Source organism: Eubalaena glacialis, chromosome 10 (genome assembly GCF_028564815.1).
Source record: "Eubalaena glacialis isolate mEubGla1 chromosome 10, mEubGla1.1.hap2.+ XY, whole genome shotgun sequence".
In the NCBI taxonomy this organism is placed as follows: Eukaryota; Metazoa; Chordata; class Mammalia; order Artiodactyla; family Balaenidae; genus Eubalaena; species Eubalaena glacialis.
The window spans coordinates 66,663,887-66,952,244 of NC_083725.1; the positions used below are offsets into that span (position 1 = coordinate 66,663,887).

The 288,358-nt window shown below is 43.0% G+C and overlaps 3 protein-coding genes, 1 long non-coding RNA gene and 1 pseudogene across 18 annotated transcripts; 1 reads left to right on the plus strand and 4 right to left on the minus strand.

Moving 5' to 3' along the window:
- Window positions 1-19,616: 19,616 nt before the first annotated feature.
- LOC133099287 (prefoldin subunit 4-like) lies at window positions 19,617-20,008 on the minus strand (annotated as a pseudogene).
- A 21,472-nt stretch (window positions 20,009-41,480) lies between these two features.
- Window positions 41,481-126,104, minus strand: EMSY (EMSY transcriptional repressor, BRCA2 interacting). 14 transcript variants are annotated; one of them, XM_061202839.1, is made up of 22 exons: window positions 125,952-126,104; window positions 124,107-124,215; window positions 118,971-119,070; window positions 117,400-117,474; window positions 116,016-116,057; window positions 112,358-112,533; window positions 110,589-110,741; window positions 108,390-108,649; window positions 99,885-100,161; window positions 91,420-91,674; window positions 83,266-83,415; window positions 80,484-80,654; window positions 74,042-74,178; window positions 71,399-71,572; window positions 69,207-69,405; window positions 55,594-55,758; window positions 53,722-53,877; window positions 52,659-52,700; window positions 49,834-49,985; window positions 47,293-47,856; window positions 45,826-46,326; window positions 41,481-42,065 (listed from the first exon to the last, which is right to left on the minus strand). In XM_061202839.1, exons 2-22 carry the CDS (start codon window positions 124,174-124,176, stop codon window positions 41,871-41,873), a joined length of 4,014 nt encoding a protein of 1,337 aa, XP_061058822.1. In that variant the 5' UTR covers window positions 124,177-124,215; window positions 125,952-126,104; the 3' UTR covers window positions 41,481-41,870. The 14 variants fall into 14 exon arrangements, with proteins under 14 accessions (XP_061058822.1, XP_061058826.1, XP_061058824.1 ...); XM_061202843.1 differs by lacking the exon at window positions 116,016-116,057 and having other exon boundaries at window positions 110,589-110,738; XM_061202841.1 differs by lacking the exon at window positions 116,016-116,057.
- A 5,736-nt stretch (window positions 126,105-131,840) lies between these two features.
- On the minus strand, window positions 131,841-180,064 carry LOC133099271 (uncharacterized). Its single transcript, XR_009702311.1, has 3 exons — window positions 179,962-180,064; window positions 140,323-140,490; window positions 131,841-132,132 (listed from the first exon to the last, which is right to left on the minus strand). It is a non-coding gene; the product is annotated as an uncharacterized LOC133099271 (long non-coding RNA).
- On the minus strand, window positions 178,836-179,953 carry GVQW3 (GVQW motif containing 3). The gene has a single exon (XM_061202851.1). It carries the CDS (start codon window positions 179,547-179,549, stop codon window positions 178,929-178,931), a length of 621 nt encoding a protein of 206 aa, XP_061058834.1. The 5' UTR covers window positions 179,550-179,953; the 3' UTR covers window positions 178,836-178,928.
- A 395-nt stretch (window positions 180,065-180,459) lies between the features above and the next one.
- On the plus strand, window positions 180,460-205,865 carry THAP12 (THAP domain containing 12). Of its 2 annotated transcripts, XM_061202852.1 has the most exons (5): window positions 180,460-180,636; window positions 193,705-193,825; window positions 197,216-197,323; window positions 201,462-201,498; window positions 203,014-205,865. In XM_061202852.1, the coding sequence occupies exons 1-5, from the start codon at window positions 180,548-180,550 to the stop codon at window positions 204,945-204,947; spliced, it is 2,289 nt and encodes a 762-aa protein (XP_061058835.1). In that variant the 5' UTR covers window positions 180,460-180,547; the 3' UTR covers window positions 204,948-205,865. The 2 variants fall into 2 exon arrangements, 1 of the variants encoding a protein (XP_061058835.1); XR_009702312.1 differs by lacking the exons at window positions 180,460-180,636; window positions 201,462-201,498; window positions 203,014-205,865 and adding an exon at window positions 194,700-194,794 and having other exon boundaries at window positions 193,715-193,825; window positions 197,216-197,290.
- The last annotated feature ends 82,493 nt before the right edge of the window (window positions 205,866-288,358 follow it).

Sequence of the window (288,358 nt, forward strand, 5' to 3'; positions counted from 1 at the left end):
TATATCTAAATATATATTTCTAAATATTCATCTCTCTCTCTCTCTCTCTCTACCTATCTCTCTATTTTTTTTAACTTTCATGAACATTTTTGTATAGTTTGAAAGTTTTTCTCAAGAGGAATTTCCAGGCATGGGGCTCTGGCTGTGTGGACTCCCCGCCCATATCAGCCCAGCTTCAGCCTCTCTCCTCCCCTCTCTCTACTTCAGGGCTTCCTCCAGTGCCAAGGAAGCCTGTGCAGGGAAATGCCAGAGACTCCATACCCCCCACCCTCAATCGTGGGGGGTGGAAGCTGGATCAACACCCAGCCTTCAGCTCCCCGTTTGAAAATTCTGGTATGTGTTCTCTACACCCGCTCAAAAGGCACCCGGTGGGATTGAGCTCAGGTGCCCACAGCGGTGTCCTGCTCATCAGAGCCACTTTCCTGGGCTCTCTCCCTCCCCGGTCTTGTTTCTCTGTCCCTCACTGTGTTTCCTGGCGTCACCTCCTGAAGGAACTACCTGTACCCGAGTTCTTGGCTCCTAGTCTACTTTAGGGGAACCCAGTTTAGGATGGGAGTTTTGGACACTTTTAAAAGACCCAGTGGGAAAGGGGCCATATCAGCTCAAGTTTCTTCTCAAACTATCTTGAATCCACTTGCACCACACACCGTTCTCAGACTTTGGGACGCAGTGTAGGAGAGAGAGCATGGGCTTTGGAGCCAGGCAGCCCCAGTGACAACCCCAAGTGCCATCCTCGGGCAAGTCACTTCACCTCTGTGAGCCTCGATTTCCTCATCTGAAAATGGGTCAGCAGGGCTGTATGTCAGGCTACCTATAGCTCAAGGTCTAAAAGGAACTATTGTCCCACTGCCTCCTTCCCACCCCCAGCCCTGCTTCCTCTTCGTGGCTGGCTGAGTGAAGCTGTGGCCAAAAGCCACATCCTTAACCCTTCCCTGTCCTTGAACAACTACCACTTATGATAACCCAGGCGCTGTGCCAGGGCCACATATTGACAATGTCATTTAATCCCCAACAACCCCATAAAGTGGGTACAATGATTGTGCCCATTTCGTAAATGAGAAAACTGAGGTGTAGAGAAGAGGGAACTTGCCCAGCTATGTGGTTGGTGCGAGGTAGAGCCCTGATTCACATCCAGATCTCTCTGAATCCTGAGTCCATATTCTTGAGCATCACACAGCCTGCCTCTCACCCTCATCCTCTGGAAAGGAGAGGGGATTCCTTGGAGCTGACTCAGGGCCTGGGGCAAGGAAGCCACATCCCTGGGGGCTGCTGGGAGGGAGAAAGTGATGCCGGGCAAATTCCCACACAGCATCGAGGTTCTAGGCAGCTAGACAGCTGGGGTTTGGAGGAAGGGGCTGCAGGCTTTGTTGCCACATTTGGATCGTTGGCAGGGTCGAAGCTGCCTGGGAGGCTGCATGACGCGTGGGGAATTGGGGAGAAGTGAGTGAGGCCACCCTGAGTGGGATCTGGAACCCAGGAGCTGCCTGGGAAGCAGACATTCTTCAGTGGCTGAGGTTGAGTGGAATTCAGTGGGAATTCTAAAAGCTGCTTTTCCTGGGAGCCTCCAAGAAGATGCCCTGGAAATGGCCTTTCCAAGTTGTAGAGCAGCGTCACCCGATAAAATGTAATGCGAGCTACATATGTAATTAAATTTCTCTAGTAGCCACATTGTGAAAGTAAAAAGAAACAAGTGAACTTAATTTTAATAATAATATATTTTATTTAACCTAATATATCCAAACTATTAGTCATTTCAGCATGTAGTTAATATTAATTAATTAAAAGTAAAAATCATTAATGATATATTTACATTTTCATATTGTCTTTGAAATTTAGTGTAAAATAATAATAATAAAATACAGCACATCTTGATTCATACAAAATATCATTTCAAATGCTGAATAGCTGCAGGTGGCTAGTGGCTACGAAGGTAGAGAGCATGGTTATAGAGCCCAGGGATGATCTGAGGTTGCTGGCTTTCCACGTAGGAGTGAAGAGGGCCAACGATGGTGCCAGGTGCCGGCCAGGCTGGAAACCCAGAGCTAACAATAAGAATCTAAGTACTGGTTATATATCATTTGATCCTCTCAACAACCTTGTGAGTTTGTACTATTAGCCTCGTGAGCTAGATGAGGAAGCCAGCTCAGAGAAGTCAAGTGACTCGCACAAGGTCACACGGCAGGATAGGGATTTAGTTACCCCTCAGAACTGAGAGGCTGTGGAGCCCACCCCACCCCAGGGGCACAGAAGAGCAAAGGAAGACTCCCCACGCCAGATCTGATGAACTCACTGATCTTCTCGCTGGCTCACCAAGTGAGGGACAGGCACACCCAGGGAGAGCCCTTCAGTCACCCTTCCTTCATATGGAAGTGGGAGAACCAAGAGACAGCTGGGCAGCAACAGCTTTTTCTCCTTCATCTTGCCCTGTCAAAGGCTGCTATGGGTGGTGCCAGGTGGACCCACCGAGGATGCGGCTTTTCTCCTTCTTTTCCCACTCTCCTACACACATGCACACACATAGGCACGAACACGGCAGAGCAAAAGGTGCCATTCAACCTGAATAGGAGACTAGGTGGGCAGCTCCATTCAGCAGAGGCACATGGTGAGAGAATCACATAAGATCCAAAGTGCACTGACCATCTCCCAACCTCAGATACATAGCTTCTGTCTCCTGGGCATCCAGCCCGCTTCAAGCCCTGTATGGGTCCCAAACGTGGAATCTGGCCAGTCTGCCCTTCCCTCCCATCCCCCAGAACCTCTGCTGCTCTGGCCTGGACCTCAGAAAGGGAGGCTTGGTCCAATGTTGCAGTTTGAGCAACATGTACCTTTTACGTCCCACCAAGCCTCCAGCATCCCTGCAAAGTCCATGGAAATTCTAGGATCCAAGATATCAGTTGATCCTACCCGATCTTATTATTCACATGTGGGAAGAGACCTGCCTGCTGCACAGTGTGTCCCCCAGAGGCAGGGGGTGTCTTTGCCACACCTTTCCTGCAGATGGCAGTAGGAGGAGAGAGGCCTGGAGGGGAAACTGAGGGTGGGAGAGCATCGTGTGAGGATTGGGTTAGCCCAGATCACTCTGCTCCTGCCAGGGCCACAGATGCTACCTTCCGGCTTGTGCACATTGGTACATACAGCTTCCCACCTCATCCTCTTCTCACCCTGACCTATCCATGGGTACACACTGTTCAGAGCAATGCCATTCACGTCCATTGGTTCAGCCAAGATTACCGGAGAGGTTAACTCTGCAGGGATTTGTGCCCATTATACAGATGGGGAGACCGAGGCCCAGAAAGGGAAGGGACTTGGTTCCCTGATCGCTACAGGATGTTGGTCCTGGGAGTCTGTCCTCAGCCTCCCGCTAGCTCTCATTGGACAAGTCATGGAAGCTCCCACCCCGCCCCCCGCCAAGAGGGATGCAGCATTTTGGTGGGCACAGAAGAGGAGGCAGATTTACAGAGCTCAGGGCCCAACCGTGGGCTCTGAGGTTGAAGCCACCAATGGTGGTGGACAGTGTCTGCACGGGTGATTAGATTGGTGCTGGGTCCACCATTAGCAGCAACTTCCCTCCTCCCCAAGCTGGGGTGTTCTGCCCAAGCTGAAGGGGAGCTGAGCCAGTGACTTCAGCACCTGTGGAGGGAGCACCTCCAGATCCCAGGGTTAGATGGGGTGAGGGGGCAAGAGGGTGGGGAGACGTAGTTGGCTTCAAGGTTTCTGATTTGAGCGGCTGAGCGTGGATGGTAGTGCCCTTTGCTGGGATATGCTTGCGGCAGTGCGCAAGGTAGGGAAGCTGAGTTTGGATCGGGCAGCATGAGTCGCAGGGGAGAGGCCCAGTAGGGAGCATGAACTGTGCAGGATCTGGGAGGCATCTCTCTGGAGGGGGCTGCAGCCTGGGTGGGTGCAATGGTGCCAGGAGTGTCACCTTCCCGGTGAGCCTTCCCCAAGGACCTGTTCAAACCGCCCCCCTCCACACCTCCTATGCTCCTTCCCTGCCTCATTTTTCCCCATGGCCCTTAGACCATGCAACATACTATCAACTTATATTTCACTTACCTTGTTTACTGTCTGTTCCCCATGGTGGGTGGAGGTAGAGAGGGGGTTGTGTCTGTTTGTTTGTGTATTTGTTTGTATATTTGTTTGTTTCTCTGCTGGGACCCTGTGCTTAGAACATTGCATGCCTCAAAGATGCATGAATGGATGAACTCCTGAAGGGCTGAGGGCTCAGGACTGGGGTGTGCTGGGGATCAGCATTTAAGAGGTGGCAGAGAAATAGTACCAGTCAACAAGGTCCACCGCACCCAGGTAACCTCCGGAAAGTCACTTCGTAATCTTGGTTTTGCTCATCTGTAAAAAAGAGATGGGTTAGTTTGCTGGGGCTGCTGTAACAAAGTGCCAGAAACTGATTGGCTTAAACAACATATGTGTATTCTCTCACAGTTCTGGAGGCTAGAAGTCCAAGATCAAGGTGTTGGCAGGATTGGATCCTTCTGAGGGCTGTGAGGGAGAATCTGCTCCTGGCCTCTCCCCCAGCTTCTGGAGGTTTGCTGGCATCCTTGGCATCCCTTGGCTTGGAGAAGCATCACCCTGATCTCTGCCTTCATCCTCACGTGGCGTTTTCCCTGTGCAGGTCTATGTCCAAATTCCCCCTTTATATAAGGACACCAGTCATACTGGATTAGGGCCCACCCTAATGACCTCGTTTTACCTTGTCTACCTCTGTAAAGGCTGTATCTCCAAATAAGGTTATATTCTGAGAGCCTGGAGGTTAAGACTTCATATGAATTTGTAGGCGGGGGGCGGTGGAGGGGGACAAAATTCAACCCGTAACATGAGATAATAATAATATAAACTTGTTGGAGGAGAGGTTTGAAGCTCAGTGCAAATTACTGTTCAGGCTAAGCCCCCCTGCCTGACCATGAGGACCACGTTACAGCCCACCGAGACAGACCTGGCTGCACGTGGACTCCCATGAGGAGTTTTCATAAAATGCTGATGCCTAGGCCACACCCGGAGATTCTGGTGTAACTGGTCTGGGGTGGGGTCCTGGCTTGGGGATTTTTTTATAAGCTCCCAGGTGATGCTGACAGGCAGGTGGGATGTGTACTAAATCTGTGGATCCGTGGGCCCCGCTGCCTCATCAACAAACCCATGCTTGGTTGGCATAGCTGCCAGAGCCCTCCCCAAACCCGGGGTTGCTCGGGCAGGGCCAGTGGCGGCAGACAATGGAACAAAGAGGCTTTGTTCCGGCCCACACCCCAGGGTGGAGCCTGTGTACCTGGGCCTGTGAGCCAGGCCTTGGCTGTGGGAGAAGTGGGAATTACAAAGTTACCGCTTTCCCGCCGACTGCCCCCAGGAAGTCCCTATCGGGAGGCCTGTGACAGGAAAGGAGATGGAGCCTTCCGGGCCTTGTGATTTTAAGGTGAAACCTGGAGGAGGTCAGAGCATGGGATGGCGAAAGGGGAGGAGGGGAGGGCAGACCCCCAGAAGGGGAGAGAGAAAGACTGTGTGAGGCAACAGGGCGTGGTGTGGCATTCAAATCCCGGCCTCACCACCTACCAGCAGTGTGATCTTTCACGAGTGGATAACTTTTCTAAGCCTCAGCTTTCACATCTGTAAAATGGGGATTGTAGATATAATAACTAAATCGTGTGTGTGTGTGTGTGTGTGTGTGTGGTGGTGGTGGTGGTGCTATTGTGAGAAGAAACATCAGAACTGGCCAAAACAGTCCTTTACCTTAGTTTCAATCCTATCCTCTGCCCACGAGTTGAGTCCACCTCTCTGCTCAGCACCTCCCCACCCCCACTGGGGACATGGGCCTGGGGTCCCACCGTCCACCCTGCGAGGAGCAGGTCGCTTGTGGTTTCACACCTGGCTTCTCCCCACAAGACCGAGGACCTAGAGGGAGGGGCCTGGGGCTTGTGCTTCTGTGTCCTGGACCGAAGGCTTATGCTCACCAACAGCAGGTCCCTTCTGAGAACCCCAGCTCCGTGGAGATAAGCATCTCTATAGGTTCTCAAGAAGTACCACACAGAAGCGACAGCCCATTTTGTGTGATGTCTGCCACACACTGTTCCAACAGGTGCTGGGAGGGTTTGGCTGAGGGACGGACAGACGGACATAGGAGCAGCATTTCCCGGCAGGGCCGCCCCACCATGGTCTCTGTTTACACAAGACCCTGTTCGCTGAGCAGCTGTGCTCTTCTTTCCACGTGCACTCCCCTCCTTGGCTCGCCACAAAAACCTTCTGGGGCGGCTGCTTTGCAGATGAGGAGACAGAACTTGTAGGAGGAGGGCACTTGTCCCAGCATGTCTATACCGCAGGCCACTCCCGCCCTACGCTCTGCCGGGCACAGGGCCCCAGGAATACCATCCTGTCCCTGCAGGCCCAGCACTGTACCACCCTGTCTGGGCCTGGCTCTGACCTCCCACCAGACTGGGAGCCTGCGGAAGGAGGACCCGATCCCACACAGCCAGCCCAGCACAGGGCCCAGCACAGACAAAGGTTCATTAAGCACAGGAGTGAATGGATGAACGGATGAATGGAGAGAAAGCTAGGACCTCTGTCCTCGAGGGGCCTGTGGCCTGGTGGACAAGCACACAAGATGCTCCGGGAGCAGAGGACCTTGGGAAGCACTGGCTTCCCCCTCCGCACACATAGGGAGCTGCTCACCCAGCCTCCTGGTCCAGTTGAGGGGAGGCCAGAGGTCGATAACAGACAAGAAGGGGCTTTCGGTACCACGAGAGAAAGTGCCCCGCTGTGCACTCCTTTTGTACAAGCAGGAAGCGGAGTCCAGGAGGGGCAGGGACGTGGCCAAGGCCACAGCTAGTCAATGGCAGAGAAGTTTCAGGGTCCAGTTTCCCGGCTCTCTGTTGGCTGGCGTCCTCTCTTTCATGCCTCATTGCCATGGTTGTACCATAATTATCGTAATCATTACACGCAACGTAGCCCTTTAGGAAGTGTCCTTGAGGGGCTGGCCTGTGCCAATGTGGGAACAATACCAGCCACTGCTGGGTGCACCCCACCTGACCCAGGAAGCGTGGCCCACACCCACCTCCTTTACTCTCACAGCAAGCAGTGAGACACAGCATGCTTCCTGGTGTATGAAGGAGCAGCTGAAGCTCAGAGGCAGAGCACTTATGCTCCTGGGGGCACATGGCCAAGAAAAAGAAAAAAACAGCCAAGAGTTTGGGATGACTGAAAAGTCCTGGAGAGGGAGGGTGTTAACGGTTGCACAGCAGTGTGGATGTACTTAATGCCTCTGAGTTGTGGCTAAAAAGGGTTAAAATGGTAAATTCTATATTATGTATATTTTACTGCAATTTGAAAAAAAATGGCCAAGGTGGGGTTTGTATCTGGGTCCATGGGGCACTGCTCTTGGGGTCCTTTCCCTTCTGCAGGGTGGGGAAATTTTACCCACTCAGGACACTCTGGTAACCCAGGCTGCGCTCTACCCCTTCCCTCTTCAGTAAATCTTTTCCTGGTTCCCGCTCCGTGCCGGGGCCCTGGTTGGGTGCTGGTGACACAGGGATGAGGCCCAACCCTCCAAGAGCTCAGCACAGGGGCCAATCCAGGACATGGAGCAGCCCAGCAAGGGGCAGGATGGGGACTACCATGCATCTGCAGGCCTCCAGGCTGGGCTGGAAACAAAAGATGAACCCATCAGGGTAAATAAGATGTTCAAAAATGCAGCAGTACACAGCCAGGCCAGGGAGGACCACTCAGTTGGCTCCAGGGCCAGGATTCCGAGAAAGGAGATGAGGCCTGGGGTGAGGTCCCCAACCTCAGTGCAAGACAAGGAGCCTGAGCACAGGGGCCTGCAAACCTAGATTTGAGCCCAGCTCTGCCCCTCACCTGTAGCAGGTCATTTCTACTCCGAGCCTCAATTTCCTCAGGGTGAGACCTGCTTCATCTGAGGCTTGTGAGCATTGTACTCATGCACGTACATTGCCCAACTCTAAACTGAATCTTTCCGCCCTCCTCTGCCCCTCACCCTAACCCGCATCCTCTGTCTTAGCTTTGAGACCCCCTGAGCAGAAGACAGCAGGGGGCTTTGAGCAGCTCTGGCTCCGGTCCCCTGTTCCAGGACTGGTTATGGACTCCCCCCACCCAGCCCCAGCTTGGCTCCTCATATGTGCCAGGGGGCCTTCCCTGATGTGCATTTATTTCATCCTCTAGTGAGGTGGGGATTATTAACATCTATTCTACAGAAAAGGAAACTGGGGCTCAGAGAGCAACTTCCTCAGTGTGTCAGGGCTGCCTGACTCCCAAACCCTGACCTTCTCACTCCCCATCTGTTTGGGTCACCTGCAGTGGACCCTGGCCCCCGAGGGCCACTGCCCTCCATCCTTCTGCCACACTTCATTCTGGGAGATGGACTCAGCCGTGCAGCTCGGCCTGCTGTCCAGGCTTTTACCTGCACAAATTTCCCACAGCCCTCCTGTGTGGCTGTACTAACCGAACACACCTGCAGAGGCCCCAGCTCACTTGGACGGACACCACTGGTGACTGGGTGCTGTTGGGTCCTTAACTGCCCCCTCTGGTGAGTGAATCTCAAGGGGAGGGACTTGGTCCGTCCTTGCCATGCCATTTCCTGAGTGTATGGCATGTACTCTGGGCTCCATAAACGTTTGAGGGAATGAAGGATGAATGAACCAGTGCAATATCCCTGGCGCCTACAGCCAACACTGTCTGTGCGGGACCACGCCACCCCCAGAGCCAGAGCCAGGGCCCAGCCCCAGAGGAGCGACCAGGACAGTGTCTGCAGCTGGGTTCCCCATGTGGGGGAGAAAGAGGAGGCCTGGAGCAGGTTAGGAGGAAGGGCAGGAGGCTGAGGTGAAACCACAACTAGGGAGGATGATTAGGAGAGGTGGGGTGGCAGGGTGTGATCCTGGAGAAGACTCCCGAGGGCCCATTCATCCATTCATTCATTCATTCACCAGTTTGTTCCACAAACTTTCCTGAGCAGTCTCCCCAGCCACACTGTGCCGGACTCTGGGGCACAGAGAGGGAGCCAACCCATCCCCGCCCCGGGGAACTCCCAGAGCCCTCCCAGCACTGCTGTGCGTGGAGCCTGGGCTGGGGCCGGGGAGCCTAGACCAAATCGTCTGGCTGACAGGCTACAGGGATTGGGCAGGGGGCCCAGGGATGCCCTTAATTAAGATTAAGCAGCCAGTGGATGGTGACAGCACCATAGAGCTGGGGAACATGAGGAAGAACGTGGGCAAGGCAAGAGATCTGCGTGGGGCACATGGAATTTGAGGTGCTGCTCAGGCATCAGGGGGCCTTCAAAGAGGACGAGAGAGGTGGTCAGGAGACCCACGGAGGGGTCCAGGCCAGGGGCAGAGCCTTGGGGACTGTTGGGGTAGAGCGGGCTCTGATGCCCCCTTGCAGATGAGGGGTCGAGCGAGCGTAGGGAGAAGAGTTGACAACACTGCCTGGGAGGAAGCCCCTCCCCCAGGGGAGCCCAGGCCACTTCCTCCCTCCGCCTGGAGCGTGGTGGATAAGGGCCGGCCTCCAGCCTTGAGGCAGTGGGGCCTTCCTGCTCAGCAGCATGCGAAGGAAATAACTTTATTAGCTCGTGGATGAAAAACAGGAAACGTATGCTGTGACTCGGGCACCAGCCGAGTTTCACTCACATCTAGTTTCTAGGAAACAGTTATGTGGCCTCAGACTAGTGGGGTTTTCTCAGCCAAGTCTTTCTGGAAACGCCATGTTTTTCTCAGGAAAAACCATGTCCTGTAGGCCCCCCAGACTGAGGGGTAATAGCGAGAAGAGACCTCATTTCCCTTCCCAGTCCCCTACCCCCAGCAGGCCTCGAGAGACCTGAGGTTGACAATGGCTGGTTTCCTGAGCACCTACTATGTGCTATACGGTAGAAATAAGTTGAATACATCAGTCATCACAATAGCAAGATGAAGACTGTTAAAGTAAGTTAAAAAAAAAATAGCTGTAAGAACACAGAAAATTCAAAGGATAGAAGAGACAAATATTACCTAAAAGATATCTGGTGTAGCCACATTAATATCTGAGTAAACAGACTTCAAGACAGAAACATTACGAGAGATAAAGTGGGCCATCACAAAATGACTGAAGTTTCAATTAACCAGGAAGATATAAAACTCTTTAATTCATACACGCATGAAAACATGGCTTCAAAAAAGACATATATAGTGGGAGGTCTATCAGGATTTGTTAGATCATGTAAAAAAAAATCATCAGTAAGACTTTAGTGACCTAATGCTTGCACTTAGAATCCTGCATCCAATGACTGGACAATAAACCCAATTTTAAAGCACATATAGACCACATTTGCCTACTGATAATAGACTGGGCTATAAAACAAGTATCAATAAATTCCAAAGAATCACATAAGCCGTGTTCTCTGACCACAGTGTTCAACATTAGAAAAATCTATAAATGAATTGCTTTTATTAACAGATTAAAGGGAAAATTAGAATTATATCAATAAATTAAATATATAGAAAACATTTATAAAAGTCAACATTCATTCACGGTTAAAATAAAACTCTTAGCAATTAGTAACATAAACTTTCTAAACCTGATATCTACCCAAAAAACCTACAGAAAACATTTTACTAAATTCTGAAACATTAGAAGTATTTCTTTTAAAAACAGGAATAAGATAAAAAAGAGTACTTATTGCCGTTTCTATTCAACATTACACTAAAAGTTCCAGAAAACACAATAAGACAAAAGAGAAATAAAATTATAATGATCAAAAAGGAAGAAACAAAACTGTGTTATGATTTAATATGATTTTCTACCTAGAAAAGCAAAATAATCTAGAGTCAAATTATTAGACTTAGTAAGAGAGTTTAGCAATTTGTCTGATGTAAAATCAATATACAAAAGTAAATTGCTTTTTTTTTTTAATTAATTAATTTATTTATTTATTTTTGGCTGTGTTGGGTCTTCGCCTCTGTGCGTGGGCTTCCTCTAGTTGTGGCGAGCGGGGGCCACTCTTCATCGCGGTGCGCGGGCCTCTCACTATCGCGGCCTCTCTTGTTGCAGAGCACAGGCTCCAGACGCGCAGGCTCAGTAGTTGTGGCTCACGGGCCCAGTTGCTACGCGGCATGTGGGATCTTCCCAGACCAGGGCTCGAACCCGTGTCCCCTGCATTGGCAGGCGGATTCTCAACCACTGCACCACCAGGGAAACCCTAAATTGCATTTTTATATACTACCATTTTTTCATTTTCTCAGTTAGAAAATACACTTTAAAAAGGATATGACTTGTACTCACAATGAAAATATGCAATATCTTGGAATAAATCTAACAAAAGTTGTGCAAGACTTAATAAAACTTCATTGAAAGACATTAGAGGAGACTTAAATAAACAGAGATGTACACCACATTCATAAATAAAAAGCCTCGCTATCTTGAAGATGTCAGTTCTCTCCAAATTGACCTGTAGATTCAATGCAATCCCAATCAAAATTCCCAGTAAACTTTTTCATTGGGAAAGAACTCAACTTGCTTGTATTTTCTCCTGTTTCCTCATGATTAGATGCATACAGAAAAATAAAGGTCCAAGACAGGCTCCCACTGACCAAATATGGGGTCATCTGAACCTCATAATAATGACACATCTATTGAAATACATAAAGATCAATAAGTTCATAATAATACTTGTACTTATCATAACTAGACTTGTGGTGATCAGTTTGAAATGTATAGAAATATTGAATCACTAGGTTGTGTAACAGGAACTAACGTAGTGCTGTAGGTCAGTTATACTTCAAAACCAAACAAACAAACTCATAGAAAAAGAGATCAGATTTGTGGTAACCAGAAGTGGGGGATAGGGGGAGAAGGAGTTGGATGAAGGCAGTCAAAACATACAAACTTCCAGTTACAGGATAAATAATACTAGGGATGTAATGTACAACACAATAAATAAAATTAACACTGCTGTATGTTATATATGAAAGTTGTTACAGTAAATCTTTTTTTTTTTGGCCTCACCCCGAGGCTTGTGGTATCTTAGTTTCCCAACCAGGGATCAAACCTAGGCCCCGGCAGTGAAAGTGCTGAGTTCTAACCATTGGACCACCAGGGAATTCCCTAGAGTAAATCTTAAGAGTTTTCATCACAAGAAAAAAAATTTTTTTCTATATTTCTTTAATTAGGTTTCTATATGAGATGACGACTATTCACTAAACTTATGGTGATAATCACTTCATGCTATATGTAAATCAAAACATTATGCTATATACCTTAAACCTTAGAAGAACTGTATGTCAATAAAACTGGAAGAAAAAAAGTCTTACTGATCACCTTTGGAGGATGCTAGAAAACGAACTCATTATTACGAAAGCTGACAAGTAAAGGGAAAGACTCATTTATCCTGACTTGCTATTTAAACTGTACCTCAAAGAAATGAACTCCTGTATCTGATGAAAAGGAAGTTTTTAGTTTTGTTTAGAATAAAGGAATTCTAGCTAATAAACAAAGAAAGAATAATAGAATTAGAATGTCACCATTTTGCATTTCCTTAGAAAATGCCTGATTACAGGATAGGGACAGGAAAAGTACAAGATGTGCCTGGAAGATCTTGTTGTGCCAGAAAGTACGGAAGTATTCAAGAATGACGGGGACTTTTCAAAAGGATACACAACCCAGCTTGAAGGGACTGGTCAAGTTAGGGATAATTTGAGCACGAAACTGAATACTGATAGTAAGAAATTATAGCCCACTGAATAAAACAGAAAACCATAAGTCCATACTGATATAAACAAACGAATAAATTGAAAGTTTGATGAGGAATGAGACATTTGCACAGTTTCAAAGTATCTCTCTATAAAATCACAAAGGAGAAAGGAATAACTTCACCGTGGAGAAGACTGGCAGACATCACCTTAATCCTCATCAATAAAGGGGCCAGTCAAAATCACACGCCATCTGAAGACGCCATGAGAAAACCAAGTGTCACTTCCGTGCTATTCCTGCTAACGATGAATAATCGTAAGGAAACGTCAGACAAATTCCTACTAAGGGAGATCTAGAAAATCACTCCCAAAATGTCAAGGTCTTAAAAGTCAAAAGTTGAGGAACTTTTCCAGACTGAAGGAGAGTAAAGAGACATGACAGCTAACTACAGCGCGTGTGCCTAAGCTGGGTCCTCTGGCTATAAAAGACACTATTGGGGCAACTGGTCACTTGAATGAGGTCTGAGGAGTAAACGGTAGCAATGACTCCGTTAGCCTCCTGGTGTTGACGGTTGTACTGTAGCTACAGAGGAGATGGTCCTTGTTTGTAGAAAACATTACAGACTCGGGGGGGTGATGGGAAACCAGGTCCACAACTCACTCTCCAAACGTTCACGGGAAGGAAAGTTCTTTGTAACGCACTTGTCACTTTTCTGTTCCTGATTTTTTCAAAATTAAAAAGAAAAGTATAAGAGACAGAATCAAAGGCAATGTCTGGATCTTATTTTGGATCCTTATTCAAGCAAATATATATATTTAGAGAGAATATACATATACATGAATATACATATTGAATATACATATTATATACCATATTTTATATATATGTACATAAGTATAATACATATGTAAAAAGACAACCAGTAAAGTTTGATACATGAGATATTTGATTATATTAGAAAATCATTAATTTTTAAGGTGTGAAACTGTTTATCTTTTGGAAAGACTTGCTGAGGTATCTACAGGTGAAATTATGTGAGGTTTGGCGTCTGCTTCAGATTAACTTGGGGTTGAGAGTCTAGATGGAGCACAGTGAACCATGAATTGATAATTGTTGAAGGTGGTCAGGGTTCATTATACCATTCATTCCACTTTTACGTATGTGTGAAATGTCCTTAATTTCTTTTTAATTTCCAAAGAAAAGGTAATAAAAAACTCATGTAGTAAATACGGGACAAAGATGGGTGGTGGATCCACAGTGTCTGTTATGGTCTTTGCTCTATTTTTACTGTATCTGTCTAGTTCTCTTCTTGAAAACACCGTGTGCTGGTGACTGTGATCCCACAGTTGATGTGCCCCAGGGCTAGTAAGAATGTAAATGGGGGGCTTCTCTGGTGGCGCAGTGGTTGAGAATCTGCCTGCCAATGCAGGGGACACGGGTTCGAGCCCTGGTCTGGGAAGATCCCACATGCTGCGGAGCAACTAGACCCGTGAGCCACAACTACTGAGCCTCCCAAACTCTCAAACTCTCACTATACAAACAGCTATATAAATTTCTCTGTTATACAAATTTTAAAGTAAATCATTCAGATTAATAGTGATACTAGTATTATTTTAAGAGAGCTTTAATACAAATGGGTGGGGCTAACAATTTTTTAAATGACCTTTAAAAAGTACCCCAAAATATAACAAAGGCATTTCAGAAGAAGAAGAAGATGTGGATGGGGAAGTTTTGCTCTACCAGATATTAAGACTTACCCTAAATCTCCAGCAATTAAGACTGTAAGGTATTGCTGCAGAGGCAGATAAGAGACAGAGACAGTACTGCAGAGCAATAAAGGATGCTGAGCGGTTGCTTATCTATATTTTAAAAACAAAACTGTTTTTTTTGTGCCCTACCTCACACCCTACACAGAAATCAATTTTAGATGAGTTAAAGATGCATGTGGATAAATTTGACAACATTAAAACTAAGACCTTCTGTTCTTTAAAAGATACCATAAAGAATATGAAAAGACTAAGCCTCTAACTAGGAAACATATTTGCAAAATACATAACAAATTTATCAGTAGGCCAACCTATCTTTCTATTTTTATATCTATATAAACATTTATGACTTCCCAAAAAGCAATAAGAAAGAGACAAATATCTGCACAGAATGTCCATCCACTCCTTCACATATACACCCTATGATGTGGCCCTCACTCCTTGGAAGCAGCCCCTCCTGAAGACTCACTCTGGCTGGGAGTTCTTCCCCTCGTGGAGCTGAGACTTGAGCTCTGCTCTCCCACAGGTTCCAGTCTGCCTGCTTCCTGAGGAGGCCAAGGGGGACACCAGGCAGACCTCAACTATGGGAGCCTACCAGGGACGCCATAACAAAGGACCTCAAACCGGATGGCTTAAAACAACAGAAATGTATTGTCTCACAGTTCCAGAGACTAGAACTCTAAAATCTAGGTGCTGGCAGTCATGGCCCCTCCAAAGCCTCCAGAGGAGGAGCCTTCCTCGCCTCTCACAGCTTCTGGTAGCCCCAGGCATTCCTTGGCTTATGGCAGCATAACTCCAATCTCTGCCTTTGTCTTCACGTGGCAGTCTTCTCTCTTCTTACAGGGACACTAGTCATATTGGACTAGGGCCTACCCTAACCACCTCATCTTAACTTGTTTACATCAGTTAAGACCTTATTACCAAATAAGGTCACACTGGCAGGTATGAGGGTTACGACTTCAACAGATCTTTTGTGGGGACACAATTCAACCCATAACCATACCAGCCTCATTTCTGTCTTCCTGATCAGGTCTTGGTGTCCCAGGGCCTGGGGGTCCCACAGCCAGAGGAAGAAGGGGAGAGCTCTGTGCACGAGTGAGTCCGGGGCTCATGCAATCCACCCACCAGCCTCACTGTGGGCCCTACCAGAGCCAGCATGATGCAAAGCACGGTCTTAGAGCCACGTAATGTACAATCCAGTCCTAGGTCTACCATTTGCTGGTCGTGAAACCTTGAACTGGTCATGCCCATTCTGAGCCTCAGTTTCTTCATCTGTAAAATGGGAAGTGACAACATACCCCTCAAAGGCTTGTCATGAGGGTCAAATGGGATGACGTTTGTGGGACTTCCTGCTATGTACCAGGCCCATGGTTGACTCTCAGTAAATATCAGTGCTCTCTCCCCCAGGTTCCAAGAACTCCTCAAGGAGAGAGGAAGCCCCGCCATGCCACCCAGTGGCTTGTAAGCCATCAAAGGCCGAGTCATGTCATATACTTAAACCCCCCTAGCATGGTCTCTGCAGCCATCCAGTAGTGTCACCATGTCTGGGGTGAGTGACCCCTGGGAAAGGGCAGTCTGACACCAAGAGAAAGCCAGTCACCGCTGGGAAAGCTGTGGGAGTCTCTACACTCATGTCACGAAGCGAAGTCTTGACCCTTAAGAAAGGAGTTAAAAGGAGAGAAACCCGACTTCTCAGTGGGCGGCCAGGCCTGTTCTTGTTCCCTTTCCCCCTCTTTGGAGTCTGGCCCCATTGAGATCTGGGAATGTTTATTTTGTTTGGTGGGAAAACAGAGTAGGATAAAATATTTCCTTGCGTCTGGAGAGCTATTTTGAGCCGGGCCAGCCTGGTGATGCTCCTGGTGATGGACGCTGGCTGACCCGGGCTGGGCCCCGGCCTTCCGGCCTCTCTCCCTCCCAAGCCCCAGACTCCTGGCAGCAACACAGCTTATGGGAGCCTGGGTTCCAATTCCTGCCCAGTGACTCATCCCATGGTGGTCTTGGGGAAGCCTTTGGTACTCCTTTCACCTAATCTCCCAAAGGGGAGACTGAGACCTGTACTGCCCCCTCCTGGGGATTTTGATTCAGACTGTGGGTATAAACGTGTCATAGAAATATTTAGGGAGTAGACCAAAAGGACTGCCACATAGTCTGTCCAGCTCAAGATCCCAGAGGTAGAAGGGACCTCACTGGAGGCTCCTCGGAACTCCTCTGACCTCCACACATTTAGCCGTGCCCCTTCCACGCATCTCCACTCAGTGACCACACTGTACTTCTGGAGAGCCAATCTGATCTGGTCCCAAATTTGCCTAATTCTTACCAGCTCCCACTGTTCATAGAAAAAAGTCCCCCTCCATCCGAGGTCTGCAGGCCCCACCGAGGCTGGACACCCCTCCTCCGCCTGCCCCAGCCTCCTCTTTCTTTGTGCTCTGAAGCCAGGCTGGCCTCTCTCCACTCTTCAAACTGCTGACAAGTCACCCAGGAGTTTCACAGACTTCACCTTATTTCATCCTCACCATGACCTGCAGGCACGTGTGCCTTTCAGGGCCAAGGGTTGGGAGGAAGAGATGTTTGCAAATATGCCTGCCACACAATAGGACCTTAATAAATGTTGGGTTTCTTCCTTCCTTCTGAACACACACCCTCTTTTTTTTTTTTTTTTTTTTTTTAACAAAACCCCAGTGGCATCACATAAATCTCACTCCAGCAGCTGCTGTTGTTGGGCGGGCATGGGGGCAGGAAAGCCCAGGTGGGCCCACACCAGAGGCAGGAGCCAGGCCCCGGGACACGAGGCTCCCAGGAGCCCTGCTCGCTCATGCTTCCCGGCCTTCGCCGTAGAACTGGGAAGCTGTGCAACGAGCTCTCACATCCTCAGCAGAGACGGGGCTCTGTCTCCTACGAAAGTCTGGAGGAGGGTCTTCCTGAGGCAAGTCCCAGCGGGAGGGAGGAGCAAATTAAGACTTCTTGATCCTGAAGGTGAAGCAGGAGGGGGTGGAGAGGAGAGTCCCAGAGAAGGCAGGAAGCGCTCCCCAGGAGGAGTTTCAGGAACCTCTGGACAGCCCGGGGTCGGGGTGCTGGGGTGAAGGGAAGGAGGCATCTTGAAGCTCCAGCCACTTACCGAAGGCCAGAGCCGGAAGCCCTTAGGGCTCATCCTCTTGTTCTTAAAAGGTGGTCCGAGGGCCAGCAGCATCAGCAGATTCTGGAAGCTTGTTAGAAACGCAGTCTCTCAGGCCCCGCCCCCGACCTGCTGAATCAGAATCCGCCTGTTAGCAAGATCCCAGTGATTCACAAGCACATGAAAGTCTAAGAAGCACTGTTCTTGGTGATGACGCCATTTTACACTAAAGAATGGCCTTGGGACTTCCCTGGTGGCGCAGTGGTTAAGAATCCACCTGCCAGTGCACGGGACACGGGTTCGAGCCCTGTTCCGGGAAGATCCCACATGCTGCAGAGCAACTAAGCCCGTGCGCCACAACTACTGAGCCTGTGCTCTAGAGTCCGCGAGCCACAACTACTGAACCCACGTGCCACAACTACTGAAGCCCGTGCGCCTAGAGCCCGTGCTCCACAACAAGAGAAGCCACCGAATGAGAAGCCCGCGGACCGCAATAAAGAGTAGCCCCCACTCACCGAAACTAGAGAAAGCCCGCACACAGCAACGAAGACCCAATGCAGCCAAAACTAACTAACTAACTAAATAAATAAATATATTAAAAAAAAAAAGAATGGCCTTGAGAGGAGAAATCCTCTCCCAGTTTCCCACAGCAAGTCAGTGACAGCCTAAGTCTAGAGCCCAGCACTCCTGGCTTCATCCCAGGTCCTTGGACTAGTTCTGCCTCATCCTGGCCTCCCATGCAGGAAGCTGTCCTTCCTACCTGAGTGTGTTCAGGACAGAAAGGACTGAAACTGGGGTAGAAGAGCCCTGGTTGGGAAGACAGGGACCTGGAGTCTGATCCTGGCTCTGTTAAGAGCTCAAGGTGTAATCTGTGCTCTTGGGGCCTCAGTTTCCCCTGTGGTCCTCTGAGATGGGCTGAAGTAGGCAATTCAACCGGGTAATACAAACAACCATATTCATTTTCTCACAGCTGCCTGGTAAGGCAGGCAGGTCAAGAAATACCATCCCTATTCTACAGATGGGGAAACCGAGGCCCATTAGGCAGTGGCTTCTCCGAGGCTGCCAGTCCTGGCTGCCTTGCACCATTCTGCCTAGCCCAGGCGACCCTGAAACATGCCCCTCGAGCCAGCCTTCCTCTCTAATGGTTCTTTTAGCTCCTGTCAGTTATCAGGAGCCCTGGCTCGGCTGACAGCCAGCGTGTCTGCTGCTGATGCTTGGATGCCCACATTCCTGGGCTGTGACAGGGAGCGCACCCGGAGCCCAGGCTGGGGGCACCCGGAGGGGTTCCACTTGGCTGCAAGCCCTGGGGCCCGGCTGTCTGGGGAGTGTCAGGAAGCAAAGAACTTTCTCTCCTTCTCACTGATGGGGGCAGGGGGAGATGTCTCTAGAGGCTGATATGGCAGGAGCTGGATAGGGTGCAGGCTCAGCCGGGCCCTGAGGCAACACCCGGCCCTACGGAGGACAGACGGAGCGGCAGGGGTGGGGGAGTGCGGAGGCAGGAAGTGTGAGGGGGCAGGAATGAGGCTAGGGGTCAGTGGCTGATCAAAGGAGAGCCATCTGAGCCGCAAGACTGAAAGACCTCAGGCTAGAAAGCCAGACCTAGCTGGATTTGTGTCCAAGCTCTGACATTTCTTAGCTGTGTGACTAGGGGTGAGGCTCCCACCACCTCTGACCCTCAGTTTCTTCATCCTTAAAGTCCTTAACACAGCCTGGTACATCCATAGCAAGCCTGCAGTGGAGCCCTTCTGAAGCCAGAGACACTCAGGGTTCAGTCTCAGACTGGAATTGCATTTAAGAAGTGCACCTAAACAGATAAAGCCAATAGAATAATTTATTCTTCTTTTTTAAAAAAAGTCATTTTAAACATTATTCAAGTTTAATATAGAGAACAAACTAGTGGTTACCAGTGGGGAGAGGGAAGAGGGGAGGGGATTAAGAGGTTTAAACTATTATGCGTAAAATAAGCTACAAGGATATATTGTACAACTCAGGGAATACGGTCAATATTTTATGATAACAAAAGAATTATTCAGGTTTATTAAACAAATTTTTAAGGTCTTATAAGATGTTCAACTTTCATCAGCTTCAAGGTTTATGTTGCTCCCAAATTTTGCATATAACTGAACTTTCGAATCTAACACTCACTGAACTGATTGCAGTCTGGATTCTAAGGCATCAATTTCTTCTTGTAAATTTTTCTTTGCTTCTTCTAACACTTCTTGTGCTCATTGTTGAGAATGGCTAATGAAAACATCGCCAATTTTAAATCATTTTGATATCATTAAGCAGTCATCACCTGCAAGCATGATGTCCCCACAGGCACCTTCCAGATTTCGAAGTTGTTTCTTTTTTACTTCTATTTCTTCCTTCAGTTCTGGGATTCTACTTGTATTCTGTGCAAATGTGTCTTTTGTTTGTCTTCAAAAGTAACATTGACATCTTCTGCAGCCACCTTCTTCATATGGCTGCCATCTTGGTAGAATAATCCATTCTTTACTTGATTCTGTTGAACAGAAAAATAAATCTAAAAACACTCCATGCAATGCTCTCAGAATCCATTTTCTTCTCCTGTCCACTTCTAGCCTCTGCTTAGTTTGGCTGCTCTCACCTCAAAGGCCCTGAAAACTTCTCCAACCCCAAACTATTCAGCTCTTTCTCATTTCCCTCACCTCATCCCCAGTACTTTATTATGTGGATTAACTTGGCCTCTTGTCCAGCAATAGGGAAAATAAAGGGGAAAACTGCAGGATCCCTCATAGGATTCCCTTTGGCAGGATGGGATCCTGTGTAGTAATCCCTGTCCCATTCCAATTACTACTATTATTTAAAGCTGTGACAGGACAAAAATGATTAACATATGAGTATTCAAGAGCTTGTCCTAACCCCTGCCCACTAAAAAGACTACATTTTCCCTTCAGTTTCTGAACATCCTCGCCTGTAAGGAGGGTCTTGCAATGCCAGGTAGACTCTTTTACTTTGGGAATGGGGAACAGAGTTGGAGGGAAAGCAGAGAGGAACCAGATCAGAGGGCAGCAGGGAGGGGGAGGGACTTGGCAAAAGAAGTTAAACCTATTTACTTTCTTAAGAATACAGGAGGGAGGTTTCACTACTGCCCAAGATGTAGAAAGCTGGAAGGAGTGGTGTCCCCATCCTCACAAGAAAAAGCCAGATAAACTACAGATAAGATTATAAAGAGGCAGCTTTGGGAGTGAGGATGTGCAGGAGAGGTACTAGAGGAAAGGTACACAGTACTGTCCCCCTGCCAAGACCCTTCTCTCATCTGGAACAAAACCCTTAAGCTACTTGGGCAAAGGTAGTGAACATTTTTGTCCCCAGGGGCACAGGCAAGATCCCACTGCTGATGAGAGAAGGATAAAAGAAAACTCCCCCTACCTTGATAGAGGGCGGGAAAACTGTCCCAGGCCCAGAAGCTTGAACTAATACCACTGTTAGAGGTCCCCTCCTGCTGGAGAAGGGCAGGAAATCCTATCCAGTGCAAGACTCACCACAAATATAAGGCAGAGATTGGCTTCCATGGGGAGGAGGGGCAGGAATGCTGAGAAAGCCCCACCTCTGAGGCCCAGGCACACAGGTCCAGCCTAAGACTCAGCCAGGAACACGACAAAGAGAACATCTCCCCACTCACTGATCCAGACGTTGGGACTATCAGAGGAGGACTTTAAAATACCTAAAAGTAATATATTATAGAATCTAGTGGAAAAGGTGGACAACACACAAGAACAGATGGAAGAATTTCAGCAAAGAGATGGAAACTCAGATTGAGTCTAGTGGAAATCCTAGAAATAAAAATCACAGTATCAGAGATGACGAATTCCTTCAGTGGCTCATCAGTAGACTGAAAATGGCTGAGGGGTGATTCAGTGAAGATAGACCGATAGAAATTACCTAAACTAAAACACAAAGAAAACAAGAGTGACAAAAAACAAACAAGCAAAACAGAGAACTCAAGAGCTGTGAGATAATATCAAACAGTCTAACGTAAGTGTAATTGGAGCCCCAGAAAGGGGAGAGAGAGTGAGAGCAAGAGCGAGGGTCCTTTTATTGTTCAAGAGGAGGGTAAAGATATTAACTACATTGGATTTTGGTAAATTCATGATGCTCTTTTAATGTCTAAAGAAACCACTATAGAGAGAAACCACTATATAGAGCGTATATCTTGGTATGATTTCAATTTTCTTAAATTTACTGAGGCTTGATTTGTGACCCAAGATGTGATCTATCCTGGAGAATGTTCTGTGCGCACTTGAGAAGAAAGTGTAATCTGCTGTTTTTGGATGGAATGTCCTATAAATATCAATTAAATCTATCTGGTCTATTGTGTCATTTAAAGCTTGTGTTTCCTTATTAATTTTCTGTTTGGATGATCTGTCCATTGGTCTAAGTGAGGTGTTAAAGTCCCCCACTGTTATTGTGTTACTGTCGATTTCCTCTTTTATAGCTGTTAGCAGTTGCCTTATGTATTGAAGTGCTCCTATGTTGGGTGCATATATATTTATAATTGTTATATCTTCTTCTTGTTTTGATCCCTTGATCATTATGTAGTGTCCTTCCTTGTCTCTTGTAACATTCTTTATTTTAAAGTCTATTTTATGTGATATGAGTATAGCTACTCCAGCTTTCTTTTGATTTCCATTTGCATGGAATATCTTTTTCCATCCCCTCATTTTCAGTCTGAATGTGTCCCTAGGTCTGAAATGGGTCTCTTGTAGACAGCATATATATGGGTCTTGTTTCTGTATCCATTCAACGAGCCTGTGTCTTTTGGTTGGAGCATTTAATCCACTCACGTTTAAGGTAATTATCGATATGTATGTTCCTATGACCATTTTCTTAATTGTTTTGGGTTTGTTTTTGTAGGTTCTTTTCTTCTCTTGTGTTTCCCACTTAGAGAAGTTCCTTTAGCATTTGTTGTAGAGCTGGTTTGGTGGTGCTGAATTCTCTTAGCTTTTGCTTGTCTGTAAAGCTTTTGATTTCTCCATCGAATCTGAATGAGATCCTTGCTGGGTTAGAGTAATCTTGGTTGTAGGTTCTTCCCTTTCATCACTTTAAGTATATCATGCCACTCCCTTCTGGCTTGTAGAGTTTCTGCTGAGAAACCAGCTGTTAACCTTATGGAAGTTCCATTGTATGTTATTTGTTGTTTTTCCCTTGCTGCTTTCAATAGTTTTTCTTTGTCTTTAATTTTTGCCAATTTGATTACTATGTGTCTCGGCGTGTTTCTCCTTGGGTTTATCCTGTATGGGACTCTCTGCACTTCCTGGACTTGGGTGGCTATTTCCTTTCTCATGTTAGGGAAGTTTTTGACTATAATATCTGCAAATATTTTCTCTGGTCCTTTCTCTCTCTCTTCTCCTTCTGGGACCCCTATAATGCGAATGTTGTTGTGTTTAATGTTGTCCCAGAAGTCTCTTAGGCTGTCTTCATTTCTTTTCATTCTTTTTTCTTTATTCTGTTCTGCAGCAGTGAATTCCACCATTCTGTCTTCCAGGTCACTTATCCGTTCTTCTGCCTCAGTTATTCTGCTATTGATTCCTTCTAGTGTAGTTTTCATTTCAGTTATTGTATTGTTCATCTCTGTTTGTTTGTTCTTTAATTCTTCTAGATCTTTGTTAAACATTTCTTGCATCTTCTCGATCTTTGCCTCCATTCTTTTTCCACGGTCCTGGATCATCTTCACTATCATTATTCTGAATTCTTTTTCTGCAAGGTTGCCTATCTCCACTTCATTTAGTTGTTTTTCTGGGGTTTTATCTTGTTCCTTCATCTGGTACATAGCCTTCTGCCTTTTCATCTTGTCTATCTTTCTGTGAATGTGGTTTTTGTTCCACAGGCTGCAGAACTGTAGTTCTTCTTGCTTCTGCTGTCTGCCCTCTGGTGGTTGAGGCTATCTAAGAGGCTTGTGCAAGTTTCCTGATGGGAGGGACTGGTGGTGGGGAGAGCTGGCTGTTGCTCAGAGCATATATCTTTCAGACTAGTAGAGGGGAAAATGGAATGGCACCAAATAATCAATCCAAATGAAGGTGAGAATGGAGGGAAAAAGAAATAAAGTAAATAGAATAAACAGAAGCACAAGTAAATGATAGATATAAATCCAATATATCTGTATTTAAATTAAATATAAATAGAGTAAATGCTCTAGTTCAAATACAGAGGTTTTCTGTTCATCAAAAGGCATGATAAAGAGTGAAAAGCAAGCCATGAAGTAAGGAAAAACATGTGCAATGCATTACACCAGAAAAGAAATTAATTACACCCAGAATATATAAAGAAGTTCTAGGAAATAATGAGAAAAAGATAAGAATCAAATTGAAAAATGAGCAAAAAAACTTGAACAAGCATTTCATAAAGAGAAAATTCAAATGGTCAATAAATATATGAAAATAAACTCAACTTTAATAATAATCAGAAAAATGAAAATTAAAAATATGATTACACTCAAAATAATTTGTCATTAGAGAAACACAAATTAAAACAACAATGACATTCTACTACACAATTATTAAAATGGCTAAAATCCCAAAACTGGACAATACCAAATGCTGATGAGGATGTGAAGTAACAGAACTCTCATTCACTGCTGGTGGGAGTGGAAAAAAAAAATGTATATATATACACACACACACATACTAGGCTTGGAAAAACTTGTACATATACAAAAATATTTCTAGCATAGCAAAAATCTAAAAACCATCCACCTTTGTTAGACTGGAAAATAAATAGTGGTATGTCCATTCAATGGAATACTATACAACAGTAACAATGAACAGCCACATCCATCAACATAGAAATAACTTACAAACATAATGTCGAGTGAAAGAAGCAAATCATAGAAGGATAAATTCAGTATAACTTCACTTATATAAAGTTCAAAAACTGAAAAATGTATTATTTAGTCATGCACAAGTAGATGATAAACTATTAAAAAAAAAAAACAAGGACATCATGACTATAATAAAAATCAGGAGAGTGGTTTTGTCTTGAGAAGAAAAGAGGAATATGACAAGAAGAATTACAGACTTGGAGGGTGGCTGGCAGTGTCCTATTTCTTAACTTGGTTGGCTTCTACATGAATGTTTGATTTATAATTATCCTTTAAATTGTATGAAAACGCTATATACTCTTCTGTATAGATTATATATTTCTAATTTTAAAAATTATTAATGAAGAGTATAGAACCATCTATTCCTACTGCATTAGCCTCTTTCTAGTGCTAGCACTTTAGCCTGCTAACCTGCAGAGAGCAGTCAACCTACCCCCTCAGGCCCTGCCACTGGTAGAGGCAAGGTTGGTATCACTTAGGCGTGACCTTCACCCACTCCTGCTATACTTCATGCCTTGCTCCCTAGTGCTACTATTTCTACCACCAGTGCACATTTCTGGCAATTCTCCTTGGCCTGGGTAGCTCTTATGCAGTTAACAACTATGTGCCAGGCACTGTTCTATGAACTGTCGATATAGCAGGGAACGAGACAAGAAAACTTTTCCTCAACGAATTTACATTATATTCTCGTGCAGGCAGACACATATATCAATAAAAAAAGAAGGTGGTTTCAGGTACTAAGTTCCATGGAATAGATAAAATAGGGTAACATGGAGTCAGAAGTAGGCTTTTGCCAGGACAATGTGGGAAGGCCTTTCGGAGAAGATAATACTTGAGAGGAAACATGACTGACGAGAAGGAAGCAGTTCTGTAGAAAAGACTTCAAGACAAAAGTAACAGCAAGTGCAAAGGTCCTGAGACAGGAATCAGTTTGCCATGTCTAGGAACAGAGAGAAGGCTGCTGTGGCTAGAGCACAAGAATGAGGAGAAGGACGAGATGAGGCTGGAGAGGCAGGCAAGGGTCAGTCACACCAGGGTTAGGGGGAGGGATGTCATCCTAAGTGGAGTGAGAAGCCATTGGGTGTTTGTTTGTTTGATATTTAACCCAAGAGTTAGTTACAAAATTTAAAACAACTCTTTAACAACAGCTTAATTGAGGTATAATTCACAAGCCGCAGAATTCACCTTTTTAAAGTGAAAATTCATTTGTTTTTACTGTATGCACAGAGTTGGACAATCATCTCCACAAACAACTTTAGAACATTTGCATCATATCAATATGAAAAAAAAAGATGAAAACCACATACCTATTAGCAGTCACTTCTTCTCACCCCGAACCCCAAGCTCTAGGCAACCAATGATCTACTTTCTGTATGGATTTGCCTATTCTGTACATTTCATATATGTGGAATTATACAATATGTGGAGTTTTGTGACTGGCTTCTTTCACTTGGCATAATATTTTTGTTTTGGGCCCTTTTTTCTTTTATTTGGCTTTCTTAGTGTAAAAACTTTTTTTTCCCCTTTACTTCTTTTCTGTCAATTAATAAGAAAGAGATGTTGAAGTCTCTGAACATAATTGTGATTTTTGTCTATTTTTCCTTGCAATGCTAGCAGTTTTTCTATAATATACTTTGAAATTATTAGGTGCATATGCTTTTAGAATTATGTCCTTTTGATGAATTCACTCCTTTCTCATTAGGAAATGATATTCTTTATCCCTGATTATATTCTTTGCTCTGAAATCTACTTTATCTGACATTAATATAGTCACTCCAACTCTCTTTGTACTATTGATAGTATGGTATATATTTTTCAATCCTTAAAATTAAAGTATAGTTGATTTACAATATTATATTAATTTCAGGTGTACAACATAGTGATTCAATATTTTTTATAGATTATACTCCATTTAAAGTTATTATAAAATATTGGCTATATTCCCTGTTCTGTAGAATCGATCCTATAATCTTGTATTATTTTATACATAGCAGTTTGCACCTCAGTCCATTTACTTTTAACCTATTTATGACTTTATTTTTCAAGTGAGTTTCTTGGAGGCAGCACGTCATTGAGTCTTGGTTTTATATTTAATCTAATGTTTTATACCTTTTAGTTGAGGGTATATAATTTACATTTAATGTGATTATGTATATGGTTAGGGTGAAATCTTGCCATTATATCTATCTCTTTGTTCCCACGTATGCTCACCCAGCTTCCCTTAAGGACAACATCCCACATAACCGTAGTGTGTTGTCAAAAATCATCACCTTCATTTTTGAGACTTATTTTCAGTGGGTACAGAATTTTAGGTTGATAGTTCCTTCAGTACTTTAAAATATTGTCCCACTCTCTTCTTGCTTGTTTCTGAACAGAAATCTGTTATTATCCTTATTTTTGTGCCTTCGTGTTGCGGTATGTCTTTTTCCTCATGCTGGTGCTAAGGTTTTCTCTTCATCATTTTGAGCAGTTGACTGTGAAGTGTCGAGGTACAGTCTTTCATGTTTCTTGTACTTGCAGTTCATTGAGCTTCCTGGATATGTGGGTTTATAGCTTTCATCAAATTTGGGGAAACATTGGCCATTATTTTCAGGTATTTTTCTGTCCCCCACTCCCTTTTGTTTCCCCAGGGTACCACATTACACACATATTAGACTGCTTGAAGTTGTCTCACAGTTAACTGATGTTCTTGTTCATTTTTAAAAGTTTTCTTCTTACTCCCTGTGTTTCACTTTGAATAATTTCTATTATTGTCATTAAGTACCCGAATTTTTCTTCTGAAATGCCTAATCTGCTGCTAATCTCCTTCACCATATATCTCAGATACTACAGTTTTCATCTCTAAAAGTTTCACTTGGGTCTTTATATCTTCTATGTCTCCATTTAAAATTTCAATACATATATGTAGTTATAAAAATGTTTTAAAGCATTCTCCTCTGTTAGTTTTTACATCTGTGGTAATCCTGGGCCTGTTTTGATTATTTGATTTTTCTTATTGTAGGTTGTATTTTCCTGCTTATTTGCATTTCTGATCATTTTTATTCGATGCAAGTAATTGTGAATATTACCTTGTTGAGTGTTGGATATTTTTATAGTTCTATAAATATTCTTGAACTTTGTTCTCGGGTGCACTTAAATTAGTTTGAAACAGTTTGATCCTCTTGGGGTATTTCTTTTAAGGTTTGTTAGGCAGGACGAAAATGGCAATTCATCCAGGGCTTATTATTCCCCACGACTAAGGCAAAACTCTTTTGAGCACTCTACCTGAAGCCTTGTGAAATACGTAGCTTTTCAGTCTGGCTGGTGGGAACCAACACTATTCCTGGCCCTGTGTGAGTGCCAGTTACTATTTCCTCTAATCCTTCCAGGTGGGTCTTTCCCCAGTCCTTTGATAGTGTCTTCACACACATGTGCCAATCAGCATTCTGCTGAACACATGAGGTGTCCCTCTGCAGACCCCAGGAGTTTCTCTGTGATGCGCTCCTTCCCTGTACTTTGTCCTGCACGGTAGATCTCCCTTAGTCTCTCTGGACTCTTAGTTCTCTCTTCTCAAGCACCAGCTCTTCCTGGGTTCTCCTGTTCTAGGGTCTGGAAACTCTCTCCTGTGTTTGGTTCCCACCTCTCAAAAATCACTGTCCTTTGGTGTTTGATGTCTAGCGTCTTGAAAACCATTGTTTCATATATTTTGTTTGGTTGTTGTTTTTTCAGGCAGAAGAGAAATCTAGTCCCTGTTATTCCATTTTGGCCAGAATCAGAATACCGCGGCCTGAGGGGTCCTATTGAGGCATGTTTGTACGTTGGAATGATCTAGGAAAGGGAGAGAGGGAGAGAGAGAGATGGTGCTGCAGAGACAGGAGATAATTGAAGGAGGGAAATCCTTAAGAAGCAGGAGGATGTCATCCAGATCCCTGGGAGAGGGTGTGATCTTACTAAGAAACTGGAATACTTTCTCCATTATGACTAGAGGGAAGGCAGGCATGTGGGTCCAGCTGTAAGTAGATCAGTAGGAATAGTGGTTGGGAGAAGTGTCTTAATTTGGGTTCCCCCAGCAGACCATGAGACAAAGAGTTGCGTGTAAGTCATTCTTTAGGAGGGGATCCCTGGAAACACTATTACAGGAGTGGGGAAGTGAGGCAGGGAGGGGAAAGCAGCAAATAAATGCAACATAACCAAGCAAGTTACCACTGTGGGTAACTGGAGCTTAGTGTGGGGAAAATGCCTCCGAGTTATCCCAAATTAAGAGGCGAGAGAGCTGGGTTATTTTGTTATCAGCTCCCATTGGTCCCTGGTTGACTGGAGGGCCATAAATTTCCCAGCATTTCAGCACCTGCATGGGGCACAACAGGTCCCCATGCCAGAGAAAGCCCTTGGGCGGACGGAGAGGCCAAAGCTGGGAGATGGAGTCCAGCCAGCCGGCCCTGAAATGGAAACGCTTAAAGGGGCGATGAGTGGGGTGCCAACAGCATCTCAGCGTACGCTGCAGACGGTCACTGCCGCTTGTGAGTCCAGGGTTTAGTCTATACAATATGAGGCAAGGTCATTGTCTGAGGGGGAGATTTGAGGGGTGAGGAAATGTCACTCTCAGTTGGGGTGTCCTAAGTGAGACTGCACAGGCCCGGGTGCTACAGCTGTTGATCAGCCCTTGATTTTAATACAGGCACACACGTGTGTGTGCACATGCAACTGCCTTCCTCACAGCATCCCCAGGGCGCTGATTCCATAGGGCTGTGTAAGGCACACCGCACAGATGTGGCGGAGTGAGCAAGAAGCAGTGGGAAGAGCGCTAAACGTGGAGCCATGAGCCCTGGTTCTTCCCTTTAGTGATCTGTGAGGTGTCAGGAACTGGTTTCCCAGTCAGTAAAATGGTGCTAACTTACCTCCCAGGACTATTGTGAGAAAGAAGGGAAACAGGGCACGTGAGAGCACTCCATAAACTTAGAGCACTGTGTGCATACTGCCAGAGGCCACCTGGTACTTGTAAGATGTTCCACAGAAAGCCTCGCTAAAGAAAACCCACACAAAATCACAAGCAAACCTCTGGTAGGTCAACAAAAGACTTGATATTGAAAGTGTGGTCTGTGGTTCAGCAGCACTGGCATCATCTGAGATCTTGTTAAAAATGCAGAATTCAGATACCAGAGCAGAACTGAACCCAAATCTACTGAATCAGAATCTGCATTTTAACAAATCCCCATGTGGTTCAAATGCACAAAGAAGCAGGAGACTCACTGGTCCTGTGCTCGGGTCAGGGCCTGCCTCTGTTCCCTCACTTACCCCTCTGACTTCTGGGGCAGCTCAGCTGCCTCCACCTTAGATTTTGGGCTCTGGTCTGGATCTGCTCCAGGGAGAGACTGAGCCTGAATTATGCCCCCTCTTACTGCTTTAGCAAGGCTGTGTATTCTCATTGCGGAGCTGAAAAATTATAACTATGTTCATAATAATGATTCTGAAGAAACAAGAGATGGCAGAATCATGTTCAGGATGGTAGGATAATGTATTTCTGAAATTTACCTTCTAAAGAGGTTAAAATTAACAACAACAACAACAATGTCCTGTTGCTTAATTTATTTGAACTGTGGCAATCCGGAAAAGTCGTCACTATGAAATGACTCATTCCCTGAGGGTTCTGAACAAGATTCTAAAATCACCACCCATGGTTTTCCTGCACTTTGAAGTGACAGAACAAATGACAGCAGAGATGGGCACTGTGCTCTGAGTCCAGAGTGGCTGATACACAAATATCTCACAACAATAACATCCTCATCCAAAAACAGCCTGCAATAAGGATGTTATTTCTGGGATTTGCTTGTGCATTTTAATGTTAATAAGCATTTGTGCAACTGTGGGCAGAGCCCCAGGACCAGAATGGTCTGAGTTTTTTTTATACAGCCAATCAACAAATTTGTTGATGCCTCATCCACGCCAGGTCCTATTCTAGGGACACGAAGAGGAATCCAACTCTCAGAGCAAAACTTTCATGGAGCAAAAATTGGGAGCCATAATGAAAATATAGAAGAGCTATAATGGAGATATACATGAGAGGCTCAGGGGGAAAAGGTTCAGGAAAGTATCTCTGGAAGTGACCTTGGAGATGCAGGGTGAGAAGAGATTTGGTCAGTAATCAGGGATAAGTGCAGTGTAGTAGGAACACAAGGCCCAGGAGTTGAAAGAGCTTGTCAGGGTTCTTTTTCCAGCAGGATAACAATCTAATGCTATGGAGAAAAACTGAAGATAAATAGCCCTTTCGATCATGTAACAAACCATGGATAACTCCATGAGACCCTGACAGAATGCTTTGTTGGCCTCTGGTTGTGCAACAGCCTCCAGGGGACTGCTCTGAGCTCACTGCTCCCTAGTCACTCCACACTCAAGCCCAATTTCCCACCCCATCTTTGGGTTATCTGCCTATTCCATTCTCCTACCCTCTTGCCCATGGAAGATGTCTACCCTCCTTCCAGCATCAGCTCTGGTGTCGCTAATGAAACCATGAATTAGAAGAAAAGGAGTTGATCTTTCTTGGTCTGGGACAACTTGAGGCTGAAGTACTTATAGGAAATCCAGTTGGGGATATCTCAAGGCAGTTGGTTTTGGCTCAGGGAAGAGATAATATTGTAGATATGGATTTGAGACTCAACAGAAAATTGAAGCAAATATTATCTACCCACCTACCTGCTTCTGTTCCTGAATATCTTCTTTCTTTTCTGTTGTAATGGATGAACCCAACACGTCCGCAAATCCCTTCCCTTCCCACTATTCAAGAACAGTGCACGAGGGCTTCCATCGTGGTGCAGTGGTTAAGAATCTGCCTGCCAATGCTGGGGACACGGGTTCGAGCCCTGGCCTGGGAAGATCCCACATGCCACGGAGCAACTAAGCCTGTGCACCACAACTACTGAGCCTGCGCTCTAGAGCCCGTGAGTCACAACAACTGAAACCCACGCGCCTAGAGCCCGTGCTCCGCCACAAGAGAAGCCACCACAATTCGAAGCCCGCTCACCACAATGAGAAGCCCGTGCACCGCAATGAAGAGTAGCCCCGCTCTCGGCAAATAAGAAAGCCCGCGCAGCAACTTAGACCCAACGCAGCCAAAAATAAATAAATAAAACAAATAAATTTATATTATAAAAAAACAATAAAGAACAGTGCACGAGCAATTCTCCTCTCTCCTGCATTATAAACTTTCTCCTCTCCATCGGATCGATCCCATCAGGAATTCCATTTCCTTGTTACAAAACTAAAATAAAAAACAGACTTCTTGACCCCACTTGCCTTTCTAGAAATTGCTCCTCTTTACAGCAACTCATTGAATTATCTATATTCTCAGTCACCAGTTTCCTCTTCACATTCTCCTCTAGCTGTTGTCCCTATCTCCACCATAACTGCTCTTCCCAAAGTCACCAATGACTTCACATGGCTAACTCTGTGAGTTCTCATTTTATTTGACTTAGCAGCTTTCTTTAGCTGTTTCCAAGGTACTACCACCTCAATCTCCAGCTTTACTTCCCATCTTTCTGGCCACTCCTTCTCAGTCTCTTTTCTGGTTCTGCCTCATCTTCCTGACCCCTGTGTGCTGGACTGCCCAGGGATCAGCCCTTGGACCTCTTTTCTTCCCTACCTATCTACTTGACTTTTCCACTTGACGTCTAGCAGGTATCTTGAATTTAATTTATCCTAAACTGAGTCTTTGATATTCTCCTTCAAAATTAGATCTTCACAACATTGTAAAGCAACTATACTCCAATAAAACTTAATTTTTAAAAAATAGATCTTCCCACAGTCTTTCCTACTTCAGTTAATGGCTATTCTACTCTTCCAAATAGCTCATGACAAAATCTTGTGTTGATGATGATGCCAGCAAAATGGTGGAGTAGTCAGCTCCAAGCTCCCATCGTCCCACAGAAACATTGAAAAACAAGCAGAAACTGTCAGAACCAACTTTGTCAGACTCTGGAATATAGTCAAAGGTTTATAGCAATAACTAAATGCTGAATCAAGCAAAAGGCAACTTGAAAAGTGTAGGATGGTCACTAGGGGCTGGGGGGGCGGGGCAGAAATAAGAGTTATTATATAATGGGTACTGAGTTTCAGTTGGGGATGAGGAAAAAGTTCTGGAGACAGATAGTGGTAATGGTTTCACAACAATCTGAGTGTACATAATGCCAATGAACTATGCACTTAAAATGGTAAATTTTATGTTATGTATATTTTACCACAATAAAAAAAAATGAGACAGCAAAAAAACATAGGAAAGCTTTATGGCATTTTACTAGCCTTCACCCTATCCTCTCTCGGGCTTGGCAGTAGTCTTAAAGATGTCCATGTTATCAGTGTAGGACCCTGGTTCCTGGTTCTGGAAGGAGCACAGCAAACCTTATTTGCAAATTATTGTGTACAGCTGTTCTAACCTGCCTCAGGGCTATTTGAAGGACCAATGCAAGGCACTCATTGCTGTTTCACTTAAATCAGAACTCAGGCTGAAAAAGCAGCATACATTGGTTGAAAACATGGTAAGGCTGACAAACAACCTGCAGACACCTGAAGCAAAAGATTATGGTTGAGACATCAATAAACCACCTAAGGACTGGGAAGAAAAGCTGGGGAAGTGTTTTTTTTGGGTGCGGTTTTTTGTTGTTGTTGTCTTGTTTTGTTTTTTTGAAATTAGGGCATTCAAAAGCACCTGTATATAAGGAGAAATTTAGAAAGCCATGCATATACTTAGGGAAAAAAAACTGAGAAGACCTCAAGCTTTCACCTCAGGATGGTCTCTAAGCTCAGTGGAAGTCTGGGTAAGTGTTGAAGGGCCACAGCACAAAGCCAATCTGCAAATACAAGGAGGTGTGTGTGTGTGTTTGCTTAGCTCCTAGGGTTCAAGGAAATCTCTGTCAAACACTAGTTGAATACATGCTGAGGAATAGAGACTTCAGTGACCACACATGAAAAGGAAAACAGTTTCTGAAAAAAAAATAGTTAGGAGAAGTCACTAGACAAGTGAACGATAGCTTTTAACAATCAAAATCAAAAACAAAGAAACACCAAAACAAACAAACAAAAAACCCTGCAAACCCCAGGGGGAAAGGGAAAATCTGATGTCCAGAGTTACCACATCATAATATTCAGATCTTCACTTTTCAACAAAAAAAAAAAATCACAAAGTATACAAATAAAAAATAAAGTACGACCCATTCAGAGGAACAAAATTAATTAACCGAAAGCCACCCAGAAAACTCAGACATTGGACTTACTACACAAAGCCTTTAAAATAACTGTCTTAAATATGCTCAAAGAGCTAAAGGATAACATGGACAAAGAACTAAGGATAACATGGACAAAGAAATAAGGAAAGTGATGTCTAAACAAAATGAGAATATCAATAAAGATAAATTATAAAAAGGAACCAAACAGAAATTCTGGAGATGAAATATACAATTATTAAAATGAAAACATCATGGAAAAAGTATAAAGGTTCCTAAAAAATTAAAAATAAAGCTACCATATGGTCCAGCAATCCCACTTCTGGGTATATATCCAAAGGGAATAAAATCAGTATCTCTAAGAGATATTTGCACTCCATGTTCATTGCAGCATTATTCCCAATAGCTAAGACATTTGTCCATCAACAAATGAATGGATAAAGAAAATGTGTGTGTGTGTATGTGTGTTGTGTGTATATATATATATATATATATATATATATACACAATGGAATATTATTCAGCTTTTAAAAATAAGGAAATTCTGTCATTTTCAACAACATGGTTGAATCTGGAGGACGTTATGCTAAGTGAAATAAGCAAGACACAGAAAGACAAACATTGCATGATCTCACTTATATGTGGAATCTAAAAAAGTAGAACTCGTAAAAGCAGAGAGTAGAATGGTGGTTGCCAGGGGCTAGGAAAATGGGGGAGATGTTGGTAAATAAGTTTTTTTAAAACTTCACTAGAGGGGCTCAACAGAGAATTTGAGAATGCAGAAGATGGAATCAGTGAACTTGAAGATGAGAGAACTGAAATTACCCAGTCTGAGGAGCAGAAAGAGAAAAGAATGAAGAAAAATGAACAGAGCCTAAAAGGCCGGTGGAACACTAGCAAATAGACCAATATATGCATTATGGGAGTCCCAGAAGGAGAAGAAAGAGAGGAAAGGGCAGAAAGAATATTTAAATAAATAATAACTGAAAACTCCCCAAGTCTAATGACAAACACATGAATCTACACATTCAAGAAGTTCAATGAACTCCAAGTAGATAAAGTTACAGATCCACACTAAGACACATCATAATCAAACTGTCAAAAGACAAAGAGACAATCTTGAAAGAAGCGAGAGGGCAGCAACTTGTCATGTACAAAGACTTCAATAAGATTAACAGCCAATTTCTCACCAGAAACCATGGAGCCCAGAAGGCAGTGGGATGACATATTTAAAGTGCTGAAAGAAAAAAAAAAACATACTGTCAATCAAGAATTCAATATCTGGCAAAACTGTCAAAAATAAGGGAGAAATTAAGACATTTCCAGACAAACAAAAGCTGAGGGACTTAATTACCACTAGTTCTCCCCTAAAAGAAATGCTAAAGGGAGTCCTTCGGGTTAAAACAAAAGGCCTCTCGACAGTAACTTGAAGCCATATGAAGAAATAAAGATATCTAGTAACTACATAGGCAAATACAAAAGCTATTATTATTATAATTTTGGTTTGCAACTCTACTTTTTACTTCTTACATAAAAGACAAACGCATTAAAAAATTATAAATATGTTATTGATCACACAATGTATAAAGATGTAATTTGTGATTACAACATGAAGAAGGGATGAAGCTTTATAGGGGCAGAGTTTTGTATGCTATCAAAGTTAAGTCAATATCAATTCAAACTAGATTGCTATAATTTTAGGATATTCAATGTAATCCCCATGGTAACCACAAAGGAAATATCTAAATATCTAAAAAAATACTCAAAGGAATTGAGAAGGGAATCAAAACATTTCACTACAAATAATGAACTAAACACAAAAGAAGGCTGTAATGGAGGAAATGGAGGATAAAAAAGGTATAAGACATATGGAAAACAAACACCATATGGCAGAAGTAAATCCTTCCTTATTAATAATTAATTAAATGTAAATGGATTAAACTCTCCATTCAAAAATATTGGCAGATTGAATTAAAAAAAGATCAAATCTGCTATACACAAGAGACTCATTTTAGATCCAAAGACACAAATAGATAGTAAGTGAAAGGATAGAAAAATATACTCCATGCAAATCGTAACCAAAAGAGAGCTGAGGTGGCTAAACTAAATATCAGACAAAATAGACTTTAAGTAAAAACTGTTAAGAGACAAAGAAGCACAAGGTACACTGATAAAAGGGTTGATTCATCAAAAACACAAAACAATTATAAGAATATATGCACCAAACGGTTCCAGAATACATGAGGCAAATATTAATAAAACTGAAGGGAGAAATAGTTTCACAATAGAGACTTGTGGAGACTTCAGTACACCACTTTCAATCATGGATAGAACATTTATGGGAATGAAGATAGAAATCAATAAAAGAAGTAAAACTGAAAAATTCACAAATATGTAGAAATTAAACAACACACTCTTATATAACCAATGGTTGAAGAAATCACAAGAGAAACTAGAAAATATCTGAGATGAATGAAAAAAAAAAACCCCAACATACCAAAGTGTATGGAATATAGCAAAAGCAATGCACAGGGAAATTTATAGCTGTAAATGCCTACATTAAAAAGAAAGATCTCAAATCAACAACCTAACTTTATATCTTGAGAAACTAGAAAAAGAAGAAAAGCTAAGACCAAAGCTAGCAAAAGAAAGGAAATAATAAAGAATAGAATGGAGATAAATTAAACAGAGAATAGAAAAACAATAGAATCAATGAAGCCAAAAGTCAGTTACTGGAAGAGAAAACTGGCAACGCATTAACTACTGACAAAAAAAAAAAAAAAAAAAAAAAGCCTATAAAGGAGATCCTTATGCAATACAAATAGTTCACAGTAGGTAACTAAGTGCTTAGTAAACACGTGTTTCTCCCAAAATGCTAGAGGAACCTAGCATTGGGGAGAGGGGGTTGTGGGGGGAATGAACCTCCTTGAAAAGATCTGGACAGTCCTAGTGAAGGAGGTGAAATTCAAGCTGGGCTTTGAGAAATGAGTGAGACTTTCTAATGCAGAGCATAAACTGTGTGTGCGGTGGGGGAGATAGGCAGTAGGCCAGGGTAGTGAAATGAGTTATGAATCTAGAAATGTAGGTTGAAGCTTTGGCTAAGACCCTTGAATGCCAGATTCATACTACAGTACTGGGGAACCACTGAAGATGTTAGAGAAAAAGGACATAAGGAGATGAGACTAGCACCAAAAAATAAATGTTAAATATATTTTTCTGTTCCAATGGACCAACATAACTCCAAATATTTTGTAAATGTATTAATTCATTTTACCAGCTCTAATGGCTTAAAACTTTTTAATGACTTCTCATCGTTCTTAGAAAAAAGACCCAAACCTTTATAATAAGCTGCAAGATCCATATAGTTTGGTCTCCACTTTCCGCTCCCACCATGCTCACTGCCCTTGCTCTCCACGCTGCTGTCACACTGGCCTAAGTTCCCCTTCCACCATGAGGTTTTTTATCTGCTGTCCATCTACTGGACAGCTGTCCCCTTCCTCTATGCCTAGTTCAATCCTCTTCCTTCAGATTACAGTTTAAACAATCCTTCCTGAGGGAAACTCCCCAACCTTCCCATTTATATGCTATCATGGCACTATTTCTCTGTCATGGCATTTAGAACTGAATACATTTAGGTGTGATCTTTGATGAACATATCTCCTTTGCTAGGCTGAAGCTCCATGAGGACAGGGGCTTCTCCCCCTGGCTGACAATTGTATCCCCGATGTCAGCCCAAAGAAAGTACCCAGTAACTATTTATTTGAAGGAAGAGAAAGAAAAGTCAGAAAGAACCACTTGGGAGGAATATTGCTCATCTATGTCTTTTTTAAAAGTATTATAATTCATTCCATCTTCTGCTGTTTTAAGCCTCTTAGAGCTTGTCCAAACTCACATGGCTTGTCAGGATTCAAACCAAGGCTTGTTGGTTTGTTTTGTTTTCAAAGCAAGCACATGTTTTCAGTTACGGTATATACATAAGCAAGGAAGAGAGAAAAAGGCAGAGTGAGCCTTGTCACAAGTACAAAATCTACAGTGTTTCTTTTTTCAATACATATATAGGTCGTCAAACCTCGCTTACTTAAAGGCTTACAAACCTGCAAGCAGAGGCAGAAGACTGTTTTTTCACTATCCTTTCTTGGAAAGGCCTTGCTTATATGGTGCTTTTTTACTCCACTTCCTCTTAGCAGGAGCTTGTGACACATAATTAAACTCAAACTGAATTGAGCACCTGTGTGTGAAGGCATGTAAGGCTGGTGAAAAGATCGTGTTATAGACAAACGCCAAGTTCCTCTGTCCTTCCAAAGGCCAGTCCTGTGTCTGGTGGCACACACACCCCTCTATAGAAAGCAGCAACTTGTGTGACTTGGCATGATACCTATTAGCGCTTAATTTGTGAGTTTTGGTACATCATTTTTCTCCGAGCCCTCAGTTTTCTATTTATAGAGTAGGAGTGGTATAAATACTAGACTTAAAAACATACAGCACGTTAACTCTGTGCCTGGCATTTTTTTGAGATGAATCTGCTTTTTAAAAAATTCCTGACATTTTTACATAAACTATTTCATTTCGTCTTCACAATAATCCTATGGGGTCAGAAATATTCACTTTGTATTATGGGGAATGTGACTTCCTCAAGTTCATATGACCAATAAACAGAGTAGCCTGGGACTCAAATCCAGACCACCTGACCACTATTTCCTTTGCACTATCCCAGGCGCTACTGAGGTCTCCTAGCCCAGCAGGCTATTGACAGAACCTCACAAAGAAATGTATTTAAAAGCATTTTCAACTATAAAGCTCTGTACAGTTTTAAGGATGTTAAGCAATGTTTCATTAGAGAGGAAGAAAGAGAACCTGATTAAGATTTTAAGGGTGATGAATTAATTTCCAGAAAACAGCTTACTTCTCTCTTAAGAATAGTAATATTTCTGTACTTCAAAAGTTCTCAATTTAAATAATAAAATAGAAAATAATTCAATTGAGAAATTGGCAAAGGACATTTCTCCATAGATGTATGAACAGCCAATAAGCACATGAAAAAAATGCTCATTAGCCATCAAGGAAATGTAAATCAGAACCACAATGAGGTACCACTTCATACACTAGCATGGCTATAATTAAAAAGGCAAATTATAGCAAGTGTTGGTGAAGATGCAGAGAAATTGGAACTCCCCTACACTGCTGGCAAGGCTGTAAAATGTGTAGTCACTGTGGAAAAGAGTTTGGCAGTTCCTCACATTGTTAAAAATACTTACCATATGACCTAGCAATTGCACTCCTAGATATTTACCCAAGAGAATTGAAAATTTATGTAAAACTTGTACACAAATGTTCGTAACACCATTATTCATAAGAGCGCAAAAGTGGAAACAACCCAAATGCCCATCAACTGATGAATGGATAAAATGTGGTATATCCACACAATGGACTATTACTGAGCCATAAAAAGTAAGGGAGCACTGATACATGCTACAACATGAACCTTGAAAACACTATACTAAGTGAAAGAAGCCAGTCACAAAAGACCACATATTGTATGATTCCATTTATATGAAATGTCCAGAATAGGCAAATCCATAGAGACAGAAATTAGTTTAGTGGATGCCTAGGGCTAGGGTGGTGGTGGTTTCAGGGGTACAGGGTTTCTTTTGGGGTTATGCAAATGCTCTAAAATTGACTGTTGTGATGACTGCCGAACTCTGTGAATATACTAAAAAACCACTGAACTGTATACTTTAAATGGGTGAATTGTATGACATGTGAATTAACCTCAATAAAGCTGCTACTTTTTTTTTAAGTTCTCTAAGTTCACCATAAACTGCATCTGCAGTACGAAGCATTTATCAACGTTTACTTTAAGCCAAATGGATTTTTCTTATCACTGTCTTTAACAGTTAGGGTTTTATTAATTTTGTAGCATTTGCATTGTAATCTCGGAATATCTTTCACGTGGATGACTTAAATTTACATTTAACTTATGGACTTAAACATATGAAATACTAATAGATCTAATGCTAAGACTTTCAATAAAAGTATGCCTGGAGATCCATGTATGGCATCACCATCCATCTACTTAATCAAGAAATCTAAGAGCCACTCTTGTTACCTCTTTCCTTTAGCCTTCGGATCCATTTCATCAGCAGGTAACCTTGTTTATCAACTCCATTAGGGTAGGATTTTCTGTTTATTCACTACGGTATATTCCTGGTGCTTAGAATAGCACCTGGCACACAGAAGATGCTTAAATAATATTTGTCGAATAAACTGAAATTCATGCTCTCCTTGAAATTAACAACTTTAAAAGAAAAAAGATTATATCCCTCACTTGATAGTTTGTTAAAATATATACTAATTTTTAAAAATGAAGACTATGGAAATTTCATTTGCCATTTCAGTTGCTGAAACATATTAAGGCTAAATTCTCAAAGGGACACAGGTATGCTATGGTGCCAGAATATGTAGAAGTAGAACATAATGACTTTATTCAAGTTTGCTCTTGTTACCTGATGCATGAATATTTAAAAGATATTTTATTTTATAAAAACTTTCATCTGTAAGTAATGGACTGACCATAACAGAGGGCTTAACCTGGAATACATGGATAGGCTTAGGGGCCCATGAACCCCTAAAAATGTATGCAAAACCTAACATGTATATTGGCATGTGTATCTTTTTGGTGAGAGAGTTCATAGTATAATTAGATTTTCAAAGAAGTCTATGACCCAAGAGGTTAAAAAAAATTACTTAAGTAGAAGCAGTCACAAAGTCTTTTCAACGTGAATTTGTACAACAAAATAATAACCAACAGCTCCATCTATGGGTATAAGTCATTATCACGTAGTACAAATAATGACAGCTACCAGAGATCAGTGCATCTTGTGAATGCTTGTGTTTAAATCTTCAGTGTCACTCCAGTGGGAATTTATTAACTACAGGATCACAGTTTTTTTTTCCAGATATAGATGTAAAAATTAGGAGACCATTGATGAATTCTACTTACAGTACTTCAGCACCAAAAAATTGGGCAGTTATGCTGATATATGTATGTACACTTCAACATTTGTCAGTCTTAAAATGCTTATTTATAGTGAAATCTATATAAAACCGTTAAAAATTTTTCTATTTACATTTTTTAAAAATGAAAAGTATAGTTTCCTTTGCCACAACTTGTCAGAACTGACTCTTACCCTCCCACCCTCTTACCCCTCACTCTACTTGTGACAGACAGTGATCACAAGACCCAAACATATTGCTTAAACAAATCGTGTCCTAAAAAGGTAGAATGTTTAAAACCATTACATTTAGAACTGTAAATGAACTTTTTATACATTTCAAAGGGGGTTAAACAAAGTATGTAAAAGTTATTTTCAAAGTCTCAGTCCAACATGAATGTGCAATTTCAATGTTAAGATAGCATCATATGAATAATTTGTTTTCCTGAACATAACTGAACATTTCCTTTGGATCAGAAAATGTTTCTTTTCCTCTGTTTCACAATGAAACATTTTCTCATTAAGCGTTCTTAAAGGAGAAGGGGGAGGTTCGGAGATGGAAAAGGTAGGCAATCCCGGCTTACAGGAAATTTGTCAGAAGGAATATGGCCTGCTTTGAAATGTTTACATTTAAATAAATAGAAGGCAAGTGTGCTGCCTAGAGCACAAAGGAACAACAACACAATAAATTAGCATACAATTGGTGAGAATGTACAAGCCACCCAAAAAGCATTTCCCATGGGTTAGGGACCTGATTTCTACCATCTAACAAGGATTCTTTAATGCCAGTATTAAAGAACTAGTTATTTTATAAAATATAAACTGAGCAGATGTAAAATGTTAACCAATTCAGCACTTGCAGGGATTTGCAAAAACATACAAGATTTTTTAAAAAAACTGTTCCTGACACACTGTTTCAAAATACAAACTATTCACATTCTCCTTTGTTGATGGTGTTTTGCTCAGTAGAAACCAGCTGAGAAACATTCACAGGAAAAGTCTCTTTCCACTGCAAGACAAACTTTTCCATTAGCCATGGTCCAACAGAGAAAGAATATCATGTCTCACGTCACTGTAGATGTGCATCTTTTTCTTTTTTCAAAAAAAAGTACATTCCCCTGTAAGTTTTATCTTGTTTTAAAATGCTACTCCTGCAGCAATTCTTGTTCAAACACTGCTGTTTCAGGGTCCACAGCCTAAGCATGGGCAAAGTGCTCTCTTTAGACATCAAAATACAAGGGCTTCCCTGGACACTTGGTAACCAAGTAGGTTTTAAAGTGCACTCCTGTGTCCAAAACACTAGGACCGTTCAGCAGAACTCTGAGAGGGGCTGGGTTCGGTTCCATCCTCTGTGCTACTGTCTATGTCCTGCTCCATTGCTGTCTCATCGTCATCCAACTGCTGACTGGTGAAGTTGTTTAGCTCAAGGAGCCCGCTGGGCTCTACTACCACATTGGAGCTGGAGTGGCAAGGAATAGCATACTGGGGAATGGCCTGAAAGAGAAGACACAGGAGAGCTTTACGGTTTAAAAAAAAAAAAGGTGACAGGAGGATTTCTCAACAACAATAAGGAAGGAAAAAAGGAAACTGACATTAATTGTACAACTACTAGATGCCAGGCACTGTGCTAGATGCTTAATATTATTCCCATTTTACAAATGAGGAAACTAAGATAGTAAGCAACTTAATCAAGGTCACACAGTTGGTCAGCGTTAATGCCAGGATGCCAGGATTCAAATCCAAGTCCTCTACAACTCAAAGTGATCTTTCCACTCCTTGGTGGTGCCTCTTCTAACAAAGGAGGCTGAAGTCTGGGCCTAATTCAAGAGACAGACTTTGAAGGACATTTTTATTTGGTCATTAAGCATATTTGAAATGTAAATGTAATCAGATTTTGCTTATTATTATCCGTTAAGATGAATGATTAATCTGCTGATACCACAGTGTATTTTAAGCCCTTTGGTGGTTCAAAGGGTAAGTTATTTGTTTGGGTCACATAATAACAATCTTTATTGAAAATAAGACTAGGGAGGACAAAACTGTCTTTTGAACAATAAAAATACCAATAGATAAACACATATTAGGCCATACTGCCTTGTCAGATTCTTTTTTCTCAACTTTATTATATACCTTCTTAAAAGGTATATCAGTTCATATCATACCCCTACTTAAAACTCTACAATTGTTTCCTATTGTACTTGCTATGAAATCAAAAGCCTTACCATGGATGGCTCCAGCCTTATGCCAAACTCACTTGTACCATAGGGTGTTTGCACTAGTTCTTCCCTTCTTCCTGGAATACTCCTCCTCCAAATCTTTACACGGCTGGTTCCATCTTGTCATCTGCATCTTAGCTCAAATGCTTAGAGTAAAAGGCTTTGACAAGCCTTCCTTCTATGAAAGGAAACCAGAGTACTGGCTCGATCCCACCCCCCACCCCTATTATGTTCTGTTACATTTTCTTCATTGCATTTATCATCTCTTTGTTTTCTTCTCACCCTTAGAATGTAAGATCCAAGACAGTATGGACCAGAGCACAGAACTCGACTATCTTTTTCAGTGTTAGATGCCCATAACTTTAAACAGGGCCTGGCACACATTAGATGATCAATAAATACTTTCCAAATGAATAATGTATCTTTAACATAAAAAACCCCAGAGCAAAGCTGAATATCAGCACTTAGAAAATATACCTAACCAAAACAACCTTCTACTGAGGGTTGTTTAAAGATGCAAATTTAATTTTAATACTATCAAGAAAATAGTGTAAGATGCCTAGGCACTGATTCTAGGGTGCCGAAGTATTTTTGTTTGTCTTCCCTCACCCTCCTGCCCCTGTTCCATATAGCTAATCATTGTGAAAAAGTCTCAGGTAGGGTCAGAATTTTAGTTCAGCTCTGGCTCTGACTTGCTGTGGACCTCTGAAAAAGTCACTTCACTTCCTTGAGCTTTAGTTTAATCTTGTGTAAAATAAGATAATTAGAGAAGATATGCTCTAAAGATCACTGCAGTTCTAAAATTGTATCAATTCCACATATATAGACTCCTTCAGAACAGAAGATACATTCATTTTGTTTACTCCTCTATCCTCACACCTAGCACAGTGCCTGGAAGACAGAGGTTAAATAATACATGTGGAATGAATGAATGAATGAATAAATGAAATACAGATTATCTGTCTACAAAGCGTTTAATATTAAAAATGTTGAATTTTTACAGAATAGTTTTGAAGGAATCAAAGAACTTCTGCAGACTTCCTTCACTCATGTCAATAGGTACTTTACTAAATCAGTAAAAATCAATACTTCGGGTCAAAGCTAAGCATAACTAGTGAGACCTGAAAATGTTCTAATAGTATATTAGTGATGATTATAATAACAAGAGCTATCCTTATTGAGTATTACTCTATATCAGACACTTAACCAGCTGCTTTATATACTTTCTCAATCCTCAAAACAACCCTGTGAGGTAAGTGTTACTGTTTCCATTTCATCACAGGGACAGAGGTTAACTTTGTTGCTCAAAGCCACAATGTGGTTAAGGAGTACAGGTGAGATTCAAATCTAGGCATTTCTGACTCCAAAAACTTGGTTCTTAATCACTATGCTGCTCTTCCCTCTGGCACAGCAACCCAGCATATGGTACATGCTAAAAGTTAGTTGAGTAACCCACTCATTAGCTATCATCCTTGATACCTGAAGCAAATTACATTTTCACCCCTTTTCACAAAGTACAGAAAATAATTTCTAAATAAGCTATTCAAAATTATTTTCAATTTAGTGAGTATACAAATTTAAACTCCCAGGAGCCGCAGTAAATTTTAGTAAAAATAGTAATAGCTACCATTTATTGGGCAATCACTACAAGCCAGGTACTGTGCTAGGTGCTTCATCTCAATTTTGTGTAATCCTTATGTCAATCGTGTAAAGTAGGCATTCCTTACTCCCATTTTACTGATGAGGAAACGAAGGCACAGTGAGGTTAAGCAGTCTTGCCCAAAGTCACACAGTGAATGGCAAAGCCAGGAAACTTCCTTTTCCACCAAACCCTACCTCTTCAGGTGGAAAAAAAACGTAACAAATCCTTCGGTCAAGGATTATTTAGTTCACTAACATTTGTTTTGACAGGAAGGAACAAATTATTTGAATAATTCAATGGCCAGGTCTATTTGCATTTAAGCATTTCCCCCATATTAAGTTAAATCATATTTGGATTAATATCGGTCAATTTGCATTCTCTCATGGCTTGGCATCGCAGGAAAGGCAAAATTTACTACAGGAACACCTAAGTCACACAATAGTGAGTCTACGGTAAATACCAGACTATCCACGTTTCAATAAATCCAAATTCTCAATTAACTAAAATGTGCTGCTCTAACACCTTCCAAGCAAAAACGATAAATGTCAAGAGAACAACCTGATACCTTGCAAGGAGAGAGGGAAATAAAACACAACTTCTAAAAGCTACTCTGGACCCAGTGTAACTTTTCAGTCTGGATGTGTTATACAAGATGACAGATGAGTTTTAAAATGAAGGGAATGTGAGGCATAGTTAGATCTACTATCAGTGAATAATCCATCATGTTCACTAGCCTGTACTTACCAGGGCAGGACAGTAACCATAATAAGATTTTTCAATAACACAATGATTGAAATAAAAAGCAAAGCTTTACGGTTAATCCCAAGTTAGACATAAAATTAAATTACTAAGAAACATTCTCTTACAACATGTTTCTCCAGACATTTCAGTTAATTAAGGTTTTATTGTCCTGAAAACCATAAATTTGGATCAAGAACTGTGTTTCTGCAAGGAAAGGGTCCCTGAAACTAACTTGAAATAGGAGTACAATGCAGTTATATCCCAGAAGTACAAACTACTTATATTCTTTGGGCAAAGACTGGGGAGCCCAAAGTTTGACCTGGGAAGTTGCTGATCTTGTAGGTTGACTTGCTGAGTCAACACTGGCAAGTGTGGCTTGCATCTATGAATCAAGCAGACACATGGGCTCAGGGCCCTTGACTGCCTCTAAGGTGTGCTGTTGTGACAATATCTATCAATTTTCTAGGACTCTGTTTCAGAAAATAAGTATAAATTTGTAAATTTGTAACAGGTAGTAAACCAAGTTTGTCACATGCCATCTCAAAGATAAATCTCTTTCCCATTTTGGCTTGACCTTTCCTGTGACATCCCAAAACACACCAAACCCACAACCCCCAATATGCTCAAGATTTCTGGTGTTCCTTCCGATTCTTACCTGGATGATAATTTCTGCTGGGCTCTCTTCAGCTTTCTTTTGGCCTACATTCTGAATACGCATGAACTGGCCTGTCGTAGGCACTCCTGGTGCATCGATTTTCCTTGTCGTTAGGGGAGGGCCAACAGCAGATGGACTTGAACAGGACTCTCTACATTTCTGTTGCTGGGGAGTGGAATTCGCCATCCCTGCCACCACCACATGGGTGGAGGGTAATGATCCTGCTTCACCAGTGAGCATACTAGTGGCAAGAGCCTTCTTTGGGGGATCCACTACTATATGCTCTACATTTGTATCAATCTGAGCTTCCATCAAAGACATTTTCAAAATGTCTGACACTGCTGTCTTCTCAGAGGCCTGAATGGGAGATATGCTTGTAACTGGTGATGTCAACTTAGGCACAGAACTGCCACCAGTTATCTTTGTAACTGTGGGAGGCTGGCGCCCCTCAAAAGTTATCTTTGTAACAGAGGATCCTTGGGTTATAACTGGCTGCTCCACCTGAAAACAAATTGGGGTTGTGTGTGTTACAGCTACATATCTTTGAGAAAACCTATCAAACACCCCAGACAATATGGCAAAAGAAACATTCGTGCGGTATACTAGGAAGATATTTTGAAGCTCGGTGTTTTAAAAAGAGGGCTGATGGGAAAGTATCTGATTACTTGTCAGAAACCTAGCAAAAGAGGAGGGGTCAAAAGAACCTTTGTTCAGCCAGCCAAGGTTCATAACAGTAAAGGAAAAGAAAGTCACAGCAGCCTTGTTTTCCTTTGGGATTTACATCCCCACACAGTATACCTTCAACCGATCTCAAATTATTTCATATAATCTTCAGCTTTTTAAAATAAAAAGTAGGGTTTTTTTTCAATCTTCTGCTTCAAAATACATTTATACAAACATATTCTATATATATGTATTTATAATACACACATACATCACTTCAAAGCCAATGATTTTCCGTAATATAATTTTTTTTCAATAGTCACAGATAATTCCTCCAAAATCTAGAAGATAAATCTAGAAGATAAATTTATTAACCAAATGGTGATGATGTAAAACTACAAAGGAAGACGGTCAATGAAGCTCCTTAAAAGACTATATTTTACTTAGCATTATTGCCACAGAAATAGAGTTTACAGGCATGGAAATAAATATTTTATACCTAAAAAATAAAAATAATTTAGGGATATCGCTTCTAGGCACTGTTGATCAATGCTGAAGTTATTTCATTAAAAACTGCCTGGAAAACCAAGTTCTGAGCGCTATGCTTTTTTTCTTCCTATATTAACGCGTGCATTTCTTCCCTAATGTCAACCTTCTGATGGGGTAAAGTAACACCAGTGTAATGAGGCTTTTGAGTTTCCTCTTGCCAGGAGAATGCACTGCTAATCACGATAGGGTCGTGATGTTCTCATTTTTTCCGTGAACAGAGAAGTTTAACTTTGCATGCTATCAATATTCCGTTACCTGGCTTGCCGGCTGTTTCTCTGACGAGGCTGGGAGCGGCATTTGGCTCTGGGGGGTTTGGGGCTGCACGTAGATTTTTGGTTGGTTCGGAGCCTGCTGCAGTTTGGGGAGCTGCTGCGTGGTTTTCACTGCAAGCACCTGTACTACAGTTTGTGGGGGCTGTGCCATTAAGGTAGGAAGCTGCCTGTCTTTGGCCACCATGGGATGCTGTGTGTGCAGTACATCTGGCTTGGGCTGTGCTTGTTCTTGCTGGAGAGGGGTGAGTTTTTGATGCCTGATGGAAAGCTGGGGCATTTGCGGGAGTTTGTGCTGGAGCTGGTCTGCCTGCAGGTGGATGGTCTGCTTCTGTTTAGTCTGGAAGCACTGCAGAGTTTTCACTTGCAGCTGAGTCTGTTCCAGCTGTGGCTGGCTAAGTTTCTGCTGTTTAGCTGACTGTGACTGAGTCAGGGCAGATCGATAAAACAGACCTGTCTGAGGGTCTAAAGTGTCCATCTCTTCAACCTCGCCCTCCTCAGTTCCAAGTTCCTCGCTGTGTTTGGTAAAAGCAGTGTGACTGCTTAACGCCTAAGTAAAAAAGGCACAAAGTAAGAATGAAATAAGAAAAACACCTATATTGCTACATTTTCCTCAAATTGGAAAAGACTCGATTACAAGAATCATTCAAAAAAATTTCAGAAGGGAGAACCTAAAAAGACCAAAAAACCTCAAGGTTTCTAAACCTAAAGGGGGCCTTAGATTGAGACTTTTATAATTTCAACTCTTAGTACTTCAACATTAAGTACTGCAAAAACTGGCCAACTCACTGCAATAAGAAAAGTCCTAGAGGGCTCAGAACTTATAGGTAAGAGAAATAAGGATGCCCTGCAAGCACAGCATGACACAGAAAAAGAAAAGGCTCCCTGGCTCAGGACACAGCTCTCTGGCCTGGTCATCAGAGCTCTTCACCTGTCCAAAGGAAGAATGCAGCAACCCAGGAGTGAGGCATCCAGAGGAAAGCCAAGGTTCAGAGAAGCTCACTGTAGCCGTGCGCCCATCCAGCACGGTCCAGAAGGTAGGAGTTATCTGAAGGCCGTGCCCATCCCATCCCCACAGAGGGCCTCTCGGCTCCGAGTGGAGACGGTTCGTCAGGCTTCACACCAAGGTCTGCGTGAACTGCCCTCTGCCCCAGCCCTCCTCGCCCTTTGCTTGGGTTCCAGGCCCACCAGGCAATGGCTCCCCAGAGACCTGGCTCCCAGGAGGGAAGCAGACCGGGGAGGGGACAAGAGTGCTCCTGTCAGTAGAAAGGGAGATGGCCTGGTGTCAGTTATAATAGTGTTGGGAGGAGGCAGCGATCTCGAGTGACACGGTTAGGGCCAGCTGTCCGACCTCTCTGGGTGTCTTGAGAAAGGTCAATGTCAGGACAGCCAGATAAGGGCCAAACTCCAGGCTGAGAGCTGACACCCAGCAAAACCTCTGGCCATCTGGCTTCCCTCAGTGACAGAAGATCCACCCCAACCCCACCCTTCCCACTGCCTTGTCAAATGCTACACATCTACTCTAAACTTTAAAACTTTGAGATTCAACTGAAACCCTCCCCTATCTCATAATGACCTTACGCATATAGGTTTTTAATTCAACAATTTCTTCACTGCCTTTCCAGTAGTTTGCCTGTAATTAGGGTCAACCTCTACCAGTTGAGTGATGATAATTTATGTGGCTACTAATAATAAGTCATGCTTAAATCTGATATTTATGATATAACTTTATAATAGAGGCAGGATGCTTTGGGTTTAAATCCTGGCTCTGCCACCCAGAATAGGTTATTTAATTTCTATGAGCATGAGTTTCCTCATTTGTAAGAGAGATAATTCACCCACCTTGCAGGATCATAGCAAGAATTAAACACGTTAAAGTATTTAAAGCTCAAAGCACAGTATCTGGCACAAAATCAATGTCATCAATATATTTTTTCCTTTTCCCCATTACCCTTGGTACCAGATTTTCTGTTTCATATTAATTCATTCTCCTTCCTGTGAGTCTCTTCCTCAATTGATCACATATAGTAAAAGAAGTCAAATATTCAATAAATATGTTAAAAAAAGAAAGAAGTCAAATATTTATTTACCTACTTATTCTTAATGTTTCCATAAGGATTCATTATAAAAGCAAAGAGTAAAACAAATGAAAAACCCAGCAACAGCAACAAACAGCTAAACAAGCCAACTTCTGTTTCATCTGAAAATCTTACCTCAGTGATAAATCCTTCCATAACAATAAAATACATAGAAACAGTGACAAATCCTGATGTCATAGATTCATCTAGATAGCCTCACCCTTTTGAAATGTTAAGAGTTCACAGAAGATCCAAGAATACTATTTCTTAATTACTTTCTGGTGTTAAGACTCTCAGTTCATTTCCCTTACTCACTCCTCACAGATGAAAGAACTATACAAACACGCCTCAACTCAGTTATTTCCCCTCTTATAAAAGGAGATGAAACTAAAGCTTATTTCAGGAAGGAGGCAGTTACAGAAGGTAGGAGGAAAAAGAAGAGATACAACCTGCTGCATGATGTGGGTGATTGCTCCAGGGGAAGATGCTGGGATGGACTTCACCACCACCGAAGTCTGTGTTGCGGTCTGTGACTGAGCCACGTGCTGGAGGAGGGTCCGCTGAGGCTGGGAGGGCTGTTGAGGCTGGGAGCGATGGCTGACTGAAAATAGAGGAGGTGATGATATTTCTCCAGAAATCACCACAGCATCTGTAACCAGTAGTCATTTGAAACAAATGTCTGTGAGATTGCATCACAGAGAGAAAGTGTGGTACTAGGAGGCAGAAGACCAGAGTCTGCCCACTTATGAGCTGTGTGACTCTGAAAAAGTCACTTATCTTCTCTGAGACTCTGTGTCCTCATCTGTAAAACGGGAATAACAGAGCTATTAGAAGGATGAGATGAGAAATGTATATGGAAGCACTGTGAAAACTATTATCACAAAGGAGGAACAAATCCCTTAAAGTTATATCCTCCTGTGAGTTGTACTCTTTCTCCAGTGACCTTTACCCCATTAAGGTAACAAAACAACAATCAGTTTCTGCAATCAAATCCCAGACTAATATCTTTAAGGACAGTGAGACAGTACAAGTTCTTTAATCCCTTGGTCCCGGTTCCAGACGCAATAGAAAAACCAGAAGCATTCACTCCTTTATATATAAAGTGACACTGTCTCATACCCTAAAGATGTAAGAGGTCAAGGTGATACTGCAGAAAGAGAACTGGACCAAGAGTCACAACTGGATTCTGTCCCGCTCTGCCACCAACCGGCTATGTAAATTTGAAGAGGTCACTTAAACTCTATGTTATTAACCTCTAAAATTTAGAGGTTTTATTTTGTTTGTTTTATTTTTGGTTTTTTATTGGGATAAAAACTTATTTCTTAGAAGAGGACCAAATGAAGTAATGAATTGAAAACGGTCCTTAAATTGTTAAGTACTAAAATGTAAAGTTAACAAAATAACAGAAAAGTCAGTGTTCTTTCTTTCATCTATTCAAATTTAGCTCATCTGACACAAGTGAGTGAGAGTATAGTTTAGGAAACAACCCCACCCCTTAGTCTCTTGCTACAAGGTCCCATGGAGTAAACTATACATTTATATTTACATTTATATATAGATGTAAAACTATACATCTACGTTGATGCCAAACTACCACTTTTAATCAGCCTCAATTTCAACTTTTTTTTTCTTTTTTAAATGTATTTATTTATTTTTGGCTACGTTGGGTCTTGGTTGCTGTGTGCAGGCTTTCTCTAGTTGTGGCGAGCGGGGTCTACTCTGTTGAAGTGCGTGGGCTTCTCATTGCAGTGGCTTCTCTTGTTACGGAGCACGGGCTCTAGGCACGCAGGCTTCAGTAGTTGTGGCATGTGGGCTCAGTAGTTGTGGCGCACGGGCTTAGTTGCTCCACGATATGTGGGATCTTCCTGATCCAGGGCTCGAACCCGTGTCCCCTGCATTGGCAGGCGGATTCTCAACCACTGTGCCACCAGGGAAGTCTCCTCAATTTCAACTTTTTAAACAGTATAAACAATCATCACTTCTTATTCTACAGACCTTTAAAAATGCTTATGGTCACTAGGAAACCAACTTTTTGAATCAGGAACAGATTAAAATAAATCTGTAAAATTAGCTAAGGATTTTGAGAATATCAAAACTCTCTCAATAATCCGTGGTTCTAATTCTCATATATCTTGATCTACAATTTCAAGTAGTAGTGGTTCCATACTTAGAAAAGTCATAGTGGGGTGCCCAAGGGTAAGATGAACACAACAGAAATCAGTGTAAAAGTGCCATTTATGTGTTATAGTATAGAACTTTAAAACTAGCCAGTGAAATATAAACAAGCTTTATTTTTATAACACATTCTATCTAAATTCACAAATGCAGTTTTTCTATTGTTGCTATACATATGCCTACATGTGATATGAGGTTATAGGTAGCACCAGCAGTACTCTTTTATAAATGTACTACAGTATCTTACTGTATTTCACAATATGCTTTATATGTACATTTTAAATTATATGTGTTAATAAAATCTTTCATATGTGCTCAACCAAACTGAAAAAAAGGTTTATATTAAAATAAGTATTGAATCATTTATAATATAACTGAAAAAGAGAAAAAACAAATCATACTAATATTAAAATTAAGCAAGCAAATTAATGAAGTTTTTTACTGATGTAAGCATCATCAGAAATGAATGACATTTGAAAAATAAATAGTACATAAATATAATTTCTGATGAAATTATCAGATTATATGGCAGATTTGTTGCCCACACTAATCTTCATAATTATTACATTAAATTTATTAAGAAATGAAATGGATTTAATAGATGATCAACTAAAACCATTTAAAAATAATCCTCATTCAAGATACTATAAATCTCTTCATAGTAATTCCCCAGAGTGCAGAAAAGTTAGAGAAAAATAATATCCATTGCAGGATGATACAAGAGGCCAGGGCCAGAAAGCTGGCTTTGAAGTCAAAGAAAAAACTCAGTGAGGCTGAGGATATGATGGGAGGAGATTATGGAAGGGAGGTCACAGAGTGCATATTTGGAAAACAGCTGAAGTGACCTTAACTGGGCCATGTAAACACCATAAAACAGTCACTTATTTCTTTAAAACAACTCATTTTTCCAATGTCAAACTGCTCATTTCTGAAAAAGAATCCTAGTATTCTGCAAAAGGAAAGTCTCTCTCCCTTTCACTGAGTAGAGCTTACCTTTCCTCTACCAGATCAGAGTAGAGCGCATCCATTTAAGTGGTTTCCCCCTCAAACAATCATATTTTACCTTAGGTTATACTACAAATGGATGCACACCACTTACCTAGAAGGGGAAAAGCAACCTCTGTCCCCTCATCAGTGCGTTCTGAAAAGGATAAGTAAGGGAAGAAATCATAGGTCTTTTCATCTATTTACTGTTTGATAATCTAGTCTATCCCCAGAGGTTATTATTGATTTCCCCAACATACTACACTCTGCTTTTTGCTAAATAGCTCTAAAGAAAGATACTAGATGGCTTTCCATAATCTTTAATTGGATTTTCCCTTTAAGCAATTTTAACCCATTAGCCTTAACAATATCTCCTAAAATGCCAAAGAATTCCTTTTCCACTTTGTTATTTACATCCTTCAAATATTCGTAACTTTATGTTCTTTTTTAATCACTGCTAAAGAAAACGTAAGACAGGTGTTCTTTACATACTGCCTCATAAATTCTCTCTCCTAACCCCTAATTATTCACATTACTACTCTCTGAACTATTTCAAATCTCAAGGTAATGAAGTGTCCAAAACAGAAAGCAGTATTCCAAGTGTGGTCTCACCAGAATATGAAAGAATCTATTATCCTTCCTGCTCCACTTCTCTACATATGCCATCCAAAAACTTCGTTAGTGTTTTGCTGCCAGACCACATTTTAAACAAATACCTAATGTGCTTTCCACCAGAACTCCTAAGTATTTACAGGGATTTAAAATTTTCCACATTTTTTTCCTTACATTTTAAAAAAAGGGTTGGCTTTTATACCTTCTTTCTCCCTTGATCCACCTCCCCTTCCCCAAAACTAAAAAATCCAGATGCATATGAATATTTATTCTTATATAAAAGATATTCTATCCTCTCACTACAACTATTGCCCTATGTTCACAGATGTTATTTATGGCCAACTTGCAGTTTTATATTACTAGCAAACTTTCTAACAACCTATTGATTTTTTTCCCCCTAGTCATTAAAGACAGGGTAAATCCCAAGGACAATGTGAATTTGCTCTCAGAGAAAACTGGAAGAGATCTAGAAATATAAAAAATATATTCTCCCCCAAACAACCATCTCATGAAATCCAGAAATGTAGCTCTCCTACCTTAATACTGCTTTTTAAGAGGACACCTACCAGTAGTGATGTATTCAGCAACTAGTTCGGACTCTACCACAGCAATTGATGGACTCTCAGGAGAATGTCTCTTTTCCTGGGTCATCTGAATAGGCACTGCCATTTGACTCAAGTCAATAGTGGGTTGTCTTGGTTTAGATTCCAATTTTTCCTTTACTGTATAAAAAAGTCAGGGGAAAAATTAACTTTTATTACAAACAAGTACTAAAACCAGAGTTGTCCTCGGGAATAATGAACAAGACCTCTGGGGTGCCACATGGGCAGTGACTAAGGAGTCAGTGAATTGAAAACAAAAGAGCAGACTGCTATGTATGGCTGTAGAGTGCACAACTTGTGCAACCATACCCAGCAGCCTAGCAAGAACTCATATGCAATCAGACTAAAATCCCCCCCTATTATCACTAGGCCAAACAATTGCATCTGTTTCCCCTGTACATACTCCCCTTAGAACATTTCCTTTACCCTTCTTCAAGGCAGTACCTGGTATTGTGGAGTTCACCAACCTGAAAACAAAGGGTGAATAAGCAGTACACAGCATGATTTGCTCTAGGGCACACCTGCCCAGAAGAGCACAACACAGTGAATAGTGACCAGTTTAATTTGATCTATTAAAAATTCAAGATAATCTCCAAAGAAATGTTACAATATTTTTAGTGACTCTTAAAGAATAAAAATTTTCAGTGTCAGGAAAATATGGCCTCTCTGTTCCTGCAAAAATGTCAATGGAATGGTCTGGAGTCAAGAATGGTTTCCATGGATAGAATAACTTTCTATATTATCACTTTTTCTACAAAATCATTTGGTTTCCACCCTCTATAAGGCTTTAATAGCTGAGTATGTAAAAGATAAGGAGCTGAGGAAATGCCTAAAGCCAAAAATAACACCAACAGAAAGATTAACCAAAGACTTACAATAAAAGATAGTATTCTTTGGGTAGTGTAGAGTGGATGTTACAAACAAATAGTAACCAGTAATTAAGTACACTGAATGATCATTCAGATTATTCTCACCAAGCATATAATGTAACAAAATCAAGATAATCATTTAAACAAAGAAAGCAAAACAAAACCAAAGGAATACAAAAGTCACCCCACAAATAGAGAGGACATTGAACTAGGAATCAAAAGACATGGACTCTCACTCTGCCACTAACCAACTGGGTAACTTCTCTAGGCCTCGGTTTGTTTATCCATAAATGAAAGGGTTGGATGAGATCATCGGTAAGGTCCCTTAAATACTCTGACAATATTTGACCTATTATAATAGAAAAGTCAGTATAACTAACACAGTTTTGCCTAGAGCTTATCAAAGATATTTAGTAACTAGAAATACTGATTGGATCTTGTTAAATAAGAATAGCTTTGCATGGAAGCTCAAGTTGTTAAATTACACAAAGAAGTATGAAGATAAAAAAACAAATTAGAATGCTAGCAAGGCCATTAATGGTGTTTTAGGACCACAAAACTGCCCCACCAATATCAAGGAGGATGGCAGGGGCCTTCCAATCTGCCTCCTACTATTCTTGAATAGAATTGGCAACTGTACTGCATTTATCTTCGTGCTTAGAATTGATAGACCTACTCCTTTCTGGTGACAAAAGTCAACAGGATTGTCCATTTTAAGCAGGAGACAGAGAAGAAAGAGCTCTGCCATTTTTGTCTTCTTTCTACTGACTATAGTCTATCCTTCAGTACTCCTGTGAACATCTTAATGAACTGACAAGTAAACAGACTGCACCAATGATTATAGACAAGTCCAGAGGGGGGAAATGTGCTCAAATAATAACAAAGAAAATATAACAGTAGTAGTATTTTAGCACAACCCATCTCTAGAGAAAACATGCTTCATTCAATTGAGCATGTGAATTCATACCTGTTGTCTGTTGGAGTTCTAACAGAGCTTTGATTGTTGAAGTAGCTGATTGTGATTCACTGGATACATCCTGATAAATTATGGTGGGGCTAGTCTCCATTGCAATCTCATGTTCTGACCAATCCTGACGCCGGGAAGCAATTACATGAACTACAGGCTGGGAATCTGTTTTATATTAGTTAAAAAAAAAAAACCCTATAAACAAAGTTTCTCTTAAAAAAAAACAATTTGTTTTTTTTTTAATCTTTGTTTTACTATAAACTTCATGCTTTATCTCCCCAAGAAGACTGTAAGCCCCCAGAGGGCATAATGTCTTTCATGTCTGTATTCACTTATTCATTCATTCACTGATTCAACAGACTAGGCACCTATGTGCCAGAGTCGACATTTGGCACTGAGGATATAAAGGAGCTCATAGAATAATCAAAGGATGCTCAAGAAGCACACAATCTGGTTGGAGAGACAGACATGTAAAGAGACAAATTACAATTCAATGTTATAATTGCTATAATAAATAGGTGTGCGTTTGTGTGGGTGGGTGCATGTTTGTGTACAGTAAGAACAAAACGCTGTATGAGTCTTGTTTTCCCCAATGCACCTAAAAATGTGTTCTGTATTATAACCTGAGCATTCAGTGAACACTTATTGGATGGCTGAGTTACTGAAAGGAAATCCTGTCCATTAACAACAAGAATGGATAAATGATCTAGAAGCAGCATGATATGACACGTATAACATTTGGAGTTCAAAGGCTTATGTTACAGTCCTAGCTCTACCAATTATCAGCAAGTTAATTCTCTGGGTCTTAGTATCATTCTTTCTAAAATGGCAACACTAAAATTACCTCTCTACCTCACAGGATTTCTGAGGATATAATGAAATGACATACATAAAAGAGCTTTATAAACTATGAAGGACAATAGAAGTGTTTTATTTTGTTGTTGTTGTTCTGGTTGTGGGCTGAAAAGTTCTAAGCCTTTTTGTTAGTTTCCAAATAAATTATAGCCCTAACTCAAGGCTTATTATATTCATGCTATATAAGTATGCATGTAAATACTAAATACACATCAAATCAAACAACAAATTATTTATTGAGTTTTCCATCCACAGAATAAGTAGGTTTTATCAGACTATTGTTAAGTTCCTAAACTCCTTGGTCCAAGATACCACACAGGAAATTATATAGGCTATAAAAGCATGACTCTTACTCCCAAGTTTAGATTATAATGGAGGAGACATAAAATAAAGATATACATATAGCTTTGTATTTTGGGATAAAGTCAAATGATAAGGGCAAATAGGGCAACTATATAGAAAGAAAAAGACTACTGTGAATTGGAATGGTCAGTGAAAGCATCACAGAAAAGAATTCATGCAGCCCTAAAACCAAGAATAAATACAACTTAAGTTCAACCTTCTACGAACTTTATATTTTTGAAAACCACAAAGTTGTCCAAAAAGGTGAAGCAGGGGGGGAATGACTCTTGAAAAAACAAAAAACAAAAAAACTGTCTTCCCAAAGAAAACAAAATCAATATACAGAATATCTGGAATTTTTATTTACCATTAACAAATTGTATTTCCGCTCCCCACCCTAGCCCCTAAACACTAGGTAGAATATACGCCACACCAGGGATGTATAATTTCCATTAAACCTTCAAAAAAAATCTAGATGATTGAAGGACAATATCCTGTAGTAATATCAAATGCCACATGAGGCATATAACAGTTTTTCTTTACTCATTCTAAGTTGATATATAGAATTTAAACTTAAGAGAACTGATTATATTAGGGAATCATTAGTTTTATATAAACTAAGTTCTCAATTTTAAGAATTTCTCGTGATGCTATAAGTACCCCTGGCTAGGTGAGAGGACCTATAGGCAAAGAATGACTTTGCAACCCAACTCTGCAAAATACACACACTGAATACGCAGAAGAAAGCAAAAACTGCACTGGTAGAGAGATAAGGTAGAATAAGACTGGAAAAGGAGAACAAATTTCCACATGGGACTACCTGTCAGAGACATCACCCCACATAACATCATCCCATAGGGACTGGGGAGATTGGTCTTTCTCTTTCTGCCCATACTCAGAAAGTGTAGCTGACCATACAAAGCACCAATGCAGCACCCCCAACTGCTGTGACACAGAATGAGGGTATGAACCTAAATGTGAAAAACACTCCTTGAGTGATTTTCCTCTCTCCTTTCGGCTTATGCTTAGACTAGATAAATCTACTGCCTACCAAGTCTGATGCTCGGGTCAGAGTGCAATGACTGAGACACCAGGAGCCTGATCCATTTGATTATGCAGTGTGCATCCATCTAGACTTTCCTATGTCTCTTGAGGATGATGGCCTACTGACCCTCAGATATCTTTCCCCACAGGTCATTTAACAAATATTTATTGGGCATCTACTACATGTTAGATACTAGAGATAAACACTGTATTGCTATATCCAAAGGCAGATTCAGGCATCTCTATGGAAGAATGTCTCCTATATCTTTACTATAAAAAGCCTATATCACATTTGCATAGAATCATAAGATCTCTCAGCTAGAAAAGACAATCTAAAAGTATTTTTAATACTATCATCAATCTTATGCTAACATCTTCAAAATATCCCTAACAGTCCAGGAATCCAGCACCACAGAACTCACTTTCTAAGACAGTTTCTTTCCATCTTTGCACTGTTATGACAATCTGAAAATTTTCTTATATAGAGTGGAAACAGGTCTTCTGATTGCTACTCAATGGTTCTAGCTCTGTCCATGTACCTACCAAAGACCAATTATTTTCCCTCTTCCATGTCACAGTCCTCAAGATAACTGACAACAGTTCCGTGTCCCCCACAACCCCACCCAATTTTCATCTTCTCTTCTCCATGATAAATGTCCTGTCTCCACCTACCATTCTTCATATAAAATGATTCTCAGACGCCTTATGCATCTAAACCATCTCTTCTAAACTAAACCCAAGTTGTCTATATCCCTTCCATGATGTAATAGGTACCTTCCCTCTGAAGTACTGTCATAAAGCCCAAGGCCTTCACAGTATTTAACTGCTTATACAGCTTTGCCCCACATGTTCCAGAGAACATTAATTCCTCAAGATGTTCTGCAAAAGGGACTTCCCTGGTGGCGCAGTGGTTAAGAATCCGCCTGCCAATGCAGGCGACACAGGTTCGAGCCCTGGATCAGGAAGATCCCACATGTCGTGGAGCAACTAAGCCCGTGCGCCACAACTACTGAGCCTGCGCTCTTGAGCCCGTGAGCCACAACTACTGAGCCCGCACGCCTACAGCCCACACTCCGCAACAAGAAAAGCCACTACGATGAGAAGCGTGCGCACCACAATGAAGAGTAGCTCCCACTCGCCGCAACTAGAGAAAGCCCGCGCGCAGCAATGAAGACCCAACACAGCCAAAAGTAAATAAATAAAATTTTTTTTAAAAAGATGTTCTGCAAAAGAAGGCTTCCATGATCAAAAAAGTTGGGGGCATTTTACATTATATCTTTCATCTTTCATAACATATATTAGCATATAATGGCTCTGATAAGTTCTGCAATAAGTATGTTTTGCTTAACCTCGATTTATTCCTCACCCTCACCATGACCTACCAAGATCATGAAGCTTCTGGAAAAATCATCCTAGAAACCAAGTTGTGGCCTACTTAAAGCAATGTCTTTACAGGATGCATTTTTATATTTGCCTCATGCCATCTTAAATCCTTACCCTTGGTTTTGTCTCCTTTTTCTCTTCCATTTTATTACTTCACATAATCTTATATTCTAGCTAATCTACCTTAAAACCTTTTGGAAATAAAGAGAATATAATATAAATAAAGAAAACTTTTAACATTTTTTCTTTCTTTTTTTAAAAAAATCTAGAACCCAATAAGCCCAATAACCCTATTCCCAAGTGAGAAAGGGAAAATAAGAAGATCCAAATAGGAAGGAAAGCTCAGGAGCTGTGGAAGGCATACGGCCCAATCTTCAGTAAGTGATCTAGGCAAGTATGACCTTGAACTATTAGGGTTGGTCATCTATCTATCAGTATGTAAAAATACTTCAGGGGTATACAGCTTAAAAGGCCCACCCACTAGGTTAGGGGAAACGCCAAAAAGGAAAAAACGTTTTGGACTCAGGCAACAAAAATTAGTTTATACGGCTGAAGTTTAACTCCGTACCACAGTTATTATGGTTGCTGTTCTGCTGTTTGTTCATTCAGGGACTTTTACTGGGTGTCTACTTAGAGCTAGCTAACCTCTTCGCTAAATATTGAATATATAGAGATGAATATGATCCTTGCCTTTGAGAAGCTAGTAGCCTAGTGGAAAAGAAAATAATTATATTAAACAAACAAAAAAAAAGTACAAAATAAAATGATCAATGATAGAGGGAGGGGAAAGATGGCGGAAGAGTAAGACGCGGAGATCACCTTCCTCCCCACAGATACATGAGAAATACATCTACACGTGGAACTGCTCCTACAGAACACCCACTGAACGCTGGCAGAAGACGTCAGACCTCCCAAAAGGCAAGAAAATCCCCACGTACTTGGCCGTGTGGATGAAAGGCTCTTGGTGCTCCAGCCAGGCATCAGGGCTGTGCCTCTGAGGTGGGAGAGCCAACTTCAGGACACTGGTCCACAAGAGACCTCCCAGCTCCACGTAATACCAAACGGCGAAAATCTCTCACAGATCTCCATCTCAACATCAAGACCCAGCTTCACTCAACGACCAGCAAGCTACAGTGCTGGACACCCTATGCCAAACAACTAGCAAGAGAGGAACACAGCCCCATCCATTAACAGAGAGGCTGCCTAAAATCATAATAAGGCCACAGACACCCCAAAACACACCACCAGACGTGGACGAACCCACCAGAAAGACAACATCCAGCCTCATCCACCAGAACACAGGCACTAGTTCCCTCCACCAGGAAACCTACACAACCCACTGAACCAACCTTAGCCACTGGGGACAGATACCAAAAACAACGGGAACTACGAACCTGCAGCCTGTGAAAAGGAGACCCCAAACACAGTAAGATAAGCAAAATGAGAAGACAGAAAAACACACAGCAGATGAAGGAGCAGGGTCAAAACACACCAGACCTAACAAATGAAGAGGAAATAGGTAGTCTACCTGAAAAAGAATTCAGAATAATGATAGTAAGGATGATCCAAAGTCTTGGAAATAGAATAGACAAAATGCAAGAAACATTTAACAAGGACGTAGAAGAACTAAAGAGGAACCAAGAAACGATGACAAGCACAATAAATGAAATTAAAAATACTCTAGATGGGATCAATAGCAGAATAACTGAGGCAGAAGAACGGATAAGTGACCTGGAAGATAAAATGGTGGAAATAACTACTGCAGACCAGAATAAAGAAAAAAGAATGAAAAGAACTGAGGACAGTCTCAGAGACCTCTGGGACAACATTAAACGCACCAACATTCGAATTATAGGGGTCCCAGAAGAAGAAGAGAAAAAGAAAGGGACTGAGAAAATATTTGAAGAGATTATAGTTGAAAACTTCCCTAATATGGGAAAGGAAATAGTTAATCAAGTCCTGGAAGCACAGAGAGTCCCATACAGGATAAATCCAAGGAGAAACACACCAAGACACATATTAATCAAACTATCAAAAATTAAATATAAAGAAAACATATTAAAAGCAGCAAGGGAAAAACAACAGATAACACACAAGGGCATCCCCATAAGGTTAACAGCTGATCTTTCAGCAGAAACGCTGCAAGCCAGAAGGGAGTGGCAGGATATACTTAAAGTGATGAAGGAGAAAAACCTACAACCAAGATTACTCTACCCAGCAAGGATCTCATTCAGATTTGATGGAGAAATTAAAACCTTTACAGACAAGCAAAAGCTGAGAGAGTTCAGCACCACCAAACCAGCTTTACAACAAATGCTAAAGGAACTTCTCTAGGCAAGAAACACAAGAGAAGGAAAACACCTACAATAACAAACCCAAAACATTTAAGAAAATGGGAATAGGAACATACATATTGATAATTACCTTAAATGTAAATGGATTAAATGCTCCCACCAAAAGACACAGACTGGCTGAATGGATACAAAAACAAGACCCATATATATGCTGTCTACAAGAGACCCACTTCAGACCTAGAGACACATACAGACTGAAAGTGAGGGGATGGAAAAAGATATTCCATGCAAATGGAAATCAAAAGAAAGCTGGAGTAGCAATTCTCATATCAGACAAAATAGACTTTAAAATAAAGACAATTACAAGAGACAAAGACGGACACTATATAATGATCAAGGGATCGATCCAAGAGGAAGGTATAACAATTGTAAATATTTATGCACCCAACATAGGAGCACCTCAATACATAAGGCAAATACTAACAGCCATAAAAGGGGAAATCGACAGTAACACAATCATAGTAGGGGACTTTAACACCCCACTTTCACCAATGGACAGATCATCCAAAATGAAAATAAATAAGGAAACACAAGCTTTAAATGCTACATTAAACAAGATGGACTTAATTGATATTTATAGGACATTCCACCCAAAAACAACAGAATACACATTTTTCTCAAGTGCTCATGGAACATTCTCCAGGATAGATCATATCTTGGGTCACAAATCAAGCCTTGGTAAATTTTAAAAAATTGAAATCGTATCAAGTATCTTTTCCGACCACAACGCTATGAGACTAGATATCAATTACAGGAAAAGATCTGTAAAAAATACAAACACATGGAGGCTACACAATACACTACTTAATAACGAAGTGATCACTGAAGAAAACAAAGGGGAAATCAAAAAATACCTAGAAACAAATGACAATGGAGACACGACGATCCAAAACCTATGGGATGCAGCAAAAGCAGTTCTAAGAGGGAAGTTTATAGCAATACAAGCCTACATCAAGAAACAGGAAACATCTCGAATAAACAACCTAACCTTGCACCTAAAGCAATTAGAGAAAGAAGAACAAAAAAACCCCAAAGCTAGCAGAAGGAAAGAAATCATAAAGATCAGATCAGAAATAAATGAAAAAGAAATGAAGGAAACAATAGCAAAAATCAATGAAACTAAAAGCTGGTTCTTTGAGAAGATAAACAAAATTGATAAACCATTAGCCAGACTCATCAAGAGAAAAAAGGAGAAGACTCAAATTAATAGAATTAGAAATGAAAAAGGAGAAGTAACCACTGACACTGCAGAAATACAAACGATCATAAGAGATTACTACAAGCAACTCTATGCTAATAAAATGGACAACCTGGAAGAAATGGACAGATTCTTAGAAATGCACAACCTGCCGAGACTGAACCAGGAAGAAATAGAAAATATGAACAGACCAATCACAAGCACTGAAATTGAAACTGTGATTAAAAATCTTCCAACACACAAAAGCCCAGGACCAGATGGCTTCACAGGCGAATTCTATCAAACATTTAGAGAAGAGCTAACACCTATCCTTCTCAAACTCTTCCAAAATATTGCAGAGGGAGGAACACTCCCCAACTCATTCTACGAGGCCACCATCACCCTGATACCAAAACCAGGCAAAGATGTCACAAAGAAAGAAAACTACAGGCCAATATCACTGATGAACATAGATGCAAAAATCCTCAACAAAATACTAGCAAACAGAATCCAACAGCACATTAAAAGGATCATACACCATGATCAAGTGGGGTTTATTCCAGGAATGCAAGGATTCTTCAATATACGCAAATCAATCAACGTGATACATCATATTAACAAATTGAAGGAGAAAAACCATATGATCATCTCAATAGATGCAGAGAAAGCTTTCGACAAAATTCAACACCCATTTATGATAAAAGTCCTGCAGAAAGTAGGCATAGAGGGAACTTTCCTCAACATAATAAAGGCCGTATATGACAAACCCACAGCCAACATTGTCCTCAATGGTGAAAAACTGAAACCATTTCCACTAAGATCAGGAACAAGACAAGGTTGCCCACTCTCACCACTATTATTCAACATAGTTTTGGAAGTGTTAGCCACAGCAATCAGAGACGAAAAAGAAATAAAAGGAATCCAAATCGGAAAAGAAGAAGTAAAGCTGTCACTGTTTGCAGATGACATGATACTATACATAGAGAATCCAAAAGATGCTACCAGAAAACTACTAGAGCTAATCAATGAATTTGGTAAAGTAGCAGGATACAAAATTAATGCACAGAAATCTCTTGCATTCCTGTATACTAATGATGAAAAATCTGAAAGTGAAATTAAGAAAACACTCCCGTTTACCATTGCAACAAAAAGAATAAAATACCTAGGAATAAACCTACCTAAGGAGACAAAAGACCTGTATGCAGAAAATTATAGGACACTGATGAAAGAAATTAAAGATGATACAAATAGATGGAGAGATATACCATGTTCTTGGATTGGAAGAATAAACATTGTGAAAATGACTCTGCTACCCAAAGCAATCTACAGATTCAATGCAATCCCTATCAAACTACCACTGGCATTTTTCACAGAACTAGAACAAAAAATTTCACAATTTGTATGGAAACACAAAAGACCCCGAATAGCCAAAGCAATCTTGAGAACGAACAATGGAGCTGGAGGAATCAGGCTCCCTGACTTCAGACTATATTACAAAGCTACAGTAATCAAGACAGTTTGGTACTGGCACAAAAACAGAAATATAGATCAATGGAACAGGATAGAAAGCCCAGAGATAAGCCCACGCACATATGGTCACCTTATCTTTGATAAAGGAGGCAAGCATATACAGTGGAGAAAAGACAGCCTCTTCAATAAGTGGTGCTGGGAAAATTGGACAGGTACATGTAAAAGTATGAAATTAGAACACTCCCTAACACCATACACAAAAATAAACTCAAAATGGATTAAAGACCTAAGTGTAAGGCCAGACACTATCAAACTCTTAGAGGAAAACATAGGCAGAACACTGTATGACATAAGTCACAGCAAGATCCTTTTTGACCCAGGTCCTAGAGAAATGGAAATAAAAACACAAATAAACAAATGGGACCTAATGAAACTTAAAAGCTTTTGCACAGCAAAGGAAACCATAAACAAGACCAAAAGACAACCCTCAGAATGGGAGAAAATATTTGCAAATGAAGCAACGGACAAAGGATTAATCTCCAAGATTTACAAGCAGCTCATGCAGCTCAATAACAAAAAAACAAACAACCCAATCCAAAAATGGGCAGAAGACCTAAATAGACATTTCTCCAAAGAAGAGATACAGATTGCCAACAGACACATGAAAGAATGCTCAACATCATTAATCATTAGAGAAATGCAAATCAAAACTACAATGAGGTATCATCTCACACCGGTCAGAATGGCCATCATCAAAAAATCTAGAAACAATAAATGCTGGAGAGGGTGTGGAGAAAAGGGAACACTCTTGCACTGTTGGTGGGAATGTAAATTGATACAGCCACTATGGAGAACAGTATGGAGGTTCCTTAAAAAACTAAAAATAGAACTACCATATGACCCAGCAATCCCACTACTGGGCATATACCCTGAGAAAACCATAATTCAGAAAGAGTCATGTACCAAAATATTCATTGCAGCTCTGTTTACAATAGCCAGGACATGGAAGCAACCTAGGTGTCCATCATCGGATGAATGGATAAAGAAGATGTGGCACATATATACAATGGAATATTACTCAGCCATAAAAAGAAATGAAATGGAGGTGTTTGTAATGAGGTGGATGGAGTTAGAGTCTGTCATACAGAGTGAAGTAAGTCAGAAAGAGAAAAACAAATACAGTATGCTAACACATATATATGGAATCTAAGGGAAAAAAAAAAAAAAAAGAGGTCATGAAGAACCTAGTGGCAAGATGGGAATAAAGACACAGACCTACTAGAGAATGGACTTGAGGATATGGGGAGGGGGAGGGGTGAGATGTGACAGGGTGAGAGAGTGTCATGGACATATATACACTACCAAATGTAAAATAGATAACTAGTGGGAAGCAGCCGCATAGCACAGGGAGATCAGCTCGGTGCTTTGTGACCACCTAGAGGGGTGGGATGGGGAGGGTGGGAGGGAGGGAGATGCAAGAGGGAAGAGATATGGGAATATATGTATATGTGTAACTGATTCACTTTGTTGTAAAGCAGAAGCTAGCACACCATTGTAAAGCAATTATACTTCAATAAAGATGTTTAAAAAAAAAAAAAGATCAATGATAAAATACAAAGCAACTTCGGAAGCGTAGTATATAGAAGGAGTGATGAACCCTCCTAGGGTGATCAAGGAAAGTGCCAAAACAAGGTGAAGATGAAGGTCTCTATTCTAACCTGTGAGGAGATAGTTCAGAAATAAGGTATAAGGCCTAAATTGCTCCTCCTTGCGGGTGGGGAATGGTGGGGAAAGTTTAGAAACCACAAGAAGAATCAAGAAATTCCTTGGCATAAAAGACATCCTTATTCTAAGACTTGTGTAAAGGAAGTCACCAGAAAAAGGATATGAAGTCAAGCAAAGTTGATTCATTCTTACAGTAGAATGCCAACTATCAACTATAAACAAATAATGGGCTTTAGAAAATTATCAATGGATGCTTAAACTAGTAGATAAATGTTTTATGAGGAATATGATATTTATATAGTCTCAAAGCATCTCCCATAAATTACCATTAATCTCAGAGGGAAATATGGTAACTTCATAATGCAAAAAAAAATGGGAAGACATCATCTTAATTAACCAAGAGATCGACATTAACATCATCAATATTGGGACAAACTGACATCAGGGCCTCCTGATAAGACAAAGCTAAGGATATATCACATCTGTGGAATTCCTGCTGAATCAAATGATAAAGAAACATCAGACAATACCAAATTGAAGACTATTCTACAAAGTAACTGATTATTTCCTTCAAAAATGTCAAGATCAAGAAATACAAAGAAAGGCTAGAGGATTATCCAAATTTAAGGAAAATAAAGAGCCATGACAATTAAATGCAACTAAATGTAATGCATGATCCTAATTTGGATTCTGGACTGGTGGTGGGGGGCAGGTGGTGGTAAAACTACAAAGAACATGATTGGACAGCTGATGACATTTGAGTGGATTGTAGATTACAGAACTGTAACTTCATATGTCTTGATTTTGATAACTGTATTTTAGTTATGAACAGACTAACCTTTAAGAAATACAAACCTACAAATGTAAGTATTTAGAGGTAAAGGACATAATATCTACAACTTGCTCTCAAATGGTTAAAAAATTTAAAAATTATAAACACATAGGGGGACAGAAAGAGAATCAACAACAAAGCAAATAGGGCAAAATACAAATAAGTGGTGAATCTAGGTAAAGAATATACACAGGAGTTCTTTTCAATCTTCTTGCAACTTTTTTAAGTTTGAAATTACATTAAAAGTTACTAAAAAGAGGTGCGCTAAAAACTACAAAAGCAATATAAAGAAAGAATGGACTCTTATATAGTGCTTCTATTCCCCGTAGGTATGACCCTCTTATACCTTGAAAACCAAACATGAGTCTTAGACTGATCAAAACCTTTATCCCTTTCCCTGGCGGTCCAGTGGTTAAGATTCTGCATTTCCACTGCACGGGGCGTGGGTTTGATCCCTGGTCGAGGAGCTAAGATCCCACATGCCCTGAGGTGTGGCCAAAAAAACCCCCCAAAAACCCAAAAAAGCCCTTTATCCCTTTCTCTTAAATCATAGCATATATATTCCCAGCCCCTTGTCTTTGTGAGAATGTACTAAGGAACTATACAGGGATACGGTGAGAGGAGTAAATGCGGATTATAAAAACTGGCTTTATAGTCAACTATATTACATATACCTACTTTGAATGGTGAATTTTTTCTGTATTACAGAATATTCTAAAAAGAAGTAATATGCAATGAAAGATAAATAACAAAAATAAAAATAAATGATGCCATGTATAATAACAGATCAAAGAGCAGAAAACTTTATACTCAATCAGTTCCAAAAACAGCCAAATTTTTGTCCCTTTCTTAGAATGAAAATTGAAGGCTCACTAATGAAATGGCATGTTAGGGAAGTAATGATTGGCTTATAGCTCTCTTGGGAAAAAACTAGCAATTTCAAAAGATAACCTGAGATCATGTATACACAGACATCTACTGTTCAGGTCCCCATCTCAGTACCAATTTGTAACCTAAACATTTTACCTGCCCACTATGAAAATATTTCTCAAGGGAAAAAAAGGCTGGTATTATTCAAATAACTACAGACTTAAAAATAAAAGAGGAAAAAAAGCATCTGATGAGTTAAACTAAGAATGGAATCTATACATATCAAATCAGTAAGTCTAAAAGAAATAGAGAATAAGCATCATCTTACTATAACTAGACATAAACTAATTCATAATCAATACAGAATGATAAATTAAATCTTAGCAAATTGATTCAGAAAATATTACTATTATTGATAATATGCAGAAGAAAATTATCCATTTTCTAAAATGAGTGCCATATTGTTTGTTTGTTAAAATCAACATTTTAATTTTTAATTGATGAGTTTTCAAAGACCATTTCAAATGCTACCTCCTTCATGAAGCTCTCTCATGAAGCTTAATACACAGTATAAACTAATAAATAAATGTCAAATTGAATTAATGGAATAATCAGCAATTTGAACCATTAGTAAGACTAATCTGGGAAGATTCCACTGAAGAGTTAAAATAATAATTCCTGCACAATATGAAGAAACTGTATTAGAAAAGTGAAGGTGCTAAGAAAGCATTCCAGAGACAATAATGGAGAGGTGAGGAGAGGAAATGGAATGAGTGAGGAATGATCAAGAGAAGATAAACAGTTTTGTTTGGATATATCAGAGCTTATAAGTACAGGCATAAATATACTACCTGACAATATGGGTGGTTAAGGTAACTGACAGACACGGGTACTATATTTGTAGAAAGTCTCAAAGCTTATGATCATGAGTCTATTTCAAGTGACTTCCTAGAACAACATAATTAAAATAGCACTAAGGATAATGATTTTCCCTATTATGGAGTCTGGCTTCATAGCACCTTCCTTATAATTAGGACAACCATATAATTATCATCTAAACTGGAACACTTTTGAGAGTGAAAGCGAATGCTATTACTAATTATTCTAGAACAGAAATAAACTAAGACTTGTCCCATGCAAACTGCAATGTATGATCACCCACTTATGGCCCCATCTCTGACCACCTTGATCCTTTCTCAAGATTCAGCAACAACCATTTCAAAAGGTATATTCACTTTCTTGCATACTTCTCCTACTTACTCAAAGCAAACAAAAGGAATCACAGCTCTATCCAGTTTGATAATACCTACCTGCCAAAATCATCATCTAAAATTTACCAATTACTTGATGAACATATGCCAGGCAGGAAAGGATGGTAATAAGCCTTACCAAAAACAAAACTTCAGCTCACTGATTACATATCAAACAAAAGACAATAAAATCAAAAGAACTAACAAGTCAAAGCATACATGTTTGTTTAAGATCCCTAGATTCAACTATTTTGGAACTAGGGCACTATGTCAGCAGTAATTACATAAATCAGAAGTAAAATGGATCTTACCTTGGGAACTTTGGGAGGACTCCGTAGAAGAGGAACTACTATCTGTATAACTCTGTGGTTCTTCTTTTCCCTCCTGAATAGATGAATTACCAGCCTCTGCCACCCTGGATGCTTGCTGTAATGTTTCCGTGACCAGCTGCCTTGTTTGTTCACTAACAACTGTAGCTTGAAACGTCACTGGTTTAGGTTTAATAAGAACCTAGAACACAAGCAAAAATACAACCAGTATAAATTTAGAGCATTTAAAAAATGCTTAACTTCTAGGTCATGATGAAACAAATACTTTCCTGACACAGAAAACAGTACTCTGTACATTTATTATACTTTGGGCACAGCACTGTTCATCAAAGACTAATTCAATCTATGAACAAATTATAGCAGGCCACATACAAAATTTCAAGCGGTACATGCTACATTACAACAGCTATGATTCTAACAAGAGCCTTTGCCCCTGTTTTTTCTTGCCTGTAATGACTTCAGGAGTCATTTTACAGTCTGTAGGCTATACAGTAGAATGATAGTCACAAACTAAGGATGGTGGAACAGAAAGACACAAGGAGCCTAGATTCCCAGGGGAATTTTTGAGTCACAATAACAGTCCAGGATTTCCTTCCTCTGAATATTTATCAACATAATAAAAATAAAACCCTAATTTGTTTAAGCCACTGTTCTTCAGGTTTCTTTTCTTTAGCAACCAAATGAAATTCCTAATTAACACAACTGCAAAATGTAAAATTGCTAAGGACCTAAGTCATCTTTGAAGAAATCCTCAGAGGAACACTAATTTAGACAACTATTAGAATCGATAAGGAACATGCGATAGATCAACTCTTGGCAAAGGTCAAAACCACAGACACTACAACAAGTGAAATGGTAGAAAAGTTTCACAGTGAACCATTCCACTTCAAAATTTGGACTCTGGGAGTTAACTTCAATTGGGTGCATGGAATAAAAATGTTACTTCACCACAATTATTTTTTATTTCTCCCATATATAAGTTTCTCAACCTTTTCAGACTCTTTAAGTCACCATTTCCAAAAATTCAAGAATGAAAACATGGGTTATGATTTAGATGATGGAGCAAATGAAACTGTTACAGTTGAAATTTAAAGGCAATTTGAACTTATTAGAAAATCACAAAACTTATTGTTTAGATATGTAAACTATTTGGCTATAATACTGAGGGAACTGATTCTAAAGGCAAATTATTAGTTTATAGGTAAATTAGTATCTTTTACAAAAATTCTAGGATAGCATTTCTCAACCAAAGCTGACATCGATTCCTTTGATATTCTCAGAAAAGTAAAGTACCTGCAAAATAAACAGTAGCCCAGCAACACAGGATTTAATCCCGAGCCTCAATTTCCCAGACAAATCTCCAGAAAAGCTCCCTTATCGTTTACTTGTTGAAAAATGAACAGATCTCCAGCTTCTCCATTATTTAGGTTTCAAGTAAATCAAATTTTATAATATCCAAAGTGCTTTCAAAGCCCATATAAGCTTATAAAAAAATAAATACTTTTCTTTGAGAGATTATGAATAACTACCATCATCCCTCAACCATCTTCTTCTCAAAAAACAATATATACCTTCAGCAAATTTTATTCCAAGGGGATTCTTTTTTTTTTTTTCAAAGATTTAATTTTATTTATTTTTTTGGCTGCGTTGCGTCTTCGTTGCTGCGCGCAGGCTTTCTCTAGTTGTGGCGAGCAGAGGCCACTCTTCGTTACGGTGCATGGGCTTCTCCTTGCAATGGCTTCTCTTGCTGTGGGGCACGGCTTCAGTAGTTGTGGCTCACGGGCTCTAGAGCACAGGCTCAGTAGTTGTGGTGCACGGGCTCTAGAGCACAGGCTCAGTAGTTGTGGCGCACGGGCTTAGTTGCTCCGCAGCATGTGGGATTTTCCCAGACCAGGGATCAAACCCGTGTCCCCTGCATTGGCAGACGGATTCTTATCCACCGTGCCACCAGGGAAGTCCTCCAAGGGGATTCTGTTCTCTAACCTTTGCTCATGACATGACACAAATATTTAAGATATATATTTTTTTAAGTACTGAAAAGTACTGTTTTGAAAACAGATGATTATACACATTCAATCATAACTTCTAATAATCTGATTCTTTAAATATTACTGATCTTTTCTAGGAATTTGAAATATACCAGAGTCAAGAAAAATCACCATATCTTAGCATACCTGTGTTTTCCCTTGCTGCCCATAAACAATTTTTGTTGGGATGATTTTAGCTGCTGGTTGAACTGTGGAACCTATTCCTTTTGGCTGAGTTACAATCATTTTGGTGATGGGTCTTGTAGCAGTGATAATAGCTGGCTTTGCTCCTGTTGGCACCGTCTGAATAGTCTTTTCTCCCTAAATTGAAGTGAGTAAATATATGAGATTTATATGCATTTTTTCACTGAAAATCACAGAAAGGTTTTACCAGGATGATGGGCAAAGGGCTGTAAACTCTGAAACAAAGTACAATGTTTCCAGGTGATCAAAAATCTTAGACCTAGTTGAAATGATCTCAGAAGTCCTCTGACCAACCTTCTGTCCTAAGAAGGCATTACATATTTCTTGGTGAGTGAATTTAAAAAATCACCTTATGTAAGAATACTTATTATACTGTCTCATTCACAGAATATGTATATAAAATAGAGTCAAAAATTATAGAAGAACATATACTAAAATGCTAACAATGGTTATCTCTAACTGTTGGGACTATAGGTCTTGTCCCCCCAACATTCAACTTTATTGACAGTTTATCTGAAATGAACATATGTGTAATAAAAAAATTACTGTGCATTTTACCAATAGCTAAATGTTCACATACAAAATAAACTGCCTCCATTCCCCAAACATGAAATTATAAGGATATATAGCAGAATGCCTATGTGAAACAGTATGGGCAAGAGATGAAATCAGCAGAGATATTAACATTCTTTCTGAGGTTACATGGGAAAACACAAAGAAAAAACTTAGGACATTTCCCACATCAGCATGTTACTAATATCACTTTAGTCTATTAACTAGATAGTTTAAGCCCATTAACTTTTCACCATTTTCATCTGCTTTATTCTTAAGTACCATTTTCTGGTCATTTATGGAGTCAATACTTGAGCTTAACTAAATTAAATTCAAATACAGTCATTTTACTAAACTATTAAAATTTAAAAAATTAAAATCCATAAAATTAAAAAGGAAAGGATCTGAAATTTTTTCACCTTATCAGTTTTTCTTTTAGTCATCATCACCTAAATGTGTGGCCATCTAAACTTAGCAGCCAGTAAAAACAAAGCACCCAGGTGAGCTGGCAAAAAGGTAATCACTCTGTGAATTTAGAGCTAAATGATTACAAAATTCACATGTTTAAATATCTGCTGCAGTTATCTAAGGGAAACATGGAGTGTCTGCCAATCATGTGATTACTTATTTTAATACACGTACACCCTTCACAGCAGCATCTCTGGAAAGAGCTCTAGCTCATTTGCCAAGAGCTGCTAGTTTGCAAGTGGGCATGCCCTTCTATTAAGTAGCTCAATGGGCCCTGTCCAAGTATAATTATAAAGACCATTCAAAACCAATCAAAACCAACTAGCAGGCTATTTTTTGAAAAAGCTCTTCTGGTGTGTGTGTGTGTTTACGCATGCACAGGTAAGCAAGTTATGAGTACAGGTACATGTACATATGTGGTTAAGCGGATGGTCTTATACTCTGATCTGTTTGTTTGACTATCATTTCCTGTGTCAAACTGTTGCTATTAGATGTATATAGCAGCTAGTACTCACACACACTATTCTTAGATCTATGTGACCATAGGACCTAGAGTACATGGCACTCCCCTCTTTTAATATCAAGTTCCATGAAATTACAAACCAAAAGATAAAGCATTCTGAAAATCTGAATTCTAATCCTGGCTTTACTTTTGGCTTACTGTGTGAACTAAGGCTAGGAACAATCTGTTTTCCCACGTGATGAAAAAATCTAATACTAGACCCCTACCAACATTGTAAAGACTGTGATGCCTAGGAAGCTACTAGAGATCAACTACAATGAAGTATAGCATTTTTTTTTCTAGCAAAGTAGGGACACTACCAAACCTAGACAGTTAAGTACAAAGAGTAATAACAGTAAGAAAAAAAAAATTATTGAGGACTTCCTATGTGCCAGGCACTGTTCTAAGCACTTTCAACAGCTACCAGTTAGTTACTCAACAAATTCACTGGTAGAGATCATCATCCCCAACGTACAAATGAGGAAATTAAGGATGAGAGAAGTCGAATAAGTTAGCCAAAGTCAAACAATTATGATACTCAGAGACAAAGCCTAGGTTTGGCTAACTCCAAATCTCTTAACCTCTTAACAACTGCCTTCAGAATTATAAATGAATCTGTTATTTATTTGATTTTTTTTCACTAGCTCAAAGAAGTAAAAATGAAAGTAACAAATCGTTGTCATTAATTTAGTCTTAGTCCCAAATATTTCTCTTTGCCTAGCCTAGGTGAAATACTAGACTGGTATCTATTGGCCAAAAGCAGGAATAAACTGTCCTCTGACAGAGGTCTCTCTGTAGTTAACCCAGTGGAATCTTCCATCTGGACCAAGCTAAGCATCTAAATCATGGTCATAAGCAACCTAGCTATGAACAACATGTTTTAGAAATTACTGTAAAAAATGGCATCAGTAGGTGGTGTTTTTTAACAGTTATTACATCACAGTAGGGGTAAATCAAGCCATTCTGGCCATTGTGGGTTCTGAAGTCCTTAGACAAATATTTGTATAGCTGGTCTTTAAAATCTTTAGTGGATTGCTGAGTCTGCAGTTCAAGCTCTTACTTACTCCAGCATTTAGCAATGTTGTGACAACGTTTTTGCCCGGGAGGCCTTGAATGGTGGTTCCTTTTCCTGTAGTCTTTTGCACAACAATCACATTGGGCTTGGAAGTCATTGGGATTGTAGTGATTTTGGTAGTCGTTCCTTAGAGAAGGGGGGAGAAAAGGAGGCCCGAGTTAAGGACTAGTGATATTTGGTTACTTCTGTTTATGTTGTATACAATTAATACATGTAGTTGATGTCATCCCTAGATGACATGAAGGCTGTCATGAGGATGAAAATGAAGGCCTGGAATAATAAATTACAAGTTCTCCTAGAATGAGAGAATATTAAGAATTGACTCTTACAGCATTCATCTTTTTGGAATCTGAGGGCCTACACACCAAACTCAGAATCTAAAAATATCACTATCTGCTTCCCCATCAATATTCCTCTCCTGACTAGTTAACTGAAACAAATTAGAAGCTCTATTCCATGACAAACATTTCTCCCAAACTCAATGGTATTACCTATGTGACTAGTGTGATAGGAAAACTCTTCAAAAAATAACATAAAAAAGAGGTAAATATGTATCAAAATTCTCATATAACACTAGACTATAGAGAAAATTGATGAAAAGAAATGTCATTTATTTTTATGTGACAAGAAAAAGACAAAATAAACACAGTCACAGACCAAGTCAGATGAAAGGTATACTCATCACCTGCAGCACTCTGAAAAGTCTGAGGATGAAACCCTAATTTATATACTTATATATATAAACTTATACTTTCCATCATTAACATCTATGTAGTAGATCTGTATCTACTGATCCAAACATATTATCTTACCCTCTCCCCCACATCCTTCCACAAACTGCTTCTCTTCCACCTACCAAATCTATCTATCAAATTTATACCCTATATTCTTCTAATTGTTCAAGTTGGAAATCCTGGTGTCAATCTTTGATTCTTGCCTTGTCTTCACTCCCTGTACCCTCTAACAAAATGAAAGCCCCTTAGCTCCACACTGTATCTTTTCACGCCACTGACTCCTCAGTGCTTAGCACACACCGTACAGCAATTACTCAAGTAATCGTTCAACAAGTATGTGAATGAACTAAATTTGTCACCAACATATGTCTTCTTTCAAAATGTTATCAATGCCAGCTCAATAGACAGGCCCACATCTCTTTTGGCTTCCCATATTTTCTCCCTATTTCAAGTTTCTCTATCATTCAAATAGCTCTGATGCATCCTGCCATAGCAAACATCCTAAAAAAACAAAAAAACAAAAAAAACTCATTTCACCATATCAAGAACCAACAACATGTGAAATTGGTCAAAAACCTTCCAAATCCCCATTGTATTTAGTTCCAACTTCCTGTCTTGGGTTTCAGAATCCTTTATAATCTGGCCTTAAATCCACCAATTAGATCTTATTTGTTCCTACTCCAAAATACACACCATAAACTCTAGTTTAACAAGTAACTCCTTTTACTATGGCTTCCTATTACCTACCACACAAAGACCAAACTCCTCTGCTTAGCCCTCCAGGTTCCATCAGACCTTGATTTTCAGGATTATCCAATATATACCTCTCCTTCAATGTGCTGGTTTCCACACTGGTCCTCGAGCACACCAATCCCAGTGCTACTTCTGCACCTATAATTTTCTCTGCCTATGAAAACAGGCAAGTCATATTTTTCTGCTATAGGCTTGCGTATCATTTATCAAATGACTAAGCACAGAATGGGTACACATTAAAAACACAACTGATTAATATACTCTTAAGAATAAAAGTTAAAATTTAATCTTTTCTACTGGGAAACCTTAGCATTCCTTACTAGTTTTAGAAATAAGATTGCACAAGAATAAGAATATTCTAGTTATATGCCAGTTTTTGGCCATCTTGTTACAATATCTTATAATACACTTGCCATCGTCTAATGCCTCATCAGTCCAAGGTAACATGCTCAGGTAACATAAAAAAGCACTTTTATCCGTGGGCCAGTTTCACAAATGTTTTTCCCTTTACCTGCAGTCTCTGAATAGTGAACTGTTAAGAGCCACAAAAACCAAGCTGCCTCTTATTCACTTACATCAACTTTAACTATTAATTAACTCCAGTCCCTCATATGTGATTATGATGCCTCCTCTGACAATGCTCCCTCACCAAATATTTGGTTAATAAAAAAGTGTTCTTAGAAAGTAAGCATTAAAAACTATCTCAAGGAAATGTAAACCAAGATTTAACTCCATACCAAAGTACAAGGATCACTTTTTTGACAAAACTTGCTTAACAAATGAATTATATTTATAACTATGAAAATGTCAAATCCTTTCCATTACAGGTGTGTCAATTTATGAGACAGTTGCAAACCAAATTCACCAGCTTAACAAAATGGGAGGTGGGGGCAATGTTAGAAAATAGAAGAAAAAGGCATAGCATAAGGAAAAGCAAGTACAGCATTATATTACAATTATGAATAAATTAAGAATACAATTTATGACTAGAATTATCAAATTATAAAAGTTTAAAATTCCAATAGCATGTTTCTATATCTCAGGTGACATCTACATTATATTGAAGAAAGAAGTATTACTCATTTAAAAAAAAGTCTTCCTCGGACTTCCCTGGTGGCGCAGTGGTTAAGAATCAGCCTACCAATGCAGGGGACATGGGTTCACTCCCTGGTCCAGGAGGATCCTACATGCCGCAGAGCACCTGAGCCCGTGCACCACAACTACTGAGCCTGCGCTCTAGACCCCGCAAGCCACAACTACTGAGCCCACGTGCCACAACTACTGAAGCCCACATGCCTAGAGCCCGTGCTCCACAACAAGAGGAGCCACCGCAATGGGAAGCCCACGCACTGCAACGAAGAGTAGCCCCTGCTCACCCCAACTAGAGAAAGCCCACACGCAGCAACAATGACCCAACACAGCCAAAAATAAATAAACAAATAAATAAATAAAGTCTTCCTCTATGTTTTCATAGTATTCAGTGTATAGTTCTCATGTTACAAGAGACTATACAAGTTCACCTGTTTAGCATTCTTTAGGGCAGAGAATGCACCTCATGTACATCACGGTGTATCACAGCATCCGACCCCATATCTAGTTCATAGCGTATTAGAGAACTCACCTATACATACAGTCTTTACTTATAAAGAGTCAAGATACAATGGGTGCAAGTAAATGTGAATCACATTTGGATCATGGGCCATGATACTGACGCATTCCAGAGATTCCTATTCAAAAATAAGATGCCTGTAAAAGTTTGAGCATTATGGTAGGTAGGCTTAAAGAACACAAATTTATTGGCCCAGATTTTACTATTCACAGATTCTTAAATCACTCTGACAATCTTGGTTTTTTGAATAATGTTTTATGTGTTACTTTGCTCAAAGAATGAGCAAACGAATGAACAAATGGACAAGTATATAGACGCAAGCCTTGCCTGGACATTGTACTAAAGATCAAGGGAATCAAAATCAAGTCCTGCCATTGTCAAAGGTTCTCATAATGTCCTTAGAGTCAAGATAATGAGTTTATCTCTGAAGGAGCCCATCTTCTGCATAAAATAGGCACGATTTTTCAACCAACCTTCAACAAAGCTCTCCAAAAGACTTACATATCTGATAGTTCTCTCTATATATACACATATAAGTAAATATTTGATTCCATAAGATATGAATTAAATAACTGCAAAAATAGTCATGCCTTCCACTTAATTGCTTATTCTAACAAAAACCTGACCTTTCTAGAAAGCACTTTGAAAGCATGAACTTGCCTTCCAGGATATTATACAAAGAAAATAAGAACTTCACATAATAATTTATGTATAATGATGTTCATCACAGGATTATTTATGACAAAAAAAATTGTTAAGTAACCTAAAACACTCAACAATGAATAAACAGTTAAATCATGGTGCATCATATGAGAGAACACTGTATAGTCATTAATCTGGGGCGGGGGTGGGGTGTCAAAATACATTTAATGGAATGGGAAAATGATATTATTATATGAAAAAAGATTAAAACCGATTATATTAGATCTAAATTTAATTTTAAAATTATACATATATACACAAAAACATTTATACAAAAATCTAAATAGAAAAAGGAATAAACAGAAATATACACACTTAAATTTTAACATATTTCTCTAGATGGCGAAAATTACAGGTTTTTAATTTTCTTTGTATACCTTTCTGTATTTTCCAAATTCCCCACAATAAAGGGGAAAATATCATTTTTTTAAAGCCTTCTATTCTTACAGCCAGGTGTTTGAGTATATTTTAAGAAAAGCATTTCTTTTTGGTTGTAGGCTGTTGGGGGCATGGATTCTAGTACCCAGCATCTGATCATGGATGAAGGCAGAAAACTATCTAAATTCATCCAACCAGGCTTATCGGTTTACTGTGAAAAGACAGGGATTGAAAACTACTAATAAACTAACTGATAATCCCAGTATCATGGAACAACAAGAGTATTATAAAATAAGAAAACTTGGGCTTCCCTGGTGGCGCAGTGGTTGAGAATCTGCCTGCCAATGCAGGGGACACGGGTTCGAGCCCTGGTCTGGGAAGATCCCACATGCCGCAGAGCAACTAGGCCTGTGAGCCACAACTACTGAGCCTGCGCGTCTGAAGCCTGTGCTCCACAACAAGAGAGGCCGCGATAGTGAGAGGCCCGCGCATCGCGATGAAGAGTGGCCCCCGCTTGCCGCAACGAGAGAAAGCCCTCGCACAGAAACGAAGACCCAACACAGCCAAAAATAAGTAATAAATAAATAATAAATAAATTAAAAAGAAAAAAAGAAAACTATCTTTATAAAGAATATTGATATGTAACATAAGGATCAGTTTAAAGCAGTCAGAAATGAGAGAAGTTCTTTAGAATTAAAGTGTCAAATAGTGAAGCAAAGGTTGAGGCAAAATGAGCTCCATGCAATGAATAAAGCTATTTCAGCTATGAGCCCAGTATATCCTATAGTGCTGAAAAAGTTTAAGAACTCTTCCTCTATATACCCATACACTTGAAATAGCGACTAACCATGAATTACTTCATATTTAAAAACAAAGGTGGATGAAATGTATACACGTGTAGGGTATATATCTCACTGCCTCTTTGCTTCTAGGGCCATGTGCTTGCCTGTATTGCTCTAACCTCATACAAAGCAGCTAAATCATAAATAAGGTTTGAAAACAGAGGCTTCATGACATGTAGACATTCCTTCAAGCTATATGATATTAAGAATTCATATGTAAGTAAAGAAAAACCCTTATGGTCATAAAAAGCTATACACTAATAAAAAACATGATTACTTTTTGAAAAATGTTTAAGTATGTGCTCTATATTATTTAAAGATATTGTCAGGTAATAAATTATAATTTGAGTTTTAACTGTGTTATTTAAAATATCCTCTTAAAAGCTGGAGTATGATGATTCTTTCCCTACTGGTTTCACCCTCCTCAGTTTGGCAAACATTGAAGCTTACACTTAAAAAGTAGAGCCAAAATTAGCAGCTTTAAATATAGTGCTTTATGCCAATACCATGCCCTGCTTTGTTTTTTTTTTCACTCCTTGAGTTATCAGCAACATCATATTACTGCCAGGAACTTCAATCCCTTCACTTTAAAATGTTAGAACAATTCACCTGGGGCATACAAAATACGGCTAGTCTACAAAAATGGTAGACAGTTAAAGTCCACAGGGTTTGCTTGGTCAGAGATTATTCACATCATTTTAATTAAAAAATAATAATCCATGAAAATGGATACCATGTTAACATTCCACTTCAGGGTACACAACGCAAATATTGCAGGAATAAATGAGCCAATAAAAACCAGGTAAGGTTCCAAAATACCAATAAATATTAGCCTTCACTATCTGAGTAAAACATTTTTAAAAAGTAAATAGCCAATATAAATGGTGAAAAGCAAATAAAAATATTCAAGTATTTTTATTTTTAATATGCTAAAGTGACATTAGTAATTGAAATTATGAGATACAATCCCTCAAACATATTTAGACTAATAAATACTAGTTCTTCCACTATCTAGCTTGTACGGCTTTGGACAGGTCAAGTTCATCCTCTAAACTTAAATATGTCTGTACCTGTAGACTGGGGCTGATACCAACTATTTCAGAGTTATGAGGTATGAATGAATTGATAAATGGGGCAATACTTTGTAAATGAAAAATCTCTATGCAAATGTAAACCATAATCCTTCCATTCTGATTAAATGCAACTAAAGGTTCTAAAACTCTCAAAAGCTTAAGATATGAAGATTTAATACTAGAACTAAAAAACTATACTTAATCACTAAAACATCAGGACTAAAAACAAAGCTATAGATTTCTAAGCAGAAAACTGCGATCAAACAGAATCCTTCAACAGTGAAATGTGTTTTCCTCTTATTGGTCACCTATACCTTTAACGTATTTCAGATATACCTACCAGAAACTATATTACTGCTAATTATCTTGCCCCCCAAGGTAGCTAATGATTTGGGTACTACTGTAATAATGCTACCACTGGTAGTTTTCACGTAGGTTGCAGCTCCAGGGGTTGCAGCCATCCGACCTATAGATGGGCTCACTGTTGGCCGAGTATAGGTTGCCTGTGTGCCTATAAAAGGGAAAAGTCAAGAGAAAAACTTGTCATAACTTTTAGAAGAATGACGATTTATACAGTTTAACTATAATTCAACATAATCTACATTGCTTTAACTTGAAAATGGAATTTCAAGGTGTCAAGTCATTAAGTAACAATTTATAGCCAGTTTTCAATGCACATAGCAAGAACTACAGCCAACTCAATTTAAATTAATTTTACACGTAAAATTTTGTGATGTGTTGCATCAAATTACTAACCCCAAGAAAAAGTATAACCAAGTCTGTTCCCTTCTTCCACTACCCTTCTTCCACTAGTTTGATGCCAAAAGAAACTTAAATTTAATCATCTTTCCTGCCAGAGCATTTTAGGTATTTCTGTTATAGATTTCAAGGTCTCTGCATCTGTTTTATGCTGTCTCAGTGCCAAACCCAACGGCAGCACTAAGCAAATAAGGCAGTATATTGTTTGCCTAAAATTTTATAAATTTTTACTGTTTTGTACTCTGCTACCCTCTAAATATATTTCCGTCTTTTAAAGAGTTATTCCATCATTTTACTAGAGATTAAAGTTGAAGCTGCCAAGAGTTACCAGGAATATTTCTTTTTAGCCTAAAAAGTCCACTATTTACATATTTCCTCTTAACTGACCCATTAGAATATTTTTCTTCATATCTCTCAAAGGATTTTACATTCTTCCCCACTATTTCTAGGACTTCTTTCTTTCCCCAAACAGGAATTAAAAATTAACCAGATAAGCCTGTTGTAGTTTGTCACAAATCTGGTAACTCAGAAACACTATTCCTAAGCACTGTTCCTAAGTTCCTAACACTGTTCCTAAGAGCCGTTAGTTTTGGGGAGAATGAAGATAACTCAGATAACACCTTCTTCAACTGAAAAAAATTTTTTCATGATAATTAGATTCAGGGGTCACTGTGATAACCATTTCAACAACCCCCTCCCAAAAATGGTTTTACCCAGTTAGTATTTACCGTTTTAAAATATAATCACTACCCAAAAAAGGGAGAAGTGGAAGAACATTAAGTAGAATTACTTTAAATTGATTACAAACATACATCTAAATCAGAAAAAAAATCTAGTGTAAAATAAATATGCTATGAAGATACACAGTTTGAATTAGTTAATTATAGCGGGAAAATATTTCAACTTAAGCTTTTGTTTTAAAATTAGAAACACTTATTCTAATATATATACATAAGCACAGACACAATATTATTTTTCACTACCTTTCCCTAACATGGGGAATCATATCTACATAACACTACTATCTTTGTACTAAATGGAGAAAAGTTTTGGGTGAAGAATGATAGATTTAATGCAAGAATAACAGTGTTTTTAAAGCATAGGCTTTGCAAAGAGACAGAAAGTAGAATGGCAGTTACCAGGGACTGGGGGAAGGTGGGAATGCAGAGTTATTGTTTAATGGGCACAGAGTTTCAGTTTGGGAAGATGTAAAAAGTTCTGGAGCTAGATGGTTGTAATGGTTGTAAAACAACGTGAATGTACTTAATACCAATGAACTATACACTTAAAAATGGTGAAAATGGTAAATTTCATGTTATCTATATTTTACCAAAGTTTTTTTTTTAAAGCAGTTTTGGGAGTCAAACAGATCTGGATTCAAATCCCAGTCCTGTCTTTTATTGGCTGTGTGGCCTTGTGCATATTGCTTATTAACATAAGCCTCTGTTTTGTCTCTGAAAATGGAGATATTAAAGCCTAAGGGAGATTAAGGGTAATGCTTATACATACTTTTATATAATGGCCAATAGATGATAGCATATAAACTTGAGAAAGGAATCATTTTACACTCTAGATTCTATTATCTAAATCTGGCCCTCTTCAAAAAGTTTGGTGAGAGTTATACAAATTTAAAATAATGGTACTGGCTAATTCTGACATTAATTAATAGTAATGGCTATTGAGCACTCTGTTGGGGACTTTACATACCTGATTTAACACTTACAATAACTTTATGGTACAGGTTTTATGATCACATTGAAATAGACAATGGAAAAGACTGAGAGGAATTAAAGTAAACTGCTCAAGGTCACAAAGGGTGGTACTATTTAAAATGTTCTATACTGTCACTTCCTTGGGCATAGCCTGGATGCTCTCATAACTGGGTAAAATGGCATCCTATGCTTTTCTCAGTCTGAGTAATGCTAACTACACTGTAAAGTAATATAGATTCTCAACCTCATCAGAGTGAGATCCTTGTGGGCTGGGACTGTGTTTTCATTCACTCAACAAATCCTGACTAAACACCTACTTACAGACTAGCTCTACATATATATGGTGAATAAAACAGACAAGGTCCCTTATCCTCATGGAGCTCATGGTCTAATAAGGTGAATAACATTAAACAAATCGACAAAAAGTAGCTAAGTAATTAGAAATTATAGTATGTGTTATAAAGGAAAAGAAGAGGACCATGACAATAGCAGAGAGCTAATTTCAGTTGGGAGGAGGGAAGAGTCAAGAAAGACCTCTTTGAAGAACTGTCTCATTAATTTCTATATTTCCAATGTCAAGTACATTGCTAGTACAGAGAAATTACTCAATAAGTATGATGAATGAATGGACTGACGCTCAAGAAAACTTACCAGTAGGAGTGGTTACCAGTTTAGTTGTCATAATTGCACCATTACTGCTAACCACCATAATAGGGGAATTGCTACTGGTGGGCAGAGTTGCTGTCACTGGTTTGGGTAAGATTTTACTTGGTTGAACTTGTTGTGTGATGATTTTAACACCTTTGAAAGAAGAAAGATAAATCTCAGTACAAATTATTTTTAATAACATGTGCTTTGTATCAACCCAAGAGGGCAGCAGTTACACACATTTACTGAGTCTTGCCTAAAAAGAGGCTTTTGTTCATACTGATGAAAGATATTCTTTTAACTTTTATTCCTCAAATTCCTATCTTCCCAAATTTCTCTCATTCAGAAATATAATTAAAATACCACAGAAGCTATTAACAAGTTTTAATGAAAAACAATTTTTCTTTTGTCTATGATCACATCATATAAGAGCTTTCAAACCAAATTAGCCATTGATCTGAACTTTTACAGACAAATAATCTGTGTTCCATGCAAATACTTGGGATGAAAGGATTAGGATAAGTCAAAAATAAAAGCAGGGCAGGAATAGGGATGCAGACGTAGAGAACAGACGTGTGGACACAGGGTGGGAAGGGGAGGGTGGGATGAATTGGGAGATTAGGATTGACATATATACACTACCATGTTTAAAACAGATAGCCGGTGGGAACCTGCTGTATAGCACAGGGAGCTCAACTTGGTGCTCTGTGATGACCTAGATGGGTGGGATTGGGGGGTGGGGGTGAGGGGTGGGAAGGAGGTCCAAAAGGGAGGGGATATATGTATACATATAGCTGATTCACTTGGTTGTACAGCAGAAACTAACACAACATTATGAAGCAATTATACTCCAATAAAAAAAATTAATGTAGCTTTTATATATTCTCAACTCTACCAAAGATTTCTCTAACCTCTTAAGACTATAAAGAGCAAGAACATTTTCTTTTTGAACATTTATTTTTAAATTGACTTCTTTTAAAAGTATTTAAATAGCTCACTTTGTCAAAAGTAAAGAATGCACTATTATTGCACCTACATAAAATATGCATGTGGACAAGAACTTGAAGGCAGTATATAAAAATAAAATTAAAATGTTAGGGTGGTGATGTTATGATATTCTTTACATTTTTCAAATTTTTAATTTAAATGTTATAAGTGTTACACTGCCTTTTCAAATGTAAGATGTCCATTTAAAAGAAATCTCTCATGTTAACTACAAATTTAAGTACTAATAATCGTTAACTAAGGAAGGAAATTTTTGGTAACACTTTTTCCCCACTAAACTTCACTGAAATAATTCATGGGACAGAATACATTTCAACAGACAACTAAAATTTTTATTACTTTTTTGGATGGTGATTTAGGTTAAGATGTTAGGAAGCAAACAAATTTATTTATTTAATAGCCTTAAATAATTTTAAAATACTTGTAGCCAACAAAGAAATTAAAATTATGACATCCAGGCATAATTAGGCAAATTACTTAATAATCTCTATGACTCAGTTTTCTCATCTATAAAATCAAGATACTATTAGTATATACCTTCTAGGGCTATGTGAAGATTAATTACATCACAGTTGTGAAGTGCATAATACATAGCAAGAGTTCAATAAATAAAGTATTATTATTGTATAAATAAATTCTGATTACAATAAATCATAAACTGTGAAGTTGTAGGGAGAAAATGATTTCTAATATTATCTTATTAATGAATTACAATAATGTTTAAGGTACATAAAAAGAAACCCCCAAAGAAATAACCACAGAGAAAAAAATTAAGGAAATCATAAGACACTACTTTGCTTAATCCTACACAAACAAGTTGAAAATTTGGATCAAATGGGTAATTTTCTAGAAAAACAGTATTTATCAAAAATTGACCTCAAAAAAGATGTATAAATAGACAAATTTCCTTGAAACAAAATTTTAAGAGCTCCTCCCCCTTCCCCCCACATAGCAGGCCCAGATAGTTTCACAGGACAATTCTATGGTCCTTTAAAAAGATAATAACTCCAATGTATTTAAAACCATTCCTCTCATCACAAGAAAAAAAATATGTAACTATGTGGTGATGGATATTAATTAAACTTATTGGGGTAATCATTTCATAATATATGCATATATCAAATCATTATGTTGTACACCTCAAACTAATACAATGTTATATGTGAATTATATCTCCACTTAAAATAAACCAACAACAAAAACCATTCCAGAGATTGATTTCTGACAAGAGAGCATGAGGAGCTCTGCTAACCTGCTAACCCAATGAAACCGGCAAAAATGATTTAAAAAAACAACCAATGAAAAGCTCTGGAAATGGTCCTAAGACCAAATGAAGAAACATCTATTCAAGAATACACAGAAATATTTGGTAAGAACAGTGAAATCTATGACATTTAAACTAACACCTATTCTTCCTCCCTCCCTACAGGTGAAGCAGGGACTGCTCTCCAGACTGCTGCAGTCAAGAACACAGGGTTTCCTCCTACTCCAGCTCCCAGTTGGAGGGCTTTCTTCTGAGGAGCAGAAGGACTTCAGCTTATCTCTTTCTGCTCCCAGGCACCTGTTTTAAGTCCCAGGCAACTGCAGTCAATAGGTGGGTACTCCCTTCTTCTGCCCAGCCCCCAGTTCATGGAACAAAGGCTCTACCTTGGGCACAGAGCCTCTGAGAATACTGGGGTCCTGACCACCACTGCCCTGGCTTGTGAGGGAGTGGCTCCACCAACCAGGGGAAGCAAGCTGAGAGGATCTCAGGCTGCTTGCCCAGCCTCCCACACTTGCCTTCACTGAGTGCTCAGCTCCTAGAGCAGGGGTATCATTCAGAGAGAAGTCTGCCATTGACCCTACCCCCAGAGCTCCAGGGTTGCCTGAGGATAGAAACACGTCCTAAAACAGATAGCTCCTAGCCTCTTCCCAGAGGAACTGACTTCATCTGTAACAGAGCATGGAGAAGTTCAAGCCTAAGGGTGCTCTCAAAAACAGTGGAGGATGTGATGAAAGGCAACGAGAAGGAGAATCATGGATTTAATTAAGATACCTTCTAGACTATAGGCCAGATAGTTTGCAGGAGAGAACTGAATAGTAAGGAAGCTGAGAGGAACGCTCCTATGGTCAGAACAAATAACAAAAACGGACCTTTGAGATTATTCCTTCAAAGAAGCCACAATTTGGATGAGTTTGTAGAGCAACTTATGCTCCAGGAATTGTTGAAAAAAATAGAACAATCAGTTAGTGGAGTTTAATAGCTGGGTGTGGTCAGGAAAAGAGGAAAAAGCCATACCAATATCACTGTCACCTCAGAATGGCTGGGCATACCCAGAGCTGTACCTCCCTGAGGAACAACAGCAGAGGCTTAACTTCAGCAAAATAATTGATCTAGTCACTAAACAACAAAGAACCATGCCAATAACAATAACAAATCAGGGGTGGGGGTAGGGGAAGATCAGTACCCAGCTACAATATATAATGTCTAATATCTATATATCTAATATCTAAAATATCAATGTAAATATCTAAAATGTCCAGTTTCCAACAAAAACTTGCAAAGAAACATGAAAATATGACCCACACAGTGGAAAAAAAGCAGGCAACGGAAACTGTGAGAGCAACCAGATGTCAGACTTAACAACAACAAAAACACTTCAAAATAGCCATTACACATATGTTCACAGAACTAGAGGAAAGCATGATTTCAGAAGTAAAAGAGGGTACAATGACAAATTTGCATCAAATAGAGAATATTAATTAAGCAATAGAAATTACAAAAAAGAACCAAATGGAAAATGCAGAGTTGAAAAGTACAATAACTGAAATAAAAAATTCACTAGAAGGGCTCAAGAATAGATTTGAACTGGCAGAAGAAAGAATTAGCAAATTTAAAGACAGATCAATTAGAGATTATGCAAGCTGAAGAATGCAAAGAAAAAAGAATGAAGAAAATGAACAGAAATGTGGAACACCATTAAGTGCACAACATATGTAATGTAACTACAAAAAGGAAGGAACAGAGAGAAAAGAGAAAAAGAAGTATTCAAAGAAGTAATGGCTGAAAATGTTTCATATTTATTGAAAAGCAATAACTTACACATCCAGGAAGCTAGACAAACACTGAAGAAGATAAATACAAAGAGAACCACAAACAGGAACATCATACTAAAAATGCTGAAAGTCAAAGACAAGGAGAAAATCCTGAGACCATCAAGAGAACAACAATTTCTATTTACAAGGGGATTTCATTAAGGTTAGCAACCGACTTTTCAGTGGAAACAATGGAGGCCAGCAGGCAGTAGAATAACGTATTCAAAGTGCTCAAAGAAAACCTGTCAACCAAGAATTCGATATCCAGCAAAGCTATCTTTCAAAAAATGCAGATGAAATAGTTTTTACCAGATAAACAAAAACGGAGAGAGTTTGTTGCTAGCAGACCATCTTACAACAGACACTCAAGGAAGTTCTATGAATAGAAGGAACAAGAAACAAAACAATGATATCCACTCTTGTCAGTTATATTCAACATTTTACCAGAGGTTCTAGTCAGGGAAATTAGGCAAGAAAAAGAAATACAAGGCATCCAGACTGTAACAGAAATTATCTCTCTTTGCAGATGATTTGATCTTTTATATAGAAAATCCTAAGGAATTCACTATAAACTATTAGAACTAAAAAGTGAGTTCAGCTAAGTTGCAGGTACAAAATCAACAAAAAATCAGTTGCATCTCTATACATTAGCAATGAGTAATCCAAAAGATGAAATTAACAGTTCCACTTACAACAGCTACAAAAATAAAATACTTAGAAACAAATTAACAAAAGAAGTGTAAAACTTATACACTAAGAACCACACATTTCAACACTGTTGAAAGAAATTAAAGATCTAAATAAACAAAAAAAATCCCATGTTCATGGATCAGAAGATTTAACATTATAAAGATGGTAATACTCCACAATTGATCTACAGATTCAATGCAAACCCCATGAGATTCTCGGCTGATTTCTTTGTAGAAATTGACAAGCTGATTCCAAAATTCATACAGAATTGCAAGGGACCCAGAATAGCCAAAACTATCTTTTAAAAAAGAACAAAACAGGAACACTCACACTTCCTGATTTCAAAGCAATGTAAGTCAATGGTAATCAAATCAGCATACAAATAGACATATAATGGAACAGAATTGAGAATCCAGAAATAAAGTCATACATGTGCTCAGTGGATTTTCAACAAGGGTGCCGAGACCATTCAATGGGGGGGAAAACAGTCTTTTTAACAAATGGTATTGGGACAATCGAAGAGCCATGCGTGAAAGAATGAAGTGGGATCCTTATTTCACACCATAACAAAATTAATCAAAATAGATCAAAGGCCTAAATTTAAGAGGCAAAATTATCAATCTCTTAAGGAAAATATAAGATAAATCTTTATAACCTGGGATTTGGCAAAAGATTCTTAAATACAATACCAAAAGCACAGGCAACAAAAGAAAAAATAAATTGTACATTACCAAAATTAAACATGTTTGTGTTTCAAAGGACATCATCAAGAAAGTGAAAAGACAACCCACAGAATGGGAGGAAATATTTGTAATTCATGTACCTGATAAAGGTTTAATATCTAAAATATGTATAGTAAAAAAAAAAAAAACTCATACAATTCAATGATAAAAAGACAAATAACTCAATTAAAAAGTGGCAAAGGATATAAATAGATATTTCTTCAAGGAAGATATATAAAGGGCCAATAAGCATATGAAAAGATGGTCAACACCATTAGTCATCAGAGAAATGCAAATCAAAACCACAATGAAATACCACTTCACACAAACTGGGATGGCTAGAATCAAAAAGTCAGAGACTAGCAAGTGTTATCAATGTACAAGTGGATAAACAAAATGTGAATTATTATTTGGCCATAAGGAGGAATGAAGTACTAATACATGCTACTTCATGGATGAACCTTAAACATTGTTAAGTAAAAGAAGCCAGTCACAAAAGATCACATATTATATGATTCCATTCACATAAAAATCCAGAATATAGAAATCTAGAGACAGAAAGTAGATTAGCGGTTGTTTAGGGCTGGAGAGGTTGCCATGGTGAGTAGGGAGTGATAGCTAAATGGTACAGGGTTTCTTTTGGAAGTGATGAAAATGTTCTAAAATCAACTGTAGTGATGGTTGCACATATCTGTGAATATACTACCTACCACTGAACTGTACACTTTAAATTGGTTAATTGAATGGTATGTGAATTATATCTCAATAAAGCTGTCCTTTAATAGAAAAAATTCCAGAGCATTTTAAAAAGGAAAACTTTACAATTCTTTCTTGGAAGCACACATACCATTGAAACTAAAGCCTGACAGAGATTGCAGGCAAAGAGAAAACTACAGACCAATTTCCCTATGTCTATCGATGCATTACTATCCATACCTCATACTAGGTATGAGGCAGTGGTGAAATGGTACAAACTTCCAGTCAAAAGGTACAAACTTCCAGTTATAAGATAAATAAGTGCTGGGGATGTGATAATGTGCAGCATGATGACTACAGTTAACAATACTGCATTGTATATTTGAAAGTTGCTAAGAGAGTAAATCCTAAAAGTTCTCATCACAAGAAAAAAAATTGTAACTATGAGTGGTAATAGATGCTAACTTATTGTGGTAATCATTTTGCAATAGATACATATATCAAATCATTATGTTACACCTATAACTAATACAAGGTTATGTGTCAATTACATCTCAAAAAAAAATAATAAAATGTTCCTATCAAAAAATAAAGCAAGGGGGCTTCCCTGGTGGCACAGTGGTTGAGAATCTGCCTGCTAATGCAGGGGGCACGGGTTCGAGCCCTGGTCTGGGAAGATCCCACATGCTGTGGAGCAACTAGGCCCGTGAGCCACAACTGCTGAGCCTGCGCGTCTGGAGCCTGTGCTCCGCAACAAGAGAGGCCACGATAGTGAGAGGCCCGCACACCATGATGAAGAGTGGCCCCCACTTGCCACAGCTAGAGGAAGCCCTCGCACAGAAACGAAGACCCAACACAGCCCAAAAAATAAATAAATACATAATAATTAAAGGTGCTAATAATTACAAAATATAATAATAAATTAAAAAAAAATAAAACAAGGGACTTCCCTGGTGGTGCAGTGGTTAAGAATCCACCTACCAACACAGGGGACACGGGTTCGATCCCTGGTCCGGGAAGCTCCCACATTCCGTGGAGCAACTAAGCCTGTGCACCACAACTACTGAGCCCACGTGCCACAACTACTGAAGCCAGTGCACCTAGAGCCCATGCTCCACAACAAAAAGCAGCCACCGCAATGAGAAGCCCACACACCACAACAAAGAGTAGCCCCCGCTCGACACAACTAGAGAAAGCCTGCGCACAGCAACAAAGACCCAACGCAGCCATAAATAAATAAATAAATAAAATAAAATAAAACAAACAAAAAACTGAAAATGTCAGCATCTCCCAAAGTCCTTTTCTACCACCAAATAAAATCCAGCTTCAGTGGAGGAAAAAAATCCATTTTCTTTTCTTAAAGATATTAAGTACGTTAAGAGGCTTTTTCATCTCCCTGTATCTAAGCCTCCATCCTACCTGTCTTTCTATTCAATACTTTTATGATTCAATAACAGTAATTGCCTCCTACCCCTGCATTCCCACTGTGCTAGAGATGCTTTCAATAAACTGCTAAATTGTTATACCACAAACTTCTTCACTGTACACAATGTCTTTTAATCTTAGCACCTCTGCCCATGACAAATTTATGCCAGATTCACAATATGGCCTCTAACACAAGACTCCCCAGACTAATTTTTCCACTGCTCACTTCCCATAACCCCAGTGGGCTCCAAAGTATAGTTCTAAAGTCTGGGTTTGTTTCCTCGGCTTCCTTTATCTCTTCTGGGAGTTCACTGAAAAAAACCTCTTCCTGCTGTGCAAACAGCTTTTTTCTCCCTTCTCTATTCCCAAGCACCAGTTCTCTCTATATAAGTATTTCCAACAGGAGGGTCTCAAAATATATTTTGGAATTAAAACTCTAATGCTTGAGGAAACTGTATGTGGAAGTGAACCCATATATATCGCAATCTTCAGAGAACTGGTGACTGGGGAAGAATTACCATCTCCTGAAACATTTTCCATTTACCTGACTCCTGTTTGATTTGAATGGTAGGCTTGATACCAGGTGGCAAAGGAGACTGCTGAGGCTGTTGCTGATGAGATACTGGAGAAGGCTGGGCCACCTGTTGCTGTGTCTGTTGCTGTACTTGATGTAACTGCTGCTTAGGAGACTGTTGATGCTGTTTAGGAAACTGTGCAAGAATCTGAGTTGGGGCACCCACTAAGCTTTTGGGAGAAGGAAGTCTGGTTGATGCCATTTTGATTGCTGATGTAGATACACCTATAGAAGAGTAAGGATTAGAACATTTAATAGTAAAACATAATTAAAGCTACTTCTGGTTATTGTAGTAATAGTTTAAAACTAGGTAAATCAACAAAAATAATGATTATTAAGCACCTAGTAAGTGTCAGATATAATGTGTATGGTATTTTACATATCTTATATCTAGTCCTCAAACTTTGCAAGGGCGGCATCATTGCTCTAACACTCAAAAAACTAACTGACTTTCCCTTGGTGAAGAGTCAAAACAAAAGAAACAAAGTATCAGGCAGGATGTTCTCACACGTCTCTCAAAAGGTTTTTCTCTTTAAAAACATAGGTTCTCAATGTGAATAAAAGAACAGGGGTGGGATAGGGAGGGTGAGAGGGAGACGCAAGAGGGAGGGGATATGGGGATATATGTATACGTATAGCTGATTCACTTTGTTATACAGCAGCAACTAGCAACAATGTAAAGCAATTATACTCCAATAAAGATGTTTAAAAAAAAAAAAAACAAAGCAAACTAGGTTTTGAATCTTATTTGTAATACAGTTTTTCGAATATTACTTTTCAGGTTCTAATGAGTCAACTTAAACATAGCATTAGACAAAATAATTCACACTGAAACATTCACCTTTTGAATTATTCAGCATGGCAAAGTACAACAGCTTTTCTATATCTCATTTCCAATAATCTATAAATAAAATCATTTCTTGAGAACTGGGTCATTAAATAATCATGTGAAAAGTTACAAGTGGGCATACTACTCAACATATCCACAGCAAAAAAATTCTCCTGATACAAGGTTTTAAGACACTTCTTTTCAATGCAATACTAATATTAGCAAGCATGCGTAGGTAGCAAATACCAACAATTTTCACTAAAGATGGGTAAGTCTGACAGAAATTCTTCCCTCTCCAAGATTTTTCATCAGTAATCTTATAATTCATCAACAACACAATAGGACTATTATCTGTAAGTAAATTAATACTCCTCACAGGAAGAACCTAGAATATAACTCTCCGTATCAATTTTTTGAGCACTGATAAAACAATGAAAAGAAACTGATAAATTGATGGCCTAATTACCAAGTTCCAATTATCAAATAGGCTATTTCACTCCTTCCTCCACCACAGCCCCACTATGGCATTTACATTGTATTACAGAAAAAATTTTAGATAATATCACATTTTTATGTAAAATGTTTCTGGAGAATAATAAAAATGAAGAAGAAGCCTTGAGTAGTCACTCTGACTCTCTCAGGTTCCCCATATGTTGAATTTTCCTTGCCCTATAATTCTCTAAGGGTTGCTATATGGATCAGGTAAAATCACAGATTGAGGAATAGTTTGAGAGAAGACAAAAGAAAGATGTAGTCAGAATCACCTGGAGGGCTTACTCACATTACTTACACATTCTCCTGCCTTGCCCACCCCCATCCCTCCCTGAATGCTAGGATCTTGGTGACATGTGTATGTTATACTGCTTAGTTGTACTGAACTAGATTATCTCTGGAGCCCTTTTCAGTACCAACATTTTATAACTTAATGAATATAAAGTGCTATTCAAGTAAAAGACACTATTTTTAAACTATTTGAAAACGTTAACCTTTATATTGCATTCATAATGAACTCTTGTATTAATTGAGGTAAACTGTGCACATGAGTAACTCCCTAACTACTCTACGTTCTCTATATCCTTTTATATAGGAAAAGTATCTAATGTAAAGGCAGTCAGGGTGACTTCAGAATCAGAGAACTGTGTTCAAATTATGTCTTCAACACATAAACTCATAATAGCTGTGTGATCTTATTAAAGTACTTAATTCCTTTAGATATTTATTCATTCAATAAAAACTTCTTGAGCATATACTTTATGCTATATCCTTGGGAAACTCTTTTGTATCCATGAAACAGTCCCTACCTTCAGGAAGGTTAGAGAAGACAATCAAATGATCACACAAATCTATCACTACAAATTGTAATAAATGTTATTTTTGTTTTAACAAATAAAAAGCCCCCTTCCTCTTCCTTTTGCTCTTCGATTCACAAAAATTTAGCGCTAAAGCCATCAGATGCTGCAAAGCACAATGGACAACTAGATGGCTAAGCAGAATAATGGCTAAGCATGGGGTGTTAGAACCCACTGCAGAGACTGACTGAGCATGGGAGTCAGAGTCCAAGTAGGTTGAGGAAGGAGTACATGCTGTAGGAGCTCAGGGTACAGTGCCACATGTAGAGTTAGAACTCAAGTAGGATAAAGAGGGGTTCCATGAATGTGAGCCACCTAGCACAGGGTCTCAAAGCTTGAGCAGGATGTCCACAGGAAGGGGTGAGATCAGAGTCCAAACTGGGTGAAGAAGACTTCTGGGTAGGAGGGTGGCCTGGCACAGGTGTCAGAATTGAGCAGGGTGAGAAAGACATCATGCAAAAGGGTGACATGGGGAAAGTGTCAGAACTCAGGTGGAGTGAAGTAGAAGTCTGCAAGATGTCAGAACCTGAGTGGAATGAGGCAGGTATCTGCATGAAGGCAGAGGCAACAGCAGCAACAATGACAGATTGGTTATAGAGTGGGGAACTGATAAAATAAGTAAGTATATGAAAGATAATGGAAGCTAGGTTTTTGAAGAAGAATGGAGAAAACTAGAATTAACAAGCAGAGTTTGAAATTGGACATATCAGTATGGACCCAAAGTTTTCAACATATAGAAATAAATATAGATGTATATACGTGAGTGTGTGTATAAATCTACACGCAGACACACACACACACACACACACACACACTAGCAATGAGCATATCTAGCACCCAGATTTTCTTCTAATTATCACTTTCCACTAAAATGAATCAGGGCTCCTTAGAGAAATGGCTAAACCAAGGACTAGAGTAGGAAAAGTACATGAGGTTGGTAAATATAAAAGATTCCCCCCCACCTTTCTGTAATTACTTTAAAAGAAAATTGACCGTTTAAAGCAAAAGTAGTAACAATGCAATGTGGGGTTTATGATATATATAATTAAAATGTATGATAACCGGAGTGCAAGGATGAGAGAGCAGAAATAGAAATAGAAGTGTATTATTCTAATATTCTAACACAATATGGGAAGTTGAAGACAGACTGTTATAATTTACAATGTATAATGTAAGCTCTAGAGCTGAGTTCTTAACCAGGGCAATTGTGCTCTCCCTTTTGCCCCTGGATATTTGGCAATCACTAGAGACATTTTTTATTGTCATGACAGGAGGGTGTGCTACTGGTATCTAGTAGGTAAAAGCCAGGAATGCTGCTGAACATCCTATAATGCACAAGCCAGCCCTTCATAACAAAGAATTATCTGGTCCAAAATGTCCATATGTGGAGGTTGAGAACCCTACCCTAAGCAATTATTTAAAAAGGAAAAAAAAAAAGTAGAGCTAATAAGCCAATGTAAGAGATAAAATGGAATCCTTTTTCTTAAAAAGCTCAATAAATCCAAAAGAAGACAGTAAAATGGGAGAAAGGCACAGAATACAGAAAACAAATAAAAAACAATTATTAAGATAGTAGACCTAAACTCAATCATATTGATAATTATATCAAATATAAATGGACTAAACACTTCAATTAAAAGGCAAAGATGGTCAGAATGGATAAAAATGTAAGCCCTGACTATACAATGTTCATAAGAGATGCATTTTAAATACAAAGGCACAGACGGGTTAAAAGTAAACAGATGAAAAATATGATGCAAACCCTAATTATAAGAAAGTTGGAGTAGCTACATTAATATCAGAAAAGGTAAACACCAAAATAAGGACTACTGCCAGAGAAAAAGAGCAATGTTTCATAATAAAAAGGAAGTCAATTCATCAAGAATATACAATCCTAAACGTGCATGCACCTAATAACAGAGCTCAAAATATGTGCGACAACAACTGACAAAGGGAAAAATGTATAAACCCACAATTACAGCTAGAGGTTTTTACACTCCTCTCAATAACTGATACTACAAATAGACGTCACCCAAAAAAGGAAAATTTGATCAATTTGTCTTTTGTGGTTGTGTCAAAAGAATTTAGGAGCCAACTTGAAGAGGCTCCCACTGCAACAGATTGGACAATTTGAGCACCAAAAGAATATTTGTGATGGATTGACAGACATCAGAAATCTTAATGATACGGGGAACAAAAATCTTATTGGTCACTGAACCATCTCATTATCTGAAAACATATAAATAAACGGAAATAATTCCTGTATGAACTGTACCTCAGGATAACCCATGGTAGCAAGTTAAAGTTCTTTAAGAATTCCAGCTAATAAATGAAGAAAATGAAGATAAAATTCATTTTGCAACTACCAATAAAATAATGATCTAGGGAAAGATTACCAATAGCTATAAAAACATTTGGTAATACTTATATCTACCGATTAATGTTAATATCATTAGAGACCAGACATGTGCCTCCTAAAATGATGCAACAGGAAGTACACTTAAATACACTTATAGGTACACATCAGGAATACCACTTATCGAACGTTCATTCCCCATATCTCCAAAAACAATCAGACTTGAATCTGATCAAGTTTCTTAACTACCAGTTTTATGGAAATATAAACAGGAGAGGGGCTTCCCTGGTGGCACAGCGGTTAAGAATCCGCCTGCCAATGCAGGCGACATGGGTTCGAGCCCTGGCCTGGGAAGATCCCACATGCTGTGGAGCAACTAAGCCCGTGAACCACAACTACTGAGCCTGCGCTCTAGAGCCTGTGAGCCACAACTACTGAAGCCCACACGCCTAGAGCCCATGCTCCACAACAAGAGAAGCCTGTGCACCTCAACGAAGAGTAGCCCCTGCTTGCCACAACCAGAGAAAAGCCCGTGCGCAGCAACAAAGACCCAATGCAGCCAAAAATAAAATAAATAAATTTAATAAAAAAATAAATAAACAGGAGAACTTGTTAAACCATGGGAATTAAAATCAGCAAAACCCAGACTATGGGAAACTCAGGAAAAATGACTGATTTCTTCAACAAATAATTTGAAAAGAAAAGAAAAAAACAGAAGAGGGACCCATGAGTTAAAAAGATATAACCATATCAATCAATGTGTGGACCTTATTTAGATCTCACTTTTAAAAAAATTTTTTATGACATGATCAAGGAAATTTGGATACTAACTAAATATTTTATTATATGAAGAAATTGTTAAAAATTCTAGATGTGATAGTGGTATTGTGAGTTGTGATACATACTGAAGTATTTATAACTGAAATTATATGATATTTGGGATTTGCTTCAAAACATTCCGGGTCACTGATGTGTAGAGGAAAATAGCAGGTACAGATGAAACAAGACTGATGATGTGTTGCTCATCCTTGAAGCTGGGTAATGGGTACAATGAGGGTTCATTTTACTATTCTATCCACTTATATGTTTGGAATTTTCCATAATAAAAAAGAAAATTTCAGTTATCCTGTTTCATGGATGACCAATTCAGAATAAGCATTCTAATTGGTAGAATTTAAGACTTCCTGTATGAGCCAACCATACACAATCCCCCTACTCCCTACCTCTGGAACCATCTCTACACTTATAAACATGGAGTCAGCCACGAAGTTATTGCTACTAAAACTCTTCCCCCTCTATGTCCAGCTGCCCCATAAGACTAACCAGAGACAGATACATCAGCTCTAAAACAGTCTGTCTCTAGTCCCCAACAGAAGCAGACACTGAATGCCCTTGTCCCCTAGGTACCCACACAAGAGCTGCTAAAGAAGCCCTGCAGTCAGAATCACAACTGCAGTTTATACATTACCACTTCCACTAACATTTACCTTTTTAAAAGAAAATGCCTTAATTTCCTTAGCACTTATATCTAAATTAAATATCTCAAACAAAAACCCAAAATAATCATATAGTTTCCTTGAGTATCTACATTCAGATAGTTTACTTTTACATCTTTCATGCTGTATTGAATTTATGAGAAATCTTTGAGATGTCTTGTCTAGCTCCCCTAAAATGACTTAGGACTCAAAGAGATATAGGATGCTAAGAAACAAAGGAGAAAATAGGGAAGTCATAAGTTCCCAAGAAATTCAGAAGATAGTTGGAGAAATATAAGAATGAAAAACAGAAGCATGGAATATTCATTTTGCTTAAAAATATATCGATAGTAACTAAGAGAAATACCCCTCTTACCTCAAGTAATAACAATTTCCTTGGAAGAACAGTAATCCTTCTAGTACAGCAAGACTTTGGCAAACTGTGTGATGAGCACTAGAAGGGAACAACAACTATCAGTGGATGATAACTTTGATACAGGGGTCAGTCAGGTGAGGAAACAGGTGGTCTTTCCTTCTCTCATCACCTTGAAATTTTGAAATGGTGAATTTGGATCATGTTTGCAACCAACATTTATATAGATTTTCTATACAAAAATTATTTCTATTTTTAATAATACTATGTTGTAGTTTACTGCTGCACAAACAGAAAGGTTGGAATGGTTTGTTTAAATTACTTAAGGTAACAAATAAAAGAAAATTTCAAGCCTACTATTTCCTATCATTGACTGAGACATTAAATGGGTATTGGAGGCAGAAAATGACAGATGCTCTCACATCCTACCAGTTAGACCTGCAGAATGAATGAATACTGACTGCATCTGCATCTATGTAACCTCTTCCTTGCTAACAGTTACATGGAACACACTAAAATTACTAAAGCAATTACGAAAAACACTGTTTTCCTATTTGAGCGCCTGCATCACCACTAGTTCATAAACTAGGATATTTCCAAGTCTCAGCCTATCTTTAGCTATATATTGTGCAAGTAAAATTCAATGAAAACGAATACTAAATACTGTTCTATATTGCTTCTGTGCTCCCTTTGAAAGACTACAACCATGGCTATGAATTCTGTATAATAAATGGCTCCCTCTGATTCCCATCTTAAGACTTACCAACACTATAAAAAGAAAATTCTGACAGTGTGCTATCTGCTTTTTATATGAGAGGAACACAAAGATATGGAAGAGAGCTCAAGTGATTTAAGCTAACATGGAACTGAGGTTTCCACATTTCCTTTCCTCTGCTATTAAGCAGCAATTGTCCTTCAGTTCAGCCTCAGTTCCTCTCAATACTTTCTATCATCCTCCCATACAGAAAAATTTAGAAGCCTGAAGAAAAGGTGAATGGCATGTCCTTGAAATCATCCTCTTCCCCCTACTTCTTATCATTGGATAACTTACTTTGAAGAGGTTGTAGGTTGTATACTTAATGTTTCTTCTGAAAAAACCTATAGTAAAATAATTTCAAGTTCCTCACTTAAAAATTTCATTATATTACAGATATTTGTATATGCCTTTGAAATTTGTGGTGACAAGACTTAACCTACATAATTGCCTAGGTGACTAGGTACTGTGCATTTGAAAAAAAAAATCTCAGAGTAAGGATATTAATATAAGGAAACTGAGTAACCCACTATCTTGACATTCTCAAACTAGGGGAGGGAAAGTGGTAATCTCTGATATAACAGATGGTACCTTCACACCCAAAGCATACAAACACACCCACAAAGTCTTCTTCAAACTTTCCACACCCCAATGTTCATTGCAGCACTGTTTACAATAGCCAAGACATGGAAGCAACCTAAATGCAACCTAAATTCGTCAACAGAGGAATGGATAAAGAAGATGTGGCACACATATACAATGGAATATTACTCAGCCATAAAGAAGAATGAAATAATGCCATTTGCAGCAACATGGATGGATCTAGAGATTTTTATATTGAGTGAAGTAAGTCAGGCAGAGAAAGACAAATATCATATGATATCACTCATATGTGGAATCTAATTTTTTAAAAAAAATACAAATGAACTTATTTACAAAACAGAAAGAGATTTACAGATATCGAAAACAAACTTATGGTTACCAAAGGGGAAACGTTGCGGGGAGGGATAAATCAGGAGCTTGGGATGAACATACACACACTACTACATGTAAGATAGATAACCAACAAGGACCTACTGTATAGCACAGGGAACTCTGTGATATTCTGTGATAACCTATATGAGAAAAGAATCTAAAAATGAATAAATATATGTATATGTATAACTGAATCACTTTGCTCTACACCTGAAACTAACACAACACTGTAAATCAACTATACTCCAATAAAATTAAAATATTTAAAAAGAAAGAAATTCCCATAAACACAGGGACAGAATTACCTGATGAATTACCACTTACCTTGTGCTACTGTTGACATGACCACAGATGGTGTGGAAGAAACCACAGCTGTTACTGCAACTGTATTAGGAATAGGTGATGGTGTAGAACTGCTGCTGCCACTGCTGCTACTACTGACCAGAGAGGACTGTGAAGCAGTTATAACCACTGGTGGCTTCTGGGTTGTGGAAGCAATGACTGATGTTGGTACAAGCTTAGTGACTGCTGCATAGTTATGGGATTTGGAGAGAATGTTGGGCACGAAGGTTGAACTTGGTGATGTGGTCACTATAATAACCTAAGGAAGATAAAATAAGTTATTTTCATGTACCTACCATACTACTAATGTATCTAGACTCACAGTTATATACAATTTAAAAATAGCTTATGAAACATGATGAAGCAATTCAAGAAAAAGAAATTTATAACTAAAAATATACAAAAGCTCTGCTTTACTAGTAATCATCAAAATGTATTTAAAAGAAACAATTTTTACCAACCAAACATTTTAAAAGACAATATTCAATGCTGTATAAGATCCAGCAAAGTAAGCATTTCAATATACTGCTTAGGGAGTATAAATTGGCACAATTTTTCTAGAAAATAATTTGGACAGTCATTCGTTTATAAATATTTGTTGAGCATCTACTATGTGCCAGGCATGGTTCCAGAGGCTGAGGATAGTGGAATGAACAAAGCAGACAAAGTTTTTATTTTCATGGAGTTACATTCCAGTAAGGGGAGAAAAACAATAAACAAATAAAAAAGTAAATATATGTCATGTAGAGATAAATGGAAGAGACAATAAAGCAGGGTAGGAAATAAAAGAAAATGGAAGTGGTGTATGATTTTTTATAAAACGTTCAACGAAGATCTCTCTGATAAGGTGACAACTAAGCAGAAACTAGAAGTAGGGGTTGATCCATGTTGCTACCTAGAGGAAGAGCATCCAATGGAAGAGGGAGTAGCAAATACAAAGCCCCTGAGGCAGAAGCAAGCTTGGTATGTTCAAGAAACCTCAAGGACCCTAATGAATGGGATTGAAATTTATAAGGTAGAGAGCAGTAGGAGACAGATTTAGGAAAGTAATGGGGGACTAGATGATGTAAGATCTTGTTGATAGCATATACCCTTGATATGTTATGATGAAAATGGCACTTTATCTCTGTGGTCTTCCTTCCAAAAACCCATAACCTTAGTCTAATCATGAGAAAAACATGAGATAAATTGCAGTAGTGGGGCATCCTACAAAATACTTGACTAGTAATCCTCAAAACTGTCAAGGTCATCAAACACAAGGAAGTTTGAGAAACTTTCACAGCCAAGAGGAGCCTAAGGAGACATGACGAGAAAATATAATGTGGTATCCTGGAACAGAGAAAGACAATAGGTAAAAACTAAACAAATCTGAATAAACCATGGACTTTAGTTAATATTAATGCATCAATATTGGCTCATTAATTGTAACAAATGTACCATACTAATATAAATTGTTAAGAACAGGGGACACTGAATACAGGGTATATGAGAACTCTCTGTACTATCTTTTCAAGTTTCCTATAAATCCAAAACTGTTCTAAAAAATAAAGTACTTTTTAAAAAGCATTACTCGAACTGCTAGGTGAAAAGTACAGCAGGGCAGAGACAGTAGAAACAGGCAGACAAATCAGGAAGCTCTTGCAATGACCAAAATGTTTGTGGTAGAACTGATGAAAAGTGAACAGATTCTGAATATATTTAAAGGTAAAACCAACAGGATTTGCTCATAGATACACAGAATGGAGGAAAAAAGCGGCAGGAAAGAGACTTCAAGGTTAGCCAGTATGACTAGAAAAATGTAGATGATACGGGACAAAGCATTTCAGACAGAGAGAACAGGATGGAGCAAAGGACCTAAGGTAGGAATTAGCTTGCTGTATTTAAAAACAGAAAAGAGAACCAGTGTAGCAAAAGCATATAGGGTAAGGAGGGGTTGCAAAAGTAAGCAGAGTCCAGATCAAATTTGTAAACCAGAGTAAAGAATCTAAGTTTCATACTAAGTATAATGGGAAGCCATGAGAGGATTTTAAGTAAGGAAACAACAAAACTTGATTTATATTTTAAAAGATCATTCTAGCTGCTATGTGGTAAGAGGTAAGAGTAGAAGCAGTGAAACTAGTAAAGAAGCCACTGCAGTAGACTAGGCAAGAAACAGTAGAGGCTGCTTGGACTGGGGTGTTAGTAGTCAAAATAAAGAGAAGTGATCAGATTCAGATTATTTTAAGAGGTAGAGTCAACAGGACTTGATGTATGGAAATGGCAGGGTTGAGGAAAAGAACGGAAAGAAGATTAGCTCCTAGAGCTAATACACATTGGCCTATTTAAATCTCCCAACAATCCTATGACAGAGATAATATTATTATCCCCATTTTACAGCTGAGAACACAAAAATTACTTATAAATCTGTAATATCAGTTTTATTCTGGGCAAGTATAATGGTAGTTTAATGATACCCCAAACACAGACTGTCTTTTTCCTCTTTCACCAAAATTACTTTTACCTACCTAGGAGAGAAAATTGTTTTGAAGAATCCAAAGAATTTAAGGGAGAAATTCTTTTTCATTTTTGTATCAGTCCTAAAGAAGTTCTGAAATTAAATCAGTCAGTCAAATTTACTGAGTATGTCTGTACTCAGTACTGACATCTCAAAGAAGCTTTGATTATATCATTATTATTATATATTTCAGTGTTAGAGAATTCTAAGTATGTGTCCATAACTTTAAGGAGTTTGTTGATTATCTGAGGAGTCAAGAGAGACATACAAGTCTTGACCAGCAAACACCTCTATAGAGTTGACAAGCATACTTCTACATAGACTCAATCAGTAAACACATATATAGCACTATTACAAACACAACCATCAGCCATCATATAAACCGAGAAGTAGACTAATATGGCAAAAAGACCAGAAGCTAAGAGTCAAATGAACCTGAGCTGAATCCTGCCTCTGCCACTAACAAATGGCAGGGCCCTGGACATGTTAAAATCTCTGGGTTCCAATTTTCATCTATAAAATAGGGATAATAATACCTACCTTGCAAATCATTATAAGGATTAAATGAGATAATGATGTGAAGCATCTAACATAGTGCTAGGCACATAGCAGGTGGTCAATATTTGGCAGTTCACAAGTGGTACTTATTAGTATCTTGTTATTACTACTTAATAAATGTTAGAAGGATATCAGTAAAGGTGTTATATAGATCAAATCAAACTGGAAATTTATTTTAATGTACTCTATTTTTGTTTCATTAAAAAATTTTATATATCTTTTTCCCAAATTCTGATACCCTTGAGAATCCAAAGAGCTCACAGTTACTAGCACAGCCAAGCCAATTAAGAGTAGTAATAGCAATTAGGTTTCATATTTGCCAATTCTGAACTAATAGTAGTGCCTTCCTAGAGTACAGTTTTTATAAGGACTCTGTGACACAGATGAGGATTCACCAAGGCTTGGCAGGAAAGTATGCCACAGTTAATAAACAATCTCTGTCATGGGTAGGGAAGGGGAAGCATTCACACTTGGGTTAAACATTTGCAATTTTAGAACTAGAGTATGCATGTAGACTTCTAACATTAAGACAATAACTTCAGCAAAATAAATCTAGAGTCTTTTAGAGCATGTTTTAGGTTACACGTACAAATGATAAAACATATTTTGAGATTTCAGTCTACAAGCTAATTTCTGATCTGAAAAGGGGTTATCCAAAATTAGAGATCCACCTTGAAGAAAATTTACTTGCACTTTAGTTACATGTTACAACAAGGGAAACAAAGGGATTTTGAAACCAAGTGAACCAAACAGTGTTTATTCAGGCCATAATTCAAATTACTGACCTTCTAGCACTCACAAAAACTCCTTAAGAGTGCTGGGACTTGCACCCTAAGGATAAAATGAAAAATATCAATCAAGCATGTGAAAGCATAAAGCTATATTCTGTTGCTTTGTTTATATAAGTGTTGTACCAACGTTATACTCAAAATGAAGGCACCACATTAACACAGGTGGAAATTTGTCTACCCTGAAAATGTATGACCTATTTGAACTTGAATCAAGTCCACAAATTCATAAATAATTATACTTAATGTAAAAGTAACTTTAACTAAAGTAATTTCCTAAGTTGACTTCCATATGATTTGTGAGAAATCCAAGGTGAATGCAATAATGGCAACAGCCTTACAGAGATTTCAAAAAAAATCCAATTATCCAGAAAAAGGAAAACAAAAAACATAGGAAAAATCCCAAAGAATATCTATTAGTCCTACCCACACTCAGCTTGTCCAAGAAATAACAAAAGTAATGGCACTGAGTACACATGAAGTAAGAGTACAGTTTTACATCTAGAACATAATAGATACTTAGCAAATATTTGTGGAATGAATGAGTCTTATTTTTAATTTAATTTGTTTTAAATGTTTATTTTTTAAACATAGTAGGACAAATCTAAGGTTCTGAGCCTGGAATCTCATGGTATGACTCATGTATGACTTTGGAGATAAACATGTCCTCTTATAAGCATTACCAGTCTGACAATCTCAACTATCCACTCTCAACTGACAATTCAGAAGAAAAGAAAAAATTAAAATATGGTAGCGTCAGTGAATCAAAAAAAAAAAGTTCACCAATTTCACTTATAGGTGAGCCCCCATCTACTACAAGTATTTTTATATAGGTCTACTAAGAAGATTGGAAAGTTAATAATGTTAGGTGACATTTACTGAACACTCATCATATGCACTATGTTAAGTACTTTCCATGAATCATCTCATTTAATTATCTAGTAAGCACTATTATTATCTTTGTTTTATAAGGAAGCTGAGGCTCAAGAGAGGTGGAGAGCCAGTACTGGAACCAGATATACTTATTCATTTATTCATTCATTCATTCAACAAATATTAGTCAACACCTATTGCATGTCAGGCACTGTTCTAAACACTACGGAATAGGGATGAATAAGACAAAGTCTCTACCTTCAGTAACTTATACTCTATGGGAGAAATAGGAAATAAATAAATATAATGTCAACTAGTTATAAGCAAAACAGAATAAGGAAATAAAAGGACATGGATTTGAGATGGGTGCTCTTTTAGCTATAACTTTGCTACATTATTTCTCAAATATCAAATTAAAAGAGCAGATGAGAAGGGGGAGAAGAGAGAAGAATTACTGATAAAATAGATCCAGCAAAGAAGGTAGTAAAAAATTACAAAAGTAGATTTAAAAATTCTTAGAGTAGAGCAGGCTGAAGACACCTAATATACAGCTTGCCCAGAAAGCAATATTATAATAATATATAAAAATTGATATTTAGAAAGATTACCTTGGAGTCATTAAATACAAAAATTATGTTCAGTGTAACATTTAAGAAATCACCAAAAATAGTCAATTTCTATATATTAAGGGATAAGCTTCAGTGAACTGATAAATTCATTATTTGGAACAGCGCATTCTCAACACTGCAATTAATTTTTTTTTTAAAGTTCACTGACTTCACTTATAGGTTTACCCCTTCTATTAAAATATTTTTACATAGGTCTACCAAAGAAGACTGGAAAGTTAATAATGTTAGGTAACACTGCTTTCCATAAAATACCTGCAAGGGAAGGGACCTAATGTTTTCTGAGTACATATATTATGCTGTACTTTAAAATACCCAATCCCATTTAATCCTCACGATAGCTTTATAAAATTGGCATTATTCTCATCTCACAGATGGGTAAACAGATTTAGAAAGACTAATTTATCTCAGGTCATACTGGAAGACCTGGGGTTCTAACCCAGGCCTCTTTGACTACAAAAATTCTTACTTGATTTTAACACTAAACTATAATGTCTCATCCTAAGACTGAAGCTAGAATTATATTACACAGACCAACTCACTGTCATTTCTAGTTTGTTTAGAAAATTATAATTTTTTATATATTATATAATGACATATTTCCAAGAAACTCAAGGAGGTTCTTTAAATGAAAATTATCATGGACCTGAAGATTTAAAAGTAAGAAAGACCGTCTATTGAAAACAAGAATTCACCTCTACTCCTTCCCCAAAATCCCTCTAAAACAGTACGAAGGGATTTTTTAGAAGAGGCACATAAATCCATAAGGTCAAAATGGAAAGAAGACAATAGCTATCAACTTCTGGAAAGTGGAAAACAAACAGACAAGTAGTAACTGATCAAGCATACTCAAGAAAGTGGAAACCTAAGACAGCAAACAGAAGAAAAATCACGACAGCTTTCAGAGAACCGCAGAAAGACTCAGTAATTTGAGAACACCAGATACTTCTGAAGTGGGGATAAAAGTGGGACTAAAGAGATGTAAATTAGTTGAAAATCTGTTTAAGCAGCATTAAGATCCCCAGCTATCCTCCCTTATCCTCAAGGAAGACTTGAAACTTATTCTCGTGAGGGAGAGATTGAATCCAAGGGAATTTGATGATACCAGGCTGAGGCAGGTAGGTGCTATGCTGAAAACAGAGAGGTTAGGTAAAGTCTATATACTGAATGATGAGACTATCCAGCCCACTCCCTCCCTTTACTCCCAAAATACTAGCAGACAGGCTTACTACTGTAGGCAAAAGACTGGAAGATTCTTCTCTGAGGAAACTGTCCAGTCCATGAAAAAGCCCTAATGAATGACAACTGGTGAGGTAAAGGGGTAGTGGGTGTTCATCAACAAAACAGCCCAGCTAGGTCAACCTACAATGAAAGTCACCAGCCAGCATGTCCCACCCTACACACAGAGCCTTCTGTCAGCTTTTAGTGTCCGTTTCCACAGCCAGCATTTAAGGAAACTGAAATGGAAGAGATCAAAATGAATAGATAAAAGAAATTTACAGGTAAGAGAGAAAACATCAAAAAAAATTATCATGAATATCATCAGAAAAGAGAACATAGTGACTATGAAAGAGCAGGATGCTATTTAAAAGAAAAATAAAGAAAGAAACTTTCAGAAAACCAGACAGAGTTACTAGAAATTTAAAATAGGATAGCAAAAATGAAAAATTCCAGAGAAGTAATGAAGGATAAAGTTAAAAGATAAAGAAAATAATACTTACAGAGCATTTACTATGTGCTAGGCTCTGTTCTACTGGTTTGTATTTATTATCTGATTTATTTACACCCCAAAACCCTATAAAATAGATATATTATTTTCCCTATTTTACAAGAGAAAAACTTAGGTCTAGAGTTTAGTTTTCCCAAAGTCACATAGCTAGTAAGTAGCATAAAATGGGATTCAAATTCAGGAAGTCTAGTTCTAAAATCCAGGCTTTTAACTACTATACTATAGTAGAAAAAGCAAACAAATGGAAATTGGTGGTGAGAAAGACTGAAAAATTAAAGGATCAATCTAGGCACTCAACATCCAGAATAACAGGTGATCCAAAAAGAGAGGACAGAGAAAAATCAAAGAAATAATTGAAGAAATTTCCCAGAATGGAAGGATATGAGTGTCTAGAATAACAGGGGCCACGGAATGTGTTACCCAATGTATAAAATAAACACCCACACCAAGGAAAATTACCTTGAAGTTTCAGAACTCTGACTTTTTCCAAGAGAAAAAGAGGATCTGGAATTAGAATGGCATTACTGGGCTTCTCAAAAGCAATACTGGAAGCCAACAGCCCATGAAGCAATATCTTCAAAATTCTCAAGGAAAATGACCTCCCACCTAGAATACTTACCTAGTTAAACTTACATCAAGACAGTAGGAGGGTAGAATAAAGAAATTTTCAGTCTACCATGCAAGGTCTCAAAAACTTTACTTTCCATCCCACCCATATACCAAGAAGCTACTGGAGGATATGCTCCAGCAAATCAGTAAATAAACCAAGAAACAGGAAGATCAGAATGATAGTGAAGGGAGATCTCAGACACAGAGGTATATAACAAGCCTAGGGTACCATCAGCATCCAGATCAGTGTGGCAAGTAGAGGGTTCTAATAACAAAATTGACAGAATACTGATGATTTGAACATACTGAGAGAAGAGTTTAGAAATGAATTAATGATAGCATTTAAGAATTAAAAAAGATGATAACAATTATTCACTTAATCATATCCTTCCTTTCGTCTATGAAACACCTAACTCTGACAACTTCATTACTCTGGCAATATAAGAACTAAGTTCCTAAAGATAAAGTTATCCAAATACAGGCTGAAAGAATCCTTTATATTTTAATTTTTTTCCCAAATGGAATCACAATAATAAAATATAATGAAAGTCTTAGAAGATCTGCTAGCTGTGTCATATTAGGCAAGTCATTTGGCATCTCTGAGCCTCATATACAAAAATACATACAAAAAGTGAAATAATAATACCTAACCCAAAGCTTTATGTGCAGAATTAAAGAAAGAGATGTGAACATTCCCACCATAATGCCAAGCACATAGTAAGCACTCAGTGCATGTCTGTTAAATCTGAATCATATTGACTGAAAGAGATAAAAACAGCAATTGGCAGACAGACTCCCTCCACCACGTACCTTCTGTGTTGTTGTGTTTGTTGTCTGTGTTGATGGTTTGGTGAAGGTTATTTTCACAGGAGACATGTGGGGTGGTAAGGAGTTGGCAATGCTCTGCATGATGTTGCTCATCTTAGGACTGCCACTCACAGGTACAGTGATCGTCTTTGAGACCGGAACAACAGCCTTTGGAACTTCCTTTAGGACAACGGGGGAGGAGCTAGAAGAGTTTGTTCGCCTTCGTTTTCTGGGTTTTTCATCTTCATCTGAACAGCTAACACCTGTAAGGCAGTGACAATATTGCTACATTTATAGCAATATAACCTTGTATTTTATACTTTATTTTTAAATCATTGCGTTATCAGTCATCCTTGACCTCTCCCTTTGCCTCATGCCCAATCAGACAGTAAGTTCTATCAATCCTCCCTCAGGGAAGCTGTCTCTGAATGCCTTCCCTTTTTTCTTTAACCCTATGGCCATGTCAGGCCTTCTTATCTCCTGCCTGTATTTTAGCGACAACCTCCTAAAAGGTGTACATGCTTCTAATCTCTCCACTTCCATTCTACCCTTCATGCTACTACCAGCTATAAAAATCTCACACATCTAATAAAGCCAATGCCCTGCCTCAAATCCTTTAGTAGTTTTTATCTCTCTACAAGATGAGGCACAAAAATCATTACTTTATCATTCAAGGTCCCATATCTTTCTAAGAACACAATACCCTATTCCACCCACCTTATAATCCTGGCACACTGAACTGCTCACCATTCCCCAAAGCCACCTTATCACATATTCTGTCCATCTGGAGTCTCTATATACTATTGTTCTTTGGGGAACACCACATACATTCAATGACCTCTTCATCATCCAGCAATCATCATCCTGCAAGCCATCTCCTTGGTGAAGCTTTCCCTTACTCCTCTAAGCAAAGCGAATTCATGTCTCCTCTGAGCTTAGAAAGCACTTTGTACATTCTCTTCTGTATCACTTACCCCATGGTAATGTGGCTGTCAGTCTGCACATCTCCTGTTATTAAGGGGCTCCCAAAGGACAACGACTAAGTCTTATCGGTTTGTTTCCCTGGTATAGTGTCTTGCACATATGAAGTTAGGTGAATGAATGATTATATCTCAAACTAATGTTGCCTGTGTGACTTCTGAGAATGAAACAATAAACTTCCTGTTACTTCAAACTATATATTGTGTGAAATGGTTTCTTCATGTTTGGGATTCACTTTCAATGTTTAAAAAAACAATTAAAAAATAGACCTCTACGGTTATTTTAAAAGATCATCTTGGCTAAATCCACAGAAATCTGATATAAATTTAATACTCCCAGATTCTTAGTTTTTTCTTAATGCACTAAAGCCTCAACTGTTTTTGTACTTTTTAAAAAAATCAAGTGAGAAACATAAAACCTTGCAGTATACATAGGAAATCTCTATAAAGCAGACATTTAAAAAAGCATACAGCATGACTCATGGAATTGGTAATAAAACATAACTCCTTATACCCTCAATTTTTAAACCCTAAACAAGACTGACAATGACCTAAAATCATTTGTCTGAAACAGCTAAGTCCACCTCTAAAAGCTACAAAGAAATCAAGTTTATAACTATACTGAGAAAAATGAAAGTCAAATAGTAATGATCTCCAGTCAATACCAAAAGCAAATCAATACTGACATAACAGACATTAAAAACAAAAAATGAACTGGACATTAAACTGCTTCACAGCGTAGAATCAAAGGGGTTAAAAACTGCAAATAAACTTCAAAAACTAGAAATATGAAAGGACTCTCTAGAATGCTTCACTGAATTTAACAGTTGAATGATATGGTACATAAATAATTTTTTAAAACACTACAAAGATTACATTACAGGAGTAAACACTAAGTAAATGACATAAGCACATTCCTTTAGTTTCTATTCACATTTCTATTCCATGAAAATCAAAACAAGTGAATCTTAGAGTATAGCACTGTTCAAGGCAGATTCCCCACAGAAAACAAAAAAGAAGTAATTTCTCAACCCCCAGAACTGATTAAAAAGCAATATATACCTAGTCACATGTAAAGAAAGGAATTCTTTACAACCTTCAAAAACTAACCACTGCTAATAGCCAGTGGACCAATGAATTAATCAGGAAGGCAGATCTAATCAGAGCCTATGCTGCAGCTTTTAGTCAAGATGGCCCTGATAACACTGAGAGTATCACTTACTTTTGACATAAACAGTACTTCCACTTGGCAAGACAACTACATTGGAGGCAGGACTGGCAGGTCTTGGAGACTTAACCGTTGCTATGCTGCCACTTGGAACAGGGGTAGAGGTTGGGGTTGACGTGGTACTTGTGTAGGAATAGCAAACCACTACTGAAGGAACGATAAAAAAGTCTGCTGTTAACTTTCACCAAAACTGTCCATGCATACAGTAAAATTATTTTTTTTTCTGCAGGCCAATTTTAACATTTTTATATAATCAGAAGTTAGAGGGCAGTACTAGGTTAAAACATATTAATAAGCTTTCCTGAAAATCATCACTTAACTAGGTTTTCCCCAAGTACTTAGCAGCTGTCTACAGGTGACACTGACAATGGAGAAGAGCACAGTTACAAAGAAACCAAGTTTTAAACTGAGAAAAATGAAAATCATTTTTCCTTCATGGCAGGAGTTGGACAAAAAGTATATACTTGTATTCTTTTTTAATACTAATAGCAGTATCAATGATGGAGTGATGGATAATTTTTCCCTAACCATAGCAATTTCCAACTTGGCTCCTGGAGAGAAACAAGGTAAGTTTCTCTTATCATAAACAACTCACTAGTCACTTGCCATCTAAGCAGTGCAATAATAACTAAGGTAATGACAACATCATATTTCAGTTTCTTGAATAACAACAACAACAAGCAGGAATAGCTCATAGGCACTATTTACTGAGTACCATACATTATGCTAAATCCTTTCCATATATTATTACTAATTCTCACAACACCACATCCTCATTTTAAAGATGAGGAACCCAAGGCTCACAGAAGCTAAAAAGACTTGCTGGAGGTCACAAAGCAAAGAAATGGCAAACTAGGATTCAAACATAGATTAGACTATTGAAAATTCTATATTCTTTTCAGTGAACCAGAGAGGTGGTAAATAGAAAAGATAAAAGTGGGAAGAGAAGAAAGATAGCTCTCCTGCAACACAGAAAACAGGAACTCAATGGAGGCCAAGTTTGCACACTGATAACTGTCTCTCCCTAAATATAGCTTCCTTCCGTGTAAAACAGAGTCTGGCATGTATGTAAGGAATGTCTCATTCTGCTCCACAACCCATTGCTAGTCAAGAAAAGACAATTCTGCAAAGTAATCTGACAACTGCATTATTTTCAGGGTCATTTTCATGTAACACCAAACTAAGCTACCGAAGTCAACCCAAACATGCGCTCTCAAATTTAATATTACTCTTGGTGACCTCAGGAAACTCCAAGGATTTTTAAAGTATGTATCAATTATTCGATTAAATAACAATAAGAAAGCCATCCCCATCGGCCACGTAACCCCTAACAGATTCAGCACATTGACTGGAACAGAGAAGCAGCATATACCACTGATTCCAGAAGACAAAAACAGAGCTTTATTTTCTAAAGTATCAGTTGAGCATCTTTCTTCAGCAGATAAATGACTTCTATCATCTTATTAATTTTCCATGTCACCTGTTAAGGCCTTTTATCCACTTCTAACAAGACACGCTCATATCAAAAATTCATTCCAAGAAGGCTTTTTGCAATTTTGTAATATAATTCACACTTTGAACAAAAGGGATATTTAATTTTGGTTGAGACTAAAAACTTGGCAGTTTCTCGTTTCAGAACAAGAGTTGCTCATTATGTTTCACAACTTTTAAACACTGGACAAAAACAGATGAAAAATAAGACAACTTTTCTTGAAGAATCTGAGAAAAGTCATTTCTACACACAGAACTATTACTCTACTCACCTTCCTTGCTTCCTGTTTCTGCAGGCACTGGAAGAGATGCATTGTGCTGGATAGCTGCATTGGCAACAGCATTAGCTGTTACAGTGAAGGCAGTTTGGGGAACCAGCCGAGGCATCAGGGGTACCAATCGACGACCTTCAATGGACCATTCTGAAGAGCTATTAGGTCCAGACATACTAAACAAAAAAGAAAACACTGCTACAAGAGTTCTCAATTGCTAAAAATGAAGCAAATATATACACTCAAATATAACTTTTTAAATTATAAAAAGTGCCCTGAGTGAACAGGAGAGGCTTTATTTTAAGCAAGCAAGATCAAAATTATGAATAATAATCAGAATTCAAGGAATTTCACACACACTTAGATTTTTACACATTTTATTCCATAATCTGAATCTTATAATGAACATAATTGAAACTATGAAAAACTGTCCCATGCCTTTTAAATAAATATCAACATTATTTTCATTAGTTTAAATCTGGTATTGCTAATGAAAACTAGTATTTCTACTAACTTTTAGAACTTAATGTTATAATTAAGCTAAAAAGGTAAAAAGTACTCATAATTTCAAAAATCAGATTTTCCTGAATAATTAAGGATGGAATTCATTGAACTTTTGCAAAATTATCCTAACTGCCTGCATGGCCAGAGGTTCTAAGGCTTTCAAACAAGGGAAACTGAGGCAGTAAACGAGGGAGACTAAGTACTGGGGGATAGAAGGGAGCTGTATATATCACTGCATGTGTCACTGACAATGTGTTATATTATTATCCTTCCTGTTAAAAAAAGTATACTAGATCTGAGGACACTGCAAGAAACCTGCCACTACTTTAATTTTACTTATTTATACCCTTCTTCACTCTAAGGAATGTTTGAGGCAATTGAACTCTACCCCTAAGCAGACATTATTATCAGTTTTACTCAATTTCTTGAGCAAATTTTATCCTAGGAATCCAAACAGAGGTTGAAATATGAAAACACAGTTGTTCACTTCCCTTGGCTTGGCTCCACAAAAGGTAGTGGTATCATTTTTCCTGACTGATGATTAGTGTCGAGGTTTAAAATTCACCCAGAATCAACCAATCAACCAACCAACCTCTTCACTAAGTCAGAAACATTTCTGCACCTTTTGCAAAACCAAAGATTCTACAACCCAACCTAGAGTTTAAGATTCTGTAGGTCCACTGATTCTTCAAATTTAGATAGAGTACACAAAAGCCCTTGTTAGTGGATAGTGGAATAATGATGATGATGGTAATGATGATAATTAACATCAATTAACACTTAGTATATGTGAGGCATTGTTCTAAACATTTTACATGCATTAACTCATACAATTCTTTCAATCTTATGAAATTGGTAATATTATTATCTCCATTTTTAAGATGGGAAAACTGAATTAACAAAAGGTTAAATAACTTGCTTATGGTCACAGAGCTACTAAATGTCTCCTTCAACAAGCATACATCATGCTACTGAAATTAACTGTCACATCACAAGAGGAAGGTATAAAAATTTTCAAATGTGTTTTGTCTAACTTTTGCCTTTGATTTATACTAAATGGGCACTGCTGTCTAATCACTAGCAACTTTCACTGAATGGAACAAATAAATTACTTTACAACTTGAGAAGAATTTATACTCAGTCAAGAAAGGAATTTCTAGGAGTTGATGAATTCAATTGAGTTACAGTGGGAAATCTGCAAATTCCTTCATGGTATAACATAGTCCTACCTAAGACATGGGAAAGAGGGATTCTTAAGACCCCAATAACCCTCACAAATTTGTTATCACATAATCTCCAAATTGATGCTAGTTCTGAAACAGAAAATGGTACAAACAAGAAAGAGAGACAGAAATAGACCTATTGCTAATTGTCAAAGGAAAAAATTCTAAAAGCTATTCAGCATTTTCTTGGCTTACTCCTATTTTGCTATCATTTTATTAGAATATCACTAATAAATTTGCTTGGTGAGAGTTTACCATACAAATAAAGTGATGTCTACACTTACCTGGTACATTGTTTAAATGGTGGCAGAAATTATGGAAGATTAATAATTTAAAATACATGAATATATATGCTATTGAAAAGACAGAATTTGCAGTGCAAAACATACAACTGCAACTTTTAGAAAGATCTATAAATCTTCCAAATTTCTACTCACGCAAACATGCTCAAACTTTTTTTAAGTGAATGAAAAATTAAACATCATGTTAGAATTAGATCAAAATTCCTATTTTGCTTACTAATGGGGGTGTAAATATGCATTAGCTGCACAAATCATCTAGATAGAATTTTACAGGTTTCTGTAAACATCTTATTCCAGGGCTTTCCTGAGATTCCTAAGTTTCAAACAACTCCTCTCTATTTATACTAAATATAGCACGGGAGGGTGGAAACCTGGCTCCAGCCCCTTTTCTGAGAAGTCTAACAAGATACTAGTGGAACTACCTTGGCCCTCTCATCCTTTGGTATGCAGCGCACCAGCATGAAATCCTCATCCTCACATAGAAACTCAAACAGTATCCCATGAATGGCTGATGGAGAAGGAGTTAAGAGAACAGTAATTCTGGATAGCCACTTTATTTAGATACAATGCTGGCAAGAGTGGCCCAATTAAAAACTGTGAAGCCCCTTGACATTCCAGGCTTTAATACTATAATATTCTGACATGTTTCAAAACTGAATTAGAGTACCAAACTTAATAAATGGTCTCGTGCCAAACAATAAACACGTGTTATGGTTCAAGCAAGGCTTTTCTTTGATCCCAGACACTCCACTCCTTTTGTTTCCATCTCCTTTGTGCTGTCTTCTTGGCTCTCTCTTTACCTTTCAACCACATTCCTTCTGGCCTAAGCTGCTGTTTTGAGTGGGGGAGGGAAGGGAGAGGAGAAAGGGAATGCAGTCAGTTCAGATGCATTCCTCCTTGGCTCAAGTTACTTTTTTTCAAGCTCAGAGTTTGAAGCCCTCCTATAGATAATCTTTAGAACTAGGTTCTGTTACTACTTCTCAGGGAAAGAGGGCAGAGGAGACGGACAGAATGAGGGATCTATGTCTTCCTCACCATTCCCCACTCATTGACCCTTGGGCTCAACAAGTAAATATGACGTCTGGTCAAACTAAAACCACAATATAAAATATTAAAACAAGAGTATGGAAAGACCTAAGTAGCTTAAAATTATACACTGAAGTAAACAGTTTTCAAAAAATTAAATTCATGTGTTAAAGAAATCAGAAAGGAGAGAAAAAAAGAGGGAACAGGTAGATAGAAGCCAACTCTCAATTATCCATGCTAAGAAAGAGAGGAGGGAAAGGGAGAGGTCAAACAGATCAAAGAAACGGACCTATTATCCAAAAATACTTTGGCAAATACTTGTAAATTCTTCCATCAAACCTCTCCCAGGACAACTAACAAGTAGTAAAATGAGTAATTAAAATTTTCACCTCCTCTCCCTTCCCACCCTCTGACTAGAGGTACTTTCAAGCAGCAAAATAGCTAAAGGGTGGGCAGTATTAGGAAGGGGAGGAGGGGAAGAGAAGTAAAAGCAAGGGGCATGGTTAATTCATAAATGGAATATGTGCCCCTGAATAATTGAGAGCTTCAATTTTGAAATAAATACAAGAAAAAGCCTGAAATAATAATAACCTATTTGCATACCTGTAACTTGGTCTTTCACCCAAATATAAGGATAAATTCATTCTTTAAAGGGGAAAAAAGGAAAAGGAGACTAAATAAATGTTATCTTTAAGTATGAAACTGATGCATCAACTTACAACTAATTGCCCCACAATATTGTTCCAATGCTTTTAAGGTAGTAATTTTGTCTCTAAGTGCCTCTGAATGCAAACTATTATTTACTACTTCATTACCTAGCACATAAGTTTCCTATTACAAGTTCTCAAATTAGAATCTAGGCTCAGTTACTATTTTTAGAGTATCCAAATTTAAAAGTTTAGAGCAACTTAAAGAAGGAACACAATATGTGAATGTTATAGCCATGTTGGCCTAACAAGTAAATACTTAATGATGCTAGAGGAAAATTTTCAAATTTCTACAGTGCATACATACCAACCACTGAAAAATCTCCAAATTCAAACAGCTTAACTTTCAAACTACACAGTTAAAAAGGTAGCACCCCATTTTATCAGTCAAGTAAAATCAGTAACATTAAAGCACCACATGAAGCTAATGGATCTTCGGGGTCAATACAATACTGCCAATTGGGTTAAAAGCACTATTTATTACATTATGGAAATGTACTGAATTTTTTCCTTTAGTTTTATTTCACATTAAAACATAAAAATAAAAAACAGATGAATATTCTATAACATACCTTATTTTATAAAATGTTCCTACCATCTTGCATTAACATTTAAAGGATAATTTCTGTTCTTTTCTATTTTTCAGGAGGCACTGTCTCCATACATACTCTGTTAATGCTCAATCTGTGTCTTCCACCACCCTCCACCCCACCTATCAAATAGTTATAATGATCTGAAAACAGTTTGATAAGAATCCTTTACAATTTTATTTTGTTGGCTTTTCAAAGTAATTTAAGGTATACTGCAGTCATATTTCTTAGAAGCAGAACATATATTTTACAATCTTTTTGCTGAATCTCAAAATACATGAAATATTAGTCAGTCATCAAAAAATTTATAATGCCTATTTATAAAGCAATATACATATCAAATACTATTACAAAGTAACTCTAAGGGGCTGTCAAATTTGGGGAGCACACTGCTTTCTTATTGAACTTTGCTTCAAGTAAAGGAATCATCTGCTAAACTGTGGAGGCCTTTAGTTATACAGCGATTACATTGCAACAGGATTTGACCTGAGTACTTAAAGCTTGCCTAACCAAATGCAAAAACATAACCAACTGAATAAATAGTTAACACAGCTATGGTCAGGATCCCTGAGTACAGAGATATTACTATCAAGATAAAAGACTCAGGAATCTGCTACACAATAGGAAGACTTTCAAAACTACGGTATACTACGTCATGAAAAATCAGGGGTGGTATGACTAATGGCTTACTTATGTGCAATTGTTGTTAACCGTTCATCGTTTACTGCTCTCCGAACTTCAGCACGGTGGCGCTCTGTTGAGATGCTATGAAAAAAAATAGCCATTATAGAACTCTGCCAAGCAGGCAGCTCTTTTCTATACTTTTATTAATGTTTAAGTCAACATTTTGCTTGGGAGGGGGGCAAAATTGATTTGTAAAAAGATATAGACAGGGGCCTAATATATATCTTCAAATGCTTTAATTAAAGTCATAGAAAAGGATTCAAACTGATTCTGTGTAACTGCAGAGAGAATTAGTTACAAATTAGAAATCACAGGAAGACAAATTCAGCTTGATATCAAGTCATTACGTCCAAAACTCAGAAATATCAGACCATGTTCAAGATTAGCAGAGGTTCCTGTTATCTAAATGTAAACAGCCACTGAATGACCCCTAATCATGGTTACTGAGAAGAGGATTTTGGCACTTGGAAGAAAGTCTTCTAAAGTTCTTTCTAAAGCTTAAGAGTCTATAATTTTATGTTTAGTGAATATAATAAAGAAATGAAAGTGGCAAGATAATGTTTCCTGTAGCTATATGCTATGAAACTTGACACCAGGATATTACTCCTTCATTACTCAACACTTGAGCTGTGTGTCTTCTGCATTGTATCATGTTACCACTATAGTAAAAATGTACTTATGTTGATCCTGATTAAATACATGTAAAGTTAAATCTAAACAACTGAAAAAAGGCTATACCCATTCCATTCATAAATACTTAATAAAATGAATAGCAGTCTTAAAAGTGTAATCTTTATTGCTAAGTTAAATCTATAACACGGACTAAAATATTTAAGGGGCTGGAAAGCAGAATTTATGAAGCAATATAAACAACAAACAAACAAAAAATATAAATTGTTAAGTATGGAGGCAATAAGACTGACGATTTGGCTTAATAACATCCCTATTTTAATGTTAATTAAATGCAGGGAAAAAAATCTCTTCCCTATTTTCACTTAAAAAAAGAATAGGACAAAATGGTCTTAAATATAGAAAGGAAACTTCAGTTAAAACAGAACTGAATTTTCTGAGAAAGCTCAAGATGTTAAGAATGGATCAAGGCAAAGTATCAAAGAATCCCTTTCACCAGAATTTTTTAATGAATTTTTTTAACTCTAATGGGAAGCTGAAGGGATAAACTATCCCTAAGGCTATGACTATATAATCACCACCCATTTCTATAAATTAAGACAACAACTTCCTAGTGTCTCCTTCTACCCCCTAACAAATGCCACTGGGCCACTCTAGATCTTCCTATCCAGTCGCTGCCAGCTCTTCTTTCCTTCACCCAGGTCAAAAATACCTCCCTTTTCCAAGAGGCCCAAACCTAAAATAACCTGCCTTAAACCTTTTCTGATTAGATTACAGAATAAATGGTAAATTACATAATTTTCCATAACAAAGCACACAACTGGGATGGGATCTCTAAACACCAACAATTTGAACACCTCTGTCTTCAGCTTAAGAGTGAAAAGTATTGAAACACCTCAAAATGAAATTTCTAGACTCATCTCTCACAAACTTTTATGATAATTTACCTAAGAACTTTTGAGAGTTCTCCAAGAAGATCTTTCTTTTCCTTGGTGAGATCTCCCTGTGCCCGAAGTGCACTGATAACTCCAGCATATGCCTCCAATTCTAGAAGAAGAAAATTATTTTATCAAGATAGGCCATCAATATTTAAGTACTATGGCTACATAGAGTGAAACTTCAGGGCAGGAAACCTAAAAATCAATATGTGAATATTTCATTAATGTCCTCTCAAAAATTTTATCTAAAACCATAGGTTAAAATGTGGCTTTTATAATCTTATTTTCTTTTTTACTGCCTCACAGAAGTCATGTATATAAAATGTTTAGGTAGAAAAATCTAATGGTAAATATTTCGTCTTACGCATCATCCTGAAGAACATTCAACTCAGATGCTACCAACACCTGGGAACAGGTTCCAAGTGATATAATAAGGCTGATAAGAGAAGTTTTTAGCATTATTGATAGGTACCTTTACTGGCCAAACTTTGAAATAATTCCTTAGGCTTGCCTAAGAATTTGACCTATATTCGATCTGTGAAGGGTGTGCAAGTGAAAAACTACTGGATCAAGAGCCAAATGACCAGATTCTGGCTCCAGCACTGACACTAGTTGTGTGACCTTGGACAAGTCCTTTCTCATCTCTGATCCTCAGTTTCTTTATCTAGAAGACACTTTGAGGGTACCTTCCATTTCTATGATCCTCTGCATCTATAAAAACCACCAGCAAAATGACTAAGGCAGATTAGCACACATGAATTGCTCTTATAGCAATCAGGACATAATACACTGAACCCTAATGCCAGACAGTTTCATTTCACTAACTTTCCACAGCAACAACTGTTATTTAATGAAACTGTCAGTCCCTAGTAGTGGTTAAAATATAAAACCCAAAAGTCCTCAGTGGCTCCCAATGAACCATGCCTGCCTCTCAGTGTACTTCCTCGTGTACTACCTTCCAATAGTCCCTCCCACACTGACTCTGGGCTTGGCATGTGACTTGCTTTGGCCAATGGAACATCAGCATACATGATGCAAATAGCAGCCTTGGACACAGGACCTTGCTCTCTTGGAAGCTTGAGATCACCAAGCTATGGAGAAGCCCAGGATGAAAGGTCACATGGAGAGAGAGGCCCAGCCACCTCAACTGAGCCCAATTAACCAGCTAAGCTACCAGCTGAATAGAGCCACATGAGAGAGCTCAGGCAAGACAAGTAACCCACAGAATCATGAGAAATAATAAAATAGTTGTTTCAAACCATTAACACTATGAGACAAGTATACCTGAGCAAAACAAAATGATGGGAAGTAAGTGTCCAGACTACAGTTATATTCTTACTCAATTCAAGTTGCTACAGTATTTGCCAATGCCTTACATACAACAGATACTGAATATTAGTCAAATAATTAAGGCATGCATACCTGCATCCAAGGTACTACACCAACAATAAAACAGTAGCCTCATTCAGTTCATATTATTCACAGTTCTATCAAAAGAAAAGACTTTATATAGAAGAGTGAGCTGACCATATTAAATAGAAATGTCTGGTCCAACTGAATTATCCCATGTGTAAACATCTTGCATGTTCAATCTAGGCTGGATATTATGTAGATGTTTCATGTGGTCTCTCTGGAAGGACAAACTCTGCTTCTCTGGAGTAGCGAAGGAAATACTTTGTTCCAGGAAACATATATTTCAGCTTTTATCAGGACCTAAAGTAGAGTTCAGAAAGACACTAGGGATAACTAAGAAACCACTATATCTAAATGCTTATGCCCCATTTATGGAATATTTTATTCAACAAATCAGTATTGAGTCCTATTATATATACCAGATAGTATGCTAAATCCTGCCCTTAAGAAGTTAACTCTAGAATAAAGCTACAGTGAAACAAGTCATCAGACAATTCTGATACAGTTTACAATACAGTGGTAAAGGCACAGAAGAAAAACACATCATCTAGTCTGGAAGCATAAGCTTTAATCAGAAAGAGAACTGTGCTCTAGGCAGGCAGTGGGGGAAATGCAAATGTGCAAAAGGAACAGAGAGAGTAAAAGAGCATATAATGTTTCACAGAGACATTAAACTTCCAGTAATAGTCAGTGACTATTTTGAGAGTTTTACACTAGGGAAAGTAAAAATATGTCCGTACTTGGTTAGTCACTAATTCAAACCAAACTACTAATTTAACACTACTACTACAAGGTACCATGGAGAATCTTTATATGAACAAAACAAAGTCCTTATCCTCAAGGTGATTAAAATCCAACAAGGATAAAAATGGAAAAACTGTTTGGGGCCAGACTAAGAAAAGCCACCATTTCCAGTCTAAAAAGTTTTTGATAGAACTCAGTGACTGATTAAATGTGGAAGGAATGGCAGAAGGAAAAGAATCAGGTTTTCCAGTTTCCAAGATATTTAGTAGAATGGCAATACCATAAAAAGAAATGGAGAGGTCAGAGAGAGGAAGTGGTTTGAGGAAAAACTTCACTTTTGGCCTGTGGAATTTATGGTGATCAAAATTTCACTACTTTACGATATTTCAAAAAAAGTGAAATTAACTAAAGAAAGACAAAGATTCTTGACATCTCAAGTCTCATTCCAAGTCCAACTAAAAAGTCATGCACAAAAGTAAGAGGTGGCAACCTCACACAAAACTGTAACTCAGAACACAGTTCTCATAGCTACACAATCCAAGGCATACCTCCCCCCTTCATTCAATGAGAAACTCACTCATTGCAAAGAACTTTTACTAGCTTCCCAGCCTCATTCACATTTGTGGATTTCATTTGATGAGAATCCTAAGATTCTGACAAATATCAAACTCAGTTGAATTTCTGGTATTATTTTTGGTACCATTCTATTACAGTGTTAACTCTAATGACGCATAAGTATAACGAAATAACGCAGGAAAAAACACAGAAAACAAAAGATTTGCCAAACTATTTTTATAAAGCCCTCAACCCGTTCCATTTAAACAAACCAGCCATTCAATTATACTATAGTTCATAAAGCCTCATGTAAGAGTTATAGTTCAGGAATGGTCATAAAAAAATAGGGGAGGGGAGCAGCAGGATAGAAGGAAGGAAGCATTTATCTATCACTGGTATGTTCAGTGTGTCATAAAGAAATTCTCTATCCCAATTTCTCTACATTTAAGTAAAATGTAATGTTTAGCATCTGATGTTAAAATGATTTATAACATTTTTAAAAAGAATTTTTTTAAAGCTAATTCTTAAAATATTTTAAGCTAATTTTTAAATACAGTACCTACTCTAAACTTTGGACCTAGAGCTAGTGTTTGAAAGCAATTCAAAGGTTTCACTGTTATGATAATGAGCCAACGGGTGGGGAGGAAGTCTTTCCGCAAATCACTCTCAAGGCTCACCTCCCAAAAGAAGGGTCATTGAAGATGACGTTACCCTCTAGGAAGGCTGTTTTCTTTTGTATAGAAGCAGCTCTTCAGCAATATTACCCACACAACTCTGACTAAAATTAAGGATAAATTTAGACTTAAAGGTTACAATCTTTATATTCAAACATAATCTCTTGATTCAAGGTCCCAAAAGCCCAGAAACTCTAATGCAATCAACTTCAGTTGTGATCTGCAATTATTTCAGCTATGATATGAAATAAATAAAAATCCAACTTTATAACTGGTAGCTAGCAAGTTACAGCAATTGCATATAAGTGTGTAGAAAATCACCCTCGAGTTAGTACTAAAAGTTTGGATATAAGGTTAAAAAAAAAAAAGGAATAATTGACCCCAAAAAAAACCAACCCACCCCAAAACAAAACAAAAAACCTCTCTAGAAGTGCTAAAATACAATGCTAAGAAGTAGTTTAAAATATAGAAATCCTCATAGTGGCCTAAGGGGAAATAAAAAGGGCAAAGGTTATTAGCAGGCAGGGCCAGATTAGCTATGATTCAGATTTATGCATAGGAATTCCCAACAAAGATTTCCTTTGAAGAAAAGATTCACCTGCAAATAAATAAATGTCTGAAAGCAACTGCTTTAAAACGCTATATACTCAGATGTCAGGCACTGTGATAGGCCCTTTTTATATACACTTAATCCACATAAACTTATGAGGCAGATATTATTGTCCTTCATTTACAAAAGTGTCAATAGATTTAGGGAGATTAAACAACTTGTCCTTGGATCATGTTGGTCATTAGTAACAGGACCAAGACCCCAGGTCTCTCTGAATTCAAGGTCCACACTTTCCCCTTCAAAGTCACAGATAACTAAATAATTCCTATCCACTGCCAAAACATCTAATGTTCTTTTTCAAATTACTTTTTCATTTACTGAGTCCCTACTATGTGCTGGCCTGAGACTATAGTGGTAAATAAGACAAAAAGGTTCCTTCTTGGACCTTACAGTCTAAGGCTGCATTTCTCAACCAAGGATTCTCATGTGAACCACAGAATACAGAAAATGATTTGAGTAACTCTTTTTTTCTCAATTTTCCCAAGGATAATACATACATCATTACATACAATGGATAACTTAGTATTAGGGCTTAATTCTCTCCCTAAATGCTAGTTGAGAAAGGCTGCTCTAAAGGAAAAGAAGCACTAAATAATTCATTACAGGCGTAAATGGTGTTTTATTACTGAAAGTAAAATGTAATTTGGAAAAGTCAGCATAGCTTACATTAACTTAGAATTCAGAAACAGTATGTAATTCACACATACATTCATGAAGGTTAAAAGTATGTTAACATGAGACTGGAATCCTATTCCCTGGGTTGAAATTCTGACCCTATGACTTACTATCAGCATTACTTCGGGTTCTAAGCTTCAGGTCTGTCATCTGTAAAATGGGGACAAAAGAAGAAACATACCTATCTTTTTGGTTTGAATGAGAATTAAATGAGATGTTGAATGTAAAGGACTCAGAATAGCCCAGTAGCCCTGAAGAACTTTTAGCTGCTATTATTATTAATATGATTCATGCATCTACTGTGTACAAAGCACTATATAAAGCACTAGGGAAATAACAGAGTAAGACAAGAACTATACCTCTAAAGAATTTCTAACCATCATGAAATATGATATCCATGCAAACAGCCATGACCCAAACAGAAAGGGAAAAGGATCATAGGGAGGCATGAAACATCAAAAATGAAAATCATACCCAATTTTCGAAGAATCCTTTTGCATTCATCCCTGCTGAGATCCAAAAGTGTTGGCCACACAACAGGCATTGCTGCTTCTTTTTGGTAGCCCCAAAGAGCTTGTCTTCCCTACCAAAACAAAAACCAAAAACTCAAATTACGAAAGTACATTCAAAAGCCCACTCACTTGGAGATCCACATGCTAAGAAGCAAAACCAGTAAGAATATCTCACAATCCTATTTCACCTCCATGCTTTCCAACTTCTGACAAATGAAGAATTTAACCATGTGCGAGCTTACTATTCCAGCCTATCATAGTGGAAAGAGCATAGGCGTTGGACACATATAGGTTCTAATTCAATCTTTCAACTTACTGGCTGTGTGATCCTGGGTAAATTGGCCTATCTGAACATAAATTTTACACATCTGTGAAACAAGAGATTTTATCACTCAGTTTGTTATGAGGATTAAATAACAGTGTATGTGAAGTTCTTATCCTAGTGGCCGACACATTATTTCATAAATAGGTGCCACTACCTGTGTAATCTTGGGCAAGTCACTTGACTTCTGCCGGCTTTCTCACTATGAGCTACATGAAATAAAATACGTAAAGTTCCTAGGATGTTAAGTGGGTTAATGGAACTTAATATAGTACTTTCTCCTCGAGTCTTAACAATGAAACATGAATTTACACCCAGCAGTCCTCAAAAAAACATTAACCAAAAGTTTAGATGTCAGGAACTTGGTACTGGGAATTCCCTGGTCTAGAGAAAAAGACAACAGCGCTGGGCCCTTGCACTATACCTGCTTAGCACACAGCAGATCCGCTGTAAATATCTGTTAAATAAACAGATGAATGACTGAGAAGAGCAAGTAATATGAATGAATGAGCGAGTGAGTGAATGCGTGAATGAGCGAGTGAGTGAATGTATGAATGAGCGAGCTCAGTGTCTCGTCTAGGAGTCAGGCATCGACCCGTAATAACTGCTATCTCCCGTTCCAAGAGCTGGGACTGCTAACTCCAACTCCACGCCTGAAGTTGAACCCCCTCCCCCTACTTCCCATAGTCCTCTCATCTAAGAACTAACCCAGAGCAAGGAGAAGTGGAGTGCGCGCCCCAGCCGGCAGAATGACATAAAGAAAAGGGGTGGGGAGGAAGAAGAAGGGGCAGAGCCAAAGGAATCCGCTCCCTCCACAAGCCAGTCCCCGCCTCCCGACAGGATCTTGGAGGTGGCCGGCGACCGCCGGAATCAACCACCACGTCACAGCATCCCGACGCGTCCCCGCCAGCGGACCCCATTGCGGGGCCGCATCGCACTGGAAACCTGGGTAGAGGTTGCCGGAGCCCGCTCCGAGAACCGGAATCCTGTCTAATCCTTCCCCCACTCAAGTGTCAAGGAGGCAAGCCCGCCCCGCCCCCTCCCCAAACACGCACTCTCTCGCAGCACCACAACAAGAGCAACCCGCCCACCCTCCTCACCGGTGCCGGTCAGCGCTCACCCCAATGTCAAGCTCGCGACCCAAGCCCTCTCAGGACCGGTAGCCGGAGTCAGGGGCCCCGGCAGGCATCAGCGCCTCACTCCCTCCTCAGCGGAGAGGACAACGGAGAGAAAGAGTAGATGCTCGGACAGCCAGGCAGACGACCGAGACTCACCGGGAGGCCCCCAGAGCTGGACCCCAGCAATCCCTGCACCAGGCCTGCCACAGTCCCCCTCAGCCCACCTCGGGAGCCCCACGATCCCGTTAGGAGACAACGGAGGATGGGGTTGGGCGCCCCAAGCCGGGCTCCGAATGCTTGGCCCGGCGCTCTTCCAGACTGGCTATCCTGCCAGTTCTTCCCAGAACCCTGTCTAAGAGTCACCCACCTGCCCGGCCTTTCTGGGCTCATCTAAAAGGCTCCTCCGCCAAGACTAGGGGACACCAGGAATTGGGTTTGTTTGCTGTGCCTCAGAAGGGGCAAGATGGCGACAGGTATCAGGGCGCAGGCGCAGCCGCGCGCTGCCAGTCGGGAGGTGTAGTTCGCCTTTCCCGCCTTTCGGAGAACGGACACCAGAAGGCCTCCATTCTTCTGTCCCTCTTTTCCTGCACGTTTTGAAAGGAAAGGAGAGACATCGCGAGGAGTGCTGGGAGTTGTGGTCCGAACCCAAACTCCCTCCTCTTTCGCTCTTGGTGTGCAAGCGCAAGGAAGGCTGGGATTGTAGTTTCCTTGGCTTGTCCTCCACACCCTCCTCTCCGGCTTCGCGCGCCTCGCCTCCGCCTGCCGTCTCCCAGCCAATGGGCTGCGCTCTCCGCTACGTGCGGCGTCACACGTAGTGGTCAAGATGGCGTTGGTAGCTGGAGCTGAGGGTTCCCCGCGACTTTTATTCTAGGGGGGGGTTAGGGACGGTGGGAAAGCAGGTTCGTCCCTGAAGCGCCGTTGAGTATTAGGATCGGATTCCTCAAGAGTCTTGGGAGCAATTATCAGCGGCCTCCAGCCCCGCCAGACGCAGCTCGAGGAGAGAGAATACACGCTACGACACCTGACACAGTGGACATCGCAGTTGCGCGTACCCGATCTGGGGGTTGCGGAGTTGCAAGTAGAGAAGAGGAACCCGAGCGTTCTCGACTCTGGGTTTCTCCGCGCGTGAAGTGGGAATGATAGTGCTGTATCTATCAAAGGCAAGAAGGAGAAGGGGTTTATTTGAGGCCCTGCGACGTGGTAGGTTCACCCTTCAGCCTTTGTTCGTGTTTAATCACAGAACAGTTGTGTGAAGAGGGTATTGTTGCCCCTGTTTTACGGATGAGAAAAGGGGCCCAATATACAAGTAATCGCGGCCATAAGATCGAAGCCAGTACCTGCTACTGTTGAAGATCCAATCAAGTTTTGTAATTGCTCTCCCTTTTGAATTTTGTACTTTGGGAGACATCGGATCTGGTAAAAATACTCAAATGGAAAGGAGTTTTTAATGTGCTTTATGATATTAACAAAGTTTTCTTATAAAATGTTAGGTTAATATTACTCTATGGGGATGTTGTGATACACAAAGTAGAGAAAAGTTATTTGTAAATTTTGGACCACTATACAAACGTGTGAGACTGTTCATGTCCTTGAATCTCCATTGTAGGTTAGGTTAGGAAGAAAAAATAAATAACGGCATTTGTGTACTATTTGCCCATTAGCTAAAAATCCTCTCTGAGGCCCAGGAAAATTGTTATTGTTGAAACCCAAGTCTGCCCCTTCAGAAAGTCAGGAAATGGGACAAATAGTCTCTAGGCTTTCCTACCACTCCCTCCCTGATCTTCCAATGCATTCTTTTCCATCTGTTTCCTACTGAATTGAGATACCACCTGCTTTCTGGCCAGATACTTAAGAACTCTTGGAAAGATGATAAATGAAACTTTAATAGAAGATTTTGTAGTTGAACATATATTTTTTGATTTGAGCATCTTAGTGAGGCAGGTATAATTAAGATTACCCCCTACTAGGAGTGAGAAAAACACAGATATTCAAGAACTCACCCAATTGAAGGGAGTTGGGCTTTATAACTCCAGATCTTTGACTGGAGTTCACCCAAATCGTATAGATTTGGGTGAATTCTCTTCTTGCAGTCCCCCGAATATCTTACAGTCCTTCCGCTTATCCTTGGCCTTGGTAGGTGCCAAGTACTGTTCTAAGCATTTAAAATATTTATTCCATCCTTAAAACAACTTTATGAGGTAGAAACTATTATTTAATTACAAATGAGGAAACTGAGGCATAGGAAGGAGGTGAAATAGCTTCCCTAAAGTTACACATTATAAGTAAATGGCGGTTATACTCCAATAAAGATGTTTTTAAAAATAAATAAATAAATAAATAAATAAGTAGGGGCTTCCCTGGTGGCGCAGTGGTTGAGAATCTGCCTGCCAATGCAGGGGATACGGGTTCGAGCCCTGGTCTGGGAAGATCCCACATGCCGCGGAGCAACTGGGCCCGTGAGCCACAATTACTGAGCCTGCGCGTCTGGAGCCTGTGCTCCGCAACGAGAGGCCGCGATAGTGAGAGGCCCGCGCACCGCGATGAAGAGTGGCCCCCGCTTGCCGCAACTAGAGAAAGCCCTCGCACAGAAACGAAGACACAACACAGCCATAAATAAATAAATAAATTTAAAAACAGGAAGGATGAAGATTTAAAAATAATAATAATAATAAGTAAATGGTGGGACTTCCCTGGTGGTCCAGTGGTTAAGACTCCTCGCTTCCGCTGCAGGGGGCATGGGTTCCATCCCTGGTCGAGAAACTAAGATCCCCCATGCTGCAGTGGCACGACCAAATAATAATAAAATAATAATAATGATAATAAGTAAATGGTAAAGCCAGGATTTAAACGTAAGCAGCTTGGCTCCAGTGTCTGCTCTGGACTAGTGGTTCTTAAATTTCAATGTTCAAAGAATCCCCTGAGTATCTTGTTAAAATACAAATTTTAATTGAGTAGGTCTGGGTAGCACCTAAGAGCCTATATTTCTAACAAGTTCTCAACTGCTGATGTTCTGGCATCAACTACTACCTCTGATCTACCGCACATCCTCCCTTTCCTTGGAACCGTATTTGTCTTTTGCAGCAAGAAACTGCTTTCCCCATGCTGTCGGTTACTGCTCCATATTCCCAAACGTTCCCAACATTGAATTCTCTTCTTTAAGAATCAGACTCAAACTTTACCCTCAAGAATATTGTCCTGCCCCTGCCTTTCTCTCTAGGATGAGACAGGCATTCTTGCCTCTGCTCTTACGCCACTTATTATACATCTTGCTACAGAACTCAGAACACTGAGTTATGGTCATTTGTTTGAAAATATTTCTGACCAGGCAGTGAGCTCTTTAAGGAGGCACAAGAGTCTGTACACTCTTGTGCCTAGCACATAAGAATAATAGCTAATACTTATCGACGGCTTTCTCTGTTCCAGATGCTGTTACATACCTAATAAACGTGTTTAATCTCCACAATAGCCTTATGAGATATATTATTACCCCCATTTTATGGATGAAGAAACTAAGGCACAGAGATTTCAAGTAGTTTGCCCAGTGAAACAAGCTAGTAAGTAGCAGAGCCATGAATTCAAATGAAGGCACTTTGACTCCAGGAAATGTATGGTAAATAAAGTGAGAACCACTCTCCTCTACCTCTGGTCTGTGAAAATGCATTGGAATACAATACCTATCTCAAACTTTATTCCTCTATTCACAAAGCAGATTAAGCAGGTTTCTTGGAACAAACTTCAAGATGCCTACCATCCACCATTCTAATTTTGTAGTACTCTGTTGGAGAAGGTGGATTTCACCATTATCATGAAAATATCTGAAAATAGCTCCTATGGTATTGTACAGGTAGGCAAATTGAAATGGATAAGACCTTAGAGATTCATTTTCTAAATTAAAAAAAACTGAGGTCCAAAGAAGAAATGAGTTAACCAAAGTCGTACAAGAATTTCATGGCAGGACTGGGACTGGAAAGCAGCCCTTTTGACTTACAGGCTGCTGCTCTTTCCATTGTATCACACTGCCCGTAGATTCTTACCATCAGAAAGTTTTATTACCACACTGGTATAGCCAGAAGGTGTACTAAAAGGGAATAGCAAGACCAAAATTTTTAAAAAATATACAAGTAGAATATCAAATAGTAGATCAAAATAAGTGGATTTGGGGGACAGAAAAGAAAGAAGGAAAGTAAACTGGAGATAACTGGCAATTACATATCCAGGCTCAATAGAGGATTAGAAGTGCTTGGAACAATCTAGAACAGGTTCAAAAATGTAAAAGATCTGGCCACTGCCTTGTCCACTGCGTCCCCTACTCTCCCCCACTGTCCATTCAATTGTATAGTCTCTACTTCCTAGGTAGCTGACCCCATTGTTTTAGTAGGCTGATGATGAGGCCTCCTCACCCGTGTGAGATGGACCTTTATACCAACACTTTTTCTCCAAAGGAACCTCTCTATACTCCTTGCCAGTACATCTACCATACTGCCACTACTGTCAGGGTCCGTTTTCTGAACTTCAAAGCACTTGTCAGTCCCCTGCATAAAACTTGGGAGGCTCCCAGATGCTAACAGAATAAAGTTTTAGCTTTTTTGTAAGCAAACCCATGCTAATTCAAAGAAACAGCCTTACACATCTAACCTTTTCCTAGAGCACTGCTGTCACCTTTTAATCTAGTCTGAAATCTAATGTTTTCCTTAAGTTCACTGCTTCCCTTGAAGCCCTTTCAAATGGAGTTCTTCCTTCTCCCCCCATCTTCAATATCCTGAACCAGAAATAAAGGCTGGCATTCTCCTAACTTGTCACTACATCTGTATTAAGGTCAACTACCCCTGTTTTAAGGCTTTCACCATTAAGCCATTCAAACTCCATTTCACCCTCATTCCATCACTCTAGGGATGAAAGGATCTTAAGGAGAAGTTTGTTTTTTTTTAATAAATTTATTTATTTTTGCTGCGTTGGGTCTTCGTTGCTGTGTGTGGGCTTTCTCTAGTTGTGGTGAGCAGGGGCTACTCTTGGTTGTGGTGCGTGGGCTTCTCATTGCAGTAGCTTCTCTTGTTGCAGAGCACGGGCTCTAGGCGCATGGGCTTCAGTAGTTGTGGCTCGCAGGCCCTAGAGGGCAGGCTCAGTAGTTGTGGCACGGGGGCTTAGTTGCTCCACGGCATGTGGGATCTTCCCGGACCAGGGCTCGAACCCATGTCCCCTGCATTGGCAGGTGGATTCTTAACCACTGTGCCACCAGGGAAGTCCCATTCCACCTTTGAATCAGTAAGCAAGGTATTCCACATTCAAAACAAAACTTCTTTTTTTGCAGATTCTTACTCCTTTACCCTCACCAAACCTGCTCTTCAGCTTCAGTGAAATCTGCAGTTTACAGTCTCCCAGTTCCAAATCTGTTCCCTCATCTGGTTTTGCTTTCTTCCCTTTCTACCCTGGACTCCATGATGATTTATTTCAAACTCAGTCTCATCAACACTTTCAAGTCCATTCAGCCATCTCTGTCCTTCCACATTGACCCTGAAACAGCCCTCAACCTTGAATCAGTTTCTTCCCTGCATCCCTCCTCATGATGATTGATCTATTAGTTAACTATTAGTGCATAATACGTTATCCCAAAGCTTAGTGACTTAAAACAATAATTTTTTTTTTTTTTAATTTCATACAGTTTTTGCAGTTTCTATGGGAATCAAGAGTGGCTTAGGAGGGTGTTTCTGGCTTGGGATCTCTAAAAGGTTGCAGTCATCTGAAGGCTGACTAGGGCTAGAGGATCAGCTTCCAGGTAGGTCACTCACATGGTTGGCAAGTTAGTGAGGCAAGAGGTCTGTTTCTCACTATATGGATTCCTTATAAGGCTGCTTGAGCATCCTTATGAAATGGTAGCTGGCGTCCCCCAGAACAAGTGTTCCAAGAGAGCAATGTAGAAACTGCGGTATTGTGATATGCCTGGGTGTGTATACAAAAGCAGGTTTTATGTTTGTGTGTATATGACACATACCATGAAAGGGAATTTGTACAAAACAGTAAATCTAGAACAACTTGACAGAAGTAAGTTGAAATAATATTAGGTAGCATTTGTTTAAGTCCCATTATAAAAAGAGCACCTTGTGTGTATTATCTCATTTAAACCTCACAACATTCCCATGATGTAGTAATTATTGTTCCATTTTACAGCTGAGGAAACCAAGGCCTAGAGAGAAGAAATTATCCAAAGTCTGATATCACCAGAAGACTCCCCAAGAACACACAGATACTACAGAGTCCTAGTTACCTATGGTTGCATAACCAACCATTGCTGTGGCTTAAACGATTTATTTTGCTCTCGAATCTCCAGTTTGGGTAGGGTTTAGTGGAGACAGCTCATCTCTGCTCCTCTGGGCAACTTGAAGACTAAGAGCTGGAATCATCTGAGTGCTCATTCATGCATATGATTAGCAATTGATGTTGGCTGTTGCCTGGAATCTTTGCTGGGATTATCAGCGGGAACATCTGTATGTGGCATCTCCATGTGGCCTAGGCTTCCTTACAGCATGTGGCCAGATTCCAAGCGTGAGTGACTGGAGAGAAGGAAACAAGAGGAAACTATATCATTTTTATAATCAAGCTATGGAAGTCATAGCATTATTTCTGCCATACTCTTGATTGGAACAGTCAAGCCCACCCAGGTTCAAGGGGAAGGGAAATAGATTCCATTGCTAGATAGAAGAGTGGTAGAGTTCTGAAAGAACTCTGTACCATTTCTGTGGGGCCAGAAATGTTGCTGTGGCCATTTTTGGAAAACGTCCTCTGTCCACAACAATTCATATCCCTCTCACATGCAAAACACACTCATTCCTTCCCCGCAAAACCCAAAGTCTCTTCCCATTATGACAGCAGACCTGGGTTGTTCAGAGACTACGAGGTTGCAGTCATACTGTGAAATTCCATTTATATAAAGTTCAAAAGCAGTAAAATATAATCTGTAGTTATAGAAGTCTGAAGAATAAATACCTTTAGCAGAGCAACTACTTGAATGGAGCTTGTAGGAATGTACCAGGGTGCTATAAATGTTCTATATCTTGATCTGGGTAGGGATTATATAAATAGATATGCACATGTAAAAGTTTACCAAGCTGTACATGTAAGCTGTACATGTTTACCAAGTGCACATGTAAATTGTGTCCTTTCTGTAGATTATACCTCAATAAAAAGTAAAAGGGCACTACAGTGGTAGATACAAGCCATTACACATTTGTCAAAACCTGTGGAATGTACTACACAACGAGTGAACCCTAATGTAAACTGTGGACTTTGGGTGATAATTATGTGTCATTATCATATCATAATCAATGTGTAGGTTCATCGATTGTAACAAATGTACCACTCTGGTGTGGGATGTTGATAGTGAGGGAGGAAAGGAGGCAAATGAGAATTTTCCACTCAATTTTGCTGTGAACATAAAACTGCTCTAAAAAATAATTAATTAATAATTTTAAAAAGCCGTAAGTTAAAAGGATTGAAAAAAACCTATCTGTGCCAGTTAGGGGCCGCGCGTGTGTGTGTGTGTGTGTGTGTGAGAGACAAATGATAGATGAAAATATATGGATGGGTGAATGAGTGAGTGAGTAAAATGACTTAAGGAATAATGGAAATTTTTGGTTCACTTAAAAGTAAGTGCTGGGGTAGTTCTGGCTTCAGGCATTACTGAATCCAGGATTCTAACAGGGCCAGTCTTAGTATCTCTCCATCCCTCAGCTCTGTCTTCTACTGTGTTGGCTTCATTCTCAGGCTACATGTGTTGGCTCCCACCAGTTCCAAGCTTATATGATCCCCCTGCTTATAGGCTCAGAAGAAAAGAGCACGTGTCATTTCTTCCAGCAGTCTTAACAAAAGTCTTCTTGCTCTGTTGCTGTTGACTCCATCTGAGTCACATGCCAATCCCTGAACTGTGGCCAGGGGAATGTAATGCCCTGATTTGCCAGGCCTGAACCACATGTTACTCTCTGGGAAAGGAGGAAGGGTGTGGGTAAAGTCAGTTATTCCCAAAGCACAGGGATTGGGTGTGAGTGTGGGCTTGGTTTCCCTTAGGAAAGTTAGGGTACTATAATCAGAGGAAAATAAAAGAATGCCGCACAGCAAAATCACAGATGCTTACTAAAGTAAACGATGGCAATGTGATAAGAGTCATAAAAATGTTCCTACCCTTAGATATGGGATTCCCATTTGTGGGAATAATCCAAAATATGGGAACACTTACATATACAAAGATTTTAATTTCAATGCTGTCTAAAAAAATTGGCAATTATCTTACAATAAGAGAGTATTTACATACCCCACACATCTGTTTCAGTATGTAGTCATTTAAGATGAAAATTACAAATAATTAACATCAAGGAATATGCTTATGTACATGGTAAAAGCATGTATATGTAAACATCAAAAAAATAATAGTAATAATGGAAGAAAAACATGCCAAAACAATAGCATACTAGAGTGGTAGAACCATGGATGATCCTTTTCCCTTCACTGTATTTCCAAGTCTTCTTTTAGTATTTATGTTATTGTTATGATTTAATGTATTTTGTAAAACTTCTTAGTGTCTTACCAAGAATATTTCTTTCTCTTAAGTATGGAGTAGAGCCAGAATAAACAAACTGCTACATCAGTTGGCTAGTGATTGTGGTTAAGGTCATAGATCCTCAGAGTTAGAAGAAACCTCAGAGATATTCAGTTTAACCCCCCCATTTTACAGGAGAGGTGTCTGAGACCCAGAGAGGTAGATTGAACCAATCAATTAAGATTTGGATTTTGGTGAGCTTGTCTGCTTTTCTGAAAACCCATCCTCAAGTTCAAGTTGATATCTAGCCTTCCATTACTAATTCAAATTAAAGCAGTTACCATGTTTGTTGGGAAAGTGATGTTCTTAAAAGAATATTAAAAACTAATATCATGGCCCTTTAGGTCCTTCCCTTTCACATCCTTGCACATCTTTCTTTGTAAACAACTTAGTGAATAAATGCAAAGGAAGCCCAGATCTGGCTAAATTTAATGGGCCAATGTTTACTTCTTTTGGGTTTCAACTTATTCAGTCAATGAATGTCAGGCCATGAAATTATGAAGATGAATAAGATACAGCAATTATCCTCCTGGAGCTCACAGTTGAGTGGGGAAGTTAGACACATGCAGATAGCTCTATATACCATAGGAGAACGTGGTAACACAGAACGTTCACAGAGGCATTTAAGGAGTGCTATGGGATCAGGGAGAAAAGGATTGTTTCCATCACAGAAGGCTTCTTAGCAGAGGTAGCATTTGAGCTGGGCCTCACAAAGTAACGGGATTTTACCAGGCAGAGAAGTAAGGAGAGGGTATCAAGGGTATCACGGCAGAGAAAATAGGAGAAGCAAAGGCATGGAAGCATAAAAGGACACATAGAAGTGCAACGAGGGATGTTGGATTCTTAGTGGTCCTCAACTGGGAGTACCTGTCAGAACAACTTGGGGTGCTCTATCAAATTTCAGAAGATTGTGATGTACACTCTTGGCTAAAAGCCTTAGGTGGCCACTGAGATCTTGTCCGTACCCTAAATAATTACCACAGTACCTCACAAGAGAGCACCAGACCTAATAACACAAGTTATTGCCATTTAATCCTCGTTGGAACCCAAGTGGCAGAAATACTGTCTGTGCTCTGGACGGTGATTTGACACTGATTAATGACTTGATCATTAGAAAGCTAAAGGGAATTGCAAATGAAAATGGAAATAAAGACATAATCTCACACACTAAGTTTTCCCTAGTTCATTTTTGAAAAAAAATTCAGGTTCACCCAAGTGCTAAGGTGTCTCAGGTGAGGAGCTGATTATAATCAGTGATTATCCAAGGTGAGATCCAAGATATTTCATGAAGATGGAAATAATAACCCTGTCGGAAATGGAAATCAGCTATCATGGGGGAGGGGGCTATAAATCCAAACATAATATTCAACTTGTCTTCACCTCAGAGAGTTTCCAGCTGTTTATGACATTTGCTGTGATTTGCCAGAGATGAAACGCATTTTTTAAAACTCTGCTCCAGCCAGCAGAATGAAAGCCTTGGAGCCATAGTCTCTTTCAAAAAGTGTTGAGCACTTGTGAAGTCTTCAGAGAAATGGTAGAAAGTGTCTGCTTTCTTGTCAGTTCCAGTGAAGGTTTTTTTCCTGTAACCCTAGGATTGATCATTATTTTCTAGGTAAGCTAGTGGAAGACCAGGTCAGGTCCCTCATGGGTGAAAGGGCACTTATTGAGATGCTATGGGCTTTAAACTTAGCACATGAAAAAAAAAAAAAAACTTACCACATCAAGGCCAGCAGTTCAAATCCAAGACTTGCTAAAGGCAGAGATAATAAAGGAACACATGCTTATGGAGAGCCTGGGAAATATATGTGTTGAGAAATGATTGTGGGAAGGAAATGGTCCAAATAACGCTTGTGTGAGTGTGCTCATGTGCACACGCGTGTGCACACACACACACACACGCACCCTGAGCTGAAGTGTACAAGGCAATCAGTGCTGATAGCAGTTATCTCACCAGACTCTCATTAGATTGGAGACTCCTTGAGAGGAAGGACTGAGGTTTTTGACTTCTGAATCCCCAGCACTGTTGACTGAACTACTGAATGGTGTGTTGAACCCAAAAGGACAGTGGTGTGGGCATGTGGCAATGTCTTCCCACAGTCACCCAGACTACCTAAGTTTCCCCAGGCAGGCCTTACACCTTCATGCTCTGCCCTGGGGCTGTTCTCCTTCCATTCTTCCTCTGCCTGGAATGCTTTTACCCTGTCCCTTCATCTACCCCCTTGCCTTTTGAAGCCTATCAAAATCCTTCTTATTCTTTATAGTCCGTCTCAAAATGTCTTTTGAAAATAATTCTCCAAGCACAGATAGGAGCAGAGCATGTTCTTGGAAGTCAGAAAGATTTGGGTTTGAATCCAGTTCTACCTCATTCAAGTTCTTGAACAAGTTACCTCACGTCCTTGTGCCTCTGTTTCCTCCAGATGGGCTTTGGGGAAGATTTAATGTGATAACGTATGTACAGCGCCTGGGTCAATGACCAGCACAGGATAGATTATCAGTAACTGTTAGCTCTCTGAAACCCAGCTCAGTTCTTTAAAAATGTTAGGTCCCTCTGCCTATACATTCTTTAGGTTTCCATTAGACTTCTTCCCCCTCCCCAACCCCGACTCCCTCATCAAGAATAACTGCTCCCTCCTCTGTTCTGTAGTGCTTTGTTTATGCCTGTTTCCTAGCACTTAGTATAAACTGACTTGTGCTGTAACTCATTGTGTTTCCCTCCCACTTTGGCTGAAAATGCCTCAAGGGCAGTATCTCCAGCAACTACATTAGGGACTAGCTTAGGACAGACATTTCATAAATGGTTATCTAATTGAAACATTTAACCCAGCTTTCCAGGAGGCAAAGTGAGCATGTAACATGTCTTCTCTCAACCAGCCTTGAATGGTCTAAGTAGCAAGGAGGAAATTCCCCTGCAATTAAGTGGTTCAGAGTTGATTGCTGTCCATCCAGCCCAAGTAAGCAGAGCCTCCACTTCCAGATGTCTTTGTTTCTCTCACTTCCAACTCAGCCTGGCCAGAGGAGCATTCCCATAAGGGTAACTCAATATATGGTTTTGTTTTTTTTTGTTGTTTTTTTTTTTTTTGCTGATCTGATTAAAGTGTGAAATATTTTCTTTGGAGAAAATGCACAAGAGTGAGGTTTTCTTCTTTTTCGCAAGGGATAGAAGGTGAGGGAGAAAGAGGAAAATTGAAGCCAGAGGAAAATCTGTTGTAACCCAGGAGATGAACACATACAGTCAACACATCAGATACTGTCCTGGGTCAAAACTTCAGAGCCTGAGCCATAAAGGACTCCATACCTTTGCATTGATCCTAGGAAAAGAATTAAACAGAAGCAAAAGCAAAAAACAAATTTAAAAATCTCTTCCCCAGAAGCTATTCTTTGCAGTGATATCTGTACCAATGAACTGGAAGCAACCTAAAAATTCAGTCCAATTCAACAAATATTTACTGAACTGCTAAGTGCAGGGGCATTGGATTTATGGAGATAATGGTGAAGATAGACTTTTAACCTTAGTCTGTTCTTCTAGTCACTCAATTATTTTCATCCTTGGGAAAAACACAGTATTTCAGTAAGTGTTCACCTAAGGAAGCAGAACTCTTATGAATTATGGGATAAGGGGTTTAGTATAGGAATTGGAACTTGTACAGTTGTGGGAGGAGCTGGGGCAGTGTAGCTCTGAAAGTGGAGGGGGCGGGGATCAGTGAAGTCACCAACCAGAAGAAACCAAGCACACCCAGCTGCAGAATGGGGCTGTGATGGGGGAGCTGATAGAGAAGTCTAAGGGGGAAGTCTGTGGGTGCACAGCCAAGTGTCTGGTGGTGGGCTTGGAGCTATGATGGGCCAGCAGAGTCAGCAGTGGGAAGAGCTGGATGTGGAGTGGAGGAGAGTGAAGACAAGCTGGCCTCTGCTGGCACCTCCATGTCTGCTGTCAGACCCATGACTTCAGAGAGCAATGGCTGCTGATTCACTTCTGCTTCCCAAATCTCAAGCAACTATTCTTTTTAAACCAAGTTTAACCTAGAATCATACAGTTGCAGCTTAAGCAAGCTGACACACATAAACTGCGTCCATCATCACAAAGTCATTTCTGTCTTTTCCCAATTTTCTACAATGGAAAAAGAGTGTCCTTTTAAGTCTAACAGGACCTGAGTTCTAATCCTCCCTAGCTGTATGTTCTCAGGTAAATTACATTTCTGGACCTTAATGGATCGGGAGCCCTTGCTCTGTGCTACCATAGCTCTCTGCTTCTCTCTGCTGTAGCATTTACTTCATTTTCTTATCATTATCTATTTATGCATCCATTTCCTCCACCAGACCACAAGCTCAAGCACGGGGATCATATCTGATTCTGCTCTATAGTTATGCTACCTAACAGAACCTGGCACAGAATAGATGCTCAACAGATGCTTGCTGAGAATGAATCCTTGAAATCCTTGAAGAGAAACTCATCAGACTATCAAGCTAATAGTGGAGTCCAGCACAAAGACATTAAGGAAGTGTACCCTTCTCTGTCCCTATCATGCTCTCAGCACACTAAAAACTCCAGATACCCTTACTTCATCCATAGCTTCTATCTTAAACCATTCCACTTCCCAGCCTGTTTTAATCATCCCGATTCCTGGCTCCTGGGCTTGTCTTCTCTTTACTACCTACAATCACCTCTTGGACTTTTACTTGAAATGTTCAGGGCTTTGGCTCTCTATCTTGTTTTCCCCTCTGATGAAACTATTTCTACTTTCTTGGCATATTTCTCACCCTCCTAACCCTAGATTCTCAGGTCAAAGACTATAAAAGTTCCTGCCCTCAAGGAGTTCTCAGGCTGGCGAACAAAAGACAAGGAAACCACCAATTCCAGGACAGTGTAGTAAGAGGTCTGGTTGAAGTATGTGCAGGGTACTGTGGGAGCAGAGAGAGAATGAAGAGCACCTAATCTTACAAAGAGAAGGGTAGCTGTCAGAAGGAAGTATAGTTTGATCTGGTCTTAAGAAATTGCTTAAGAAACTCCCAGGCAGAGAAAAGGGAGGACATGCATTGCAGACTGAGACCAGCATTGCAGAGGTGTGAAGACAGGAGAGATCAAGTTCTGGGGGGGGCTGCAGGCGGGTTGGTGTGGTGGGAAGGGCTTGGAAGCACAGTTGGGAAGTGGAGGGAAATGAGCCAATGTTTTAAAATTCAGAGATTTCACGTAAAATCCTGGATTTCCAGCTTCTGTTGAAAAATCAGAAGATCTGTCCACACCAGGCTCTCATTCTCACGTTAGCTGAGTATTGTTTGTCCTTCTTAGATGCCAGGGGTGTTTTATAACTTGCAAGTCTCCACCACACCCTTTATCATCACACTTGCACTCTTGTTTTTCTTTAAGGGAAGAAATATTTCTTAGTACCCATGTCTCTGTGAAAAGTTGGGAAATGGAGTTTAGATCACAAGGGCCAGGCAATCAAAAAAAAGAGGAATAGCATGTTTCTTTGTGGACGTGAAGAAATGTGTATCTGTTGGAGAACTGCAACTTTCTCTTAAACCCAGGTCCCTCACTCATTTATGTTACCTGCAGGGTTTGCTACATAAGGAGCGATGACTTCTTGGGGCTGCCTTACTTTTCATAAAACTTTGCAACGTTCACAGGCCATCAAGAAGGAATGTGCCAGGAGTGCTAGTCTTAAAGAGGGTGTAGGAGACATGTGTATGTCTGGCCAGAGCCTGTCGAAGAGAAGCCAGCACTGACTTTCAGAGCCTCAAATAGGTGATGAATCAAGTAGGAAGAAATTGAGAGGGCTCAGAAAAGGGCTTGTCCATGGCCCAGAGGCAGCTAATGTCAGGGGTTCTCTGCAGCTGGTGACAGCGTGGAGGAAATGCTGTGCAACCCCTGCTTCCAGATCCAGGGCCAGAAGACCAAGCTGCTCCCAGTAATCATGCAGAACTGGCCCAGCTTCTCAGTAAGAGGGTTACTGGATCCTTCAGAAACCCCCCTAGTCCTCACATCCTGGGACTGACAGCCCTGCACTTCCAAGTACTATCTAAGGCCTCCAGCTTTCCCAGAGCCTGGAACTCCTCCTCTGAGCTCCTCACAGCTGGCTGAGAGGCTGCCTTGAGCTCCTTTGAGGCCTCCTGTCTTCAGTGATAATTCTCTGCAGTTTGGCTCTGGCAGTCTTACCTCCTCTCCCTGTGTAACTGATCCTGGTCCTCTGGCTCTGTCAGCGCCTCTGCTGAGTGCACCGTGACGTGTGTGAGCCTTGAGCTGGGCGGGAACCCTCAGAGCGAAGTGTGAGTTTCTTCCCAGGCCATTGAGCTGCCTTTTCGTGGTATGCAAGACACTTGGGCTCTGCTAGTAGGAAAGGAATGCCTTCATTAGGTGGTAAGGGAGAAGGGATCCCTTAAATCTTCAAATTGATCTCCCCGATTCCCCATCTTTTCCCACATCAATTCTGCTTGTACCTGCTGAATTAACATACACTAAAGCCTAATGCTGAGCATGCTTGTGTGTGGTTTTGTTTGTTTGTTTGTTTGGCCATGCAACACGGCTTGCGGGATCTTAGTTCCCCGACCAGGGATCGAACCCTCGCCCTCAGCACTGAGGGCACGGAGTCCTAACCACTGGACCACTAGGGTATTCCCATGAGGATGTTATGTTTCTGATCAAAAGCCTTCATTGGCTCCTCATTTCCTACCAAATTCAAACCAAGTCATCTGCCCTGGCATACTGGAACTTTCTCAGGATGACCCCAAATGTTTTTCTAGGCTTCTTGGTACCTCTCAGGTAATCCTAGACTCTTCAGCAAAGGAATGGACCTTAGCTGTTATTTTGTCTAATCCTGCATTTGATGATAAGAATCTCTTTGTGACATCCCGGCTTCACTGCCAGGGGATGATGCAAGGTAATTTCCTGTCGGGGGAGTTGGAAAGTGGTTAGGTCCATCCAGGTAGAACTAAACCTAGGGCAAGAGAGAAATTTTATATACAAAAGCATTAGAGTTAGTCCAGTTGTGTCTTATTGGAGGCCAGACTATCCCTTACAACAGATGTTCTCAAGCCACAGTGGCAGGAAAGGCCCAGTCTGCTGGTAACGGGGGACTCAGACCAAACCAATTCATGTGTCTGAGTCCCTTTCAATTGCAACCATCCTGCCTTGCATCCTGTGGCTGCCCCTCCTCTTCCTAATGGGCACCATCATATCTTAAGCACCACACATCATGGATTCAAGTTTCTGAGAATTTCATCCCAGAAACTGGGAAGCAATGAAATGTGGAGGAACAATCCTGGTCTTTGGAGCCAGCCAGACCAGGTTGGGTTTTCATTGTCTTGCATAGTATGATGTGGTAAGAACTCTGGCTCTGGAGTTAGGCAGAGCTAGGTTCAGATACTATTCTACCATTTCCTATCTCTGTGACTAAGGACAAATTACCCAACTTCTCTGAGCCTTCATTTTCTAATACGTAAAATAGGGACAATAACACCAGCCTCGTTGATTTTTGGTGACAAATGATAAAGTACATGTGTATCAGCTAGAATGTCTTCAGCTGCAGGTAACAAATAAAAACTCAAAATTGCTGAAACAATTAGGAAAATTTATTATCTCACAAAACAAGAAGTCTAGAAGTAGGGAAGTTCCAGGATTGGTTTATTCTTCAAGGACTCAGATTTGTTCCGTCTTTATGCTCTTCCAACCTCAGCTTGTAGGCTTTCCTAGGCTGGCCTTCCTCCTGAACATAAGATGACTGCCACAGTTCCAGACATCACATCCTGACACTACAATATGCAAAAGTAGAAGAGGATCATCTCTTTTGTGTTTTTTTTTTTTAAGAGTAAGAAAACCTTTCCCTGGTGTTATCACAGAACACACTGTCTCTCTCCTCGAAGTCTATATATGCTACTTCCTCACCGATGCCCCCTCTCACATCTTTGGCTGGAGCTGGGTCACAAGACTGCCTTTAATCCAATCACTGACAAAAGGGATAGAATCACCATGATTGGCTTGGCCAGTCATACTGGAGATAGAGTCCCCTTTCCTTAGGGATGGATATCTGGACAAAACTAGGATTCTGTGAGCAGAGAAGGAGTGGGATGGTTGTTATGTAGACAACCAACGTGTCTGTTACCACATGGAATCTGGCACATGGTAAGCATTAAGTATACGTTAGCTATTGTTGTTATTTACTCTTATTAGCTGTGCAAACTTATTCAAGGCACATATCTCCTAAAGCGCCAAGTTTCTAGTTTGTTGGATGGTTATAAAATTAAATGAGATGGCATATGTAAAGTCTTAGGTGCTTAGTAAATGTAGCTATTTATTGTAGTGGTACATAATTATTGCCAGAAGACTTGGGCAGCAGGCTGACATCTCCAACAAAGGTTCCTGGGATTGACCTCACTGGAGCACTAGAAGCAGTTCAAATTTAATGTTCTATAGTTGTGATTGTGCATGTTAATTTGCCAGCCCTCATCCTTCAGGAACAGTTACCTATGCCTTTGTGTCAGGAGACCCCGTAAGACAATGATTCTGCTAAGTGACCCACTGTGCTGGCGCCCTTGCCCCTAGAGGGCACTGGAGGCCTCCCCTACTCAAGGGTTTGATGGCCTAAGACTAACAACCCATCTACCACCAAGAGTAGATCTCACTTCTTGGCCTTGAGTCCTCAGTTTAGGAGGGGAGCTTGATGGGCAAGAATCATCTTCTCCACGGCACCTAGGACTATAGCTTTGTCAGATCCAGATTCCCATCCCAGCTCTATCACTTACTAGCAGTGTGACCTTAGGCAGAACTCTTTATTTCTCTTTGAGTATCATTTTCCTCATCTGTAGAATGGGGATGATAATGTAATATCCATTAGAGTTATGGTAAAGATTAAATTAGATGGTAGCTATACATAATGCTTTTTAAATTGGGTGAAGCTTAATAAATGGTGCCTATGTTCTTGTAAGTACTCAATAACTATTTGCTGATTGATTACAGAAGGTGAATTCGTGCACATATGCACTTGAAGACAGTGATAACTAACCCAAGTCCAATGCTTATAATTTTACAAACTAAATTCTCCCAGTAGAGGTAGAAATTAGCCTTGGCCTAATTTTTACACATACTGAGGCTCAGAGAATAAGAACTTAGTCTGGATCTCAAAGCAAGTTAATGGCAGAGCAGGGATTTGAACCCATGTATCTCTGATGCCAAAGCCCCATACTCTTCCACTGACCCATCTTTCCCTCTTACCCTGCTCATGTGAAGGCAGTGACCCTCACTAACCACACCTTCCACATCCTTCCCCACAGCAGTCTCTTTAGCCTCTGAGTTCTGAGAGCACTTGCTTGAACCTTCCATTGGTTCACACTTATGAGTACATCCAGTTAGCCAGGCCATAAACCTGGGCTCACCCTCCACCCTTCCCTCTCTTTCACTCTTCATGTCTAATAGGTTACTAATGTCTGTCAATTCTACCTTTTAAATAACACTGAAGTCGTTACATGCTTCTCTCTTCCCACTCCCACCACCCTGTTTCAAGCCTCCAACATCTCTCTGAGTAATGCGGCCTGGAGTAATGCAGCAGCCTCTTAACTGGTCTCTCTGCCCCCATGCCATTCTCCAGAATGACATTTCTGACAGAGAAAGCTGACTGTGTCACTCATACACCTAAAACTCCTTCAGAACAGGTGTCCCTGCTCACCTGCGCAGCCTCATCTTTCATCACTTTCCCTTCAAATTCTGGTCGCTGGTCTCTTGTGATGACCTGCCATCCCTGAACAGACACACTGTCTCTCCTCTCCAAGCCTTTGCACATGCTACTTCCTCTGCCACGATCAATGCCAACCCCACTCTCAGGCTTGCCTGGAAAACCCCTCCTCATCCTTCAGGCTGAGGTTCAGGAAAGCACCCCCTCTTTCTCCACCTCCTACCCACAACTCAAATGATCCTGAAGCACCTTGCACTTACTTCTATCATTGCACTGATCTCCCTGGATTGATAACTTGTAACTGTCTTTTACTTCTCAATCTTTACCACGAGATTGTCAGACCATTAGTTGAGGGCAGGGTTCCCCAACTTACTCATTGCTCTACCCTCTGATAAGTAGCACGTTGAAGTGTTACCACTGCACTGAAGTCTTATCAGTGAAGGGGAGCTCTGCAGTTTCCAATGAAGTTGCCATGGGTGTTGTGTGGAGCCCGACATAGCACCACGTTCACCTTCCCTCCCTCTTCACCCCCAGAATCCCAACCGCAAAAAAATAGCATGATGACTTACTTCCTTGGGAGCCTTCCAGCAAGTGGAGCATTTCAATAAACAAACAATAAAAGCGTAGAACAAATGGGAGAGGGAAAATGTAGGCCCTCAAGAGAAGGATTGAAATCAGACTTGGCAAGAGGCTGTGAATGCTTCTAAGTCTGATAGATTTATGATTGGGAATTTTGTGTTTCCACATGGACCTTGCCTGCCTCTATTATGCTAACAGGCGGGGCTGAAGTGAAAGTGGTTTGAGGAGAGGAGACCTAGATTCTTCTGACTTGGAAAGAGCTTTGAGTTTGTACATTCCATCTTCAAACACAGGGATCCTAAATGGTCTTAGGGGGATACAGATGCCTTTATGCACACGTGTGCTCTCTCTCTGCTCTCCCTCTCTTTCTCTCTCATCACACACACACACACACACACACACATATCTATATGTAAGGATTGATTTTTTTTAAAAACTTGGTCACATTCTCATACTTACCCAAGAAATTAGATAGATAGAAAAGAGACCCATAAGCTTTTTTATTTTTCTGGATCTCAGGAGGATTTAGGCATTTTAGATTCTCCTATTTGTCTGAATCAAACCAAATGTCTCCATCCCATGTCTCAGGATTCCGTTCCTTCTCATTCATGCCCTAACTTTCATCAAAGAAACCCGGGGAACCTGTGACTTCCACTAACATTATAATTGGGCAGCCACAGGATCAAAGTTTGAGTCTGATTTTCAATTACATTAGTCCTGAAGCTGTAATAGGTAAAAAAATTATTTTAGAGCCATAGTAGAAGCTCTCCGTTTCTCTTAATGTGCCTGGAACTGAGAGTTGAGAACTCTGAGCTTGTGATTTTCTTCCAATAAGCCTTCTGGTGCCGTCAGAAGCAGCCAACCTGTCTCAAAATCCTTGTAGTCACAATTCCCACCATAATAGTCATTTCAGCAGAAATTTGTTCTCCCAAAGACTGGCCTTGAATAGGCATTTCATCCCAGGTATTCACAGGTGATAGCTTTTTTTCATTTTTTTTTTTTAATTTCACAGGCGATAGTTTAAGTAACTCTTGCTGTTACATGTCATGGATTACTAATTACTGGAAGAGGCAGTCCAACCAGGGGCCCCGAGGGTCCCTGTACATCCTTGTTTTTTATTTATTTATTTTTGGCTGCATTGGGTCTTCGTTGGGTCTTCATTGCTGCATGCGGGCTTTCTCTAGTTATGGCGAGTGAGTGCTACTCTTCGTTGTGGTGCGCGGGCTTCTCATTGCACTGGCTTCTCTTGCTGTGGAGCACGGGCTCTAGGCCTGCGGGCTCAGTAGCTGTGGCTCGCGGGCTCTAGAGTGCAGCCTCAGTAGTTGTGGCGCACAGGCTTAGTTGCTCTGCGGCATGTGGGATCTTCCCGGACCAGGGCTCGAACCTGTGAGCCCTGCATTGGCAGGCAGATTCTTAACCACTGCGCCACCAGGGAAGCCCACTGTACATCCTTGTTGAGTGTGCCAAACTGCAAGGCCTAACCATGCTTGGACCCTGGGTCATTTCTGTAACTAGTCTCAAAGGCAATTAAGTAGACCAAGGTGACCATAGCATGACTGTTGTACAACTATTCACTCACTCCCTTGGGGAAGGAGACTGGCTTGTTGGTTGCTTGTAAAAGGTTCTGAGTCCTTGTCCGGGGCTCCTCAGTGACAGTGCAACCCTATTGCATGTGTAGCTGCCATCTGGGCCCATTGCATTGCTCCATGGGACTTGGGGGCAAGGAAACCAGCTGTACCATGCTGTTGTTCCTGCTTTTTGCAGTGCTGTGAAATACACTGTCTTTCTCTGATCCACTGAACTTGTCTACTTTTGGGACCTCTGGAGTGTAGCAAGCCAACTTGGAGTCTTGTTACTGCCTGCCATCTTCCATGAGGTTGGGGTTCTTCCCTGACCAGTATCCCATTTTCCACTGGCAAAGACCTCATAGCTGAATTCAAGCCCAATCAGGTCATATAACAATCCCAGAGTCCCATCTTTGAGGGTCAGTTTCCCAACCACTTTCCATATCAACTACTGCATCAGCCAGTGTTTTTCCAGTCAGAAAAACAAATCCTTCTAGGTCTGTGCTGTCCAGTACTGTAGGCATTAACCGCATGTGGCTATTTACATTTAAATTATTAAAATTAAAAGTAATTAAAAAGTCAGTTCCTCAGTCACACTAGCCACATTTCAAGTAGCTACATATGCCTAGTCGATACTGTATTGGTCAGCGCATTAGGACATTTCTATCATCACAGAACATTCTATGGGACAGCACTGCTCCAGATCATTTCAAGCAGAAAGGGATTTAAAACAGGAAATTGTTGAGCATATGGGAGTAGACCAAGGAAGAAAGGGCTTAGGAGGGTTAGAAGAGAAAAAGGGACATGAAGAAGGTGCCGCCACCCTGGGAGAAGCCAGCCCACAGTAGGTAACTGATCTATTAGGGGTGTCACTGCTGGGGGCACCACCAAAAAGCGGGACAAAACGATGCCTTCTTCCTTCCTCATGCCTTTCAGTCTCCTGCCAATACCTTCCATCTGGCAAGGGAGGCTTAAAAAATGTAATTTGTGAGTTCCTATACTTCTTGTAATACTAAAGAGAGCAAAGGATGGGGGGAAAGGTATCTTACAGCAAACAGACAAATAACTGCAGAGTAGGGGTTTTATCAATAATAATAATATTATTAGGAGCCGCCAGGAATCCCACCCTGTAGCTCACATCCATTCCCTTATCTCTAGCAACTGCCCCCTGCCCTTTATGTTCCAACTACATGGCACTACTTTCAGTTCTGCCCTGAAACCTTATGATATTGCGCCTCCTCAGATCTTGCATATACTGTTCCTTCTGCCTGGAACACGCTCTCCCTTGCTCTTCACATAGCTGGCTATTCTCATCCTTCAGATATTAGGTCGGATGTCACCTCCTCAGAGAGACTTTCCATGACCTTGCCAATCTGTCTAAACCAGCCTCAGCTCCCCTACCTCCTGCCCCAGCCATCAAGTCATCCTGTTTATTTTATAGTCCTTGTTTCAATTGAATATTATCTTCTGTGTTTATTATGTCTCCTCTCACTAGAATGTAAGCTACAGGAAGGCAGGGGCTTTGTCTGTCTTGTTTGGTACTGTGTTCTCAGCATTTAGAACAGTGGCTGGCATGTAAGAGGCCCTCAGTAAATATATACTGTCTAAATGAATAGTTTCCGTCCATTCTTAAGGTCTGAAATCTTTCCTCTCTCTCTAGCTGGGTGAGGTACTTCTGCTATGTGTTCTAAGAGGAACCCATACTTCTCCCATTGTGACACTTAAAATTACTGTAATTACTTATATCTGATCCCTTGCTGGACTTAAACTCAATGAAAGCAGGGACCATGTCTTTCTTGTTCACAGTTGAGTTCCCAGTGCCTAGCACAGTGCCTGGGATATAGCTGAAAGTGAGAAATTACTTGATGGATTTGGTAATCATATTGTTCTACCAAAGAGTTTGGGAGAAGATTTATTAGTGATGGATATATTGAAACTAAGCAAAAGAAAACAAGGCAGTTATTAACTTTTGGAAAAACTCCAGGAAAAATCTTAGCAAAACTGGAAATGCTATCACACAGCCCTGCACAGCTTGACTATGAATAATATTTACATAGTTGTAATCAGGGTCAACAGAACTGTATAAGTTATATTAGACTTTATAAGTTGTAAACGTTTTGACATTTTTCTATACTGGTTAGTAAATATCAATAGTAGCTACCCCAAGCTCCCTGAGTACCCCACTGCCACTGCTCCAGCTGCCCTTGCCCCCCATCTTAAAACTCCTTGAACCTTCTCAGGATCCACAACTACAGAGACAATACCTAGCACAGCCTGGGGCTCCGGACCCTCCTGGAAAGGCCAGCATCTCTTTGGATCCGTCAAGTGTCTGTGTCAGTCAGCAGCCTACAGCCCCTCCTGGGCACTGCCTTTGGTTTCCCCAGAAGGCTTAACTCAGCACTGCTTGTTACACATACCAGGGCCCAGGGAGCCCTGCGTAGGAACCATCCAGAGACACCCAGCTACCAGCCAGTGGCCAGCCTGCCCCACCTCCCACATATCAACCCCCATTCCTGAATGTTCCGCCTTCCCCCAGCAGGCTCAGACCTCACCCCCGAGAGACAGCAGTCCTGGAGGGAATGCTGGCATCTCAGATGGCAAATATTTTTAATGGTACTCCTGGTCATAATATGTAAATACCACAGAATGATGTAACCCAAAATTGTGATATAATTATATTGGAAGATAGGCAGGGAAGTGGTGTTAGAGAAATCTTCCATTGTTCAACGTCAATATATAATGTCTGAACTTAAAAATCAAGAAATAAGAGTAGAGCTATATTATTTGGAAAACAGAAGTAAATACCAAAAGAGACAGCTGGAAGAGTTGAAAGTGTCTAGTTGTCTCTGAGGAGAAGGGCTTGGTGTGGGGAGAGGTGAGACAAGAATCTAGTGTTTTCTGTTATAAGCTTTAAAGAAAATTTGACTTTTGAACCATGTACATATTACTTTTTTTTTCTTTTAGGAGACTATTCCAGGAATCCTGATGAGAGGTGATGGTCAATGGTGATGGCAATGAGAGAGATAAGTGGATGCAAAATTATAATTAGGATATGAATTAGCACAACTTGGTAATTGCCTGGTGCAAAGAGTGAGAGAGGGGGAGAGGGAGGAGACTCACACAGATTTGGGCGTGTAAGCTGGGATTAGAGGATGACGGTTTCTTGGTGAGCACTTGGATGCCAAGGGTCCCTCCAATCACCACATAAGGCAAGAGTGACTAACTCTGCTTAGGAGGATTGGAAGTAGTTCACAAAGAAGGGATATTTGAACTGGGTCTTAAAGATAGTATAGAAGTTCCCAGTTCCACAAAAGATGAGCTCTGTGGTGAGAGGGTATGTTAAGGGAAGGATATTCTCAGGCAAGGGTGATGGGAAATGATAGGAAGTACAAAGGCACAAAAGCATGGAAGCATTATTTTGGAGGGAAGATATTGAGTTGTCCTGTGTGGCTGCAGTGTGGGAGGCGAGAAAGAAAGAAAGATGTTGGGGAAGAAAATGGTGAAAAATAAGCAGGAACGAGAGTCTGTGGCCAGAATCCAAGAGCCTGTAATGTAGTCCAAGTGGTCCTCTCTCTCGAGCTGGTGGCGGAATAACAGGTACAAACCTTCTGGAAAATCAACTTGGAAATATACATCAGAAGCTGTTCAAATATTTCTAACCTCTGTTCTAGTGATCCTATTCCTGGGGATTGTTCTTAAGGAATACTTTTTTTAAAGGATGGAGTAAGCAATATACATTAAGATGTTTATTACATCAGTATTGAAAACAGTAAAAAATTGGAAAACAACCAACATTTCCATCAGAGGAGAATACCTAAGTACAAGATGGCACATTCATCCAATGAATAATAAATACACAGACTGGAGTGCTTGTCAGAATTTAGGTGAACTCACCCAGGAGGCCTGCTGGGCTCAGGGGAGAGGAGAAGGTCCAATGTGGGCAGGAGAAGAAGGGTGGAAGCAGAGTGGACCCAAGGCCAGTCCCAGCAAGGGCACAGGCAGGGCAGCCACCATTATGGGGCATTTGCCTTTTGGTATCTCATTTAATCCTCACAGCAATAGCAATCTTATGATGGTGGTACTAATACCAACCCGATTTTACAGACAAGGACCTGAGGCTCAAAGGAATGGAGCGATCTGCCCAGGGCTATCTAGCTTCGAAGTAGATTCCAACCCAAGTCTATGTGATGGCAGAGCAGTCAGTGCTTTCCTCTGCACCATGATGGCAAGTGTCAACAACCACCACGTTATCTATGGGGCATCCCTTTTTACATGGCCCTGGCATCTTTCTTCAGTCTTGGGGTAACAGGGCCAAGACTGTGTGGACACCAGAGATTGGCAGTAAGTAGCAAAATGGAAAAAGCTGTATGATGACATATTCTTACTGCTCACAAAGCTGAGCAATAAGAATATGTAATTGTATCAGTGATCAAAGCTGCCCCCCAAAATTGTGCTCACAGTCAACAGCAGGAAGGGGCAAAAAGAAATGGAAACAGATAATGTGTGAGTGGGTTATCTCTTTCTCCTATTTTTGAGGTTTCTGTTCTTATCACTTTATTATTTGCACAATAAAAAACCAATTTACAGGGCTTCCCTGGTGGCGCAGTGGTTGAGAGTCTGCCTGCTAATGCAGGGGACACGGGTTCGAGCCCTGGTCTGGGAAGATCCCACATGCCGCGGAGCAGCTAGGCCCGTGAGCCACAACTACTGAGCCTGCGCGTCTGGAGCCTGTGCTCCGCAACAAGAGAGGCCGCGATAGTGAGACACCCGCGCACCGCGATGAAGAGTGGCCCCCGCTTGCCGCAACTAGAGAAAGCCCTCGCACAGAAACGAAGACCCAACACAGCCAAAAATAAATAAATTAAAAAAAAACCCAAAACCAATTTACAAAGAAAAATGGAAACATGGAGAAAATATGAGTCCCTGGGGTGGCCCATGGCCATGCCTTGAGCCCAGCTGCAGCTCCTGGCCTTCCAAAACCATTCTGACAGCAGCACACATAAAGAAGAAGTTGGCTTCTTCTAAACAAAGGAGGAAAGGAGAGAAATGTAGTGTGTGACCCATGCCAAGAGGCCTCAGGTCCTTGCCATCATGCTTCAGATGTTGGTGTCATGGCTGCATCTATGTGACCCTCTCACCTGAGCCGGGGATGTATGGTTGTGACCAGAGCTTCCCAGTCCAGGCCACTTTGAATCTGATGGTCGTTGCTGTTCCCCATTCATTTTTGTTGTTGGCTCTCCCACCTGGGGCTTGGGTTTGGCCTTGCTGGAGGAAGAGCCAGTACAGGATTCTCTCTGATTGAGGGACAGAGGCCAAGGCAACCTCAGCCAGCAAAGAGAACAGTGAAATAGCAACATCCATGCCTGGGTTTCAGAGCTGGGGGCCCAGCGAGTCTTCTTTTGTTCATGCTCACACTCGCTATCTCGCTCAGTTTTACTCTGTCCTCTAGATCACCATTCCTTTCAGGATTCCATGCACTTGCCCACGCTGTTCCTTCAGTCTAGAGCACCCTTTCTGGTGCTTCCTGACAGAGCTAAACCCTGCTCATCCTTTAATACCACGTCCTTGATGAAACTTTTCCCAGTCTCCTTTTGGGGAATGAATCATTCCCTCCTCTGACTCACACAGAACTTGATTTGTATCTTTCCTATGGCAATTGTATTTTTCTGCAGTATGTTATAATTATTTGTGTCCATGTCTGTTTCTCCCACTGAATGGCGAGCTTCTCAGTGTGGCCAAGGAGCATGTCTTATCCAACTCTGATTCCCCACACAGCGTGGCCAACGCCTGGTATATGGTAGGTGCTCAATCAAAGTATGGAATGACATTAAATTACAACAACTGAGTTCTTTGTCTTCCTGTGTCATGGATTCTCTGGGAAAGCTGTTGAGATTGTAGGCAGATGACCAATTGGTTTTATATCCCTTTCTTTCCAGTGCATTTTGAAAGGGGCTGGAAGAGGAAGAGAGTTAAAGCTATCTGTGGATCCACATTGCAGAGATTTCAGCCAGGCGTCCTTGGAGAGGGTAGTAATATGAATAATAACTAACGTGTGCAGGAACTCTTATACTTTCACACCCATTAACTCTGCTGGGTCTCACAAGGACTGTAGGATGTAGGCTGGGTAGGCAATATTTGGCTTGTCCCAGTGTTACAGCTGAGGAACCCAAGGCTCAGAAAAATGAAGTGATTTACTCAAGATTACATCAACTCAAAGGAGAGCTGGGACTCAGACCCAGACCTGTTGACTTCAAATCACACGCTTTTGGGATTGCAGAGGCGACAAAGACACAGACTCTCTTCCTCTTGATAAATGTTCGCAGAATGAAGGAAGGAAACCCACAGTTTAACCCTTGAGGAGGTGTACCTGCATCAGACCCCAGTTGTTATCCTCACACATGTTTATTTGCTCATCTAGGGGTTTAGCTCTTCAAAGGTAGGATCCCTGCCTTCTCCTTTATTTCTCTCCCCACAGCTCAGGCCTTTGGCAGGCACCTCACTTTTGCTGGCTCTTGGCTTCCATGTCTATAAAATGAGGAGGCTGAGCTAGAAGTTTAAGTTGGGTCACATTCCCACCAGCGCCCAGCACAGAGCCTGGCCCACAGTTTCCATCACCCTCCCCGTGGACGACTCTCAGCTCCAACACTAGAGGCCTCCAGGACACCAGCTGACATGATGGAGTGTGTACCCTGCACGTTGCAGCCTCTTCCCAGGCTGGCTTTGGAAACCGAGCCTCCTCCAGAGAGCAGGACTGCTCCGCTCACGCAGATCAAGTTGGGAGCCTCATTAGTCATGTCAGATGACATAGTTAACACTTGGGGCTGGCACAACCAGTTCATCAAAAGCTCCTATGTGCCTGGCTCCATCGCTGCAGCTGAGGAACTACTGTATGTGGAGCAGGCAGCACATCAGAGGAGCAGTGCCAGAGAGCTTCCAAATTGGTTTTGATTAATTGCATGGACATGTCTTTAATTGGTGCCAGGGTAGCGGCCAGAGAACTTATGGGAAAGCAGGATGTTATGCTTTCATTCCCTGAAGTCCCATAAAGCAATGAAAGATGAGGAACAGAATCATTGCTCGTTGAAAATTTATTGACCGTGCAGACCCAGAAAACAAAAATTAACTATCTGAATCGAAACCTAACCTCATTTTCCCAACTCATTGGAAGCCATGCATGTTCCCCTTTGTGCCCCTGGCTTCCTGCTGAGATGTACAACTGAGTGAAAGGTGTGATTTCTAAGGAATGAGTGCTGTAGCATGGAGGCGGCACCCTCAGCTTTCCCAGATGGGCGCAGAGGTATCTGGGAAGGTCCCTCCCCTCAGAAACATCTCTTCCTCCAGCGCATCACCATTCTATGAACTGATATCAGACGTTGATCCACTTTGGATGAAGTATTCATTTACACATTCATTCTTTCTTTTCCATCCTTAGAGATTTGTGTTGAATGTGTCCTAAATACATAGCACTGTTCTGGTGTCATGGAGAATACAGAATGGAATGGTGTCAAGTACAGATCCTTCCCTAAGGGAAAAGGTTATCTAGGAGAAAGGAGAGGACGGGTACACAAATGAACTAATGCATGATGGGTGCATCACAGAAAATGAAGCATTGAGATTTGCCATCAAGAGGACTTGGGTTCAAATCTCAGCCCTGATTTTTATTTCTGAGTCACCATGGAAGTCACTCTGATCCTCTGAGTTTTAACTACAGGATAGGATAATAACACTGCACCTGGCTGCCATGAGGCTTATAAGAGGTAGCAGAGTTGAAAGAACACAGTGCAGGACCTGGCACCGATCAATAAAGGGTTGCTAATCCTGAATAAGCGGCACCAGGGAGGTTCTGAGAAAGTGCTATGTGAGAGTTCATGTATTCAAGGAACAAATATTTACCAATTCCAGACTCTGTGCCAGGCTCTGTTATGGGCATTGGGGATTTAGACAGGAAGCTCTGCCATTGACAAGACTGAGATCCACTAGGGAGTAGCAATGCTATAGTATGGTAAGAATGGCAAGTCGTTACATGTGTGCTGACAGAAGTCTGCTCTGAGCCAGTGGGGAGGAAAGGAGACAGTGGTCACTTTTACCCAGGGAAAATAAATAGGATAGATTTGCCTGAAGAGGCGATGCTTGAGCTAAGTCCTAAAAAATGAAAAGATTTTTGTTTGTAGATAAAGCACAAAAGGGTATTCCATGTGCAATACCACAGTGTTCTTTTTGTTTCTAGAACAAGCAACAGTTATCCCCTGAGATTTTGGAATTAGCTGCTTTCTTTGTATGGAAAGTTCTTCCCCTAAATTTCCCCAAAGGGGACTTCTTGACATTTATAACCTGGTATTTTCTTATTTATTCCTTTGTTTATTTTATGTCTCCCCGATTAGAATGACAGGTCCAAGAGAACACAAGATCTTGGCTGTCTTTCTCTCCACTCTATCACAATGTCTAGAACATTGCCTAGCATAGTGTAGGTGTTCAATGCATGTTTGTTGCCTGAATAAATAAGTAAACAACAGGAGGACCTACTGCAATCAAAGAACCATAAGCACACTGCCTGGTGCACAGCGGGCACTGAATTTTTTTCTCATAAAATTGAACAACAAGGAACACCTAAAGCATAGGCTGGAGGAATTGAGGTGGGAGATAACAGAAGAGGTGGCCTCTGAGCTGCTCCCTGAAGGCCAAGAAGGATGACAATGTGATGGGGATGTTGGGAGGGGATCAGGAGGACTAAGTAAGATAACTTTTAAATCTCTTCCAACCTTGAGCTTCTAAGACTTTCTCCCAAACAAATCATCTCTTGCCAACCTTCCGGGTCTCCTCGCTCACACTCCTCCTTTCTACTCCACTCTGTCTGGAGGCTGTAAGGACATCTGACACACCATTTCCTGCCAATGTAAATCATGGACCGATATGTGATGCTTGTTCTCAGTTTTTACCATCCCCCAGGTGGAGATGGCCCTATAACTCAGGGTGGAGGCCCCAAGCAAAGGCAGCCTTTCCACAGGATGGCAAACAAGGGGGAACTTGTTGACCCACCAGCACCTTCCTGGCCCTGCTCCCAGGTAATTTTATGTCCTCTGGTCCTGGATCTGCTCCTTAGTTGGATGCACCTCAGTTCACTTGCTGGAGCACTGATGTGTGACTATTTAACTGCCGCTGCTTCCTGTCCCAGGGATCCTGGGCCTCAGGGAGCATGGGAAAGAGACAAGAAAGAGAGCTTTATATGAGGTAAGCTTTGACAGTCCTAATAAAGGCCAAAAACTAACTTACACTTATAGAGTGCTTAACAATTTACAAAGCCCTAGAGAACTCCTGTTCATCCTTCAAGACCCTGCACAAATGTTACCTCTTTTCACCCAACTTCAACTCCAGGTAGAGCTAATCCTTCCCTCCATTATAGCCCTTATTACCTTGTAATGAATTTATTTGCGTATGTGTCTCATTTCCTTCATTAAACCATTGGCTCCTTGGAGACAGATCTCTTCTCTCCTAGTAAAACACATTTCTTTTTTTCTTAAAAAGTAATTTTCATCATGAAAGTAATATTTATAGATATAATGATAAAAAATTGTATATATAAAAGTATAATGAAGAAAATTTTAAATCACTTATAATTTCATCACCCAGATAAAACCACTGGTACCATTTTGAGTATATCTTGAGCCTTTTTTTAGCATATAGAAAGTAAAAATGGACTACGTAATGCATGTGGTTTTATAGTCTGGCTTTAGCATCTATTCCATTGTGAACATAAACACGTCATTGACAGTTCTTCAAAAACATCATTTTAAATGGCTGCATTATTTTCATTTAATGAGTATACCACAAGTTACCTGACAATTTCCTCATTGTGGGACATTTGGACCAGTTACTTCTTTTTACTGTTTTACAAATAAAATAAATAGCTGTATACATAAATCTTTGTCTGCATCTTTGGCTATTTCCCTAAGAAAGATTCCTAGAAATGGAATGTCTAGGTCAGCTGGTTAAAACTCTTCAAAGGTTCTTGATGCTCACTGCCAAATTGCTCTGAGAACCAATCTACAATTCCACCAGTGCATGAGCGTGCCTATCTCACAACGCCCTGACCTACATTTAGTATTATCCCATTGGGAATCTTTACCAAGCACCGTGTTCTTTTCACAATGCCACTCAAGGTGAGTAATTTTTTCTTAAACACACCAAAAATTATTCAACCACACTTAGAGTTGTCTTCTTCCAAGATATCAACCTAGGAGGGTATATTTATTTGAACAGTTCTTCTGCTGCTTTTCCTATAATTTTGATTTGAAAATTGCCTGAAGAGCAGACAACCTGTTCTTTTGCACCTCAGTTGCAATACAATTCTGTCTTTGGGGAATGATTTTTTATTTTTGGCAATAGTCAAAGGCATTTGGAACTCATGGTAAATGAGATGAGGAGCTGCAGCTGGGTTTGGGTCAGAAACGAGGTGTAATTTTACAGTAATGACATTGAGGTTTTTTGTGACTTGTGAAGGGTAGTCCCACAGGAGTTTTTGGGCAGTAGTGGCATCATCAGAACAAGTGCCAGGCCTCCCAGCATGATCATGCCAAAGTGGCTACACGCAAGTGTAGGCACAAGTCTAGCACGTGTAATTATGGGACCTCTTCTCATGACTTCATTGTTACTCCGTGTATAGCTCCAGGTACAGGTGTCAATTCATTTCAGAGCTGGTCCTATCCCACTTTCTCTCTTCATCAAGCCCACTTGAGCCTGATGTGACTCCAACACCAAGATCTTAGGGGCCAGTTTAGGGGGAGGGTGGGCCATGGCGAGGCAATGGAAAGAGCGTTCGGACTGCAGTCAGAAAGAGCTGGGTCTGAAGCCTGGCTCTGCCCTTTACCAGCCATGTGTTAGGCCTCATTTGTAGGTGATTTTACTTCACAGGATTGTTAGGAGAAATGGGGACTGCATAGAACCATACAGACATAGATACACACATACACACACACACACTCACGCACACAAAATAGCTAACATGTATTGAGCACTTACTCTGTGCCCAAGTACTGTGCTTTATATGCATGTGGCACATCCTGCTGTTTGGTCACCCAGAAGCCATTTTTCCCTTGCTCCCTCCCACCACAGCTCTCTCGTAGTTAGGGGTGATCACATATGGCCTAGTTCTGGCCAATGAGATTTAGATAGAACTCTCCTGGGAGTTATTGAGAGAGCTTTTGCTTTCCTGATGAAACAGGACTGCGAAGTCGGAACTGTCTTCCCATCCCCACCCCTTCCTGCTTTGAACTTGGAGGTGAAGGTTGGGCATCGCAGCCATTTTGTAATCGATGGAAAGACCAAAGGAGCACCTCTGTTATGTCAGAAAGTAACTACCTATTTGTTTAAGTCACTGTTAGTTATTGCTTGCAGCTAATAATATTCTAATACACGTGCATAAAAAGTGTCCACACATAATAGATGCTCTATAAAGTGTTTCCATTTATACTCATATTCAAATATACTTCCTCCATCCAAAGAACTAATGATATAAATGATGATCGTCTCATATTTATGCAGTAGTTGGCAATGTTCAAAAGGTTTTCACATCCATTTTGTCATTTGATCCTCACAACTCTAAGGAAGGGAACTTTTTATCCTAAAGATTCTTTTTAATTGCAAAAGGATATTTAAGAAGTATTTTAGAATGCTTATATGTTACACATAGGCTTGTCTTCTTTTCTTCCTTTTTTCCTTCCTTCTTTCCTTCCATGCCAGTCCTGGGCCTGTTTTTCTCAGACTCACCCCTCAGCCTTCTTCTGCTCTGCCGTGCTCTGTAGCACAGGGAGGTTGATCCATTCAGGCTGTGAATCCAAGCTCTAAGACATCTGACTTTGGCCCAAGGGAAGTACTAGCAGGAGACTGGGGGTAGGTTGTGGTGGGGGAGGGGAGGCAGAGGGATGTCCCACCCACCCCACCCCCCCATAACATCTGCCTGAGGTGGTATTTCCAGCTACACATTTTCCATGGCTCCTGCTTCCACTGCTAGGGCTCCAGCTTCTGATCATGTGGCTCCTGGCTTCCATCTCCTGGCTCCTGGTCCCTGGTGACACTGCCTCCTCCCTCTGCCCCTTTGCCTTATGGGTAGCAGTGGTTTCCTTGATAAGCTCTGGGATGCCTCTCTGTCCCCTATCCTATCACCTGTGTAACCAGTCCTCCTCATTAAGGTCCCTCTACTGTAAATACTTGATGTGGCTTCTTTTTCCTCAGTTAGAGTCATTGATGCACATCACCTTTGTAGGGCACCCACTCAGGGCCAGGCTCTGTGCAGAATGCACAGGGCAAGAGGCGCTCTAGTCTAAGGAGCAAAGTGAAAAGCCTCAGAATGTGCCAGTCTCTGCCATCACTTGGGCTTCTTCCTTCTTCCAGAGGCAAACCAAAGACAATGTGCAGGACCCTTGGTATGTCCCCTTCACTGCCCACTGCACGAGTGAGCTTGGGGGTGCTTCTGGATGGGGCAGAAATGCCTGTTGGCTTTCACTTCCTCCCAGGCAAATGCTTCTGAGAGCCAGGGGCTCTCAGGCTCAGGACAGCCCAGCTTCCACGACCTACGTTTTACTCCCGCCCCTTCTCTTCAAAACAGCCTTAGCTAAGAAGCAGGAAGAATCTTTTCCAGAGTATTTGCTTCAGCAAAATGCCAGGGGTGAATTATCCATAAAGGCTAATAATGGAGAGAAGCCAGAGGTACCAAGTCAACTTTAAGATGCCTAGATATCTTGCATGGGGTTTTGCAAACAGACTGGACACAAAACCCATTTCCCCATTTAAAGTTTTATGGCTTTGGCAATTTGGACAACCATTCTGAGTTTCCATTTTCTTATCTAAAAAATGAAGACAATAAATGTCTTTCTCACAGAATGATTCCTTCTGATCTGGGAATTTCCAGAAACATGATCAACTATCCTAATATAGATGGGTTTCCCATCCCACCCCCTGCTACAGACACGTAGAGATGCTGGATGAACTATAACAGACGTTATATTTTTATTGCCAAATTTGAAAAATATAAAGAGAAATCCCCAGATATCAAAAATGAAAAAGAAATGAAAAACTCAAAGCCAGAACAGGTCATAGGTGATGCGCCTTAGCTGCCACAAGGATTTCACACTTAGCTATAGATCCTGAGATCTGCAGGCCAGGGTTCCACCGAACACTAAGGAGTAGGAGATGGGGCTCCGGTCCTGGGCAGGTGAGAAAGCTGGAACTGAGCCCCTTGCATACAGCTCGGACATTGGAAGCTCTGTCCCCTTCCATGAAAAGGAGACTGGAAAAACTCTACCCCAAGGTTAGAGAAGTTCAAGGAACCTTGATGTATGAAGAGGCCTTGGGAAGGGAAGAAATGGCACTCAAGAGAAACAGAAATCCCAATCAGTGCCAAATGCATATGGAGGTTTAAATTTACTCTACCTGTATGTGCAGACAGCTAGTGAGATAAATTAACAGAAAAATTGGTCCAGACCTTAAAATTCTTAGGTTAGGGCTGAAGTAAGACCTATTAAAATTCTTAGGTTTAGGCTGAAGTGAATTCAAAATAGCTCTGCAGGGATGTTTACCAATCCAGGGCTTGCAGAATCCACTAGAAAAAACAATCCCTGATGAAGCTGCTCCTGAAAAGTATCAAACCACATGAGGAAAGAAGTGAGCAAAATGGAGAGTCAACCAACACAACAAACTGGAGAGAAGAAGGGTTAAAATAGAACCATTTAAAAGAGACTGTGGGTGGGAGGGAGTGTCAAGAGGGAGGGGATATGTGGATATATGTATACATATAGCTGATTCACTTTGTTATACAGCAGAAACTAACACAACATCATAAAGCAATTATACTCCAATAAAGATATAAAAAAATTAAACCTCTTTTCTATTCAACTATAAATTAAAAAAAAAAAAAAAAAAAAAAAGAGACTGTGGGGACTTCCCTGGTGGCGCAGTGGTTAAGAATCCACCTGCCAATGCAGGGGACACGGGTTCGAGCCCTGGTCCAGGAAGATCCCACATGCCACGGAGCAACTAAGCCCGTGTGCCACAACTACTGAGCCTGCGCTCTAGAGCCCGCGAGCCACAACTACTGAGCCTGTGTGCCACAACTACTGAAGCCCACGCGCCTAGAGCCCATGCTCCGCAACAAGAGAAGCCACCACAATCGCACCGCAACGAAGAGTAGCCCCCGCTCACCGCAACGAGAGAAAGTCCGTGCACAGCAGTGAAGACCCAACTCAGCCAAAAAAAAATTTTTTTAATTAATTAATTAACTATTTTTAAAAAAAGAAGAAGAAAATTCAATCTAGAAAAATAAGTTAGATGTAAGGAGGGGGATGCAAGTGAGGTGCTAGAGTCAGCTCTTATCAGCCCAAAGAGCAACTGTTAAATTTTAAGGAGTTTTGAGAACTGGTTGTAAAACACAGTCATTGCTAAAAATTAAATTATACAAACTTGCAATTAAATGAATTACTTTTAAAATAAAGGTAAAAAATCCTCACAATGCATCACTTTTAAATTATTTTACTATAATTTTTCTATTATCTATGCACTTGAGGTTATTATCTCCTACATCTATATGGTAGAAGTACTATAGAACGGTGTGCTGCTATGCATCTTTTTCCTTCTCTATATTTCAGTGATGTCACATTGGTAACTTGAGTATTTGCACCTCAGAGCTCAACAAATGCTACAAGTCAGGGCTCCCTTACTCCTACTACATGAGAACTGGTTGTTAAACATCTATCAGCACACCACTGAACATAAGAAATAATGGTTTACACTGCTAGGTATATATCCAAGAGAACTGAAAACATATGTCCACAAAAATACTTGTACACAAATGTACGTAGCAGCATTATGTATAATACCAAAAAGTGGAACTAACTCAAATGTCTACCAACTAATGAATAGATAAATAAAATATGGTTTATCCATAAAATGGAATATTATTCAGGCATAAGAAGGGATGAAGGACTGATACATGTTCCAACATGGATGAACATTGAAAACATTGTGCTAAGTGAAAGAAGCCAGACACAAAAAGCCATATATTACATGATTCCATTTATATGAAACACCCAGAATAGGTAAATCCATAGAGACAGAAAGTAGATTAATGGTTGCCAGGGGCTAGGGATAGGAGGAATGGGGAGATTTCTTTTGGGGATGATGAAAATGTTCTAAAATTAGATAGTGGTGATGGTTGCACAATTTTGTGAATATGCTAAAAACTATTGAATTGTATCTTTAAAATGATGAATTTTATTGTACATAAATCATATTTCAATAAAAAGAAAGGACTAAAGAAAGGTAGGCAGAGAAATTGGTATGCATGTTTGTAAATCTAAATAAATTCTGGCTGTTAAAACATCTAATGGGGGGGGTGAGTGGTTAAAAGTCAGTTGGAACTAAAATACTAAAAACCAAATTAAGTGGAAGATAGAGGGGGTGGAGAACAGAATTAAAGAACTCTAAAGTTCCTGAAATTTTCACAGTGTGCTAAAGATAGTGATTAACTTAACAATGTTAGGTTGAGTATGCACATTGATAACATAAGAACACCCAGTGAAGGAATATAATTAGAATGTATAACTTCCAAACCACTAGTGAGACAAAAAAGGGAGTAAAGAAAACAACCAAAGTAAAAGAGGGCAGGGTAAGAGAATAAAGCAAATAAAACACATGGCAAAGGACAAAACAAAGGGGGAAAATATCCACAATATGTCATAAGAAGAAGAAATGTAAACATGCTTAAGAAAAGACAGGGGCTTCCCTGGTGGCGCAGTGGTTGAGAATCTGCCTGCTAATGCAGGGGACACAGGTTCGAGCCCTGGTCTGGGAAGATCCCACATGCCACGGAGCAACTAGGCCCGTGAGCCACAACTACTGAGCCTGCGCGTCTGGAGCCTGTGCTCCGCAACAAGAGAGGCCACGATAGTGAGAGGCCCGCGCACCGCGATGAAGAGTGGCCCCCGCTTGCCGCAACTAGAGAAAGCCCTAGCACAGAAACGAAGACCCAACATAGCAATCAATCAATCAATCAATAAATAAATCTTTAAAAAAAAAAAAAAAAAAAAAAGAAAAGACAAAGATTCTCAGATTGGATTTTTAAAAATCCAGCTGTATGTTGGTTACAAGAATGCATTCAAAAGGTAATGACACAGAAATGTTAAAAGGATGGGGGAAATATATTAGGCAAATACAAAATGAAATAATGCAACAGTAATAGATTTTAGGCCAAAAAGCATTATTAGGGATAGAGTCAAATGCCTTAATGATAAAAGAGACAGTTCATCAGGAAGATATAATGACCAGCACATATTTGTACCAACTGGAAACATTGCCTCCAAATATATAAGACAGAATTAAAAGGAGAAATGGACAAATCCACATAGTGGGAGATTTTGACACATCTTCCTCAGTAGCTGATAGAGGAAGAAGACAAACCATTTGTAAGGCTATAGAAAATTTGAACAACGCAAAGATCATGTTTTCTTTCCATCTTTCCATACATCCATTCCTGGGCCTTGAAAGTTCCTCCTCCCTGTAGCTATACACTGAGTAAATTGCCAAGCCTTGCGGATTCTCACTGTGCAGTGGGCTTGTTCCCTGCCAGTACACTTTCATCCTGGAGTTAGTTCTTTGGCTCAGGCTTTAGTTGTCTTGCCTGAACCATTGTAATTGGTTCCTAATTGACCCCCCTATATTTATGGAGAACTGCCCAAATGACATGTGGTTCAGTAGTTTTATGTTGACACTATACATTTTATTGTTGGATTAAGCCAGACCAAAGGTACTACAATATTTCAGTCCCAGTGGAGTCACTTTTACTGAACTGAGCTCTGGTGTGAAGCTATCGGCTATTTGGAGGGATGGTAAAGACAAAATCCTGGGAAACTCCCTCTGTCTGGTATATTATTCCAGGCACACAAAGTATCCCCTTTATGAGGAAATATTGGGAGGAAACATTCTGAAATCTGTACTTCGCTTATACAAGAGTTCGTATATATTTTATGGACGCTAAATCATGTAACCAATATTTCCACTTTGCTAGGGTCACTAGAGAACTCACAGCCAAATTTGCTGGCTACTTTTAACAAGTACATAGTCCCCCCTTATCCGCTGTTTTGCTTTCTACAGTTTTAGATACCTGTGGTCAACTATGGTCAGAAAATATTCAATGGAAAATTCTAGAAATAAACAATTCATAAGGTTTTTTTTTAAGTAATTTAATATTTTATTTATTTATTTATTTTTGGCTGGGTTGGGTCTTTGTTGCTGCGTGCAGGCTTTCTCTAGTTGCGGCGAGCAGGGGCTACTTTTCGTTGCGGTACGCAGGCTTCTCATTGCAGTGGCTTCTCTTGTTGCGGAGCTCAGGCTCCAGGCACACGGGCTTCAGTAGTTGCAGCACGCGGGCTCAGTAGTTGTGGCGCACGGATTTAGTTGCTCTGCAGCAAGTGGGATCTTCCCGGACCTGGGCTCGAACCCGTGTCCCCTGCATTGGCAGGCGGATTCTTAACCACTCCGCCACCAGGGAAGTCCAACAACTCATAAGTTTTAAATTGCACACTATTCTGAGGAGCTTGATGAAATCTTGTGCCGTCTGCTCTATTCCACCCAGGATCCCCAACCATTAATGTCGTCCACTCCTGACATCCAACCATCAACATTGTCATGATCTCAATGATCATCTCAATAATCCAGTATCACTGGAGCAGATGATCCTCATCAATACATCAGAAAGTCAATAGTAGCCTAACAATACATCACAATGTCAACTTTATTCACCTCACTTCATCTCATCACATAGAGATTTTATCATCTCACATCATCACAAGAAGTGGGGTGAGTACAGTACAACAGGATATTTTGAGAGAGAACACATGCACATAATTTTTATTATAGTATATCATTATAATTGTTGTTTTGTTATTGGTTATTGTTGTTAATCTCTTACTGTGCCTAATTTATTAAACTTTATCATAAGTGTGTATGTATAGGTAAACAGTACATACAGGGTTTAGTATTATCCATGGTTTCAAGCATCCAGTGGGGGTCTTGGAATGTATCCCCTGTGAATAAGAGGGGGAGACTACTGTATTCAGAATAGTAATAGCCAATATTTATTGAATGCTTGCTCTGAACCAAGCACTGTTCCAAATGCTTTACATGTTAATCTATTTAATCCTCATCTCATTCCAATGAGATAGGACCATTATGATCCCCATTTAAAGATGAAGAAATGCAGGGGACACGGGTTCGAGCCCTGGTCTGGGAAGATCCCCCTGGGAAGACCCAGGGACTTCCCTGGCAGTCCAGTGGTTAAGACTCCGTGCTTCCACTGTAGGGGGCATGGGTTCTATCCCTGGTTGGGGAACTAAGATCCTGCATACCACATGGCATGGCCAAAAATTTGAAAAAAAAAGACCCAAATTCCAGTAGTAACAAACACAGCCAGTGTCCATGTCCTGGTTTCTAAATACCATTCTCCAATAAAAGGAACCAGCGTTCTTTAGAGAAATGGTTGATTGCAGATCTGGGACAGGGAAAACACAAGATTATCCTAGAGCATAATGTAATAGTAGAAAGTAAGGAAGTGTTCAGAAAACGAAAGGATGGAGCATGTCAAAGAGACACAGAAATCAACCTGAAAGGGCATCCAATGGCCAAAGCTGGAACAATTTGACCAATAAAATAAATAACATAGTATTGGATTATAATCCAAAATATTAAATAAATATACATGAGTCCAAACTGATATTAACAAATAAATTGGGGAGAAAAGACAACTATTCCATATAGGAGAATTCTGAATAATATATGCAGATACTCCCCTCCATAGGAGGTAGAACTTAATCACTCCCCTCTCCTTGAGTGTGGCCTGAACTTAGTGATTTGCTTCTAAAGAACAGAGTATGGAAAGGGAAGAATAGTCACTTTACAGTAGGAAAATCTAGCAAAACTACCTTAATCAAGTGTTTAAAGATAACATCACCAATGATGTTGTGTGGATATCATGTGCCCTCTAATTTGATGTAATAAGGACCCTTCACCTCTATGTTATTCTTTCCCCAAACCCATAACCCCAGTCTAATCATGAGGAAAACATCAGACAAACCCAAATTAAGGATATTCTATAAAATACATGACCAGTACTCTTCAAAACTTTCAAAGTCATTAAAAACAAGAAAAGAGTTAGAAACTGTAATGGGTCAGAAGAGAACAGGAGACATAACAACTAAGTGAAATGTGATATCTTTAACTGGTTCCTGGAACAGAAAAAAAGACATTAATGGAAAACTGTTGAAATCTGAATAAAATGTGAAGTTTAGTTACTATTAATGTACCAATGTTGATATCAGTTTTGATAAGTGTACTATGGTAATGTAAGAAAATAACATCAGAAGAAACTGAAACTGGATGAGAAGCATATGGAATACTTTGAAAATTTTCTATGAATCTAAAATTATTCCAAAATTCAAAAGCTACTTTAAAAAACGCAAATCAAAGTTCTAGGGATAGAAACTACAATGTTTGAGATAAAAAATACATAAAATGGGATAAAAATAGATTAGATATTTCAGAAGAAAGGATTAGTAATTTGGAGACACAGCAATAAAAACTACACAAAAAGACATAACAAGATGGACTTCCCTGGTGGAGCAGTGGTTAAGAATCTGCCTGCCAATGCAGGTGACACGGGTTCCATCCCTGGTCCAGGAAGATCCCACATACTGCGGAGCAACTGAGCCTGTAGGCCACAACTACTGAGCCTGCGCTCTAGAGCCCGTGTGCCACAACTACTGAAGCCCACTTGCCTAGAGCCCGTGCTTTGCAACGAGAAGCCACCGCAATGAGAAGCCCGCGCACTGCAATGAAGAGTAGCCTCCACTCGCTGCAACTAGAGAAAGCCCGGGAGCAGCAATGAAGACCCAACACAGCCAAAGATAATTAACTAATTAATTAATTCAAAAAAAAGACACAACAAGGGGAAAAAAAGACCAAAAAAATTGAATAGAGTATCATTGAGTTAAGGAACAACTTCAAGTGGCCTAACATACATGTAATTGAAGACCTTAAAGGAAGTAGAGGCAAAAAAATTCTTTTGAAGAAATAACAGCCATAAATTTTCCAAAAATGATGAAAACTTTAGGACCACAAATTCAAGAATCCCAGTGAACCCCAAGCAAAAGAAACAAGAAGAAAACTATACCAGGTCATATCTTAATAAAATTGCTAAAGTCAGTGATAAAGAAAAAGTCTTAAGAGCAGCATGAGAGGAAACAGTACATACAGGGGAACAAAGATAAGAATTACAGCAGACTTTTCATCAAAAACAATGTAACCCAGAAGATAGTGAAGCAAAATCTTTAAGATACAGAAAGAAAAAAAAAAAAAGAATTGTTAACTTATAATTTGAAAATATCTTTCAAAAACAAATGTGAAAATGGGGAAAGAATAGTCTTCAACAAATGGTGCAAGGACAGCTGGCTATCCACATGCAAAAGAATGAAGGTGGGCACTTACCTCACACTATATACAACAACAAACTCAAAACGGATCGAAGGGGCTTCCCTGGTGGTGCAGTGGTTGAGGGTCCGCCTGCCAATGCAGGGGACATGGGTTCGAGCCCTGGTCTGGGAGGATCCCACGTGCCGCGGGGCAACTGGGCCCGTGAGCCACAACTACTGAGCCTGCGCGTCTGGAGCCTGTACTCCGCAACAAGAGAGGCCGCGATGGTGAGAAGGCCTGCGCACCGCGATGAAGAGTGGCTCCCGCTTGCCGCAACTGGGGAAGGCCCTCGCACAGAAACGAAGACCCAACACAGCCAAAAATAAATAAATTAATTAATTAAAAAAAAAAAAAACGGATCGAAGACCTAAATATAAGAGCTAAAACTATAAAACTCTTGGGAGAGAACATAGGGGGAAATCTCCATGACTTTGTTTTTTGCAATGGTTTCTTAGCACAAGCAACCAAGGGAAAAAATAGATAAATTAGACTTCATCAAAATAAAAAACTTTTGTGCATCAAAGGACACTATCAAGAAAGTAAAAAAACAATCCATGGGAATTCCCTGGCAGTCCAGTTGTTAGGACTCTGCACTTCCACTGCAGGGAGCACTGGTTTGATCCCTGGTTGGGGAACTAAGATCCCACAAGCCGTTCAGGTTAGCCAAAAAATAAAATTAAAAAGTATTTTTTTTTAAAAAGAAAAAGTAAAAATACAATCCACAAAATGGCAGAAAATATTTGCAAAGGATGTACCTGATCAGGGTTTAGTATCCAGAATATATAAAGAACCCTTACAACTCAACAACAAAAAGACAAATGACCCAGGACTTCCCTGGTGGCGCAGTGGTTAAGAATCTGCCTGCCAATGCAGGGGACACGGGTTTGAGCCCTGGTCCGGGAAGATCCCACATGCCACGGAGCAACTAAGCCCGTGTGCCACAACTACTGAGCCTGTGCTCTAGAGCCCATGAGACACAACTAGTGAGCCCACATGCCACAACTACTGAAGCTGGCGCACCTAAAGCCTGTGCTCCACAACAAGAGAAGCCACCGCAATGAGAAGATTAGGCACTGCATTCAAGAGTAGCCCAGCTCACCGCAACTAGAGAAAGCCCACGCACAGCAACAAAGAACCGAGACAGACAAAAATAAATAAAATAATAAATTAAAAAAGACAAGTGACCCAAATAGAATGGGCAAAAGACTTGAATTGACATTTCTCCAAAGAAGATACACACAAGGGCCAAAAAATACATGAAAAGATGCTCAGCATCATTAGTTATTAGGGACATGTGAATCAAAACCACGAGATACCACTTCACACTCATTAGGATGGATATAGTAAGAAATGAAAAGTGTTGGAGAGAATGTGGAAAAATTGAATCCCTCACCTCGTACATTGTTGGTGGGAATGTAAAATGGTGCAGTTGTGGAAAATAGTCTGGTGGTTCCTCAATAAGTTAAACATATAATACCACATTACCCAGCAATTCCATTCCTAGATATGTACTCAGGAAAATTAAAAACAGATGTTTAGGGACTTCTCTGGTGGCGCAGTGGTTATGAATCCACCTGCCAATGCAGGGGACACGGGTTCAAGCCCTGGTCCAGGAAGATCCCACATGTCGCGGAGCAACTAAGCCCATGCGCCACAACTACTGAGCCCACGCCTAGAGCCCGTGCTCCACAACAAAAGAAGCCACGGCAATGAGAAGCCTGCGCACCGCAATGAAGAGTAGCCCCCACTCGTTGCAACTAGAGAAAGCCCGCATGTAGCAATGAAGACCCAAGGCAGTTAAAAATAAATAAATCAATTTATTAGGAAAAAACCAAAAAAACAGGTGTTTAAACAAAAACTTGTACACACATGTTCATAGCAGCACCACTCATAAGAGTCAAAAGGTGGAAACAACCTACATATCCATCAGACATTTAAACATCAACAGATAAACAAGAAGTGGTATATCAATACAACAGCCTATTACTCAGCCCTAAAACGTAATGAAGTTCTGATGCATGCTACAACATGGATGAATCTTGAAAACATTATGCTAAGTGAAAGAAGCCAGACACAGAGGTCACATATTGCATGATTCCATTTATTTGAAATGTCCAGAATAGGCCAATCCACAGAGACAGGAAGTTGATTAGTGGTTGCCAGGGGCTAGGGGAAAGGGGGTGAATGGGGAGTGACTGTTCAATGGATACAACATTTCCTTTTGGAGTGTTCTGGAACTAGATAGCCGTGATGATTCCACAACACTGTGAATGTGCTAAATGCCACTGAAATGTACACTTTAAAATGGATAAAATGGTGAGTTTAATCAGAAATTTAAAGAAGCAATTTCCATAAGTCTATTCTTTCATTCATCTATCAAACATTTATTGAACAGCTCCAGGCAAGCTTTATTCTGGATGCAGGCAATACAGAGAAATCAGATGTGGTCTTGGCTTTTGAGTTCCTAGGTTGGTAGAGGAGGAAAAACATTCTGCAGACAATTAAGTTCAATTAAGTGCTAGGGTTTCCTTCACTTAAGAATGGGCATTGTACACTGTGGGGACCGCTTTGCCCCACAGAAGTGAGGGGTAGAGAACAGCAATAGTAAGGCTGAGGCTTGAGTGCTGAGTAGGAGTTTTCCAGGTGGATGACAGCAGGGATGGATTCGAGACAGCGGGTGTGACTTGAGCAGGCTCAAAAAGCTGGCATCAAAAAGCCTCCGGTTTTCAGCAAACTCCAAACTAAATAGCACGTGTGCAGCAGCACAGAGGATGGACTTCAGGACAGTGACGTGAGAGGTGGGTGACCACCCTGTCTGGCTGCAGTAGGTGACGCTAAGACATGTTAGGGGAATGACCTGGACTTGACTGGATGTGAGAGTCAAAGGAAGCGTGATTCCAAGATTGGGCCACTTTGTTGGTAGTGGAAACTGCCAGTCCCTAAAGTGGGTCTGCAGGACATTCTGTTCTCAGGGGACGTGAAACTAGAATTTATACTCCTCCCCATCTTATGTATTCTACTATTTTTTAATGATTTTTTTTTTGTATTTATATTTGAAACCTACTTCCCTTTTCTTCGGGCTTCCTCTGTTTTCCTGTTTGAAATATATGTTACTCTGGAAATGTCATGGCATAGTATAGTGGCATTTACAAGTGAAGTGTAAAGAATTTTCAGAACATCTAGAAACACAAGTCTAGGGTTTAGGAATATAAGCCCTAACGATGTGATATCGTTCATGCCTTCAGACACTGTGTCATAAATATAAACACACCCGGAAATTTGAGACAGGATAGAAGAGATAGTTGAGAACTTTATTAGGATTTATGTGCCCAGATTTTTAAAAATGTATATGAGAATTTTTTTTTTTTTTTAATAAATTTATTTATTTATTTATTTTGGCTGCATTGGGTCTTCGTTGCTGTGCACGGGCTTTCTCTAGTTGCGGCGAGCGGGGGGGCTACTCTTTGTTTTGGTGCGTGGGCTTCTCATTGCGGTGGCTTCTCTTGTTACAGAGCACGGCCTCTAGGCGCACTGGCTTCAGTAGTTGCAGCACGCAGGCTCAGTAGTTGCGGCCAGCAGGCTCTAGAGCGCAGGCTCAGTAGTTGTGCCGCACGGGCTTAGTTGCTCCACGGCATGTGGGATCTTCCTGGACCAGGGCTCGAACCCGTGTCCCCTGCATTGGCAGGCGGATTCTTAACCACTGTGCCACCAGGGAAGTCCCTATGAGAAATATTAAAAACACAAAACATAACACACTACTTGGGAAGAACATCTGGAAAAAATGAATGACAGAATGCCAACATTTACTTGTGAATACACAGTCTGGGAGAAGGACCAGGGGGCCTGGACACCCCAGGAAAACTTGGAAAAACCTTTGCACCACCTTCTCTGTCATAAATATGTTCCCCCCAAACTGCATGTAAATCAGCTGTTGGTAAATCATATTTATCAAATGCAAGGGTGACCATTATTTTAAAGTTATCTTAAGAATGTATACTTTAGTAAAGGAAATTATTACCAATGGAGTAATGGAAAAAACCTCACTGGACTGAGAGAAATTCAAGGTCCTTCATTATTATCCTGGCTCTGCCACCAACTCGATGTGTGATTCAAGAAAATTCACTCAATCTCCCTGGGCCAATTTCCTCATCTAATCTGGGTTGTAATTCTGAATTTTCACTTATTAGATTCTTAAAGCAAGATACAGGGGTACTGGCCCACAGCCTAATGTCTAGTTTCTTCTGAAAGGTGACACTGCAGGACAGAACTGAGGGCCGTTTTACATAAGAGGAGCTGGGGATGGCAAGGCCAGCAGGCCAGTTACCAATGCTTTGTGTGTTTTGCCTCTTTATATTCCACTTTCTCATTCCCACAATCACCCTAACTGTGATGATAACAACTTTTGTTCCAAATTCTTTACAAAAGCTTGTTCCTTAGAGCTGTCCGCTGGGAGAGACTGACAGTCTAAGATAGGAGCCCATTCTCAGTGGTCTCTCCGCCTCTGGCCCTTTCCCTACCCCCACAAGGCCGGTACTGCCTAAGGGCAAGGGCTATACCCTCTGTGCCTAGTACAGGCCCAGGCCTAAAGAAGGAATTCAGTAAATGACTATTCACTGGATGTTTCTGAAGGAGAAAGCTGAGGCAGAGAGATGGGTCTGGTGAAATAACTGAATCCTAGGGGTGAACTTTTGGCTGCTTCTTTAAACATTTCTGAACTTCCCAAATTTTCTACAATGGGCAAAAATATATAGAAACCACAAGTATTAAACCCCCTTTTTCCAGGCTTTTAGTCAATGCCCTGGTTTCCCATAAATAATGTAAATTTTGTCCAGTTCTTCGATGTTTGGAACAGAACAAAGGTCACACATCTTTTCTTTAAGAGAAACAGCCAGTACAGTTTCCTAGTCCATTTTGCTTAAACAGCGAAGAAACGATGCATTTGTCTTTGTGGACAAATGCCATCTAGCTCCAAGCAAGGACCCCTGCCAACTGGCTTCAGAAAAGTTCATTTATCAACAGTGTTTAGGCACCACCTTGATTAATCTGCCATACAGGAAGTATAAAACACATCTGTAAGCATTCTTTTGTCTTCTTAAGCAAAATAGGTTTAGGCCATATTAACTCACAAGAGGTAGAAGGCAATGGGTCAGGCCTTTCACTGATTACTACCATGCTGTAGACTAATCAGGAACTGTTAGGAAGACTGAAGAAGCAAAGGAAATTACTCTCTATTGAGTACTTACTACATGCCAGATATTGTTCTGGGCACCCCATATACATTATTTTAATGTAAGCCTCACATCTAACAATCACTATCTAACATACTATATTTTCACTCATTTATCTTATTTCTTGTCTGTCTCCCCCACTTAAATGTAAGCTCATAAGAAGGAACATTTTTTTTGTCTTGTTCACTGCTGTATCTTCAGTGTCTAGAACAGGGTCAGATACATATAAACAATCAATAAATATTTGTTGAATGAACAAAGTGAACATCTCCATGAGACAGGTCTTATTATTCTCCTTTTATGGATGAGTAACCTGAAGTGCTCCAGTGGTGCAAATGAACTGCCCAAAGTCCCATGGCTTGTTAAGGAGCAGAACTAAAACCCCAGTCTCACTCCTTTGTTCTTTCTATAGACCAAGAGACTTAGACCTTGAAGAACTTTTCCAGCTTGACAAATCTGTAACCTAGATGCCTATAAAACATGTATTTACTTTGGGTACTCATTTGAAAATCTGAAATTTCACCGAGGAGATATATTTGGCATTTTAATGATAAACATTTTGCTAAAGTAACAATGAAAGACACATTTCCCCAACAGAACAACAATTTCATCTATGGATAGACAGGAATTATCTACATCATTTCATACCTGAAAATCCTGTGAATGATTACTCTTCAGATATAAATAAAAGCACAGTAATTCTGGACACCAACAAAAACATTTGCAAACCTTCGAGTTTCCTAAGTTACATCATTAAGATGACTATTGATATTCATGTGGTATTCTCAGTGTGGAATATCAAATACTCCCATGTACATCCGTGTTGAGTGTCCCAGCATGGGAGGAGGTAGACTCCGCACATCGAAAGCCATTCCTATCCTAAAGAAATTATATGGGAAGCTCAAGGATTCTTCAGAGAATCAGTTGTAATAAAATCCATCTCAAGAATATTCAGTTTGTATGAGAGAATGCAAGAATAAGGTTAATTTTACCCAGGAGAGTACTTCAAATCCTTTCCATTTGTCAGAATATACTTGATCCATATGTGCTCCTTTACCTCCCTAGGACCACATAACAGGAACATGCCATTTGTGGTGTCTTCTCATATCACTTGGGATTTTTATAGGGATTCTGATCCCCTTCTCCTTTGGGGAAGGCCCGTTTCCCTTCTGTCCCACTCCTGCTACCAATACAATAGTATCATACAGTCTCCATGTGGACCCAGCCAGTTAATTGTTCCTGGACCAAACTAATGGTTTGGCCCCATTCTCTCCATTGCCAACTTTTGGTGCTATTGTTTTATTCTGATAATAAAAGTATTAATATTTTAGAAAAATATTTTTGGATTTATGTATATAATTTTGTATGTCACTCTTTTCACTTATAAGTATTTTGCCATGCTGTTTTAACACTTCACAAACATTAATTATAATGACTGCATAATAGTCTATAGTATCGTCGTAGTGTAATTTACTTAACCAATTTTCTACTGTTGGACTTCTGGATTGTTAAAGCATAAACTTTGCCCACATTTCAGACTATATCTTTAGGACAGATTCCCAGAAGTAAAATTAGAGGATCAGAAGTTATAAACATTTTTAAGGCTCCTGATACATACTGCCAAATTGCTTTTCAGAAAACTGTTGCCAATTTACACTTCCAACGTTGCCAGCGTGTTTTTCTACCAATATAGATTGGTCTAAAGGATAATAAAATTTAAGTGGAACATATAGTCCTTAAATTATTAATGCAGCTGGAGAGGCATCATGACCACAGCAGAGAGGCCTGTGGCAAAGGTCAAACCTTTTTCCAGGTACGCAATTAACAACGAGTTAGTGCGAGCACATGGAACAGAAGTTTTGCAAGAGTGAACAGCAATGTAATTAGATTTCAGACTGTCAAATCTAAGGCTTGTGTCTGCTTTGTCTGTTGCTGTCCCCCAGCACATAGGACACTGCCTGGCACATAGAGCCACTCGATAAAAATTTGCTGAATTAACACAGAATCTCCTTTCAGATGCAGTTTTTCAGCAGCTATAGGATTTAGCCACTCCTGGATTCAAAGGAAACATGACTGGCTGGATTAAACACCCTTGCAAAGGTCTGTTCAATCCTGAGATTCTATTTCAACTTTGGAAAATCAGTTTAAATGAAGGTGACACAATATGGCACTCTTTAGGAGAAAAACAAGTAAACATATCTAAAAGAACATAGCTTGGTACCAGTTGCCAATATATATATATAATTTTTTTACAAGCATGCAAAAAAATATAATGCAATGAGTTTTGTCACCTCCATAGTAGTCACTTTCATAGGTGATAACAAACTTATTCAAATGCTGTTCATGGTCAAGGCAATTTTGGAATTACCTTCAGTTCATTCTGTTATCACTGGTTATAACTTGGCACCATTTTCAGTATTGCCAATTTTTTCTGGAAATATTACAAGGGCAAAATATAGGTAGTAGTTTGTGTATTATAATTTTTAGCCAAGAACAGCACAAAACTTATTTTGTGAATCAGAATATGGTCAAGGTAATACAGTCAATCATTCAGCTCTAGTTCACGCTCCCGGCACCATAAAGACTACCTTCAATATTCCACAATTTCTATAGTAGTAAATTGTCAGACATTGCCAGATCAGTTTGGCATTAACAATGTTACTGATGGATCAATCATCTGTCATTTTTATATACACATTTTATATACATTAGACCAGGGGTCAGAAAACTATGGTCCATGGACCAAATCTGGCCCACCATCTGTTTTTCTATGAACTGCAAGCTAAGAATTTTAAAAATATTCTCAGTGGTTTGAAAAAAATATTTTGTGACATGTGAAAACTATATGAAATTTAAATCCCCATATCCATAAATGAAGTCTTATTAGGACACAGCCATGCTGATCTGTTTCCATATTAGCTATGTCTGGTTTTGCATTAAAATGTTGAGAAATTACACTAGCCACTGTATGGCCCACACAGCCTAAGACATTTCCTTTACAGAAGAAGTTTGCTGACCTCTTCACTAAATCCAAGTGGAACCTAAGAAGTACTAAAGTTTCCCACTACAGATTTTTTGTTTCTGGATATTAATACTGGGAGAAGGGTGATGCAACTGGGACAGTATTTGCAAGGATCTGATAAGACAGAGACTAGTGAAGATAAATATGAGTGCTGCCTCAAATAGGATGTAAAAGCCTGGCAGAATCTGAGGGGTCTGATCCAACTAAGAAGGAGTTGGAGAACGCAGGGTTACATATACAATCCCAGCAGCAAAGAAGACTCTTATTGAGCCACATAGGACCCTGGTGACCAATCCCAAGGAGCCTAGTGAGACTTGCTGGCAATGAGGTCTGTAAATGGCAGGCTGGCTGATCAGTACATGTGATACAGTGACAGTTCCCAATAGTACCCCATTCCTGTACTAGATATCCTCAAGTCATTTAGCATCCAGATTTATCCGGGCACCTCCAAAGTCTGAACTCTAAGAAATGGATCTGAAAGGAAGACTCTGGAAAGCAGGCCCCAGGTACACATTCTTCCCAAACAATAACATTTCAGTGAGAACTCAGAGCCAGGGGCAGAATTCAGAAGACTGCAGAACTACCCACGTTTTTCGAAATCAAAGATTGGTGAATATTTTATTCTTTCTGTTTTTGATCATTACCAGTGGGACAGGTGGAAGGTGGGATGATGGGTGGAGAACGGACTGGATAAACTCAAGGATGGAATGATCTGCCCTGGAAAGTGTTTATTCCTCCCAGACTTCCAGCTGTAGTGTATACCATTCCATGTGGATTTTGAACCAGAATGGGGAAGGGGAAGGTCAGCCTGAAACCCAGAGAGATTCCTTGACTGTGTGTTTAGCTTGAGAATTATGGTCAAGGTTTGCAGATGGCCAGCTCTCTTCCTGACATCCTACAGAGAGCCAGGCTTCATCTCTTATGGTTAGATGGAGCTTCTCCTGCCAGGGAAAATAGAGTTGCTGGGAGAGTGCAATTTGCATATTATATCTCTGAAAAACTTTCATAACTCCTGAGTACTAGAGGTAACCAAATTGCCTCAAGAAACTGGTAATACTGGTTGCCTCTGGGGAGTGGAAACCCTGGTGGCTAAGGGTGAGAGGGAGCTTTTTTGTTCCTTCCCAGTGTGCCCCTTATATATGAAGGCAATCTGGGGCCAGGGATGGAGCAATTTCTTTACTCAAGACTATAGGGCTGGGAATTCCCTGGCGGTCCAGTGGTTAGGGCTCTGTGCTCTCACTGCTGAAGGCCCGGGTTCAGTCCCTAGTTGGGGAACTAAGATCCCACAAGCTGCGTGGCACTGCCAAAAAAAAAAACCCCAAAAAACAAAAAAAACAAAAGACTATAGGGCTGAAGTGGGGACGTGGAAGAGGGATATAAAAATCAGAAGAGAGAAAAGTTGCAGTTGAGTGGAAAACCATGACCAAAAGGGGAATTCAAGGACAGCACACCAAAGTGGCCAAAAGCAGCTATTGGAGGGTGTGGTCCAGAACCAGAAAACAAAGCCCAGGGAAACAGAAGAGCAAGAGCAAACTGGAGAATAAACTGAGCGATATCTGAGAAAAATCAAGGACAAGGGCCTAGGGCATGATGGGTGGAACCCTGAGATTACAGGATCAAAAATCTCAAGAGGCCTAGGCAGCAAGGTGCAGGCCGGGCAAAATTCATGTCAGAAATAAAACAGATTTGGCGGGTGGACACATAAGGGGTACTGTTACATGAGAACTCTCTTGTCTGAGGACACTCTTTTGAGATTATGCTCTAAACTGGTGTGTAGAGATTCTGAGCAGCCATGTGTGAATGGTTTGCTCTGCATGAATATTTTTACTTCCCTCCAAACTTGAGGCTTCCTAGGGTTTATTATCGTCTTATTGAATATTTTCTGAGAAGCCCTGCAAATGGGCAATGGGTTCAGGTAGTGCAGTTCAACCTGACTACCACCCAGGACATGATCTAAGGTAATAAGTTAAGTCCTTTTCATTACAGCTACTTGTAACAATTTGAATTCACCCTCCTGATTACCTGCTTCTGGTTGCTTTGTGTCCAAACCCTGTCTGGGACAACATGGCTTCCAGTACCCTACTCTCCAACATGGTCTTGGTCCAGCATCTTTGGCAGGGTCACTCCAGCCCTGTTTACAGGACAGGAATAAATCTAGAAATAAGTTCTCTCAGGACCTCTGTGTTATCACAGATTGGAAATAATGCCTGTAGGTACTGTTGTGGGAACCTGGCCTGGGCATAGGGGCATACAATTCTGCAACAATTACCCCCTGGGCTGAGCAAGGATTAATATTGGTTCAGTCACCAAGTTGCCAGCTGTGGCGGCTTTCTTCCAGAAGTGCATTGTCCCTGTTGCAAAGGCCTCATGGGGAGCCCAGGGCCTTATCCGATGCAGGAAGATGTAATGATCCTGAGATGGAATGTTTAGAAATTGCTAAGTAGGCAGACGTTTGTGAGCTGTTGCTTGGTTTGAGAACTTTCCTGAACAATATCTTTTATTTGTGAGATAAGGTCTAAGTTTCAGAGTGCCTCAAAGCTGACAGGTATTAGTGGGAAACTTGTAATTTTTTGAAGGTGATAGTGAAAAGAACTAAAAACAGCTGTGTTGAATAAATGTTGGGCCTCTACTATCAACCAATACTGTTTACTAACTTACCAATTAAATAATAGGAATGTAAAAATCCTTGGGTTAAAACATAGACATTGGCCAATCCTGTGAAATGCTGTTACTAATCATTCCCCCCACCCAACACACACACACACACACACAGACACACACACACACTCCTCCACCAGGCGTTCTGAGATGTTTCCAGTCTATGTGGTATTACTTGGAACCCAACTGGGAAAAGTTCCATTCCATAAACCCTGGCAGAGAGCCAGAAAGAGATAAAGGAGTCTAAACTAGGAAAGACTGCTTTTTTGAGGGTTTGATGAGAAAATTAGATAATCAAATAAGTAGGCTATTATAAACCTATCCACAGACTCGGGGGAAGCAATTTATAAACTACTAGCATAGAGTTGGGGGCGGAGACAGGAAGCAAATCATCCCAAATTATTTATCTTCTGTATAACACCATTATCTTCCTCTTTGGACTTTGCTATTTCAGCCAACAGTGCCCTCATTTTCCTACTGATGGAGGTTCGGAGCCTCATGCTGTTCCACCTGCCTGGGAAGTAGGCCCTAATTTCCTAGCCTCCTTGTCTCATCCTTCCTTACGGATCCAGTCCAGGAACCACCTTATCCATGGAGTCCACCCAGCCCTTGGTGATCTTATTTCATAATGTCACACTGTCAATGCTCAGCAGCGTTCTAAACACTGCAGGTGCTCAAGAAAAACACCTGACAAGGTTGATATTAGTTACTAAAAACAGGCTGCTGTGTGGGAATCAGCACGTAGGCAGCAGACTCCCTTAATTCAAGGTCTAGAGTGTCACCTTGTCTTCCTCCTCACATATCACAGCCTGGACCTGAGTGCCCTGGTTTCTATTTTCCAGGACCAGATCCTCCTCCTCCATCAGAGGGGATACACCCAAATGAGGGGGGGGGGGGCGGGGTTCCAAAGCACAAGGCTGGAATGAAACAAACCCAGCACTTCTGTGAGGGGCAGGTCTGTGAGAAGGTCAGGATGGGTGGCCAACCCCTGAGTTCTGAGGGGCTCCCACTGAGTCATTTGGGAGGGATCGGCCCTTAGCATTGCTCACTATGTCAGTATGCCACTGCCTTCTGTACCATACCTCAGGCCCTGACTGTGAAGCAGGCTGGAACTGTAGGCCTTCTTTTGGGGTCCTCCCAGCAGAGTATGCCTCCCTGGGCACAGACAGAGAGACTCCAAGAGGTCCTGCTCCCACTTTTCATTCGTATGATCCCCTGAGGCAGAATACTGAGAACAAAGGAAGAGGACAGCCACAACAAGCTAAGGTCTGGAGAGTGAAGAAAAAACTTAAGGAAAAAAAAAAAGAAAAAAGAAAAATCAAGCACAAGCAAGTACCAGAAGTCAACAGCTAAAAGTTCTTCAAAGTTGTGGAGAACAGCAAGGAAGATGGCCCAAGAGTCCAGCAAAAAGTGAGTAGCAGGGCCATGACATGTAGAGAGGAGTCGTAAAGAAGCTGAAAATAGATGAGCAGCAAATGAAGGTGCCTAACCGTGATGCAGCTTTCTAGTTTGGGTTCAGCTACCCCAGATTCCTTTCACCACGGTGCCTGAGCCGCCCTGCTGGGAAGGCTCGTTGAAGATGAAGTCTGCAGCAGCTGGCTGGCAGGATGGATTTTGGGATGGGATACAGGCAGAGGCATCTCCCCACCAGCTTCGCCCTGGAGATGACTCCATGGTTCAGAACTTGTTACTTTTTCCCTCACACATGAGCTATTTTTCCTAGTTTCCTTTGAATGATCAGACCGAAAGTCAAGTTTTCGAGGTTTAGGCTCATCCTTCAAAATACCCGATATAACTTTTGCAGATACCTTCCTCATATTCAAGTTTTCTTTCAGAATGAGCCTAACGGTTTCTTTATCTAAATTTAACTCTTCAGCCATCATCCTCACAGTTAACTGCCTATTCGAACAAACCAAGTCCTTGACCTTCTGGATATTCTCATCCGTCCGGTGGGTGACTGGACGACCACTTCGGGCATCATCTCGAATGTCTTCCCGCCCTTCTTTAAACCTTTTGTGCCAGTCGAAAACTCTGGCCCTTGACATGACTTCATTCCCATAAGCTTCTTTTAAAAGATGGTGGGTTTCACTTGCAGACTTGTTCAATTTCACGCAGAATTTGATACTAATCCTTTGTTCTAGATATCGGTCACTCATTTTAGCACTCAAATAACACAGGAACGTTAAAAGGCCACGACTGTGAGGGGAAGACAGAGGGACCAATCTCTATAGGGCTGCAGGTGGAATCATGTCGCTATTCTTGCTCCTCTGGAAGCCTCATCAGGGAAGAGTAATTGCTTTTCTAAGTTTCAGCCCCTCGGCTTCCAATCTAGAAGCTAACGGGGCCAAAGAGTAGCTGCAAAGCTGGGGAAAATGAAAGCTCCTACAACCCACGTCTGCGTCCAACTCCGCGGCACGGAGATCTGCTGGGGGTGTGCAAACCAGTTACGAAGGCCGTCCCGTTCCGCGGCCCTTAAGAGTCTATGGCGATTTCCGCAATAAAAGCCTATGTGGTGTTAATTTAAGCAAGCAAGAAGCGATGCACCGGTGATGTAACGTACAAGCTCACCTCAGATCTGCAGAAACCCGCGCACGCCAAACCTACCGGACCTGCCCCGGGATCCGACGCTCTAGACTCCGGGGAGACACGCCCGCACGCGCCATTCCCTCCACTCTCGGGGTAGGCCGTGCGCAGGCGCACTGCGGCCGCCTGGGCCAGGCCCCGCCTCCGCCTCCGCCTCGCCACACCCGAGCAGGCGCGCTTCCTTGCGCGTGCCCGCCCGCGGAGAAGTCGGCGGAAAGGAGGGGGCGGGGGAGGAAGGCTTAGGGAAGAGAGGGCACCCCCGGGCGCCAGGGTGCATTGTGGGAAGGAGGCGGCAGCGTCCCGGGCGGGCGGGAGGTGCACCAGCGGCGGCGGCGGCGGTAAATCCTCCCGGCCGCTCACAGCACTGTGGAGCCGCATCCCCAGCCCGGCCTCGGACCGCGGCGCCCCTCCTGCCCCTCGCGGCTTCTCTCCCGCCCGCCCCTCCCCCCGGCGCGCCGGCCCTAACGAGCCGGCCGGCCGGCCTGGCTCCCCTCCCCGGCCCCGACGGGCGGGCGGGCTGCCCTGAGGAGGCGGGGAGGGGAGGGCTGGGCCGGCCGGCGGGCAGACGACGATGCCGAACTTCTGCGCAGCCCCCAACTGCACGCGGAAGAGCACGCAGTCGGACCTGGCCTTTTTCAGGTTCCCGCGGGATCCAGCCAGGTGAGCGGTGGGCGCGGAGCTGGCAGCCCGGGCCCTCCTCCGCGATGCGCGCTGCCAACCGCCGGCCCCGGGCAGGCTCCGGGGCTAAGAGGGGCGTGGGGGGGCACAATTGTCGACCCCAGCCCGGCCCCGAGGTGGGGAGCGGGCCTCTAGCCGTGGGCTGGCTGGCGCTCGAGGGCCTTGGAGCACGTGCGCCCGCGGGGGCTCGGCGCGTAGGGCTCCACCCGAAATTAGAGGCAACTGGGGCGGCGCGGGTCGGGTAAGGTGGGTTCTCGCCCTGATTAGCTCCTGTGACCTCGGACAAGTCTCTGTCCTCTCTGGGCTTTAGTTTCCCCAGCTGTCAAAAGAGGGACTTGGATTCTATGGTTGTGGTCACCGGGGCCCTTCTACCCCTGGGACAGTGTTTCTTTTTGGAGTCCGGCCACCTTTGATCTCAAGTCAGGTCACGACTACTCCCTCCTTCGGACTTGTTCATGGTTCAGATTTTGGCTCTGACCGTTACTCATTATCTCACTTGGTTAATGTGGGGATAACGGGGGGGCGCGGGGGCGGGGTACGCGAGAGGGCATGGGAGTTGGTATCGAAACCTCTTCTCTGAGGTAACCCACACGCTCTGACTTGTATTTAGAGAGTGGTAGAGTAGGGGCTGTGTTTGAAAGGCTGAGGAGTTTTTCCTTGGCATCCCTTGTTGATTCATTCATTTCAGATCAACACCTACTGTGTGCTAGGGCACTAACATTAGAGGTACCGGAAATTCACAGTGAACGAGGTAGCGTTGCTGCCTGCAGAAAGCTTACAGTCCATTAAGGAAGCAGATATGTAAGCAGGCGATTATAATATAGCATGCTGTTTATTCTACAAATATGTGTGGAAGGCCTACTAGGTACTAGCCATTATTCTGAGCACTGGGAGGGTACAGATGAATAAATCGAAGTCCTTGCTCTCATGGAGTTTACGTTCTAGTGGGGGGAAATAAGTAAATATACCTTGTGTCAGATGGTGATAAATACTATGGAGAAAAAGCAAGTGTTTGACGGGGGGTAGGGTAGGGGAATAGGAGTAGCAGGGGAGGCACGATTGCTATTTTAAATAGGATTATCAGAGAAGGCTTCACTAAGAGGGTGTATTTGAGCAAAGACCAGAAGTAGGTAAGGGGGTCAGCCATGGAGGTATCTAGGGGAAGAGCATTTCAGTCTCTGGAAACAGTAAATGCACAGGCAGGGCATGCTTGTTAGAGGTACAACCAGAAGTCTGGTTGGACTGCTAAAGCTGGTTTAAGGAAGGAGGAAGAGGAAAGGATGAGACCAGAAAAATGTGTGTGTGTGTATGTGGTAGGGGCAAATTGTGTAGGCCATTGTAGGCAGTGGAAAGCACTATGGCATTTATACTGAGTGAAATAGGAAGTCGTGGAAGGGTTTAGAGGGGAGAGACGTATACTTTAAACAAGATCATTGGGTACTTGTTAAATACATCGTAGGGAGGCAGAGGTGAGAACAGAAAGGCCAGTTAAAGGCAATTACGATAATCCAGGTTAATAGAGGAGGAGGTGGTAAGTAGTTGCATTTGAGATATATTTTGGAAGGTGAAACCAAGAGGATTTGTTAATGGTGTAGATGTAGGTTGTAAGAGAAAAACTGAAGTCAAGAATGACTCTAAGATTTTTAATCTGAGCCTTTATTGAGCTATGGAAGACAGGGAGGAGCAGGTTTGGTGGAGGAATATTAAAAGTTTGGTTTAGGACATGTGAAGTTTGAGAGGCCTGATAGACATTCAAGAATAGATGTCTTCATACTATATACATCAATGAACTCAAAATGGTCCATATTTAGATCAATGATCTAAATATTTAAGAGCTAAAACCATAAAAAGATATACAAGTGAGGAATTTAGAGACTTCCAGACTGGAGATTGTAAATATGGGTGTTCTCAATTTATAGAGGGTATTTAAAACCGTGGAACCAGGTAAATAAAGCAGAGTAGGTATGAGGATTGAGCCCTGAGGTGTTCCTAGTGTTTAAAGTTCAGGGAGATGAGGAGGAACTAGCTCAAGAGAGTGAGGAATAGCTGTTGGGTTCTGTGGGAGCAGAGAAGAGGAGCATCTTAATCTGACTGAGCCTCACTCCATTCAGCATTATCTTCCTTTGAGCCAAATTGGGAGTATATTTCACTTGCATAATGAGGGCACCACTAGTCAATTCTGGACCACAGGTTGTTCATGTTCATAGGTAGTGAATACTCTTTTCATTATACTTCTTAGTCAGGGAGTATGTCCTTTAGGGGCTTACAGTCTCAGATTTGGAAGGAGTTTTTAGATCTAGTGCAGTATCCTTTGAAGTGTCAGAATTCCCTCAAGAATAGTGGCTTTTAAACCTTTTTTGGGTCTCTGTCCCCTTTGGGAATCTAATGTAAGGACCATTGAGAAAAGACATCGACACAATTTCATATCAAATTTTTTATGGACCCTTTAGGGATCCTGTGCATTTCTGACAGGTGAGCCTTTGCTAAAACACCTCCAGTGCCAGTTTCTCTGCTTTGTGAGGGGATACTTGAGGATTCTGGACAGCATTGGCTATTGTTTCTTCCTTTTATTGAGTGGAAATGTGCCTCCCTATAATTTATGCTTGGGAGGTCCTAGTTTTGTTCTTAGGGTGACAATGAACAAAGCTGTTCCCTGTTTTATTTTATTTTTAAATTTTATTATTTTATTTTATTTTATTTATTTTTGGCCTCGCCGTACAGCATGCGGGATCTTAGTTCCCCAACTAGGGATCAAACCCGTGCCCCCTAGAGTGGAAGTGTGGAGTCTTAACCACTGGACCGCCAAGGAGGTCCCCAGTGCCCTTTTTATGTAAGAGCCCCTTGAGTATTTCAAGACCAAATTATGAACTTTTCTTAATTTTTTTAAAAAAACATCGTTATTGGGCTTCCCTGGTGGCACAGTGGTTAAGAATCCGCCTGCCAATGCAGGAGACACGGGTTCGAGCCCTGGTCAGGGAAGATCCCACATGCCGTGGAGCAACTAATCCCGTGAGCCACAACTACTGAGCCCGCGAGCCACAACTACTGAAGCCCGCGCCTAGAGCCCATGCTCCACAACAAGAGAAGCCACCACAATGAGAAGCCCGTGCACCGCAACGAAGAGTAGCCCCCACTCTCTGCAACTAGAGAAAGGCCGCGCCCAGCAATGAAGACCCAATGCAGCCTAAAATAAATAAATAAAATAAGTAAATTTATAAAAAAAAAAAAATCTTTATTGAGATATTCACATACCATACAATTCACCCATTTAAAGTGTCCAATTCAGTGGCTTTTGGTATGTTACATTATTAATTTTTAAACTTTTTGATAAAAATATACTGTCGTCCCTTGGTATCTGCAGGGGATTAATTCCAGGACCCCCCCGACCCCCCCCCCACCCCGCGGATACCAAAATCCATGGATGCTCAAGTCCCTTATATAAAATGGCAGTAGTATAACATAAAATTTGCCATTTTAACCATTTTTTAAAAACCATTTTTGAGTGTATAATTCAGTGGCATTAGTTACATTCACTATGTTCTGCAATCATCACCACTATCTATTTCCACAGCTTTTTCATTACCCTGAGCAAAAACTAACCATTAAGCAATAACTCCTCATATCCCAGTCAACTTTTCAGTCTCCATGAATTTGTCTGTTTTAGGTACTTTTTACTCATACTATGAGTGGAATCATACAATAATAGTCCTTTTGTGTCTGGCTTATTTTACTTAACAATGTATTAAAGGTCTTAACTTTTTTCTGAACCAAAGGTCAATACTATAGGATTTCAAATTCTACTGAATTTGACAGTTTTTTCCCACTGTGCCCAGAGTTAATTATAATAAAGGAGTACAGTAGTTTCCAGAGTTGTTTATTGAATTAATAACAGTATTCTTAGGGTTAGTGATTATAACTAGTTTTTTTTTTCTGTAAATGGGTTGTAGGGAGGGTTGATAAAAGGTGACATTGCCACCCTACCTATTATTCAAAAGTTAACTCACATTGTTAACTAACAATAAAGATAAGTATATGTAATGCTATTAAATAGTACATTTCCCATTCATCATATTTATAAATGCCTTGCACACTTTTAGAAACAGCTATTTAGAGGTAACTTAAAATTCAAGAGTGTAATCAATAAACGGCACTATGTGGAATTTCATACCCTAATATCTCATATTGGTTTAGAAAAAGTGGCGTTAATGTACTTTTTAAAAAATATAAAATAATAGAATCAACTCACCTTAGGGCAGTGGCAGGGAGATAGATTACCTAAAGTTAAAGTTTAAAAAAAAAAATGCCTAAATCATGATTGCCCCAGGATGGCTTGACTAATGCCCAAGCTTGGCAGGAACCTGGGGGCAGGTCACAGTGGAACTCATCCCCAGACCAGGTAAAGGTAGAGCTAATGAATTGCTCTTATTATTAGAGAGAGTTGGGCAGTTGAAGGGCTCTTCTTCCTCCTCAGGCAGTTAGTACTGACTCATCCCTGAGGTAGTGAGGTCTTCCAAGTTTCTCTGGTAATTTAATCAAAGTTAATTGAGAGTTGATGTACTCTAAGATGTAAAATGTAAAACGGTGGTTTCCCAGGCACTTGTGAGGGTCTCCAAGACCCTTTCAAGGAGTCTACAGGTAAAAACTACTTCATAATAACACTGATATTATTTGCTTTTTTCATGCTCATTCTCTCAGGAGTGTACAGTGGAGTTTTTTAGGGGCTACATAACATGAAATCACTGCTCAGATAAATTATATTTTGTGTTCTATAAAATTTTCTAAGTATGATTATTCAGATGCAGGTGTTTGGTAGACATTTTCTTGGAAATGAACAAAATAAGCCTCACTTCAAGGAAAGCAACTGACAGCCAAGCATTCAAGGAAAAATTAGAATTTTGGAAAATTTATATTCATCACTTTGAGCTTGACAGCTCTCTAATATTTAGACTTTTCTGATGTGATCAGTGGTGATATTGATAAATGTGACTTTTAATATATTGTATAATGAAATGTGTTACCATTCCGATGGTCTGCCTAACTCAAACTGATAAATTCATGATTTTACAAAGACATGCATGGATAAAAGTTCTGTTCAAAGTGCAAGTTAGACTAATGGATTTTAATGAAACAGTGTGAAAAGGCTCATTCGTCTGGTTTCAGATTCCACATTGCAGCTAATCTTTAAGAAACCACCGCTTGTGGACTTCCAGTGCCCTATCAAAGAACATCCACAATTATATGGGAAACAGAGGAATATTGTAATAACCTTTTAAACTGCATGTCATTGAGGAGTCATTGTCTTTGGTTGAAGTCAACCAGAACAACATATGGCAACAGATTAAATACAAAAGCAGATGTGAGAATCTAGGTATCTTCTGTTAAGTTAGACATTAGAGAGATTTGCAAAGATGGTGAACAGTGCCATTCTTTTCACTAAATGTTTTTTGTTTTGGAAAAATCGTTATTTTTTCTTAAATGTTATCTATGTTAACATGTAATGGGATTGCTATTTTTAATGAATTAATAAATATTTTTTAAATTTCTAAGTTTTAGTTTCTGTAATCATGAACATTGTTAGATAAAATGCACATAAACAAAAGTTCTTTAGGTAGTTAATAATTTAAGAGGTAAAGGGGTCCTGAGACTACGAAGTTTGAGAATCACTTCTGTAAGGTACAGTCTTAAAGTACTTTCATATGCTCTCATTTAATCCTCCAAACAATGCTGTGAGTTGTAATAATAACAATAATACTTAGAGAATACTTTATTCTGTGTGCCAGGCACTATTCTATGTGTTTTATGTACACTATTTCAATTAACCCTTGCAATAAATTTTGAGATAGTTTGAAACAGGAGGGAAGGGGGCAGAGCACAACCTTTAAAAGAATGACATAGCCATAGGACGTGACAAAAACTGGTTAGAACCAACTAGCCATAGGACATGACAAAAACTGGTTAGAACCAACTAGATCCAAGATGGCAGAGGATTCGACTTCCAGTAGACCTTGAGCCTCATTATATGCTCATTGTAATACATTAACTAAATGACACACCCACCAGCGCCATGACAGTTCTGAGGCCAACCATAAAAGGCCAAAAAGTGGGAGGTGGCCCAATTTCTGGAAATCCCAGCCCCCTCCCCCCCCCCAAATAGTTGGAATAATCCTCCCACTTATTAGCCTATGAAATTACCCAGCCCATAAAAACTAACCATGCCATATTTTGAGGCTCTCTTGCCTTCTGAGATGGCCCACACTCTGTCTGTGGAGTGTGTTTCCCAAGGCCTCTCGCTTCCTGAGATGGCCCACACTGTAGAGTGTGTTTCTCTCTAAATAAATACACTTCTTTTAAAAAATTTATTTAGTTATTTATTTTTGGCTGCATTGGGTCTTTTGTTGTTGCAAACAGGCTTTTCTGTAGTTGCGGCGAGCGGGGGCTACTCTTTGTTGCGGTGCGTGGGCTTCTCATTGCAGTGGCTTCTCTTGTTGTGGAGCATGGGCTCTAGGCACGCGGGCTTCAGTAGTTGTGGCTCGCAGGGCTGTAAAGCACAGGCTCAGTAGTTGTGGCGCACGGGCTTAGTTGCTTCGCGGCATGTGGGATCTTCCCAGACCAGGGCTCGAACCCGTGTCCCCTGCATTGGCAAGCGGGTTCTTAACCACTGCACCACCATGGAAGTCCAGTAAATCTACTTCTTACCTATCACATCATCTCCACATTCTTTTGCGAGGAGGCAAGAAGCTTAAATTCACCGGGAACACTTTCAGATGAGCAAAGCAGACACAGAGAGGTTAGCTAACTTATTTAAGGTCCTACAGGAATATCTAAAACCCCAAATGTAGGATAAAGTATGTAATATTATCCAAACTTATTTGACCGTGAAACCTTCTTTTTTTTTTTTTTTATTGGAACAATTCTTTGACTAGTGTTCCTTGGAATATGGTTTGGAAATTCTGCATAAGTTGAAGACCATTGAAGGAAAAAATTACAAACAAAACTTAAAAAGGAGTGGTTAATGATGGTTGAATAGTACTGAAAGAGTGATTAAGTTGAGGATAGAAAGTGACCATTGGATTTGGCAGGATGAAATGCATAACTTTTAGCTGTCCCGGATAGCCATGACGAAATCTTGCACCATCCCACTCTGTCCTGCCCAGAATGTGAATCATCCCTTCGTCCAGCACATCCACACTGTATACACTACCCACCATTTAGTATTGGAAAAACAGTATATAGGGTTCAGTACTATACGTGGTTTCAGGTGTCCCCTGAGGGTCTTGGAATATATCCCCCATGGATAAGGGGGAGACTACTGTATAGAGAGGTAGAGGAGTTTTACCTATCTGGGTGTGTGTGTGTGGGTACATACTCTTCAAATCTGAAAAGTTTTCCTCAATAAGTGACATTTGAGCTAGATCTGACGGCTGATGTTTGCAAAGGCTTTCCTGTGCAAAGGAAATGAAAAAAGGCAATGAAGAGGATTCTAGGTTGAATAAACAGCATGGGGAACAGCTCTAGGATAAAAGGGATCACAATGCATTCATGAAACTGAAGTAAGGCATGTGAGGGGGCGGAGTGCAATGGTGGGTGCGATATGAAGAGGGAAAGGTCGACGAGATCTAGATTGTGCAGAATCTTATAAGACATGTGAGGAGTTGGTTCTTTATCCTAAGAGTAGCGGGAAGTCACTAAAGGATCTTAAGCAGGGAAAGATATTCTCAAATTGGCTTTTTAAAACATTTTACACTTGGAGAAGGGGTGAGAGAAAGGTAAGACTAGTTTGGAAGTAGATGTATTTGCGGAGTCATTCTACTCTGCCAAGGGAAAAAAAAAAGGCTGCAGAATCTGGAGTACAGGGCACAGAACAGCGACAGGGAGAGCTAGGACAGGGAAGACATTGGTTAAAAAAAATAATTGAGAGATAACTATAAGTGTGTGTATACATCTTAACACATACACAAATACATGTATGAAAAAAAAACCCAAGATCTAGCCACAAGTCTCATAACTACTACTAAAAAAACAAAACAAAACAAATACATGCATGCATGTAAAAAAGGCTTGTGGTTTTATGTAATTTTTATAACTTATTGATGTAAAACATATATATACAGAAGATCACAAATCATAAGTGTATGGCTTGTTAGATTTTCAGAGTAACATGTCCATAAAACTTTTACCCAGATTTTAAAAAAATGGAATATTACTAACATCCCAAACTTCCTCTCCCCTGTGGCCCTTTCAGTCATTATCCTACTCTCCCCCATAGTAGACACTGTTTGACTTCACACACATTAGATTAGTTGGTTATTGAGGAGAAGGGGAAGAGTGATGGGGAGCTGTTTTATTGGTATATGACATACATAGGAAAAAGTGCAAAAATGGTAGTCTAGAACTTGATGAATTTTTACAAAATGAATATACCCAGGTCACATTCGAGATATAGAACATTACCAGCACCTCAGAAGCCTCCTTTGTGCCCACTCCTAGTCATTACCTCTCCCCAAATGTATCCACTGTTCTCACTATCATTACCGTTTTGGGGGTCTCCAAGCCACCCCCATATCCAGAGATTTACCAGGACTCATGGAACTCAGTGTTTAATTGTACTCACAGCTAAGATTTATTACAGCAATGTAGTAAGAACACACATCTGGATCATGAGAGGAAAAAGACACAGGTAGAGTATGGAAGGATCCATGTGTAGGCTTCCTTATGCTCTCTCCCTCCCATGAGGGGTCACTCAGATCCCACTTTCCCCACCAATGAAAATGCAACATGTGTGCCATGTTCCTGCCCAGAGAAGCCCATTAGAGACCCAGTGCCCAAAGTTTTTATTGAGGTCTGGTCATTTAGACACACTCTGCTTAGCATATGCTAAAATTCCAGACTCCCAGAAGGAAGGCAGGTGCTCATTGAAAGTCATACTGTTTGCACAGTCTAGGCACCATAAGTCACCTTATCAGTTAGAAGAAGTTTTATGTCAGTGTAGGAAACTGTTTACCAGCCAAGTTCCCAGACATCAGCCAAAAGACCAGCCTTAAAAACAAGCCTTTCTGAGGATAGCAGTCTCAGGCCTGCTGTGTTAACTCTTTTTCTGCACAATCACCATAGATGAGTTTTGCCTACTCTTGAACTTAATATGAAAAGAATCACATAGTATGTACTCCTGGCTTATTGTGCTCAACATTATGTTTGTGAGATCTAGCTAGTTCATTCATTCCCATTGCCATAGTAGTCTATATATAATAGTATACCACAGTTTATCCTTTCCACCCTTGATGGGCCAAGTTGTTTCACCTTCTCATCAACATTTGGTATTATTTCTTTTATATCATAGTCATTCATATGAGTATGTAGTAATATTTACAGTTTTAATTAGTATTTTCCTCATGACTGAGATTGAGCTTTTTAAAAAATTGTTTATTATTTTTTAAAAATTTATTTATATTTTATTTTTGGCTGTGTTGGGTCTTCATTGCTGCATGCGGGCTTTCTTTAGTTGCGGCGAGCAAGGGCTTCTCATTGCGGTGGCTTCTCTTGTTGCGGAGCATGGGCTCTAGGCACGCGGGCTTCAGTAGTTGTGGCACGTGGGTTCAGTAGTTGTGGCTCGCAGGCTCTAGAGCGCAGGCTCAGTAGTTGTGGCGCATGGACTTAGTTGCTCCGCAGCATGTGGGATCTTCCCTGACCAGGGCTTGAACCCGTGTCTCCTGCATTGGCAGGCGGATTCTTAACCACCGCTCCACCAGGGAAGTCCTATTATTATTATTTTTTTTTACTGAGCATTTTTTTCATGTGCATTGGCCAGCTTTTATTGTTAATTGCCTGTTCAAGTCTCTTGCCCATTTTTATATTGGGTTGTCTGATTTATTTGTAGGAGTTTTTCATATGTATTTTGGATATGAGTTCGTTGTTGGATCTATGTATTACAGATACCTTCTTCCATTTTGTGGGTTGCTGTTTCACTCTTAAGTGACTTCTTTTAATGAGGAAAAGTTAACTCTAAAGTAGCCTAATGTATTCATCTTTTCCTCTAGAGTTTATGTTTTCTGTTGCCTTTTTTTTTTTAAGTAAATCATCACCTTTTTTGACCAGGATTCTTTATTTATTTATTTATTTATTTTATTTATGGTTGTGTTGGGTCTTTGTTTCTGTGCGAGGGCTTTCTCCAGTTGCGGCAAGTGGGGGCCACTCTTCATTGCGGTGCGCGGGCCTCTCATTATCGCGGCCTCTCTTGTTGCGGCGCACAGGCTCCAGACGCGCAGGCTCAGTAATTGTGGCTCACGGGCCCAGCCGCTCCGCGGCATGTGGGATCTTCCCAGACCAGGGCTCGAACCCGTGTCCCCTGCATTGGCAGGCAGATTCTCAACCACTGCGCCACCAGGGAAGCCCCTCTGTTGCCTTTTTAAGAGATCTTTGTGCCAAGGTGATGAAGATGGTTTACTGTGTTATCTTTTAGAAACTTTGTTTTACCTTTCTTTCATATTTAGATCTACAATTCACTTGGAATTTATTTTTTTGCATATGGTGTAAAAATACAGGTCAAGATTCATTTTTTTTCATATGGATATCCCATTCAGCACTATTGAAAAAATTTGACTTCACTGCTGTGCAATGTTACCTTTGTCTTAAGCATCCACAGCTCTCGATTTTGTTCCATTGTTTTATCCTTGTGCCAATACCACACTGTCTTAATAACCTTTATAATAAGTCTTACTGTCTGGTAGTATAAGTCTTTCAACTTTTTTCCCCCAAGATTGTCTTGACTATGCTTGGTCCTTTGAATTTCTGTGTAAAGTTTTAGAATGATCTTTGTCATTTCTCTCTATCTCTCTCTGTCTCTCTCTCTTTGACTCTCACACACATGCACACACACACACACAGAGACATGCACAAAAGAACTTGTTGTGATTGTATTAAATCAGTAAATCATTTTGAGGAGAATTGATACCTTTTTTTTTTTTTGGCTGCTTTGGGTCTTCATTGCTGCATGCGGGCTTTCTGTAGTTGCGGCAAGTGGGGGCTACTCTTCGTTGCGGTGTGCGGGCTTCTCATTGGTGACTTCTCTTGTGGACCACGGGCTCTAGGTGTGTGGGCTTCAGTAGTTGCAGCATGAGGGCTCAGTAGTTGCGGCACGCAGGCTCTAGAGCGCAGGCTCAGTAGTTGTGGTGCACAGGCTTAGTTGCTCCGTTGCATGTGGGATCTTCCTGGACCAGGGATCGAACCCGTGTCCCCTGCATTGGCAGGTGGATTCTTAACCACTTCGCCACCAGGGAAGTCCAGGATCTTTAGGATTCAGTGTACCAATCCATGAACTTGTATATCCCTCCATTTATTTAAGCTATTTAAAAAATTTTTTCTGTTAGAGGTCTTACGCATCTTTCACTAGGTTTATTTCTAGGTATTTGATATGGAACACGTAGGTGTAGTTAATTGGCCTCTCTGCTCAACCTTTCTCTTTTTTTTTTAATATCTTTATTGGAGTATAATTGCTTTACAATGGTGTGTTAGTTTCTGCTTTATAACAAAGTGATGCTCAACCTTTCTTGATTGAATCTGAGTGTTCTTTTTACCAGAAAGCTATTTCAACTTAGTTCGGAAATAATACAGACAGTAGTGTTGTGTGTGGAAGGTCTTCAGAGATTTAAGAATTAAAAAACAAACTTAACTCTAGCAATATGACAAATTATTTTATGGTGAGAGTTTTTATACCAAATAATTTAGATGTTGAAACATGAAATATTTATAATCATATTGTACAGCTGTGTAAAACGATGATTAAAATATGGACATCTTAGGCATCATTACTGTGTATAGTATTACTTCTTGGTCAAATGAGATGCTGAACAGTTTAAGTGTGGTTTTCGTTTAGGGTAGGTAATCAACATTTCACCATGGTTTTACATATTGAGAGTGGAGCGAATTAAGTATCAGAGTGTTGTGTGTGTTTAGGGGTGAATTTGTAATGTTAAGACATAAGAAAATATACTATGATGTAATTATAAAATAAATATGTTTTCAAGTTTGTGACACTATATATTGATGGCGGACTTTTATTCTTAGAAGCTTGAAGAATGAAGGAAAGATCTAGTTGTAACCTTTAACAAATTACTTAACATTTCTGTGCCTTTGTTTCTTCATCTGCACAAGGGGGATAATAATAATAGTACTCCCCTTGTTTTTGTTTTTTTTAATCAACTTATATTCAATTTTGTTTTCCTGAAATTTCTACCAGTAGAGCTTATTTTTGCCCTTTTAGGTACATAGAACATTTCTTTCCCCTTTGGAAACAATTTAGAATAGTGTCTGGCTCTTAATAAGTGCTTAATAAGCATTGTGATGATGATGATGAAGAATAAGCATGATGATGAAGAAGAAGAAGAAGATGATGATGATGTTTTTTTTGCAGATATTTAAGCACCAAGGGGACATGGACTTTGTCTCATTCACTATCTTTAACATTGTCTGTGTACTAGATTGTGTAGACACAATCCCTGCATTCATGGAGCTTGCAATCTAGTTTGTACATCATTGTAGATAATCATGTTTATAATAAAGCAAATGAATACAGCCATCATGCTTCCATAATCAACTCTAGTTATTTATAGAACAAATACTTACTAATTTTCTACAATGACAGTGTCTTTTCATATGCTTGTTTAAGTTGAAATCCTGAGGGGAATGTTAAGCCACTGGCTTCATGGTTGTGCAGTTTTTTGCTTGTACTGCTGATGATTGAGTCCTCTCTGATGCTAGGATGTCCTGGGAGTTGAAAGATTCAGGTTTAAGTTCTAGTTTTGCTGCTGATTTTGTACATGACTCTGAGTGAGTTACTTCTTAACCTTGTCTTTAATTGAACGTACTAAATGATTTCTAAGGTTTCTTCCAGCTCTCATTTTGTTATTAATCAGCTTCTCCAAATTATGTTATGTTCTTTGGTTATAGGGGAGCAGGAATCCATTGTCCATAATAGATATTTACCTTAAAACTGAATGCTGAAATTTAAGTTTTGAGCTCATATTCCATTATTGTATTTTGGTTTTACTTTTATAGATGCCAGAAGTGGGTGGAGAATTGTAGGAGAGCAGACTTAGAAGATAAAACACCTGATCAACTAAATAAACATTATCGATTGTGTGCCAAACACTTTGAGACATCTATGATCTGTAGAACTGTAAGTAACCAGAGGGCTTGTTTTTTTTGTTTTTTGTATTCTCTCACTTACTCACTATTTGGTTGGAATGTAAATCTTTATATATTAATGTTGGAGAGTATCCTTACACCCTGCCACTTTTTTTTTTTTTAAGATGAAGACAAATTTGGAGCTTAATAGTATCTATTTTGTTCTTAAAAACCTGTTTTTTTTTTAACCCTTCTGTTTCTGATGCCCCATTCCTACTCACCAGAGGTAGCCACTTTTAAACTTCTTTTGTAGCCTTCAGAAAATTTTAGATGATTATAAATGTGTATATTTAAAGGAAAGTTGGCATTTTTATTTGGATCAGCTTCTCTAGAGCTTTTTTATGAGTGAAATCTTCATCAAGGAATAGAGCTCTTTGTTTTCAAAGTTTTGTATGTACTGTTAGAACCAACCCTAATTTTTATTTGCTGGATACAACAGGAAGCAAATCATGCAATTAATGTGAGAAAACATTTCCGTCAGTAATTTGCAGTTTCATATCAAAACCTGACTCTCTCAGCCTTGCTACTGTTAACTGTGATTTTGGCCAAGTCACTTCCCCTCTCTGAGCCCCAATTTCTAATGAAGAAATTAGATCAGATAATTCCTGAGGTCTAAGACTTTTAATCCTCTGTGATTCTGTTATTGCTATGATTCATAAAAGGCACAAATAGGACAGATTTGATTGAAATGAAGCAGACTTGAAACACTTAAAAACTAGTTAGGAAGACAGTTTTGTTAAACAAATAATATATTCTTGTTTAGGTATTAAAACATGTATCATCTCAGTTATTGGGATAGACATAAACTTGATTTGAAGGTACACTATATATTGTTATGCAGCAATTTATTTTGATATTTTTTTCAGATACATTTTGCAGAGGCATCAGAAAACTAAAGAATGATTGGGTTATTTTATTTCTCAAAATTAATTGAAGCAGATACTTGTGAAGTCATTGGGAGGTGAGCCAATTCCGGTTCAACAGTTTAATCACAAATATTTGAGGGATATTTTTGCCTTGCTTTGTTAAGAGGGTAATAATGATCAAAATAAGAGATTTCATATGTTTAAAAGGCAAACTTTATGTTCTTGACATTAAGTAAAAATATCCCAAATTATTTTAAATACGCAAGCCGTATGCATTTTTACATTTTTATTTTATTAATAAATATGGTCTCTTAATTAGTTAATTCCAATAAGACTAATGTGAGAAATATAAAATATAGTTCACTCATATTCTTGTTTATAGTCAGAGCATAGAACAGAACTATTTTCGCTTTTTAAATTTCCACATAATTCTTTAATCTTGGATCAATTAATGCAAATGTGAGACATTTTCTTTCTACACATGTAGAAGATATTGCTGTTAAATCTGGATTATCTAATACTTATACCCAGATGTTTTAAGAGTTTTGACTTCATTAGTTTGACATTTAAGATCTCATCAGTAAACATTTGTGGCTAGTTCAACGAAAGCCAGATATTATCTTTGATGCTAGAGTAAGATCATTACTTTATGCTTAAACCTTAATTCAGCAGTTAAAGATTAAATCTTGATACTGAATAAAAATTATCATGCACATGAATTGAATATAACCCTTATTGGCATGTGTACTTATAAATAGATGTAAAAAATTGCATGTTTTTTATTCATATATTGTTTTCTGGTCTATAATATCTTTCCTTGGTAGCAAATTAATTTTATTTGAATTTTTAAAGTCTTTACAATGTTTTATCCCTCCTCTCTTTATTTAATTGGTAAAATATCAAGAATTTACTGTGTATGTGGATATCTTTGCTTTTTGAGATGTTTGCTAAGTAGGAAAGATGAGACAGTTAGGGTATAGTATAGTTCTTGTTCCGTTCACTGATTGTGTCCAAAATCAATCCCTGATTCAAACTCCGTAGTAGACTCAGGATATTTGGCCCAACACTAGAAGCTGAACATCCTTAAGAAATAGATTTTCTTCTTTGTGTTTTCTATGAGGCTTGGGGATTGAACTAGAAAATATTGACTGTAAATAGAAATTCTTCCCAAATGTGTTTAACAACTCTTCAGATGAAACCTAAGATAGTGTGTTCCCTTTAATTATATATTTTTCCATCATATTTTCCTAACCTTCTTTCCTTGGGTGCAAAAACATAGGAATTGTTATTTTTGTTTGGCATATACTTTGAATACGCTTTATTAGTCATCTTTGAAACAATCACTGCTCCCACAAAAGCTTTTTAAACTGAAGTGTATTTTGTTTTTATCAGTGCAAATTTGGGAAGAAATTAAAGGCACTGTTTCTTTGGACTAGCTAGGGAAATGTAGTAGCAGTTATTCATCTGTTACTCTACCTCTCAATAAACTTCTTGTCCCTACCTGACCTCCTCTGGTCTGGCTGTGGAAGACTGTCACCATCTAAGTATGCATCTAGCTTCTAGCCAGGTTGGATTAGGTTAAGAGGAATTAAGATGGAGAATGGTCATCCTTCAATGATAAGAACGTTAGAATTAGAAGGGAATTTAGAAATACCTAGTTCAGTGTTTGCAAAAGTGTGATTATGTATATCACTTGTGGTATATGAGTGATTTCAGGTGGCACATGAACCAATTTTTATTTTAGAAGTTTTGTAATGTGTGTTAAAAATATAACTAGCTCATCAAATCATTATTGTATAGTTTTTATTGCTTAAGATAATGTTAACTAAAAAAGTGAGTGGATTATGAAAAAGTATAGATGGTTGTGTAACTGAAATGGCAAGCATTATGATCATTAGTATGTGAATAACTTCATTTGGGGAAATACTGATCTAATTCAGTACCTGAGTTTTATTCAGAAGAGGAAACTGAGTCCAGAAAGGGAAAGGATTTAGTCAGGGTCTGAGAGTGAGTCACTGGTAGAATTTGGACTAGCCCCTAGGTCTCCTGGGTCCTAGTCCAATATTGTTTCATGGTGCCTTGATGCTTCTCAGTAATAGTAGCAAAAGTGGAGTGAACAGCAGGTAAAAGAGGGAAGAATTATTATAAAACATACAGGCGGATAGATTATTTGCGAAACTTTTGTGCCTGCTGTGTTTTGTGGGCTCATGGAAGAACAGAAAAGTAGCTGGGAGATTGAATTAGAAAAATATATGTAAAATGCAAATACATTTTATTTTTTATGCCTACCATCAATTCAGTTCCTTCATTTATAGTAGTAAGATTGCCAGAAGGGCAAATGCAAAAAGAGTTAGAAATAATAAGCTGATCTGGACTGACATCATCCATTCTACAAGTCTCTACACTTTAGAATTGGAGTTGAAGGAGTACTGGGGAAATCATTAACACTAGAATTTTATTTATGTGTGATGCATTCTTAAGGACCGTCTCTGAATTAACACATTTTTCTTTTTCAGAGCCCTTATAGGACAGTTCTTCGAGATAATGCAATACCAACAATATTTGATCTTACCAGCCATTTGAATAATCCACACAGTAGACACAGAAAACGAATAAAAGAATTGGTATGTCAGTGTGCTTCCAGATTTCCTATCCTCTATAATATTATGAAATCAAATATAGATGCATTCATGTAAAAATTGAACCAAGTTACTTTCTACTTCAGAGGTAGCATTATGGGAAATTAATGCTATGGTTATTGTTGAAGTAGTGTGGACATAAGATATTAGTTTGTTTTAGTATTTACATTGGAAAATCTTCTTCAAATTTAGCCAGTTGATACTCGTTGACTTGAGCCAAAGTATGCTGTTAATTACAGGCTCCTAACTCATTCTCTTCCAGGGAAGAAGAAAAAAAAAAACCACCTTTTCTTTTGTAGTAAAGAAAGTGGGACTGAGGTATATTTCCAGAATTCAGCACAAAGGGATAAGTGAAAGTTAAGACATGGGTAGTTTTACTAGAAATAAGGATTCTATCACTATTAAGTACTGACAGGGTTTACAAAAAGCTTTTAAATCTCTGTATGTGGCATCTTTGTGCATGTTTTTATAAACCTTTGATATCCTTGAAACCTACCTGTTTTTTGTTGACCTCAAATGAACAGAATTAAATTACTCAGACTCCTCAGACCATTGCTTTCTGTCATCATTGCCACCAGGAAGCCCGTTGTTTGTTTATTTTCTTTCCTTCTTCCATTATTACCATTTCCTTTCCTCCCCTCCCTTTTGTATCCATGCTAGTGCACTTAATATGTCATTTCAGTCCACTGACTATGTGCTTTTTTAAGATAACAACTGTCTAATTTTCCTCATTTTCTTCTCTGTTTACCTTTCATATTTAGATCTGTGATCCATTTAAATTTGTATGTGTGGTGTCCAGTAGAGATCTAATTTTATTTTTCTCTTTATAGAGATCAAGTTTTCCCAACATGGTCTGTTAATCCGTCTGGTGTTAAGATGCCACCTCTGTCGTATACCAAGTTTACATATATGCAAGGCTGTTTCTGGGAACTCTGTTATGTTCCATTGGAAGATTTGTTTGTTTACAGCTATACCACACTTTTTAAAATTACCATCGCTTTATATTATATCTTATTTTCAAAAAGGGTGATTTCTTAATTCTTGTTTTTCAAAATTGTCTTAGCTATTTGTAGACCTTTATTTGTCCATGTGAATTTGAGAATCCTTTTGTCATGTTCTAGAAATTCTGTTGAGATTTTCATTATAAGTACTTTGAATTAATATTTTTCCAATGTTAATTAGTCCTATCCATAAACAGAAAAAAAAAGCCCAATAGAATAGCTATCAAGTAGTAGCAATCATGGACAAAACTACTGGTTCTTTGAAAAGACTATTAAAACACTTTCAGGAGTGCAAAAAGTAAAAAATTTGAAAAAATTTCAGGGTTTTTGTTGCAGTTCTTTAGAAGAGAACGTGTACATCCTTCCTTAGATTAATTTTTTTTAATTTAATTTTATTTTTTATACAGCAGGTTCTTATTAGTTATCTATTTTATACATATTAGTGTATATATGTCAATCCCAATCTCCCAATTACCTTAGATTAATTACTTCCTAAATACCTTATGGTTTTTGTTGATATAGATAATGTATTTCTGGTTGAGAGATCGTTTCCACCAATTTTGAAGATCCCTTTTTATTAATTCTAATAGTCTCCTGAGTTTTCTATGTAATTGATTGTATCATCTACAAATAAGGACAAATTTGCTTCTTCTTTCAGTTCTTCCAATTTTAATTTTTTCTGTAGCCTGTCTTATTGTTTAGTCAAGATCATCTCTAGTACTGTATTCAGTAGTCCCAGTAATGTCACAGCTGGTACACTTGCCTTGTTCCATTAAGTATGATATTTTTGTTGGTATTGTTAGATAATTTTTATCAAGTTAAAGAAATTCCCTTCATTTCCTTCTAGTCCTCACATTCACAGTTTTTATCATAACTTGTTGAACTTATCAATACTTTCATTGCATCTGTTGAGTTCTCATTTTTTTTCGTTCTTTAATGCTGTGAATAACATTGATGGATTTTCTGTTGTTGAACCATCTTTGCATTCCTGTGATGAACCCTAATTGATTGCAGTATATCTCCCTTCATTTTCATACACTGTTCGATTCAGTTGGTCAGTATTTTATCTACGGTTTTGCATTTATAAGTGTTGGCGTATAATTTCTTTTCATGTATTCCTTTTATCCAGTTATGATATCAAGGTTCTCTTAGCCTCATAAAATAAGTTAGATAGCTTTTCTTTTTTTCCTCTCCTAATTTTTCCAGAAAAACTTGTATAAGGTAGCTATTGTCTGCTCTGAAAGTTAGGTTGAACTTGGTAAAACCATCAGAGAGCTTTGGGTGAATGAGGGAATATTTTGATTACCATTTCTGTTTATTAGTTTCTCTTTCTTCTTGTGTTCTATATGTTTCTAAAAGTTTATGAACTTCATCTAGGATTTTAGGACGCTTGCCTTTCTCTGCTCCTAAAATTACTTTAGTAGTCTTTTCGAAGAAACAGTAGTGAGTTTTATCACTGATTGCCTTACTTGTGAGCTGTTTTATTGGTTTCTTCTTGATTTGAAGGATTTACTTTTTGGCTCTTTTTTAACTTCTTGAATGTTTAACTCATTTATGTGTATTCAAAGCTATAAATGTCTAAGTATATTTTAGCTGTATCCTACAATTTTAGACATGTAGTGCTTTTATTGTTCATCTGTGAGTGTTTTGTAATTTCCCCTATTTCTTTAGTATAAGATTATTTTTATTCTTAGTTTCTAGACGTGGGTTTATTTTTTAAAACTTTTTCCCCCAAATGTTGTTAACTGATGCATAGAGGGTATGTATAGTCTATGTGATATTCTTTCTAGTGTTTTTGCATCCATTATTGGTATTGAAGTCTGATGCCAGCCTGATTCTTGTTCCTTTTTAGGTGATTGCTATGGTTATTTCTCCTTCACAGCCTTCAGCATTTTTCTTTATATTTGATATTTCAAATTTCACTAAACTGTATCTAGATGGGAGGTTTTTTCCTTATCCAGACGTACATCTTAAAGTTCTGAGAAATCTTCAGTTTCTATTTCTTCATGCATTTCTTCTCCTCTATTTATTTGTTTTTTTCTGGGACTTCTTATAGTTGAATGCTGACACTACACAACAGTCTTCCACCTCCGCTTTTTTCTTAGTCATATGAACCAGGGGTGAAGAGCTCAACCACCTCCCGTCCTGTAGCTACCATTTCCCTGCTCTGCTCCTCAAGGAACCTCAGATATCTTACAGCAGGCACACTCTTCCAGATATGCCATCCTTGTAACTCCACAGCCCATAAGATAAGGAGGGAATGTTCCATATTGGCTAACCTGCTGACATTCTTGTTATCAATATCATGTCCCATGCTACCCAGCAGGCACCATGACGTCTCCAGCTGTCACTGGTACTGCTGCTTTCATGCCCCTCAATAGTAATGGGAAGGGTTATGATCTAAGAATTCTAGTGGGTTAGAGGGAGAGAAAAGGACATAATTGAAAAGTTCTTCCTCAGTCTAACCCTGTATGTGCCACTTGGCTCTCTATGCTGTATGTATCCATTTCCCTTCCATATTGGCAATGTCACTTTCTGCTTCCCAGAGATTTCTCATAGCTTTTGTGTTAGGTTCTGGGATCCAGCAACTCCCTTTTACATGGCAATCCCTGGGGTTAGATTGGGCGGGGGGCATGGTTTATGGCCCCTTGGATTTGACCTCAAATGCCATCATATACTTTCATGCCTTTTATCAATATTAGCCAATACACACTTGTAACCCTAAATTATGATGATATAGGTATAAAAGTAAGTTACATGATGTATTCTTTACCCTCTAGTATTTTATTATAAACTTGGAGTCATTAACAAATTATTGTTCCAGTTTTCCTGTCATCTGTCTGTTTGAAGAATGTTTTCTTTATGAAGAATTCATGCTCTTGAAAGAACTAAATTTGAGACTTCCCTGGTGGTCCAGTGGTTAAGACCCCATGCTTCCACTGCAGGGGGCACGGGTTTGATCCCTGGTTAGGGAACTAAGATCCTGCATGCCAAAAAAAAAAAAGAAAGAAAGAAAGAATTAAATTTGACTCATAATATGCTTTTTACTTGTGAGTCTGTGATGATAATACTAGAGTTCAGTTTTCTCAAAGATATTTTTTTCTTTTTTTCTTGTCATTTAGAGTGAAGATGAAATCAGGACACTGAAACAGAAAAAAAGTAAGTGATAGTGTTAATGACTCAACTTCTGAATGCCTTTTTAAAAGGCCTTGACCTGGTAAGGACAAATAAATATGTTTTATGTCCAAAAACCTACTGTGAGAATGATGTAAGAGTGTGGTAGGCATTGTCCTGTGGTCTGGAATTGTCTGTGAGATAAAGTCTTAGTTTGTCTTTATTGAGTGCCACTATGGCATGCACTTGGCCTTCTCTCTCTCCACTAGGTGCTCCCAGTGTGGTCAGGTTGGCAGGCACACAGACAGAGTGTCCTAGTGTAGGGAAAGAAAGGAGCAGAATCTCTGTCCACCCAATGTGTGGTGCATACTGAGTTCTTGGTAAATATTTAAGGAATAAATGCTGTTGAGACACTTGGGCTTACAGAGAGTAGGAGTCACAATAGCTGTTCTCCAGGTACTGATGCCTGAGCTGTGTCACTAAAGAATGAGGACTGGAAGGTTTTTCTGTTCTTGTCAGTTATTACTATTACTCTTCCTTTCCTATCTCCTCCTATTACTGCTATTATTATTAACATAATTTTTTTATTGAGTGCTTACTGTGTGCCAAGTCATTATTATAAGTGCTTTACTTATATTAATTCATGTAATTCTCATAGTAGCCCTGAGGAAAGTACTATTATTTTCCCCCTTTATAGATGATGAGACATGGACTCAGGCAAAGAAAGGAGGGAAAGATAGTCTGTGCAGTGCCTTGAAACAGGGTGCCAGATTGGGGGAACTACACACTCATTTTGTTGTTGGAGCATCTAATAACCCATGATGGTTAAAAAATGAACCTAAAGGGACCACAGGGGCCAGGACTTTCAGGGTTGTGTGTATGACTATGGTCAGGACCCTTATTAACCTCAGGGCTGCAGTTTTCCCATCCAAATATGAAGAGATTAGGCTAAGATTTCTAATATTCTAATATAGCCTTAAAAATTGCACGAATATGCTTTATATTGTATTGTCTCATCTCCCATATAAAAGTGTAGATTAATGGTTTGATAGAAACAATGTCAGCATGTACCTTGGAGCTAGAGAAGCTTGGATTTGAATTTCACCTCCATCTGTGACCTTGGGCAATTGTTTACTGTCCTCATTTGTCAAACGGGGTTGATATCACGTGCCTGTACAGGGAGCAGTGAGCTACGTATAAAATGCCAACGCAGTGCCTCAGTAAATATTAGTTCTCTTCCCCTTCCTTTTTGTGAGGACATGGACTATCTTTTATTACTCTGTATATGTGATGTGCCTTATTAAGTTTATAAGAAATTGTTCCTCTTATGATAGCATTGACATACAGGATTAAAATATATCCATTCACAGTGTTTGTTTCCTCCACTAGAGTGTATCTTATTTTAACCTGTGTATCCTAGTCTGTGGTCCAGTAGGTACCCCATGAGTGTTGAATGAATGAATTTGTGGATTTTAAATATTTAACCAATCAAAAATGTAATATTTTTGTTAGTATGATTCCTTATGAGCCTGTTTATAAAATTAATTCTTTGTTTTCCAGTTGATGAAACTTCTGAACAGGAACCAAAACATAAGGAAATAAACAACAGCAATGCTCAGAACCCCAGTGCAGAAGAAGGAGGTGAAGAGCAGGATGGAGACATTTTACCTTTAACCCTTGAAGAGAAAGAAAACAAAGAATACTTAAAATCTTTATTTGAAATTTTGATTCTTATGGGAAAACAGAACATACCTCTGGATGGACATGAAGCTGATGAAATCCCAGAAGGTCTCTTTACTCCTGATAACTTTCAAGCACTGCTGGAGTGCCGGATCAATTCTGGTGAAGAGGTTCTGAGAAAGCGCTTTGAGACAACAGCAGTTAACACATTGTTCTGTTCAAAAACACAGCAGAAACAGATGCTAGAGATCTGTGAGAGCTGCATTCGGGAAGAAACCCTCAGGGAAGTGAGAGACTCTCACTTCTTTTCCATCGTCACTGACGATGTGGTGGACATAGCAGGGGAAGAGCACCTGCCTGTGTTGGTGAGGTTTGTTGACGAAGCTCACAACCTAAGAGAGGAATTTGTGGGCTTCCTGCCTTATGAAGCTGATGCAGAAATTTTGGCTGTGAAATTTCACACTACGATAACTGAGAAGTGGGGATTAAACATGGAGTACTGTCGTGGCCAGGCTTACATTGTGTCCAGTGGATTTTCTTCCAAAATGAAAGTTGTTGCTTCTAGACTTTTAGAGAAATATCCCCAAGCTATCTACACACTCTGCTCTTCCTGTGCCTTAAATATGTGGTTGGCAAAATCAGTGCCTGTTATTGGAGTATCTGTCGCATTAGGAACAATTGAGGAAGTTTGTTCTTTTTTCCATCGATCACCACAACTGCTTTTAGAGCTTGACAATGTAATTTCTGTCCTATTTCAGAACAATGACGAAAGGGGCAAAGAACTGAAGGAAATTTGCCATTCTCAGTGGACAGGCAGGCATGATGCTTTTGAAATCTTAGTGGACCTCCTACAAGCACTTGTTTTATGTTTAGATGGTATAAATAGTGACACAAATGTTAGATGGAATAACTGTATAGCTGGCCGAGCATTTGTACTCTGTAGTGCAGTAACAGATTTTGACTTCATCGTTACCATTGTTGTTCTTAAAAATGTTCTGTCTTTTACAAGAGCCTTTGGGAAAAATCTTCAGGGGCAAACTTCTGATGTCTTCTTTGCAGCCAGTAGTTTGACTGCAGTGCTGCATTCACTAAATGAAGTGATGGAAAATATCGAAGTTTATCATGAATTTTGGTTTGAGGAAGCCACAAATTTGGCAGCCAAACTTGATATTCAGATGAAACTCCCAGGGAAATTTCGCAGAGCTCAGCACAGTAACCTGGAATCTCAGCTAACCTCTGAGAGTTACTATAAAGAAACTCTAAGTGTTCCAACAGTGGAACACATTATTCAGGAACTGAAAGATATATTCTCAGAACAACACCTCAAAGCTCTTAAATGCTTATCTCTGGTACCCTCTGTCATGGGACAGCTTAAATTCAATACATCAGAGGAGCATCATGCTGACATGTACAGAAGTGATTTACCTAATCCTGACACACTCTCTGCTGAGCTGCATTGTTGGAGAATCAAGTGGAAACACAGAGGGAAAGATATAGAACTTCCATCCACTATTTATGAAGCCCTTCATCTGCCAGACATCAAGTTTTTTCCTAATGTTTATGCATTGCTGAAGGTCCTATGTATTCTTCCTGTGATGAAGGTTGAGAATGAACGCTATGAAAATGGACGAAAGCGTCTCAAAGCATACCTGAGGAACACTTTGACAGACCAAAGGTCAAGTAACTTGGCTTTGCTTAACATAAATTTTGATATAAAACACGATTTGGATTTAATGGTGGATACATATATCAAACTCTATACAAGTAAGTCAGAGCTTCCTACAGATAATTCAGAAACCATTGAAAATACCTAAAAGACTTTTAAAATAGGCTTTCTCTTATATTTGATATTTGAAAAAATCTGTAAGAAATTTGAAAATATCTTACAGAAAAGTTGTAAGGTGTACGTAGGCCACTTAATCACTGAATATCTTGACCTGTAGGCCTCCCATTGAGTACATTAGTCATTGATAATCTGCCTGTTTAAATGGCCCGTTTGAAGTCCCATGCTTTGGAGACCTAACTGTCCCATGCTTTGGAGACCAGAAGATAGCATTGAAAGTACCATGTTACACTCTGTGTGATCTCTGCTAATGGCACTTTGAAATTGTATTAGTTTGAATTGTATTAGTTAAGTCATTTTAGATATAACATTTGTCACTGTGGATCCAATTGTCAGGTACTTAGTTATCAGTTCTTTGAAGAAATAAATTTTGAGGAGGTATGGGAGGAAGGAATACATTTTATAAAACATTACAATGAAGCTCATGACTGACCTTTGAATAGTAGGAGTTTTAAGTATGCTGTTAGAAATCTGTAAGGGACCGTTAAAATGATCAGGCTGTAAGAGAAACATGTGAGCTCGCCAAACAAGGATTTCAGTGTAGATTTTGCCTTTATCAAATGCAGTTGAAGGAACAAGTTATAGTTAAAGTTTGAATGGAAGAGCCTGCCATTGTTGTTCCACATCTGATTGTTGCTGTTTACATTCCTTTATTGAGCCTACATCTTCATAAGCTTTTTGACAGGTATATGTTGAACACTTCTGTTTCATGGTCAAGACAGGATCAGAGACCATGGATACTGACAACTGATTAGTCTGTTTTCTTCTGTCTTTTTCCATGACTATATCTACTGCCTCATCTTGATTTACAAGCAAAACCTAGAAAACCTACAAAAATAAGTGTTTTGTGGTTTATCTAGGAATAATACAGAAAATATTGCTGTTATTTTTGGTGAAGAAAATCAATTTTGTATAGTTTATTTCAACCTAAATAAAATGTGAATTTTGTTTAAAGTTCAGGTACATTGTTTTTGATGGGGACAAAACAGATTCTTGTGGTAAATTCTCTTTTCAAAAATATTTATCACCTTCACAATTGAAGATAAGGTCTTTTTCTTTTTTTTTTCTTTTGGTATATGGTTTACTACTTGGGGGAATAAAAAAAGCCATTTTAATTGTGAAATTATTAAATGTAAGATTTATCTAACTTTTTAAGTATTATATGCTGTATGACCCCTGATATAAATTGTTAGTGTTTGCGTAATTGTTGCTGGCTAAAATGTAAATGAATGAATATTGCAAAGATGTTATTGCATTATTTTATGTTGGGATAAGTTAGTGTTATTTGAGTTTCAGAAAACAGGATGGGGGTATATTTGCGGAATGCTGGGTCTTACTGATAACAGTGCATTTCCCTGTTGTGGACAAACCTGGCAGATGTGTCAAATCAGGACACATTTCTCATGCAGGCTATAAAAAAGGTAACAGAGTTTATCTTATATCCAGAGCTCTAAGAGGTGCCTCTGTCCTTGACAGAAAGAACTGATCCGGTTCATGATGGCAGGATGACAGAAAAGGAGACACAGAGCTGGCCTTTTAATAGCTGCATACAGTTCTTAGGACACTTAATAGTGGTGTGACCTTGGCAGATTATATAATCTGGGTATATTTCCTCAACTATAAAACCACACTTAAGCTTGTGCTATGAGGGTTAGATAATTTATTATCAATTATCTATTACTACTTACTGGTGTCTCAAAACTTAGTGGCTTAAAAAAAAAGTTTACAGTTTTGTGGTTTAGTTGAGTGGTTCTTTTGCTGGTCTCATCTGGACTCTGCATTCAGCTGGTGGATTGGCTGGGGGCCTAGATGGGACAGCTGGGCCTGTCATGTGGTCTTTTATCTTGGGCTTATGGCATGGTGGTCTCAGAGTACCAAGAAGGCAAAGGCAATAGCTTCAAAGCCTGGGCTCAAGAACTCACAGAACGTCACTTTCACCACATCTTTTGGTCAAAACAAGTCACGAGGCTGGCCCAGAAGGGGTAAGGATAATAGACTCCTTGTCTTGATGGGCGGAGCTATAAAATAGGGCCTGTTTTCAGTCTACTATACTAATTTATCCAAAACATTCATGCTGCAAGCATTGGTTAAGCTTTAAAGGTGGCCACCACTTGTTTTTATAATCTCTGTATGTTCTCAAAGTTAATTTGAGAATTTATTGAAAGCTTGAAAACCCTAATTTGTTAAGAAGCATCTTCACAAACTCTGGTCTTTGAAGATAGATTGAGTCAATGGTAGTCTCCCCATAGATGAAACAGAGATTATCATTTTTGCAAGATTAGATAGTTAGAAAGAGGTTGATGTAGTGACTGTTTATTCCTCAAATATTAGTTGAATGCTTACTGTGTGCCAGGCTTCTGGGTTAAGTGCTGGCAATAACATGCACTTTCTTACAGAGCTTACAGCCTAGGGTTGGCCCATAGGACTACAATTGTACTTATTTATAACCACACACACACAAACACACATACCTTATAGTTAAGTGGATCAGATTATTGAAATTAAAAGAAAATAACACATTAGGGTATCTATAAAAGCCTTGTGCGATTTAAAAAAAAATTGTGGGGACTTCCCTAGTGGTCCAGTGGTTAAGAGTCTGTGCACCCAATGCAGGGGGCCCAGGTTTGATCCCTGGTTGGGGAATTAGATTCCACGTGCCGAAACTAAAGATCCCACACATGGCAATGAAGACCCCGCAGGCCGCAACTAAGACCCGGCACAGCCAAATAAATAAATAACTATTAAAATTTTTCTATATCATATCTAAACAGTTTTCAAAAGATAACTAGGAAATACATTCAAGATTTAATATATATAATTGGAGGAATTTTTTTTTTTAAAGATTTATTGATTGATTGATTGATTGATTGATATGTTGGGTCTTCGTTTCCGTGCTAGGGCCCTCTCTAGTTGCGGCAAGCGGGGGCCACTCTTCATCGCAGTGCGCGGGCCTCTCACTATCGCGGCCTCTCTTGCCGCGGAGCACAGGCTCCAGACGCGCAGGCTCAGTAGTTGTGTCTCACGGGCCTAGCTGCTCCGCGGCATGTGGGATCTTCCCAGACCAGGGCTCGAACCCGTGTACCCTGCATTAGCAGGCAGATTCTCAACCACTGCGCCACTAGGGAAGCCCTAATTGGAGAAATTTTTGCTTTTGACATATCCACTCTCATTTTGGGGGAAAAAAAGCTGAAGCCTAACATAGGATTTGTTACCTGTAAATTGATGAGAACAAATGCGTTATTAATAATTTTATGTAATTTTTATTTAATTCTTAACAATGGCCCCTTGAAGTAAATAGTAGTTGATTGAGTTGAAAGAGACCCCCCACTGCCCCCTCCTCTTGTGGCCAGTTCCTCTGCAGTAACTTCGTTGGATCTGGTTTTTGTTTCATATTAGGGACAGCCACTTTTTAAGTGCTATTTAAAGTGAGTAATTCATAAAACATAGGAAAATTGTATTTGCAGTGTTTATTAATATTTATATGATACTCTAGAGCTTACAAATTACCTTGATTGTATCATTCAAGTTCTAAGAAAAATTCAGGCAAGAATTATCCCCATTTTTCAGTTGAGAAGTTCAAGCTCACAGAGGTAAATGAATTGCCCAGAATTATAGCTATTAAGTGCCAGAGCCAGGTACTTCAATCCAATCCTTAAATCTTAAAACTGATTATGAAAGCCACTTCATTCTTAAGGTTTGTAAGAAATATTTGCTTTAGGAATAGGCTTCTTTTATGTTCTTGCTTTATCCATTGCCAACTTTCAGCACAGCATCTCTAAAATGTGCTCATTATAGTCAACGTGGGTTCCTCGCCAAACAAAAAAACTGAAGCCTGAAACTTCTGAGACTTTGCAAACTAGGTGTAGAAATGCTGCCACCTTTGTTTGGCTGCCAAGACACTACCACAAAGGGCTGTAGCTCCAGGTCCATTTACTTCACTAGAGTGGATGCAGCTGTCTTCCTTGCTGTAATCAAATGCTCCTCTGTAGCCAGCTTTTTGTGGCCAGAAAAAGCAAAGTAATTTTTAGTACAGATTAGCATAAAAATCTCTACTAGATCAGTTTCAGGAAACAATTACTAGCTTAGAAACAAGTGTGATCTATAGGTTGGCTAAAATGGCAGTTAATTTCCAGACCTTTTAAAATGCCCCTTATTTCTCACCATGAATACTATATAAATAGAATACACTACCTGCCACTGTATTTGGTTTCATAAATTATTCAGACAGGGTGAACAACAGACTTCAAAATTAAGTAGAGGTAGTAAATCTGCCCTTTTTAATGAGTTTGAATTTACAGTAGTAGTTTAAACATCTGGAAGTTTAAAGTCTTAATTCATTCCAAATGTTCAACAAGGATATACTGCAAAGAGGATATTGTAATTGAGCGATAAAGAAAACTACTGTTGACTCAATCTGAAGCCTTTTCTAATTTTCTCTATATACATTAATCACATAAAACTTGAGAGGCTGACAGTTCAAAAAGAGAAGAGATGGACCAAAATATCCAAGTTGGCATGCTTGTAGAAAAATAACTTTTAAAAGAGGTCATAGTTAATAACAAGCATGAAGTTTAAATGCTGCTAATTAACATGTCTAGGATATGGCCAGATAGTGCTGCTGTGTTGTATGTTCTGTTCTTGTGGATATGAGGTGCAGTTTTCTTTTATTATTTAAACTGGACTTAGAAGAGTCAAACCTTTTGACTTCTAAATTGTAATTTTTTTTTTTTTTTTTTGGCGGCGGCATGTGGGATCTTAGTTCCCCTACCAGGGAATAAACCCGTGCCCCATGCAGTGAAAGCACGGAGTCTTAACCACTGGACCGCCAGGGAAGTCCCACTAAATTGTAATTTTGATTAATGCATTTTGTAATCCAAGAATCTGGTCTGCTGCCAGCTTGGTCTAGCATAAGACCAAGTATTCGTTCAGTGCACACTTATTGAGTGCCTACTGGATGCTTGTTAGGTGTTGGTTTACGTTTCTTAGAGCAGAGTTGCAGCAGCAGGGGGAGTGTTCATCATTGTCTGGTAGCAGCTGCTGCTAGGGAGAGTGCTCGCTGTATTCCAGCGCTGTACTCAAGCACTTTACCTGAATTATCTCATTTAAACTTTTCCACCCTATGAAAAAGGTAATATTATCCGTATTTTTTTCAGGTGAAAACCTAACAATTAGAAGGCCACACAGCTAGTGAAAGGTGGAACCATGATTCTAACGTGATGTAAAGAATTGCAAATCTAATTCCTTGTCTCATATTTGCTTTTCATTCTTATTTCAAATATTGTATTGAATGCCTGTGGTGCTTAATCTAAATTTAGACTCAGGCATGAGGCTAGGGTCATGGATACAAAGATGAATGAGATGAATCCCATGCCATGGATGCAAAGGTAAGACTGAGCCCATACCCTCAGTGAGCTCAGTCACATGGGGGAGCCAGACATGCAAGCCAGGAGCTGCCAGGAGCAGGGCTAAGGGTAGGGTAATCCTATCACTGATCATCCCAACCGGGACACTTTTGATAGTGTAAGGGTATGATTATTAGTTACGCCAGAACAACAGATAAAGCAGGACTGTCTGGAACAAACCAGGACGTATGGTCACCCTAGCTGGCGGAAAACCCACGGTGTGAAGGGAGGGCCCTGAGTGACTAGAGGAGGTGATGCCCTAGCTAGACCTTAGAAAAGTGTGAGACATGCTCTTGTCTCCAGTCATCACCTGCTATTTAAGGCTTTCAAGATACCCAATTAAGATGTGATACTTCTTCCTTAAACCAGTATTATACATATTAAATTAAAATCTGCATGGTAGAGTTTAGAGCAGTAGAGTTATACAGATGACGCTTCATTTTACAGAGGACTAGACAGGACAGCTTGCTCAGGATCACACCACTCGGTGGTGGCAGAGGCCAGGGGAGAACAGAAGTGTCCCAACAGTGCTGTGCTCTGTCCTACCACACAGACGAAACTGAAGATGGAAAGCCTGAAAGAATCATTTCTTGGCAGGTGAGCTGTGTCCACCCTTCAAACTTATTAATGTAAACAGTAATCCCATAAGTATGTCAGCTTTATAGGAGAGAGGTTTATTAAACAGGCCAGGGTCTGGGGTTAGTTCTTGGCACACTGCTGTTTTGCATACTGTAAAATTTTGGTTTTAAAAATATTTGGTATTGCTACATCTTATTTGGCAAATTCCTATTCTTGGTATGATTATTTTTCTTTGGAAGGGTACATGTGGTTAGAGTGTGGGTTTTCAAAGCCTTTTTCCTAAAAAATGAGATGTTGAAAGCTTTCCTTATAATTGTGCCTTGTGGGATTTGGACTTCCTTTTATTAATAGCAGCTACTATGTACTGAGCACTTACTATGTTCCAAGCATCATATTAGGTACTTTGTATGAATCATTTTATTTAGGCTCATAGTAACCTGAGGCAGTAGGTGTTACTATCCTCATTTTATGGATCTGAAAGTGACTTGTAAAAGGCCATTCAGCTGTGGAGTGGCAGTCAACCTGACCAACTATTGCTGGTAGAGCAGGCTGCTCCTCAGAGTGGAAATCCTCACCTTTTAAAAAAAATCTGTGTGAAAAGACTGGGGTGGGAGGAAGTACACCAAAATACTAATGTTTGTCTCTAGGTGGTGGGAGTATAGGGGATTAAAATTTTTCCTTATTTTCTACAATGTATTTATTTTTCTCATTTTCAGAAGGATTGTATAGCATTCTGAAATGGAAAACTCAAGATTAGTTACATGAAAATATTTTTCTTCCAAAAGATTTGTTGCTACTTTTCCAGTTCCATTTAACACACATCATGCCAAGCATTATTCCAAGTGTTTTGGCTGCAAAGCTAAGTCACTGGCCCTGGTGGCAAGTTGTTAGGCTGCTGATTCTTCAAGGCCCAGCTCAAGTGTCTATCGCAAGTGCATCCCCATCACCTGTGCCCAGTTACTTCTCACCACCTCTGCTGTTACCACCTCAGTTCAAACCACTATCACCTCTCACTTTGTCTTTTTCTCCAAGTCTGTTTTCCATGTAACAGGCAGAGTTATCATGAACCTCCTTTTCTCAGACCCTTCCAGTGGTCTTAGGCCAGAATCCAAACTCCGACCATGACCCTAAGGCCCTACGCAATCTAGTCCATGCCTACCCCTGGCCACATCTCCTAGTCTGATTCTTGTTCACTCTGCCCAGCTACTATGGTCTTTTTTGTTTCTCCCACTTACCAGGCACATTCAGAGAAGCTTGTTCGCGACCTTTACACTTGCTGTGCCATGACAGCTGTTAGCCCAATTAGTTCCTAGCTCATTTTTCACGACATTCAGATCTTTGCTTAAACATTATCTCCACAGACCAGCTTTCTCTGATGATGCTTTTGAAACTAGCTTACCTTTTCTAGAAATAAGTTGACTTCCTGCACTAGTATATAAGTTCTACAAGGGCTGGGACCTTGTAGTGTTTGCTGTGGTTGTATCCCATTGCCTTTAATAGTGCCTGACAGGTAGCTGGTGCTCCATATTTGTTGAATGAATGGACAAATGATGTGTTCTATGACCAATGGGAAATTCAGAGTGGCTGGAAGATTGAGGGAAGGGGAAAGCAACTGGAGATAAAGATGTAAAGGCAGTTAGGGACCAATCCATGAAAACCCTTGAAATTCCCACTCAGGAGTTGGCCATCACCCTCTGGTCAGGGGAATCCTCCAAGAAATGCTGAACCTCAACCCCTTGTCTGTGTGAACTGGCCATAGGAATGGAGCCTTTCAAAGGTGAGGTGTGTGGTGAAGTCTGGCCTGCAGTTTCTGAGCATGTTTAGAAAATGAGAGAACATGGTTGAACTAAAAAAGCAAACCCCACATTGGTCACTGTTAATCATAATTAGTAATGTCTGTGATTTGTATAATCTTTCTTCCAAAGTGTTCCAGGTCTTGAGACATGATCCCTTTGGTCCCTCCAGGCCCTGCCACAATAGCAACCTTGGCATGTGACTCATCACCCTCCCCTGCCATATAATACCCTTCTATTTATCACCTGTCTTACCCCTTCCTTTCCATGTCAAGTAATTTCTGCCTTGTTTTTTTCTTCTCTTCCTTCCCTTCTCAAACCACAACCCATATAATTTTCATTGCCCTCTTTAGAACCTTCTTGTGTCTCAGCTCCAGCCTTTTTACAGGGAGGGGGAGCAGACCTGAAACAGTGTGGAGAGGGAGATGTACATTGTTAATTTACCTCCTTTACATTGTGGCGTTTTCCTCTGGACTGCAGTTCCTTTTCCAGCTTTGTAGTCCCCCTGGAAGATAGATGACTAAACACAAAGGTGGTTGCTGGTCCTTTAAAGTCGTTGGTGATCTCAGTGCTCATTTGGGGTTAGCGTCCCTACCCATAGCATGAGATTTGTCAGTGTGCTTAAATAATAGAATTAAAGTATTGATTTCTGCTGTGCTTCATGTAATGATGCTTATACTTAGGGAGGAATTTAATATTTATTGAGTGCCTCCTGTATGCCAGGCACTGTGTGAGATGCTTTATGTGTATATTCTCATTTAAGACTCATATATTGATGAGGTTGATATATTATCCCCATGAGAGAACTGAATTTCAAAGAAATTATTTGCCCGCAGTCGCACAGTCCATGTCTGTCTAAAGCCAGAGCCTGTGTCCTTGCATACACTGCACAGCCAGCCCCAACCCTGCCACAGCACTTGAAAGTGCATAAAGGGTCTTCACAGACATTGTCATTTCAGTCTTCATAACAACCTGTAGGATTGGCAGGGTCGTCCCCAACTGACTTGTGAAAATGCACCATTACGGGGACTTCCTGCAGCCCTATTGCTCTCTGGTTTGGAGTCTGGGGCTTGGGCAGGGTCCTGTGCTCATCACTGTGCTGGATGCAGGATTCGAATCCAGCTCTAGAAGAGTTAGATCATTGGTGGGCAATGCTGGAGGGGCCAGACCACAACCCCTGTGACATCATGAGAGCAGGGATGTGGGTGCTCGTTCTCTGTGGGAGGCCTGGAAGAGCTGCTGTCCTTTTCCTGCTTGTGAGAGTGGATGCAGGCCTGCCCAGGAGCTGGAAGCATCGGAGTGAGAGAAGGTTGGACAAGCCAGTAGTAAGGAACAGGGGAAAGAGCAGAGGTTTGGTGTGAGGAGACCCAGTCTGAGGGCTGCTACTTGGGAGTTGTGGGGCCTTAGGCAAACCACTTCCACTCTGAGCACAGATACCACAGCGTTTATTGTGCAGTCGTGGTCAAACCTCACCACAGCGTGGAATAATACTTTCTCCAAAGGAAAGTCTCTGCTAACCTGACTGCTAACCAGCTGGTTATGGTTAACTATCCCAGAACAAGCCTGAGTACTGATACGAAGAGCCTGGAGACTCACTTCTCTTCCCTGCCCTTGAGAGAGAGGCTAGGCAAGTTGCTGCTCCTCTCTGGGCTGCAGTCTTCTCATCTGTAAAGCAAGGATGCTAATATCACCCATGATTAAAGGGAAAGTGTTTAGTCAGCTATATGTTCTATCATGTCCCTGAAATGCTCTGAAAGAAAAAAAGCCTCTAGGTGAAATTAGAAAGGGTGAGCTTCATGCCAAAGGACCTGGAAAGACTTCTTGGAGGAGTGTGGTATGAGCTAGGTTACAAAGGCTGGATAGGGGTCAGCAGGGAAGGAGGCAGGGTTTTGGTGGAACAGCTGGCGCAGAGGACCAGGCAACATCCCAGTACAGGAAGGGCTACTGCTCTGTCTTTCCTTCCCATCTGACTCCATCAGCATCTCCCACATTCACAGCTCCCGCCCTCAATTCTCAATTCTAAGAGGCTATTAGTTATGAGACACAATTTTAATTAAATAGCAGCTTTGGGGAGAATAAAAAATTTTCTATGTAAACAAATATTGGTTTTAGTTGCATCTCAATTTCAAAACTATTAAATTGTGGGGAGAAAGTGTATCTTAGAATTGAGAAAATACAGCATATGTCACTTTAGAATGAATACTACCAGAAAAGTTTGTCATGTGGACCTTGAGACTGATGTTCGTGTTCTTGTTCTGCCACATACGAGCTTTTTTATTCTGGGCAAGTTGCTTGATTTTCCTAAGCATCAATTCATTTTTTACATGGTCTATAAATTGCCTGGGCATCGGAGGTGAGCAGTTAAGGTTGTTTGAATCTGAATGTTGATTCGTTTTGGAAAGAGGTCTACAGAACATATTTTGTCTGAAATCAGAGGTTGCTATATTAAAAAAACAAAAACTATACATATTATCATTTTAAAATAGCGTAACAGAGCAGTAGTTTTCAACCAGAGGCAATTTTACCCACCAAGTGACATTTGGCAATGTTTGGAGGCATTTTTTGGTTGTCACAACTATGGTGGTAGTGGTGGTGGGGAAGCTACTGGCATGTAGTGTGTAGAGCCTAGACATGCTGCTAAACATCCTATATCGCACAGAATAGGCCCCCAGAACAAAGGATTTTCTGGCCCCAAATGTCCATAGCACAAGGCTAAGAAACCCTGACATAGAGATTAAGAATGGGGATTATGGAGCCCAACTATCTGGATTTGAACCCTAGCTCTGCCACCTGCTAGAGCTGTGTATCCTTGGGTCAGTTACTTGACCTCTGTCATCTGGGAAAGAATAGTAAGTTTCTGCCACAGAGGGTGCTTGTGAGGGTTACTGGGACTTAATGTTGGTAGAGCATTTCGAATGGAGACTGGCTTCCATGAGGCACCTAGTGAGTGTCCGCTTTTATTTTAAGTAATTGAATAAACGCTAGAGTTTGTGAAAATACCTTGACTGGTACCAGGACCTCAGATAAGTTACTTAACTCCTTGTGCCTCAGTTTCTCCATCTGTTAAAAAATGTTGTGGAGGTCAGATGAAATTAAGGATATGACAGCACGATGGAATCTGGAAAATCTTACAAATACACTTGTATCATTATTATTGCCTCAAACTCCAGTAAGAGAATGTTCTGGGGCTGAAGTAATAAACTCTCCTGGGCCAGGCTGTAACTCAGCAGAAGGGACAGCCAGAGAGAGGAGGTGCTCAGAGCAGAATATTGCAGGCCCAGCAGTGGATTGCATCTTAAGTACATCCTCAGCTGTGAATCCCGGAAGTTGCCTTTATTGCACTGTTATGTGCAAACTGCGCCCCAGCTTTACATACCACTTTCCCCAGAGGAGTACTTGGCGAATCGGCATACATGCCTGCTCTGCAGGCTCTAAACTTAGGGAAAAACAACAGCTCAGATGGAAAGAGTGCCCTGAAAGCCCCTGGCCAGGGATCTGTTCCTGTTCCTCCTCTGTCTTCTCTGGTCCCAGTTTTTTCAGCTCTCAGATGAAGGAACTGGATTGCTGGCCTGGACTCCAAGGCTTGTTGGAGCCCTGGCTCTACCCACACAGGATTGAGTCAGGATTATTATTATCTTTAACAATTATATCTGTAAACAGTAATCTAGCAGGAATTGTGTCAAGCAATTTACATAAATAAACATATAATTCTCAGAACAACCTTGTGAAACATTGACCTTATTGCTGATGCTATCACTGAGGCTCAGAGACGTTAAGCAACTTGCCCAAGAACGCATAGAGCCAGATCCACATCACTCTTGACCAACACCCTGCAGTATCACAAGCCAGAATGTGCAAAGAGCCTGGCGAACACTAGGCACTTAATATTTGTTCATTGTGTTGAATGAATGAATGCCCAAGGGCAAATCACAAAGTAGCTTGTGCCTCATTCAGCTCTGTCCATCCCTGCCTCTCACCACCTCATCCCTTCTCCTTGCCTGGGCTCCCAGTGCCTGCTCTCTCTTGCCGAGAGCTTGGCGCCCTCTCGGCAGCAAGTAAAACTGTTCTTTAAGGGACCTTCAGCGACAGCTGAAGAGACTAGCCTTTTCCACTACTCCATCTGGTGAGCCTGCACTGAGGGGGGCTTGGGGACCTAGAGGTGAGTCATCCCCAGCACCTGATCTGAGGGGAATCTACATCTGCGGAAGGTGGGTGGGGGTGAGAGGGGAGACTGACGAGAAAACCAGCTGGTCACAAGCTGAATGATCAAAGCAGCCCTTGAAGGGAAAGGCTCAGGGAAGCCTTCCCTGGGGCTGAGGCTGCTTTTGAAATTTGCCTACCTGTACTTGGCACAGACTGGGCCACAGCTGCCTTCTCCCATCCGTCCCAATTTATCCTTCATTCAGTGTCCTGACACCACACAATGGAAAACTAAGAAGCAGTCTCTCTAGCAGCTCAGAATCCACACTGGGGATAAAGGGAGAGAGAAACTGCTGCAAAAACCCTACTATGTGCCAGATACTTTCATCTACTTTGTTTAAATTAATATTCATAAGTAGTCAATGAGGTAGACATGCCCATTGTGGAGTGAGGGGAAAATAGGGTTCAAAGAGGTTAGGCAGTTTGCTGAAGGTTCCAGAGGAAATTGCTTATGAGGAAGCTTGCTTAAAGATAAACAGGTGAATTGGCCTCTCCATTTTGGATCCCTGTGCAGGTCTACTCTCCTGCCCCCTAGAGGTACAGTGTTGGGGTGTCTAGCGGGCTGCAGAGTCGGGTGGGGAGTGAGAAAATCTCAGTTTTTACAGACCCCCATAGGTTCTCTGGTCAACACAACTCAGGGGATGCCTACCTCCTAGGGAGTGCCCATGCAGACAAGGGCAGGAACACATATTGTGGCAAGACATCCCCAGATCCACATCCAAAGGTGGGCATTTTTCTTGGTGGGGCTTTGGATAGGGATGAGGGCCCGGGGAGAGGCTTGGGAGAGAGGGACCTCTCCCCTCTTCCTGGGACTGCCCAAGAGCAGGCCAACAAGCTGCTTTGGGGCAATCAGTCAGATCTACAGAGCTGAAGTTCTGCCGGCGCCATCCATGATGAACAGATTTGTGGACACAGGTATAACAAGCTACTGCATCCCCACTCATTAACCCAATCACAATCACCCACAGCAACCTAACCCTCCACCCATCCAGCCCTCTGTCCCTTTCTCCTCCCTCCCTCAGGCATTCCTCTATTGCACTCAGTAATTTCTTTCTTTCTTTCAACAAGGGTCTGGGACACTTGTCAGGCATCTCTAGGATTTTGCCAGGATCCAAGAAGTCTTCATCATGGTGCAGAAAGCATGAGACCCAAGCCTCGACAGATGAGCTGGAACTTTGGCAGGAAGAAGTGGATTAAAACAAAGAGCAGTCCAGATGGAAGGGATGGTGTGAGCAAAGGCAGAGAAGCTGTAAAATCTGTGAGAAGTGTAAGCAATAATTTATCATCCGCATTGGCAGAACAGCGTTTCCCAAAAATATGTGACCACAGAGCATCTCATGAGATCAGTCACCTGAGGAATGCCCTTAAGGAAGTTCTTTGGTACCTTGTGTGTGTGTGTGTGTGTGTGCGCGCGCGTGCGCACGTGTGTGTGTGTGTGTGTGTGTGTGTGTGAGAGAGAGAGAGGGAGAGAGGGGGAGGGAGGGAGGGAGGGAGGGAGAGAATATAGTGAGGGTGAAGGCATTTGTGCTTGCTCTTAGAGATGGGGATTCCCAGCATCTAGTCACAGAATAGTAGACCCCAGAGATACTCTGTGGAAACATGGTACCACAATAAGCGTGGGAAGTGCCACATATAGTGTCTTCCTTGGGAGTCACAAGGCACAGCAGCAAATTAAAGGCCACACACCCCCCACCCCACTGCCCCAAGTCCTGCGCAAAGACACTTTAACTTTGCTTAACCCTGTATGGACCAAACTTATTTCACCACAGATCCGTTTGTTTCAGGGAACATTTTTGTTTGGGGGACTAGGGGACTAATTCTGTTTTTAAGTTAATGTGTGCTTACAGTATGAATACATTTCAAACTGAGCAATGGGGTATGCTTTGCAAAGCTTTCCTCCCACACTTGCTCCCTTGGACTCCCAGTTTCCTCCTTCCAGAGGAAGTTATTTGTGGCTCTTCTGTATTTTCCTAGGGAATTCTAGGTTACACAGGATGTGTTCCTTTCAAAATGTAGTTGGAGACAACTGATGAGCACATTTCTTCTGCAGGCATGTTCCATCCTAGGGATATGTCATGTGTGTTTAGCCATTCTTCTACTGATGGACATGGAGATCATTTCTAATCTTTTATTAATCTGAACCAGGGGTTGGCAAACTGTGGCCTGCTGACTAAATCTGGCCCACTGCCTATTCTTGTAACAATGAGCCCGTATGGTCCTCAAGCCTAAAATGGTTACTGTCTGGTCCATTATTGTTCTAAAAAATACTGCAACGAATATCCTTATCCATTATTGCAAACACATGCAAGTAGATCTCATAAATAGCATCCTATTTGATCTAAGCCAATCTGAGGGCCATAGCTCAAAAAGTACATTTCACTGTTATTTTTAGTTGATTTTTCTTTTGTTTTGAGTGAGGTTAAGCATCTTTTCACAGGTATAAATGTTTACTTTTCTCTTTTTTGTAGATTTTGCTTTTTTCCAATTGGATAAAAAATATGAACAAAGGTATTTTTCCTATCACTTTATAAAATATTAAGGGAATTAGCATTCTGTCTTGTGTATGTTTTCTCCATTTGTCATTTGTCTGACTTTATGATTTTTTTTTCATGTTGAAATGCTTACTTATCAGTGACGTGAAGGTGGGTTTGGGTGCTGACAGCAAAGTGGGTGGAGGTCCTGGGCCAGGCAGGCTGTTCTTGTTTTTGAGCGCCTACCTTCTTCTAGGCCTTGGGAATCCAGTGGTGAAGGAGATAGGCAGAGGCTCTGCCATGGCGGCAGTGATGGGCAGTAGGGCAGTGTTCAGCGAGAATGTCACAGGGGCACCTCCGCAGCTGGACCTGATGAATGAGGAGGGACTACCCAGGGTCCAAGCTGCAGGGGGAGAGTTCTGAGCAGTGACTCATACAAGGCTAAACCTCAGAGAGATGGAGGTTTCAGAGTCAGGTTCCTGGAGCCCAAGCTGTGCTTGGGTGGTGATGAGGCACCTGGCACAGCCATTCCTGGGGGTGGGGGGCAAGGATAGAGTCTAAGGGGTCTCCTCGAGTCCCTGAGTGGACAGAAAGCTGCTCCACTAGGCCCTGCTCTAGGCAGGGATTTCCTCTCTCTGTACAAGGGAAGAAAGAGACTCTCGGGCCTGAAGCCATCCAGCCAGTGGAGACTTAAACTGAGGTCTGAGTGGTTAGGACTGGCCAGGGTGGCGATGAAGTGTGTTGTTCTAAGAGCAGCAGAGGATGGGGAGACAATGCTGACCTCTCCTGGAGTGAAGGCCTCTTCCTGCCTCTCCACAGCCCTGGCCCTGTGCACACCTCTCCAGAGAATCAAAGACCGGGTGGCAGCCCAGGAGGGGAGGAGGGGCCCTGAAGGGAGATGTGACTGGAGAGGGGGCTGAGACCAGACCCTCGAGCCTTGAATGCCAGGCTCAGGCAGTTAGCGATTGCTGGAGGTGATGGGGGCCAGGGAGCCTGGGAACTGCTCTGCTCCCCTGCCTGGAGCCCCGCCCCAGGGCTCCTTGCAGGTGATGACAGGATGAGGCGGGGAGCTGTGGGGAGAGCCAAGAGCTCACAAAGGTTCTGCTGTGCTTGGCCAGGGCCTCCACCAGGGCCGGCTTGCTTGCTTGCTTGCTTGGAGGGAAGGATATGATTTAGAAAGGTGATTGCCGGGGGCTCAGGGCCAGGCCTGCTGGCTGCCAGCCAAGCACAGCACCCTCACTCCAAGCTCCGCAACTTGGGGCCTCCTCATTTCCCTTTATTTTGGTGCTCCTTATTAGACCCAAGTAGGATTCCACAGCCTTGAACTGAGGACTTACTAAACACAAGGGCCAGTGCTTACCTGAGGACCTGGGAGGCGGGGGTGTGCGGGGCGTAGGGGAAGGGTAGGGATACAGCACTGGCCCAGTGAGCACTTCATGGAGAAAGAAATGCATGAAGGCTGCCCTTCACTGAGCACCTACCATATGCCAAACACTGGGTGTTTATAGTGTTCACATTTAATCCTCTCAACTACCCAGCAAGGTAGGTATTATTATCTCCATTTTACAGATGAGAAAAGAGAGTCCTAGAAAGGCTACGTGACTTGCCAGGGTCACATAGTGAGTCAGTGGTAGGGCCAGAATTCTAACTCAGGTTGGCCCTGCCTATGAATCTAATTTCCGCTTAACCCCTACCCTGCTTTGTACAAGAAATGATCCTGTGTCTCACACGTGTCTGGCAAAGAGTAAGGGGGGGTGTCCCATAAATGTTGACTTCATCATGCACTGTCTCTGCTAGAGCTTGTGAACCTCACAGCAACCCTTCAGGATCAGTAATATTTCTCTCAATTTAATAATGCAAGCTCAGAGAAGCTGAGCAACTTGCTTAAGGTCACACAGCTTACAGCAGAGGATGTGGAACTTGGGGGAAATTCAAAAGAAGGTGGTGTGGAGTGGAGCAAGCTAGCCCAAGGAATGACAGGGAATTTTCAAGACGCTCAGGGTGCCCACTGAAGACTGGGAGTGTCCCTGGAAGCTACACATTTGAGGGTGGAGTAGTGGGGCTGTTCATTCAGCCCTGACCCTCGATGGGCTCTCACCCATCAGAAGAGCGGCACTCAAAGAGCTGGGCTCAGGACACCTGCCTGGCCCCATGTATTCCCTGTGTGACCTTTAACAAGAAAGGGCCTTCATCAGGACTATTTCCTCTTCGTCAGATGAGCACAGCTGGACTAGGTCTTTGATTCTCTTTTTTTAAGTGGCACCTTTCTTAAAAATAACCTTAAGCTAAACCTTAATATTCTTTCATCCATTCAACAAATATTTATTGAGACCTTCCAGGTGCCTGGAACATATGGTTAACTGGATTTTCTTCCTGCTTTGAGGCACTCTGACATAAGGTAGAAAAATTAAGGGTAGCTACTCCTCCGCTCAGGGTAGGAATCAGCCATCTGGGCTGCCAAGGGTCCACGTCCTCATCTGGGAGCGCACCCACCACAGAGCTGACCTGAGAGGCTCAATGTCTGTGCTGACAGGAACCTTAGAGATATTCCCACGCTCACAACTGTCCATTTCACAGATTAGGCGACGAAGGCCCAAAATGTAGACCAGACCTCAGGTCCCCAGTCAAAGAGGCTTTGTGGAGGCAGGCGTGTCTAAGAGGAAACAGAAGCAGGAAAAAGGCATGGCCTAAGCAAAGCCCTTGAGGAGGAGGGAAAGAAGCCGTCTTGCAGAGGCCAAGCCCTCCCACCCCCTCCCCTCCCCTACCTGGCAGAGCCTTCTGAACAACCAGCCCCCCACCCCCCTACCCACCCCCACCATCCTCTGCCCAGAGCCAGGGTGTCAGCTTGGATTTGGTGACAGTAGCCCCAAAGGAGGTGTTGGATCGCTGAAGCCCTCCATTGTAGAAGCTCTGGCATCTTCCATGAGCCCAGCCTCGCCAAATTGTCCTCCTGCCAAGCTGGAGAGCGGCTGGCTCCTGGGGGGGACCCACTCCAAGCAGGTAACTTGATCCTCTGCAGCCCAGGACCAGCCTATCTCTGGCCACCAGAGCTGGAACCCTGAAGAGTTTATGGCAACATGGCAGGACCTGTGAGCCTCTTTCAGGGTCAGGAAAGGAGACTACCGGGAGCCCCGGAGCCGAGAGGGGTGGGGAGAATATGGAGCTGACAGGCCAGAGACCCAGGTTCTAGCCCCAACTCGTCACTAATTTTCTGTGTGACTTTGGGTAAACCACCTCCTCTGTCTGGGCCTCAGTGTTCACATAAAGGAGTCTGATAGAAGGCTGGTTTCCAAAAGCCTGCAGATGCACTGATGAGCCAGGGTCTCTAACAAAAGTCTCCTCGGTCTGCAGCATCCCTTTCAGGTAAACGTCTTACTACTCTGTGCCGGGTGATCAGGGTGCCCGCTGGCTCTGAGTCCCACCACCTGGCCACCTGCCCCCTCAAGCAGTAGGGGGAGGAGGGGCTGGTGGTTGCCGTCTTGGTCCTCAGCCTCTCTCGGCTCTGGTGGAACATTCCAAATTCAGTGGAGCTACATTGGGTGTGGCTTCCATTTCCCGCAAGATAACCAAAATGAAACAGGGTTTTTCTCAAGAACCGTGATAAAGCTTAAGAACAAGCTAGATATAGACTCCTAAATTGACAAAACCGATGTATGAGTAATACTGTAATATAAATCTTTGTTTCTCCCCTGGAATTTGTTTTACTGTCATACATGCAAACTATGCTATTGTAAATTTACCACTGCCCCTTTTTAGAAGGACTGACTGTCCTTTATTGAGATTATGCCTTTCTCATTTTATAGCATTAAAATGTCTTTTAAGATGAATAATGGTGTGATAGTACATGATATTCTTTTTATTTTTATTTATTGTTTTGGTTAATATTTATTTATTTATGGCTGCGTCAGGTCTTCATTGTGGTGCACAGGCTTCTCTCTAGTCGTGGCACTCAGGCTCTGTAGTTTTGGCACGTGGGCTTAGTTGCCCCACAGCATGTGGGATCTTACTTCCCCAACCGTGGATCGAACCCGCGTCCCCTGCATTGGAAGGTGGATTGTTAGACACTGGACCACCAGGGAAGTCCCCACGATAGCCCTTTGAGTAAACTTTTTACAAATTCTAACATATAGAGTAGTCACGCGCACAAGTGTCCAGCCTGATGCATTTCCACTAAGTGAACAAACTCTGTAACCACCACCCAGATTAAGAAACAGAACATTGTGGTAATTCTTTTTTTTAATTTTCTTTACCAAGCAAAATAAAATGTTGGCAACTTTACGCTGGTCTCCCCCCTCTTTGTGTAAAATTTACTCATCTGTAAGACTTAAAATTTGGCTAGATGATCTCATGTCCCGTGCAGTGTGAGCACTCTGTGGTTCTACCTGAGTCCCTAGAACTGGCATCTTCGGAGATGCACCAACCAGAGGGCAGCAGGCCTGGCCTGGGATTCCACCGCCCAGTCCTGGGGGATAGGGAGGATCTGGACAAATGTCCCTCCAGATGCGGGACTCAGCACCGCTGGCTGCTGGAAGCCAGGGCCAGGGGACAGTGAGGAGGAGTGGCTTTGGGCAGGAGATGCCGGGGATGAATCATTCCTCCCATCTGGGCCTCTCTCTAGCTGCTTTTCATTAGCTATAACTCTTCCCTTCCACCCACCCGCCCTCCTGGACACCTAAGAATCCCCAGGGCCTCTTTTGTGAACCATCATCGCCCCCGCCTCTCTCCCCAGACCCAGAAAATCATTCTCTACCTCTTTTTTTCTCTTGATTGATATATGGGGAAATCCTGGCATCTTTCTGAAAGGTTAAGAAATTTGTTAAAATCATACAGCAGGCTGGGAGTCCAGGAGGCCATATTCGCTCCACTGAGCACATTTATCAAGGACTTGCTTTGTACTAAAAACACAGGTGAAAGTGATTCTAAGGAAGAAGATCCTTTCTGTTCAATTAATTATTATTCTGTTCAATAAGTATGTCCCCAGGCCTCACTAGGTGCTGACCATTCATGCACACAGCAAGTATGTATTGAGCAGCTTCTCTGTGTCACTTGGCTGAAGTCACTGTCCTTAGGGAGTTCACAGCCTGGTGGGACAGACAAAATATCTACCGTTGAAGCCAGGCAGTGATCACAGTAATGACAATGGGATAAGGGATGAGGGAGAAGGAAGAATCCATGAGGTTGCAGGGGCCACAGGAGGCTTCAGGAAGGCGTGGCATTTGAATTTGCCCTCGACAGATGAATTGCATTCCACCTCGTCAGCTTAGCTCCCCAGAGTCCCCCAGAATGTTCCTCTCCTGCTAGCATTTCAGAGTTGGTCAGTGTTAGGCTAAGCCTTCTGCTGAAAATGACTGCCCTCCTGCCACTAGTGACCTTGGCTTAGGGGCTTTTTGTAACTCACTCAATTTTTTAAAACTTTAGTTGTACATGCACATAGTTTAGAAAGTCTATAAGGCTTGTAATGGAAAATAGTAGTCCCCCATTCAACACATACACCCACACAGACAGACCGCTTCTCACTCTGCAGAGGCAATTGCTTTCAGTTCTGAATTATTTCCTCATAATGCTACTTCTTGATTTCTTTTTAGTTTTAAGTACCTTTCTCCCACCCACCCACCACCTTTCTCCTTGCTCTCTCCACACCCACATGTCCATTTTGTGTTCCCTGTCATCCTCCCAGTATAATTACATCACAAGTGTGGTTGGAACAGTATTCACTGTTTGCATTATTAGGCAATATAAATGCTGTTGACAAGTGAACCATGTAATATGTGCTGATTACTTTTCCTTTCCTGCATAACAATTACAGTTATGTAATCTCCTCTCGATATGCTTAAATTCTTTGGATAGTCTACCAATTTCATCTTCTGGCGTCTTTCAACCTGCTCCAGTCAGGATTAGTTACTTTCTACCTCACTACCATTGGCCTGGGGATTCCTCTGCCTCCTGCTTTGTGGCATCTTCTCTTCCTTCCATGCCATGTCCTCCTCTTTCTTGGTTTACCCACTCATTTCTGTTGAAGCACATTCTCCAGTAGCTTCCTGAGAAAATGTGCAAAGAGACCTTACATGACTAAATATGTCTTTATCTGCACCCTTGATGATTATTTGGCTGGGATGGAAATAATTTCCCTCAGAATTTTGAAGGCACATTGTCTCCTAGTTCCCACCTTACTATTGAGAAATCCAATGTCAGTGTGATTCTTAAGCCTTTGTTTGAAGCCTGCTTATTTCTTCTTCTATCTGGAAGCTTTTGTGATGTTTTTGTTCTCAGGGTTCTGTAATTTTGATGTCTTGGTGTCAATCTACTTTCATCAATTGTGCTAAACCCTCAATGGGGCATTTCAATCTGAAACTGATGTATTTCAATTCTAGGACATTTTCTCTAATCCATCTTTCTAAAATTCCTGTTATTCAGATGTTGAGTTCCCTTGACTAGCCCTCAAACTATCATGTCTTTTCTGTTTTCCATCTCTTAGCCTTTTTGCTCTATTTTCTCAAATTTATATTCCAACCACTTTGTTTTTTTTTAGTTTTTCTTTTTCTGCTATTGAAGTTTCCCAAGAGTTCTTCTCCTTTTTTTTTTTTTTTTCCTGTAGCATCCCATTCTTGTTCATGGATGCAATATCTTATCTCTTAGGACATTAATGACAGTTTTCTCTTTTAAGTCTTCTGCTTTTTGCATAGTCCCTATCTTTCACGTTCCTTTTCTTTTTCCCCCCCTGATGTTTGTTTTAACCTCATTCTTTTTTTATAAATTTATTTATTTATTTATTTATTTTTGGCTGCATTGGGTCTTCATTGCTGCACGCGGGCTTTCTCTAGTTGCGGTGAGCGGGGGCCACTCTTTGCTGCGGTGCGTGGGCCTCTCACTGCGGTGGCTTCTCTTGTTGCAGAGCACAGGCTCTAGGCATGAGGGCTTCAGCAGTTGTGGCTCGCGGGCTCCAGAGCACAGGCTCAGTAGTTGTGGCACATGGGCTTAGTTGCTCCGTGGCATGTGGGATCCTCCCGGACCAGGGCTTGAACCTGTGTCCACTACATTGGCAGGCGGATCCTTAACCACTGCACCACCTGGGAAGTCCCTTAACCTCTTTCTTACTAGAGGCCTCCCTCAAATGTTTATTCATCCTTTGCTGTCTTCTTATATTTAAAAATAGGACACTAAAAGACTTGATACTTGATGATCATGACTGGGGCTGTGTACAGGGATCTGTTGGGCCATTCCATGTCTTTTTTTGTTGAGCTGGTCAAGAGAAAAGCTCTTCCAATCTCCTGCCTGGAGGGTACTCTCCTGGCAGCCAGAGTCTGGGTAGCCGAATGGAGAAAGAAGGCTAGAGGCCTCAATATTGAGTACAAAGTGTTCACTTTATTCCTGTTGTCAGAGTGCCCCCAGAATAGAGATCCTCTGTTAACCTCTCCTGACAATAGACCTTCAGTATTCGACCAGGTGGGGAGGGTATCTGGAGTCTGATTGCTTCTTAAATATATTTTCAAACAACTTTCCTGTTTTTAAGCCTCCCTACCCACCCAATTTCCAGAAGTACCTGGGACAGCCAATTCCTAAACCATATGGGGGTTTCGCAGTGTAAACTGGGCTGCTCTTCAACTTTCTTTATTGCCTGTTTAGGATTCAGTCAGTTACCATTCTTTGTTGGCTGTGTCTGGTTTCCAATATTTTGATAAATCCCTTTACTGTTGTTTTAGTTGGTTTCAGGAAAGACCACAGTGTGTGTTCAACTTGTTATCTTTATCCCATTTCAATTTTTAAATGAACAGCAACATATTTCAAAGCAGGAATTCTCTGCTTCCAATTTACAGAAGTAAATAGAGTGTAACCAGAATATGGAAGAGGGCCTGCAGGGGCTTCCCCACCAGTTCTTTACCTGTTAAAATCTTTGCCAGCTTAAAAAAAAAGATCTTTCCTGGCTTTGAAAGCCCAGGTCAAAAGCCACACTTTGTGATGCCTTTCTCAGTCTCCCAAGCTTGTATCTTGTTTTACCCAAGTTGGACTTACTGAGTGATAAGACATTACAGAACCTTACAGACATTATTCCACTTAAACCTTTATACTTTATAGCTATAGAGACTCAGAGAGGTGGATCCATAGATCAAGATCCCATGAATAATGAGTGACAGGACTGAACTCCTGTCTCCACTACCCAGGCCCTCTGACATTATCCCTAACTCAGGGGCTCCCCAAAGGAGGGGCTCACATTCTGGTGAAAAAAAAAATGGCACATGTACTGCAAAGTCAGCCCCAGGCACAGAAAAGGAGTACCAAATAGGGATAAAGAAGTTGAGTGGTGTGCAGTCCAGAGGAAGGAGGGCTTCATCCCAAGTGACTGAATCAGGGTGGGCTTTACATAGGAGGTGGCATCTGAGCTCATCATCACCACCACCACCTCAGGCTGGCTTCTCTCCTTGCCTAGAGGATTGGCAGTGACAGCGAATAATAATGATGGTGGTGGTTTAGTGTGCAAAGCATTTTTACACAGATCTCTTTGATATTACAGAACTCTGTGGGCTGAATGTTATTTCCATTTTCGGCAAGAGGAAAATGAAGGCACAGAGAGGTTAATCACCAGCTCCTGGTAACCCAGCAGAAAATGTTGGTTTCATGATTCAAATCCATCCCTTCCAATTCCAGGTTCCCTGCTTCTGCCACCCTGTTCACTCTTGCTTCATCCTGGCCATCAGTTGAGGGGAGCCTTCCTATTCCGAAATATCTCTTCACCATTGTTTCACAATGTGTGTGTATGGCCCGCCTGTTTTTAAAAGCCGGTTATTGGGTCCCACCCTAGACCTACCAAATCAGTAAGAGATGGGGCCCTGGAATCCGCATTTTAACAACTGTCCCTGTGATTCTTGTGCTCACCTAAGAGTGAACCGCCCTGGGCCCACAGTGATGCTGAACAGCGCAGTGGGCAGAGCGGGGACCCTGGAGTCAGCACTGCCCTTCTTGGCTCTGTCTAGGGACCACCTCAGTTTCCCGCCTTCGAAGTGGGTGAGTCACGCGAGGCTCCGAGGGCCGACGTGCCGCGGGCTGCCCGCCCCAGTAGCACAGGCACGTTCCACACCTGCCTCTCTCCCCAGGCTCTTTCCCGCCTTCATCCACCTCGCCCCGCCCCAAGTGGAAGGAAGCAGCTGGGGGCTCTTTGCCTCCAGGCTGCGATCGCCTCTAATCGGCTACTGACGCGCCCTGAGGTTGGGGGCTCGGGGTCCCCATTCCGCACGCGCCGGCCCCCCGCCGGGACCCGAGGGCACGGCGCTCCCCGCCCGCCCCGGCAGCCGAGGCCCCCGCCTCCCTCCGTCCACCCCTCCAGCAGCCCATAAATATTCCCTGGGTCCGGAGGGGGCGGAAACGGACTTTCCAGCTCCCCTTCTGGCCCTGGCCCACCTTCCCCCGCGCGAACCATGGGAGGAGAAACCTGGACTCGAGTCAGCGCCTCTCCAGCCCGCGAAGCCGGACGGGCGCATGCGCGACCCGGGACAGGGCAGCGGATTAGCTCCCGCGCCCCCGCTCGCCGGTGCTGCCCACGTGCGGGACCTGGGCAGCGTAGGCAAACAGACGCACCATGGAAATCTGCAGGAGGGCTCTGCACTCGACAGGCTTCCTGGGGATATTTAAGAAAAGCTCTGAAAGATGAACGCATGCGATGGACAGAGGGAACAGAATATGCAAAGGCCAAGAGGGTGGCAATTGGGGAAATTACAGGTATTTTGTGTTAATGAAGTATTGAGTTCAAGGTGAAACGTCACAAGGCAGGGCTGGAGAGAGTGGCAGGGACCAATCCAAGCAGGGCCTTGTAAACAGTGCGGGGCAAGCACTGTAGGATTCTAAGCAGGACCTGTGCTTCGGCCAGATTATTTGCTTTTAAGAAAGACCACTCTGGCTTGGTGTGGGAGGTGGAATAGAGGGGTTGCAGGACATGAGTGAGGAATCTGTAGACAGAGGTCATGGTGCCTGGCCAAAGTAGCTACAGTGGGAATGGAAAAAAGGGGATGGAGAATTCTGAGTGTTATGGGTAGGACTCAGTGACAGACTGGATGAGATGATGGGTGGATGGCCCAGCCTTTCCCAAGTAGGAAGCAAGGGGGAGGAGGGTTCCTCCTCCCACAATGTGTCCCTCCTTCTGTATCCATCCAGCTTGGATCCAAGGCCTCATTCAGTGCCTGACCCCGCCACCTCCAGGAAGCCTTCCCTGCTCCTTTATGGATTTCAGAACGTCAAAACTTGTGTTTGGTTAAATTCTGTCTTGCATTGTTCTAGAATTAATTTGTGTGCATCAGCCTTCAAGGGAGCTCAGCATAGTGGTTAAGATCACATTAGAATCCTAGCAGTCCTGCTCTGTAACCTGGGAAAGTCATTTATTCTCTCTGAGCCTTGCTTTCCTCATCCATACAGTGGGGCTAATAATCCCTCCCTTGAAGGATTCTATGTGCCAGGCATATGGTGTGTGCTCAGTGAGCGAGCTTTTCTTTCCACTAAAGTTGGTCAGCCTGGAAAACCAAACAAAGGTCTCTAGAGTATCTCCTGAAACTTCTTTTCTGGAGCTTTTGGATAGAAGTGACAGAGTGGGGTAATAGAAAGATTTTAAGGCTGGGATTGGAAGGCACGAGGCCCTGCTTTGGACTTCGCATGTGACTTCAGGCAAGTCAGGGCCCCCTTACCCACCTTGGACAACAGGGAGTGGATAAGATGGCCCCTGGAGTCCCCACTGCTGCCCCTCGGTCATCCAGTTTCCAGTGGAGTTCCATAGCTCCCAGAAAGCCCTGAGCACTGAGGGATTAGCGGTGCTCATTCCCAGGCTGCCATGACCTCCTGCCTCCAGCCTGTGAATCTGGCTTCCCCCTACAGCCATCCTAATGGGGAAGCAAAAGTATCCCCCTCCTACAGACCTCTAGAGACCAGAGCTGGGGCTGGTCCTCCAGCAGGGCTTGGGGTCTAGTGGGATTGTGCCTGGGTTTCCTTGGGAGGCCAAGGCACCTGGAACACAAGCCCAGAGCTGCAGTTCCAAGAGGACAAACTGGCAAGGGCCTGGCTTGGAGCAGCTGCAGCAGGTATCAGGGCATGGGAGGTAGGCATCTTGGGAACAGCAGGATGAGACATATGTGAGCAAAGCCATGGGATTTGGGTAGGTCCCAGCTGAAGGAGCCATAGCAGTGGTGTTATCACACCCTTCTCTTTGCCCAAATGAAAATTAAGTGAGCCACCATGGTCTTGCAGCAGGCTACTGGCAGGAACAAGGTGGTAAAGGCTTCTGTGTTCAACACAGGTGAACTGAGTCACTGTAATGGGATAAGGCATGGGAAAGCATCTAGTCCAATGGCACTGAGTAGATGCTTAATAAATGCTACTTAATTGAACACCAGACCCTATGCTGGGAAGCAATGGGTCACACCCACACTCTCTTTCCTCAAGGAGCTCAGAGCCTGGGAAGACCAAAAGATGTACACAGAAACATTCCTGGCTTATGCAGAGATAAAGGGCAGCCCAGGGACTGGAAGGGGGTACCCAGAAGAAGACAGGCTTGAATCTCGGCTGTGGGGCAGGCTTGGGGCTCAGTGGTGAACTTGGCATGAAAAGGCGTGTTAAGGAAGGCTTCACCGAGGAGATGACATCTGCAGTGGTCTTTGATGGCTATGCACGAGTTTTCTAAGCCAAGAAGTCAGAGAAGTATATTTTAAGCAAAGGCAAGAGCATGTGCAAAGCCATGGGGAAGGGGATAATATGAAGTGTTTAGGGGGCTGGTGAGTGTTTTGCTGTTTAGGAAATGAGGCTGTAGTAGTCAGGAGGGGCGGGAATGGGAAGGGCCTTGAATGTTAGGCTGAGTGTGCACGGAACCCCAGGGCAATGGGGAGCCATGAAATGTTTCTGAGCAAGAGAATGATGTGGTCAGAATCCATAAGAGAAGGGAACATTCTGTGTTTGGTAAGCCACCTGGAGAGGCCTGGGGGAAGGGGAACTGGGCAGAGGGCCCATTAGGAACCCCTGCCTATGCTTCAGTCCCCTGGGACTTGTTTAGGGCAGAGCCAGGCTCCTGGGACTGGTGGCCTCTTCCCACATGAACAGTAGGTGGCGCTGCATCCCTGTGCATCCAGCCTCATGGGCGGTGCTACCTGCTCCACACCTAGGCGGTGAGACCCCTAGACCTGCTTGGACCCTATTTCTGCTGATGGGCCCTATCTCTGCTGATGAGGCCCCAAGAAAGGGTGGGGTGGGGCTGGGCTTTGCTCCCCCTCCTCCAAGAGTAAAGAGGGCCACTTGCTTTGCTTTACAGAACCACAGGACCTGTGAGCAGGGAGGGCCTCCAGGGCTCCTCTGGTCCATTTCACAGGTAGGGTAATTAAGGTCCAGAGAGGGAGGGGCTTGCTTGAGCCCCTGAGTGGGTTAGTAGCTCCGGGGTTGTTCCTGTGTGCCAGCCGCGGGAAGTATTCCTGTCCCTTCCTCTTCCTGCGTCTCTCGCCAGTTTGCCTCCGCCTTGCCATCCCCACTGCCTCATTTCCACTCAGTCCTCGACCATCTGCCTGGCCTGGACCACTGTCCCAGTCTCCTCACAGGTCCCTGCACGGTGGTCTCTTCCGTGCCTGCCTGAGCCCCTCCCCACCCCACGCAGCCCGCATCCATCCAAGGATTTTTCTCACACACAGATCCAACCTTTGCCCGCCCTGCTGAAGCCCTTCCCTGCCCCAGCAACCCCGGGGGCTCCTGAGCCCGGCAGTCAGGCCCTGGGAACAAGGCCCACGCCCCTCTCATAGGCCTCATCTGCTCTGGGCCCCTCATGCTGATCCTCCCTTCCCTGTCCTACTGTCAAACTCCTACTCATCACCCACGACTCGTGGGGCTTCTGAGACGTGGAGGTTTAGGTACCCCTCCTGGGCTCCCGTGGCTGTGACTGCACCGTGTGACTGGGCGCCCCTGTGCCCAGCTCCTCTGCCGGGTGACCCAGAGGGCCTCCGGGCGGGGACCCCCAGCTGGAGTTCAGTGCAGCCTCTCTGGGTGACCAACCAACCGATAGGAACGCTCTGGGAGGAGCATTACCAGGTCAGTGCGCGCTGCGAGCCAGGCGCCATGCTAGGCGCTTTTGCACATTCACAGCCTCTCTGTCCACACTACAAGCCAGATGGGTCAGAGGCTGCAGTTATTATCCCGGTTTTGCAGAACAGGAAACAGAAGTGCAGAAGGTCAGGCAGTGAGTAAGTGAGGGAGTGGAACAGGGCTCAGCAGGCTGCGGACAGGGCAAGGCCTCGGGCCACAGCTGAAGGGTAGCGGGAGCCACAAGTACCCAACGGTCTGAGTAAGGCTAGTGTGGGGCTATCAGGCGGCCACTCAGGGTGCCTGGGGTGGACGGTCCTCAAAAGTGAGCTCCCTTCCTGTCTTGGCGCTTGGGGAGCCCCCTGCCGTTCTGAGTCAGGCAAGGACCTGGGGCCTGAGTACCAGACGTGTTCACGTGGCGGCTGTGAGGCAGAGAGCAGCGGCCAAGGCCGGGGAAGAGGCTGACCTGGAGATCCAGGGAGGGGCAGGCCCCGCTGGGCAGGCAGAGCTCATGGTCTGAGATCAGGCCAGGCCAAAATACCAAGACTTTCCAAGGAGCCCTGTGGTGAGCAGGCCAGATGCCAGGAAGCTGGAGGTAAGGCTGCCCACAGAAGACAGGCGGGCAGGACGGGCAGGACGTGGTAACGAGCTGCAAATATTTGCTGCAGAGAATCTCAGGGCTGAGGATGGGCAAAAGGAGGGGCCCACAGAGTGTCTCAGGCTTCTGGGTCACAGTATCAATGATGGGCGTGTCCTCAGCTTGCTGTGCGACCTTGGCTTGGTCTACGTACCAGTAAGGAAAATTCTAGCCTGGAGTCCGCCAAGGGGCCCCTGTGTCTGGTGCCCAGTGTTGAAGCCACGCAGAAGTCAGAGATAGAAGGGCCCTCGATGTCTAAGCCTGGGCCCTGTGTTGTCTGAAGGAGAAACTGAGGTGTAGAGAGGGACTGCACCTGCCCAGTCCCACAAGGCAGGCCCAGAACCCAGGTCTCCTGATTCCCAGTCTGATTTGGTGATGACTCTAAGCACATTCCCTCCTGTTCTTCTAAGACTTGTGCTCAGATTCTTTGGGGGAACCTTTTGGGGGTCATTTGGTGCAGCCCCTGTGGCTGGACTTAATCCTTACTCTCTAGGAGATAGAGTTCAGAATGCCTTCCTGGCCTAAATCCACTCCAGACGGTGCTGGAGGACCTCCTTGAGGCTACCCCTGCCCCCTCTAGCTGCAGCCAGGCTGCTTGCGGATGTGTTTGGGGCAGGGCATTGTGAGCAGTTGCTGGTGAGGAGAGGGGTGTCTGCCTAGCTCAGGCTGACACATGCCCACCTGATGGCATCGCTCAGCTTGGTGAGGTCATCCGCTCTCTGGGAGGTTTGCTCCCGGGGCCTCCCATGGGGTCCCACTCAGGTCTTCTCCCAGGCTCAGCCAAGGGGCCCAGCCACTTCTAGAAGGCAACTCTTCCCCTGGGTCATCAATCTCAGGGTGGGACACCTCTTCCAGCCATCCAGTTCTGGATGACAGGGTTTCTGGTCACTGATCCCCAGCTGTGGGCTGCAAAGAGAATCCCTGCTGGTTTCCTGGGGGGGAAAGTCTGATCAGCCACTGGGATGATGCCACCAGCTCCCCTTGGGGGACTTGAGGGGAAAAGCATCATCCCACCCCAAGTGAGGAAATCAGGCGAGTCTCAGCACGCCCCAGAGCCTCTGCTCCTGGCCTCCTGGCTCTTCCTCAGGCCCTGCCTCATCCTTGAAACATCCTCTCCCTTCCCAGGGAAGGGTGCACTGAAGGTGCTCGCCCTGATGGTCAGGGGAGAGGGGACAAGTGTTTACCGAGTTCCTGCTCGTGCTTGGTGTGAATGCCTTCTCTGGCAGTCCTTGCAGCCACTCTATGTGGTATGGGTGTCACCACTCCCAATGACCAGCTGAGACCCCAAATTTCCAAGCCACTAAGCGGGGGAACCAGGACTTGAATTAAGTCTCTCCAAATCCTTACAGAATCAGAAGCTGTCCCCATTCTTGTGTAGGGAAAGACCATTATTGCTGTTTCTTAAAATGATTGTAACTAGTGAGAATAAACATATATTTCAGCTAGCACGTAGTAGGGGCTCAAGAAGTATTTGTTGAGGGAAGGAGTGAGTGAATGAACTAGCTCTCAGGGATGGGGGGCTGGATGAGAGGGCCTGCCCTTAATGGCGTTCAGTCCCCACCCAGGGAGGGGGCTGCCCCTTGGGACCCTGAGAGCAGAACCACCTTTGTCCCTCACATCTGGCTGGGGTGTCATTTCTTCTCTCGCGCCCTCCACCATTGAGGGGTAAGCAAAGCAAGTCTGAGAACCAGGATTTGGGAGGGGACTGAATTAACAGTGGGATTTCCCCTCTGTGGGCTCCTGTATCTTGCCCTCTCGTGTGGCTCTTCTACCTCTGTGCTCCTCACTCAGCTGGGAATATACCCCTGGGGGCCCCTCCTCTCCCATAGTCTCGACCTACTCCAGGAAGCCTCTTTGTACCCAAGCCTGGACTGGGCTTTGCTCTCTGCTCCCCAGCCTTGTGAATTGTTGTCACAAAAGTTCCATGTTGTCATTGACTAGTTATGTGGTTGTTTGCCCATCAGACTGGGAGTTCCCTGGGGGCAGGCCTTGACTGATTCCTCTCTGAGTCTGCAGCTCCCATGATACAGCCAGGAAGGAAGGTTGTTGAATGAGTGAATAAATGAATGAATGAATGAAAGAATGAATGGATAAAAGAAACAGGCAGCGAAAGTCTCCCCAGTTGGCAAGCCTTGGGCCTCAGTTCTACCACCAGCTGCCGGGTGACGTTGGGCAGAGCCCTGTTCCACTCCGGTTTCAAATCTCCCATCTGTCCACTGGGGTGATGGGACCCTCCAGCCACCCCTCAGAAACTGAGAGTGAGGGCAGGGCTGTGTGCACAGGTGCATGCTCAGCATGAAGCTGCCCCCTACTCCCTGCCCCCTCCTTGTCCCCTCAGCCCTGAGCTCCACGAGGCAGGGTGCGGGAAGGACCCATCAAGTTGCTTTAGCCCCATGCTGCTTCACCTCGCCTCATCTCAGAAATGCTCCACATCAGCTCTGATCTCTCTGCCCGGAGCAAGCCTGCTTGGCCAGCGGACCCATTGACAGCAGCCAGGGCTTGCTGGGGACAGGTCCTGAAATCCACTCCCCGGATCAGACGGTGTCTGCAATGCTCTGCAGGTCACCAGGCCTGTGCCCCTCCCAGCAACCTGGGGGCCAGCCTCTCTGTGAGGAAGGTGGGACCTGCAGAGGGAGGGGCCAGACTGGCCCTTAGCACTGAGTGACCAGTGGCCCAGCTGGGAATCTGAAATCAAGTCTTAAACTCCAAACTGCTTTACTTCAATACCCAGTTCTGCCTGAAGGTGTGAATTTGGGCAAGTGAGTGATTGCCTCTGGGCCTCATTTCTTTATCTGTTTCAGGAAGATTACTGTTGCCCAGTATTCCTGAAGGTGCCTGTAGAAATGTAGAGGCTGCTTGTGGAAAAAAACTCTAGACCGGGAGCCAGGCCTGGCTCTTCCTATCTCTGGGCCTCAGCAACTTGTCTGTACAAATGGGGCTCTGACTATGCCCTGTTCCTCTCCCTTCTCCCCTCTCTCTCCATCAGCCTCATAGAGAAAGTGGTGGCTACAGTAGTATCCTGCGTACTGGCCACTTTTCAGGCCTGGGCTGGGCTGTGGGCATCGCAGCCTGAGAGATCCCAAAGTTCTCCAGGGGGAACACATCTATCCTTTAGTCTATCCTTCCATCCATCCTACCATGCATCCATCCATCCTTCTGTCCATCCATCCATCCATCCATCCATCCATCCAGCAAATATTTACCCAGCAAGGTCGCTGTCCCAGGCCTAGGCTACACTGTGATTGCAGAGCAGAACCCCACAGGGTCTCTGCCCTCAAAGACTCACAGTCCATCTCCCAGCTGCCCCCACGTCTGTCTCCGCAGCCTGGACTTTATTCCCGGATCCGGATTTTTATATTTCACAGATGCCTGGACTTTACCCCTTGGATGCCTCCAGGCTCCTCACATCGGAACACTTGAGCATCATGACCTCCACCTCTTTCTCTGCCAGTTTCCCCAGGTGAGTTAATGACCCCTCAAATCTCAGCATCTTTCCAGACTCCTCTCTCCCTCTCACTCGCCTCTGACATGCAAACAAGCAAGCTGTAAACTCTGAGGATACTACTTCCAAATACATTTCTGCTCTTTCCAGTTTTCTCCATCTCCATCATCACCACCCTCATTGAACCCTCATCACTCAAGTCTTATTTACCCGACTGGTCTCTCTCACCCATCCTCCATGTGGCAGTGGGATATCTCTCCAAAGTGCACACCTGATTATGTCTCTCTCTGCTGAAAACTCTTCCAGGCTCCCATTGCTCGTAGGCTAAAGCCATGTTCTATGGGTCCACGTCCAGCTGTGCCCAACCTTCCTTTCTGCCCTCGGCACCTGCTTTACCCTTGGGGAGCCGTGGAGGCAGCGGAGCACTGGCGGGTCTGAGGGGTACTTCACATAATTAAATGATCCAGTGCAGGGGCAGTGAGTGGTTGATCCCTCTGCCAGGTGGCCTCACTTGGTGGTTAGAGGGACATGGCAGAAGCCACCTCTGGGGGACACAAGAGGGCAGGAGAGATCTCGCGCCTCCTGCTGGTGTTTCACAGCCTCAGAACTGTCCTCACTCAGCCCTTGATGCCATCCCTGGTCCCCCATACCTTCAGAGGCACAGCCTGGGTACCGGCTGAGAGCCAGCAGGTGAAGTAAGTATATGTTTTAGCGGAAAGACAGGTGAGCCAGAGCTGGACCCTGCCATTCCCAGGATCGTGGGTTAGACAGGATTAACAACAAAGCAAAACAAATAAAACACCCAACTCACCAGCCATCTAGAAGTATTTGTCAAGTGCTTTACCTGAGCTCTGTATACACTGCAGGTAGTTCTCACAACTCTGTGAGGAGGTACGATTTATTAGCCCATTTTAAAGATAAAGAAACTGAGGCTTGGAGAGCTGCAGTGACTTGCACAGCGGTATCCAGTGAATAAATGGTGGACAGTAGGAACCCGGACGGGAGGAAGAGAATTCAGAATGGAGAGTAGGAGTGGGAGCCAGGAGGGAGTCCCTGACTTGAGCCACCGCCACTTTCCTGGAGCTCTGGCAGCCCTCTGGGAGGGTGGAGAGGAAGCCCCACAAGGCCAGGCCTGGCCAGGCCATCTTGAGTCCATGCCTGGAGGTGTGTTGAGGTGGGACAGGTTAAAGCTGCCTCAGCCACAGAGCCCTAGATGAATCTTGTCTGAACTTTCTTCTACTTCTGCTGAGCCCTGGGTGTTGGGAGAAGAGACTAAGGGGGAGTAGACCCCCTCCCCCCACCAGCAGGGCCATTAGCTACAGAACAAGGAAAGTTCCATCCTGGGTAAGGAGGCTGGGGGCATGATTTCCCACGTCCCAGCCCTGGGTGGAGATTCTCCTTCTAGGGCTAGATGTAGGGAGCAGGGATTTATTATCAAGAAACCTCTTCTTACCAGAGGCTGGAACTTGTCAGGACGACTTGAGTGTTGTCCTAACTTGGCAGCTCTGGGGCTGTGCTCACATGCTGCTTTATCTTGCATGTACTTAATGTGTGCTGAGCCCCACGTGGAGGTTTGTAATCAGTGGTCTCATCCAATCCACACAAGGGCCCAGTGGGAGAGAGATTATCACTCCCATTGCTCTGATGGGGAGATTGAGGTACAGAGACGTGAAGGGACTTACTCAGATTACCTAACTCCCAGCCCAAAGTTCTCTCTTTTACTAGTTACTGCCCCAAAACACAACTCCCATCTTGTATAATCCCTGAATTAGGGAGCAAATATCAGTGGGCAGGAACCTTTGGTTTAACTTTATTTTTGCTGGGGAGAGATTTTGGTTGGACCTGCCAACCATTACTTTCCCCATCTGTTAAATCAGTATTAATACTAGGAGTAGTGCTAATAAACTCTGCTTTCTGGATGCCGTGTGGCTCAGGGGTTAGCGCAGGCCCAGGGCCTGGAGCACAGGGGGACCCTACAAAGGTTGGTTGGTATTTCAGGGTGGTTAAGGGAAGGAGCAGGCAGACCCATAAATCCTCAGCCACCCCACCCCCTTTAGGGCCTGTGTCCCTTGCCTCTTGCTGAGAGGCTCCTTTGCAGGACTTGGGCCCCCTGTGAGTGTGTGGTGTGCGCACTTGCATTCATGCGTGAGTATGCTGCTTCTGCCCTCAGACCAGGGCCCCCAGGGGCCCCCAAGGCCATGTCTCTCCTTTAGATTGGGGCTCACCCTGTTCATGGTGCCTGATTGCTTAATGAGCTTGGCATCAGGGTATGAATAATTGCACCATAAATTATGTAAATCTAATCATAACAACACAGAGCTGGGCAACTCGCATTCTCTCAGCTCTCGGGGTGCCCTGCTCCTGGGATAAAACTTTTGTGGGAACTGCACCACCCAGCTCCCTCCTACTTTTCTGAAATTATAACTATGATGCGTACCTTGGCCTCAGCAATTACAATAGCACAAAGGGCTCCCTGGCCCCATCCCATCGGAGTCTCACAACTATAATGGGAGAACATTGATGGAGCGCTTACAGTATGTCAGGCAGAGTTCTAATCATTTTACATATGTTAACTCATTTAATCCCCCTAATAACCCAATGAGATAAGCATTATTGGATTTCACAGATGAGGAAGCTAAGTCTCAGAGGGGTTTAATAACTTGCCTAAGGTCACACAGCTGCTAAAGTGAGAAGTCAGGAAATTTGGTAGGATGGGAAACTAAGGCACAGAACGGAGAGAAAGACTTGTCCAAGCTCTTGTAGTCATTGGGGGTTCACCCAGGTCTCCTGGGACCTCCTCAGACATCTTTGGGATCTGCAAGGGCCCGAGTGTCACCCCAATGTGTGCCTGTGTGGCTGAATGTGTGTGTGTTGGAGGTGTAGACCGGGGCCTCGTTCTGGGAAAGTCAGGGGATGCAGCCAAAACAAAGAGCTATTTTAAGGCCTCCCCTGCCCGCCCTGCTCCCCACACAGCCCCTCTGCTGAGCCAGGCTGCAGTGGCCCGGAGCCTGGGCCAAGCATGGAGAGTTTTGTTCCGAGAACAGAGGGAAGTCTTGGCTCCAGAACATTCACACTCAATGAATTACTTCAACGCTAGATTAGACTTGCAGGCTTGGAACAAAGTGATAATAGGGCCCAATTAAATTAATTTATACGGACTCTATGCTCTGGGCCCCTCCCTCGGTGGAGGGGCAGGCCTGAGCCACCGCACCTCTGCCCCTGGGCCCAGCCCACGCTGGGAGATCTGGAAGGCAGCGGGCAGATGGGTGTGAGGGCTGCTCCCTCCTTGGTGGGAAAGCAGTGCTGGAGCTGCAGAGGGAGAGGCCAGGATTGTGGTTTTGTTTTTGTTTTCAGTCTGATGTGCAGGTCGGGAGAAAATGACCCTCATTAAACAAAGACTTCAGGAAGCGAATTCCTGGTTAGAGAAGGTAAGGACTGGCAGGTCTGGCTAAGGCCCAGTTCCCAAGGTCTAAGGGGGAAACCTTGAAGAGGTCACTTGGGGAGGTCCTCACCCATGGCCAGGCCTCTGTCCTCACTAGCCCAGGCAAGGGGGCATGTGCCTCTTTGTGGTAAGTGGGTGGGTGCAAGAGAGGGCTGGGCACCTGGGCCTCAGTCTGGGCTCTGTCGGCAACTTGCTGTGTGAAGGTCATATTTGAACCCCTTTGGGCTCAGGATGAAGCCCACCTCCTTAACAGGCTCACAGAGCCCTCCCGATCCAGCCCCTGACCCTCTTCCTTCCACCCCACCAGACACTGTAGATGCCCTGAATCCACCTGTGGTTCTCTGGCTGGCAAGCTTTCCCAACACCCCCACTCCCACCTCCCTGGGCCTTTGTACTTGTGGTTTCCTGGTCCAGGATGTCTTTTCCCCCCACTTTCCCTAGAGAGCACCTGATCCTTTCCCAACACCCTGGATGTGGTGATCTGTCTCTCCAGGAAATGGAAGGCAGGGGCAGATCTGATCACCCCCGTGGCCCCAGGGCCAGGAAAGGCCAGGCACAGAGGTAGCCTCGAGGAAGGTTAGATAGTCTTGACTCCCTCCTGCAGCGCTAATGCTGTGACTCGTGTCACGGTTCTAGTCCAAGCACCAGGAGATCACTCAGCTGCACGGGCCACATGGGGTGAAGAACCAAGTGCCTCATTCATGACTCAGCTCAGCCACCGGCCTGAGACAAGTGACTTCCTTCCCCTTTTGGTTTCCCATTCTGCAAAAAGTGGGACTCAGTGTCCTGTATCTGGTGATCGGGGATTGCAGCAGTTTCTGGTGTAGGTCTTACTGCACCAAGTAGAGGCCAGTGCTGTTGCCTTGCAGCTGAGCGTGGCAGAGGTGGGTCCTCGGGGCTGAGTCCCAGCTCACAGGCAGCATGAGGGATTTCCCAGGAACTGGGCCTACTTCCTGTCTTCTCCTGGGGAGGCAGGGCTCTTTCCACAGATGTTTCTCAAATCGCTCAGTGTGCTCGAGCCCTGGCACCGCTTCTGCCAGGGACACTCCACTTTGGGGTCCTGGCTGCCATCTGCAGGACTGGGAGCTTTGGCCAGGCCTGCGGGGCTCTGAGCCCCAGAGAGCCCACCGAAGAGTCCGGGGGTAAGGAGTCAACTTCCTCTCTCCCCCAGCCCGACCCACTGTTTTTTGAATCCAGATAAAGGAGCTTGAACGTCACCTAAGAAATGTGGGAGTCCATGCCAGGCAGGAAATGGCCTGGTCAGATGGGGGCTCAGGCGATAAGCCTGCTTTGCAACTCCTCCACGTGGGGTCCCTGGGGCCAACCCCACCCCCCAGGCCCAGCATGGACAAAGCTCTTCATCTCCCTCAGGGTTTCCAACAAGTCCTTGACTCTGTAGGGCCATGGGGCCAACCACGGAAAAACTCGCCCTCCCCACCCCACTGCCGTCCAAAAACGCTGCGCCTTTTGGGGGTTGTGAATTTGCGGGGGAAGCTGAGGGCCGGCGCCTGCCGCAGGCAGCCTTTGAACCTCAGCCCCACGCTCAGCCCCCATGGCGGGGGTCTTTCCTCCAGCCAGCGGGAGCAGGCCCTTGGACCGGAAAATGAAAGGCATCTGGGGGGAGGCCAGAGCCTGAGTAACTCCCCTGACCCTCGGCTCACCCCTCTATGGCCCCAGGGGCAGGCCTGGCTAGCTGAGCTGCGGGCTGGGCTGATGTGTGGGGATGCCTGGGGCCACCTCCGGCCCTCTGCCTCTACAGGCCTCCTCTCCACGTTTCTCTGGTCAGGACAGCCAATGGACGGGGACTCAGAGCCTGGAATCCCGCCTTCCCCACTCTGCCTTCTCCGGGCCTCAGGTTCCTTTTCTGTACCAATAGGAGGTTAGATAAGGTCATCTGTATTATTATTAGGGATCTCACGTTCCATTGCATTGCACATTCCTTTCTGAGTCCCTCCTCTGCCAATGCTGGGGTCTAGAGAAATGCCAGGGGCCTGTTAGTGTGTCGAGGGGAGGAGGGGGGACAGGGAATGGGGCTGAGGGAGCCCAGAACTAGCTGGCTCAGCTGGAGGCAGGAGGCAAGGAAGACTTTTTACAGCGGTTGAGAGTTTTGTTGAGGACTGGAATTATTATTATTTTTTCACTATTATTGTTATTATTATTTTTAATAAATTTATTTATGTATTTATTTATTTTTGGCTGCGTTGGGTCTTCGTTGCTGCGCGTGGGCTTTCTCTAGTTGCAGCGAGCGGGGACTACTCTTCGTTGCGGTGCGCAGGCTTCTCATTGCGGTGGCTTCTCTTGTGGAGCACGGGCTCTAGGCGCGTAGGCTTCAGTAGTTGTGGCACGCAGGCTCAGTAGCTGCGGCTCACCAGCTCTAGAGCGCAGGCTCAGTAGTTGTGGCTCACCGGCTTAGTTGCTCCACGGCATGTGGGATCTTCCCAGACCAGGGCTTGAACCCGTGTCCCCTGCATTGGCGGGTGGATTCTTAACCACTGCGCCACCAGGGAAGTCCCGAGGACTGGAATTATTGGTGCATTTGTGTATTGATTAGATAAACATGGAGTGCCTACTATATGTCTTAAAACATACTAAATGATGATGATGATGATGATGTGTGTGTGTGTGTAAAACAGAGATGAAGAAAGACATAACCCTGAGAACAGAAGTTTTCAAATGGATGTGGAGGGAGGGCATTCCTGGCAGAAGGAGCACAAGGCAAAGACAGTGACTCATGAAGGAACATCATGGGTTTGGACAGGGACGCAAAGTTCTGTGCGGCTGAATCAGGAAAGAGGTGACTGCTTTCTGGTGTAAATGGCTCTGGAACCAGAGAGACCCAAGATCCGATCCCAGCTCTGCTCTTACTAGCTGTGAGACTTACAGGGTTGTTTGATTTGTCTGAGTCTAGGAGTTTGTAGAGAAAGGGATATAATTCTAACTTCTCGGGGCTGGGGGAATTAAATAAAAGAAGGTAGGTAAAGCACCCCACCCGGGGTCTGGCAGAGGTCAGCGCAGAGGTAACCAGAGGGGGCACCACCAATAAGCAGAGCTTTCTATCCTCCAGAGTCTTCTTACCATGGAAGCAGCTGCCAGGTGGGGATTAAACTCCGTGTCACAGGAGGTGTGTGCCCTGCATTAGGGTTTATCAGTTTATCATCGATCAGGGAGGCTATGGGAAGAGAGCTTGAACCAGAAATCTCTGAAGTCGTCTAGTTCTCAGGTCTGTAATGCCACCAAACACATACGGCCATCTATCCCCAACATCCTCGTAGAGGTGTGGGACTAGTACCTTTGTCCCCTGAGTTTGCTTTTCTCCAGGTACCAGAACTCTCACCTGCCTGGTCACCTCCTCTGGTCACAAAGTTCTACTCCCACACTGGTCATCACTCTCTAGGAATCTTGTCAGTACTGAGTAGACTGAGAAAATCACCTCCTTGGATTTGGCACCATCTCTATTGATATGGCCAAAGAAGTCAGTGGTTATTTGGCAGCCTGCCTTTCACTCAGGTGCAGCAGGGAGACCCACCCACTTTGGCTAGATGCTCTCAGACATCTCAAGATTTGTAGAAGCACAGAGCATTCCAGGGAAGTGATAAATCCTTGTGGGATGAATGAATGAAGTGTCTGACTTTTGGCTCAGGCCAGCCCTCAGGAGGGAAATCCAGAGAATTAGGGGGTGCAGAAGGATCCCTGCAGCTGGGGGCTGTGTTGCAGGCTTTCCTTGGGAGCTCAAAATGCTTCCTGTCTCCCCATTCATGATCACCCCACCCTGCTGGTTGCTGTCTTCACAATACCCCTCTTTGGGGGATGGAACAGCAGGCTTAAAAGACTTATGGACTCACAGCTTGTCAGCACTGAGGGGCCTCTACAGAGGGTCCAGTTCAACCTCCTCATCATACAGATGGTGAAACCAAGGCCGGATAGAGGGAGGCTGGCAAGGTTTCCTAGAGTCACTCAGTGAGTCCCTGATGCAAGGCGATTCAGGCAGGTGGTGAGGGCCACATTGGATGATGTAAGTGCAGGTGGCCCCTGACCTGGGGGTGACAGCTGGCTCACCCTATTTGCGAGGCTTCCGGGTTAACCCCATTCACCATCACCACCCAAGAGCCGTGCAGAAATTCTAAAAATCTCTGGGCTCAGTGACCCTGGCAGATTCCCAGACCCCAGGCCCCACTGGAAGACCCTGGCAGGGGAAGCATCCATCCTGGGGTGTGATCACAATGCTGGTACAGGGACAGGGCCTCCAGCTCGGGTTCTGGTTCTGGCTTTGCTCCCATTCTCTGTGTGACCCTCGGCAGGACCTACCACTCTCTGGGCCTCAGTTTCCCCATCTTTGAAGTGATGGCGCCAAACTGGACCCAGAGGCCTCTGAGCTCTCACCCGCTGTCTATCTGAATGCTTTAGCAGGAAGGAATCTGCACTCACCTTCAGCATTTCCTGCCTTGGCACACGCCAAGCCCCCTATCTAATCCTGGGGTCCCAGGCCTGCCCTCTGGGGAGAAATTGCTGTGATTTAAGGTTCCAGATTTCCTGGACCATTAGTGTCATGATACTTTATATCTGGGCTTCGATTCCTTTTTAATTAAAAACGAATCCCTCCCAATCCTTGGTTTTACATGCATCTCTGGGAGCCTGTGGAGGCTCTGCTCTGCCTAATGCTTTGTGTAGCCCTGCTTTTTGCTCTTCTGCTTCCTTCCTTGAATCCCCAGCTCCCCTTGTTTCAGGAAGAGAAGGGCCTGGAATTCTTTATGGACACCTTCTTTGAGTTAGGTGCTGAGGCCCCAAATTGCATACCACAGATCCTCAGCACCCCACATTTGAAAGCATCTGTGCAGGACAAGAAAAAGGAATGGCCCCAAACCAGTTCTGTGTCTGGCACTCACTTCCAGCCCAAGTAGGGGTTGGGAGGACAAACTTGGTGTGCAAGGACTGTCCCCTCCTCGTGTAGGTCCTGGAGTTTGGGGGTAGAGGGCTGTGTGTCTGATTCTCACCTGAAACACCATCTGAAGCCTTGAGGCTGGAGAGAGAGGACAGGGGGCTGCAGGGTCAAGCACGCCCTGCTAGGGTTTGCAGACAAAGAAACAAGATTCCTGTGGGCCCAAGTGGGCACTCTGGAATGGAGCGGGACACAAATCATGTAGCAAGGTCTAGTTGAGGGTCTGCTGCCTGCCAGGGTCATGTGACCCAAACCGAAGGTGTCTGCTTGGGATTGAGGGGAGAGTGGGAGACATCAGCTGGAAGAGGGGGCATTACCCATGTCAGTAAATTTTTCTTAGCAAGGGGGGGGTCATTGAAAAATCCACAATACACCCCAAAGAGAGAAAGCTGGGTTTGGGGCATTGCCACTGCAAGAGGAGCCCCCAAGCCAGGTCCCAGCAGCCTTAGGCCAGCCCTACTGTCATCATTTTGTGTCTACCCTCCCACTCCCCCCTCCACATTGTCCCCCGCATCCAGACCTAATTCTGAAAGCAGTGGACGACACAGAGGAGTGGAGGGAGTGAGGAAATAGAAGAAGCCCCCAAGCCCCTTCCCTCTCCCAGCAGCTAAATCTGGAAATGGGCCTGAGTAGGGGGAGGAGGAATTTTGAATCAGATGTGAGAGTGACATACTGAGGTCAGACTGGGTGTATCCGTTACCACCTGGGAATGAGACTGTCACTTTATACCTAACCTAGAGCAGGAAGGCTGGGGTCCACCCTAGATCCCAGTTAGGGCTGGAGAGGGAGAGCCCACAGGGCAGGTTTGAGAGACAGTGGTGAAAAGTTAAGTTTTTTTCACTTGCACACCGCAGAGTTTAGCCTGTTCCACATGCCAGTTATACATCCATTATTTCATTGAATCTCACAGCCATCCCTGGGGTCAATGTTCTCATTCCCTAATACAGATGAGAAAATGGAGTTTCAGAGAAAATCAATGACTTGCCCAGGGCCCCTTGATTCAGGATTTGAATGGATTCCAGTGTCTGGGCCGAACTTTTTTTTTTTGGGCAGTGCCACACGGCTTGTGGGATCTTAGTTCCTTCACCAGGGATTGAACTGGGACCACGGCAGTGAAAGCGCCGAGTCCTAACCGCTGGACCGCCAGGGAATTCCCTGGGCAGAACTTTCTAGTCTAGTGTTTTGTTTTTTTTTGGCCTTCAAGCTCAACCCCCCAAAACTCTGATTCAGATCAGGAGTGGGGCAAAGGATTCTGCATTTTCATAAGCACCTGGGAGGCTCTGGTGCAGGTAGGTGGTCCAGAGAGCACGTCCTGGGAAACACCACCCTCACCTTGATGCCTTTGTGGTGAGAATAACTTTGCAGGCGATGGGGCAGCTCCAGAATGCCCAGGCCAGACATCACCCCTCATCCCCATGTTCTCTGTGCCCTCCAGTCTCGTGAAGGAACACAATAGCATGAGCCAAGAATGGTCATTCTGGGGCCCTGGAGCCAGACTTCACAAGCTCGAAACCCAGCTCTGCTCCCTCTTAGTTGTGTGACCTTTGGGCAAGTTACTTCTCTCTGTGCCTCAGTGTCCTCATCTGTAATATGGGATGATTTGGGTACTTACCACATAAGGTGGTTGTGGGGATTAATTGCGTTGGTTCATGTAACTCAATGATATGTCACATGTAATATACAGGGAGTGAGCACTCCATAAATGCTAGTTATTATTATTATTAATATTAGTAGTAGTAGTAACATTACCTGTGTGAGTGAAGCACGTTGGGTCCTTCTGGTTGGGGGAACCGGAGGGCAATGATAGGTCTACATGGGCTGGGTGGAGGACGACCCTGAAAATCAGGCTAGAGAGTTTGAGGGGGGCTACTGGGTGTGGGTAGAGGACACTGGAGCCAAGGTTTCTGTTGGAAGATCTTGGCAATCCAGGAAAAAGAAGACCATCAGCGGGAGTGGGGTTAGCCGCAGAGAGAAGCAACCATGGTGAGGACAGGACGTGCCCATCCGTTGAGTCAGTGGTTGGCGCCATCTTACCTGGAGGGCAAAGCCAGGACCAAATAATAGCCCCAGTTGGGCACCTTGTTTGACTCCCACAACACCACGTGAGGTAGAAATAGCCGCTCTTGTTATTCTCACTGAAGGGGTGAGAAAATTGGGAGCTGGCTTGCTGGTGCCTTAAGGTCACAGGGCTAATGGCAGAAGCAGGATCAAACCCGGGGCTGACTGTAGAGCCTGAGCCTCTCCGGCTCCCTCTCTATTATAGATCTCCGAGAGCCACACAGGCTCAGCCTGGGTTTGGGCACAAAGGCCATCCTTTGGGGACAAAGGCCAGCTCACCCAGCACACAGGTGAGCAGTCTTGCAGCACCTTCTCAGTCGGGTCTGGTTGGTTTGAGAGCCATTCCCCAAGTCCGTCAGGCCACAGGGGCAGCGAGGTAGGCAGAAGATTTATCTTGGTGGTCCAGTCCCATCGGCCCCGGAGGCTCATCCTTTGGTTTTGGGGCCCAGTCGCTCCCTGGTGAGCTCAGGTTTCCCTGGGTCAGGCGATCCTGGATGGTCTTGGGTCTTGTAAGCCATCTGAAGTGACTTTATGGGGCTGCTGTGTTCTCAGGGCCCATAAAACACATGGAGTCTGAGACTCTCAGAGTTTCCCTGTCTTCCCGGCCCAGGGCCAAAGTGAGAGAAGCGAACAGCTTCAGAAGCGGCACTTGGTGGCGCCTAACCCGGGGGCACAGGGGGTGTCCACGGCAGCCAGGCCCAGGGTGGGCATCTTCCAGGCAACTTGTCAGCCCTCAAAGTGCCCAGAGCATCCCTTTCCTTTTTTTAAAAAAATAAATTTATTTATTTTATTTTTGGCTGAGTTGGGTCTTTGTTGCTGCACGCGGGCTTTCTCTAGTTGCAGTGAGCGGGGGCTAGTCTTCGTTGCGGTCTGCGGGCTTCTCATTGTGGCGGCTTCTCTTGTACAGCACGGGCTCTAGGCGCACGGGCTTCAGTAGTTGTGGCACCTGGGCTCAGTAGCTGTGGCACGCGGGCTCTAGAGTGCAAGCTCAGTAGTTGTGGCGCACAGGCTTAGTTGCTCCGCAGCATGTGGGAATCTTGCTGGAACAGGGATCGAACCTGTGTCCCCTGCACTGGCAGGCGGATTCTTAACCACTGCGCCACCAGGGAAGTCCCCGTCCCTTTCTTAAGAACTTTTTGTGGTTTGTTTTGATTTTGTAAAATAGTTTATAGTCTCATTTCACAGAAGATGAAACTGAGGTTCAGAGAGGTGAAGGGACTTGAATAATGAGGTGGCTCTGGGAAGATGAAGATGAGAACGGGCCTATTCTGGGGGCCACTTCCCACCCCACCCCCAGCTATTGTGGGAGATTCTTGTACCTAAGAAATTGTACCCAAAGCTGAGTTGTGGGTTTTTTCCCCCACTGTATATAAATGGAATAATGTAAACATGTTTTTATGTTGCAAAGTGTGTGGAGGGAAATAGGAATTGTTTTGGCCTCAGAACGGCCCTGAGGGGTCGAGACTTACAGGAAGCCACACAGTGAGCTGGTGGCAGGCTGGCTGGGCCATTCAGACAAGGAGGCTGTCTGGCGTGGAGGCCTCAAGCTCTCAGCAGGCCCCCGCCTCTTCCGGACCTTCAGAGGGGTCACCTTTCAGCCGGCTGGATCTCCAGCCTGCCAGCACTTTCCTCCTCCTCATGGGAACTGGCTCTTGTCCCCAGCAGCAAGGTGGAAAGAATCTCAGAAACAGAGACACCAATTCCTCAGGAGCCAGAACCCTGGCTCTAGCAGTCCTGACCACGGGCCCTTCACAGAGTGACTTTCCCACCCTCCCCTGATGGGGAGCTCACTCCTCCCGGGGCAGCGCCCTCGTGTGGGACCGCTCTCCTGGGAGAAGGTCCTTGCAGACACTGGTTCAGACGTTTACCTCTCTGTGCCGCCTATCTGTTGGCCCTCACTTTGCCCACTGGGACCCCACTCACTCATTCATTCGTTCATTTATTCAGCAAATACTTTCTTTTTCAATATTTATGTATTTATTTGGCTGTGCCTGGTGTTAGGTGCCACACACGGGATCTTCGATCTTCGTTGCGGGATCTCTAGTTGTGGCACGTGGGATCTAGTTCCCTGGCCAGGGATCGAACCTGGGCCCCCTGCTTTGGGAACATGGAATCTTAGCCACTGGACCACCAGGTAAGTCCTTCAGCAAATACTTATGAGCCTAGTGTGGGTAGCGCCTGTGTCTGCCATCCCCTCTGCCCAGTCGGCCCCTCTGGGATATGAGCACCCCGACTGGGCCCTCTTGAGGCTGCCCCCAGTGTCAACGGTCAGTTCTTTCTCTGCCCCACCTTCTTGCTCCCTGGCTGCACCTCTGAACAGTTATCAAAGGCCCAGAGGAAGCTGCAGGCGAAGCACAGGCCAGGGCGCTAGGCGGGATGTGAGGGCCTGGGTTACAGGTGCTGCTCTGCTCCTGCTCCCTGCATCCCTCTGTGGGGCATGTATGTCTCTCTTCTGTATAACGGGTGATCCAAAGCAGGTGGTCTCTCTCCCTGGCCCTCGAAGCTCAGCACAAAGGCCACCTCTAGCCCTCTAACGCCCCCAGTTCAGATTCTTCCAGCTCCTTCTCTGGGAGTGGCTACCTCCTCTTAGCATTGTCTGTGTGTGAGGCTAACCTACCCTGGCAGAGCCCTGCAGGTTTATCTTGTACCTCCAGCCCCAACACCAGGTTGGGCAGAGGAGGGTTTGGTTAACATGGATGTGCACTGAGAGCTGGGTGGCCCTGGCAGGGCAACAGCGCACACTTTAGGAGTACATGGTGGGGCTCGAACCCTGACCACAGTACATGCCTTCTCTGTGACCTTGAACAAATTTTAACCTCCCCGAGCCTCAGTTTCTCCACCTGTAAAATGGGAATAGTACTCAGAGAGAGTGTTAAATAATATAAAACATATTTATATTAGGCACTCAATAAATGGCTGGTATTGTATTATTTCACTTTTCCCATTTAGGGCCAGATGTATCTATGTGCCCATAGAATGTAACTATTCAACTCACCTGGCATTGGCTTGGTACCCACTCTGTGTCCATCCTGTCACATTGGGCTCCTAACCATGTACACCAAGCCTCAAGGACTCCATGCAGGCTGCGTGGCCAGTGGCAGACAGGCCTTGGAATGCCCTGTTGTTGGATGCTGGCAGCCGCACGGGCAAGCTTCGGGGGACCAGGCCTCCTGCCAAGCCTGGGCAGGCTTGATTGCCTCCACTCACCCTCCCGGCCTGTCCCAATTAAAAGGTTCTGCCCCACTGGACTTGGAGCCCCCGGGGCTGAGGAACTCGTGGGAGAGGGGAGGCCCAGCTTGGGATAGGCTCTGCATGCAGAGGCCCCCTCCCTTTCCAAGCCAGTTCAGTTCATTCTCCAGCCCTTTCCTGAGCACCTATTATTCCTGTTTTAGAGACGAGGCTCAGAGAGGGAAAGTGATTTGCCCATAGTTTCTTTTTTTTTTTTTAATATTTATTTATTTGGCTGCACCGGATCTTAGTTGCCGTACACGGGATCTTTGTTGCCACCTGTGGGATTTTTTTACAGTATGTGGGATCTAGTTCTCTGACCAGGGATTGAACCCGGACCCCCTGCATTGGGAGCGCGGAGTCTTAACCGCTGGACCACCAGGGAAGTCCCTGCCCATAGTTTCATAGTTGGCAGGCTGTGGAGGCAAGATTCGAACCTGGGTGTGTGTCAGTCCAGAGCCCGAGCGTGCTCTGACACACACCCTGCGTGACGGGTTGTGACACAGGCCATCCTTTCCTCCCTCCCCTCCTTCTTTCCATAATCATGTAGGGAGAACTTGCCCTGTCTGGGGAGAGTGCTAGATGGGTACATACGGCCCCTGCTCATCATCCAGTGGGGAAAGCAGACAGGGAGCTGATCATTATCCCATGAGGGAGGGAGGGAAGGAATGAGAATTGTGAAGAGGGCTGGGCTGGGCAAGAGGACATGTGTTTGGAGGATCCTTCATTCAACACACTTCTGTTAAACCTTTAGATGAATTTATTTCTATCCCACCTCATTTCAAAAGGAGGTGGACTGCAGACATACAGAATTTAACCAGTTTTTAAAGGAACAAGGGACCAAAAGGGAAGAAAAAAATACAAGGATGCAAGGGGTGAGGTCAACTCACAAAATGCCTGCTGGGAGTGTCTCTCTACTTACCAAGCACGAGCCTGGAGCACAGCTCTGTGCTTCCTACGGTACACAGGAGGGAGGGGCACACCAGTGCTTTTCCATCCTGTTTCTCACATTGCAACACATTTTCCAGATGAACGCTTGTGTAGAAGCCCAGCCAATACATCCAACAAAAGGGAAGGTGCTCTGGTTGAAGGAAGGTGAGGGGGTCTTAGAACTCTAACTCCTCAGCCTTCCCTCCACCCTCTTGGCTGCTCCTGGGGCCCCTCTGAGGGTCCCGAGGGCTCAGTTTAACACCACCAAGCTACACTCTTCTCTGTCCATCAGGTGAAAAGTGAAGGAAGCTAGGGGCACCCAGCTGTGGCTGACACTGAGCCCGAGACAGATCCCTCCTGTGGGCTCGAGGACCTCATTCTTGCCAGGCTTGTGCTGGGCACTGGGGACCCAAAGGAGTCACACACGTCTTTGCCTGGGAGCCTCCCTTCTGGTGGGAGAGACAGATGTGTGACAGGGACATTGGCTGGCTGTGCCAGCATTGACATTGCATCTGCCCTGATATCTGCTGCCATGTATCTGTTTATAATTGCAGCATGGGTAGGGGGCGTTGGGTTCAATGGTGGGAGGAGGGGGAAGACCTTGACTGGCCTCCTGGCTAGAGCAAGAGGACCAAGTCAGAAATTTCCAGCACTACTGAGCACTTACTATGTGCTAGGCAGGGCCTGATCCAGTTTTCAGGGACCCGAAACTTATACGATTTGGGGAGCCCTCTTTAAGAAGAAAATACCAAAAAAACATACAAAACCAAGTACAAAAGTAAATAATCAGAATGAGAAAAGAAGTCACAATTAATTACAAATTTTTTAAAGTGGCTGAATACCACAAACACCAACAAATTCAGAAAAGTAATACAATCTTTTCTTAAAATTAAGTGTCAGAAATACCTTCATAACACTTTTTTCTTGTAATTTTGGACTACGTACTCTTTCTTTGCCTCCTCATAATAACAGTTGGGATACATAAAATAAGCAACTTTAGACACAAAGGTACTTGCTGTTTGTATACTGCTACAGATGGTGCCCTACAAACACAGAACTTCTAATCAGTTCTATTCCACATGATTCCCAGCAAGAAAAAAAAGATGCATTTATAATTTCTAATTATTCAGGCCACAGTGCCATTACTGACAGGAGAGAGTTTCTATTCTGATAAGGCCCAAATTCTTTGCCTACAGTTTGGCACGACTGATGCTTGAAAGAATATTCCACAGACTAACCTTCAGGTGCATTCGTGTCAAACCTTGTTTCTCTCCCGCCATCCACATGCTTCCAGGCCCGGTTGCAGCTCCAACGCTGAATGAGTCTGCACAGTGCGCAGCAGGGTTCTTCATACTGGAAGCTGTTCCTATACTAGGACGGCTAACAATAACTATACCCGTAAGTGACTGCAAAGCATATACATATACACCACTAATCCCCCAGTACAGTAAGTATATCCTCAACTCAACTTCCCATTAGCCAGATCCCTAAACGCCTCAGCCACTCAACACCACTCAACAGGAAAGGAAGACGGAGGGGGATTCAGGGAGAAAAAGTGCTATCAACCGTTTGTGGCTAAAATACTTCTTACAAAATTTTATAAAAATATATGACCATGAGAACACATTTCGAGAGTATCTTCCAGAGAAGAGACAAATGTAAGCAAAGGGCCCCTAAACGCAGATTTCATTACCTTCCAGGTATGTCTGCCTCAGTGCAGGCACTGTTCTCATCACTTTGCCTCTCTTGTCTCAGGGAATCTCATAACTACCCTGTGAGGCAGGTTTTTTAATGATGAGGAAACTGAGGCCCAGAGAGGTCATGCAATGGGGGACAGATCTGAACTCAGAACCACGTGACCCCAAAGCCTGTGCTTATAGCTTTGCTCCCCAGAAGCTGATGGGACTATTGTCAAGAGATGAATGGATAGATGGTTGGATGGATGGATGGATGGGTAGATGGAGGGATGGATGGTGGGTGGGTGGATGGATGGATGGTGTGTGGGTGGATGGTTGGAGGGATGGACTCCTGACTTATCCTCTGATGCATTGGGTACCCAGGTGCTTTTCCTCCTAGACATAAATGACCCAAAGGAAAGACTGAGTCTGATGCTTCCTTGGTCCAAAGAGCTCAGCACAGGGCAGGGCACAGAGAAGGAACTTAGAAAAGGGCCAGGCTGGAGACAGAGGGATGAGGAGACTCAAGTTCCTACCCTCAGGAACTCAGCAACTCAGTATGGAAAGAAGCCACAGACTGGGCAGAGGTGGCGTGTCAGAGAGCCATGCCTCCTGGGTACTAGTGCAGGGTTCTGCTGAGAGGCAGCACTCAGGACAGGTCCTTCTCCCCTTAGGCCATAATGCAGCCTGCAGGGGATCCTTGCATGGGACTGGGGGCTGGACAAGTTGACCTCTCAGGTCCCCAAGTCCTGCAAACCCAACCTTGTCCACTCCTCTGCTCCAAGGCCTTGCCAGGCTTCTCTCTGGAGTTTTTCAAGGTGTCTAGGGAATGAGATGTCCACCCAGGTGGTCCATTCCAAGGTTCAAGAGCTGGAACGGACAATGCCAGATTGCTCCAAGCCAAGCTCAGTTCCGCTTGAGACATTTTATGGGCCCAGCCTGGGTAAACACAAGCCCCATTAATGCGCCGGGGGTTCCACCTCTGCTGCTGTCGGTCTCACCTCCCACAGCCACAGGCGCTGGAGCGTGAGGCCCAAGGGCAGCTTGGAGAAGACATGGCAAGGGCAGAAATGGCTGCCTGGCAAGGACCCTCAGACACTTGCCGGTCTCCAATCACAGATCGGGGACTGAAGTTTTGGGGAGTGGAGGGAACAGGGACCCACTGAGGCAGAGCCAGAGCTCAAACCTTAACTCAAACCACACAGCCCACTGTGTACCCCACGACCCCAGGCCCTGCACCCAACCGGAGATGGGGACGGTGCTTTCCGAAACATCAGTAGAGACACATGATCTGCCAATAGCTGAGTTCTTATGGTGACAACTGGAAAGAAACTGTGAAATCAGAACCACCTAGAAAACTCCAGGACTCTGCTCCCTTGGCTCATTTATCACCCGATTCCTCCACTCACTCCACACAGTTTTTTTTTTTTTTTGGCCACGCCATGCAGCATGTGGGATCTTAGTTCTCCGACTAGGGATCAAACCCAGGCCCGCTGCAGTGGAAGCTCAGAGTCTTAACCACTGGACTGCCAGGGAAGTCCCTCCACACACCTTTCCTGATGCCAGCTCCACTCCAGGCCCTGAGGTGGAGCTGGGGACCCCGAGATGAGTCAGACCTGGCCTTTGTCCAGGATGAGGTCACAGTCTGGTGGGGAGACAGGTGTGGACACAGGCAATGACAATGACAAACCGGGGTGCTCAGTTCTGGGACAAAGGGAAGCTCAGGGGCTGTGGAAGCCCCGAGGAGGGGCCCTTAACACAACCTGGGGTCAGGGAGTTCCGTGGGAGGATGGGGAGATAAAGCCTGGCCTGAATTTTGAAGATGAGTTCTCAGGCAGCTGAGCTATGAGAAGGCCCTTACGGCAGAGGGAACAGCATGTGCAAAATGACAGTCCTTTAGAGGGTACAGCACGGTTGGGGAAGAGGGCACAGCACGGCTGGGGAAGAGGGCTTGGCACATGTTAAGCACTCAGTGACTATCTCTTGAGTGAATGTTAAGAAGTTTGGTGCTACTATAGTTAAAAATTCTGTATTGTATATTTGAAAGTGGCTAAGAGAGTAGATCTTAAAAGTTCTGATCACAAGAAAAAATATTTTGTAACAGTATATGGTGACAGATGTTAACTAGACTTATTGTGGTGATCATTTCACAATATATACAAATAGTGAATCATTATGTACACCTGAAACTAATATACTGTCATATGCCAATTATATCTCAATATAAAAAAAGGAAAAAAATGGATAAAAGCTGTGTCCATTGATATGCTATGAGGAAAAAAAGTTTGGTGGAGCTAGAGCGTGGGTGGTCTGGGGCAGCTGAGGGGGCTGGGTGGTGGTGGTGTTTTCACGAAAACTCGTTACTGAAGTATAACATGATACAGGGAAGTGCACAAATCATAAATACAGGGCTCAGCAAATTATCAAAAGTGAACACACCTGAGTAACCACCAAGCAGGTCCAGAAACAGGACAGCGCCCTGTGCCCTGTCTCGGCAGGACCTCCTTCCAGGGTGACCGATATCCTGCCCTCTGTCACTGCAGGTTTATTTTGTCTGTGTTGGGGCTTCTTAGCGCAGTGTGTACCCATTTGTGTCCGGCTGCTCTTGTTCAACACCAAACAAGTGGCCGTCACCCACGATGCTGCACGTAGCCCCAGTGGCTTGTCCCCTCACGTGGCTGCATGATATTCCATTGTGTGAACAGACCACAGTTTATTTACTGTTTCTACTGCAGGTGGGCATGTGGTAGCGTCAGTTTGGGGCTATTAGGAGTAGTGCTGTGTGAATATTCTAGTCCTCTGTGTGGGATGTACCTAGCGGTGCCAGCACTAGGGCCCATTATGTGCTTCTCTTCCCAACTCTGCATTCGGTGACATCACCTTGGTACATAGTTCCAAACGGACCGAGGGGAAATATTTACACCATAGGAATTAGCAAATGCTACAAATTGGGGCTTTTTAAAAAGAGCTGGCTGGTCAACATTTACCAACATATCACTGGGTCCATCCCCAGTGCTGGCTCACAGGAGCCGTAACTCACAATATTCATCCTGAATGGCAACACTGTTTTCCAAAGTGCTTGTGCCAGTTCCTGCTCCTCCAGCAGCGAGTGAGAGTTACGGGTGCTCCCACCTTCACCATGGAGAGGTTTTCAAGAGGTGGAGCCACCAGGCCTCGTGGACAGACTCACTGTGGGGAGGGAGGGAGAGGCAGGATATTCGGGGAATGGCCGAACTCTGACTGGGCTTCGGGAGGGTAGGATCACTCTGCCGAGAGAGAGAGAACCTGGGGAGAGCGGGGCTTAGGGTGGGTGGTGAGGTTTTGGAGGGGTTGGGTCTGCAGGCCTGCGGCATGTCCTGGGGTTGTTAGACTTTTCATCAGCCCCCTGGACTCCATGCCGGTGCCTCCACCCTGCCACCGATTCCTCTGCAGATCTCCCCCTCCGTTCTCACTCTCCTCTTCCGCCTCACCTGGCATTGTGGGGACACCTATGGTGAACCTGGGTTCAGTGCCCCTCCTGCCCCAGCCGCTCTGAACCACAATCTACTGAAACAAGTTCCCGCTCCTCTCTGGACCTCAGTGCTCCGTTCTGTCCAATGGGAGGCCTGGGCTGCGGACCCTCCAGGAGGGAGTGAGAAGCGGACTCCAGGCTCCCACCTCCGGGGGTTCTGGGCAACCTCACCCACTTGGGAAACTCTTCAGTACTTCCTGGAGTGAATTGTTCCCTCAGCCCCGAGTATTTGTCGCCTTGTAGCCTGCTCATTAACTAAGGACTACGTAGGTTGTACAGGGGACAAGCCCCCCTGAGGACACCTGGTGGCATCTGCTCACCACCTCTGCTCCTCCACACAGCCCAGCCCTGTGCCATCGGCACTCAGGGACAAGGTCCCGGGATTTGTCCTGGCCACACAGCCCTGTGAGTGGCCAAGTCAGGATGCAAACCCAGATGTGGGGTTACAGGATCTGGCTTTTCTCCATACCTCAGTGTTCCCATCCAGACTGACAAAGTCTTAGGGCAGGGCCAGGGCATGCCCACCTGACACCCCGGTGCCCAGCCCAGGCCCTGGCATGGAAAAGATGCTTGGTGAGAGTCTACTGAATAAAAGAACACTCTGCACCGGTCCCAGTCCTCTGTGCAGGGCTGGACACTTGGGAGGCCTGGGGTCGAGGCTGGGGATGGGCTGAGTGTGTATGCCTGTGGGGGTGTATATGAGCCGGGATGGGGGACGGGAGGGGGTGATGGGGAGAGGAGAGAAGGGGGACACATCCCTGACCAGCTGGCCGGTGGAGAGAGGCGCACACACTATTCTGAGACCATGGCCCATTTCACCCAGGCAGTTCTCTGCGAAGCCAGGAAGTGGTTTGTATTTTCAGAAGGAAATGAGTGGGTTTTGTTCATGGGGAGCAGACAGCTCTGGGCAATGGCTCCAAGGGAAACAGGCCACGGGGGGAGGCCAGAGCCAGGCAGGTGTCGACCAGTGGGGTGACAAATGGGCTGACTGAGCTGACCGTGTCCCTTTCCTGACGCTGTTGAGAGATGCCTCCTCCGAGGGGGTTCTCTGTCTCAGAGCCTCCAAGAGGTGCATGTGGGCCAAGCAGGAAGGGGAAGGGGGCCCAGGCTCCTTTCACCACCTCAGGGACCCCCCACAAATCAGGCCAGCAAGGGCAGGGTGAGGCCCACTCACCGGGAGGGGCTGGGAGGACCGGCGGGAGGCCATTTGGAGATGGGTGTGTTCCTTCTGTCACCCCACTCATCCGTCCTCCTTCCCCCATCCAACCACAGTCAACACCAAACCCAACTGAGGCCCCCTAGCTGGGAGTGGGGAACTCGGAGACAGAGGCAGGCTCAGGCCCTGCCTTCAAGAGGCTCCAGACCTCATACGGGGAGGAGAGACTGACTGGTAGACAGCTAATGAATGACACAGGGGTGTCCTGAGGCAGGGGTGGCCAACCCTGCCTGGGGTCAGCAACAGCTTCAGGGAGAGGGTACCATCTGAGTTGGGTCTTGGTGGGAATAGGAGGATGTCACAGGAGAAGGTGGGGACGTGGCCCTCCAGGCAGTGTGGGTGGAAAGCCTCAGGCCTCAGGGAGAACTAGGGGCAGGTGAGGGGCAGAAGGGTGGCGGTATGGCCCTGGGCTGGCCTGGGTTCAGTCCCGCCTCTGCCCGAGTCTCTTTGTGAGGCCCACCAGGAGGGCCCTGCCCCATCCAGCCCGTGGAGGCTGAGAGGGGCTCTGGAAACATCCCTGAGCAAGGGCCTAGGAGTGTGAGGCTCAGCTCCCCGCTCTGCCTAACTCGCTCTGTGGCCCAAGCTGTACTGCTTTCTGCCCCGGTGGGACTTACACCCTGGCGGGGAGCCATCATCTAACCTCACAAATGGCCACTACGGAGATGACTCTGCAGGGAGAGACGGGAGGAAGGACGGAAGGCACCCTGAGGGTCAGGAAGGGCTGTTCTGGGGAAAGGATGGTCTTTAAAGCTAAGACCTGATGAACAGTGACTAGTCAGCGGGGTGAGGGGAGGACGGCCCAGGTGGAGGGAAAGCTTGTGGAGGCTGAACGAGAAGGAGCAGGCAGAGCAAGTTCAAGGCCAGCGCAGCTGGAGACCAGAGCCTGGGGAGAGGGACCAGAGGCGAGGCGCCATCCTAGGCAGCGTCAGAATCACTGGAGGGTCTCCGTGACTGTGCATCTTCGCAGCCAGTGCCCAGCTGGGCACGAGGGTGACCGGTCAGTGAGCAGGCCCCAGCCCTGCCCCAAGGCTTCGCCAGCCTGGATGGGACACTGAGGCTTGGAAAAGAGACTTAAAAAAATTCACCTGGACTCCTGGGTAGAGCATCCTGCAGGGGCAGAGGGACAAGTGAGGAGGATTTTGCAGGTCCAGGTGAGGGGTGGGGATGAGATTGCCCAGGAGGAGAAGTGCCAGGAGAGTATAGGAGAGGCTCAGCCCAGAGCCTGAGAAGCTCCCATGAATTCTTCTTATTTCCTCCCTTATTTAAGCTCCATTATTCCCTCCATAGTGGGACTTGGGCTGGGCCCCTGCCCCTCCTCGGGCCTCCAGTCTCACCCCTTCCAACCCATCTGCTGCCAGCAGCCAATCACATCTGTCCAGCCACTCCCCAGTGCCTGAGCCTGTCCCATGCCCCCCGTTTCGATCCAGCCTCCACTGCCTCCCCAGACCTCCCCCTTCTCCCAGCCCTTCCACCGTGTGCACCTCAGCCCTTCCTGTGGCTTCAGGCTTTGGGGTGTTGCTTGTGTTTTCCCACTGTGAGGCAGGACCCCTCACCCCTTGCCTGCCTGAAGAGTCGTACTCACCACTCAAAATCCAGCTCAGCACCACCTCCTCTGAGAAGCCTTCTTTGATCATCCCCTTCCCCGACAGAGTTAAGACCCCTCCTCTGGGCAGCTCCTGGCCTCCCACATGCTCAGATCATTGTGTTTCAGATGGTGTCACGTGCCTGTCTTCCCAACAGACCTCCCAACTCCCCTTCCTTCCCAACAGGGAGGAACCGGAGGGCAGCTCCAGGAGAGGAGCTCAGCAGGAGAGCTGAATCGTAAAGCAGAGAATGTCTCTGTCAGCCAGGATTCTGGTCAAGGAGGTGTGCTGGAGGGGGTATGTGTCCTGGGGGGCAGTGGGTGGGGTGGTGTGTACTGTGCTAGGTCCATGGTGGGGACTCAATGAAGAGATGGGGAAGTCGACGTGGGAGAGGTCAGGGTGGGATGGGCAGGGCCAGCAAGTCTCTGGGGACACAAATGCTGTAGAGGGGAAAAGGATGCTAGGCAGGGGGACAGCGTGGGGAAAGGCACAGGGCAGGACCGCATGGACAGTCTGTGATGGGGAGCAAAGAGTGGCAGGAGGTGACACAGGTGAGGGGTACTTTTGGAAGGCCCCTTAGGGATGACTGTTCCCCTTTTCGCTCACCGGACCAGGCCCTGAGCTGGGTGGGGTGTCTACATAGCTCATCTAAACCACACAGCCACCCGTGAGGTAGGTGCTGGTACCATCCCCATTTGATGAAGGAGAAAACTGAGGCATACAGAGGCCTTACCGCCTGCACAGGTCAAAGCCAGGATCAGGGCCCGGAGGCATCTGACTGCAAAGCCCAAGCTTGGGACCACCACACCCTGCTGTCTCTGACAGGCTTTCTTTCTGTAAATCTCAGGGAAACTGAGTTACCAAGAGGGCAGTGGCTTCACTGGGGCTGCCCGAGCTCTGGGCCTGGGTTGAGCTCAACCATCCCAGCCAGGCTTCCCTAGCTGCACCCTCCACAGCACGGGCCCCTCCTCAGCACCCTTGGAAGAACTTCAGAAGCAGCTGAGCTGGTAAAGCCTGAGGGGCGTGGGAGGGGCATGCGGCCTGGCACCTCTGTGAAGAGGACCCCAGTTCCAGTGGCTTCTTTGAAGGAGGCTGAGGGCAGAGGTAGGGGCTATGGAATCCTTGGAATGAGCGTTTTCTCCAGAGCTCCAGACTGGGAGCAGGATCCCAGGAGGAAGGGATCTGAGAACAATGGGGGCCTGGGTGGGGGGCAGCTTCTGGGACAGACAGGGCAGGGCAGGGAGGGGCAGGGCTGGGCATGAGCTGGGCAGAGCCCTCAGGGTGCTGGTGGCTCAGATGAAACCACAGACCAGACAGGGAGCAGCCTCCCTTCTTCCGGTCCCAATGGGTGCCAGGAACATGTAGCACCTGCACCCCAGGGGATGCTTGGTGATGACATGGCTCCTTGGGCAGGATACTTAGAACACCCAGAAATGCTCTCACCTACATAGTCTCCACAGGCCCTTGGCAGCCTGTGGGATGGGCCTGATGATGATCATCACACTACTTTACAGACTGAGAAACTAAGGCTCAGAGATGCACGAATTACCCACAGTCACTCAGTATCTTGGGGACACACACCCCTGATTCAGTCACACCCAGAAGTCCCAGACTTCAGGTGATCCTGGGAGCACAGGGCAAAGGACAAAGACTCAAATGTTGGACTTCCCTGGTGGCACAGTGGTTAAGAATCCACCTGCCAATGCAGGGGACATGGGATCGAGCCTTTGTCCGGGAAGATCCCACATGCCGCGGAGCAACTAAGCCCGTGCGCCACAGCTACTGAGCCCACATGCTCCAGGGCTCGTGCTCCGCCACAAGAGAAGCCACCTCAATGAGAAGCCCGCGCACCACAGCGAAGAGTAGCCCCCGCTCGCCACAATTAGAGAAAGCCCCTGTGCAGCAACAAAGACCCAACACAGCCAAAAATAAATAATTAATTATTAAAATTAATAATTAATTTAATAATGAATGATTAAAATAATTAATTAATTAATTTTAAAAAACACCCAGATGTTGCCAACACAGCATGACAGAGCCGGAGGCCCAGGAATCCTGGGAACCCAGAGTAGGGATGGCTCAAGGGAGGCTGCCTGGAAGAAATATCATTGATCCCAGCCTTGAAGCATGGAGATGAGTTCCGGGGAGATCAGGGGAGGAGGCGCTGGTGGGCAGGAGGCTCTGGGTGTCAGAGAGGGATGGGACAGGGGCTGTGTCAGCCTCCAGCTGAGGAAGAAGCCCTCAGCCCAGGGCACCCCAACCCCAAACCGGCCAAGTTGTCTTGGGGTAGCTGGTGACTGCCCCTGCCCCAGGCCGCCCCAGGTGGACTGCCCTAGACTAAGCCCCGCCCCCCACCCCAGGGCTGCATCGGGCTCCAGGCACTGCAGCTACTGAACCCCAGTACCACTCCTGCCTCTGCCCTGTGGTAGGAGACCCCAGGGCCCAGCAAGGCCCCCATCCAGCGGGGTAGGCACCTCTTCTGTGACCATCCTAGCATTCTGTCAAGGCTCTGGAATCTCTCCCACGCCCACCACACTCTCCAGGCCCACTGCCCCTGGTCTCTCCCTCGTTTCCTGGCTGTGTGCTGTGCCCTCCACGCTGTGGACACGGGGCTCCTTCCTAGAATAAATGTGTCCTGTGCAGCGGTCTCCCTGACACCAGGTCTCAGCCCAGCATTCAAGGCCCTCTCAGTCTACTCCAAATGCCCACTCTAGCCCCTTCTTCTCCCGCTTCTGTGCCCAGCCCATCTCGGTCCCTGAGCCGTACCAGGGACATGCTGGGGCCCAAGTGGGCCAGGTCTCCTCCGGCTCTGAGCACTTCCCGTGCTGTTCTCTCTGCCTGGAGTTGGTCCTTCAGCAAACATCTCCCAGTACCTCCCCTGTGCCAGGCACCTGCCAGAGACCTGCCCTTGAGGAGCCCTTTTTGTTGCGTGGGGGTGAGGTCTGCACACTCTGGAGGGGGTGAGGCAGGTGCAGGGAGACAGGGACTCTGGGGGGACGACGTGGCAAAGTCCAGATGAGGGACGTAAAGGAACAGGCCACAGACATGGGGCTGGAGTGATCTGCAGAGGTCTGAATGAGCGGCCCTAACTCTCCACCTCAGCCTGTTCCCAGCACAGGGCCCTGCAAACCTCAACCCTCAGCCTCTGCCAGGATCACCCATCTCGGAGAAGTAGTCAGAAAGAAATCCTTCATCTACAGGTGGGAACCCTAATGTCCAGAGAGGGCCGGGGACCTCCAAGGTCCCTCCAGAGACAGGGGTCTTCCTAGTCCAGCCCAGCTCAGCCCAGCCCCCTCTGATGCACTGGTGCCCATCCTGGGGGGAGGCTGGAGGCACAATTAGCTGAGACCAGCCCTGGGCTGGGGCTTTCCCCATGGATATCCACATATGGAACAGGCAGGCACAAGGGCAAGTGGCCCCCACTGGCACACCCCACTCCCGCCATGCCACGCAGTCCCACCATGCTCTTTCCCAGCTGCGATCTCTGGCGGCAGGACGGAGCAGGCCATGTTATTATTTTCCTGGCTCACCTGACTGTTCTGATGGCCCCTATAATCACATGGTGGTGCCCCTGCCATCCGGTCAGGGAGCCAGGGGACCTCTTATCTGAGCAGAGCATACCTCTGCCCCCATCTGAGCCCTGCCAGGACAGACTCAAGAGTGCCCTGAGGTTACGTATCAACAACAATGACAGTAAGAAAACAGAGAGGGCACCCCCCCATCCCCCCAAGGGCATTCACACACATTGTCTCTCTGGACACTTCTGCCGCTCAAAGCGTCAGCGGGCAGAAACTGAGGCTCTGAGAGGGTACGGGGCTTGCCAAGGCCACCTCACAGGTCCCAGGGCCCGAGACCCGCGCCTGGCACCCTTTCCTCTGCACCCACCCCAGACGCTGAGCAGGGGAGGCTCCATGCCGGGGCCTCGGTCCCACTGCTGAAGACCTGGCTGGCCCTCCTTCCTGCCTCTCCTTCCCTGGGGGCGGCTGGAAGCTAGCTGCGGGCAGGAGGCCAGGTCCTCACCCGTCCCCGGACGCGCAGCAAGCTGTGGGAGTTCCTCTCTGAGTCTTGGACTCTTGGCTGCTCTGCGGACGCCTCCCCAGCCATGGCCTCCCACACCCGGGCCCTCATCTCTCCATAGGGACGTGAGGCCGCCCAGTCTCTCCCTGTCGAGAGTGGGAGAGCGGGGGGAGTGGACAGAGTCTCTGCCCACAGGACCAGTGGGAAACCCAGGACACCACTTCTGAATTGTTCTAAGGTGGTAGGTAGTTCTGGGCCAGACAAGTGACCTAGGTGGCAAGCTGCAAGGGGCAAACTGCTACAGGATGGACAGGGTCCTGCAGCATGGCCCACAGGCCCCAGAGTCCCTTGTCACAGGCTGGCTTTGCACCGCGGCAAGTCCCACCAGCTCCCAGTCTCGGGATCCTTGTCTCTAAAGGAATGGTAATAGCAGCACCTACTTCGTGACCTTGCCTTGAGCATCCAGTGTGAGGGCTTGTCAAGTACTTAACAAGTGGCTGGCACTTACTAGATGCTTACTAGATGTAGCTACTTATGTTATGAATATTTTTAAACAAGTAGTAAACAGGCCAGCTTCACTCAGGTGCAGCCCCAGAGATGAAGGCTGGGCCTGATTTAGAGACAGGGGTGAGTTCTTCTCTACTGAACACCCGCTGCATATCCATCATCACCTCTGGTCCGATGACCTTGTAGGGGAGGAGAACCTCAGAGAGGGGGAGTGTCCTGGCTGAGGCTGAACAGATTTGCGGGGTGGAATGGGGATTCTATGGGACCCTTTGTCCAGCACACAGCACAGCCACAGCCCTTCCCCAGGCGGACACTGATGTGTCCTGTTCCCTCCGGCCCCTTGTGCTCAGCACCCTTGGGGTCTCTGGATATCCAGGCTTTCCCAGGGGCTGCTGGTGCCCTTCCCTCTGATCTGGAGCTGTCTTCTCATGCCCAGCTCTTCCCTGCTCAGACGCAGCTGTGGAGCTGTCATCCTGGCCTTCGATGACATCTTCACTCGTACCCTGTTGTTTAAGGGTCCCATCTGGCCCGGTCTTCTCCCTCAGTCTTTGAACTTGACTGGGGTTGGAGGTGGGTCACATACTGTCTGGGCCTCCCCACAGGTGTGAGTTTTTGGGCAATTCCTTCCCCAGCCACTGCTCCCTGTTTCACCTCCTACGCACGCAGACACCTGCTGAGTGGCTTCAGTGACAATGCATTCCCTTGGTCAGCAAATATTTGCCGCCTGTGGCTCAGCACATCTGCGGGCCACCCAGGATGGGGGCAGAGGGGAGGGTGGCCACAAGCCAACAGTGTGAGGCTGCAAAGGATGCCAGTATCCTCTGGCTCCATCACCGAGAGGCGTAGGGACCAGGACCACAAGAGGGGATGTCCTGCTCTGGAAAACTGCCCCCTCTGGGCTCCGCGGACAGACTGGAGCTTGTTCAGAGGAGACAAAATGTTGGATAGGTCCTCAAGTGTATCCTGTGAAATGTGGCTGAGACGGCAGGGGTGCCCACCTGGAGAAGGGCAGGCTTGGAGGTGAGGGTGGGAGGCCACCCTTGCCAGCTCTCTCTCTCTCTGGATGAACTGGGACTCCCTAGCATGTCATATCACAGCTCCACGTGATAAATGACATTCTCCTGGATGGAGCCAGCTCACAGTGGGAAGGGGCCCTGGGAGGCTGACCTCCTTCCATGGAAGGCATGCAAGGCGATGGATGTGAATCCTGCCTCAGGGTATTGAATCCTCACAGTTGGTGAGTCCCACAGGGCAGCCGGTTGTAGGGAAAGCACTGCAAGGGAGCCTAACACGTGGCCTCCAGGTCTGGCACCATCATGGACTGTGGGATTTGACATAGGTCCCCCGTCCTGCTGAGCTTCAGTTTCCTGATCTGTAACATGGGTGTGCTCATGTTTACCCCTAATGGCCATGGGTCAGTCTATGAGATGGGGCGCAGCACACAGTAGGTGCTCTGGAATGCCTACTCTACCCCACAGAAAAGCTGGTACGTGAAAATGTCATCATTCCTGCTTTATAAAACTCTTAGGTTTGATGATCTGTTTTAGGATGCCCAGCCGCTGGGCCAGGCTCTCCCTCCAGAGGACACTGCCGCTGGTGCTCCCTGACTGAGGGACATGGAAGCTGTGTGCTGCAGATGGGCGGGGCCTCCCTGGGGATGGGCAGCAGTTCTGCACTGGGGGTGCCTGGAAGCTTACTCTCTCCTCAGAAGGAAGTTGCAACCTGTCAGATGAATGCAGAGTGGGAGGTGGATGAGCACCCTTTCCCCCCACACCTCTTCCCTGATTCCCCACCCCTGCCCCTGCTGAAGCCCGTCTCCCATCTGACCACTGCCTGCTCCAGAGCCTTCTGTGGCTCCCCAGTGCCCACAGCATTTTTCTAAATCTATAGAATGCAGCTGTCTCCTGGGCCTGGCCTCTCTCTCCATCCTCACTCTGGCCACACCCAGCTCCATCTCTTCCGGGCCCCTCCTGGTCCTTGCTCTTGCTGCTCCCTTCACTTGCAATGCCCTTTGCACCCCATCTCAGCCTGTTAAAAAATCCCATCACCAGAGACTGATGAAGGCTTGAAATAGGCACTGTGGATAGAGGGGAAATGAGTTAACTAGGTCAATGCATTTGGAGTTTGAGTCATTGTTGACTGTTTGGAGTGTGGTATGAAACTAGTGAAAACAATTTCTGCCCCTGTGTGGTTTCTTTCTTCAACAGTTGCTTGGGTCTAGGCATTAAAAAGGGGATAGTTGGATTCATCCACCATTGGATTTATTTTAGATTTGGTGCAAAGAGAAAAGGCAACAGGGTTGGGGTATTAGCAAGGGTGTTATTGAAATGATGGACTGTGGATCAGGAGGAAAGCAAAAAAAGAAGAAAGCTTATGGACTGGGGGGAAGTAGAGAGATCAACTGATGGAAAGTCCCTGTGAGGTCAGAGAACCATTGACTAGGGGACTGACCGCACAGACAAACGGGAAGGAAGGTGTTGGAGAGTTGGGGTTTAAATCAGTGCTTTGAAGGTGGAGCCATAGTGGGCGGTGGCAAGGTCTGAGGTAAGACTGTGGGAATGAAGGCTGGAGGGGGTGGAGAAAGGGAGTGGAGACAACAGTGGGAAGGACTGAGTGGCCGGGGGTGGATCGTCATCTCCATGGTCCTGGAAATCACCCAGGATCACCCCAGGGCTGGAGAGCACGATTGCAATCCTGATAGCAGAGTTGTCTGTGAATAATGGAGGATGGGTGGGAGATTAGAACAGGGGTTGGCAAACTTTTCTCTAAAGGGAAGATGGTAAACATTTTAGGTTTTACAGCCCGGGTCCTTTAGGGCCTCTGTTGCAAATACTCAACTCTGCCTTTAGGGCAAAAGCAGCCACAGGCAAAATGCAAATGAATGGGCTGGCTGTGTTCCAAAATAACTTTATTTACAAAAACAGGCAGCAAGCTAGGATTTGGCTCATGGATCATGGATTGATAACCCCTGGATTCAAGGATAACAGCAGTGAACTGGGGAAGAGAGAGATTGTCTAGTTTTTCTTAAAGACTGTTACGTATAGCTGGTGGTACTTGAGATAATTTTAGGTGATTAATGAAAAAGCTTTACAAACTTTAATTATGGAAAAATTTAAAACATACACACAATTAGATAGAATAGGATAATGAACTTCTATGTACTGATCACCCAACTTCAACAATTACGAATAAACATCCAGTCACCTCCACCTCCAGCAGGAAGCCTTCATTCATCCCCACATTTTGGCCACAGCGTTGGCCTCCCCAGGGTCCTTTGAACTCCTGGAAAGCAGGGACTGAGGCTGGTCTATATGGGTACGCAGCCTACACCTGGGCCTAGCTCATTTTAGGGGGCATCAAGGTGGTTGGACTGAATCACCAAGAGGAGGGAAAGCAACCATTGTCTTCTGAGCACCAACTCTGGTTTGAGAGCTCTCCCATGTGTCATTTCTCCGTGAGCAAGGGGATATTATTCTCATTTTACAGACAAGGAAATGGACACACAGAGAGGTTGAGTGTCTTACCCAAAGTCACACAGCATTAAGTGGAAGTGGGCTGGGAATCTACACTTATCTGGCCCCAACACACTGTAATCCTTGTCAATCCATACCCAGAGAGGAAGACTTTGCCATACTTTTGTTTTTGAAAGGGAAGTAGCAGCCCTGGCCCTGACTTACAGGTTGTGAGGGTTAGGAGTTAATCGTCTTAACAACTTTATGAGGTAAACATTGATATCAGCTCTCAAGATACTGTATATCAGCTGAGACACAGACAGGTGAAGTGGCTTGCCCAAGGTCACACAGAGGTGGCTGGGATTTGAACCCAGGAGTGTGGCTAGAGAGCCCCCAGGCTTAGCTATTCTGTTCTCACTAGTTGGAACCCACTTGGAGCTTGCCTGCTGGCCCTCCAAGGGTGCTGGGGAAAGCTGCCCTGGGCCTGAGGTCCCCCTGGTCCTCTCCAGTCCACCTCCACCCATCCCCTGCCCAGCCTACCACCCATCCAGCTGCCCCAGCAAAGGAGGCTTTGATGGGTTATTTGCGGCCACCCCCTCCCCCAACAGGAGCGGGGAAGCAGGAGGGCCTAGACGGTGCTGCTGTCTCCCCTGGCTCTGCAGAGAGCCCCCCAGCCGACCTGGGGTAAGAGCCCCTGGCCCAGGCCTGCCTAGCCCCAGGTGGGCCTCACCAGTTCATCCTGCTCGCAAAGCCAACAGACCGTGGCATCTACAGACCGTGACCTCCTCGCAGCAGACTGTAGCTCTGTCATCATCGCCAGCTCCAATGCCTCAGTGCGCTTGGTGAGGCCCAGGCCCCAGGCTCAGTCCCCTGCGTCCCTGAGCCCACCCGTGCGAGCCAGAGAGGGGCCATGGGTGGTGAAGGAGGCCTGGAACAGAGAGGCAGGCTGGCGTTCCTGGCTCAGCTGGGCTGCAGCATGGCTGTGTGACCTTGAGCAAGTTACTTGAGCTCTCTGAGCCTCTGTTGCCTCACCCATTCTTTTGCAGGTTCAGTGAACCAAGGTGTGGAAATAGGCTTTGCACAGCCTGTGTGGATGGGAGGGGCTCCCGTTACATTCGTTCGCTCTCGCATGACCCATTTCTCCTGCCCTTTCCTAGTGACCCCTGTGGTCACGTCACATTGAAGAGGAATGCTCTCGGGTGCTTCAAGGACCATTACCCTGGCTTGAGGGCCAGGTCTGCACACTCTCCCACGCAGAGAACCCAGACCATCCCAGGCAGGCGGGGGCCTTGGGGATCCCTCATCCAGCCCCTGCCCGCGCAGTGGAGGTACAGGGGCCTGGTCAGGAAGCTACCAGCCTAGGTCAGGGAGAAGCAAGTGCAGGAAAGCGTGTGTGCTGCAGGGAGAGAAGCTGGGGATATGCTGTTGGGCAAGCACAGCTTTGGAGTCAGACAGACCTCAGGTCAGATTTTGGCTTGGAGGTATGGGGTGCAGGGGGGCTATACAGCTGGGCAGGCTGGCTCTGTACCACTCTGGGGGCCATCCTTTGCATTACTGTAGTCTGGGATTTGTATATTTCTCTTTTTTTTTAATTAAAAAAATTTTTTTTAATTTTTATTTATTTATTCATTTATTTTCTGGGTGCGTTGGGTCTTCGTTGCTGTGCACAGGCTTTCTCTGGTTGTGGCGAGCGGGGGCTACTCTTTGTTGTGGTGCTCGGGCTTCTCTCATTGTGGTGGCTTCTCTTGTTGTGGAGCACAGGCTCTAGGCATGCGGGCTTCAGTAGTTGTGGCTCGTGGGCTCTAGAGCGCAGGCTCAGTAGTTGTGGCGCATGGGCTTAGTTGCTCCGCGGCATGTGGGATCTTCCCAGACCAGGGATCAAGCCTTTGTCTCCTGCATTGACAGGAGGATTCTTAACCACTGCGCCACCAGGGAAGCCCCAGGGATTTGTATATTTATTAATATGCTTTTCTGCTTTGAGGAAAAGACACCTTTCATACATGTGTGAAGGTGCTAGCTCTCCTTTCGTCATTATCTCTTCCTGCATCTCCTGCACTTGTGCGGGACTGCTCTGAGGTAGGGACTGGGTCTGATCATCTCTGTCCAGAGCCTAGTACAGAAAGGACCCTTGCCAAGCATTTGCCAAGTGACTGAGTGACACCCCTGTGCTGCCACCACCCCTCCCCCCACGTGCCTTCCAGCTGAGGACCTTTGTTAGGGTCTGAACTCAAAAAAGAGGGCCCTCAAGCCCCAGTCTGATGGGGGGACATCAGAAATGGCTAGGTGAGAGAGTGCAGTGGGTCAGGAAGGTCAGTCCCCCCAGGCCAAAGCCCACAGCGCGAGGCACGCCGCCAGGGCCATGTACAATTGTTCAGGCTGTGCACTGCACAGAGAACTGAGGGGCTGGGGGCTACAGTCCATACCGTGCTCCTGCACCCTGGTGTGAGGCTGCACTGTCAGGGGGAAAGAGAAGATTGCCCTAATTTGCACTGAGGCACCACTACATGGGGCAGCAGCAGCCCTGCCCTTACCCTTTGTCCAGACTCAGACCTCTCTTCAGAGCCTCCCAGGCCTCCCAGTCACTCTCTTGAGTCTGGGTTCAGCAAATTGGAACAGGGCTGCAGACTTGAGGAATGGGAAGAGCCGCTGTGAGGCAGATATGTGACACAACAATATGGCAAGGGTAGTGACCGTGGCCTCTGTGGTCAGACAGATCCAGTTCAAGGCCCACCCAGCTTTGCTGCCTGCCAGCCGAATGATCTTGAGAAAGTCGCTTAACCTCTCTGAGCCTCAGTTTATTCTGTTTTCATCACAGCACTTTTAAATGGAAGTGTCATTGACAGAGACTAGTACACCGATTTTAAGTGTACATCTCCAGATGTATATACCTGTGTAACCACCACCTGAATTAAGATACAGATTTTTATCCCCCTAGAAGGTTTCTTTGTTGAGTCTCAGTTTCTTCATCTGCAAAATGGGGAAACAATAGCTCCATAGAATGTTACAAAGACAAGATGAGATGAGCTTGTCAGGCATTTAGCACGGTGCCTGGTACACAGAGTGTGCTCAGTCCATGGTGGGCTGTTATTATTTCCCTCTCCCATTCAGACACTTAGCAATTTCTGCCTCATCTGAGTTCACCACAGGCCTGCACTTTACCGCTGGGGAAACTGAGGCTTGATGAGGCACGAGCCCTGGCTTTGCTATGTGACTTTAGGAAAATCACCTCCCTTCTCTGGGCCAATGAAGGAATCAAATTAGAAGCTCCCTGGGTCTCATCTGATCTTTTGGAGTCTGTGTTTAGGTTCTGTGGTCTGAAGTGGGGAGCCCTTGAGTGTTTCCACTCAGTCAGTGGGGGTCTGGGCCTGGCCTCTGCATGGGTTGTGTGTGTTGGGGTATGAGAGGCTGGGTTTGGCTGGCAGTCAGCTGGGCCAGGCCCTGGGGATGCACACACGGAGTTCTATCTCTGCATGAACTTTCAGTCCCAAATTACACACAAGGCGCTTTTAGGAATCTGTTTACCTCCCCTGCGGCCCCCGACCCATTTCACATTTGTCAGGGAGAAACTGGAGGAACCAGATCTGCCCTTCCTCACCTCGGCCACTCTTGGGACATTCTTGGGTCAGAACAGAGTGAAGGTGACAACAGAGAGAAGAATAAATCCTGCAAGACAGAGCTCCACTTTTCCTCCGTTTGATACAAAGCGGTGCATTCCAGGCCCTTCTCCCTACAGCTGAGGGGAGCTCGAGGCTGGAGACGAGAGAGGAGAGCAGAAATCTAGATTTTGATAAAAAGAACTTGCTCCCCCGGGGATGGGAAAGCTCAGCCTCAGTCCCGCTATCCAGGCAACTCCATCCTGGATTTATTGCCCACTGGCTGGCCCGGAGTCCGACATTCTAGCCGCCATCCACTGGGCTGTCTCGTACATCAGGACCAGGCAGGGAGTGAAGCCAAGAAGGAGCCGGGAGGCCTGGGGCAGGAAGGCGGCTTTGCAGGGCGTGAGCCCCCATCACTGGAGGGTTCAGGCCGAGATGAGAGGCCCACTGGACAAAGAAGTTTTATGGAGACCCAGCCAGGCTAAAGGCCAGACAGACGAGAGTTTGAATTTTGGCTCCCTCTTCTATTAGTTGGTTGATTCTGGACAAGTGGGCTGTTACCAGAGTCTCAGCTTCCTCAACTGTGATGTAAGGATGGTCACACCCATCTCCCAAGATGGCTAGGGGAGCGAAAGTGGCGGTATCTGTTAAATGCCCAGCCAGAGGCATAAAAATAGGATCCAGAGAAGTACTGGGGGAGTGGGCTTTGTTGTTTTGCTATCTGTATTCATTTTCTATGGTTCCCATAACAAAATAGCACAAATTTAGTGGCTTAGAACAATACAAATTGGTCTTACAATGGTGTAGGCCAGACATCCAAAACAGGTCTCACTGAGCTAAAAGCAAGTTGTCTTCAAGGCTGCATTCCTTTCTGGGGGCTCTGGGGAGAATCCACTCTCCAGCTTCTAGAAACTGCCTGCATTCCTTGGCTCATGGTACCTTCTCTCTTCAAAGCCAGCAGTGGCTGATTGCGTTTCCTCACGTCCCATTGCCCTGACATTGACTCTTCTTCTGCCTCCCTCTTCCACTTTCAGGGACTTTTGCAATTACAGTGGGCTCATCTGGGTAATCCAGGATAACCTCCCTATTTAAGATCAGCTGATTCACAACCCTAATTCCATCTACAATCTTAGTTCCCTTTGTCATGTAATATAACATATTCACAGGTTCAGAGGGTTAGGATGTGGACCCCTTTGGGGACCATTATTCTGCCTATTGCTCCGTCCAAGTAACTGTTTGCTCCATCAGGACAGGGAGACTATGCTATTCCTGCTCATCAGGAACTGATTGATGCTGTGGACTAGTGGCCCTGTGTGCTGTTTCCTTTCTTTCCTCTTTCAAATAGGAGTTGTGATTGCAGTTACTCTATTCTCTCTTGGCCATTGTGTAGTAATGGCATGTTGGGGAGATTATCATTCAGGCCACAGTTTACAGGACCTTGAGAACACATGTAATTCTGAAGTAAAAGAATGTAAGTCACCTGGAGATTTGGAACTCAGTTAAGTATGTGAGTCTTTGATTTGTCTTCCATTTGGGGGAGAGGAGATGGGAAGGTATTTTGTACGTGAATAAGGGCGTGTGTGGATGTTAGTCCATCAAAGGGGTGAACTGTGAGGGGCAGTTATTCTTTTTGCCAGCAACATCCTTTCCCCTTTTATTCTGGTAACAACACTCTGATTTTGCTTTAGGGTAATCATTCCTCTCCTCCACTCTCCTCCACCCTCCAACTCTAGAGACTCAGGCCTGACCGATCAGAGCACCACACGTTCCTGACCACAAGGTCTTGTTCAGGGATGGACACGTGACCTCAGAACCAAAAAGGTGAAATATTGGAATACTTGCTGGGACTACTGAGAAAGGAGTACTCTTTTTTTACAGCTGGATCTGAACCTGGAAGATAACTCCACAGTTATCGTTCCTCCACATAGAGCCTAAGAATGAAGCCAGCATGGAAACTAGGAGAATCTAGAGATGGGGCAAGCAGGTCTTGGGGACAGAATTTGATCCCTTGAAAAAAGCCATGCCTGAAATTCTGATACCCTTGGATTTTTTTTTTTTTTAATTTTTGCTTAAGCCAATTTTTGGGCAATGGGACTGTTATATGGCAATGGGATTGTGATTATAAATAATATCCTTACAGGACTCTCCCATTTACAAAGAACTTTTATATCCATGATTCTATGTAATAATCACGCTAAGCTCATAACATAAAGATTATGCACCCTATTTTATAGATAAGAAAACTGAGCCTGATTTGACTTGATTTGTTCATGGTTGCACATTATTTACATGCCAGGGACAGATTTCCTAAGATGAAAACATGCTTTTTCTCCCCTTCCCAGAAGGTGAAGAGTCAGAAGAAGTGGAATTTGAGCTGACCCTTGAAGAATGGGTAAGATTCCAATAGAAGAAGTTGGGAAGGATATTTTAGGGGGGAAAGTAACACATGAGAAAAAGCCTGGAGGTGGGAGGGGCAGGTGTGGTGGAGAGTGACGGGCGACCTAGGGCCCACTAAGGACAGGTGCAGAGGTTGAGGCAGGGCACCACAGGTGGAAATTAGGCCCCTGATGTCTGAGAAGATGGGGTTTGGAAGAGGCAGGAGGGTCTGTCTTGACTCCCCTGGATCACACACTGTGGAGTGATGCCACTTTGCTCAGGTTCCAGAGGTGACCCCGCTGTTTCAGATCTGGGAAGGGCTCTGTTATCATCCTACCTCAAAGTTGACAGCCCTGGGCTTGCATTTTGGCCCTTCTGCTTCTGAAATATGTGACATTGGGCAACTCACTTCACCTTCCTGAACTTTGGTGTCCCATCTGCAAGTTACAGAGTGCGATGAGGATTCGCAATAATGAGAGTAAAGCATGAAGCTTGCCACAGGGTAGGTACCCTAAGGATGGTAGCTATTATTATTATTATCCTCAACATCATCATTAATATTGTTATTACATGTCTGAACCCATTCCTCCTTCCATTCTTTCTCCCCGTGCAGACAACAGACCCGCAGACTGATTCCTCTCCCTGGTGCCTTTTGGGCCTGGATTTCTGTTTCCCTACAGCTTTGGGTTTGTCTGATTCTTACCCTGCGTAAGGAAATATTCAGTCCTTTGACTCAGGGACATTGTAACTCTTACCACAATTGTGATTCATTACTTATCCTTTTGTGTTTGTCTCTCCTGTTCTGCTGGTTCCTCACAGGGTGGGCCTGTGTCTGCCTTGGTCAGCGTCTTGCTTAGTGCCTGTTGTATAAAAGAGCTCCCTAAATATTTGCTGAAAGAGAGACTGAATGAGTGACCGGTGATTGAACTCTCAGAGTGAACAGACAGCAGTACTCGGGGTCATGGGCAAGGCCCCCAGACTCCGAGTTCCCCGGGAGGAACCACCGACCACTCGTAAGGGGATGGCGGAGTGAGGTGAGCTTCTCCTGGCAGCTGTCTGAAGTAGGTAGGATTTATCTCCATTTTAGAGTTGCATAAACTGAGGTTTACAGAGGCTTGCTCAAGATCAGCCTTCCTGTAAGTGGGGGGCTGAGCTTGACCCAAGATGTGTGACTGGGGCCTGTCTCTCAAAGCCCATCTAATGCTAATTTCAGTGCCCACAAATCTGCATGTTTATTTTCATCCAAACGTTTTATTTATTTCACTGATGATTTTTGTTTGCAATAGAGCTTTTTGTTCTCCAAAATGATATTGGGCAAACCTAGAAAAAGGGGCAGTCAGTCCTGAAGCATTTTCCAGAGCCAATGCTGGAAAATGGAGGACGATATGGGGTGCCAGCCCCTGCTATTGTTCTCAGAGACCCTAATGGCAGTCATTACACGAGCAAGCTGCTAACCTGTGAGCAAATGCGTCAACTTAACGGACAATCAAGTGATTCCCGATCCACGTGGGATATTAGCCGAGCGCTGGATATTGGCCAGCTGAGTTGCACAACACTCTCCCTGGAGGGGAGTTGCTGGATGGGAGGGATTTTCCAGCTCGTGACTTGGATGAACCCAGAGCTATTTCCCTATTGAGGAGCCCCAGCCTGAGAGGCACCAGCAGCCTCGGCTGAGGATGGCTGGGACAGAGTGGGGAGCGGGCCGGCCCAGTCTGCCCAGGCCTGGCCTGCTGGTATGGCCCTCAGAAGTCTTAGTGGGGTTTAGGCCTACACACCAGCCCCTTGGAAACCCAGCAGCTGGGGTTGGTAGGGGGCTGGTTTCCAGGGAAACAGGGCACCCTCTGCCCAGCAGGGAGAGGGGGCCGGAGCCTGAAGAGAGGCCAGAGCAGCAAGGGAGGAGACCCCGGCCCTTGGAGCTGAAGGGCCCCGGGTGGTGGAGGGGGGCCGTGTGGGAAGAGGGCAGGAAGGGGGATTTGGCACAGGCCGCTGCTGCCTGGTCTCAATTTACTTGTGAGGAGCCTCCTAATAGCCGGGTGAGAGCCGTGCACGCTTTCCTGAGAGCCTGCTAAGTGTTTATGGAATGATTTGTGAGGAGAAGTTTCTTTGGAAGCAGCTTGGGGAAGGTATGTTATTAAGAGCTTTCTCTCCAAGTTCCCCTTGGCCAGCTTCCCCCCGGGCCCCTGGGGTCTAGGCAGCCCATGGTCACAGCAGCTGTTTGCTATTTTGCGGGCCACGGGGCTGGGGGAAGACAGAGAAGCGGGGCAATTTCCTTCTCCCCCAGGTGGTGTCATGCAGCAGAGGAGAGCTGGGCCAGAGCCGGGAGCCCGGCTCCGAGGGAGGCACCCCGGCCTCAGGAAAGTGTGGGGTCTGTCACAGGGACCAAGGAGGAGGAAGGTCACAGGCCCAGAAGCAGCCGGGATGTTGTGGATGACAGGGACTGAGACGTGGCCGTTAGCCACCGATAACATGGAGGTCACTGGGGAGGGACATAGACAAGCCAAAAAGATGGGGAGGGGCCAATGACCCAGTGAGGTGTTTGCCTTCCCCACTGACTGGGGGTGGGGCATGAGGTGTCCCTGGCATTAGCACTGTCTGGCTTCTCTTGATTTCCACGTGGTCAGTGGACATCAGGGCTGGCCCAGAGTGGTGGGCCCTCACCCAGCTACCCAGCCCTGTCAGACAAGGGCACAGTGAGGGCACTGGGCCAACCCTGGAAGTTAACGTCACTGTGACTCTTGGTCTGGGAAGCCCAGGACTACCTCCTAACTATCCCATCAGCGGAAATCCACACAATCTGGTCTCCACAGAACAGCCTCCTTACCTCAGGGGCTGGCAGCCAGCTACACAGGTCCACTAGGAAAGACCAGTGACTGGTCATTTCTGATTCTGTGAGGCCCCTGCCAGGGCATGTGGGCCCATCATGAGCTTTATCCCAGTTGATCTGCACAGCAGCCCTGAGGTGGGAGAAGGGGAAATTAGACTTTTTACCTCCCCAATTTATAGTGGAAAAAAACTGAAGCCCGTGCTCCACAACAAGAGAAGCCACGACAATGAGAAGCCCGCGCACCGCGATGAAGAGTAGCCCCCTCTCGCCGCAACTAGAGAAAGCCTGCGCACAGAAATGAAGACCCAACACAGCCAAAAATAAATAAATAAATAAATAAATTTATTTAAAAAAAAACAAAAAACTGAAGCCCAGAGACTGTGATCACTCTGCTGAGGTCACACAGTGAGTACCTGCCCAGGTAGGGTTCATACTCAGGTGTTAAGACCAAAGCTGGTGCTCTTGCCTGTAAACTACACTCGCCAAAGACACTCACCTCTGTCATCTCGTTTGGCACACTGCGCTGTCACATTCTGTGATGTCTCTCTGTGTGTCTGTCTCCCCGCTTACCTGGAAGATCCCTGAGGTTAGGGGTCAGATTGGCTTCATCCTGCATCCTTATGTCTCAGTACTGGGCCTGGCACTGAGGAGATGGATGGATGGATGGATGGATGGATGGATGGATGGATGGATGGATGCATAAACTCTAGTCACAATTTGGAAGATAGTACATGATCAAATTAACAAAGCTAGTGTGGTAGGGGTCTTGGAGAGTGGCCTGCTGGGGTGAAGGGGTATGTGTTTGGGACACTGGATCTCGACAGATGCCAAGTACAAAACCAAGGGACTGTACTGGAAATCTGTGGAGTGATTTTTCGGTGTCACAGTGATTGGGGATCTCCACTGACATTTTGCGAATGAGGACATTGGAAAGTCTTGTGGGACATTTGTGTGAATGAAAATCCTGTTTGTAATCACCTGTGCCTCAAACCTACCTCTATTCTATGTATAAGCACAAAGTATTTTTTACATGATTCTAATATACCCTGAATTTTCCAGAAATACAATTACCTTATAAATTGAGGGAAGACTGTCCTTTGTTCAAAACATTGTTAAGACTGGTTCACCATTCACCATTTCGGAAAAATTACATCACTGATGGCAGTACTTCTCATGATGTTTGAGTGACCTGGCACGTCTGTAGGCAACAGCAGTTTCAATCACAGTGAGCCCACAGTTAGATCCTTCTGTTATGTCTTCTTAGAGTAGCCAGCCCTGGCCAAGAAAATTAGTGGAATATGTATTTTTATTATAAATTACTTTCCATTTATTTCATTTCACTTTTATTCAGTGGTGTGCTGGAGCCAAGTCACACAAGAGCAGATGGGGTGTGTGTTTCTTTCTAACTCTGCATTCAGTGTCATCATGCTGGTAGTCTGAAATCAACCATTGTGGAAGTATTCACACCATGGAAATTGGCAAAAGATACAGGCCTACCTTGGAGATGTTGTGGGTTCGGTTCCAGACCACCACAATAAAGCAAATATCGCAATAAAGCAAGTCACATGAATTTTTTGGTTTCCCTGTGCATACAAAAGTTATGTTTACACTATACTGTTGTCTGTTAAGTGTGCAATAGCACTATGTCTACAAAAACAATGTACGTACCTTAATTAAAAATACTTTTATTGCTAAAAAATGCTAACCAACATCTGAACCTTCAGAGAGTCGTAATCTTTTGCTGGTGGAGGATTTGAAATATCGCGAGAATTACCAAAATGTGACGCAGAGACGTGAAGTGAGCAAATGCTGTTGGAAAAATGGCGCCAATAGATTTGCTCCACGCAGGGTTGCCACAAACCTTCAAATTGTAAAAAACGCAATATTTGTGAAGCGCAATAAAACAAGGTATGCCCGTATAAATCATTTTATTCTTTTCCTTCAGAGATTTGATTGTTAAACATTTATCAGCCCACCACTGGTTACACTGGCTTTTTCATTGTGTGTGGAGGCAGGCTATGTTATCGGTGAAGACCATTTCATGATACTGTTTCAACATAATAAAGGGGACATTGGGCCCCATGGGATGGAGACCCACAGACGGAGGGAAATGGGCCTGTGGATGGTTGTCAGTAAGGACCTCCTGCCCACGGCAAGTGAGAAGCAGGCTTCTGAAGCAGCCGGGGAGCTTTGAATACTTGTGAGGAGGACTTGAGGGGGTGTCAGACAACCATAGAAGATTCTTCTCTCCCCACCCGCTCCAGGGAGGCAGGAGCCAGACCATAGGCAGCCCCTGCTTCCTCCCTCTGACGAATTCAGCAATTTGGCATGACAGACGCTGGGGCTGCTGTGTTGTGCTGGGCTATTTTGTTCATTGCAGTTTTGACAGATAGAACTGGTCGGAAAAGGAGAGGCCAGGTGACCTTGACAGTGACCAGCCCTTGACTTGCCTTCCTGGGGGTTTGGACCCTTCATGAAGTCCCCCCTGGGGTTGGCCGTAACCTTCCCCCATCCTGTTGCGCTCCAGCCCGCTACTCAGGGCTCCACATTTAATGGTAACAATGCCCAGCTTGTGAGCTGCTACTGTACGCCAAGCCCTGTGCTAAGTGCTTCTCACTCATGACTTCGTGGTATTCTGCCCTCTCCACCTCCCATGAGAGGTCATCGTTTTTCCCCCATTTTTCAGATAAGAAGACCAGCTCAGAGAGGGGACAGGACTTGCCCAAGGTCACCCAGCCAGCAGTTGGTGGAGCCAGGACCACAAGCCGTGCTGACTCCCAGACAGGCTCTTAACCCCACACTCAAACTTTCAAAGGGAAGATGGTATCTGTTCAGCTCCTCCCTTTGATGAGGTCCAATGTATAGGTCAGAGCTGGAAGGGACCAGAGAACTGACCTAATCCTATGATTCTCAACACTTCATAAATCCACCCTCCACCCCGACATATACCAGCTTCTCAAAGAAACTGCTCCCACCGTGAGAGAAGCAGAGGCTCTCTTTTTCTAGAAGGGATGTTTCTGCTGGTCTGTTTATCGTGTAGGTAGGGTCGGGCTGAATAATGGTGATTTCAGCGGTGTCCCTGAGAGCCAATGTTATTGCTATGGCTTTAAAACACAAACAGAAAAAGAATCTATTAGTCACAGAGGAGTGTAATAAGCCTGTTGAGTAATCAGCCTGCCAGCCATGGTACCTGCAAACCGCAAGGATGATAAATGAAATACCACAGCCAAATTCTTGGACCCTTGAGGGTGGGTGTGGGGCCTGTGAGCAGGGAGGTCACAGGCCTCGTTCTGGAAACTCTGCTTCCTACTAGTGGGCTGAGGACCCCCTGCTCAATTTCAACTTTCCATTTCATAGATGGGGAAACCAAGGCCTAGAAAGGAGAAACGGTTTTTCACCCAAGGTCACCGTCAAATTCAAGACAGAGTCAGGGCCGGGAGCCAGTTCTCGCTGGCTGTCCACAGTCTGGGAGGACAGCAAGTGCTTGTGAGCATGGCTGGGGTCACGTGGGGTGTTCTGTGTCCCTCTCTGACCTGCTTTTCTCTTCCCTCTGACATGCCCTGGCTGACTTCAGAACCCCTTCTCCTCCCCTTTGCAGATAAGGCTGCCAAGGCTTCCAGAGGGACTTGGGGACAGGGTGTGGCTTCCGGAAAGTCCAGACTTGGGGACGAGCTGGAGAGAGACCAGGATTCGTGTCTCATTTCCCCTTCCCCAGGCCTGTCCACTTGCAGCTATGTGGGTGGATCCAGCCACTCTGGGATTTGCCAGATGGGCAGAGACACCAAAGGTTTTCCCCAAATCCAATCAGAAAGGGCCTTCTTAGAAGGAATAAAGACTGGGAAGGAAGTGGCCAGAGCTTTGACTTCTGAGCACTCTAGATACTAGCCACCAGAGTGAGCCAGTCATTTCCCTCATCCAGACCTCTGTTTTCCTCTTCTGTAAAATGGGGAGAGGGAAGGGTGCTCATCCAGTCAATGAAATGTTACTGAGCGCCCATCATCAAAGTTCGCACTTACCACGTTCCAGGTGCTGAGCTAATTGCTGTCCATGCCTTCTTGCATTTCAATCTCACAACCACCTTCAAGCTAGGTTTTATATTTCCTATGTTAATGACAAGGTAACTGGGGCTCAGAGAGTTTTAACAGCTTGTCCTGGATCCCACAACAGATCCAGGACCCATACCCAGGGACCCCTGGGAGGAGCCTGTGCCACATTCTGAAGGTACTTTAAGCTGGAGTATGGTGTCAGCTGGCGCGGGAATCTTATATCCAACCGTGGAGATATCAAATTAGTCCTTAGAGGATACTGCTTCACAATGGGCACAGAACCCAGTCCTGGGGCCCAGCCACTCTGAGTTTGAGAGGAGGGCATCTGACATCACGACATCACTGGTAGGCTGCTAGGGGCCCATCAGTGGAGCTGGAGAGACACAGGGTTCTTTCAGTGCCCATCCCCTCTGGCTGGCTCCCAGAGTAGCAAGTATGGATGCTGTGAGGGAGCTGAGTTCTAAGAATGACACCAGTTACAAGGTGAGCCACCAGGAAATGAACCAGGTATTTTACAGACATATGTTGATTTGATCCCCCAATAGTCCTGTGAAATAGGGATTATTAGCCTCATATTATGAATGAAGAGACTGAGATCCAGAGAGGTGAAGTGACCAGTTCAAAGTCACCCTGGCCTATGATTTTGACCAGGATCTGTCTGCCCACAGCCCATGGTTTTTCACTGTCCAACTCCAGTCTATATTTGTTGCAAGATGCTGCACAAGTCACTACACTTCCCTGCATCAAGGGTTCCATGAGATGAGAAAATTCATTCTTGCCCTTGTTAAAAAGTGTTGGAAGATTTCAATGAGATTGTGGGTGGAGATGTGCTTTGAAGTTCTGCCCATGACTGACATTTTGCTATTATGTGATTTCAAGGGCATTGGTGACTCTGTAACCTAAAAGTATCATCTCCTCTGGCCTATCCAGGCCTAAAATTCTACCCTGAGAGCTGCTTCCCCAGGGTCTGACTTTGTCCCCAGTAAGTCCTCTGGAAGAGCAGGTTGGCTGGGACAGGATTACCCACTATCAGACACTAGGGCCTTTACAACATTGCTATATGGTTGGGTCAAGTTCAGTGGTTTCCAGGAAGGCAGATGGTCTGGGACAGATGAGCAGTTCCTTCAGACCTGGGTGAAGTCCTGTCTTATAAGCTCAGCCCCATCTTCTTGCAGGCAAGAGCACCACTTCCCATGGAGAACAGACCTGGCCAAACGATTCTGTGGCCACAACTGCTTTGGGCCCCAGCAAGTCTGGTGACCCAGGTCTGGGAGTCAGAGAGGTGGGCTCTGGGAGGCCCAGCTGTGTGGCATCTAGACAGACACGAAGCATTTGCAGAAGACTGAGAGCCCCATTGGGTGGCCAGAAGCTGCCTAGAGAGGGTATGGCCAGTACAGAGATCAGAAGCCAATGTGGACCAACCCAGAATGGACAGACAGAGTCAGGTTAGAAGCAGGATATGGGTGGCAGGATGTCACAGTCATTACCTGCAGGATTTTAATTTTTAGAGGTGATTGAGTTTCTGAGGCAATGTCATCTCCAGCAGTGAGCTTCTGGGCCAGGGCAATGTCATCTGGGATGTGGGACTGGGGTATCCTTTCCAAGTGGGGACCTGCTAGCTGATGTGGGCCTCAACATTGCCATGTTTGGTTGAAACCATGACTTATTTGGAGGGTTTGGGCCTCTAGATTATAAATCAATGAACACTCCCAGACTGATAGCAAGAAGACCACAGTCACCAGAATGGTGTACAGCTGCACCTGACAGGTTTTTGTTTTTGGTGGAAGTTTAGGTTCACAGGAGTCCCATATCAGATGAGTAGCTGCCAGGCCTGTGGGACAATCTATGGTTAAATGGTCCCAGGGGAGTATGCACCCTTGGTTTGGCTTCCAGCCAGGATGGGGGCAAGATTGAAAATTTATAAAGATAGGTTAAGGCCTGGGGCAAGACAAAGACTCATTTAGGAGTTTATTTGCTGAATTGGAATTTTAAAAGAATTTGTCTGAGGAGGCCATTATGCCTCTCAGTTAAACTAGCTATCTGGGACCTTTCAGGGATGTGAAAGTTCTCTTAAATGTCTCTTCCAAGGGCCCAGAATTGTGTATTTTGAGAACTGGAAACGTGTATCTTGGTTATTACCAGTAAGTCTGTAACTTGGAAGGGAATAAGGAGAGGCCTGACAAGGTATTGTATTGAGATCTGTGTGATTTTGATTTATATTGTGAGTTTCTGTGAGGCAAGAGATTCCCAGAGTTCTCTATCTTGAAGTGGACAATTTTTAGATAATGGCCCAAGAGTTTATAATAAATGTGAAGATGAGACCATTTGTTGGCCAGAGTATCCAGTGCTAAGACCACTGGCTGCCTGAAGTTTGGCCAAGTGTATTGTCTCTTGGGTTTTATCCCTTATTAAGGACATTCAGGCTAAGGGGTGGAAAACAGCGGGACTCCACTGGGCTCTGTCACATATGCTGGCTGACAGTGCCATTCTCCCATTGCTGGTCACTCGATTCATCCCAAGGGTCTTTCTAGGTAGCCAAGGGGTCTGGGGTGACCTCCTCCAGCAGCATGACATCTGGCAAGGGACTGAGGACAGGTAAAGCCACCCCTTCCTGCAGGTGGAATATGCCAGAAAACCCAGGTTTGGCTCCATCCTGTCCTAAGGAGGCTTTGGTAGCTGTGCTGAGCTTGCAGGGTGGTTTCCACGACCCAAAGCGTAATGGGCAGCTGGGTGTGGAGAGCCACAGGCTCAGAGTCTGTGAGATCCTCTGTTGCCAGGAGAGCTGGATGGGGGAAAGAACCTGGCAACATGGGTGAGACCATAAGGGGCTGATGCGCTGGGTGACTGTGAGCCATTCTGCTCTCTGGTCCTCAGCTCCTAACTGAAGGTACAGTTAAGTTTGGACCCCATGATCTTAGGGCCCTCAGCTGTGACATTCTCAGGGTGCCCAGTGACCACATTCCACCCACAAAAAATGTCCTGATTCCCTACTGCCCTCAGAGTGGAGTCCAAGGTTATTATGGCAGTCAAGGCCCTGCATGGACTGACCCCTGGTGACTCTACAACCCCAGCTCTCACTACTTCCTGCCTTCTCCTTTTAGGCTCCAGCCACATGGAACCAGCTGTCACTCCCCAGACTCTTGGGCACCCTTCCCTTACTGATCTACTGCCTTCGACTCCTGATGCAGATATTACCTCCTCTTGGAAGCCCTCCCTGACTGCCTTCGCACCCCCTGCTCCTGTTCTCATCTGTTCTTGTCTGCTTATATGTCCCTGCTCTTGGCTGGCCACTCCCAGCTTGGTGCGTGAGGACCAGAGAAGAGTGACACAGGATTCTGGTGTCCAGCACAGCGCCACACACAACTCAGACCCTCACTGAAGGGGATGGAGCACTGGCCACCTCCAGCCTGGTAGGTTGATGCTGCCTCTTCCCTCTCCCCCTGTCCTCCCCTTCTCCCCCTCTCTTTCCTCCCTTCCTCCTCCTTCCCCTCTGGCTCCATGGGCTGTCCTGCCCAGGGTGGGTGAACTCACAGTCTGATGTGGCTTGGCCAAGCTTTCCTTTGAATGCAATGAAAACCAAACAGCACATTGCTCATCGTTGTTAGAAAAGTCCATAGGATGGAAAAGCTGCCTCTTTACCCACCCTGGTACCACCAGCTGGATTTTCCTATTCCTCAGAGCCTAAGCTTTCAGGGGAACATAGAATTGTAGGATCTTAGAATCACAGGATAATGGAAGCTTAGACTAATGTAATGCTAGAATTCAAGAACTGTTGAATCAGAAAGCCACACTAATGATATCTTAGTGTTATATTACATTAAAGCCAGAGATTCCTTTTACCACATGGAATCTTTGCATATGGAATCCTAGAATCCCTATCAAGGTGCTGCCAAAAACATCAGGTTGGACGCAAGAGTCCACTGCCTGTGGTATCCATGTGCCACGGACTGAATGTTTGCGTCCCCTCAAAGTTCATATATTGAAGCCCTAATCCCCAGGGTGATGGTTTTTGGAGGTGGGGCCTTTGGGAGGTGATGAGGTGATGAGGGTGGAGCCTCCTCGACGGGATTAGTGCCCTTACAAGAAGAGACATGAGAGAGATGATTTCTGTCTACTGTGTGAGGACACAGAAAGTAGCTGTCCATCTGCAAACCAGGAAGAGCACCCTCACCAGACACCAAGTCCACCAGTGTCTTGATCTTGAACTTCCCAGCCTCCAGAACTGTGAGAAATAAATGTTTGTGGTTTAAGACACCATGAAAACTCTCTGTACAGGGTCACACAGCAGTAGAAGCAGGGAAGGCTGTGGCCCTCGCAGCTGGGGCTCCTGCCCTACACAAGACCCTGACGTCTCAGTGTTGGGAGGAAGGCTCTGGTGACAGGCATACCTGAGTCTGACCCCAACTCTGTTGTTGCCATAACATGCGATTCTGGACAAGGCACTCAGCCTTTCTGACCTCCAGTTTCATGGCAGCAAGGGCATAATAATTTTAGGTGAACAGTCAACTGGTGGGTAGCTTGTTGCTTATCATGTTCTAGGCTTTCTCCGAATGTGAGGCATTCAGGGGCTTGAACAGTGCAGGGCTCTCTGAGAAGCTCTGGTTACCTGACATGATTCAGAGGTAAGGGCAGGAAAACCAGGTGCCCGGGGACAAAGCTGGGCTGAGGCCACGAGCTACTCTGAGGATGTTGATCTCAGGCCCGCCAGGGAAGAGGACAGATAAGACCTCTGGTTAAGCCTTTCTTGGGTCTCCATCCCCACCCTGCACACCCTCCCTGACAATAAATCTGGGACATTCGTGTAATTGCCTGAGCCTCTGTTTCCTCATCTGTAGGGCACAGGCAGTAACACACTTGGTGGAGTGCCCAGCTTGTCCCCCTGCCAACTCCCTTTCTGAGTGTGCCTTTCCTCTCTGAGGCTCAGTTTACTCATCTAGGACTTAGACCCCAGGCCTGCAGTTTCCTTGAGAGCAGGACTAAAATGCGTTCACTTTTTTTTTTTTTGGCTGTGTTGGGTCTTCGTTTCTGTGCGAGGGCTTTCTCTAGTTGCAGCGAGCGGGGGCCACTCTTCATCGCGGTGCGTGGGCCTCTCACTGTCGCAGCCTCTCTTGTTGCGGAGCACAGGCTCCAGATGCGCAGGCTCAGTAGTTGTGGCTCACGGGCCTAGTTGCTCTGTGGCATGTGGGATCTTCCCAGACCAGGGCTCGAACCTGTGTCCCCTGCACTGGCAGGCAGATTCTCAACCACTGCGCCACCAGGGAAGCCCCCTGTGTTCACTTTTTAACCAAAGCATAGTGTGGGCCAAAGGCATCCATACACATTAAAGACAGAGAATAGTAATTGACTGGGCCTTGGAAGGGACTGTACTGGTCACCTAGTCATCTGTCACGTGTGCCTTCTCACAGGTATTCATGTGGTCATTTCAGCCGCCTCTCAGAGAGGTTGACTGTCTTCCTCTAGGTCACACAGTAAGGAATTGGTCCAGAGGTGTCTCTACCCCACCTATTCTGTCTCCCTATGGCTGTTTTTCTTTTTCTGTTTTACTCCACCAGGTGGCATTTGGCTTCACAGCCTCTGACTTATTTACTATTGGGGGAGAGGGGGTTGAGGCTGGGAGGCCTCCTTTCAGGACATCAAAGTCAACTGAACCCGTGCCCTTGGTGGGAGGTCTGGAGGAGCCAGCCCTGTCAGCATGTCGGCGAAGTCAAGTCCCCTCCAGAGGGGCAGGGATGGGGGTAGGGGTTGGGGGCTGGGTTGGGATCAAGTTGCCCTGAATGGAAACAAACTCCAACCCCAAACCAAACCCAAATAGAGATTCCAGGAGGAACTGGGGGTCCCAAGCTGCCCCAGGCTAGGCTGGGACAGGGAGGGAGGGGTCAGACGGTGAACTCAGGGCTCCAGGCTCCCCAAGGGGCTTGCGGTTCCTAGGCCTGTGCTGAACAGCCCACCCTTGGAGACTCAGGCACATGGAATTTCTATCCCGTGAGCCAGCAGCCAGCCAGTGCAGGAGAGCAGCTCCAGGCCTGGGTTTTTGTCTGCCTGACAAATCTCCACAGAGGGCTTGCTGTCTCCCAGCAGCCGCCAGAGAATGAGGTGGGCGAGGGACCAGGCCAGCCCCAATCTTTCCAGAGTAGCAACATGAAGGCCATGGGCACATTAAACGGATGGTAGCTGGCCTTATTAAGGCCCTTAGCACCTCCTAGAGCACTGGTAATGCTCAGCAGGGGACTCTTGGCCAGCAGTCTGTGCTCACATTTGGACGTGCTTCTGGCTTCCAAGGGAAATAGTAGCTGAAGGTAAACCAGGCCCTAACACTCATGAGGGAGACAAGAAGCACCTCGGGCTAATCTTCAGCGGGGGGCAGGTCCTTTATTTAAAGTCTGTGGGACCCTGGTGTAGGAGGAAAGAAATGGAAAGAACTAGCAAATGCTGAGTGCCTATCATTTGTTAGACCCTGGGCCAGCCCCTTATTAAAATGCATCCTCGGGTTAGTCCCAACCACTGCCTCGAGAGGTAAGGCTGATTAGCACCCCCATTTGGCAGATGAGAAAGTGGAGGCTCAGAGAGGTGATCAGATTGCCAGGGGGTACAGTGGTGGATGGGGCAGGCTGGTGGGTGGGTGGTCTTCCCTATGCCAGGCAGCCAGGGCTTCTGCTCTCTGCTCTTCTCAGACGGAATGCTAGCCTGGCGAGGCCTCAGCTGTGGCTCCCGCGTCCTCATGGGAGAGCTTTGGAGTGTGTCTGTCGCTTTTTCTTTATCCTACTTTGTATTTCCTCTGTGCCTAGGTTGTTTTTAATGTGGCATGTATACTCCTTTTGTATCATTGTGAACTTTTCTCCTTTGAATTTGAATAATCTTTGGTTTTTGCTGGCAGGCAGGCACCGTCTGGGGTGAGCTGAGCCCACTGAGAACTCCTCTGAGGGTCACACTGAGGGTGGGGCCCTGGCAGCCATGTTTACTCACCTGGGATCCTGGCTCCTGACTGCGTGAGCGTGAGCACGTGACCCAGGCTGGCCCAATCACATGTTCCCTTGCTGAACTGGGGGTTTGGTGTTCAGAGTCAGCTCTGGCCCTCAGTCAGTCTCCAGGTGTGGCCCATATTGAGGGACAGATGAAGGGAGGACTGTGGGGTGTCTGTCCTCCCCCATGAGTCCAGGAAAGCATCTGCAGAGAGAGGCAGTGATAAGAAGCACCCTGGCTCTGCCTCCTCAGCCCCTGGCTGCTTTTCTAGTTCTCACGGGACCAAGGCTGGCCCTCACTCCTGACAGGGGTTGCACGGGACAGCGTGTCCTTAGAGTGAAGAACCCTTTTGGCCTAAGGGCACCTGAAAGTCTTCACAGAACAGCTGATTTATTGCAAGGTGAAACTGGGAGAACCACTTAATCCAACTAGACCTTGTCTCTGAGTTCAGGGCAGCAGCACCCACCCTCAGCTTTGTCCACAGTCTGAGACCTCCTCTCTCCAGAGGGGCGTTATCAGTCTTCCCCACAAATAAAGCCCTCCTTTTTCTCTTGGTGCCACTGTCCCTTCAGGGCCATGTATTCTACACACACACACACACACACACACACCTGTCCCCACTGCCCTAAGCCCATCACTTTGCCTTTCCACCCAGATGTACCCTCTTCACCTGATGCTCCCCACCCTTCCAGAGGGCTCCAAACTCAATACCACCTCCCACTCCCATCCTTATCTCCTGTAACCCTTGAAATTCTTGGTCCAGAGCAGGGAGCACCTGTGCAGCTGGGGTGATGGGAGAGCGTGGGTTGGGAGGCAGGAGGCTTGAGGTCCAGCCCCCCCATCTGCTGTGGGCCCATGTGCGACCTTGGGGGAGGTCTTTGTCCTCTCTGGGACTCTGCCTTGGCACAGATAGAAGTCAAATCTGGATGACTCTGCTTTTAAGGCTGCAGAGTGGAGGCCTAGGGTCTTCCAAAGAGTGGGCCCTAAATCCAGTATGACTGTTGTCCTTATAAGAAGAAGAGGAGACACAAACACAGGCATGGGGTAGAATGCCATGTGATAACAGGGGCAGAGATTGGAGTAATGCAGCTGCAAACCAGGACATGCCAAGGCTTGCTGGCCACCACCAGATGCTAGAAAGAGGCGAGGAAGTCTTCTTCTCTAGAACCTGCAGAGAGAGCATGGGCCTGCCCAAACTTGGATTTGGACTTCTATCCTCCAGAACCGTGAAAGAATAAATTGCTCTTGTTTTAAGCCCCCCAGTTGTGATGCTTGCTTATGGTGGTCCTAAGAAACGCATATGGGGGGCCTTTCAGCTAACTCTGTGGACTTTACCCAGCTTTCCTCCCAGCCCGAGACGCCCTCTCCCACTGCTGCCTGCCTCCTTCTTTCTGTTTCAGCCACATCAAATAATTGTTCCCATTTTCCCTTCCGTGTCTTTTCTCATGCTGTGCCAGAAAACACATCT

Bases quoted from the DNA above. Each gene is read 5' to 3' on its own strand.
- GVQW3 (XM_061202851.1), bottom strand. From the start codon at position 179,549: ATGAGTGACCGATATCTAGAACAAAGGATTAGTATCAAATTCTGCGTG.
- EMSY (XM_061202835.1), bottom strand. From the start codon at position 124,176: ATGCCTGTTGTGTGGCCAACACTTTTGGATCTCAGCAGGGATGAATGC. The intron at 117,475-118,970 runs GTAAATTATCAT...TTTTTTTCATAG, and splicing joins GAACTCTCAAAAGTTCTTAG to CATCTCAACAGAGCGCCACC. The intron at 47,857-49,833 runs GTTGTATCTCTT...TTTTTTACTTAG, and splicing joins TCACCCACATCATGCAGCAG to GCGTTAAGCAGTCACACTGC.
- THAP12 (XM_061202852.1), top strand. From the start codon at position 180,548: ATGCCGAACTTCTGCGCAGCCCCCAACTGCACGCGGAAGAGCACGCAG. The intron at 193,826-197,215 runs GTAAGTAACCAG...TTTCTTTTTCAG, and splicing joins CATCTATGATCTGTAGAACT to AGCCCTTATAGGACAGTTCT. The intron at 197,324-201,461 runs GTATGTCAGTGT...CTTGTCATTTAG, and splicing joins GAAAACGAATAAAAGAATTG to AGTGAAGATGAAATCAGGAC.